Source organism: Stegodyphus dumicola, chromosome 2 (genome assembly GCF_044657685.1).
Source record: "Stegodyphus dumicola isolate Sdum_Otavi_A_Nest chromosome 2, ASM4465768v1".
NCBI lineage: Eukaryota > Metazoa > Arthropoda > Arachnida > Araneae > Eresidae > Stegodyphus > Stegodyphus dumicola.
In genome coordinates this window covers 54,779,854-55,036,629 of record NC_140769.1, presented here as the reverse complement: position 1 = coordinate 55,036,629, position 256,776 = coordinate 54,779,854, and the positions used below count along the sequence as shown (strand labels likewise).

At 33.6% G+C, this 256,776-nt stretch overlaps 2 protein-coding genes and 1 long non-coding RNA gene across 6 annotated transcripts in view; all 3 read right to left on the bottom strand.

Moving 5' to 3' along the window:
• Positions 1-45,727: 45,727 nt before the first annotated feature.
• wg (Wnt family member 1 wingless) lies at positions 45,728-155,110 on the bottom strand. Its single transcript, XM_035362382.2, has 4 exons — positions 154,957-155,110; positions 97,380-97,642; positions 71,240-71,505; positions 45,728-47,797 (listed from the first exon to the last, which is right to left on the bottom strand). Exons 1-4 carry the CDS (start codon positions 155,058-155,060, stop codon positions 47,321-47,323), a joined length of 1,110 nt encoding a protein of 369 aa, XP_035218273.1. The 5' UTR covers positions 155,061-155,110; the 3' UTR covers positions 45,728-47,320.
• Positions 155,111-160,305: 5,195 nt separating this feature from the next.
• LOC146998443 (uncharacterized) lies at positions 160,306-168,274 on the bottom strand. Its single transcript, XR_015039302.1, has 2 exons — positions 168,082-168,274; positions 160,306-160,498 (listed from the first exon to the last, which is right to left on the bottom strand). It is a non-coding gene; the product is annotated as an uncharacterized LOC146998443 (long non-coding RNA).
• A 17,392-nt stretch (positions 168,275-185,666) lies between these two features.
• BBS9 (Bardet-Biedl syndrome 9) overlaps positions 185,667-256,776 on the bottom strand; it is a 103,531-nt gene continuing 32,421 nt past the window's right edge. For 3 of the 4 annotated variants that reach the window (XM_085810664.1, XM_085810665.1, XM_085810667.1), the window contains 12 exons: positions 253,072-253,247; positions 246,884-246,960; positions 233,534-233,596; positions 230,387-230,588; positions 224,109-224,249; positions 222,141-222,236; positions 221,670-221,845; positions 218,977-219,129; positions 201,843-202,025; positions 193,201-193,393; positions 190,863-190,994; positions 185,667-187,248 (listed from right to left, as the gene is read on the bottom strand). In XM_085810664.1, coding sequence (XP_085666790.1) covers positions 187,157-187,248; positions 190,863-190,994; positions 193,201-193,393; positions 201,843-202,025; positions 218,977-219,129; positions 221,670-221,845; positions 222,141-222,236; positions 224,109-224,249; positions 230,387-230,588; positions 233,534-233,596; positions 246,884-246,960; positions 253,072-253,247 — 1,684 coding nt within the window. In that variant the 3' untranslated portion in view covers positions 185,667-187,156. The remainder of the gene's footprint in view (positions 187,249-190,862; positions 190,995-193,200; positions 193,394-201,842; positions 202,026-218,976; positions 219,130-221,669; positions 221,846-222,140; positions 222,237-224,108; positions 224,250-230,386; positions 230,589-233,533; positions 233,597-246,883; positions 246,961-253,071; positions 253,248-256,776) is intronic. The other variant, XM_085810666.1, reaches the window with a different exon arrangement.

Here is a 256,776-nt window from a genome sequence, read left to right as displayed (position 1 = left end):
TTCTTCGTGGTGTAGTGGTTCTGCACGCTGGCCCGGTATTCCAGAGGTCCGTGGTTCGATTCCCGGCGAAGGCGGTTACTAATTTTTCATCTCTCTGGCTTCCAAAAAGTCCTAATGTCTCTACAATGCTATTCCATGTAATAAATAATAAAAGACTTAATACCATATTCCTCCATTGTAATATACCTGCTCTCTTTTTCTTCCTAGACAATCATTAATATGCCGATTTGATAAATCGTAAAACTCTCATTTTCTGCTTTATTTCCTTAGCAACACTCTTATCAGGTTTTAAAAATATTTTAAACAATCAAAAATAAAAACAAATAAATGAAATCTGAAAGCTTTCAGATTTTAAATTACGTCCAAAGAGGCGTTTTTTTTAACATTTTATGTGTTACCTTTATTTATTAAATATCATGTTCTTCGCACTTGAACTACAAGTTTAGTCCAAGAGCAATATAGCAAAATAATTTTAAAATGAGCATATCTTTAGAATTTCCGATACACAGTCTCACGCGCTGAAGATAAAAATGGTTTTTTCTGCACAACGTTGCCATTATTCGCTTTGAAATCCATGAGTTTCTTAATCAGATATTCGTTAAATTTTTATAAAATATGAAATCGATAATAAAACAAATTCCAAATTTCAAACTTGGGCTTCCAGATGCCCATATTCGCAGTAGGATTACGTTATTCAAAATTGGATGGCTCTAGGTACCGTTGTTTTATCACAATGCGAGAAACATATATACATTTATGCAGATTCTTCATTATTTAATTTCTTCAAATATAATACAGGACGATAATATTTGGTGGCAACAATCTGAAAAGTGATAAGCTTTTTAAAGATTTCAACGCGAAATGCCAAAACGAAAACAATAGTCCCTCAGGGACAAAGCCCTTTTGGACTAAAAATAAATTATGTATAGCATTAAGTTTTAAATAAAGCATTAGCTGGAAATGGCAATTTGCCATTTCCAGCTAATGCTGGATTACAAGACATGACGAATCGCTGAGTACCGGTTATAATGCTTTTACTGAATTAGTATTATATGTAATACTTACAACGTGCATCTATCATACGGAAAAATATTGATGAAAATTTTTAAAAAACTGACGATTTAGCTTACAATAGATTAAATTAAGTAACGTTAAATGTGATATGGTATTGCAATTAAATTTTCTTTTTATTTAGATATTTTTGATAATGTTTCCTTTCCGTAGCTCATTTTATAGTAAGAAAATAGTTATCTAGTACATATAAGATATGAAATTCGTGCTTTATTGATAATTAATAATACAGAAAATGTTTCTGATGAATTTTAGGCGGCTAGTAGTCAATATTCGAAAAGTACAGGGTGATTCATAAAGAAGTATACAGTTTCAATGCACTATAAATCAAGAACAATGTAAGATATTGTATTTTAACTGCAACTGAATTGTATGGAATTATTTTTTGTTACAAGCAGTCTCAGATATTCTCTTTGTGAACCCTTACTCACAGGAAACACATCGAGCTGGTAACCCATTTTCGCCCAAACGCGTGTTAAGATATCTGAATCAAGTACATTTACGGTGGCTGGGATAAGCTGTTTCAGCTCCGCTAGATCAACAGGAAGGGAAGAGACGAATACCTTATCCTTTATGTCAGTTGAAGAAATCACAAGGTGTTAAGTCAGGACATCTGGGTAGCCACTGGGTAATTGTCATGTAGTCCGCGGCTCCTAAAATCCATTGGTGAGAGAGATGTTCATCGAGGTAATGTCACACGTAGACCGACCAGATCGATAGAAAATAAGTGATCGGAAAATCGTCATTTTCAAAACGAAACTACATGTCGGCACAAAATTCAAAGCGCTTTTGTTTACCACACTCAGATTTTGCAACACGTGGACTTTGCATGTAATCATGTTCAGCTTCTTTCTCAAAATTCTTCAGACAATCGGCTGAGAAATCTGCACTTCTCGCTCACCCTCCGCGTTGATTTTTCATGTGCTTCGTTAAATTGCCGTGCAAACTCTATCGGCGACTTCTTGCGATACAGTCGGTCGTCCAGAACTTTTGCACAAACAGCTCGCAATTTAAAATTTTTCATGCAATTGATAGATAGATTTTCTAGTTGGAGGCTCTTTTCCAAATCGTCATCATAAATGCCGTTGCACAACAGTTGCGGATTCCGTTTTGTTGAATTCAAGAACACAGAAAGCCTTCTCCACTGCAGACGCCGCCATTTTGACTAACTAGTCATATGACAAGCATGTTATTGCCTACGTCATTTCCGTCAGGTGCGAGACACAAACTTGATGACTACATCTACCTTACGGTTCGCTGAGGTGCTGTGTGTCTTTGACTGTTACTGTTTTACAGCATCCGGAAAGTAATTTGAATCGCCCTGCATAAAGGGTTCTTTATGAATCACCTTGTATAAAGGTTACATACGCATTTTAGAGAATATCAGCACGATATCCCTCTTGATATTCAATCGTCAATTACATATATTGAATTACTTAGACAGACTGTGGTATCTCGTTTGCCATGTATATTTTGCATCTTTACAGAATATATTTAACCGTGATGCAAGGATAAATAATTATTTTACTGAAGACTTGTCATTAATATGCGAAATGGAATGGTCCTTAAGAAAGATGGGTCATGAGTGTTGTGTCAAAAATTGGCGTAATCTCAGTATAAGCTCATCTAACTGCGAAATGTAAGAACTCTTGTGGAATTCCAAAATCCATGGTAATGTACAAACCTGAAATGTTAGTTGCTAATTTTATACTTGATGATGTAAATTCCATTTGACGAAAATACTCGAAATTTCGAAAGAAAGTAAATAAGGAACTAGATTAAGACACACATCATTAACACTAACGAATTTCATCCTAATTCCTGTCAAAGTTTCAAATGAGTACAACAATCCAATAGTTAATCCAAGGCCCAATAGTTTATCCGAGGAGACAGACATGATTGCTTAAAACATTGATCAAGTTTTTGTAATGATAATTGCAATAGTTCTGTAATGATAATGATAGTAGTTCTGTAATGATACAAGTAGTAATTCTGTAATGATACAAGTAGTAGTTCTGTAATGATACAAGTAGTAGTTCTGTAATGATAATTGATCAAGTTTCTGTGTTCTGTAATGATAATAATTGTTCAAGTTTCTGTGTTCTGTTCTGATGTTTCTGTGTTCTGTAATTATAATGACAGTAGTTCTCTAATGATATACATAGTAGTTCTGTAATGATAATTGATCAAGTTGTGTTCTGTAATGATATAGTGTAACCTTATTTATGTTTTGCCGAGATACTAAAACAAGAACAGAAAATCTTTTACTGGCATACAAGCGATAAAGTAATGGAACGGGATGGGCTTAAAACGGGACATCAAAAAATCATGGATAACATGACCTTATGCATAGAAGCAGGCTAATGTTTCTTCTTTCCGTTATCTTTGTCAATGAAATGAATTTATTAATGAAATGTGACAGCAACTGAAAGCCAAAAAAAGAATATTCAAAGACTGAATTGCTAATAAGGAACAACACCTAAAATTTAAAGAATTCTAAGGATGTTCTTTGAGAGGGCAATGGTCAAAGTTGTGAGTATGTGTCTATGTAGCAAATTCCGGAGCACTTAAGAAGGATTCTGTTTTCATTAATAGTAACAGAATTATAAAGTTATCTCTTAAGTTCAAACATCTACTACTAAGTATCTATTACAATCTACCACTTAAGCTTCGCGAGCAATACATTATCCACCCAAGAGTACCTGGGTAATTTATCTGGTAATTTTATAAAGCCCCGATTTCGTTAGTTTTTAGTTGGTACACTCATTTCTACAGTTGCGCAATGAATAAAAATTTTCTGCTTATCTTTAAGAACTGAAGTTTTGCTTTTAGAGTGTTTGCTTGCCCTAAATCATTTCCCAAACACGTGCAGTATTAAGATACTTAATTTGACTTTTATGTTCTTTTGGTGGAGTCCAGTCAATAAAATTCTCTTCATTAAGCCGAAAGTTATAACAAGCTAACGACACCTGTACGTCGTCTCCGCTAATTCGGTTTTATTAATGGCTCCTCGGTTGTTAGTCCCATGACACATAAAATCTCACCGAATAGCTTCCGACACCTGCGTCACTTAAAATAAAACTCACCCTGAAAGAATAGTTCCTGACGCCATATTTGGTCTGTGTTTTGTTTTTCAGTTAGGTACGGCATCACAAATATTGGCCCAAATAAGGGTGACATTGTACTAAAATCCATTAATCTTAACAAGATACAAAGAAGTCATGCATTAAAAATCAAGGGTGTATTTTTCCTACAAAAAATTCTGAGAATGGCAGTGCTTCTTTGCTGTAAGGTCCGGGTTGAGAATATATTTAAAATTTCATTACAAAGCGTCCGTGCTTTATTGAAACTGAATTCCCAGTGGAATTGTCATGTTTATACATAATTATAAGGCGGGCAGTTACATACGTATATATGCAATGTAATTGACAGGCAATGTAACGTAATTGAAAGACCATTTTAATGCATTTCAGTTAAGATATTATTTAAGTAAACAGAAACAGCAGTAAGTACAATACATAATGCACAAAATATGCATAAATTTTTCTCATGTTTTATGCATCTATAATTATGTGAATCAGAATCAAGCAGATTTTGCATACATTTTTACTTATTTAATACATAGGTTATGTGTTCATAAAAGTTTCATAAAAGTTATACGGTTTATAAAAGTTTTATTAAAACCGTTCCATAATTTTTAACTCCGATCTTTACATTTTCCCCGAAGTGTTATAATCTATTAAGGAATAAATACATTTTTCTCATGTCTACACATCTATCTACGAGCATATAAATCCAAAACATGCACATATTTTACATCTCTTTACTTACTTAATAATCACTTCATGTATGCAGGTTTGGCTAAAAAAATTACATGATATTCAGCTAGATTATATTTATATCAAGATTATTATATTGTCCTTATATTTTTTCTGAAATTTAAAATTTTAGCATGGATAATTACAACGTTTTAATAGAAGCCAGTTATATAAACCTCTAACGCTTGAATCATGCATTTGCATTGCGAGATGCGGTTTTGGGAAACTGTCATGTAATTTTATGACTATAAGGAGAACCACCAGAGTATTCGAAATACTGGTGTATCGAAAAGTATTAGACAGAGAACTTCTGTACAATCACCTAACAATTTATACTAACGAGTAGTCTGATGACTTTCCTTGTGAGTTAATGATTTTACTGAACTGTTTAGTAAATGAAATCTGTTTAAATAAGCATATCAAACAGATAATTTAAGTTTTGAATAAACTTTGCTTGGATTACATAAACCTGAAGTAATTAGAAAGTTACTAAAATCTACAGTCTTAAATCACAATAGACAGATTCACTTAATTATTAACAGTATCATAATTCGATTAAATCTGGAGACATTTCATTTGAATTCCTGCTAAACATTGCTAGTTCGTTCCGAAGTTTGAGTCCCAGCGAACGGGCTGGCTGCATGGGCGTTTTCGTGGGTTTCCTATGTTTAAAGTGTATACGAGCCAGTTTCTCTTTAAAAAGTCGTCCGTGAAAGCATCCTTCCCTTTAGGTTGATAGCAGTCGTGTGCTGTACCGTAATTATATAAACCAAAATTAAAACGAAGCTTAAATTACCTGATTTATTTCTTTTAATAAGCCATACAAATTTATGCTTATACACTTTTTTCATGTTTGCAATTTTTTGTTTATTGAAGTATTTAAAAAAATCACGGATTAATCAGAAAGTGAATAAGCAAAATTTAGAAATGCACATTATATTATTGATTTATTAATTTACGACGATAAAAAGGAATAAAGTGTTATATTAATTTAAGTTGAATTGGCAGAATTTAAGCGCCTTCCTTCACCCAGAAAGAATGTGCTTAATTTGGCATAATTTGGCTTAATTTGCATACAGCAAAAATGAAAACAAGATGAGTTTATTTTTAAGAGATTTTACATAAACTAAAATTAAATCAATGGTTTTATTTTAGCTGAAATAGAATTAATTTCATGCCTGGGCAAATAAAAAATAATTCCATCGTTTTTCCCCCTGGAGGAACGTGAACATTGAACTTGAATATTTGAATATTTTACAAAAATAAAAATATATTTCTCTTTTGTAAGTGAAATATATTTTCTGAAATAGACTGCAGCTACGAAAAATACATTCTCTTCTTTATCATTTTAGGAAACACCGCGTTTGACTCATGAGGAGAAAAAAAATTGATAATCGAATTATCGATATACCGCAAATACATGGACTGCTTTTTTTGTAGTCTCATATAAATACGGATGTTTGCAGCTCTAATAACCTTTTGCGGCATACTTTATCTAAGATTATTACATTAATATTAAGACTTTTAAAGCATACTTCGTTAATAGACTTCCTTTCTCTTTACATTATTAAAAATAATTAGTTATAGTTCTTATTCTAATCAACATAATTAGCTATGATTTTAATCCTGGAATAAAAAACAATATGTATGATATGAGCTAATCGTCTTAAGATACTCCTTGACAAGCAGGTTCAAAGGTTAATTAGATGATATAATTGATAGAAAGGTAGAAAAATATCAGTGAGAATACCGAATGATATCAAAACAAAGGGATTATTACTCTTATATGCGGTTCACAACTAGATACCAATCATCATTCCATGATATCGATGTAGTTTTCTTTCCATGATGACAATGGAAAAATAACGTTCATTCCTATGCTGAACGAATAGAGTTGTTAAACCTTGCTGTCAAAGAATTTTGTCATTGACTTATTCCTCTAGTTTAAGAAATCAATGGTACATCTTCTTATTTATGAAAATAAGTTTTCTTTTCTTTAAAAAAGAAAGTATGTCTTTATAATGAATGGGTGTTCAAATCACTTTTGCTTTTCAGTCCTATTATAAAATTTACGTTTTTTCATTGATTGACAAAAACAAATATTGTAACTAAAAATACAGGGAAATAACAACCTGTGGTAAAATATTTATAAAGTCGAGATGAGTTTGAGAGCGAGAAGAAGTTGAAAATAAGCAATCTTATTTCCTTGGGTGGAAAAGGGAAACTAGGATATCCCCAGATGATAATTACAAGACTGGTGATGTGTTGTCATATTATCGTCCATCACTTTTTGCTTGATCTCCAAATCATGAGGAAAGGAATTTTTGAAATTTTCCTACGTTCATGCTTTGAATTATTAGATTTTGACTTTCGAATTACTAGAATCGATGTGCTGATTGTTGCACTATCAGAAAGCATGAATGGAATATTTATAATTTAATTTTTTAAAGAATTTAAAGAACTAAATTTTAAATATATTTAATATTTATATATAAATAAATATTTGCTATATTAAGCGTCGACTTCCACAGATCTCGTCATCAAGACAATTGTTCGCAATTTCCTTCTTAACGCATTTTAGCATCTTATTACACCACCGAATTCTGGACTCAAAATTCAACAAACTCATGGAACTCGAGACAATACTCTTCTGTTTCCAAATGAAATATTTTTCAGAATCACCAATGTTATTTTTATTAAGATCATCACAAAGGAAAATAATCGCATTCTGAACGCAGATCTGTGTAAAGTTTATTAAATCTGTGTAATAAGTCCATCAGCGTTCGTTGAAGTAGCCGATATGTTAAATGGAATGCCTTTTGTTTGGTATGGCAATGAGTGGAAGTAGCTACCATGTTAAAAGCCCAGCACCATATCTTAAAGTAGCTTTTGCTGTTTATAATAATCAAGTTTGTAATTTCGCATTGCACTGCGTAATTAATTTATCCGTGTATTCATGTTTTGCGTTCTGTCTCATCCTCCCCATGACCTCAGTTTAGTTTTTTGATTGAAATATCATTTCCTGAACCTCATGACTGATGTACTTTTTATTACTTTCAATTCGAAAGCATAAAAATTTATTACTGTTCTAGCTCTGGTCTTCATTCGATAAAGCATTTCAGCTTTCGCGCAACTCACTATAATTTGTGTTAGCAGTGGCAAAAATTCTTTGAGATCGAACAGAACTGCAGTCATCAATAAATTTCTTGTTTATTGCTTGTTGCTAATACAAACGATGAAAGTAAGTGTTCTGATGAACATGAGAAATTATACACCGAAAGCAATAATACCTATTAAAATGCAGTTCCGCACGTACACTTTTTAAAAGTGCATTCCAGAATTAAATGAATTCCTTGCCTATTATAGAAGAAACATTATTATAATTTGTTTGGCTATCCAACTACTCCACGTCTCATTTTGAGAATTAACTTTTCTTTTATAAAAACTTAAATTAATAATTTTATAATTCTGCTATTAAATTCTTTACAAGCTTATCTGCTCAACAGTTCTTCCCACAGAGTTATTCCTATTTTATGTTAGTAAGTTATCTCTTTGAACTACACTCTTTTGCAAAAAAAACCGAAGCACCATGAACGAAGTGGTTTTTTTGATGAAATTGAATATGTATAGCTCATACACAGATGATAAAATTATTAAAAAAATCAAGGTCATAGTACTGTTCACGGTTCACAATCACCCATCGAGTGTTCAAATTACTAGCTGGTCGAACCGCCTCTGGCGGCAATGCATTCTTGAAATCGTCCAGGCGAACAGCGGTAGAGGTTCTTAATCTCATCCTGCGACATTAGGACCATGTCCAGGCATTCATCAGTTGCTCCACATCTGCGATATTTTGTGGTGCAATATTTTCTGGAGGCCTATCATGCCGAAGACATGCTCGATTGGTGAAAGGTCTGGTAACTTTGCTGGCCAAGGAAGAGTATCAACCGCATGGAGAAAGTCCAGAGATATGCGAGCGTATGTGTCCTGGCATTGTCTTGTTGGAAAATGACCCCAGGATGATACTCCATGAAGGGTAAAGAAAGCGGCTGCAGGATGGTATCAACATGTCGTTGAACTGTTGTAGATGTACGAAGAAGTACGAAGATGTACGAAGAATGACTAAAGATGACCTGCTGTCATATGAAATAGCGCCCTACACCATCACACTAGGTGTTATGGCTGTATGTCTTTGTGAAGCAAAGGCTGATTGGGACCGCTGGCTCCGTCCTCCCAGACACGAACACGGTGGCCATCTGCTTCAAGAGTGAAGCGGGATTCATCGCTGAACACTATACGATGCCAGTCTGATGGCAGACATGAGGATCGGCTGCGACACCACTCCAGATGATCCGCCGATGCTGTGGGGTCGAAGGAAAACGTCTTAAAGGCCTCTGTGAGCGTAACCCCGCCTCAGACAAGCGCCGTGAGATGGTGGACGGAACCACGGGAGGTATAGACTTGGCTCTAGTGTGTTGAATAGTCAACAATGATAACATTGGGGTGATTCGAGCCCGGCAAAAAATCATCCTATCTTGCCTCGCATTTGTGATCCTTGGTCTTCCAGAGCCTTCATTTTGTCAGCAATTTCCTTGTAGCAACCATTGCTGCCAACATCTTTGCACAGCAGTGTCTGTACGTTGCAGGTGGGGGGGCTGTTACTCGGTATGACCACCCAGCTTCACGCAACCCTACAATGCGACCCCGTTCGAAGTCGTTTAGTTGTCTGTAAGGTCTTCGATACAGTCGCAATGGAATCTTTAGTTGCTTCTTTACGGAATTACGATGGCAGCAACAAAAAAAGATAAATTTTCAACCTCTGTTACTGGTTTTATACTTTGCGAATTGCGCAATAGAAATGCTCGCTATGATCGCAATTTCTGTTCATTTGCCTTGAAACTCGATCATTTGCATGTACGATCAAGATGATTTGCATACCAAATTTCGTCACGATCGCAAAAGTCCTTCTTGGTGCTTCGATTTTTTTCAAAAGAGTGTATTTTCCAGCTTCACACACAGAGAGATGAAAATTAAATAGCACTATATCTGGTCACTTCTGCTGTTTTATACCTAACGCAAAAACACGCAACATAATATAGTCGACAATGTATGGAAGATACGTTAAAATGCTGAAGTCACTTGCCTTACTGAGGGTTTGAGTTTTAAAAAACAAGTATTTTATATTTCTACCAACTAAGAAAAAATGTCTTCCAACAATAAACTCTCATTTGTTTCTCAACAAAATGTATACGAGTTTATTCATCATTCATATACATAATAATAAAAGAATTAATTGTTAATATTATGATATATAGAAAGTCCCTTCAAAATTATTAAATATGTGATCTCTGATTGCCAATAGCGAACGTTTTGATGAAATTTTATAAAGTTTTATAAAAATTCCAAAACAGTACTGCATTGCCAGTCAGATTGACATTTGAGTCAGATTTGTATATTTTCCGTTTCCTATTCATATTGATTCAACGATCAAAATTTTTAGCATTTCTTCTAAATGTAAAAAAGCATTTTTAACTACACTCGTGTGCAAAATTGAGAGAAATTTTGCAAAAGGTAATGAACCAAGGATACTAATTATGCCGCCAAAGAATTATGCAAATAATCGGAGTCGAAATACGTGAGTGCACACTTGCGTATCTGCGATGCTGTGATTCGGGAGAGTTATAAGCGCACGAGGGGGAAGCTTTGGGCGATTCATGCTGACATACTCCTTCCTGATATTCGCCGTGTTTCTCGCAAGAGCTGGGTAAATTTTATGAATCATCAGGTAAAATAAGTAACCACGAACGTATAAAAGGCAAAATGAGATCGAGAATTGCCAGTAGATAGCCAGTCTACAAGCGCATCTGCTTACAGAGCCCAATGTAACGTTCATTGGTGCCTGAAATTTGTGAAAACAGTTTCAGGGCACTGGATTCATATTGAGAAGATCTGGATAAGGTCTACTAAGATCCACAACGACGAATGAGGATCGTTATTTGCTACTTTCAGGACACAGGTCTGCTACAGCTTCACAGCTCTCATGTGAGCTGTATGCTAGCACTGGAGTCCTAGGTTTAAAGTCTGTAGTTGCATGAAGGCTTTCTGAAATAGGGCTGTTTGGCAAAATGGCAACTGTTTGCGTCTGCTCAACCAGCTGTTTGAGTTTGCATCTTGCTGTTTGCAAACAAAAGAACTTGCTTGCAACCAATTCTTTGCGTCTTGCTCACTGCAGCACACAAAAGAGCGTGCTTAGCTCGTTGAAAACAAGATGGGCCTTGGGCCAGACTTCAATGGAGCACCGTCCTTTTTACAGATGGAGTAGAGATTCAACCTGGACAGCTAAGCTTTCGTAATACATAAATTATATAAAAATATTACTTTAAAATAAGTTATTCTGTTAGAAATTATATCACAAAGTTTTATTATAGATACTGAGCTTTTCGGAGCAAGAAGATTGAAAAATAAATTTTCATACTTTGCTGGAACTTTAAATATGGATTTTCCAATTGCTGAATGGATGTGAAAACTAGTGACACTATAAGAGCAGACACCGGGAAGTTTGACAATTCCTCCCACTAGTATTAAAATACAAAAATGCAGTTCTGATCATATGATCAAAACTGCAATTACACATCTAATATCGTAAAGAATGGGAGATCTTTAAGAACTGTTAACTCTGCTAACATTAAAAATGAAACATAAAACATTCTCAAACATGAAAATTGTAAAGATCTCATGAAGTATGGAGTGCAGTTATTTATCGCAACTAGTATTTTGTCAGGTTGCGTGAAGCAAACCTTTTCGATCCACCGTCCCCTTTTAAAGTTTTTCAATTAGTATTTTCTTTGAGTTTATTCAGAGCGCTTTGCCTTTCCAACAATGATATGTGAGGTGTCTTTTGAAAGTAAACTATGGTAAACTAGTAAAAAACTACAAACTACTATGACTATAAACGATTGAAATTTTGAGGTATTTTTTACACTTCATTAAATTATTAATTGAAGCTCACCGTGTACCGCTAAAAAACATTTAACAACTAAAGACTCCTCGAAACCTTTGCATATGGTAATAAACCTGATAGAATAATCTCAGATATCTGCAATGAACCACCCAGTTGCATGCATTGAAAGAACATTCTATATATTGGGCGCCATTCAAGCGTTTCAAAAATATAAATACAATCAAATTTTCTTAAAATGCCTTTATTACCCACTTGATATTCAATACTTTCTCCCAACTCATCTCCTCTTCAGCGCCCACCAGTGAATGATAACGCCCACTTTGTGAATCTATGGTTTATACTTTTTGTGATCAAAATTAAAGCTTCTAAGCGTGACTGTAATGTTTCTGCCTAGTTAAGTGAATGTTTCAACTGTATTAAAACAGTCACATTTTTCGTAAAATACCTGTATCGCCCACTTCCCCCTCAATAGCTCCTCCCAACTTATCTCCTCTTCAGCGCCCACCAGTGAACGTTAACCCTCAAGTTGTTAATCTATGGTCTTTACTTTTTGTGATCAAAATTAAGTTACTAATGCTTCTAAGCTTGACTGTAATATTTCTATATAATTAAGTAAATGTTTCAAAACTATTAAAACAATCAAATTTTCTTTAAAATGCCTTTATTATCCCCATGCTTCTCAATATCCCCTCACAACTCATTTCCTCTTCAACGACCACCAGTGAACGATAACGCCCACGTTGTCAATCTATGGTCCATACTTTTGTGATCAAAATTAAGCTACTAAAGCTTTCTTTCCTTAAGTAATAATACATTAAAGTGATATGCGTATCCAGGAATGATTCTTGTTAAATAACGGCTGCAAAAGAAATGTAAGCTGAAATGTGTTTCAAAATCTAGTAGGATAGTCAAACAATATCCATGCGCAAATGTATCAAACAGCAACTAAGTCGTGACGCAGCACCTAAAAAGCTGCAATTAAGTCATGAGTGTGTTTTTTCGAGACGTTATCTTTATGGCTTTGCGATGTCATAAAGTTATTTTCGCTAATTGAAGACCATTTGGAGTAGTTCTCCTCTAAAAAACCTCGAATCCCTTCACTGTTGAAGCTGGGCATTTATGACTCTTGAGTGACTCGTAATTTATGACTCGTAATGCCGTGTCTAGAAAATATTTTACTGCAGAAATCGAGGTGCTTTCATTTTGCTACATGAAGTAATTACTACTCATTTATAAACAGAGCTGTAAATTCTTCTGCCATCTTGGCGATGTCGAAAGTGTCCCTACTTGTTTATTTCAGATAAGTGCTTTAGATCATCGAGTCATAATTTTCCAGATCTGTTGTTAAAACTATTACGTCAAGCAGTCATCCAGATTATCAGAAAACATTTAAATTCTGTACTTTTAAATATATAATTTGGGTTTATTAATGTCTCAGCTAAAAAAAATCATGCCTAGTTGAGTTTCATAGCATTGTATAATACAATATTTCTGTTTAAAATCCGCATGCATTATGAAGTCTCGATGCTCTATGAAATGTATGAAACTTCTAAGACCTTAAGTGAATTATCATTGTGCTTTGTTAAGTACCACAGAGAGTGAGAAAGATCCTTTTATTTAACTCAAATAGAAGTTTTACAGAAGGCACTGCTCGTGCGTACAACTAAGCCAGCAATTATGACTTAAATCAAAAGAAAAGAATTTGACTTAACTGAGTAAATCTAGTATGTTAAGAGAATCAACTAGCAAAGTAGTCTTCAGCAGCGGAATGGGCTTTGATTCTGCTCATTCTACCTTATTTGAATACACACGAGCTTGAAATTCGTATTCTGGCAAGAAAATGGGAAGCGAGAAGGACAGAAAAGCTAATTAACATAAAATAACTGATTCAGAAGTAAAACAACAAAAATTAGCGTTATATTTTCAAAATTTCACAGGACTAGTTTCGATGGTCTTACCGAACCACCATCCTCAGCTGCAAAACCGCAATGATTATTGCGTGTGATGCTTCTTTGGCGAAATGAAGCAACTCCAATGATGGAACACAGCAATAACTTTTATTTAACGCTCAAAAAAATGGCGATATACAAACAAGAAGAGAAAACATATTGTAACATTTAAAAATAAATTACATTCTTCGTGCGAGAGTCGCACGAGGCACTCGAGTCTGGTTTCATATATTGCCATTCACAAATACCTTAATGTTCATCTATTTAAATTATTTAAACTACAAGATTTTAATATTATTTAAAGCTGTTACAACCTCTCCCTCAACGGAGAGACTTTTATCGAAGGGAAAAGTTCTGTAAATTTCGAAAGTTTATAAGCTCGGCTTGCTCATTTGCTTAAAGAGAAAAGGTAACTTCTCTAAGAAGTTTCCAAACTTCAGGCCAAAATTTTTAAGTTTTAAACAAATATTTTTACACCACATTTAAATAGGAAGAAAATGGACAGTGTTCAAATTAGTCTTCCTTTTTTTCCTTGACGGCGCCTAGATCTCTTCCATGTTGGACCAGTTCCTCGGCTATAATTCACAGCAAAACCTTTCCTCAGTTCATCTGTGCCTTTCGGAAAATATTCAATTGTCATTTGCTTTCGACAATTGTTTTCTTCGTCTATTAGTAGCGGCTTTGATATTAAATCAAAAGCCGAAAGATGATGATAACGCTGCATTGCAAAATGATTCTCAATATTAATTTCTTTATCGTTTTTCAAATTTTCGTGAACATCTTCCACGTTTAATTCTGGTGATTTAACTTCTTCTTCAAATACATCTCTGGATGCTTTATTTTCTTCCTTCATCGGTTCCAAGATCTGCTCTTCAGCTATTTTAGTTTTCCTTTGAGCTCTAGTAGAAACGGCATTAAAATGGTATCACTAAGTTTACGTTCAAGTGATAAACTAATAAAATAAGGCAGTTCAGTGTTAACAAGAAGTAATAACCTGATATCACTAATATTACGTTCAGTAATGAACTAATAAAATAAAGTAATTCAATATTAACAGGAAGTAATAACCTGGTATCACTAATATTATGTTCAGTGAAGAACTAATAAAATAAGACAATTCAATATCAACAGGAAGTTACGTTCAGTGATGAACTAATACAATAACGCAATTCAATATCAACAGGAAGTTACATTCATTGATGAACTAATAAAATAAGGCAATTTAATAGCAACAGGAAGTAATAATCTGGTATCACTAATATTACGTTCAGTGATGAACTAATAAAATAAAAATACGCACGATTATTCGATCTCGGTCGGTGCCTCCAAAATAATTATGACTGTGATGCTTCTTTGGCGAAATGAAGCAACTCCAATGATGGAACACAGCAATAACTTTTATTTAACACTCAAAAAATGGCGACATACAAACAAGAAGAGAAAACATATTCTAACATTTAAAAATAAATTACATTCTTCGTGCGAGAGTCGCACGAGGCACTCGAGTCTGGTTTCAAATATTGCCATTCACAAATACCTTAATGTTCATCTATTTAAATTATTTAAACTACAAGATTTTAATATTATTTAAAGCTGTTACATGCGCATCATAAAGTATTATTATTTATTTGGCGTGTTATTGTGTCTTAATTATAAAATAACTGGTTAGGGAAACTAATTGAAAGCTTATAGCATCTCTTCAACTCTGTACATTCCAACAATTATAGATTAACGTGTGTTAGATTTGCAAAAGAATTCTGATCAACAGATCTGATGGATCCAGAAAAAGTATATAAGAATAAAAATAGGACATTTTTTTTACAAAGCAGTCTGATATAATTTAGAATAAGGAGGCAGCAATGAGACAAAATTTTAGCAAATAAAATCAGATTTATTATGAATAGCTGGAATATCAAAGAGAGGAAAGTAATTTCAAAATTAAATAGCTGAATAATTCAGTTTTGTAAACAATTTATTGTTAAACTAGTGCCACTATAAATGCCAAAAAGGATTGGAATGATGGAGTTACCAAGGCAAGTATAATCCAAAGTCACTTACTGCTGTCAATGACATTAATTCCAAAGCAGTTTTACCTAACGCTTTCAAATTTATAATGTCTTGGGTTTCTTCTTTTTATTTATATACAAGGCAGATTATGCTATGTTATTAAGCTCTACCCAGTAATGTATTAATTTAGCTATTTGATTAGACATCACTGAAATATTTCATTTTTTTCCTACATTTATTTTTCTTCATAAATCTACAAAAGGAGTCATTAGCATCAAGCATAGTGATAAAAAAAGGACAATTCTTACTGATTTCTAGCATACATACAATCGTCAGAGATTTTCCACCTAGAAAATCAGATAATAATGATTAAAATGTTGATCCTACTACGTCTTGTCAAATGTTTTGACTAATAGCCATTCCGTTTTGAACCTCAGAACGCCCCAGTCGTTGACCAGTATGGGGACTTCAAACACAGCTCAGGGAACGAGGCCACTGAAGCTTCGTGGAGTCGGAGGTACAGGCATCGCAAAGTTGCAGATGGAGAAGAAGCACTTTGTTTAAGGCACTTTCACTTACATCATAAAGTCTTCGTCTACTCTGTGGCATACGGGAAATGCAAATTCATAAGAAGCTGAACAAAATAATTGAAACCCCTAAAGAAGAAGGATAACAAAACGTACAACCTGGTACAACCAGGAGTAAAGATTTACTTTATAAATGACATAATTTCTAAAATTTTTTTATTTTTTGGAAAAAAAGTCACATTCCCATCAGTCGGATTCGAAAGGCATAGTTTTTCTATGAAACCAGTGTCAATTTCTAAGACTTAATTTATTTAACGCTTTTAAGAAGTGGAATTAATCTCATGGAGATTGAAATATAACTGCATTCTAACAAATCCTCTTAATTTCATCAGTCAGGGAAAGAGCTTGCATAAAAATGAAATCATTTTTAATTGAGGTTAGTGCTTTGCGAGACATTACGGTACTTTCCTTATTTGATTTCTGTTGGTGTAAACAATTATTTCTTCTAATACACTTATACACATTATTTCTTCTAATACCTTATACACAAAATTTTTTATTTTTTGGAAAAAAAGTCACAATCCCATCAGTCTCTTTTTACATGGAATATATATATTTTCGTGAATTACCCTTAGCATACATAAGACTCTGCATCGTAATTGTATAGCCATCAACTGAATGTAATCTATTAAATAATCCATTCTGAATTCTTAGTTTATTGTAGGAATCAATTTAATAAGCTTCCATCTCGAATTAGAAGTATTTATTTGAGAATCGGTAGTGCATAAATCACTCCGTATTAAAAGAGTCTTGGATATGATATATCTTCAGAGTTGAAATCTCTATTTATTTAAGTTTAAAATTAATTCTTCATTGCTGAATACTAGAAAATTATGGATACTGAGACAAAATGAAACACGCATTTCGGAGGAAATATATCTATCCTCGATGGTGTCTTGGTATCCGCATCTACTCTTTATCTCTCTGTTCATCCAATTTTATCAGTTGTGAAAAACATATCTTCCACTGTTATTTTTATTTCATACGAGACCCATATAAAGAATTAAATTTCCTCCATTTTTAATAAAACGCGTCAGTCAAATAAACAAAATTCTAACAGACAGAAATCTTGCATTTAAGTCCTTTCTTAAACTGCGATCATTGGTTTATGATAAATTACCTAAAAGATAATTAGTTAGGCAATATTTTTTAAACGTTTTGTATAGCATAAAAGAAGAATACTTTCTTTTACGCTATGTAAGTCAGTAATTATATGATGGCGACTTAATTAAATTAATATAATTACTGCAGTAATTATATTATGTTTATCTAATTAAAACGGTGTCCACCAAAAATGTCGCGGAGAAAACAACGCAAGCGAAAACGTCATGATACAAAACATCACGGAAAAAAAATAAAGCAAGGAGAAAACATCGCAGTTCTAAAACATCGTGGTACAAAATATCGTCGTCGAAAATAAAGCGATTAAAAAATATCGTGGTAAAAAGAAAAGTACCTACAAAATCATCGCATGAAGATAACATAAAAGTAATTTTTAAAAATGTTATCATTTTTTAAAATATGGTTAAGTGCAGAACGTGATATTTAATAAATAAAGGTAACATACAAAATGTTAAAAAACCACTTCCCTTTAAAAGTAATATAAAATCTGAGAACGTTCAAATTTTTTTATAAATAAAATTACATAAATAACCTATTTTATCTAACATTGAATTAAAGCAAAATAACTTTATTTATGTTCACAGTATCAACTTGGACAGTATCAAAGCAATACTTTGATACTGTTCAAGAGTTGTGCTCAATGAGAATTGTATTGACTAAAATGCTATATATTTCTTTCATTGCTGCATGTTTATCACCATTCATTTATTAATAAATGAATCAATGGTGCTTCTAGAATTTAATTTGGGTCGGTGTAATCACCATCCTAATGTCAAATTGATGCTGCAAAAAACTGCGCAAATTCTTTAATTTATAATTTCCACATTCAGATATGAGTTTAGTATAAAAATCATATACCTCCAATTATTTCAGGTTATGTAAGTACAATGCCTGACATACATTCAATCACATTTCAGCTAAAAACACTTACATTAATTTGTCAGGTTTTTATAATTTATTAATTTATACTAATTATTTTTCATTCAGTGTTTGCTTTTTTGAAGAATGTTTAAAATTTCCTCTTTCACGGGTAAATTATATATATATAATTTTATACGCAACATACAACATATAAAAATAATATATATGCATATATATAATTTACCGCAGTATACGTGCTAACTGGTAATGTTATTAGCGTTTTCAGAAGTTTGTAAAAATCTTTTTATTGTAAGCCTTTAAAGCTTCTACTGCAGATAAATTATTTCACTTTTGATATAATATTCTAAAGTTGATATTGAGCATTTAAAATACTTATGTGCAATACCAAAAATTAGTCCACCACCTTCTGACTGGCGAAGGAATTTATTCTTTTGTAGAATCAAAATATTAAAAGAATTTAACATTTTTTTTATGTTGAATAAAACGTTCTTTTAAGTGCAATATTAAAAACTGGTACTCAAAGACAGGATTTATAAATTCCAGTTTGTACATACCTTATGAGCTAGATGTTATGATTTTGATTTTTACTCTAACTTCTTCACTAAGCATTCCTCACTAGAATGCAAATTAACTTTCACTATATAACGTAGACTATATCTACTTGTGTTTAGCTTCGGCTATGAAAGACTTATCCGAAACTAAACACAAGTATCTAATGTAGTTGGCCCTTAATTTAGACTAGTAGGCGACTATCAAAAGGCACGTTATATATATCTTTTTTTCCAATGGCAGATTGTGAACAGTTACAGTTGTAACCGAGTCCATTAATCTATACTAAAACCAGATGTGGTGGTCTCTTTATTATGGGAAAACCTAATAGGTGGGTCACCACTGCCTCCTATGAAGGGACGGACAGTTACAACCATGCCTTCTCCGGCATTAGAACCCAGGCCCTTCGGTCTCTAGCTGAAGCTGAACGCTGAATTGAAGCTGTTACGCTTTGCCTGACTGGAAGTCAGGCAGAGCGTAACAGCTTCAAGAGAGACTTAGCCCAAATGCAAACACGCGCTACTCAGGATTCCTAGCTCTCTCACACGAAGTAAGTTGGACCTTCCTTAAATACTTCTTCTAACTCATTTGCATTCAACACGATTCTAAAAACTTATTCTGGTAGGGAGTTGGCTTTTCGTAGTGAATCTGAAATTAGAGTATGGAGCCAGTTTTCCTGACTATGTTACTCTGTCTGGTCCGTTCGAGCATAAAATTGATAGTATTAATATTATTGAATAGCGTTACTCTTCACTAAAGTTACAACTTAAGAACAGTTCAAGTCTGGAGTATTCATGTTATAAGGTATTTCCTCCCTTCCTTCTGCATGTTTTCGTGGTGTAAATGGAAAGCCCGCTCAAAACGCATTTGCGAGGTCTGGAGTTCGAATCCCGGCGAGGACGCTGCGGTTTCTTTCATTTCCTGACTTCGAAAGTTTTTTTTTAAATCTCTAGAAGTGGCACCCGAACTGAAAGGTAGAGGATGATATTTCGTCACTACCAGGACTTGGCCACTAGTTCCCGTAATCTTCAGCCACCCTTTAAAAAAGCGATTTTAATCCTATAAGATATTTTCTCCTTTTCTTCTGCACGCCTTTGCGGCGTATATGGACGCACGCTCGAAGTGTATTCAGGAAATCCGCACTTCGAATCCTGGCAAAGAAAATGCGGGTTTTCTTAGTTTCCTGACTTTCAAAAATTCTAAAAGACTCTATAATATTAATTTAGAAGTCAAACAAGAAAAATCTGAGTTACATTTACAAAATTTCACAACACTGATTTCGATGGCTATTTGCAATTTGGCAGCCAAGGTTGATGGTTCGGTAAAACTATCGAAACCAGTCTTGTAAAAATTTGCAAATATAACGCTGATTTTTGTTGTTTGGCTTCTAAATTAATATTTGTCCGGCGTGTTATTTTACCTTAAGACTCGCGTCTTAAGGTAAAAGCAAAGATGCAAGCAAAGATGTGAAGCACGTTTGATAAAAGCAGAAGCAAAGATGAGATAGATGTATTCGTTTTAGCAAACTGCCACCCAATGCTCCGAAATGTTGTAAAACGAAAGGGAGGAAAGAAGGCTTCTGATATACTAATACTGTGTATCTAAGTATAGCAAAGTTATATTTTCACCTTGATAGCACTTAGAACGAGAGATGTGGGAACATTGCTTAAGCTACGGGGCTTGGGGTTCAAATGGAATTCTGCGTTTCTTAATTTATTTTTCAAGGGCTATTATGGCAAATGAGATTTCGTGTGAAAATCCAATGGCCACTGACGCTCAACTCAGTAGTTAGCAGCAGGACCCTAGTCTGCTCTCCACGATCCTGCAAGTATTACTTTAGATTATTTGACTGACACAATCCATCACATTTTAGAACACACTTTTAATAAATGTGAATAGTTATTTCTTTATCGACATAAAAAAATCTTCCAACATTCACTAGCTTGACCACTACAGTACATGCTCATCCACTGTTTAGCGAATAGTAGGGATAAGCATTAACAAAATATGCGAATCTGTCTCTTCTGATAAGAGATAAACTAGAAAAGAGGGAGTTTATTTTTGAAAGTTACTTTTCAACGGTACTCCAAAGAGGCGTGCTTCAATAAGACGATTATCAAAATAATGTATTCTTTGGGTTTTTATCAATATTTGGCATAATAAATATTTTTGCGCGTGCATGTGGCTTTTGCACCTTCTCCCTAGGTACGCCACTGAAAGAATATTTAAAAGCTATTTAAATCACTTATTATCGTAACTATTTTCAAAATTACCAGAGCAATAAAGAAAACAAACCTTTGATTGGCAGATAGTCTAAAATTTCGTTGTTACTATCTACGGTAATTCAACGCAGATAAATGCTGTTTTGAGAAAGACCGATATATAGCAAAGAAATATATTACAAGGAGTAGTACGTTTTCTTTTTGATTAGCTGTCTCCTCATCCTGAATATCTGCTATAGAATTTTTAGGTGACCAAACACTTTATTACTTATGACCTTCTGGTTTCTACGGAAGCAATCGCCTCACATCTCCTAATTTCTCCTAGAGGAATTTTATCTGCATAGCCTTTCATTACCAACTGGGGTCTTTAAACTCAATTTTCATTGAGCAAATAACAGCGCAACCTAAGACATGCTTACACATCATATTATAGAGGCCTAACGCAAAGAATTCTCCAGTTTTCTGGAGTTCTTGTAGAAAATATTCCTCTTATAAAACCTAGACAGATAAGCAAAGCTACTGTGTATTGTAGGCAAAGGCAGACTTTGCGCAAATTAAAATTAGGCAAAATTCAGCTTCACATATACTTCCGAGTTTATAGGAAACTTTACGAGTGATAATTTTTGTGTTTTAGACAGCATCACATAATAAACTATACCGGTGTTTGTCCAGCCGCGTTCTAACAGAGAAATACCCTAATTTATGGGACATAATTTGGATTATTTTATGAATTTTTGCGTTGTAATTACAAATGATGAGAAAGTTACTATCAAGAGGAACTGGAAGCTTTTTGTTTAGTTTTGTTTCGTTATGTTATTGACTACTAAAAGTTTCACCTGGTTCCGGCCTTGATCTGAATGAAATTCAGAAGCAGCAGCGATCCTCCTTATGATAATCACAGATGTGAAGATCCCATGCGCAATCATGAGTGAGCAGTGCGGGCGGGTGGGCTGCTTGCAGGACAATCGGGCACAAAGAGATGTCAGCAGTCATCAGTTTTCCTTAATGTTCTGACGTATGTACATAAGAAAAAGAGTGAAAAATGACATTTGGTGGACCTCTCATAAATTGGAGCTTCATTAGAGAGGCATCTATTACGAGAGATTGTATCGCCAAGACAAAAAACATTCCTGTCATCTGACGGAGATGACAGGCGCGGAGAATGGCTCCAGTGGAGGGCTCCTCAAAATCCGATTCATCGGAACCGGTTCTCGGAGAATAATCGGATGGGAGATTCCGAATAGGTAAAAGAAATGCTTCCGTTCGGATAAAGATTCATGTTCTGGGCAAAATAACTTATACTCCATATGATTTCTTTATTATTTAAACTCCAATTCGCTTAGTCCCTGAAGACTTGGAGATGAATTTTCGCCTGAATTTCTTCCACAAACTCAACAAAATAAAATGAACATAATAAACTGTAGCATAAAATCAAAAACTAATCTTCTTGCAGTACAAAATTTGCTTCTTCTTGAAGTACAAAACGAACTTAACACAAATTTTCTTCCCTTGCTCGCTGAGATAACAGACAACGAACAAAATCGAATTACTATTATTACCTATTAAATTAAGCCGCAGAAGCTAGTTCGTTAAATTTCTCGTTGTAATTAGTTAACATGTAATAGCAAAGGGAACTTATCAGATCAGAGATATTCCTCTAACATGAGCTAAGTATACAAGAGTTTATTTTAAAGTAACTGCTGAAACCTATCCCTCCTTCCTTGGATTTAATTCTTACTCTATTTAAAACTCTTTTCATTTACCCATAGAAATATGAAACAGGCTTTAGCATGAACTAAAGCTATAAATTAAAATAAATCTTATAATTGTTATTTATTAGGAAAAGTTTGCTTTTTTTTCTATCCAGACCGAAATGTAACTCAAATTTCATGAATGTTGATAAATTCGTTTCATTTCAAATTTCAATGATTCAAATTCCATGAATGCTATCAGACCATGAATGTTGATTTTGATACAGTTAACGCCAGATTTGAAATTCTCCGATATGCATTTTTTAATTCCTATAATTCATTATGAACATATTGCTTCCCGGATATTAAAGCCTACTCTGCTGACAGTAATGTTGTAGGGATTTATTTTATGAATAACCTGTTCTTTAATTTCTCATTTCCCACCCGCAATTCCCTGTCAGAATGAGTTTTCAGGATCGCGTTTTATATAAATGAGGCAGAAACAATTTTTAAGTGTCCATCACTTTAGTAGATGAGCTCAGAAGTTCTTAGTGCAGCGTGTTCACACGTGTGTTCTTCTGACCACATCGTTACTTTAAGCCAAATCTACTACTTTCGGCCGTATTGTTATGTGTCCACTAGTATTTGCCAGTGATATTCAGTAAGGGCCAACTCTGTTAGTTATTTCTATGGAGCTTCGGTTGGTTTTTAGTTTAGTTAGCATTAGATTAGTTTCTTATTTTCTATAAATGAGCCCAAGTAGAGGCTACCTGTACGCCGGAGAAGGGCGATTTGTGAATAATTTGAAATAAAAGGGTAATTTAATCCTTCTTTGGATTTATTATTCAAACATTAGAACCAAACGATTAGTCGCTGACAGTTCTTAAGGGTACTAGCTGCCAAAGATTAGGCTAGTACCCTTAAGACTAGGCTAAAGATTTGGCTAGAACATTATAATGTTATTAATACAACTTACACACGCGATATTAAATCGATTCATAAATAATGCCGTTAAACATTTATAGAAACTTAACACTGATTCATGGCATGCTATCTGCTGCTTGTTTTCATTATTCTATTATTTTTTCTTTCAAAAATTATTATGTGCTTGTATAACTTTTTAGTGTCTTTTGGCGAGGGAGAGTGAAAGTTTGCTTTGCTCCTCTCTTCTCTTTAATTTTTATTGTTACTGTTAGCTTTATTCTTTATTTTATTCTGCAACTCACTGATATTAATAGAATGTTTCACATTTTTTATTAGATTTAAATGATAAGGAATCCCAAAAATAGTTACATGAATTCAGAAAATTGACTTTCTTATTTAAAATTCTGAGAATTTACAAGAAGTAAAAAACTTATAAAGAGCTTACAAGAATTGTTAAAAAAGAATGCCTTCAGTGTTACTTACAACTTAGTTGGTAAAGGATTTTTTTCTTCTTTGCTGCATGCTTTCGGGGTGTAACTGGAAAGCACATACGGCTGGCATTCAGGAGTTTCAGAAATCGACTGCTAGCAATTTTTCATATTTCCTGCTTCAAAAACCTAATGTCTCTACACCTTTACCAAATGATATGCTTTTACTTCTATAGCACACAACTTACCGCTATTAGTATTCTTCTCGTCGTCATTACTACACACGCATACAACTTACTTTACTCTTTCTTTTTCAAAATAAATAAATAAATAAATAATAAACTAAGTCAAATAATATTCTATATGCGTAAATAGTATTGATGACATTACTAGAAATTTTCAGAAGAGAGAGACCTTTATTCATATATTAGTTATTCTTATTCATAGTTACATCTGCAATGAAATCAGTTTATAATCAATCAATTTTCTTACAGTTTTTTTTACATCTTCTTTGTTTTTCTCTTTTCCAATTCAGTGTTAACTTTATCCTCCTATTAGCAAGTATATATTAAACTCGAATTTGAAAATTTTCCAGTATTGTGAACATGGAGACATTTAAATATTCATAATTTATTTATATATGACTCATATTAAGTAATCTATGAATTTAACAGGAATTATTAAGACATTAAATAATAATGTTTATGTCACTAAAATTTTAACTGATCTCAACTGGTGGTTATTAAATCACAATGAAATACTACTGAAAGGAAACTCCCTTTAATAAAATTTGACTAATCCAAATTGGATTTATTTAATTATGATAAGACATATCAGAGATATCTGCCTAAGGGTAAGAATGTCTTCGTGAGTGATTATCTAATTAAACTTACCTTGGATTCATCTTACACTTAAGAAAAAACTCGTATGTAATCAACCCGTTTAAAAGTATTTGAACTCCTGATGAGCTACCATTATTTAGCGGATCTTTCTCTTTTGACCACCAGTGGACTTCGATCAAACCAACACGGCGGAAAAAAATAGCACTTAGTGAGAGGGTACCTAAGTTTTTACTATACGTTTTCACAAGCTTATTAATGGATACGGATTTAAAATATAACTTAAAGTGTATTACTTCAGTATAAAATTTTAAATTGAGTAAAAATACAATACGTTAATCTAATGCTGCTATTTTGCCTGAATTTAAATATTGGTGTTACAGTTGAAAAGTGATAATTGCAAGGAAAACAAAATTTCAGAGCATTTTTATAAAACTAGATGCATACGATTGATTTCCCTTGTGGAATTTAAATGGGAAATAAAACTTGAAAGAGAAATTTTGGATTAAATTTTATGGTAAAAAAAATTTGCAGAAACATGACCCATTTTTCATTTTTAGTAAAAAGGAATCGGAAGTTAGATTACTTGAAAAATAGATAGATGCAGGCATGTAGCTAAGCAATCTGGAAAATTAAAATAATGAAAGTATCAAAATTATTATATCACCGATTTACCATAAACTAGGAATAAAAATGCAAATAATATACATTTTAAGGAGCCATTTTTGGTCATCAATTTCTATAATACAGCCATTTAAGATTCCGAAAATTAGTTTTCATAACGAATCGAATCTGAAACCTTGACACTGCAAATTGAATCCTTGTGTAGTCTAAACCATTGCCCGTTTCATCCGAATTTCTGCTTACTCTTTCCTGGATTGAATAAGCACTTGTAAAGGAGACAGGAAAATAAATTAATTTGGGATGTTTTCGCAATCACAAACTTTTTGTTTATCTACAAAAATTTAAAATCATTTCTAGTCTTAAAAACAATCGTTCCATCTTTCTACGAAATTTATTGATATATTACGAAATTAGAGAATCCTTTCTGATATTGACAAGTTGTAGTAGGTAGATAAAACTGGTAAGCACTTTTCAAGCTCTTCGGTTATTTTAAAGTCAATATCAACCAGATAATATCCAAATAAACGAAATGAGTAAAAACTTGTAAAGTTGCATGCTGGACGTACTGCCATTTAGATCTCGAAAACACTCACTACTGAACGAAATTATTCTTTATAAACTTCCAGTTCCTTGGAATGCCTAAATTTCTTTCGATAATTTCCTCGCTTAAAGTCAAGCTTCCTCGTATAGTTGCAGATAGAAAAGAACTGGACGCCAGAATTTCACCATTGGTCATACTACTGAAGTCTCCCAGCACTAACTGTGCAGTTCTACCGCAGTTTTGAAGGAGAGCCCCTGGGGGGCGGTCCGAGGATCTCCCATCCATCTTTCCCAGCTAACAGTCTCTCTAAAGGATTTTAACCCGCCGTGAATTTTGAGCGCCTCCTTGCTCTACACTTAGAAACACCCGTATCTTCTCCGGGATTACCATTAATTCCACTAAGGGCACACACACACACACTTATTTTCCTAGTCTCATGTGCAAATTTGAATTTAAAACATGTTGTTTGTAATATACTGCTTATCTTACGATAGGAGTTCAATAATGATTTGCAAAGTTACCAGAGTTCAGTAGACGTTTTCAGAGATGTTTCTTCCTTTAAAAGGGTGCCATTACGAAACCTCAATTTGACAAGAAATAAGAATCAATAATGATTTCAGTTGATTAATCGTGAAAGTCGCAAAATTATTTCTACACCTTATACCGAGCGTGGAATCATCGAAGTCCATGTCGGTCCATCAAATTAATAAATGATGCATCTGGATGACAATACGAGGAGCAGAAGCTTATAGACCTTACTGCGGACTTATGCTTAAAAGCACATAGTCATGATCTCATACAGTGAATGTATCTGCAGTCATAAAAGTTGGAAAAATACGCAAATCAAGTGATATTCATATAAAAAGGCTCTTAATAACACACCCGTATATGTGCAAAATGAAACTAGTCAATCCTACAGAACGGCTTTTAAAAAATCTACTCCTGTTCAGAAATACCAAAAAAGTGCAATCCATGCCAGTTTGAAGGGATGGTCTGTACTAAGAAAAGGATACGAAACATTTGACCGCTGGGTAACTGAGAAAGAATATTCCTAGGAGATAGACAAGGCGAAAATTTGACGAAACAGATCGCTGCTGAACGTGCGTCTAATAACTTCTGGAAGACCACACATATCCGGCGCGTACCAGGAATTAATTGCATGCAACACCTGCGGCCCTGTTCACCTGCAACCAAAGAAGAAACAGGAACCTTTAAGTGAGAGGAGAGGGACCTCTGGACACATAATGAAGGCGGGCAAGTGACAGCATGATTAGAGGTTACAGCTCTACGTCTTCATTGGGCCTAGTAAATAGGGGGCCGCTACTGCGTAATTAGGAGGGCCACGGCGCGAAAGGCCCTTCCCGAGGTGTGAGGTCGGGCCACATTCCGACAAGCAGGGTGGTCGGCTGCTTTCTCTCTCTCTCTCTGTCTTTTGGTCCCTATGAAATTCCCTAAAGGCTTCGTTTGCGTTGGTCAGGTAGGTTACCTTCGAGAATACATTCGGTCCCTGGTATTACGTTTCCCTTCATATATTGTAATTTTTTAACACTGTAATATGAAGCAATCTTCTGTTATTCATTTAACAAGAAAGTAGAACATTAAAAGCAAGAAATTTAATGTTTAAAGCTTGATATCCCAAAAAAATGCCTCAAAAAGTTTCAAATGGCAGCAATTTAAATGCAGAATAGAATCGGCAGACTTAAGATAAAGTAGAATACTAATTCTCCGAATTGCTCTTTATTTGTGCTATCTCGAATGGCTGCAAAATGAAAAGAGAAGGTAATACTACTCTTTCGAATGAAAAATGGCACCTATAAAAATTTTTATCAATTTATATGGTTAAAATGCCATTTTTAAGCTACCTCCTGTACATAAAGAAATTTTACATTGTATATATATATATATATATATATATAAATGTACACAATATGTATGAATGTAATATATATTCATATATAGAATGTTTAAATTTGCAATACTTTATTTATTATACAGTCAAAATTGTACAATAATTTTAAAAATAAAAATGCTTATTGTTGCATTAGCATTATTGAAATATGTAATTATCTACTGTTTAATATGTTGTTTATGTTGCAGTTGCATTACATAATTTGTATTACGTTAAATTAAAAATAAAATAATGAAAGGAAACGAAAGCAAATCATTCTGCAATTCATTCTAGCTTATCGAAATTGAAAGTTTAGATGAGGAAATATATTGTATAAGAACTTAAAACTGTTTTTACAGAATTTTTTTCTATGACAGTTCTTCTTGCTTTTATCATAATAATTCGCAGTGACCTGAGTATCAAAATGTTGACAAGTGCAATGTATTCGTGCTCTTTAAGACGTGAGGTTAGATCCTTTGCTTGAAAAATCTTCTGCATCTACAATATGACTATCTGCAGGGAAAATATAGTCGAGTATTCTGAATATTTTGTATATACTGTACAATATTTAAGGGAAAACTATTATGAAAGTTCGGTTTACAGATTGGTTTCGAATAATGCAGAACATTACTTAATCTAGTCTTGGGTAATGGGAGTCTACTGTATATTCAAATTAAAAAGGAAACCTTGCCATTTGGTGAATTTCAAGAGAACAACCAGAATACTATAGTATGCTTCAGTCTTACTCCTGCTAATGTAAACATTTATATTATTGAGTTTAAACACACACGCATCTAGTATATATATACATGCGAGTGTGTATGTGAGTGCAGACACATATGTATCTTTAACAAAAAAAAAAAAAAAAAAAAAAAAAAAAATACAGCTCAGAATAGTCAGGAAAATGTTGTTGCAATGCAATTTTATAATAGTATTAATAATAGTAGTACATGATATAATTTTTCATGGGTTTCTCAGCTGTTTTTGTCGGATTTCTTATTTCTGACACAGTAGATTAAGAATAGTTTTTCTGCAATTAACCATGGTAGGGAAGGAAGTGAGTGCTTTTTCGTACGGAAAGAGAATGAAAAAGTAAATTAAAATAAAAAAAAAAAAAAAAAAAAAAAAAAAAACCTATTAATTTTCAATTTCTTCCCCTTCCCTTCTCCAATTACGTTTTATTTGAAGCTTGACATCTGATCGTGACTGCTCAATAAAAAGATTCAAAAGTCTCCTTGAATGCTATGACGTGCTTTAAAGAAAGCTTTCCTGCATTGCGCATCGGGAATGGTCAAAGACACAAGGGCTTGTTTCAATGTTTCACTTCTATTCTTAAAGGGAAATTCGCAAGAAAATTCCCCAATAGAAATCCCCACATCCGTTGAAAAACGCCGAAAAAATGAAAGAAGTTAGAACATCCCCATGACATCGTGAACTGATCGTGCAATTCACGTGTAATTCATCTTAAGTGCCCACGCAGGTAAACCCTCCATTTCTCCGGCCCTAGGGCGGGTTAGAAGGGGGGAAGCAAAAAAAGGACCGTTTGCAACTTCCTCCGATTTTCCGATTCACGCCGCTAAATTGACCGTGAAGAAAATGTGAGGGGCCTAGCGGACCGGACAGACAGCTAACTAAATGAAATCTGTGTTCAGAAAAGGTTTCTTACTTTTCTTTTCCACCCTCCCCTTGGAATTTTTTTTTTCATCCGACCAAAGGCGGATTTATTTGGTTTTTAATTTCTTCTCTAGGACCTGTCTGCAGCAGGGTTAATGGAAAAAAAATGCAGAAAGTATGACTTTCGAGTTAAAAGCATTTGGGGGATGATAATCTACATTTCTGGAAAGGGGGCTGACGGTGGAATTTGGGGGCTACCACATAGACCTCAGACAGTGATAAACAAGAAAAGGGACATTCTCTCAGCATAATGACCACGTAACTCTTCAAGCCCGTTATATCTTTTTCTTTATTCAGTGTGTTTTTTTCAAGTACCACACAAGAGCACCAATTTATCAACAAAATTATGTTATTCGTAAGCTGCATGAGAGCTATCAACTTCTTAACGCGCATTAGTACTCAGAAGCGCTACATTTTGTATTTTGTTTTGCTTCTGCCGTTGTAAAGTTCGTGCAAAGCAGTAGTTTGACAAAAGGAAAAGTTAATTATAAAAGGGCAAAGTTCCCATACCTTTTGCGTTATAAGAAACCTTAAAAGATAAATTATTTCTTGACATATATCTTTCCACTTCAGTAAACAATGTTACCCAAGGCATTCTGAAACACGTATATTAAAAGTAATTTCATGGATCGGTTATTGATGAAATAAATTCTGACTGTTGATTCAATATCCTCAATTACTTTCGAATGTAACAATTATATTTCTTAGCCTCATTTATGCCCGAGATCATGTTATTGAGATAAGTGCCGAATATTTAACTTAGATGAGTTACTAAATAGAAGTTTGGTTATTCGTCCAGAGTCCGGCTATTACTGGCAGTGATCAATGCTTAGATCTTTATCTTAATGCTGACTTAAATCTTATATACAATCTAGCTTCGAATCATAATTCATTAATTTCAAGGCATCGTTGAAATAATTTATTTGTATCGATTTTCGAGGAACATATGAGCAATCTGGCAGGCTTGAAATGAGAATAACAGAGACATTTTTATGTACGCTTTTATTGCCAAAGTAGAAGATGTTTGGTGTGTTATTTGTTGTTGGCAATATAACAATACTTATTACTAAAACATTGTTCGAGTGATCATGATCTATACATCATGTTGCAGTATCATGTAAATATTGTGTCCACAGTTTGACAGAAATGTATCATTTATTAAATATCATTTGGATATTTTCTTTTGGGACGTTCCGTCTTCTTTGTTAGCATATAATATACGAAACGTTGCAGAGACTATTAGCGAATTATCACTATGTTTTGAAGGTAACACAGAGACAGGGAAATAGTGTAAAAGAACCTTTTATTTGACTCAAATAAAAGTTAGCAGACGGCATCATTCGTGGTTACAAATGGCAACGTTATGGCTTAAGTGAAAGATAATGGATTAACTGAAACTAAGAAAAGTAAGTTAGCCTAACGTCTGTCTAGTTAGAATAACGCGCAAGCTGGCTGTGATCGAAGGTCGGTGTAACAAGCCTAATGACGAGAATAACGCAAGGCAACTGAATAGTACTCCCAAGGAAATCAATTTAACAGCATGGCTTTCAGCAGGCAGAATACGGTCTGATTCTACCCCCTAAAATTTTCCTTTAAATACTCTTCTCTTTCTACCTCATTTGAAAATCGCGCGAGCTAGAAATTTCCATTCTGGCAGAAAAAGGGAAATGAGGAGAATAGGAAAGCGGTTTAATATAAAATAACTGGTTAGAAACTAAAACGCTATGTTGCACTTTCATATTGTGTACAAATATCTCAAGCCTAATTCTAAAGTTTTTGGTACTGTTAATTTTTCTATCAAATTATGTCCATTGGTTTGGCAGTAGTTCTGAGCTTAAATTTGAATATTTCTGCTTTCAGTTATTCACAAAATATGATATCATAAAATGCAAGAAGAAGAATTTAGAAGTATGTCGACCACAGGATGTCCCATCTCAAAATAAGAGGCCAAGAAAAGTATTCACTTGGGTTGTGTATGGACTAATACCTGCTTAAAAAGAAATCTCCTTCTAGATGGCTTCCCTCACCACGTTTTAAGATGGACTTGCACTAGAACTTTTATAGCACACAGGCAGTCACAGATAATGAAACTAGTCACAGATAGTCTAGTTTTATAGCACACATTAGCCACAGATAAATCATTTAAGGTTAATTTATTCTATACCTCATAAATGTACACTGTATTTCGGTTAGCACAGTAAAGCATCATATTTTATTTCAGTCGTCGTCCTGTTTTATATACTGAAACATTTTTGTAGAGCTTTGTACGATTGTAAGATTTAAAATAATATTACAGATACATGGTTGTTCAAAGACAATTTTTATAATTTACTATAAATGCTTCTTTGATGAAATGCTTTTAACCAATTGTGTTTTTACAGAAGCAGTAATAAATGCTCACTATTTTCAGTTAGCACAGTAAAGCATCATATTTTATTTCAGTCGTCGTCCTGTTTTATATACTGAAACATTTTTGTAGAGCTTTGTACGATTGTAAGATTTAAAATAATATTACAGATACATGGTTGTTCAAAGACAATTTTTATAATTTACTATAAATGCTTCTTTGATGAAATGCTTTTAACCAATTGTGTTTTTACAGAAGCAGTAATAAATGCTCACTATTTTCAGTTTGCCTTGATATAAAGAATTAGTAATATATTTCTCATAGCATTTTTAATCATGCGTTTGATAAAAATAATTTTTATGGTTATTTGCCGATTAACCTAACTTTACACAATTCTATTTCTCTGTCTGTCCTTCTTTGTATGAAACTTCTGGAAGTAGCTTAAAAAATTGTTAAAGATATTACAATAAGTCTTAAAATATGCACTCATATTTATGAACACATAGAAATCATGAATAATTAACATCCGCCATCATAGTCAAATAAATGACTACCTGCTGTTTTCTGACTTCCGCAACTTTTAGGCATAGTTTCATTCTACTTTGAAACTGTCCAATTTTTTCTACGTTTCAAAATCTTAATATTTAAAAGCATTTTAGCATATTTTCTTCAACAGTTCGGCTTTAAATTAGTCCTCAATAATGTTACTTCTGCTTCTTGGTAGATACACCGCAGTTAACTCTTCCATGAAATATCGCTGAGAACTTTTTTTTTTCTGAATATAGTTTATAAAAACCGATCATAATTTTGCATTAGTTTGAAAATAGGAATGCAGAAGAACTGTTTGAATTAACACAAATCACAATCCATCAGAAATAATTAGTTTATCCTTTTTTTTCGAATAATTGGTTTTTCTTCTTTCTTTAAGTTAAAGCTCTAAAGCAGATGATAGATTTATTTTCCCCTTTTTCATATTTTATTTCAGAAATTCGATAGTTAAATAAAATGGTTTTATTTCAATCGACAATACACAATACTCTTAAACGCAGTAAACCTGGTTTTTATTTTACTCGAAATACCATTCAACTAAAATAAACCAATAATAATATTATTACAATTCCAAAATCTAAACTCATAACCCTTTTATTCATGCTCACGTCCAAACTTACAGGAAATGTAAAGTGAGGTAAGACATGCAAATGATTAGAATTACAAAGCAATTGCGCATGTGTGGAATAAGAACCGGCCGCTTGTTTCATGTATGTAAAGAACTGTAAAGTTGCGGCGTTGGAATCTGTTTATCGTCCTCTGTCTGTAGCGAACGTTTAATTAGTGGTCAATATGCCTCGTCATTTTTCCCATGTGCAACATGTTAATACAACCCAGTTTCCCTTGGAAAGTCCTTCCTTCCGTACAGTGCCGAAACACGTAAATAATAATAATAGTAATAATAATAATAATAATATGCTTCGTCAACAGAGGAGGGCAACATACCAACAACTAACGGAATTCGAACGAGGCCGCATCGTCGATATGGGAGAGGGTGGACTTGCGAGAGGCTTGTATCAAGCAATCGTAGCAGCGTAGTGCCACAACTGTGATGCATGTTTAAAAGAAATGGACAGAAGAGAACCAAACAAGGCGAAATCCTTGCAGTGGGGCACGCAATAGCCCAAAGGCACGGGGCAGCAGACATCTCATCCGCATGGCTGTGACGATCGTACAGCGTCCTCTCGTGTGTTGGCACAACACTGGAGCACGGCTGTAGGTGTTGCGTTGTCTAGATCCACGGTTCGTCGACGTCTGCTGCAGCATGAACTGAGTGCAGATGTTCCTCTACGTAAGATTCAGATTCTCCTGTCGCTGAATGACCGACTTCAAGATGCACGGCAGCAGAGTGCGTGGCGTGCTCTTTCACAATAAGATGTTTTCTCCGTTGAATTTCGCTACAATCTGGAGCACAGTGATGGAAGAGTACGCGTCAGACGTTACAGAGGGTAACTTCTGTTCCCACAGTGTGTTATCCAGCGGCATACCGCCGCTGGATGGTGTGGGGATCATGGTGTGGGGAGCTGTTGGGTATTATTGCTGATCCCATCTAGTGCAGATTGCGGGTAACCCCAACAGTGATCGCTAAAAAATATACGAATACGTTGAAAAAAAAATTAGGGTAGTAAAATATCTTTTGCATGTTCGAAAAAGTGAAATTTTGTGAATTTCAGTAATAATGCAACAGAACACTTTTATTTTCTATACAGCCCTTTCCTCCCTGAATACATAAGAACACTGAATGTTCTAATATAGAGACCTTCGCAGTATCGAAGCTTTGGAGCTTATACTATGATTACAATCGTTATTATATGCATCTTTATTATTGCTGTTTGTTACTGTTGCTTTATTAGCTTTGCTTCTTATTATTATTATTCATCTTTATTATTGTTGCGTTTGTATATTTCGTTAGTTTTTGTTTCTTTCTTCGTAATTTAGGATGATGAACTCAAAAGGAAGAAATGGAATGCATTGATGATCGAAAGGAAAGTAAAACGCATTGGAATATACTAATAATGGAGTATCTGTGAACTGGAAAATGACGAACATGCCCCCTAATAAAAATGCATCGAAGGCGTATTGAAGAAACTGAAAAATCCGTTCACTATTTTAGTGTCCAAAGAGAATAGAAAAAAAATTCTCTCAAACAGATATTTCTCATCGACAGAATAGTAAAACCTCTCAAAACTAGTAGTTCGATTTGTATTCAAATCCTACTTAAAGGATAGGATGGGACCGATATGATGATTGATTACGAGCTAGTTAAAATCCCTCCACAAAGGAGAGCATATAATCTTCACGTGGTTTTCGCAGGCCTTAAATAATCTAGTCCAAAGTCCAGAAAGGTATTTCATGAAGAAGAACGAGAGCTGAAATTACTGATGATTCACTAATAGCTACGTATCAAAAAATTATTTATCGATCAGAAAGTCAACTTTTGTATCACAAATTTGTATCCTCTTTTTAAAAAGTGACTTACTAATTTTGTTTTAAAACTAGACCAGAAATATATATATATATAAAATACTGATTATTTTATGTCGTAAAAAATGACTAAATAAATAAGGATTAAACTAAGAAAGGAAAATCTATGCATTTTAGACAATCCAAAGTCCGGAATCGTGAAAGAGCTGTAACACAACGTAGTAGTTTTTAATTCCAAATATGCAATGATTATATCTAGACTCGAGCAGTTCATCTAGTTGTATATGATGGAACTTGGTGGAGTTTTTGACCATTCATGAAGAAATTCAGCTTAGGAAATAAGTGGGAACTTTCAGCAAGTTTGGTCGACTTGGTAAGGGAATTAAAAGCATAGATAAAGCCACAGACTCCTTCAGAAAATCACCGCGGCCGACACTGAAGTATCCTCAACGAGAATTAAGCAAGGCCACACAACTGAGAAAGCGTTAACAGAACACACGTATGTTAATAGTTAGACTGTCAACTTAACATCACTGTTTACCTACGCCGCTTACGCTTATAAGCAGATCTTCAGGACGTCAGTTTTCCTCTTCGCAGCAAACAGGAATCTATATAAATTCCACTCATTTTAAATTAATAAATATTTATAAACAGCGAATGCAGATATATAAATAAATGCATCCATTTTTAACCCGATTGACGAATTATAAATTCTATTTTGCGTGATTTTTCGGATTATCAGCCATTCTTTTATCTAAGCCCAGTTGCAGTTCAACAAAGATCGGTTAATCGGAAGCTCGCAATAACGAATTTTAATGGTAAAACAAGTCGAGCGTCAACATAGACCGAAAACTAAGCTTAGTGGGCTTAGTTGTCTGCTCAGTTATGAATGGAAGTTGAATGTTTTTGAAGGAAATAGTAAGAATGTTCACTAGAAAAATATACAAGTGACATGAAAGCGAAAGGATCTAATATCTGATAGTTTATAGCAGGTATCCTCAATCGGGAGGGAGGGGAAGGAATTTCTCAATTTTAGCAGGGTAATACGATTAGCCCTTTATTTTTCAGTTAAGTATTAAGCTTCAATTAATATAAAAATTATTCAAAGTTTGGTACTCATTAACTTTTCCTAGACTATCTCTTGTTTAATTTATGAAACACACCAAAAAATAGTCTAGAGTTAAGTAACTGTATATGGATATTTCGAGTTATGAAAAGGAGGGAGGTGAATGATCGTTCAGCAACAATGAAAGGGCTGCTTGGGGGCAAAAAAAAGTTCAGAACCACTTGGTTTATAGCCTGAATACGTTAAGTGTAACTTTTATATGCACTGGAACAGTTTGCAAAAAAGTTATGTAACACAGTTATATCACTCATTGCATTGGAATAGCATTAAACCTAACCCGCGCTAACTCGAGGTATTCCTAATTGTTTGTTAATTCAGTTACGGCAAAACGTGGGAAGATTATCTGTCCAAAAGAAAGGAATGCGTTCGTGGAAGACTTTCTTTCAGAAATAAGTTTGTATTCTCGTTAAACTTGGGAAAAATCACGAAAATGCTCATGAGACCACCTGTTCTCCGGTATTCGAACCTAAAGTGAAAAACAATGAAAATGTCTATACAACCAACCTGTACGTCGGTGTTTGAACCTAAATCGAATGACAGGTCTTCATTAATATTATGTTATTTCGTGCATAATTAATTAAAAAATAATTTTCAGACATGCGTAATGTTAATTTAGCCTCTTTTTTCTTTCTTTTTTAGCCGAAACGGCGTTACCCCCAGAAGGGCTATTAATTTCAAAACGGCATTTTGCGTCGATTAACTTTTCAAACTGTTGCCATCAAGTATTATCACAGTGTCTTATATTTAAAGAAACTAAATAATGAAGAATCCTCATGAATGTTTCTCGCATTGTGAAGAAACAACGTCGCACAGAGGCATCAAATTTTGAATAACCACCTGTTATTCAAAACACCTGTCCTCCAACTAAACATGGGCACTTGGAAACCCGCATTTTGAATTTCGAATTTGTTTCATTATCTATTAAAATTTTGTAAAACTTTAATGAATTTTTGATTAACAAACTCAACGATTTCAAAGAGAGCAATAGCAGCACTCTAAGGAATAAAAACATTTTTATCTCCACCTCACCAGACTGTGTATCAGAAATTCTAAAGATATGCTGTTTTGCTGTTTTTAAATATTTTGCGATATTGCTGTTGATTTGAATTTTATGTATTTTAAATGCAAAGAACACGGTATTTAATAAATAAAGGTAACACACAAAACGTTAAAAAAACGCCCTTTTGGGCATAATATGAAATCTAAAAGCTTTCAGATTTTTTTTTATTATTATTTCAAAAATTAAACCTCAAACAGCTGGAGTGAAATATTAAATTTTCTTTCTTTAACAGCAGCAGCATAAACCGTATATTGAAATAATGATGAAAATCCTTCTTATACTTAAAATTAGTAAAAATGAAATTTTTTACCACATGCAGTATAATGCATTATTAAATACGGCAAGTCTTTCAGGATGCATTTCCAAAAATTGCATCCGAAAAATATTAGTAACCAAATGGTTATTTCAGTTCGCAACATCAAGTAAACCGCTTTTGTTTCCTATTGGGTTCCAGCAACAGAAAGCTCCGCCCTATCTGGTACTCTCCTCTTGCGACGCCTCTCGATCTTTATTTTTGGTACTTTTTCATCTCTTTTTAATCCGGTTCTTGCTCCTGAAGTTTTTATTTTATTTCTGATGTTATTCTTTTCTTGTCCAAAATCATGTCGTTGCCTATTTATTCACTCTCAAGTCATGGTCTTTGAAAACATTTAGGTAGCTGCGAAATAAAATGCCTTACGTGAAGAAAAAGCTCTTCACAAATCTGTACTGCAAAACGAAAAGGCTTGTGTTAAAATATTTCCGCCTTCTTCGTATAAAGATCAACGTGATATAACTTGTTCAAAAAATTACCACCCTACTGTCTGAATAAAGGGATAATGCGTGTATTTCTCTGGTTTAGAATAAGGTTACGTTTAAAGAAACCACTGTAGGTTGAAAATATTGTTAACCACTACATCTAATATACTTACTTAAATTATTCAACCCTCTCAAAAGACTTACTTTAGTCTACAGCTGGGTAAAATTCTTTAACGCAATGGATACACGCAATTATGTCTAATCTACATATAATAAAAGAAAGAGTCTGTGTGTCTTTCGCTCGTGCTGCGCGTAAGCTAATAGACCCAGGGCTACGAAATTTAGTATATAGGTGCATCAAGATAAGAGCCAGTGCACCTCGAAGCGATTTTTTTCAAAATTCATCATTTTGAATATTTTCATTCTTTTAGAAATGTGGTTTGCGCAACAGTTTTTCATTAATGGTATACTGGACTGCTGACTGTTCAAAATCAGCACTGTTGCCCCTTGGAAAAAGGAGGGCGATAATTCTGTGTAGTTTTTAAATTTAACGAATTTCTTGGATACTGGACTTTTGTTGAGAGAAGGCAACGGGAAGTTAGTTAATTTATTTATTAGGATAATTAATATTTGTATTAAGGGATACTACTTGTTTCATTTTAGTTTTGTTATATGTAATACATTTTTTTTGATGAAGTTGTTCTGCAGAGTAAAATTCGGCGCAGTTTTTAAATCTAACGTTTGGTGTTACATTCAGACATTTTTACGGTACATTTAAAAGCCAGACGAAGGCTGGCCGCGTAGATGCTAGTCTTAAATAATAGCATTTGTGATATATTAGAAATGACAACAGTCTATCTCTTTTCGTGAAATTCAAGAATATATCTCTCGTGTTCTTCTTGTCTAATTACTCTACCCGTGATTTTTTTACAAATCTTTTGGTTTCTCAACAAGATATTTTATAAACATACATCTTATAACATCAGTTTGTAAAATTATGTAAAATATTTCGATTTTAACAAATAATTGATAATCTTTTAAACAAATAATTGATTTTTCAAATAAATTTTTAAAATGCTGTGCGCTCAAACCTTCAATATTTTATTTTAATTTTTGCATTAATTTATATAAAAAATTTCTCGATAAAAATGCACCCATTTTAGAATATGACAATTAGGAAATTAGGAACACAAGCCCGAAAATAATGCCAATTTTTTCGCTATGTTAGATGGTGGATAATTTTTGATAGTTGTAAATATGGAATCTTTAACTTCTATTTCCCGCTCAGATATCACAAAACCCAGGTATCGAAGTTCTTTGGCCTCAAATTATCATTTTGAAATGTTTATTTTTAAACATGTTTCCTTTAGTAATGAAAACACTTCGTGCAAATCCTAAATATCTATCAATTATGTTGCTTGTGATTGTTATTCATCTATGTATATGGATGTCGATTGTTCAAATACAGGCCTTAAAATTATATCCCTGGCTGTTTGAAATATAGAAGGCTCCGCATACGTCCATCGACATTTTAAGATGGGCATAAATTTCTAATTTAGTAATAAATGCAGGTTTGGCCCCGATCTTCGGTTTCATACATATCTGAAAATATCCAGACGGGAGGTGTAGCGTCTTCATATATTTTGCAGATTTAATATTCCGTATTATTTCCTCAGTTATCGGTAAAAGGTAAAATAGTTATTTTGTTGTACACTTTACTTTTATTTAATCAATGGCAAATCACTATGCTTTAAGACCGGTTGGTAGGAGATTACTTTTTCCCTGCATTGTTCTCCACGGCAGTTTTGGTTTTCAGCTTGTCCACAATATGCTTTCCTGTGATTTCTTCTTTAATTTTATCTTAGTGGTACGGTTTTGCTCTACAAGGGGGTTACTTATTGTTACAATCTAGTGGCTTACCACATGTGTCAACCCTGAGATATCATCAAATAAATCGAAAAATTTCTTACCGACTGTTCCAACCTTGTTTCGACTTATGCAGTTCTTCCAGGTCCAAGACCAATAGCTGTATCTCCTTTTTAACCAGCTGTTCATATCTTGCTCTATCGTATCTGACTGAAACTGAATTTTCCCTCCAGTAGATTTAAAAATACCTAACCCTAATATTACGCTTGCCTATAAGTTTTTTTACAACCCCCCCCCAAAAAAACACCTTATTTTAAGTCGCTCTTCCTACGTGTTGACAGTGTTTTCCTTGCGCTACAATGATCTTAGTTACCGCCATACCAAATGTTATGTATCTACTCAAATATTTTCTAGCACATTTTTCTCCTAAAACTACTTTTATGTATGCCGTTTAATACAAAGCAGGTATGACATTTAACTAATCAGTAATGTATTTAATTGCATGTAAGAGGCTTTCTCCAGGATAACTGACCTTTCTACCCACAGTACTCCTACCTAATTTTCAGGTTTCTTCTTATCATCTATGCTTCCCTTTTTGAGATTTGTCTTTGTGATCGGCATTAGCAAACGAAAAATTTTTCCGATTATGAAACCACCTCCATCATACGCGCCCAGCATATAGAACACTGCACTACGAAGGCATGCTAAGAAGGCGGTAGAAATCTTTATATGCTCCAACTTTTAAATGGTTTTAGGGGTTTTTTAGGTTACCGTAATCGCCAAATCCTGGGTGTGGAGAATCACCAACCTCCACCCTTTTACTTCGGACGCCAGTGTAGAGACATTAGTATATTTTTCAAAGCAGGAGAAATGAAAAATGAGCAACGCCTTCGCCTAGAATTGAACCACGGACCTTTGGAATACGCGCCCAGCGTACAGACCACTACGTTACGAAGGCATGCTAAGAAGGTGGAAGAGATATCTTATAAGCTGAATGCGGATTTAGTGCCCTAAATGATTTTATGCATAAATGATTTGCAGATTTAGTGCCATAAATAATTTGCTGCTGAAAAGAAACCGGTTGGATATAATAAAACATGATGACTTGAGACTGAAGTTAACTAAATTGGAATTTAAATAAAATCTCTTTGCAGCAAGCATCAAGCGCAAGGATCTCACTAAATTTAAATAATAAATAATTACTAAAAATAATATAGGAAAAACTTTCATTAATTTTTTTATTTGAATTTCAGTTCTCCATTAAAAGTTTTGAAAGTTTACTTACTGTGTTAACTCACAAAATTTCCTAGTGATTACTTTCTAAAACCTATCATTCAAGTTGCTTTCGTAAACATTTCAATTTTTGAATATTAAAAGTTATGTATATGCTAAGGGAAGCATAAGTATTGTAAAGAGGATTAGGTGGGGTACAGCACAAAAAAAGGTTGAGAAACATTGTTTTATATCCTCCAATGAGGTTGAAATTTATTTTATGTACACTTCTTATTTTTAAAATATATATATATAATTTTTGGAAAATCAAAACACTAACAATACACGAATTTTATTTGTATTATTGTATTATTTTATTTGTATTATTTCTTCAATATAATGAATAATTTTTGATATAATTCAGATTTATTTGCTATTATTTCAAGACTTTGAACATAATTTATACTTTAAATAAATGACATTGTTTATTTAATTTTAATTAAAAATTACATGCCAGTATTTATATAAAAATATTATTTTTCTTTTCTATATTGCTGCACATCTTTATGTAACTGTATTGTTCCAAGTCCTCCTCCCCTACAAAGCCACATTTTTCAAGTCCATAGGATGACCTTATGAGGGAAGGGGGAAAGGTTTTGAGGCTTACAATAAATAATGTGTTTGAACAGTTTTTCACTATGATTTGTTTACATAACCACTTATGCATTTGTACTACAGTTTGTTTAGAGTCATATTGTAGAAGGTTTGTTTTGAATCTCACACCACTAAATGATCTCCTCAATAAGATCATTACCCGTATTAACGTAACAGCCTGAAGGTTATTTCTTCATAACAGAAAACAGATAATTACTGCAGAGTTTTATTGTAGTACTGGATAAACATTGAAATTCTATCTGAATTTCTCATCAGACGATATCCTTAAGAAAGATAGATGAGTGTGAATTCATCACCTTGCCGCGAGAAGAACAAAGGTGTTTTTTTAGATGCTGGGCTAAGTCATTTGTATACAAATATTCTAAATCGATTGGAGAAAGAGACAAACGGATCCCGCAGCATTAAAATGCTTGTAATTTGTAATATAATATTATAAATTGCAAGTGTTTTAATGCTTTAACTATCTCTGTTTAGTGCAAGAAGTTATTTCGTGGGAACATCGAATTTTTAAATAAACATGACGATTCGGCGCATGAAAAAGATATTTTGTAAATGCAGCTTGATTACATATACAGTTCAAAATGGTTTTCGTATAGGTTTGGCTCAGAAAAAAAAAACAGCTATAACTTTCCTTCCTACGGTGACAGGTTAATTTGTTTAGAAAGATCTCTAAACGATGAGCCATTATACAGACTTCAAATAGATAAAACATTTCTAAGCGTATGTAAAATTATTTTACTGAAACACCTATTAATAGTTTTCCAAAAGATGGAATTGGCAGCTGTATCTTTCTTGAAACAAGGTAGTGATTGTTGCTGTCTTTATCTATTATATTTCCACTATAAAAGAATCATAAGAAGCAAATTTAAGAAGTATTTTGCACTTCTTCATTCAAGTGCCCTATATGAATACAAGTTTGGATTAAATTGCTCAATCGAGTTCAGTGCATCAGTGGAATAGGAAAAAAGAGGTCGAAGCAGTACTTAGTCTTTGAAATCGCTTCAACGATAACAAACGTCAGTGTCATAATTTATAATAATATTTATTTTAACTCGTAAAATTTATTAAAGGAAAAAAATCTCTTTTATTCTCCTAAATCGCTTGAGAATTATCCAAAATTAACACATAAGTGAGAAAAATGAATTTTCAGAAAGTCTAACGGATGAAACATAGAAAGGAAAGAAGCAGCATCGAAAATTTTTGTTCTCAGTACAGAACTCTTGTAATGTGCTGCCTTCCTGCAGATGAAGGACATCCATATGAGTACTGGATAACTTCTTTCCGTCGTGTCTAATATCACCATGTTGTGATATCAAAAGGCCTAGAGCACTCACCAAACCTCGCAGTTACTGCTTACTTTTTCTGAGGACGTATTCGATGCCTGTAAACGAAAGCTTTGAATTATTAAGGAAATCATAAAGGCAGTTCGGAAGTAAATTACAGCAATATGTCGATAAGCAGACTATCTTCGTGATTAGGCTTCAAGATTAAGTATGGCTTGAAAGCAAATAGTTAGATTATTTGAAGAGAAAATGATATGGTAAGATCACAATGTTAGGCCAATGTTCGTATTATAATAAACAGATTTCCAAAAATTAAGAAAAAATTACAAAAATAGCCATAACTAAATTAAAAATTAGCCAATCCGTATAAAATTTGAATTTGTTATCTAATAGCAGTTGCTGAATGAAACTACAGTATGCAAATTAGTGGCGCTGTAGTCGGAATATATCATCTGCGAGGAGCATAAAATTGCATATTTGAAAGCAGGCCTAGAAATTTCGATGTGATACTGAGATAAGAAATCTAAGATAGATAATTTGTGACAATGATCTTCAGGCATTATTTGCTCGAAGAACTGCGATAGAGAATTATCGGGGAGACTACAGGCAGAATAAAATCAGGTAGAAGTAGCCGCATGAATAAACGTGAATCCTTTTGCGGGTCATAGACTTTGACACCAATTTCTAACCACAGATTCGGCATCCGGGAGGTTCAGCCAAAGACGATCAATCGCTACGACGAGCGCCGATGACCGATATTTGTTGTTATCATTATGAAAGAACAGAACAGTAACTCAGACTTAACTCAGATCCTCCTTTGTAGCAGCCACCTGACGTTGGTGTCAACGTCAACTGTGTATGGAAGGCTTTACGAAGAATGTCTGTATACGAAACGACCAGCCATTTGCATGCCGCTCGCGTCACGTCATAGAACGGAACTTTTGAGGTGAGCATGTCAACATGTCCACTGGACGGCTGATCAATGGAGGGCTGTTGTCTTTATGGATGAGTCGAGGTTTGGTCTCCAAAGCGATAGTAGGCGTTATTTGATTTTAAGAGAACCTGAAAACCGTTATTATCCTTCCATCAAACATCGGTGAGGGAGATGCATTGGGAGAAGGCAGTATCTGTGATTGGGTGGTATCTCTTTGGGTGGACGCACAGACCTCCATCTCTCTCCATATAGAATGCTTAGGCCTATAGAGATGACTTTCTTGATACTTATGCGCACTCTTATGCCGGAGCAATAACTTATGATTTTCTGCTTCAGGACGACAACGCCAGACTGCGCAGGGCTCGTATCGTGGATGATTGCCTCCAGCAAAACATTCAGTGACCAGTTCGATCACCGTATATGAATCCTATCGAGCATGTTCGGGATGCTTTAGGAAGACTTATAGCTGCTTTCAATCATCGATTTTAGACCCTTGCAACTGCTTTGCAAGAACAAATAGCTTTCACTTGCTACGGAACTGATAGACTACATTACTGACAGCATCACACATCTCTGTGTGTGCTGCATTGCTCCTAGGAGAGGTCATACTCCATATTGAAGGTATTTTCAACACCGGACTAAAACATCTAATTTGTTCATTTTATACATATGCTAATTTCTATAATACCATAATTGCCTGGTAATTTTTTTCCTGTTATTTTACTACGTGTTGTATGCTGTAGGTCAGTTTCATTAAATTCTACATGTAATTTTTTGAGTTATCGTCCTTTTTGCAAATTTTACTTAATTAATGATAACCAGTGGATAACATCCTTTTCTGATAAACGATCAGAAGAAATTTCGCTTCTGATAAATGGTTAGAACTGTTTATTATCGCTATTGAACATAGTGATAATAAGCAATTCTACCTTGAGAGTGACAAGTGAAACACTTTGATAAACTTCTTTTGTCAGTACAATAAAGGAATATATTGCATATACTATATAAGTTTTCTTTGTATTTTAATTTTGTATTGGACGACTGTTTGTGATAAAATCTGTATTCCAAAATGCCCTAGCCGAGATTTAATTCTTTACTGATATATGGCTTATTATGCGTACTCTAAAACATAATTCGCAGGTATACTCTATGAAACTATAACGACACACAGTTATTAGTAAGACACATATTCAATACTTTTACTCTACTTAATGGCTGAAGGGTTCAAATGGAGATCGATCTATTTTTGTACTTAATTTACGCGAAGAAAGCGACATGAAATAATTTAAGTTATACAAGTAGATAGCATTTTCATTTAACTTTCCAGTTGCAGTTAGATACCAATGAAAAATATAAATGATGGAAAGTATTTGTACGTATGCTTTTGAAAGTTAAGAAAGATTTTAATGTTTAATTTCATAATTTATATGATGGGATAGACATGAAAAGTTGCCATCTTTGAGAACAAATGTAGTCAATTAACTAACGGAAAATATGTTTTTTTTAAAGAATTTTCCAACTATCCTACTCTGATGAGCTTCTAAGCAAAGCTAATGTAGAGATCTCATCTGAAGCTCATATTTCAAGAATATTAAAAATATAAGTAATATGAAAAGAGTAAACTTACTTTGTTTACGAAGTAAAATGCATTAGCTGTTTTTAAAAAATAAATATGAAATAGCACATTTTGTCGCAAAAATTTTACACACCCTTATATTTAATGAAATAAACAAAACTTAATTTAACAGTTTATTACCGATTTTTACAGTATTTTAAGCATAAGGTACTTTTTTAAATATGCTACACATGTATATGTATACACATAACATACATTTCTGGTTGTATTACGACAGGAATTTGCACAACTAATTTACATATTACTAACTCATGCAAATGCTACAATTTATGAAGTCCTAAGCAAAGTTTCAGAATGTAAAAGGAGAAAGCATTTAGTCAATATGATTACATAATTTCAATAATTCCGATTTTCGCATGATAGTTAAGGGCATATCCAAAGTTAAGTGCACACTAATAATCTTAATTGTTTTAAGCAAAAAGTTGGAGTCTTTTTCAAATTAATAAATATTTAAAGAATCCAAGCCTGGTGGTATATTTATATCTTATGCCTCTCTTTTGGAATTCAAATATACAGAGTTGTAGGCAAGTATATACACGTTGATTCCCTTAGCCAGAAATAGGGTGAAACACAATACTGCGTCCAAAAAATGTCTTAAAAATACCTATCTATGCATGATTTCCCACAGTTCAATGCATAAAGATAAACAAAGGATTCTTTACTACAGCATAATACAGACATAATATTTTCAGCATATCGTTAGTGATGCATATCTGTGATCATCAAGTTCTTATCTTAAAATATGTATTCACTTGGAGAATTAAGCAGTTTCAGTATGTCTTGTATCATGGCCATGGGGTCTCCTGCTTATTTTACTATCACAGAACTGTAGCATATCAAAATGAAAACAGCTTAAACATAATTATTTCAAAATCATCATTAACATTATCTACAAACATGAAAGTTGCCTTATGTGTAAATCATTCCAGGCTAGTTTTCAAACATCAGTACAGAAACGTATTTTGTTGAATTTAATTTGGGCGCTTAATAAGCAAAGATCACGATTATAGTTGGCACTAGCTAACATCATTCAGTTAAAAGTTTTGTTTCAGTAAAAATTGCAAGCTAGTTATGACTGCAAATGCCTGGAAACGTTTGACAATGATAGCAGTTTACTGTATAAAGTGCTGAGGAATAAGCAAGCGTTTACTGTCAATAAATGCAGAGAATGTATTAAATATTCATTAAAAATTTTTAACATTATATTAGAAAAAGCACAATAATATTTAACTGATGACTGTAACCTACCCATTATGTCATATTCCATGCATTACAGTACAATATGAATAACCTTTAGGTTTTTCTGGTTACGCCAATTTGTTAATAAACATTTGAATGAATTCAAAAGTATCTCAGGGCAAGAAGATTTCCACTGTAACTTTTTTTAATTTCATTAATTGTACAGTTATTTTCTATATTATTATCGCCTTTTTTCTTTTGTTTTTGAATATTCGGCTGTAAAATCTTGAGCCCTAGGGAACACAAAAGTGTTTGTGCGTTTTGAGTATCACTGCAAACATTTCAGCATTTTTATAAGGTTCCCCTGAGTTTTAACACACAATAAACCTAATTTTTACATGAAAACTCAGATTTGCAGTTTATTCAGAATCAACACTTTCGCTACTTTGTAGCAAGTTTTGAAGATTATACACTCACATATGCAGCAACCGAGGGATCGACTTACAGACTATTATCATAAGCACGAGTGTACTAGTTTTCGTGACTTGCACATCTTACAATCAACTTGACAACACCAGTGAAAAGTACAATTACATCTGGACAATTCCTCTCTGTTCTCTGTTTTGAAACCACGACCACAGCACATGAGATCGCAGCCGTCAACTCCTTGGGATGATTCATTGCACACACGACCTGTAGTTCCTGCATGTCCTAACGCAGGATCTGGATCGCAAAAGTCCGGTGAATTTTCGAAATAGACAAGATCCTTCTTAGAAGGAGGTTTGTGTTCTGGATGGTAAGGCTTGAGAAGTGCTCGTCGCCTTACGTTCCCTCTGTTGGTGACAAGGACCCTTGAAGCGCCATCAAATCTGTCTTTGAGACTTTCTCCTACTGCCCTGAAAGACTGCAGCTGCATCCAGCAAGTTTGCACAGTACAACTCCCAGACATTCCATGACATTTGCATTGGCGACGCATACCAGCAACCACGTGCTAAGAAAAGAAAAAGGTAAAAGAAAATTATTTATAATAAAAACAGAGATTTTTGTTCATACTATATATATGAAGAAACGGATTACAAAAATTCGTCATTTATTGGAACTCTTTTGCATTTTTCAGTTGTATTCATTAACGTCAAAAATGATTGTTGTTGAATTTGAGTTAAAATTAACGAATAATTAGATTTTTAAATACAACTAAAGCAGAATTCAAAGCAATATAATATAGGCTCAGAAATAAGACATGAAACTCTGAAAAGACTATGAGACTGCAATAATTGAAGTCAAACCATGAAGGATTGATCTTTCAAGTAATGCTTTTTATGATACGATAGTAGATTTACTTACAATTAACTTTAGAAGATCAAGTCTTTATAAGATAAGTGAATTTTCATCACCAGTTTTTCTGTTAATAACATATCACGTAGAAGAGAATCTTTACAAACTTTTCACGCTTATGGCAACAATTTTGTATCTATTTAAGAGCAAGATTTAAAACTCAGAAATTCAGCCAGGAACATAGAACATTCATCTGATAGTTCATCTTGGACCATTACATTATCTTTACCATTTTCGTAATAACAAATGCAAGGCCAACCCTTCTACCTAACTTGCTACCATCAATGAAACAAATAATTCCATTATCTTGAAAAACATTAAACGTTATCATAAGTAACAACTGTTGCAAGTTTTTTCCTCTCTGATGGGTGAGGCAAACTTGAAATAGGAAGCATCTCATTCAAGGCATTAAAATGATTGTTACTTGAAAGTCTACCTGTAACATTAAGATCATTTAAGATTATTAAATATTGCTTTTTAATGAATAGCCTTGTAACTCGGCATAATGTGAAAAAAATATCCTGCTCTGAAGTTTATAGTTTACTTTCTTCTTTAAACAAATTCTCTCCCTTAAAATCTAACACTTTAAAAAAGAGTTTACCATTAAAATTTCAAAAGATTAAAAAATATTTTTAATAATATAAAAATTTATATAAGATATGAAAGAAAAGTTGCATTATGTTCTTAGTATGCAAATTTCACTTTAACACAAAAAACAATTTTAAGCTAAACAGCCATGAGAGGTTTGTTAATTTAAGAAAGGCTCTTTTAGAAGTTCAAAATATAAAACAAAATTATATATTTAAAACGAGTTGTTTAATATATAGCAATGCCAGATGATACTATAGCTATAGTAATAATAATATATTGTGCATTAGGCAATAATATTTGATTCCATAGAGAAATTGGGCAACATCCATAAGAGTGGAAAAAAATGCAATGGCAATAATTATTGTAACTGTTCACTTCTGCCTGAGCATCAATGACAGCATGATGACAGCATCAATGAGGCATTTTTTAAGCCTGTTTCCATGTTACATCGTTAAAATGAACTAAATATAGACACATGCTACTAATAATTTAATAAATAAATTTAACATATGAGTCACCTTATTCCATGGAATACACATGCAGGTTAAAATATAAAATAATTTTAAGCAAAATTGCAGCTTTAGACTGAACTCAGATAACTTTGATATAGTTATCCGCCTTTTCTGGTTATCTGCATCCGCACAATATGTTTCTAACTAATTGGCGAATTTATAAATTGACGCTAAATGTTTGTTTACTTATCTTTACGTCATATAAATTTTATTCTGGTCATAAATAATGAAAAAAGAAGCATTTTATAAGAAACAAAATAAAGCTAAAAAAATAAAATTTTATATGACCGATATTTGTACTTTTATACCCGGTAGATACTGTTTAGTTGAATACAAAGCATGAAAATCCACATGTACTGAAAATTGTATATGGTATGCTCATATAAGGTTGGCTGCTATCGCGTGTATTCCATAGTGGTAAGAAGGTAACTAACTCTACTACTACTAAACTTCATGGTATATTGCTCGTAAAACACCGAAAACAGAATAGTTCTACAGAGTGTTGAAACCAGAGATCAGATAATCAGAAAGTACCTATATATTTCAATTTACTAATTTCACTTGTGCACATCTGTTTCAAATTTAATAAATGCAGAATAACATTACGAAATTTCAATATTTCATTATTGACTCAGAAAAAAAGGAAAAGGTATAAAATATTATTAATAATTTTCATCAGTTACCATACTATCACTAATGAAACCCTTTTTCATGATAAATACTTAGGCTGTTTCGTTTTCATTTTGAAAGTGGTAGGTACAACTGTAAGCAGTGCAAGACTTCATCATGGCGTAATCTATCAAAATTGTAAAAATAAAACCAGATGTCACTGTCTCATATGCAATAATTCAAAATAATGATTTTTAAATATAGTATAAACTGCAGATTAAACATATATCAGAGTACCTTTTACCCTTCTCGTAGCTGATGTCACAAACCTTTTTTAGAATAAAAAATATGTGCATTAGAGAGACTGACCAGCTTTATCTACTAGTACTATTATCTTGTACATCCATTTCTTACTTAGTTAGTTTTGTCGTTCGTGCGGATAAAGCTTCAAAATTTCATTATGTTTATTATATCATCCATATTTTTAATATTATTATGGATTGCACCTAAAAATTGCTACAATAGAGTTCCATCATGAATTTACTCCTCGTGGAACCTTATACATTTATTTAACAGAGAAAATTATTAATTATTCAAGACATAGTTTGCCCCCTTTTTTTTTTTTTTTTCAGTGGACCATTTAGCCTGAAAGCTTATTGTAAGCATTTCTTAAAGTCGAAGCGTGAATATCTTCTGTTTTACTAGACAATAAATACGTGAAAACGCAGGGGTTTTCTTCGAAAAATGACAGCTTCAAGCTTTATCCACATGAACGACAAAACTAACTGAAGCAAGAAATGTAAATAAAAAATTGATGCATCATTAGGTTGTAACCAATTCACACATAGTTTTGTGAATGCCGTTTTTCTTATGTGACTTTCGTTTCACTTGGGCTTAACTCTTAACGCCGTTCGTAATCCCTTCGGTTCTCTTGATGCTATTTCTTTTTCTTTTCTCAGATTCATTCGGCAGTATCCGGAATATGATTTTTTTTTCCGACTCTTCGACTTTTGTCCACAATTTGCTCTGAAGGGATGGCATTCGACGACGGACGAATGCGTGAATACCACAGAAACAAGTTTGGTTAAAATTCGGAAGACACTTCCTAGGTTCCGGAGAGGAAGGGGTGTCCTCCCAAACAGCAATCCATTAGTCGTCGTCGCCCTCAGGGTCAGTCGTGACTCCATCTACATCTCACTCGGGGTGGTCTTCACTCCGCTCACCAACAAACAGAAACAGTTGCGAAATGCGATTTGAACGAAGTACTTCAGTCACGTTGTTGGATAATTAGATCACTGGAGGGCGAGATACACAAATTCAGCGTGTGAATAAAACATCCTCAGAGACATTAAAAAGGAAACTGCCGAAAAATTATTACTCCCTCTTTTTTGTCATGGAGAGCATTTTACATATAAGGCGAATGAGAGAGAGGAGTAAAAGGAACGTATTATCACCTGGTTTAGGAAATATCTAATAGTACAATTATGTTAGATAATTATTTCTCATCTCGTAACTATAGGATGAAAAGAAAGGTCTTAATTCTACATTTAAACCCTCTCCTTCAAAAGATAGTTTAATAAAAATGATTTAAATTAAGTGGGATTTATAGGTAATTAAACTGGCGTGCTCTTGGCAAGAAATAAAACAATTTATAGCAGTTTAATACAATTATTAGAATATTTTCAAAATTAAAATTAAGGAAAAAGATGGGCAGAGTGACTCCTCTGCCCAAGTGGATAAAACCAACAAATACTGATATTTCGATTCAAGTTCAAATCCTAATGAAAGGACTAGCTGGTTAATAAATTAAAAGCAACACACCAAAGACGGGTCTTTACTTAAACGAAAAAACGCTAATTTTGATGAAAGAATACTAGTTTTATCTCGTTAATGATAAAGAGCGTTGTGCACCATTTAATTTGTCCTTTTTACCTATTGTATGTATTCTACTAAAAGGCATCTAAAAATGGCACAATATATTTTGACTGACCAACTTTAAGAGGTCCCCCTGCCCCTCTTTCTCTTCTTTTTTTTTTTTTTTTTTTTTAACAGAATTTTTTTCACCTATTATGCAAGAAAGCTCAAAGCATTTCAGGATAAAATTAACACTAACACAGCCAGAAAAAATCACCGATCCTAGAGCTTGGTAAGCCTCCCGGCGTTTTAATAATATTCTGAAAAAAGCCATCTGCTATCTGAAAAACTCATCAAAAGATTAGGTTTGCAATCAGATGACAATTATTTATATAAACTCTCCCAAAGAAAATATTTTGGGAGTCTCATATTATTACATTCCACAAAAGTTATAAAGTAATGCTCTGACTGAAACAAGATTCTTTATTGAAGTGAAAAAACATTTGGTTTCAAAATTCAAACATAGACCCTATGTGTAAGTCTTGTGGAGGAAAACTCTGCAGGTTCCTGTTACTTGAAACAATTCTGTGCGACTGTATAATGCAGTTAAGACAGAACGCAAAGACACAAATTATAATATGTGAAATACAGTTACAAATGAAATTAAAATATAGGTGTAATATCTTCTACTATACTTATGCAAGAATGCAGTATGAGACTAGAGCTCCTCAAATTGAGATCTCACTACTGTAGGCGATGTAATAAATAAATTCGTACAGAAAACGGAAACAGTAATATTCATTAAGCACTAATACAGATATGCTAAATGAAAATAAGTAAATATACGCAAAAACATTTAGAAAGTAATATTAATGAGTGAAGATGACACCTGTTTCGAACCACCTTTGCACATAGTAAGTAGAATGACAAGAACACAAGTAAATGCAAATATTTTACTTAAAAAAATTAAACAATTTTATAACGTATAAAATTAAACAGTTTTACAACGTATAAAATTAAACAATTGATAAGTATCTAGTACACATGAGGTCGTGTACGTCTATTCGTGACAGTATTGATTTTAATTGTATGAAGTCAACAAAGAGTGACAATCCTCTATTGCATTAAAAAATCACCAATTCTCAGGTCAGGGTGTTCTGTGCCCTGAAACATTGAGCTTTTCACTATTTAAAGTGTTCACTTTTATAAACTAGGAAGTAGTTCTGATCCATGATCCTAAACTACTATTGTCTCATTGGATTGTAGGTGAAAACGGATAATTTTCTGAACAGTATTTTATGATCCCTCTAAGTTTGCATAGCGGTTTTTTTTTTATTATTATTATTTCAAACACGCCGTCAGTCCAATATAATTTGTGCTCCTCAACCGGCTTCTTCATATCAAATGGAACTTTATTAGAACAATGGAAGAGATAGTAATCTGGGTCACCTACTTCTCCACAGTTGCAGATCTAATTTTCTGCCTTATTGAAATGATTCAGATAGCTGAGAAACGGCTATGAACCATGAGGAAGTGTGTTATAACTCCTCTTGTGGCTTTTAGAACTGTTCCTATTTTAGGACAGAACTCATGGACACTCATCTGAATTCGGTCTTTCTGAACGGTGGACGCTTAATATCCTGGACATATTCGCCTTGTTTGATATGCCTTCTGATTGCTGCTAGGCTAAGGATTCGGTAAAAATCCAAACTTTTTTTCTTGGGGTTAGTAACTTATTGGATGGTTGCTTTAATAACTATTTATTCGGCTTGAAAAACAGATTTATTAGCTTGAAAATTATTTCCTATTTCACAAAACGCGCCGCCTGTCTCCGCTTGTCTTTGAAACATCAGTAAAATTGGTGAATGCATCTGTTCTAATAGATAGTGGTGTAACTGACATATGCCTGCTCAAGGCGCCGATTATTAGATGTCCCAAGAGAGCAGGATCATTTTTCAAAGTCCGCCCTTATAGCCTCTGAATTTTGCATTTTGGTGAAATCGCGTCACTGGTGAAGTCGGCAATTGTTTCTTCTTACTCTACAGTCAAGTCAGAGGTAGGCACCATTGCTAGGACTTGCGCGAATGTGGGCACAGTCCGGTATTCTTTGGTTGCGAGCAGTAGCTGGAAGCGCTGCATGCTTTGTCTCCTGGTCTCACACTTTACCTCTTCTTTGGCCTCAGTAAAATTCAGGCCTCAATTAGGACTTCAGTAATAACTTGTACTACAGTTTGAGGTAATGAGGAGGAGAGAAGCACGTGATGTTGTTTTCTGTATTAAGCTTGTGAGACTGCCAACCTACTGTTTGATTTGCATAATATATGCGACATGAAAGAAAGTCTGTTATCAAAGCTGACTCTTAGATACTTTGATTCCTTGACACTTCGTCCATAGAGTCCCAGTAGACGTAGGTTTTCCATTTATATTAAGAAGCTTTTCTATTTATATTAAGAAGTGTGTTATAATCTATTTATAATATTAAGAAGTGTGTTAGTCTAAGTGAGAAAGATCGTTAGTTTGTGAGAACTAGTCCACTTTACGAATATGTCCCTTCTTCTAAATCTGTTCCATCTATCATCACAAGTACAAAGTCATCCGTTTTTTCTCTTCCAATTTTTCAAAGTGGTTAAAAGCTCCGTTTGTTATGAGGCTGGACAAGGTTTGATCCAGCCAAGAGCCCTATGGATATCATCTTTTAAGTTGTTTCGTTATTGTTCCTCTGTCGGCGGTGGCTTGTACATATCTAAAGTAGCTTCTGAGAAGACCGATAATCTCTGTAGGACAACTGAATTCCATAAAAGAATTATGACATCTTGTCATCAAAGGGCGTCAAACTCGCCTTTAATACCGAATGCAACGATGGTGGAGCAGAGATTGTTTCTATTGCCTCTTACTATACTTACCAGAAGCTGCTGCGCATTTCAGGATACCAATCCATTCACCATAATCGAGCTGAACATTAAACAACCAGAATTTGGAGGATTTACTCAGTCTTCTGGCTCACCAATGACCGATTGGATAAAATTTGTAGACTGATGTAGTGTGTGCTGGCTGAAGATTGCCTGCCTTGAGGTTTTCTTGTATTTATTCCTATGTGCTACATGAGTGCAATCCACTATAAGCCTAGTCGGCAAGTGAGGACCAAGAACAAAGAATTTACGAATTAGATTCGAGTTTTGTAAGCATTACGAGTTTACAGCATGTTTTTTATTCGTATGAGTATTTATCCTACAGATGGTGCTTCCCATTTGGATAAAAATACGCGTTAACGCAAAACAGTCTGACGCAGCACACGGACAATAGTTTGGCTGTCACTATTTTCATAAGGTAGGGTCTTTTTGGTGGGGGACCTCCTAATGTTTACGAAATTTTGGGGGAACCCCATAAGCATTGCGCTAATCCGACACATGTGTGACACTGTCAGTTTCTTCACTTTTACTGTAATATACTACTGCAGTTTTAGGTCACTTTTAAAGTAAAATGAATGTTTCTGTTATAAGAAAAATGCGTCAAAATTTATTTATTTATTTTTTTTTGTCGTCTGTAATGTAAAAATGTTTGGTAATTGTAAAATTATTATAATAAATTAAAGAATTATAAAAATTGCTAAAATTTTTGGCGATCCCCTACTTCAGTCACGACCCACAGTTTAAGAAACCCTGTCATAAGGTATAAAAATCATTAGCTATGTTTCGCCTGCATAACAGTCATAAGTCGCAGCCATTATGACAAGGTAAAGCCCAGTATCTGTTACTAGGGAACCAGCCATTGCTGCGTCCAAAGAACTGATATAAAGATTTAGTCTAAATCTTCTAACTGTTCAACTTTATGCCAAGTTCGTGTAAGAAGTAACCAACCACAGCGAAAGAAATATGAATTGATATCCGGTCGATGACTTCTCTGAGTCAGCTATATATTCACACAGTTTAAACTCTGATCTGCAGGTGTTAACGAATCTACTAATTAATGATTTTTCTGTCTTATGCCTACAACAACTGTGATAGCTGTACTACCATCTGAATGCTGTCTAAGGCTGAAGTACGTCTTCAGCTATTTTCTAACGACCACCCCAAAGGATTGAGAAAAGGTTATCTCCTAAAGACAACTTAGCAATTCTCGGGAAAGCTGAACGTGTCCTGCAGTCACGTACCATTCTCAAGTCTTTATTTCCTTCATGATGATCGGCAGGAGAAATATTATTTTGTTCCCGAGAAAGACAGGAACGTGGGAGTTCTTCCTTCAAATTCCCACGCATCTGTTTATAGTTGTCTTGTTAACCTAGGTTTGAGTGCCAAACAGGAGAACACTTGTGAAAATTTTGCCATAAGCATTGCCTGTAAGCATTTCACCCACATACAATCAAAATGCTCATGCCAGTCGAGAGACGCTCTGAAAATGTTCGGGCAGAATTCAAAAAGCTGTTCCGATACTTCTAGAAAATCTTGAACAAAATCAGGAAACGCAGCTCCATAGACAGAGTTAGCAAATGAGTTAGTTTTTGAGTGGAAAGAAAGGAACCTTTTCTCCTGTATTTTAGCTCTGTCAAGAGCAGTTTTGGTTCGCTTTGCCAAGAGTATTTATATCTCTTTGCGGAGACATCCGGTAGCTGGTGGCCTGATTTGCCGCTACCTAACATGAAAGCAATCTGCTTAGAACGACCATTTGCTGGAGAGGCAACATCAAAGCTATTAGCCTCACACGGGAACTTCTACCTGCATCAAGAGAAAAACCTACTTGAGAACTTTAACGTCCAAGTAATGGACTTTGTACATCATCTGTTTTTTGTTTACAATTTTTCTTCTTTTTTCCGATGAGAACATCATCTTATAAATTACTTGCATGTCTAGAATTAGAATCTTAATAAATTGAATACGTCTCTCCTCTGCTTGTGCCAGCTCTGCACAACAGTAAGAGGATGACCGCCCCGTCTAATTTGAGATCTGCGCTGTGGTGTACTGATTTCTGTGAAATGCCTCTTACTTTCCATATATTCATCCATTAGTAAGACAACAACGTATTGGTTTAAAAGTTATGGTTTTCAAATAGTAGTTCGTATTGTGCAACTCTGCTTCTGCATTCCTCAACAATAGATAAAATTGCGAGCAACACTGAAGAAATTAAATAAATACGTATTACATATGTTATGATCATTATGTAGCCAAAGAGACAAATCATATTTTTCGGATGTTTTGTGAGCTTATACAGCAATAACTAATAAAAAAGGCTAAGATTAAATTTTAAGTTTTTTTATATATTCTGAAAAAAAAAAAAAATAAAAAAAAAAAAAATAAAATAAAAGATTGAATGTTCGATGTCACGGTCTCGTTGCATTCCCCTAGTTTTCCCCATGTGTAACGTGAATATGAGTAAGTTCTCCTTAAAAAGTCCTTCACGAAAGTACCCCATCCCTTAGACAGATATCCTTCGTATGTTTTGCGATATTCAAATAACCAAATAGAATTAGTTAACAGCCATTATACAGCTTATGTTTGCATTTATATTTCTTTCCTTAAACAAATGTATTTTTAAAATCTCGAGGAAAAAAGAGGAAGAACGCGAAGAATAGTTGGAAAGGCAGGACCATTCTCAGTCTACTATTCGAAGTTGGTGACAGATGAATTTAATGTCCATCAGTTTAGTTCGGATGACAAATGTGAAGAAAAAAATGAGTTTGATAATAAGCAAAACAGCTTTGCCTAAAATCAAATATGGAGGATTTCAGTTGTAGCGTCATTAATTTTTAGAACATTTGGCGAGCAAGAATTTAAATATTGCGAATTGGATTCAAGAGAATTGCTGGAAATTGAACTCGGAATGTTCCAGTTATTGGATGTATGTACTGACCACTGCACCACGAGGCACATGAATATAATACCTGTAATTTCTTACTTTTTCTGTCCCAGTAAAAAGGTGACTGAGGGGAGAAGCAAGAACTGGATCAGCCAATCTAAATGGTGATGAGTTATCATCTATGGCATTGTAGTCTGAACATTGCTTCAGAGTTATTAAGCAAAAATAATAAGAAAACGCTCCTACCATCATAAGTAACCGAAACCAAGCTTTCAATTAGCTAAATGCATGCAGTCTTTCACAACAAAGACACAGGGAAGAAATGTCTTTAATTTCTTATGAACATACATTTCTTTCAGAAATGCTCAAAGGCGGCCAGGCTTCTTTCCTCCTTACCGTGTGCATTCCTGGTGTAATGAGAAGCTCGCCGGCTAGCATCAAAATCATCATTTCGAAGTTTGAATCCCGGGCAGGAAATTCCAAATCTTGCATGTTTATTGCGTCGATAAACCTAATGATGATTCTACAGCTAGCGCTCAATCTAAAAGGTGATGGATGATAATTTGTCGCTACCAGGATTTCGCAATTGGATCCCCCCCCCTTCCCAGTCGTCCTTTAAGTGGAGGAGAATGTAAATCATTTTCTTGTGCCTTCGTAATGCAATTGGAAGCATGTCCGGTTAGTATCGAAGTTCGTTTGTAGTTCGGGAGTTCTATAGTTCGAATTCCGCAAGGGTACTGGCAAATGATCTTGAAATGTGAAATTAGTATAAGAAATTAGCCATAGTTTGATGAAAATCTCAATATCAGTTATTACATTTGCTTCAAATTCAGCAGAAATATAAATTTTTTTTTTAACATTGTACGATTTTTAAAACATTGCTCTATTTCTAAAATGCTCAGATCCTAATGGATCATTTATGATTTGAAGGTAAAAAGAAAATTATTATTCTGATATAAAACTTTAATTCTAGCGTAAAACTGAGTTTCATATCAAATACATCAAAATGCAATAAATATTATAGTAAAAAGAGGGATTTTTTATATCATATAATAAAGAAATTCCAAGTAACTGAACATTGCGGAATGCAGTCTGTATATATTGTTCAGCTAGGCTATGAATTCAATTCTTGACTCAGAACTTTCAGTCCTGAATTATGCTGTAAAAACTTAAAAGTTATAGCTGCTTTACAGCATTCATACCTTAATAAAATGCTTTACTCGTTTCTGTGGATTTTCTTTAGGATTTAATGTATTAAATGCAAAGCCCAATTATCAGAGATCTGTCAAAAATGATCTCAGTGAGGACTCTGAGAGAAAAATCTGGTTCAATTCACCTTGTGCAGAGAACAACCACGAAAATGCCCATATATCTGGTTCTTTCACCAGAATTTCAGTTCGCGTTGAATACCAAGATTCAGAATAATAATGTTAGTAAGAAATCATTATTATCAACAATGTGAGATAGATCTGTGATTATTTATGTTATTATTCACATAATGCTGAATGATATGCGGGTCTTAGCAATAATTTATCGCTGGACTGTGAGGAACGCTTATGTTGTTTCTTCAAATCCCACAATGAAATTACTGATTTCTAAAAGTGTAGCTTATGTATACGTCGAACATCACAATACAGAAATCCGTAAGATGTGGTTTTGATTTCATTTAAATGTATCGCTATATTATACAGTTATAAACTATTATGAACTTATAAGCGCAAGTGCAGACGAGATAAAATATATATTGGCAAACAATAAGAATAATAAGAGATTCATAAATAGCTGCAGGTGGAGACGAGCAAAATAATGTTTCCTCTTTTTTTCACTAAAATTTCCAAAAATACATTAAGTATTTTTTGGAAGCTGGAGACATGAAAAATGTGCAATGCCGTTGTCCAGACTCGAACCACGGACCTCTCGAATACGCGTCGAGTGTGCTGACCACTACACCATGAACGCATGCTAAGATGGCGGGAGAAATACCTTATATACTCCCCCCATTTAATGGCCGACTGGTAATTAGGAGACCGAATCGCCAAATCCTGATGATGGAAAATCATCATCCACCCCTTTTTTTTTTTTTTTTTTTTTTTTTTTTTTAGTTCGAGCGCCACTTGTAGAGACACTATTTTTTATTTTTTGGAATTTTGGAAGCAGGACACATGAAAAATGTGCATTGCCCTCGCCGGGACTCGAACAACGGACCTCTCGAATACGCGTGGAACGTGTTGACCACCACACCTAGAAGGCATGCTAAGAAGGGCGAGAGAAATATCTTATAATCTTGTGAAATAATTGGTAACATTCTCGGCAGCTAACTGTATAAATACTTTTAAATAAAGTGCGAATTACTTCTCATCCAATTTTAAGGAGAAAAAAATTAAATTTTTTATATTACATTTTATTCATTACATATTACATGTGCGAACATATTATAAACATATTTCAGTTATTTAAGTCAGTTTTATAATTAGATTATTACATTATATTTAAACATAACTTAGTTATTTTCCTGAAAGTTGCTTTACGCTTCCACTTTAACGCTTTAATTTTACGAAGAAGTTGATGTATCATTAGAAAGAGATTCATTAAATAATATACATATTATTGTTTGAAAAGGAGATAAAAGAAAATGTAATAAATGGTTCAAAACTTAAAAATAGTAAATTTTTAAGCATAAGAGTTTAATGTGTGTGATAACGAACGTAATTACTTCTTCAGTACAAAAATTGCTTTAGGTAAGAAGAATAAGAGGAGCATCAGAATATACAAAGTAAAGAAGAAGCAATATAAAAATACAATTGTGAAACTTTTGCAGCTCTAAACTAATATCATTAATCCTGAACAGATAAAATATAGCCCAACAGCAAAATACAAGGATGCGCATCAATTACAGATTTTTGTTCGGATTGGGGAGTTCCATTTTTCTGAAGTTGTGATCAAATGTAGAGTAAAGGGTAATTTTCACAACAATCAAATAAAAAAAATTCTTTCAATCCTCATATATTGTAATCTCTTCTAAGAGATTTTTTCTTCCGAAGATCATCACAATAATGTAAAATGAGAAAAGGAAGTAATTCAGATTTAATTTCTACCATTTATCTTCATGGTTTCGTACTTTATTCTTTTGTTTCTCAGAAAATGAAAATTAATCTGGGTTTTTGTAGCCTGGGTAAAGTTTTAAAGTTTTCTATTTTTCGAGAAAATAAATATATTTAGAAAAGTGAGATCTACTAAATCATAAACAGCTCTTTTTTGGCGACTGCAAGAGTATGCAAAGTGCCTAAATCTTAACTGGAAAGTGAAAAAAACCCTCAGTATTAATTTGATGACTTTATTCTATTAACTGATAATTAGTATTATTTCATGTAAATTTAACAGACTGCTTAACATAGGAATAATTATGAAGTAAATATCCAAGGGTTCACAAAGTTCAGTGATACAAATTTCAGTGTGCTTTAATAGCAAGATTAAAATTTCTGTATCACATAAAATGTACGGTGACACCGCAGATCCCGAAAGTTTCTCATCAGGATGAAATAGGTTCACGAGCATATTACTTGGGAAAACAAAATCTCGGATATATGAAGTTACGAATTCTCAATCTGGCAACAGATGATCTTTAAAATGTGTTTTGAGTTCATTTCTGACACGAAATTAACATAAGGGATTTCCAATAACATAATTTAATATTCTCAATTGCTTAAGTTTTATGATTAAAACCTGGTAGTAAGTGAATTACAAAACCATGAATTTGTCCTGGAAGAAATTATGGCCAGATTGAGTTGTAGCTAGAGATTTTAAGGGGTTTGGTACTGAGGATTTTCTTGATATCTATGGTATTGGTGTCTAGGCCAAACCATGGGCTTGGAAGTTAATAAAGAAAGACACGAAGGAGTAACTATAGGACCGTCAAAAATGGTTTCAACAAGAAAAAAATAAAACGCTTTCAGAAACAGCAAGAATAGCAACTGTGGAGGAACTTCAAAGAAAGAGGAACAAAGGAAAGACGGATCTACTTCTTTGATTCCCGAAGTTTGTACTAAATCAGATAAAAGGCAAACTTTCATGCAATAATATCACCCTAATAAAGCAATATCAAGTTACATCAAAGCATTTTCATAAACAATATGGTCTTCTTGTTAGTTCTTTGCATCTTTATTATTAACTTCCAAGTCTATGGCTTCTCCCAGAGACCAATACCATATATATAGCAAGAAAATCCTTAGTATCAATAACTGTGCCATGCCTCAATTTAAACATATTTCAAAACGTAAGTAAAAATGAATCATATTGAACAAATTTTAAGGAAAACGGAGGCCAAGTAAGTCACAAATAATGCCGAGTATCGCTAAGAGAACAAGAAAAGATAAAAGAAGATGTAACAGAAACGCAGTTACCTAATTTTATTATGAAAAGGGACTAGTCATTTAAACAATATATGCACTCATTCAATTTTAATTTCAATGCTTTGCCATGAAACGTTTGTTTAAAATAAAATATTAAATAGTAATAATAAAAATTGATACTCAAAATTAAGAGAATTTGCATATTTTGGAGATTTTTTGAGAAGTACTGAATTAAAGGTACAAATTATGCTTCCAAACAAAAAATGCAAATCTACTATACTGAATTTGCAAGCAATATACGTAGTACGTGTGGGCAGAGTGTTTAAGTTTCATTAGTACTGAATGGGGCATTTTGCAAGTTTCATTCCAACGCAGTCTTCAGTGACTTTCGGTATATCCTCCATCCCCAACACTTGAAAACATTCAAAAGTTGATAGTTAACAGGAGTATTCACTAAATTTTGTATGATGGTCTCAGCTTTGGATATAATACAGTAAATGTTAAAATTGTTTTAATTTTGAATACCAGTGATTATATAATATTGATAAAATAAAATATTTTTAAAATTAGTTCTCAACACTAAAATAAATAAATTATTGCAGAAAATAAGGAAAAATAAAATGCAAAAATAATTTATGAGAAATTTTTTTCCCATACGGAAATATATTACGTAGAAACTCTACAGAATTAATTTTATAAGGAAAACTTACGAAAATAATTTTCCTGTAGAGAAATTTTCTTGCCCGATTTTTGAAAATGGAACATCTGCAGGTAAACACTTCTCGAACCTTATATATATCCAAACTTAAAATTCTACTGGAAACCTCAAGGAATCTGTTAGATATATTTACTGATTGGAAAGCAAATTTAAGAAAGTTCAGTATTTAACAACAAAATTTTCTTATACAATAAATAATTAATATCCCAACCTTATCTGTTTATACTAGCACCGTACATATGGGACACAGTCAATTAGGGTTTCTCAAATATTCGTTTTTAAACTTCTTAAAAGAACAGTGAATGGTTTAACATGCCATAGCGAAGGGTTTTCTTTGTGCATTTTGATAATCTGAAGTACAAAATGTCGAAATTTTTAATGCATGAATTCTAATAACATTTCAGGCGATGCATAATTGTAAATGTGCGAAGTTTAGTACAAGAGAAATTGGAAGAAATGTTTTTATTGTAGCTTAAATGCATAATGCTGAAAGTTCTGTATCCATTTTTGACAGCGAATCTAGTTACTTCTTGAACTCGAGTGTAAACACCTTTATAGAAGTGAAACACCGTATAAAATCGTCGTGTGTCGTTGAAGACTGTGTAAAACCTGTTTTAAGCGCGCCTTTTAGAACTGTAAATCTCGTAAGCCCCTAATTTTATTTTAGTCTGCATTTCTAGTGATGATGACTATAAAAATTCATTATAATGAATAATAAATGCAATCTATATAGTCTAAGGGAATTCGAATAGTAATCCTTGCATTTTATTGATATGAATTAATATGCATTACTAAGTTAACATAATTTTCCTTAAGAAAAACGCGGCGATCAAAGCTGTCTCTCATTAATTCATTCAACAAAAGAGTTTCTCATTTCCATTAAGATAAATTCTGGCTTAGTTTTAGTTAAATCCCAACCCTTTCGGCAGTAAACATAGTTGCAGATAATCTGCAGGTTTTTTTTGTAATTTATCTACTTCCTATTTGAAATAACTTTTCTTCATTTACTAAGATTTTTTAACCCTGTCAACTTACATTTTCTTTTTTGAGGAATTATTGATAAATTTTATATTGAAAATCATGACAACTGATATTTTTTTTTCTGGAAAATTTATGGTTTTAAGAGAGGAAAAATTCAATAAAAGTATAATATCCTCAGGGAAAAAGATCCCACGTTTTCAGGAAATAAACCTTAATGTCAATTAGATTAAAAGATAGAATCAAACCACGATTTGAAGTTACAACACCAGTCAATCTAGCCTACATTTCCTTTCATGTCTGCAGCTGGAAATATGCAACCTCCAACAGTTTTATTCGTGCCTAATTGAAGACGCCCTAGCAAGAAAGAAGTTCTGAATGACAGTGACGCAGGATGGACTTCATCTTAAATCAAACCTACCCCACTATAAGATGAATTACCTTTTCCTTTACCTTAAAAGCATAGCACCCGCGTTAAGAACAACGTAGGGTGCAAGTTTGGTAATCATTTCCCCTCCCACAGTCCAAATTCACGGTGTTGATGGCTTGAGCCACAGAAGATAAACCTCAGGTGGCAGCTTTTTTTTTCATTCTGAGAAAATTCTAAGATTTCAGATCACGATGATACAGAATGAATGTAAATATTAAACCGAATCTCATCACTCCTAAGAGGGTGCCAAGACATGAGTCGACTCCCTTCCGGGGCAGACCCAACAAGAAGATAGCGGACCTCATCCTGTTGTTTCGTTGTTGGAATCCCTGGCGGGAGAACCCCTGTGTCTTCGGAATGGGAAATCCACACTAATGAATAGCTGTTAACGTGTGGGAATCCAAATGAAGGTTTCTTACTGTGGTTATTAACGTGTCTTCGATATCGGATCTAGAGTGTATCGGAGATTTATTTCACACAACAAAAACGTTTGATATTTAATTAACTCGACATAAAACTGTAAGGAACATCAGCATACCATGTTTTTATTAGCATTGTATCGGTTATATTATGAGAATATCATGATATTTATTGCCTTACTGCATTTCGAACTTACGCATTTCAAATTTAATAAAAATGTAAATGTTAAGGTTTAAAATTCAAGCAAGTTTTTGCTGATGAATTAGAGAACTTGATTTTAAATCTAACTTTTTTTTTTATTTATTTATAGGTAATGGGAGTCTATAAGGTATTTTCTCCCTTCTTTTTGCATGCCTTCGTGGTGTAACTGTAGGACACTCGGCGCGTATGCGAGGGGTTTGAGTCCTGGCTAGGGTATCGCTCATTTTTCATGTTTCCCACTTCAAAAATCCTAATGACTCTATAGTGGCCCCCCGAACTCAAAGGTGGTGGATGATGATTCTTCACTACCAGGATTTGACCATTGGATCCCCTAATCCCCAGTAGCCCTTTAAAAGGGGAAGCATATAAGGTATTTTCTTCCTCTTTTCTGCATGCCTTTGTGGTGTAACTGTTGTACACTCGGCTCGTATTCGAGAGGTCCAGGTTCGAGTCTCGGCGAGGACATAGCTCATTTTTCGGATTTCCTACTTCAGAAATATTAATGACTCTACAAGGTTATTTAAGCTGATGGATAAATTTTAAAACATGTTTTTTCCAGGTGGCCAGCACCTTACTCATTTTGAAAGAGGTACGCATAATTACATTATACAGTTTCTTTCGAAAAAATAAACATGCAAAATCAACTGCGTCGTTTCTGGGAATCGAACCACAGATCTTCCAGCTGTTAGGCAGACATGATAACCACTGCACCACAAGAGCGGTCACGGGATGAATGCCCAATTCATCATAATAATACAATTACAGCTGAGTATCGTCAATAAGTCTTCATTTCTGACTATTCAAATTCTCACATATCCTTTCATAAAATTTTGAAATTAACAACATTCAATTTTCATACTTAAATATGTAAGGTATTTTCTCGGGGCTCGACCGCGGGGCTTTGTAGCGTAATTGGAAGAACGTCCGACTAGCAGTCGTAAATTCCGCAGTTCGAATTCCAGCGAGGTAATAACTGATATTCTTACGTTTTAAACTCTTAAGATTCTAAATGCTGTACAAGTGGCGCCCGAACTAAAATATATTCGTTCCCACCTTAATTTGGAGGATAGTTCCTCGCCTTCCTAGTCAATCCGTAAGAGGAGAACAACAGAATTTTCTCCTACCTTACTGCGTTCGTGTGTATATCTGGGAGTGCTTCTGTCTAGAAATCGGCAGGCCCGGATATCTAATTCTTGTGAGGCCACTAATTTTCTTCTTTTCTGCTGTTAAATGAACGTAATGACTCTAAAAATAAACTCATTTGTTTCGTAGCATTTTAGTTAATAAGTTTTTGGAAATGATGTAAAAAAATAATTTAACATTTTTCTTCCGGCGTCTAAAATCGAATACTACATTTTCCCTTTTTATTTATTCATTACATCGATAAAAATACTCAGTAAAAATTTCCTCAAATTTGTGAGACAGTTGTGATCTAGTCCAACAAAATAACATAAATATCCTAATATAAGCTTAGGCCTTAATATAAAACTAAGCATTCTTGTTTCCTGAAAATGCTTTTCTGATAACCATTATCATATTATACTAGTCTAGAATATAAAACTCACTTAAGATAATTTATCATTTATTCCTTAGCTTAAAAGAAAATGCATTAACCAAGTATTAAAAGAAATCGTATTAAAAGAAAATGCATTAACCAAGCCTTGCATAAAAATACGATATTTAGATGATTCATAATTAAATTTTTTCTGAATATTTTTAACATATCAATGGGCATATAAGTCAAGCTAAACATATGAACTCAAGTGTGTGATGCCAGACATGTGATGCCTTAAACAAACCTTATTTTCTCTTGTAAAACTGCATACAAAAGCCTTATATCTGAGACCCTCTTATATTCGCATCAAAAGTGTACTTTTCTTGTTAAAAACCTTCGACATATCAATCTGATACCTGTTACGCTACCTTATTTACAAGCTGTTTCATATTTCTTAAGAATAATATCAAAAATACAGAGTTGCCTTATATGAAACTCGCTCTCACATTAAAGCTGCCTATTTTTCTTCTTTTTTATCAAAATAATTCATTGTTTTTAAAATTTTTAATGCCTAATTCGTTTAGAAATTTTCAATCATACTCCACCGAATACTAAGCAGTGATATCATTAAAAAGGAAATCGAGACGCATTAAAAAGGAAATCGAGAAATCCAGTTAAAACGAAATAGGAATGCATGGAAAAAAGCAGCAAAACATGCAAATGGAATTGCTAGGAATAAGTATCCTGGAGGGCTATTAAGTTGCGAATCAGGTAATGTTCCATTCATCGCGTCTTAATTGCCTCTGGTGCACGGGAAGAGAGGAAATCCCAGGCGGTTAAAGGTCGTCCCATTGCAAATCGAGTCAGATAATTAGACCACCCAGTTGCCTGGAATTTATCTGTTTTAATGAATAAAGATCGTGACGTCACCTACTGGCGTTAATGAACCACCTGGAGTAATCCCGAAATCTCTCCTGATGCACGCAGGATGTACTTCGGGTGGAAACAAGACAGCATAGCCGAAAAATCAGCTTTAGTGTTTTTTTTTGGGGGGAAGGATTTATACGCGGTAAAACTTCAAGTATATCTGACCACTGCTGAAGAAAAATTATCTATCTTTGAATAAAGTGGGATTTAAAGAACATCCAGCCAACACACAGTAAAAAATCTATAAAAATATTTACTTGCAATTGAAAATCTTGACAGAACTTAATGGACTAATTCCTCTTGTTGAATCGTGCATAAGTCAATTAGCATATACTCTACCGGTTACGTGCGTAAGAGACTATTAAATTACAATAAACTCATATCTCTCTTATTAACCTTAACCTGTGTCTTAAATATCTACTTATTAGAGACTAAACGTTTTGGGGAGAATAGAAAAAAAAAAAAAAAAATAATAATAATAACTGTGCATTCCTTGGGATACGAACCACTGATCTTTCATTTGATAGCTAGATGTGCTAAAATTTACGTCACAAACATGTGAACAAGGGAACGAGAGAATTCTTTACATTCTTCCCCATTTGAAGACGACTGAGGAGAGGGACCTGACTGAATCAGTTAAATCCAATCATCATGTACCACATTTTAGATCGGGCGCCATTGTAAAAACTATCATCATTTTTAGAAGCATGAAATATGAAAAATCGATCTCGTTCTCACCCAGCATTCAAACTACGGTCTTCCATTTGCCAATTGATTATGCTAACACCACAAAAGTAAGCACGCAGAGAACAAAATCCGTAATTCCTTTACATTTGGAAACCTGGAATTCGAACTATGAATGACTTATTTGAATCAGCTGGATGTACAAATCACTTACATCACAAGATCCTGTGAGCGGGAGTGCGAAACTCCTTTTGAACCGATCTCTAGAAAAGAAAGTGTTAGCAATAAAATTGCAAGCAAAAGAATATAAACATGAAAGTAGACTTAAGAGTATCTATAAATACATTGTAGTGTATTGCAATGCATTTATTGACAACGTTCGCCCGCAGTTCGCAATACGAATCTTTTATTCATGAACACAGATATCAATATTATCTTCTACTGTTATACAGGGTGATTCAGAATTCATCATAAATATTTGGTGGGGGAGGTAGGGAATAGGAAAAGAAGGAGATTTCACATAGGAATGCATGGGCCCATATGCCGTGAAGTAGGTCAAAATGACCGCAGTCTAATGATGAAAAGAACACATAAGAAGGAAGTGGTAAGGAAAAAAAACATTTATTACCTTACATGTAACATTTCTTTGCATCGACTTTACAGATTTACAAGAGGTGCTAGAACTGCCGACCATGTGCTAGAATGCATGACGTTGCATGGACAACCGGACCTTTCGGAATATGTTTGGCGTTTCTCGGATGTTTGCAGCAACAACCGATATGCGTGCTACAAGGTCCATAGCACTACCAACAGGGCTCTCGTATACGAGTACACGATACTTTTCATAGCACCCCATACAAAGAAATCGATTGGACATAAATCCGGTGAACGTGGTGGCCAAGAAACCTATCCACCGCGATCAATCCATTGACCACCAAATTTCTGCACAGCATTTGCGAAATGTGCAGGAGCGCCGTCATGTTGAAAACAAATTCGCCGTGTAATACCATCAAGAACCTCGTTCAGAAGATCCGGCAATATAGTCTGAAGAAATGTCAGGTACTTGGCGCCGTCCAAACGAGACGGTAGTAAATACGAGCCCAACAAACAGTCACCGACAATTCCAATCCACACATTGACAGCAAAACGCTGTTGTGCAACTTCAGGTCTTGTACCGTATGGGTTCTGACGAGCCCCCACATGCATATTGTGTGTGTTGAAGACATCTTCTCCGGTGAAAAACGCGTCATCGATGAAAAGAACAAACTTTGGGAAATTGGGTTCAATGGTTTTTCTCTGAATGAACCATTGACAAAAAATAACAGGCTTGGGATGCTCATCTACTGCCAGTAATTGCATTCTCTGCAGATGAAACGGGTGTAACCCTTCATCGTGTAATATCCACCATGCTGTTGCTTGCGAAATTTCAAACTGCCTAGCCATACCTCGTGTGCTAGCACCAGGCTGTTCGTCGATTTCATGTGGAACAGCTTCCTCTACTGCTACTGTCCGTGCCGATCGGCGCCTCCCTCGATTAACATTACTAGCAGAAAATGAGCTTATTTCACACAGTTGTCAATGAATATGTGAAAACATGAAAACATTTGATGCTGTGGCAAACGGCGGTTGAGGAAGCGCGCTGCACCATAAGTTGCATGGATATCTGCAAGTTCATTTCACGTATACCGGTTCATGTTATTTCTGCAAAGTCACCTAGTCGAAGGACGATTGACTGCACGCATCAAACAGCGGTGCTTATGTATGGGAGTACACACAGCGGCCTCTACACCACCATGCGTTCGTCTGCGCTCATGTTTTCCTATGTGAAATTTCTTTATTTTCCTATTCCCTACCTCTCCACCAAATATTGATGATGAATTCTGAATCACCCTGTATGTAATACAAATGTTAAAATTTAAAAAGATCTATTCACGGTGCATTCCTAGAAAATGATAAACTACTACTTCACACACATCTCATGTATCGTGAGACATCTAATCTCTGCTTAATCTTTTTATATATGCAGTCTCAGAAACTACCGCAAGTGTCCAAAATATTTCCGATTGCATTTTTTGAAAGAAAAGCTTGGTTATAAATTGAACCGTGCAGTCAAAACTCACATTTTGTTTTAAGATTCAACAACAGACAGAATTGCAGGAGAGCTGCTTGAAATTTGACACAATTACGAAAACCGCGGCAGGTTTCCTTCTTAATTAGCGCATATTTTTAGAAAACTGTTTTTAATTTTATGCTTAGATATATTTTAAAATCCTTCATTTTGTTCCGTTTTGAAGCCTACTTTGTTTGCAATTCTTAGAAAGATCAGCTGTGATGTCGAGGTAGAAACACAAATAGAAAACCCTTTTGCGGATAAAACCATCCGTTTGTCTAGTAACTGTGCAAAATATGAGTAGATGCTTGCATTAAAATATTGTATAAAATTTAACTATCTTGGTATTTAAAAATCCTTAGAATAACCTCCAAATACGATTTTGTAGAAGCGATTGTTAGTCTTCCACCTGTTGACTAACAATCGCTTCTACAAAATCGAAGTCCCTGTATTTATAGAAAAAAAGTAAACAAAAAAAAGTAAACAAATTTTTGGAAGTGTACATAAGTCTCATATAACTATACGCAAGGTTGAAAGAATTATTAGTAAAGATTTTGACTATGCAGAGAAGTGAGAATTTTTTTGTCAAAATAAAATGTACTTTATGATAGAACTACAGTAGTTTTAACAAGAGGATTTACGGTGTTTGTCTTGGTCTGCCGAACTCATTTGCATAGTATAAAAAATTTAAATACACGCTTTGTGAAAAAAGCGCAAAATAAAATACTATAAAGCAATGAAAATATTTTCAGTTCGAATCTATTTTTTATAATATAATATTTTATACTTTTCTTAATTCAACAAACAAAATCATTCAGAAATATAATGCCTTTAATTAATTTGGCAACATATTCATAGTATAAGATATTTTTTCCCTCCTTTTCGCATGCCTTCGTGGTGTAATTGGAAGCATACTCGACGAGTATTCGAGAGGTTCAGGGCTCGAGTCCTGGCGAGGGAACTGTAAATTTTTAACTGCTTCTGCTTCAGGAAAAAAAAAAAAAAAAAAAACCCACCTAATGGTTCTACAAGTATCGCCCGAACTGAAAGGTGGTGGACAATAATTCGTCATAACTAGGATTTGGCATTTGGGTCCCCTAATCCCTAGTCACCCTTTAAAAGGGGGAGTATATAAGGTATTTTCTTCTTTCTTTCCACCTGCCATCGTGAAGCACACTCGACATGTATTCGGGAGGTCAGAAGTTCGATTCCTGACGAGGACATTGTATATGTTTCACGGCTTTTGCTTCAAAAGAACCTAATGACTCTACAGAGTTACGCCATATATATGATTGAAGGTTTGGACTACATCTAAACTGCTATTAATTAATTGCTATGAAGAAGTAAACGAATTTCAAACAATAGGAAAAAAACTAAACTTTTTTGAAGTTAATATTATTTTCAGATCAAATTGATAATTTTAGTCTTACCGCTCTTCCTGCCTCATTGTTGTGCAGGTTCATTATGTAACGTAAATCCTTTCCTCTTTCTGCGGCGTCAACAAACTGCCTTGAGAACTTGGCCCCGAAATCGATGTTGTCGCTACATCCACCCCATTCCCAGTCCAAGCCACTGGGTCCTCGGCGTCTGTAATCGCAGCTGCATGTGCTCACCAAACCCTCTCTGCAAGCCCGTGCAATTGCGTGAGTGACCCCCGCACTTGTGATGGCATAGAGAAATGCAGTCTCTCGGCAACCTAAAACAACAAATAGAAAATATAATATATTAATGTATCAGTGTAATGCATTTTTCAGCAATTAAAAGTATTTTGATGAAAAGAATACTACATTCTTCTTTATGCATAATATAACATCTAGTCTTTTAATTCTACTTCACACTAGACTAAGATTTCTCAAATGTTTCTTATGTGCAATTATTTCTTGACCAAACAAATTCCAAGCAACTTGTTTATTCTATTTACAACATTTTCTTGCTGTCTTAAATTGCAGAGAAAGATCTGCCAAGTTTACTAAAAGTGAAGCAAATTAAAAATGAATTATTTACGCGAAATGTAAAGCTGTATTACGTTTGAGCTACTCGTTCTTACGCAAGCGTTAAAATAATATAAAGCATTAATAGTACACTTAAACGTTTTATTTGATTTTTCATATTATGTAAAATTTCTAAACGCTTCTGTGACCCCGTTGTTAGGAAAACCTGTTGTACGTTACTTTCTCCTCTGTTTTAGTGTAAAAAATTAAGAGCATCTGCATCATATGCTTTTGTAAGTTAATACTCTGCATAGCCTCTTTGTTTCTTTAATGACAAAACAATTGGTGCACTTCAAAGAGGTGTCAACCGTCTGTTGAAATCCTATTCTATATGTGCCTCATCGCCTATGTCCTGTTTCTAGTAATTTGGTGTAACCAAGTACGAATTCAAGTATGGGTAAGAACAAATTTTCAAGGAATCCTACTATCAAAGGACTACACTGGTGTGCAAAAATTAAGGACGAGACGATTTCTTCAATATAACTTTGTACAAAAGCTTTCCAAATCAACACATTTAATACCGACATCCCCAATACGTAAGATCCCCAATACGTAAGGACATGAGTAATGTAAGCAACACTTACTAAAAGAGAAATCAGAGGAATAAAAAGAAGATTTATTGAAAAAGTAGCATGGAGGGAAATGCTACTGAAGGCCGAAACATCCCTGTGATGGGTGTCCAGCAAGAAACATCCTGTCTTTAATAGGGGATATGATCTCCCCTGACTGCTAGGTAGGTTTCACAGCGTCTGCCCATGCTGAGAATGAGGGTGTCAATGAGCTGTTGAGGCATTGCTGCCCATTCGTCTTGCAGCGCCAATCGAAGCTCCGGAATCGTTACTGGTGGTAAGGTACGAGCTGCCAAGCGTCTGCCTAGAAAATCCCATACATGCTCGATGGGATTGAGATCCGGAGATCATGCCGGCCAATCCATACGTTCAATATCCTCACTCTCTAAGAGCTGTTCGGCAGCTACTGTGCGATGACATGGTGCACTGTCGTCCATTAAAAGGAACTGCGGACCCATAGCACCTCTAAAAAGACGCACATATGGAAGAAGAATCTCGTTACAATAACGGGTCCCGTTGACTGAACCTGCGTCGAAGATGTGAAGGTCTGTACGACTACCAAGAATGATGCCTCCCCAAACGAGAACACCGCCACTACCATACCTGTCCCTTTCAATGATGTTCGAGGGATGATTGCGGCTTTCCCGCTCTCTCCAGATGAGTATGCGATGAGAATCGCTACTCAGACTAAATCTGCTCTCATCTGTAAAGAGTACTCGTCCCCATTCATTGTCTCTCCAATTCCGGTGTTCTCAGCACCACAGAGAACGCCTTCTCCGATGGGCAGGCGTTAGAGGTACACACCGTACAGGGCGTGGTGCAAACAGACCACCACCGTGCAGTCTTCTGGCCACGGTAAAACGCAATATCGGTCGTCCAGTCGCCTGTGCCGTGTGTCTAGCGATTTCTCCCGCTGTCTGCCGCCTGTTTCTTCTGGCCTGTAAGGCAATATACCGGTCATCTGCGGGTGTAGTTCCTCGTGGACGACCACTACAAAACCCCCGGATAGCTGTTCCTGTAGTTTGAAATTGTCTCCAAAGTCGTGAAACGATGCTGTGAGCAATTCCGAACTCTGCAGCCACACTTGTCACACTGCGGCCTTCCTCCAACTTCCCAAGGATTCGTCCTCGGGTAAAAGCATCCAGATGTCGTCTAACAGATTGATTATTCGCCATTTCTCGCTGAGGCAGCAACTCGGTGTGATTTTAACTGCTATACGTCATGCAATCTCTTTGCCAGAAATACTGATCTTACACCGACAACATGCTTTATACTACTCAGACACTTCCCGATTACGTCTACCTGCATATCTGCGCATGTGCTACCGTACATCACCTTACTTAATCTCCTGATTGGTCTTTCTGTCCGCTCTGCCTCTTCGTTCAGCTGATATGCTAATTTTTCGACTTCGTCCTTAATTTTTGCACACCAGTGTATTAGGAGCCGAATGGATAAGACCATTAAACATTGGTAGTCTGACTGTGTTTAAATCTTGGGAAATGGGCTCGTTGCATAGAAGTTTTTGCGACTTCCCACTTGTATACAAGAACATGAGCCAGTTTTCTTTAGAAAGTGTTTTGTCATAATCTGTCACTTGCTAAAATTCCTCTAATTTCTACTTGGTCAATTATATTTTCAATATATTATACGCAACTTGGAATTGAGCTTGCACGTTTAGCCAAACAATAATAATAGTTACGAACATTTAATCTTAATAAAAATCTTATTGATTGCAAAGAGTTAAAAATAGTTACACATTCTGCGAATTGCAGATTAAATTTTCACAAAATAATTTATTTACGAGCCAAGAAACATTTCAACGAACATTTTCAATAGTATCATTTCAATATTCCTAGCCTAGACAGATAGCTTAAATCCTATTAACTATCCTGAAAAAGCCTAAGTTCACCGTTGTTCATTAAATGTTTTCCTTCAAATCCTTTTTAAATATCCCGTGGAATGGATTATAAGAAGAGAATATTTAAAAATTGCAACTGAAACTGAATTAAAATTTCTCGGTTTTCGTAGAGTTTATCGGAGGTCCATATTTAAATAGAGATATGAATTTTTTTACTTCTGTTTTACATTCCGGGAATGAGACAAAATTTCGATCACAGAGAAAGATAAAAAGCTCTCTTCTTACCTTCGTTGTCCCAAATCAAGAAACTTCCACTCAGATCACAATAAGGGTATTATCTCTAACGCGTTATGAAAACATTTTAGATGAAAAGGCACAATAAGAGACAAAACAAAATTGTGAAAATTATCATTGGTCTGGTGAAAAGTTTGGTTTCTGCATAAGAGTTTCTGTTTTAAAACGTTTTGCATGCTTGATTGATAAAAAGAAATTAATAGTTCAGTAATAAAAATGATGGCAGATTGTAACAATCAATATAAACAACCTGATTTCTAAACGTTTTATTCTGTAAAGGTATTTAAAAAAATAAATACAATTTAACAATCACCTAAGAAAGTGTTGCATGTATAAATATCATCCACATTATTGTTTTGAAGCGAAGGAAACTGGTTTCCGAGAAGAATTTTTGCGTTTCAAACAGTTATTATAGTTATAAAATGATGCATTTTTGTTAAAGAGAAATTATGACTTTTAACGATATCGAGACAGTTACCAACAATAACTTTATAAAAATTTATATGACTTCTGCTTAGAGTTTCTTGACTGAAAATAACAAAGGTATTATTCTCGGAGTATAAAATTTTACTTATTCATGAAAGATAATGAAAGATACGCAGTTTTGAATCTGTTTGACCAGTCCTCATCTCAATGCTTGACTTAACACTTCGTTTTGGGTAAATTAATTTTTATATATTGATAGTAGAGAAGAAAAGGTCGTAATTAAGTTTGAAAAAGATTTGTATACTTTTAACAGGATTTACAATTCCATAACTGAAATGCTAGCCATTGTATCTTCCATTAAGAATTAAAATAAAATGTTTACCTAAATCCTCAGTTTCTAAATATGAAATATGTAAGGATAAATTTTTTAAAATATGTATAAATATATTTTGTATAAATGAGAATTTTATACATCAGGTTCGTAGAGTGGTTGATTCAGAGATTCAGATAGAATGGAAATTTAAATTTTGGGCTTAAAACAGGAATGAATGACGGAAGTTGTTGAGAATATATTTAAGCTTATTACGATTTGAGGGGCTTTCCAGCAAACTAAAGTTCTATAACAGTTATTCATCCTCAATCTCTACCTTAATAAAAGAAGAAAATTATCGTTATAACGGAAGATAATGACTTGAAATAATAATGGAATGGAGAGAAAAAATTAAGTAGTATTCATTTGTTAAAATGCAAACAGAAAAAAAAATTGTGAACCAATAATTTTTTATTTTAACTCACAGCAGCAGACGCATCACTACTGTTGCCACATATATTGAAGTAAGTAACCCATTTTAGGTCCCCGTGACATACATACGTGAGCCTTGCATTATCCTTAACTTAAACCGACTATGGAAGAAACAAACGCATAAAGATGTGAAATATTAACTAACTAAATTTTAATTTCAATTAAAGTACAAAAATTACAAATATAAAATCTACGCCTCCTCGACTTTCAGCTATTGCCCCCAATTTACAGAAATCAATGTGATGACTGGTACTGCTTTTTTGATACAAGTTTATCAATGTCCACTGTAATTTCAGTATGGCAAAGTCTCAAGCTCGATTCCAGTGAAGCGATTTCTCGTTTTTGATTTAATGTTTTTTTAAAGCAGAAAAAGCAAGTTCACACACATGTGTGCTGCCAAACAACAATAACATTTGCAAAGAGAATTTATGCAGTTTGGGAAAGCGTTCTGTAGAAATCAGTTTCTAGAAATGTTTAGTGACATCACACTTTTTAGTCTGGTAGAATAGATCTGCCTGAAGATCACAAATTTCCATTTGAAGGTCGCAAGGCCCCTTAAGGAATCAAAATCCTGAAATCTGTCCTGGAACTCTTTCTTGATATCAGTAATTACTTCATGAAACATACAAAAATTTGTGTCATTTTCTTCTTTCAGCTGCTGACAAAATGGGAAGTGTACTGTATTATTTGCCTTCAGTGTAATTTGCATTACATTCAGTTTTTTGTGAAAGCCTTCAATATGTCCTGTGATAAGGTTACATAAAAGAAGAAGAGATTGAAGATTTATATGGACAAGGATGTCTCGTGAGCATAAGCTGAAAATTATTATTCTTTAACTTACAAATACGTTTTCAATAGTTGTTAAAATAGTCTTTATTAAAATAATTAAATCGTTGGCAATGTTAAAAACGCAAGCTCGAGAGCCACGAATTGCTCTCGCACGTAAAATGTATAGAATTTGATTTTAAGAAAAAGATTTAGGTTTTTCTCTTCTGTATTGTACGTAGCCATTTGGGGGGGGTTCAATAAAATTTTCATGTGATGATCCGTCATTAGCGTTTTCATTGGAGTTCAACATCTCACCGTTGAAGCATTAACACTACACCACAGTCCATAAAGCTGTGATATATTTTGTTTTCTGCCTTGTAGTTTCAAGTTTAAAGCATTTAGAAAGGTTGTTAAATCTGTCAGAAAAGCAAAATTATTTAAAAACTTGATTTCTTCCAATATTTCTTGATATCCATGCCCAATGTTTTCTTTTTTGAGGAAAGTAAGAACTTTATTCCTCAACCCCCAAACCAGTTGCAAACAATTTCCAGCATTTAGCCAGCGCACTTAACAGTACAATGAAATGTCACAATATTCAGCATCCAAACTGACCATAAATGCAATAAATGCTCGTGTCTCTGCGCTTTTCCTCCCCTTATTAAATTTACAATATTTACAACAGTTTTCATTATCTGAGCCTTATATTTTTTGTTACTTAATTATTATATTTAATATAACTATTTATATTTATTATTTAAAGCAGTAAGAAGGGTCTTCTGTTTTTCCAAATGTTTAACTAACACTTTTTTTTCCAATAAAGAAGAGCAAGTGCCAACAAAATGAATAAGAGGGTCGCATGTGGCCAGCGGACCTCGGGTTGGACCACGCTGGGTTAGACAATCTAAACTAAAATTACATTTATCAGCCTGTCCCTAATATCTGGTGATTGTTCTTAATCTAACAGCGGCTTCTGATGGCAAAAAAAGTTGCGATCGTGGCAACGCAAAACGTCTCTACTAAAAATCATGCTGTTACAATTTTCTTCTCAATTTGAATTACTTTGCTTGCTGATAAAATTTGTATAAATCTCTGGGCTGGAAGAGTGCGTGACGAAACGAGGTATAAAGGTGGAAAATAAACTCTTAACCGTTAGCTAACTTGATTGAAATCTCAAAAGCTTATCTTACCTCATGTCAAATTCGCGCAATCTGCATCATGTGACTTCCGCCTTCATTTCATGCGTTATACATATTCACCATGCGACATGTGGCTTCTGACTTCTGCCTGGCACATTCTGAAACAGCATTAAATGTTTTAGAAATTCGACGCAAAGATTTTTAGAAACTTTGGAAGAACTAAATGATGAGGAACTGACACAGAGGTACATCTTGAAAGAGGATGAGACATGCCCAACATTTCAAAATTCAATGTTGAGAAAGAAAGCAACTTCTTTACGAAAGCATAATTGTCTAGAAGTCTGGTGTTACTTCGGTTGATCCATTTAACCAAACCAGAAGCGGGGTGTTAGTGGGGTGAGGATTCTAATTTAAGGATTTAAAATTTCATCAGGAACTTCTGATTGTGATACTGAGGTGGTCGGAAGCATTATTTGGGCGACATTAAGCCGGTTAGCAAAAACATGCGGTTTTTTATAAATGTTCTCCTGAAAAGAATTCTAAAGATGTTTTCAGAAGTTCTGAATAGTTTCTATTAATTTATTTACTTGTTTATATTTATTTATTCTTACTAATTTCTATTTATTGCGTCAGAATCTTCAGACTCGATTCTACGCGAATCATATTGAACTAGTATAATATTAAGAAGTTATTCTAGTATACTACTAAAACATCTAATATTTGTAGACCTCTCAACAAATAATTTCATGGCCACCTTGATATATGTATTTATGTATACTGTGATACTGTGATTATGTATACATTCGCTTTCTCGCTTTCGCAGAATGTTCTGCTCCTGATGAAGGGGGACCCGTTTTGCCCTCGAAATCGATTGGAATTTTACAAAATCTACGCCGAAGACAAGGTTGTCGATTTGCCTGCTTTATTTTTCCCGTCAGCGTGTTTTTATTACGTCTTAATTTTGAAGTGACACAGTTTAGAAAGATTTATTTGAAAGGAATTTTCTTCTTCCTCAAAGCATGCCTTTGTGATGTAATGAGAAACATGTTCGGCTAGCAGTCGGGAGATCATGAGTTCAAATCCTGACGAAGGAATAGCTCAATTTTCAACTTTCCTGCTCCAGCAAATACCTAATCACTCTGTAAGTGGTCCCCGAACTAAAATGTGGCGGACGACATTTCGTCATCACCAGATTTAGAGACTGAGTCTTCGCCTCCCTAGTTACCCTTTAAGTGGCCGGAGAATATAAAGTAATTGCTCCTTCCTTACCTCCTGGCTTCATGTGTAATTAGCAGCACTTCCGTACAGCAATTGATTAGCAGATCCGACTAGCAGAGCATTGCTCCTTTTCCAATTTCCACGGCTTTAAAAAAATTCTAAATCACTCTACACGTGGTGTTTGAACTAAAATTTGATGGGCTATAGTTCCCACCACCTGGATTTGGCGAATGTGTCTCCTACTTCCCAGTCGCCTTTTAAGTGTAAAGGGATGTAAGCAGTTTTCTCCTTCCTTACCGTATAGTTTTGTGGTGCAACTGGAGAGCACATTCGGATGGGAACTGAAAGGTACAGATTTTGAATTTCGGAGAGAATATCGTTGATTTTTACATGTTTCCTGCTCCGAATAATAAATGATTCGACATATTAGAAACATTTATAAAGTAAAAATGGCCCTTTTACACTTTATGTAAGATTTATGTGGGAGAAAACTATGAAAATTTCGATACAGCTAGACTGTTCGCTAGGATTTTAACACGGGTCAAACTACCAACTGAGGTTAACGATTTTACGTTTCGGCAATTGAAAGGTCATGAAGGAAAAAGAATTTTAGGAAATAATAAGCAAATTTTTGTTGTTATTGGAAATTGATTTCACTGTAGATAGAACTATTAGTAGTAATTATACTAAAACAGGCAGCAATAGAGAAACGCTTTTTTTTTTCCCTTCCTGTAAACGGATTTCACTGTAAGTACAACTACATATTAACAGTAATTATAACAAAAAATGCAGCAACAGATAAACGTTTTTCTTTTCTTCTTCTTGGAAACGCATTTCATTGTAGGTACTACTGTTAACTGCAATTGTAATAAAACAGGCAGCAACAGAAACAGGCTTTTCTTTTCCTCTTTCTGGAAACGGATTTCACTGTAAGTAAAATTATTAACAGTAATTGTAATAAAACAGGCAGCAAATAGACAAACGCTTTTCTTTTCCTCTTCTTGGAAACGGATTTCACTGTAGGTATAACTATTAATAGTAATTAGAATAAAACATGCAACAACAGATAAACACTTTTCTTTTCTTTGAAAAAAATTTCACTGTAGGTACTACTGTTAACAATTACTGTAATAAAACAGGCAGCAAAATGGCGAACGCGTTCGTTTTCCTATAAACCAGTGGCGGTTATCTTCTCTGCCCTAGAGGACTAATTTATGTCGAACACCAGTTTATAAGTAGAATTTAAGGTTTCTTAATTTATTATATTTAATTTTTTTTTCTATTTCTAATAACAGGCATTAGCCATTATGGGCGTTGCCCATTTCATAGGCTGGAAATGGTAGTTACTTTATCACGGAGGCACCTAATAGATGAACCACCGTTGCCTCCTATGAAGGGACAGACAATTTACGTCCATACGTTCTCCGGGATTCAAACCCGGGCTCTTCGGTATGGCAATCAGAGCCACTAACCACTTTCTCATCTGGGCGGCATTCAACAAACATTTAGACTGTTCTAATTCTAACCAATATTTAGACTATTCAGGATATTAGAATATTCTGGAATAATATTAACGGCTGTTTAACGGTTTTTATGGTACTACTTTCAAGTAATCTTTGATTGAACATCAGCCTAATATGATTAAAAATATAGAAACATATACAAATCATAATTTTGGGAAGTAATAAAAAATTTATTAGCCTACTAAGGGGTGCACATAACTGGCCGCGGATTATCATTTGAAAATCACAGCTAAAAACGATACTCTGATGAATACTAATATTTTCTCTTCCTATAAACAATAGTACTTCAGTGAACAATAGTAGACGAACTTTTTCTTTCCCTACAAAGACTAGCACTCTAATAATTATATAAGAATATTAATATATAAACGATTTTTCCTTTCAGTAAACGGAATTATTGCCAACAAAGAAATGTTTTTCTGTTTCTATAAACGCTAATGCTGTAACATCAAAAGACTATGCTACAGTATTTTTGTTTCTATAAACGAAGTTATTTTAATTACAGTTAAGATACATAATGTTCTAGTTTTTCTTTGGTTTCTCTATCGCATATTTCACCCCCTTACTTATTTCTCCGCTTAGGTTTTTTTTTTAGCATATGATCGGAAAACTTTCGATTTATGGTAGCAATATAAAATATATTCAGAAATAGGAAATTCTTTTCTGAAAGTAAAAAAAAAAAAAAAAAAAAAAAAAAAAAATGGAAGTTAATAAATCCCTTGTAATATACAATATAATGATATTAGTGTATCTTTATTAGTGCATTCAATTATGTTTATCACTTAAGCCGTCTTTTCAGAAATGCTATAAAATTGTATATTTCCCTCCCCCCCCGTATTTTTAAGCGGTAAAATTAGTAGGAAAAGGAGAGGAACATGTGAGTAAATACGCTATGTAACTGGATTTTCCAATTTCATAAATTTATTTGTGGGATTCCTAAGAAGCAATAAATCGTCTGGGCAAATTGCAAGGAAATCTAAAAATAAAAATCAACTTATAAAGCTTTTCTTTTCAACAGCAAAACTCTATACTGATGAAGGAGAATTTAGGGATTTTGGTTGGAGAAATAAATCCCTCCATCCCTACGGTAGCCCAGAGGTCAAGAGGAGATGTGGGGTGGAGAAAAAAGGACTTAACCGCGGTGATAAATTTCTCCGCTCATGAAAAAGAATGTTTTTAAGATAATTTTCATCCATTTATTCGAGTTTACGTCCCCCTTCATTAATTTATGGCTCTTTTAGCCCTTATCGGACGAAGAACTCGCGAAACAAAATTTTATTTCATAGCATTCAGAGCGCGACTGAAATCGTGCGGTTGGCATTAGGGGATGAAGATTTACATACAGTACATACAGGAAGGGGGAGGTGAATTTTTCCATTCTTGGGGCGCCATTTTTACTGCGTACTAGTTGGTGTTGAATACGCACCCGAAATTATGTGGGATTTCCGTTTGAAAATATAATTATCGAAAGGAAATAAAAGTCATAATAAAAGCTGGAAGCAATTAAAACTGATTCTTAGGACTAAAATGGCCTCTTGAAGAGAAGCATAGCTCTAAATCGAACCGCGTTTTGAAGAACGAATTCGTTTTCGAGTAACAAGACACAAATGGGATTACTTTGTTAAGTCAGTAAAATAATGGTTCACCTTTGTTGTAGATATTTATATTAATGCATTAATTAATTGTGTCCTTTTTCATAAATTTATAATTTATCTGACCAAAAAAAAGGGCATTCTAAGTTCATAATATACATTAATTTTTATACATTAACTCTATCTGTAGAGTAACAAAGTGAATCTATTATCAAAAGAAGGCGGGAAAGAGCAATTTAAATTTGAACTTCTTCAGCTGTATCGACTAAATGATGGTGAAGTGGGTGAGGAGAATGGCGATCTGAAGCATGGAGGTAGGAAGTAAGATGGAGTCGCCCTAAACAAGTTTCTCCGTACCCTGCTCTGAAGCACCGGCGATCCCTACGTGGCGACCAAAACATTGGGTCATTTACCATTGAGTTCTATGGGATTTGACGCGTTCGGGTGTAAATATTTTGTAATTACGTCGCAAATATACATGTAAATGTATATATTTTCTTTTTCTACAACACTTCAGAGTCCTAAGTATCTGGAAACAACATATTTTTAAACAACATTTCATTCTGAACGGAATTAAATGCTATACTTTTCACAGGACAGTTTTCTCAGAATGGTTTAATTTGAATGAAATATTTTCACAAGTTTTCGTTAATTACATTAGAAAAAAAATTAAGGTAATTCGATTTTATTCGGTTAAGTACAAAAATTAAGATCAAATTTTACTGTATTATTAATATTAAAATTATGCATTATTTCTTTTCTATTTATAGAGCTTCTTCCTAAAATACTTTCTTAAATATGACATGATTTTTTGGCTTCTTTTAAATCGAAAAATGTAAGTCAATTTATAATTAATGCTCTATTCGGTTCATTTTAAATTAGAGAATTATTAGGAATTAGCGAAATACTTTAAAAAAGTATTTCGCTTATTCCTAATAATTAAATAGATATTAAATAGTATTTGACTTTCTCTGAACATTTCTGAAAGGGAATAAAATAAGTTTTTTTTTTTTTTTTTTTTTTTTTTTAAAGTATTATTTAAAACTTGTAACTGAGTTATTATAAAATGTAAAGGGAATAATTCTTTTAATTATACTTATCAGATTTTTTTTTTTACCCTTCATTTCAACAATACATATTCCAAAACTCTTTATTACGTTCTTAAGTGCGCATCTCATAGCATTTGCTTTACAATACCTTTTAACAGATTGCTTTCCAATACGAACAATTTTTGCTTAAATAGTTTTATAACGTATTTGTCAACAAGATTTCAATTTATGTTTACAATTCAATATTAAGGTTATTATATATTTAGATAACATTTATAATCATTATAAATTAGATACATTTAATCATTAGATTTCTTCACAGTACTTTCACAGTTGTTAAATTCTTCATTTCAAATACATTTATAAATAATTTAATGAATATTTAAGTATTTTGTCAAAGGCAGATACATGCTTTTTGCAAGCACATGCATAAATACCCATTCATATTTCCTATTTATCATTTCCGGCATGTGCAAATCTTTAATTTCTGTGCATTCACTAGATTTTTCGTGTAAAGTAATTTACACTAATTTAGCATACACCCGAAAATTTTACATAATATATATGAATATAATTTGAATGAAAATTATAAGTATTATTTTTAATACCCACTCAAAGGTCAGTTTTTCTTCAAAATTCCTCCACGATGGCATCTCTCTCTTTAGGCAGATAGCCCTTGCATGCGTTACTCTATTTAATAAAAACTTAATCTGACCTATGTGCCTAATTACAAATACTTTAACATACATAATTTTATATTTACATTTAGCAATCAAGTTTCAAACTTTTCAAATCTTCTAGAAAATAAATTTTGGCAGATCTCTTTTAGCAATTTTCTTAAAATCTATATTTTTGTAGTGCAACAGCTTAGAATTTTATAAAACAAATTCATAATTAAAATCGCTGTTGTTAGTTATCGAAAAATAACCAAGATGTGATTTTTGCGTAAACGTCAGTAAACTATACAAATTGCTATTATCCATCACACTATGAATGCTTCTTTCATGCGAGAGCGTCCCTTTTTCGATTTCTATGGAACTGTCGTGTGTCGAAATACTATCAGAATCTTGTCAAGCGAGCTTCTGAATGTAAACAAAGAACACCCCGTCTGGTGACCCAAGCTTCAAAGCAGTGCTTCACTTCTAGCGCGGAATGGCCCCTCCTCCCTTTCCTACCTCCATGATCTGAAGGGACAGCGCCTGGTAAATAAACAGCACGAGAGAGAATTTTCAGCCCATGAGCATGGCTTCTTTGGCTATATTGCGACTAAGAATGCGTTAATTTGCAGCAGTAGCATTTACAGGGGTTGGACAAAAATATGGAAACACCTTTAAAAAAACATGTTTCTTTGCTTAATATGGTGTAGGAAACCCGCTGGCATCCAAAACAGCTTGCAGTCTTCTCGGAATGAATAAATACAGTTCCTGTATGTTTGCCAAGGGAATATTATACCATTCTTCCTGCAAAACGGTGGCAAGTTCAGATAACGATGTTGGCGGTGGATAACGAGAACGCCCTTCACGTTCCAATGTAGACCACAAAGGTTCGATAATATTCAGGTCTGGTGACTGTGGTGGCCAGGGCAGATGGGACAACTCATCCTCGTGCTCAGAAAACCAGTCCTGGAGAATGTGAGCTGTGTGAACAGGATTTTGTCGTCTTGGAAGACACCATCACCATCGGGGAACAAAATTTGTACCTTGGGATGAACTTGATCGGCCAAAATGTTCACATAAGTCTTGGCAGTCATGTGCCCTGACACAGTTATCATGGGGCTAGCAGAGAACCACGATATGGCTGCGCAAACCATAACAGAACCCCCGCCATGTTTCACTCTTGGCAACAAGCAGTCTGTATTATAGGCTTGAGATGGCGTTCTCCAGACGTAAACTCGGCCAGAAGTGGGAAACAATGTGAAAGAAGACTCGTCAGACCATATTACTCGCTTCCACTGCTCTATAGTCCAGGCTTTACGACTTAAACAACACCTTTTCCTGTTACGGGCATTAGCATCACTGATGAGTGGCTTCTCAATTGCAGCACGGCCAGCAATTCCCTGTTTATGAAGCTCCCTTCTAATTGTTTTGGTACTCACAGGGTTCGGTAACACAACATTCATTTCAGCAGTAACTTTTGCAGCTGTGGTCTTCTTATTTTTCGTCACAATTGTCTTTAAGGATCGTCTGTCACGATCACTCAGGACACACTTTCGTCCGCGCTGTGATTTAGCAGATGATGTTTTTCCGCTTTTCAAATATGCGGAATAAATCTTCGATACAGTACCTCTTGAAACACTAAACACCTCGGCTACCTTGCTTACGGAAGCACCTACCACACGTGCTCCAACAATTTGCCCACGTTCGAAGTCTGTTAACTCTGACATAATGCAATGACAACCTCACATAACAGTACTCCGACAACAACTGAACTGTTTAGCACATTTACAAAGTTGTATAGGTGGCGTCAGTAGTCAAAAACGCCAGCGCCACCTACATATTTCATTAAAATCAATCTTTCTTTTCAAACATGCATTTCACAAGGTGTTTCCATATTTTTGTCCATCCACTGTATTTCATTTCATTGTTGATATGCGACCTAACTAGCTTTTACCAGGACAGAGTAAATAATTTCTTTATCCAACAACAGCAATACGTTTTCAATCGAAACGCAAGAAAGAGTGAAGTGTCAGATATTCTGTTTACTGAACGCAACCTTTCTGTATTGTTTTCTGAAGCTGTATTACCAATGATGTTCATTTATACAGTGCTTTCAATTTTAAAATTTAGCACAATGAAAACCAATACGGTAAGCTAAAAAAATTCAGTTTAAAGTAAAATTACAGTTGGATAATTGTGAAAGCCACTTACTCATTTAGGAAATTAACATGAAAATTTATTAATGTATCTTCCGATAAATATATCAAGTAGTGCTCTAATTGAAATTGTAGAATAAGCTTGAATCTATCTTAAAGCAGTGCCTAAGCGAATTATTGCTTCAATATAGCTTAAATGAAGAGACACATCAAATTAATACAAGAAAATATTTAAATAGTAAATAAAACATAACAAGTGCTAATGGTTAACAAGAAAATAAATTACAATTTAAAAGTTACTGTCAGTGACAAGTGCAATCTAACGCGCAACTCAGGAATGTCAGAAGTTGAACAAACTAATTCGAAGAAATTCGAGCTTGAGCATAAACTGTCAGGTAATTTCACAACAAAGGACTTAATTTAGAGTACTGCATACTAACTACAGAAGTCTTGTCTATTCCTAATTATTCCTCTATTAACTTAACTTAAAATTTTGCAGATGCAGAAGATACTAATTCGCACAGCAGGTGGTTCATATTAAATATAGCAATTAACTTCTATCTGGACCTGAACAGAACTGCGCTCCTTTTATATTAGCTAAATTGGCATAACTTTATGAGATTTAAAATCTTTCACTATTAGAACTGTGACCAAAGCTTTTGGTAGACGTTAAGAGACTTACCGCTAAATCTAAAAGTAAGTATAACAGAAATTTGCGTATGGTGTAAAATCCCTTTATTTTAAACTTAATAAGATGAACAGAAAGCACCCCCCGGTGATCCAATTATGGCAAGAACTTCAAAGTAGAAATTTAAACGTAAAGCTAAATATAAGCAACTAATAACCAAAGGCTACACAGAGTAATTTATCGCGAAGTTGGCTCGGACTTCATCAGCAAGGATGTAACTATTGGCAAGAATAATGCAAGGCCGAAGACAGGAACTCTTGTCTTAGAATAGCAAACCTGGTAACGTGGTCTTCAAGAGGCAGAACAAGCTCGGATTTAACAATCACAAATCCTCACTTAAATGCACGCTAGCTAATTTGCATTCTGGCAGGAAAACGGTAAAAGAAAAATGACAGTAAAGATTCCAAACATAAAATAACTGGTTATTTAAACTAAATAAAGCTCATAACTTATTAGTGAGAAATGTGAATTAAAAGAACACAGCGAAGAAGAAATGTGATTAAGAGAATTAGAACAGAAGGGAAAAATCGCTTTAAAGTAACGGGTTAATGGAAACTTATATACATGCCTTACAAATGATTTCCGCTAACTGAAGTTTAATATATTAATTAATGATTGATTGTGTTGGATTTTTTTATTGGAGGAATACCTTTCAAAAGATATCATGGAGCATTTTTGGAAAAATGACGCATATTTATATTACACTTAAAGAAAACTTCAGAACTCTCAAGGGCGGTTGTCTTTTTGTTGCTTTCCGCTCCATAATACTTATTGCTTGAGCTCTTAACTCTGGAATAACTCTCATGTGAATATTCAACAATAAGAATATTCAATCTCTTATTTATTTAAATTTATAGCAAAAATGAGATTTGATCTCTTCTTAATTTTTTTGGTGGTGCCTACCATTTCTTTATACAAGCGAGAAGCGTATCAAGCTTTCTAAAATTACCTACTGTCGGCAAGCAGATCAGCCCTAATGTAACGAGCCGCGATTTTGCTGGAATTTGAAATCAAGACATAATACTGACATGGTTTATTCAATACATGGTTTATTGTTCTTTCCACTAAACTATTGCAGTGATGAATTCCATTAAGAAATGTTATCTCTCAGTAGTCAGATTTTCTGACATCTGTCAGATTTTAACAACAGTACTGAGTTATATTTTGTTAATCGATTTAACTGAATACTACATAGCTCACTTAACTAACTACCCAAGGAAAGGGATGTCTTATTGGATGATTTTAAAGGATACAGGGTCTGTTATTTACGTCACGTATGGAGAAAACTACAGAATTACCCGTGCAACTAGCCTATTCGATGGATTAAAACTCAGAACGAACTAGTATTCAAAGATCTTATACACTCGTCAAATAGTGAGCAGCGCTTCTAGCTGCTGCTGGTAAGTGATTTAGCTATTTCAAAAGAGGCCACGTTATTTCTACTTCCATAAGCTGACTGAAAGAACTTTCTATTCGCATAATTAAAGATGATTTATAAAAATTCTAGGCGAGAGGCGTAAGTAATTACTCATTTCAAACTCACTTTGGGTTTATAAACTTGCTCAAACGTTTCTGAAGTACTGAAACATGCTTTCGGAGAAATCCCGCACGCAAGGGAGAAAATTATAGTTGTGAGAAATTGTAACTTAAATATATAATTATCTTCAAATACTGTAAATGAATATTATTTTCTTAATAAAGTTGTAGAGGCATTAGGTTTTTTGAAGCAGAAGAACAAGAAAAATGCGCAATGCCCTCGCCGGGACTCGAACTTCGGACCGTCAACAACACGATTACATAAATGCATAATACTAATAATTACATGATTTTGGAATTGAGATGTTTTCTTCTACTGTGCCACTAGCCTATTCGATGGAATCGAACTCAGAACGAGCTATTGTTACTCAACGATCTTATCCCCTCTATAAATAGTGAGCAGTACCCATCTATGCCATTTGCTTAGCTACTAAGTATCTATCTATTTCACAATGAACAGCATCATTTCTATTTCCATAAGCTGATCAAAACAATTATTCTTTCGCTTACCACTAGATAATAATTTCAAGGGTGGTTGTTAGGTTGCTTAGCCTACTACTAACTTTAAGCCAGCATAATTTAGCTACCCCCCCCCCAAAAAAAAAAAAACTAAAATGCATAAAATGATGTAGATAGCAACACTAGTGAAATATTTAAAGCAGGCCTGTAGTTTTCAAACACTTGAAAAAAATAAATTATATATATTTCTAGTCAATCAGGAATAACACAATGACGATTTCATTTTCTACAAACAAAAATGCATAAGGTAAAGACAATCAAACAAAAATTTCGCACTCAAGTTAAAAGGTATTTCTCCCGCCTTCTTGGCATGCCTTCGTGGTGTGGTGGTCTGCACGCTGGGCACGTATTCCAGAGGTCCGCGATCCGATTCCCGGCGAAAGCGTTGCTAATTTTTCATTTTGCTTGCTTCCAAAAAAAATACCTAATGTTTCTACAGTGGCACTCGAACTGAAAGGGTGTTGGATGATGATTCTCCATACCCAGGGTTTGGCTATTAGGTCGCCTATAAATCCCATTCGCTCTTTAAAAGGGGGAGTATATAAGGTATTTCTCGCACCTTCTCGGCATGCCTTCGTGGTGTGGTGGTCTGCACTCTGGGCGCGTATTCCAGAGGTACGTGGTTCGATTCCCGGCGAAGGGTTTGCATATTTTTCGTCTTTCCTGCTTCTAAATAACTTAACGTCTTTACAGTGGAGCCAGAACTAAAAGGGTGTTGGATGATGATTCTCCTCACCCAGGATTTGGCAATTGGGTTCCCTAAAAACTCCTCTTGCCCTTTAAAAGATTGAGTATGTAAAGGTATTTCTCCCGCCTTCTTGGCATGCCTTCGTGTTGTGATGGTCTGCAAGCTGGGCGCGTATTCCAGAGGTCCGCGGTTAGATTTCCGGCGAAGACGCTGCTAATTTTTCATCTTGCCTCCTTCCCAAAAAATACCTAATGTCTCTACAAAGTATCATTTTAAATATATTAAAAATTTTAAATTTTTCACGTGAATCTCATTTAAATCATACATCCGAAGTTAAGTTAGAATTTTGCTAATTTCCTTTCGTTTTACTGTACCATCAACAGATAATTAAGGAACAAATATAACAGTCGTGAAGGGAAAAAATGTGCATGTATTTTTTTATATATTCCCATTTGGGAAGACCCCCATCTAGTTCTTATAGTCTGTTTCACTAATAAATCCATTTGCATTATAAATTTCTAAATTCAATCTTTACTATTTAAATAATTGCTTTGAATTTATTCATTTTTAACCTGTAGGGGTTTCTCTTTAAAGTAATTTCAAATAAATCAGACAAGCCTGAAAACTTTTAGTGGATATAAATGATAAATAAAATTATACTACTTTTTAACTGAAACGAATTATTTTAAAAATCAGGCAGTAACTGAAATAAGTGAGTAACTGAATAAATCAGGTATTATTTAAAATTTAAATAGTTAAATACAGAACTCATTCATGGTGACAACCTCCTCCTGATTGTAACTCTATTTCTGAGAATTTATTTAAATAACAGTGTTAAACTTCATCTCCAATCATGTTTTATGACAGGATCACCTACAGAAAACCAAATTCACCTAAATTCTAGACTGCCATCTTAAAGATTTTTTTAAGCATAAAAACTCCTGGTTAGGAATACTGTCGAATAAAAGATTAATGGGTATATATATATTATGAAAAGAACCCATTTATAATAATGTTAAGCTTCGAGATTCAACATAATAAGTAACTTAACCTTATTTAATGCAACAGCTTCTGCTATTGATAATCATTTATTCATGAATACTGGTTTATTTATGAATTATTGGCTGCATGTTGCTGTATAGGATGCTTACCAGTTAAAAGGAGTAAATATGATTTAAATTAAGACCGGCCAAGAGGTTTTGTCGACATGAACAGTTAAAAAACGTTTTTGTTTATTTTAACTGATATATATAACCGGCTTACAGAAGTAGAGGGGAGGAAAGCGAAAGGAATGAGAATCCTGTTCATGTCCTTATTATCTGGATAAGCTATAGTCCCAATTAATGCGGACTTTGAGTCCTACTAGCACAGTTTGTAAACGTGATCTAAACAACTTCTTTTACTCTGACATGTTTGAGCTCTAACATTTTTCGGGTCAGGCTGCTTTCCTTATTTCGTGCATTATGTCATTTGGCAATTACTAACATTTCCACAAAACCTTGTGGCGAGGAACTGGCGAAGTAGTTGTCTGAAACAATGACTGTAGGGAAGACTTTCCCAAAGAGTGAGTGTCGCATCTCGGGGCGCGGCCCCGTTTACCGAGCGGAGTCAAAAGGGCAATGGAGATAAAAAATTCCAGAAGCTCAGCGACGAAAGAGCGGCAGAAGATAACAATGGACTGCTGACAGCATCTCTGTGACGGAATGTGCGATCGCTTATCGCTTGCGCAAATGGACATCGCGGACCACCCTCGTAAGAACCCTACTCCCATGTCCGCGCAAATGCTTCTGCATCAGGTACAACAATAACTACATTCTGAATTCGTTTGAGAGAAGCATTTAGCTGCGCGACTGGAGCATTGTAGAAATTAGTGGTGAAAGATATGACAGCAAACATAATAGAAAAGATGATGATCAATGCAAAACTTTCTCCTCTTATGTAGTTAAGTAAAAATATCACAGGCTTGTTACATTTGACAATATCGACTTGTTAGATTTGACATAAGCATATCATTATAGCAAATCGACGTTATCAATAACTAAAAAAATCTAATGTGTACACGACATGACTTCCTTGTTCGGAATATTAACTTATGCGCATTTTTTTTTCATTTCATCTAAACTAATCGGATTGAATTAAATCTATTTCGTCGATAGCGCATAAACCACAACAGAATAAATGCACTCTTTAAAATTCACTATATTTCTTTACCATAGCGACACTCTGGCGGTAAGTTCCCTTAACTGCGTTTCATTTCATTCATTCTATAACACAAATCAAATGCTATAATAAATCTAAAACGATGCATAAAAGAAATTAAACAAACAAACAAAAAAGAAACAGTTTTTCACAGACGATTCAGTATTTCTCATTTAATTAATTCAGTCCTCACTTCGCTACAAGGCTAAAATACATCAAAACTCAAAATATCTATATTAAAAAATTATGCAGTAAATCTGAAACTCTTATTTCCTCGAATAAAATCCAGAATGAATTAAGCACGAATCAATTCACAATAAGGCATTATCTTTGTTGTTGCGAAGCTTAGTTTTTCTATATTGGCAACAAATCCACTATTCTGCTAAGTTTCAAATGTAAACGAACATGGCCGCCATGGCAAACATAATTAGGCTTAGCCGCACTTAAACAACTTTTAAACTTTTGATAAATCTACAAATATTGCATGCAGATTTACTACAGGCGTAAAAACCTTAGCCGGAAGATAAGAACAACAATCAATCCTTTTTAAAGCAAAAAAAAAAAAAAAAAAAAAAAATTACAAACATATAAGAATAAAGAAATTGATATCACTGTGCCGAGTAACAAAGTAGATATATATTATGTTTATATACTTTTGGTGTGGGCGATTGCAACCAAAATACGATGTTCATTGATCTTTATTCTTCCTTGGCAATGAAATATTTTACTTTTCGTACACTTAAACATAATTTTGATAGCCTCTTAAATACTTTATTTGACTTTCAAATCAGTCGTAAAATTGCAGCAACACTGCAGCAGTTGTTTAAACTGCTGCCTTTCAGTTCCATATACGTTACCAGAAATTAATAGGCATTTTAAATATTACGTAAGAGGCTCTATGTAGAGTTTGGTACATTTTTAATTAAATATTTGAATATTAGTATGAAAAGATGAAATTACTTTCATTTTACGAAAGAAATAAATCCGTTAATGAAAGAAGAATTTTCTTTCTTTTTGGATGAATAAAGAAAAAGTAATTTATTATTCAGAGTTTGTATAATGCAATGCCTGATGAAAAATATAACTTTCATTGTGAAAGAACACTCAGATTTAAAGTAATTTCGTGGAGTAAGTGATTGTTTAGGAAGTACTGCAGGACGCGATGGAAGACTATGTACTCAGATATAATGTTTTAAGCTTTTCGCATCAACCACACCACATGCAAACTCTACTTTCGATCCCGAGATAGGCAGATAAACAATTGTAGACAGTTGTGTATTTATCCGACAAATACAAAAAACGGCAATATATTAATAGATAATATTTTTGTCCTCTCTCTCTTACTTTATATCCTATATCGCCATTTATATCACCTTAAAATTCTTCTGCGGTTAGAAACTCCTTTGCTGTTTTGAGACATGAAGCTACTCTGCTGTACATTTGAATAGTCATATCTGTAAATTTGAACTACAATTTATTCTGTCATTCTTTCTGTCAATATTATTTTTAATTTTACACAAAATACGTATGAAGTGACTATTTTTATTGCTAAAGAGATCAGAATACTAAAAAGTATTATTTTCCGCATAAATTAATTGCAATTGTTTCTTCGCTTTTTACCATTTCGCCTTACCATTGATTTCACAAGTATTCTCTGCTTTCCTAAAGTGAAGGAAATGTGTATTTCTTTAAAGTTTGCTTTCTCAACAGCATTTAGAGCTTTAATTCTTTAGAAATAAAAATACACATTAAGATCGTGCTATTTCAAAATCTTTCATTTTTCAACGGAATTATGTTCAGTTTTATTATTAAGGATTTATTCACTTGCACGCTTGGAACTCCTTTCGATGCAGTAATTATTTAATTCTCCAAAAATAAAACATAAACGAACTGTATTTGATATTTTTTTTTTTTATCATACAGATTTTGCAAACGAAACCGAAATTCTCCTGAAAAGAATTATGTTTAGAGGAAAGAAATAGTTTTTAGCTACGAATTGACTAGGTGTAATTTTTACGTTGAGAAAAAGGTTTCCCAAGGCCCATTTAGGGGAAAAATGGCAAAACGTGAAAACAATACTGAGTCTGTTTTCAGACACAGGAGTCTTGACCGTTAGAAATGCTTACCAAAAGGAGTAAAATAATTCGGTGGAATACCTAAAGCTGTAAGATATCTGTGAGAAAATAGTGACGAAAAAGATCCGGAGAATCATACGCCATCACGAAAAAAGCTTCTACACATGTATCGCTATAAATTCCTAAGTACGTGTTTAATAATGAGAAAAATTTCTTCTTCTGCTTCTTTACTCATTTATCTTGCTCCTGTCGGATTTTCTGGTGTTTCCGAAATTAGAGCTACTTGGAAACCATGAAAGATCGAAACGATCTGATATCGATCTTATGCGCAGCTCGGGAAAAAAAGTATTGCGAAGAATTAAAATATTGAGTTTGGTGCTATGTATGATTCCAAAAAGAAGAGTTCTTCGAAAATATCAAAACTGAATAATATGAAAGTATACCCAAAAATACGAGAAAAATGTGGGCACTTTTAAATAGAATTCGTTGCATTTGTAGCATAGTAAGCCTGAAATAATGGCACTCCACATGTTACCTGTATAGAACTTTAACACACATCTTTACACAATTAAATTATTTCGTGCTACATCTCATCGTATATCTCCTATATCATTTCGGGCCGCTACAATGTGCATTACAACAAGTTTCTGCATAAAACTTTAACAAATCTATTTACTCAAGACTACCATAGAACTGGAGTATACTTTCAAAATATTTTGCTTCATATGTACAGAATTTTAATGACACTCATACATGAAATTCCCTTGAGTCCGCTTATTTAATCTAAGCATTCTAAATATGGTATACCTTCTGCCGCCATTGGAAATCTAGTGAATAGTGGCAGTTTGCCCTTGGCTCAAACATCGGCGTACAGATTGGTAAGCATAAAAGCTTTTGTGATTTTCTTCCTGTGGAATATAAATGCGAGCAAGTTTGGCTTTAGGATTCTTCCGCGAAAGCATCCCTTCCCCCTTCTATAATGCTTTGCATGTACACATAGGTGTAGTATGCTTTGTCATCAATCGTAAGAAATAAATGCATGTCAGACAAAATAAAATAACACATTATTTAAATATTTGTCTGAGTTAAATCCAATTCGCAAAAAGATGTTATTTCAAAGGCAGAAGATTACGTAGGAAACACTTTTTTAGCCCGAAGGGGCAATTTACTCAGAAGGGCTATTAATTTCGTTTTGTCATTTTGCGAGGTCCACTACAAACTACAAACGGCATTGTGGAAAAACGAAGGTACCTAGAGACATCAATTTTTGAATAACATAGTTCTTCACTCGAACATGAACAATTGGAAGCCCAAATTTGGAATTTGTTTTATAAACTATTTCGTATTTTGTAAAATTTTAACGAATTTTTGATTAACAAACTCAACGATTTCAAAACGAGCAATGGCAACACTGTACGAAAAAAAAAAAAAATTATCTCCATCTCGCGAGACTGCCCCCATGTTGGAAATTCTAAAGATCCTCCCTTCTTAAATACTCTGTGAGCTTGCTGTTGAATTCAATTTTATGGTTTAAGTGCGAAGAATATGATATTTAATAAATAAAGGCAACACACAAAACGTTAAAAAAACGCCGCTTTGGGAATAATATAAAATCTGAGAACTTTCAATTTTTTTTTCTTTTCGTTCTTCTACAAACTTCACTAAGCGTTGAACACTCGTGATTGGTAAAAAAGTCAAAAATTAATGAAAGTAATAATTTAGCAAAGCAATGTTACTGAAACTAAAAGTTAAGGAAGTGAAGTAACATTATTCATGTCAAATAATGAAGACAATTTCTTAATTTAAAGAGGAGTACTTCATTTAATTTCGAATATCGTGTTAAGTTTTAAAAAATACAATAATTTTTTTTTAATTTTATGCATAATTACCTCATTTCATAACTATCGTTATGAAACAAATTCAGTGGCAAAAATATGAATATTTGGATGTGAAATAAGAAAATTTCAGTTGAAATTTTGTACTTTTATTCAAATAATCTAAATATCAGTTTAAAAGCATCTCATACAAAAGTCTGAAAAACTTAGAAAATAAGTACTGAGATCGATAAGATGAGCAAATATTCAGAAAAATTTCATTTTGACAACAAGTAAAACACAAAAACAATAACAGCAATGACAAAAATTTACTTTTCCCTAATTTATAAATCCGGAAAAATGAAATTCATGTATAGTGAAGAGTTCATCTCTTTATAAATGATAAAAAACTACTACTAAATAATAAATTACTTTTTTTCCTTCAATCTGAAATACAAAAAGATTTAGTTTTAATAGGTGACGTAGTCAGATTTCACTTTAGAAATTATTTCAGAAAATTTATTAGCAATATTCTAAAGGAATTTAAAAGGAAGTTTTTCGAACTCTGTGTAGTTTGCTTCTAGTAAATAAGTTATGCTCGATAAAATAAATCAATATGACTGCATGAAGACGTTTTTGAAAGTAGGCAAATATAATTAGTTTAAAAACATTGTAGAATAATGTAATAAGCGTATGAACTTTTGTTCAGTTCATTGCAGGAGTTTGCAGGCTTTTTAACAAGGTATAAATTTGAATATATTAATCTTATGTTTGATCATTTAACTTGTCAGGACTATTGCTCCTTCTAATTAACTTTGGGAAACATCAGTGCAATCATGAGTGGGAGCAGAGAACTTACTCAAGCTATGTTCGTGCATGCGTGAAATAGACAAACAAGTTAATAAGAGTTAACTTTACACTTTATTTCTTACAGCGTACAGGTGCTCCAGCACTTTTGGTCTAAAACGTAGAAAATGAGAAATATTCACTTAATAACTAACTAAATAAGAATTAAATGCTTCACAGAGACTAATAACGCGAAGACTGGCCTTATGCCTATTATATCAGCAGGAACTAAGTTCTGGCCTAAGATAAACACGAACTGACTGAAAAGCTCGCGCGTAACGGGGCAGCAGGAAGGCTCTCTCTCTCTCTCTCTCTCTTGGCTAGAAGCCACTTCTTAAATACATTTCACAGTTTTCAAACTCATTAGTATAAAAATCCTACTCGCGCTTATTCTGGCCGGAAATGGAAAATAAGAGAGGATAGCAAAGTTTAAAATAAAATAAACGTTAGTAAAACTTAAAATCCTTTTAAACTTTAAAGGCAAAGTTTTCTATGTAAAATTTTTTAGGCTTTTCATAACTTCACTATTATGGTAGCACTTCTCTTATTTTAATAATTGTTTAGTTTCTTCTCATAGGTTATTCTTTCTTTACCTGTATTTTTTTAAATAAAATTTTTCAGGCTTTTCATAACTTCACTATTATGGTAGCATTTCTCTTATTTTAATAGTTGTTTCACATAGGTTATTCTTTCTTTACCTATATTTTTTTAAATATAAGCTGCAGATTTTGACTTCAGAGATTTAAAAATTGTAACATCGGCAGTTTTTTTACTGAATGAGGTATAAACACTTTCTGATTTTAGGCATAATTTACTTCATTTCCCTTCAGAAGAAAACCAAAGACTGAAACATTTATGGATTCTGAGTGTAGTTTAATAATAACGAAGTTATTGAAAATGGGCATGGGAAAATAATTTCTTAAAGGTGAACTCTAGGTTATTGTTATATATAGCAAATAAGAATAGCGTTACAGTAAGATAAAAGACCGGGACATTTCTCGAGCATCGTGCTCACCTTTTCGGCAAGTGGTGAAAAAATATCAATGATAAACAGCAGATTGTTTTTGGTAATTTGTAAATATTAAATGAAGAAAGAACAACTGTTGAGAAAATTTGAAATTCATATTTCATATTTTTTATAAAGAAATGTTAACAAAAATAAACTACCTTTCTGAACTATTTTTCCAAATATATTTTTCCCTCTAGCGTAATCTATAGTAGGGCAATTCCACCTTCTTTTGTGAAACTGGTGTTTGCATTCCACGATGGCAACTTGGACTCCTTTGCCAATGGCTGCCATCGCACCAGGATTTTCTCGGACCAGCCTTCTTTGCTTTTTCCGCAGTGGCAGATGAGGTGGCCCTGTTACTGAGTTGCCCCTCTGGAAATCCACGACGAGATTCGTAGGTTCCTCTGAATGGGCGAGGTTCCTAGAAAGAAGGAAAAGAGGTAATGAAGCAATTTTTTTTCTAATTCATCTTAAACAGAAATTTCTGAATTTAAGCCTAATTTATCCATAACTTGAAACAAATTAGGTAGATTTTCTTTCCTCTGAGTTTGCTGCTGATGTAGCCTTATAGACAGTTAAAGCTTAGATAAATTTCGAAAGAAATTCAGCAAAAGGAAATGGGAGAATGATATTATATTCTTCAGCGTAATGCGTACTCTTTAAAATTTTCAACAGAAGTTGCTTTCGGTAATTACTCGCTAATATGGAACAAACGGTATATGCAAGAAAGTGGTTTTATCTGCAAATACGGTGTGGTACAATTTTCTTGCATCTGTAGACAAGCAGCCCAATGAACTGAAGGTAAGCATGTACAATATTATTAGTTGCATCATAAGATCTTAACATTTCCAATTGTAACGCTCGTAGATGCGTTGACAATGAATGAAAATGAATTATTCAAATGCATAGTAATTTTAAAATGCAGTAAAACCCTGATAAACTTAAATTCGTTTGGGAAAAGCAATGAAGGGGAGAAATTCATTCAATCTTCGAACCCGAAAACTGGACATGTTAATTTTTCTTAAAAAATTTCTTTTAAACATTCATTCCCCATCCCCCATTGTTTAGTCTCTTAGAAATAAGTACATATTTTAGGATGATGTACCAAGTGATGTACAAAAATACTGAATTGCAAAAATACTTTTGTAGAGTCATAAGATGCCAGAAAACTGAAGAAATTCGCAATACTGTTGCCGGGATCGGAAATTAGGAAAAGAAACTACCAGTGTTCAGCGGCTTTTCGCTCAGCCTTCTGATGATTTGAAAATCATCTTCTTATTCAAAAGATGATTTTCAAATATTTGCACTCATTATCATTACTGTCAATTAAAACCTGCATTTTTCTAAAGAAACCTCCTAATCTCTCAAAAGTGAGGAGTATAATAGGTTTCGATAAAGTATTAATAACTTTGTAGAACCTTATAAAGGAATTTTTATCATTGTATCGCAATGTTTAATAACGACCAATTACTCTTCTTATTAACTATCATTCCAGGAGAGGAATTCGAAAAAGAAAAGTTAAGTTCATTAAATGGAGTGCCAGAAATTTTACATATATATAATTCTATATGTTTGTATATTTATATATATCTATTTATCTATAGCTATCTGTCTGCATATGCAGGTTATTTCAAAATTAACGATGCAAGTTTTAAAAGGTACGCCATGAAATGCAATTCTAGCATGATGAAGCACTAACTCACTTCAACATTTAGTGCGTAATTACTTCATTACAATATCTTGAAACCTGTGAGTATGCTGTAATCGACCCATTGTTTGTCATACAAACTCAACAGATTTGTCCTCTCTAAATTTATTTTTATGAAGACATTATAATCTAACTGCAACGTTTTCTCCACACTTCTGTTCCTCATGCTCCAGTTCTTTTTAAGACATTTGAAATTAATGATGAGCATAGGTGTAAAAAAAATATTAGAATGTTTCCAACTGAACAAATATTTATTAAGCTTTGCCTACTGCATATTTTGTCAAAAACGTGTTCCAGTGTATTGACAAGTATAAGGTGATCATAAAAAAACTTCCTAAATATATGAATTCCTAGCAGTCTATCTTGTCCACCAATCGAAATGAAATTTTAGATATTGTTGTTTGAAGGTATGCGCTAGAGATTGTGATGATTTACAACAACATGGCTACATTACAGTGAAAAACATTTCGAAATTTTCGAATGACGAAACCCACTTTTTATCCTGTGTAAATTTATTAGTGCATCGAGAAACCATAAATGGCGATGGAAAAATACGCGTATAACTAAAATTACTGGCGTAAAGCTTTTGGAAAGAATAGGATTGTAAAGGACCAATAGCAACACAAGAGAAGAGAGGGAAAAAGATTTTCATTTGAATAAACAACTTTCAACGTGAACAAGTTTCAAGATAGAGACATCTTCCGTAACTTCGCAGTTTCGTGGCCAACCCGATACCTCTATCTCACTCCGATGGATTTCTGGTTCTGGGGTCATCTGAAATCTAAGATGTGCACATCAAATCAAGGAAATTTGTCAGAACTGAAAGATGCCATAAAACGCACGCTGTACCGATTCTTCCTGCGATGTTACGATCGTCATTTGCTGTCAAAAATTGTCAACAACTTTCTTGTATTGTCATTGGTCTTTTATAATGCTTTTCTTTGCAAATGTTTTACGCCGGTAATTTTTGTCATATGTGTATCGCTTAAAAGCCATTTATGGATTTTCAGTGCGCTGGTTAATGTTCTCAGAAAAAAAGTAAGTGTTGATATTCGGAAATTTCGAAATGTTTTCACTGTATCTTTTAGCTAATGTGTGTGTGTGTGTGTGATTATGGCAAAGCCTCGAGGGCTATCTGCCTAAGGGGAGGGATGCGTTCGTGGAGGACTTTCTAAGGAAAACTGGCTCGTATACACGTTACACATGGGGAAAGCCACGAAAACTCCCATGCAGCCAGCCCCGTTCGCGGATTCGAACCTCAGACCGAACTACCAGTGTTCAGCGACTTTACCGCTCGGCCGCTGGTGGGCCCCCTTTTAGCTAATGCTTGCCTCTTATTTAATTCATTTTTCATTTGGATGATGGGGAAGTCATTGTAATTTTCTACAAAGGTACTCCAGAACCAAACCGTCTTGCTTCTTGATTGCTTCTTGATTCCTGACCGTGAGCGCTCTATTGTTTTAAATCCTCACAATCTGGAACACATACCTTGAAATAACAATATCGGAAATTTCATTTCGATAATTCGGATAATCCCTAGCGGCTTATCCGCTAGGGATTCATGCATTTGAGATATTTTTATTTATCTCTTAATTTGAATATTTATTTATTTTTCTGAGTGTTTTTTATTTTTCAACTTCTACCCTTACGTTCCCCAATGCTTAAAAGCTTAATTTGTGATTAACATTCTACAATAAAAAATATATATATCGTTGTGCTCTATGATCCTTTAAAATTTATTCCATTAGGTTTGAAACGCCCTGTATATACGTAATGCACTTAAATTACACTGCTTTTGATGTTCATAATACGTATTTCAACTTCCATGCATTAAATATTGGTTCAATGGTTTAAAACTAATAGATTTGAAAATTTATAATAATTATTATAATTATAAATATTTTCTCTTTCTTCTCCCTCTCTCTGTCTCTTTTCCGTAATTATACTTTTATTGATTTTTTTTAAATGAATAAAAATAAAACGTTTTATAGATAAGTTTTTATGCGAAATGCATTAAAACACCATTATTGTGAAGAAAAGTGTAAAAAATATAAGCATATTTGACATTTAGTAAACTTGGGGGCTTAACAGATCATGACTTAGCCGATGTTGTCCTGTCATCTTGGGACAAAATAGGACAAAAATAAGTCAAAGTTTTATCATTGTATACCAAAAAGGATACGGCTATGTCAGTGTATCAAAGTAAAATAATACTTCAATACAGAAACGTAATTATAAAATTTTGTTTTACAAGCTTATAAGTCTTTAGTCAAACTTTACTTTCTTCAAATGCTTAACATGCGTCAGCAAAAGAAAATTTTTTATCTGAAATAACTCCTCCCCAATTAGTTCAGATAAATGGGACTCTGTTGTTATTGTGTTTCCTTCATCAACAAGGCTTGACACTTGGACAATAAATGATAAATGCATGAACTGATGAATAATGCATTACATTAATAAAAGAAGCGAAATCGATGTCAATGACCAGATAGATAATAATGCTTAATACTGTCTCTTGGGTAATCAGGAAATACATACAAGCAATGTTTTCCTCCTTTCCTGTAGGCTGCTGGAATAAACTCTTCATGCATATCTTATCTCAGTAGTGATAGCCAAAAAGAAAGTTCTGCAAGTCTTATGCTATAATAAAATCGCACTTCATTAAAAACCACACATTACCGAAAATGTCCTCGAAACTACTAGTTACACTAAAAATGAATAAATCAATAAAATTTAGGCAATGTTTGAAGAGTGTACCTGGTGAAATGAATCAGCGAAGAGCAAGCAGTCCAGAAAGAACATTTACCAGTAGAAAGGAGCTCCTGGATTCGAATCCCAATGGATATTCACAATCATTAATACTATCCGAAATAAATTATATCCTTTTATTTTGAAATAGGAATCTCAAGGCTACTTTTGCTAGTCTTACTTTCTCTGCAACGAAGATAAGAACTTTGTCATTGAAGAAACTCGTGCCATCAAATTTGCTTTTCCATGTTTCTTTCTTTAGTACGTGTGGTTCGTGAGTACGCAGAAGTGATGACTTGAATTTGTTTCAAACAAAATGCGCAAGCTTGTTTTGTTGGAGGGAGAATGACATATGTTACATATGAAAATAGAAAAAGATCTAGTGACCTTGAAACACATTTTTTAAAATATGAGGCTATAAGATCCTTGGAGGCAGATAAGACAGCGTTTACGCATTTGTGTGTGAGCGCCTCAAATATTCAGGTCATTTAACACTTATCTACCTTTTACTATAGTAATGTCTATATATCTTTGAAAACTTGTCAAAATGCTATTTGTGCTTTTAGAAGAACACTGGATGAAATATATTTTGTACAAATGTTATAATATAAATGTTAAAATATTACTTGTTTTCTGTTTCCTGAAACAATAATATGTGAATCGTTCTTATCTTTTTTTATCCTTTTAGTATTTACACTTTTTACATTTTTACTTTTTCCTTTACATTCTACTTTATAGCATATGGAATTTCTTTTACATTGGAATTTTTCATCACTGCAAAATACACAAGGCCTGTGTGAAGGAGGGTTTCCGTTATGGACTTTCTAAGGCAAATTGGGCTACATTTAAGATACGCATGAGGAAAATTATGTAAACGTCATGCAGTCAAATGATTTACGATGGAACGTAGGTGAACACCCAGCAGTGTTTCTGCAGCTTTAGTCTATCGACCTCTTATTACCTTATTTCTGTTTAATTTATTCGTTGTATTTTTGATACATTTTCTGCTTAAGAAACAGAGTACTGAAATTTCATTTCCTTTAACATTTTATTTCTATTTCAAGCTGCTACTTACGGTTAAAAAAGAATTTAGAAAAAAAATATTTTTTCTTTTAGGAAGTAAAAAAATATTTTTACTTTTTAAAACTAAGAAAAAAATTTAACTAAAACATTTTTTTAAGTTAATTTTTGTTCTTAGTTTTAAAAAATAAATTTTAAATTAACTCTTTATGAAGTAAAGATTTTATTCTAATTGGAGAAACTTTTTTGCCATTGAATTGATAACACTTATTTTTAGCCCAAATGAGACTATAAGTCTTGAAATGGGATTTTTCGTTCGTTCATTATAAACGATGTATCACTTTTCAAATTTTGCCACCAAATATTATTATAACCTGTATTATTTTTAAAGAAATTAATTAATGAAGAATCTGCATGTATGTACGTGTGCTCCTCGCATGTAAAAATTTTTACATAGGGAAAAAAATATAACATTAAAATTACATTGACATTTTAAACTGACTTCTTACTTGGTGCCGCGACATAAAAAATAAAAAAAACTAAAACTAAGTACTCTCACATAAAAAGAAACTTATTCTAACACTTTCAAACTTTGGTGAATATAGTCATTACCTTAAGTTAAGATTGTATTCACCAAAGTTTGAAATTGTTACGTAACGTAAGACCACATCACAGACTGAACGTAAGACCAACGTAAGACCACATCACAAACTGAAAGAGGGTAAACAGAAGTTCTTGGGGAGAAAACAAAAGTAAGGATACGTTCGACAATCATGACGCATCCTCAGACGGAAAAAATCTTTTATACTCGACACGGATGCGAGCATTGAGAATGCTGGTAATATTTTATCCCAAGAAATAAACTGTCAAGAACTTGTCTTGGCATACTGGAGCAAGTGCCTATCTAAATCAGAGAAGAATTATTGTGTCACTAGGAAAGATTTGCTTGCCATAATTAAAGCCGTAGAACATTTCCACTATTACCTCTACGGTAGAAAATTCCTCCTGGTAAAGTAATGCATCGCTGAACAGATCGTTGAACGATCATCAGTACAGATCATGTATTGGGTGGCCTGGTTCTTAAATTTCAAAAATTCTGAAGGCCAAATAACCAGAGACTCCAGGAATGCAGATACTCCAGGAATATGATGTAACTAGGCGTTATAGGAAAGGATCGTCACCGCTGATGCTTTGTCTAGAAGATCCTGTTGGGAAAGCTGCCGATTGTTCTAGGATAGAAGCAAAATACAAGCTAGTTAACTCAGTCTCACGTCAAATTACGAATTCAACATCGTCTGAACCAAACACATGGAATGGCGAGAAAATCAAGGTAGACCAGTTGGAAGACGGCAACATTAAACCCCTGATTCCTTTAATGGAGTCTTCAAATAGGAAATCTACCTATCAGGACATTTCAGTTTATAGCCCTATGACCAAACGTCATGCTCTCTGGGACATATTCCTTATTCTTAAAGGGAATCTTGTACCGGGAGTTCGAATCGAATGATGGTAACGCACTCCGAGGGTAGCTGATAGTTCCAATACCCCGCATTCTGGGCGTCCTTAAAGAACTACATAGCAGTCCAACTGGATTCCATTTCGGAATAATGAAGACTTTGCGTATAGTCGAGAGTTTTTCTACTGGAGCAAGGGCTGTCATGAAAAAATGGTGCCAACCATGCGATGTTTTTGCAGGTCGGAATGTACGGAAGAAATGCAGCAGAGGGTAGTAGGAGCAATGTGACAGCATTGAGCATTGAAGTTCCAGGTTCGGAGTGCCACTTCAGTTACATTCCGATCAAGGAAGACATTTTATCTCGGCTGTAAGAAAAGTAAGTTACTCGGCGTCGACAAAACTTAAATGACATCTTTACATGCCCAGTCGGCATAGTAGAGAGTTTTAATAGAACCATCCTTAATAAGGACTTCTAAACTACTGTCATCTTGGGACTGTCCTTAGTCCTAAGCAGGTTGATAAATGTCGTAATTCGGATCGTTAAGTAATCAGATTTTAAGCTTAAAATTGGTCATTACGACAGACTAGCTCCTTACTATGGCGTTTAGTATTTGATTTGTTTACTGTAATTTTTTGAAACAATTGTTTATGTATTGCACCGAGTTTTCTTAGTTGTAAGTATGGCTTGTTTTCCACGAATAAGTAATGCCCGGGACGTGCAGTCCTTGCGAAAGGGATAATGTTACGAATTTTGCATATATGTAAAAACTAAGTGAAATTATAGTATATTTTGTATAATGCAACATCAAAAGCTTGAAAAAACGAAGCTGTGCTGGAAAAATATGTTTACAGGGCAAGTCTTAACATTGAGGTAAATTGTTATCTCAGTAAATTGGCGAGACATCACCAAGCTAGCGAGACAGCCATTTACCTCAATGTTTAATAGACTTGCCTCTATAAACTTATCTTTTCGTCAGAGCTTCGTGTCTCTGCATTGTTAGAAGTATGTGCACTGACCAGGCATGGATCGGCACAAAAAATCTAATTACTTCAGCATTAGAATGCTACTTAGACAGCGTTGTAATACCTAAAACTAAACTTTTAGTCAATAAATAAACGTACATTTTACCAAGCTCTTACCGGTTCTGTATGCATTCATTTCATTACTAACCCGTAAGCACGCAACAAGTTTTGGTTTCAGAAGTGGGATTGAATGCTACTGACATGAGCAATACAGGAGCAACTGTTTGATAGCGTTTGGTGCATTTAAAGAAGAGACGAAAGCCAGTTAAGAAGCCTTTAACCTCTTCGTCGTCTGTAACGTGTCTAGCCCGTTCAACTGAAACTTTTGCAGGGCGGCCGTAATGCACTTCAAGCGTTCTTCTACATTTTAAAACTTTTAAACGTTTAAAACACTTTCTAATTGTTTACTTGTTTGAGTTTTTATTTTTGTTTTTTCTAATACCTCCTAGAGGGCAGTTCTAATCAGGCATTCTATTTCTAATTTAATTCCCCCGGGTTTTATTAATATTCGCTCCATTTTACATAAGGCAGTGAGAGATCTTCAACGTCTACTCGGCAGAAAAAGAGAAAAAAATGAGGTTGTGAATTGGAAAGACAAGAAGGATATAAGTTTGATGAGTACAGTCCATAATAACTCTATGATGTTGAAAAACGGAAAAGAACTGTAGAAAACCAATAATTGTAAGAGATTACAACAACAAAATGGGAGGAGTGGACCGCCTGGATCAGATGTTATCAAATTAATCCTGCTGTTAGAAATAAGCAGAAACATTATTACTTTTCCATTATGCTTTATTTCCTTATAAATTTACTTAATATTTATTTACATTCATCCACTACGAAAGTTATGTATGTACAGAGAAAAAACATTACACGCTGCGAAAAACAAAGGGCCGCTGGGGAGAAATTTTCGCGGACAAGAGAGGACGGCGAAAGGGTTAAAGCAAAGATGAAGACGAGACAAGAAATGATCGTAGATACAGTCGAGCCCGTTGAAGAAGATATGGGGCAGACCAAGAAGAGAGGAAACCAGTCAAGAAAAGAAGGAAGGGGCCATCAAGTCAGTTCAAGAAAAGACTGAAGCAGGTCAAGAGAAAATGTAAAAGAAATTAATGCCATAGCAGAAAACAAAAACTGTCATCCCTTCTATGTTTTCTTGAAATGTACCAAAGCCAGTCATTATCTAAAGAAGAGATTAAAGCAGTTAAAGAGAGATGCAAGCGGATACCCAAACGCTTTGAGTGCGCGAGGGTTCGTAAGTATTGAATGCGCACAGAACCGACAATAGCTTGATAAAATTTATTTTCACAAAAGAAACATTTTACAGTTCTGGAACATTCTTCAAAAGCACTCGTATAGATAGTTCTTCTCAGTATCAGCGAGCACAGACAGTAGTTACACATCAAACTGATAAAACCGTATAACACAACCCAATGCAAAGCTCATCTAAAAAGGCAAAGTTCTCACGGAGACCTCTCAATGTTCAAAATCAGATCTGAACTAAAAAGGGAGACTTGATGCTTTCTCCGGTCTTATATAGCGTTTCCTCGGCCATAGAAATCTCTAGTCGTTTCTATTTTTAGAAATTACTGGAAGACCTATACGGTTTCAGTTACTTATATGAATCAATTACAGTGTCAATAACAGTTTTACAGAGACCCGGCCAAAATAGTCGCTCCGACCTTTGGCCGTTTCTTGTCAAATTTGGCTACAAAAATTAGTCCCCAAAAAGGCTTCGCCAGTTTCGCGATATCTTGCCAGTTTAGGGAGATAGCCGTTTACCTCAATTTTAAATAGACTAATCTTGTTTTCCGGCAGAGCTTTGTCTCTTTTAAGACTTTTAATGTTAAATTATGCAAAAGATATTAAACTTTTCACACATAAATTCACAAAAATTATTTACATATATACAAAATTCTTAACGGCATTATTTTTTTAAAAATTTAGAACCAGCATTCTGATTACTTTACATAGAAACATTTCATTGGAATAAATCAGGCTTTGGAAATAAAGCGAAAGTTGATGGATTCATCAAATGGGGGAAAAAAAGAGTAAAATTTGAAGGCATAATAATAACAAATTAATGACCAATTCAAACTTCAGTATCATGAGCGATAAAAATTTTCAAAACCATATTTATTTTGCAATTATTTTGTAATAAAATATTAAGTGATTAAAATTTTTGGTACAAGTTTAGATGCACATATAGTGTAGAGGTCATTATCCCGCATAGCCATCAGGGGCTCAATTGGATCAATTGTTTTACAGCAAAACAGATGCTAAGGGGAATGATGCCTTCATTTGAGGACTATTGAGAGGAATCTGGCACCTAAAAACGTCATTCATGAAGAAAACTACGAAAATTCTCATGCAACCAGCCCGTTCACTGAGATTTGTACCCAGGACCAACTACCAGGATATATACAAGAATTTTTAGCGGAATATGGCTTTTATTCACGTCACTCATGGGAAAACCCGCGAAAACGCCCATGCGACCAGCCTGTCCAATCCACCAGCGGCCGAAAGGTAAAAGCGCAAGCCCGTCCACCGAGATTTGGACCTAGACCGAACTACTGTGTTGCAGCTATTTTACCGAATATTTATAGAAAGTGTAAAACTAGGTACAGCAGACCGAAATAAGTGCCGGCGGTATCTCAGTCACCACGGACAGCAATAACTACTACTCGTAGGGGTGTGGAGTGAGTATTTTGGTTTGGTATATTTAATCACGTTAAAGCGGAGGTCTTTCGAAGGTAAACTGGATCTTATACACTTTATACATAGGGCAAACCAGTCGAAGCACACTCGATGCGTATTCGGGGATCCGGCTTTCGAATTCTGGGAGGTCATTTCAAATTTTTCACGTTCTAGCATCTATAACCTAATGACTCTACAGTGGCGGACGATAATTTGCCACCACCAGGATTTGGCGAATAGGCCCCTTTATCTCCAGGGGCCCTTTGAAATGTGGGAGTAAATAAATCATTTTCTCCCTCCTTTCCTCATGCTTTTATGGTGTAACTGGAAGCACATTCGAAGCGTATTCGGAAAGTCAGGCGTTCGGAATCTTGACGAGAGCCTTGCACATTTTTCATGTTCCAGCATTGATATAACCTAATGAGCCTAATTTCATATGATGACCAATTTCATCGCACGACGATGCACTGCTCTCTAGCGTAACTGTCAATCAGTTCAGTTGGCCGGTACTTATCTTGCTCGTTTTACGAAACTTTGCATTCAAATATATGTTTAGGAGTCAAGGATTAATACGTAAGCAAGTAAAGCATTTGACCTTTTTTTGAATACTCTTTATAGTTATCAATTCATTTTGAAAACCAAGTACCATGCAAAATGGATTTCATTTCAAGCGGTGTACAAATCTAATGTTTAAACAGAGGACAATATAGCTCAAATCACGTTAATTTTATATTCTAGCCTCTTTAGCACAGATTTTCCTAAATTTTGGGATCGTTACCAACATGTCACGTTAAGCTACTTTACTATGTTACTAGGAGTTTATCACTCTCACCAGTGTGCCTTTGCATGAGACATAGGCATTTCATTCATCTCTCCTAGGTCCTGTCAAAAGTTTAACATTCGAATGAGAAATAAGATTCTCAACTTACTTTTAAATTATAATTGTTAATTATTATTGATTTAAAGCATCAAGCGCTCTTCTTAATAATATATTTCGCGTTACAAACATTTGTCTCTGAAAATCAGCATGTCACTATGTAATACCCGTCAACTTTGACTTCCTATTTAATTTAATTTAAATAACTTTTAAATAACCTTTCGGCTAATCTTTAGTGTATGATACTCCTTGGATTTTTTCTGAAAAAATCGCCAAGCAATATTGATTGTTCGTGAAATATAGAAGCCCGCCTTCCCCTTTTTACAATAGTAACCCTTTCGTATGAACCCAGAGTTTGGGTTCTTACTATTCTTTTCTGTTGCTGTGTTTGCTTGCATGTGCGTGGTATGGTCTTGAATTTTGAACTTGCTGTTATTTTGCTGTGGGTACCATCATTTGAGTATGTCTGAGGTGCGTTAGAGGATGAATGTTGATTGACAGCGGATGAGCCGAAACGACGAAAAATTTAATTAAATTGCTTACCTGGAGGATGGAGGAGATGGTGGTGGGAACCCTAAACGTGTGCACGTGAAGAAAAGATATGTTAAAAAATTGACATTTCATTTATTTATTCGTCTCTGTGTGTTAGTTTGTTGTTAAAACATTTGTTGTTTAATGTTTTTGTGTTAGGAAACATGTATTTTTGGTTATTTATCTCTCTCTGTATATTTTTTGTTATTTGTTCGTATCTGTGGGTTAAGACAGCAGCCAAATTTTTTCTGGTTACCATAATAGTTTTAACTTTGTTTTAGCTTCCTGATTTTGTGTAAGTGAAAATAGATCGAAGTTAAGGCAGTGCGCAATGCCTAGTTTGTGCAATTCTCTGATGTTTTTTAAGTGAAAATAGGTCGATGTGTACATGAACAAAGTTAAGGCAGTGTGCAATGCCTAGTTTGTGCAGCTCTCTGATGTTCTTTTTAAGTGAAAATACGTCGATGTGTACATCAATACCGAGTTTATGTAAGTGTTTGACTTCTTATTTTGGTTTTTTGTAGCGCCATCTTGAAATCGCCGCTGATCCTTCCTGGCGCCTATCTTGGCGCCAAAAAAGAAACGATTCGCCAATGGGTACCGTAGAGTAAATTTTTACCAACCTTTCTAAATTATAACATTTAAAATAACTTTAATACGTCAAGATGCTAATTCCTTTGAAATTTTGCTGCATTACTGTAATCAATAAAATAATCACATGTTATATATCACGTATAGTAGGAAAATGCGAGTTCGCAGGCAGCAACCGGATTGCGGGTGAACCCGCAGTTGCAACGTGCAGCTGAAACTAACTTATAAGGGGGAGGATAGCATGAGTTAGATAAGGGTCACAATTTGATAAATGGTTATCTTTAATTCCTGTAATTATGTTAATCAGTTCTTAACTGTTGAAACATATGTATATTTTTTCGTTTCTTTATTTATATTATTTATTTTTTTTTTCGTATCCGAATACTTTATTCTGAAATTTTTATTGAGATGTACCATTAACAATTTCCATTCTTATTTCTGACATTCATTGATTATTCACATGAACTTTATTTAATTTCAGATATAAATTTTCATTTTCTTCTATATATTTTAAGCTCTTTTAGTTTCCTATGTATTCTTAATTTTATTTATTTCTTTTATTTTCTACAATCTTAATATTTAACATTACTAATATTTACTATTTATTTCATTTTACACCGACCATTATTTTCACACTTTTTAAACCAACATGCTCTTAAAATTAAGAAAGTAAAATGTACGAAAAAGATAAAATTACATTCAAAAATAAAAAATATTATAAATCAAAATGTGTATTTGAGTAATTAGGCTGGTAAGATATAACAAATAAATTAAGAGTTGGTTAAAAAGTATGAAACAAAATCGAGGTAAAATGAAATAAACAGTAAACATTAGTAAAATTAAGTGTTACGATTGCAGAAAATTAATAAAATATTTCGGAATAACATATTCACAATGCGAAAAAAATATAAATTTCAACGGTTAAGAATTAATTAAAATAATAACAAAAATTATGCTTGAAAAATAAACAAGAGATAAACTTTTATCAAGTTGTAATGCTTATCTCACTCATGCTGTTCTTTCCTTTTCCGCTGGCTCACGGGCAGTAGGCTGATTTTTCGCAATCTGCCTCCTGCCCGTGAACCCACATTTTCCTACTACATATGTCTGGTATAGTATCTTTCCAGATTTGGAGCAATTGATACGATTAGGTTGATTAAATTGAGGCCTTTTAATTCCAGATAATATAAAAATCAAAATAATATGCAAATGCAAAAATTATAAACAAATGCAAATGTAATATGCGAATAATACGCAAAATTGAATTCTACGAATAAATGAAGAATTTGACAAATTTTATCAATAAGCAACCTGCATTAAAACGTAACAATTAAAGGTACCGTAGTCTATATGTTTCTAAAATATTGTTTAAAAAAATATTATACTAAACAAATCATTCAAGAATTCAAGAAGCTAAGCATAATTGATGTTAGCTTTATCAGGTTCAATGTTTCTTCTAACCTTCTTCGGAAACATACAATGACCTGACTAGAACAGAGAGCTTACTAAAGCTATGTTCACTAATTGTAGTAAGTAGACAGGATACAGACGAAGGGTATACAAAACCCTTTATTTTTTTCTTTATATACAATGACTTCCGTACTTCGGAATACAATGACCCTCCACTCGGGGTCTAACTTAAAAGATATCAAAATAAAACTAAACTCTAATTTAACTTTAGAATAAGATTGGCCTTATAATAACAGAAAGCGTATGTAGCACAGAGACTGTGAACACTACAATACGTTTAATTTATCAAGAGGATTAAAACCTCTGGCCTGGAAGGCAAAGTAGCAACTGCGTAACTTCTAAGGTAAGCGGCCTGCTTCGAACTCACGGCTTCCTCTCTTTTGCTTGGCAAAAAGGCCACACTTAAATACTTGGCGTTCGCCAGACAACTTTGCATAAACTCCTTCACGCTTATAATTCTGGCCGGAAGTAGAAAATAAGAAGTGATAGTAAAGATTTAAAATAAAATAAACGTTAGTAAAACTTAAGATCCTTACATACTTCCCGCCAGAGTTAATTAGTTTGAAACTGAGGTCTAAAACGACCTTGTTGAAAACTTTTAGCTCTAGAAACTAACGCGAGGCCAAACTTTTACAATCATAACTTAGCTAGAAACTAGAAAATTTTAAAAGAAAGAAATTTGTTACAATAGCAGCTCCCGGAATATACAACAATCTTTTTTCTTTTTCATCTGTACTGCATCAAAACAGGAGCTTTATTCAATTCTGGTTCCTTCCAGAGATCTGGAAGGAAAACTAGTTTAATGAAATGTTACAGAATGACATTGCAAATAACATATAGAATATACTTCTCTTAACATTCTTATTTCATTCATGACTATTTTAATTATCTCTCCCCGTGCTCTCTGACATGTGTTGTAAAAACACCAAACACGAATGTGTTTCTGTCTATGTGTTCAACACTTCCTCCTACAATCAAAACACTAACGTGTTAAAATTCAACATACGAGACCTCTTAACACACCCTAATTTCAACTCTAGACCCTGAGGTACTATTCTGAAAGTGGCTAACTCTAAAGTGTAGCGTCAGAGAGCCTAACTACATCATTCAACCTTTAACACATATTCACCATGATTTAATCTTTACAGTCACACGAATAACAAATTTTTTTAACATTACTTTCACTTTTACCATATCACGGTATTTCTAAACATTCAAAATAACAGTTCACATGTATACAAGAACATATCAAGATGCCGTTAATTTTACACATTTGAAAACATACATTAGTAGTACATTGTTAACTTCTATTCTTTTCAAAGCAAGTGCCAATTCTTTCTACATTGAAATAATACAACATTTCAAAAAGTCTTTCAGACTAAAACGTCTTTCTTGTTAGAATGTTTTAAATAAAATTTATACAATAACTTTTTACAATATTTAAGTCTTTATACAACGCTATTATACATCAACTTTAGTTTTACGCGCGAGTAATTGAAAAACATAATAAGAAAATCGGTCACAACTCATTTCTCGCCCTTTTGGCGATAAAGGTAGACCTCGCATGAGGTAAAACTTCTTGAAATCTGCCACTTGCAGTAAGAATGAAAGATTAACTTAAGTTTGTAAAGTAACATAAAATTTTACTTATCTTTGTAATATTCAGACATCCTTTTCTGGGCCCAGTCTTTAAAGGTGCTGCAGACCGTAGCTTGGTTGATCCTCCTTCTTGTACGGGCTCGCCCTTCAGTGCTTTCCTCTGGAAGCTTCCGTTTTTCACCACTACGGCCACCCTTGAACATCTTCCTTCTGTCCTCTGCTTGTGGTCTTGGCCGTTTGAAGGCAGCTGGTCTTGGTGGAACCGGGAAACTTCTGTCGTGATCCTGCTTGGACCTCGTTGTTGGCCGTTCAAATTTTTCTTGTACTTTTTCCTCCGCCGCTGATGGCCCTTCCGCAGTTCGGCGACTTTTGCTGCGGAGAGTTCTGTCGGATGAGTCAATCTTCCGTTTCACAGCCGGGTTATAGTTGCCGTCCTTTCTCCCGGTCTTTTCCACATACGTCGTCCTTCTCCCTTCTTCATTCTGGGGGTGTTCGTGAACTCTGTTTTTTGGACGGTGGAACGGCTTCTTTTTCTTTGTACCTTCAATTTTTCCGCGGGGCAATTTTCTTTTCACTTGCTTCTGTCTCTCATTGGCTTGCCCTTGTACTTGTCGTTTTCCCACCTCTGGAACTTGTACCTGCGGTGTCTGCCGTACCGGATCCTGCAAAAGATCTGAAAAGATTTGCATTTTATTACGGTCATAGAATGGTTTTATCTGGTCAATGTTTGCGGAACGGGTTTCACCATTTCTTGCCTTTAATACTACAACAGCGTGAGTTATTTTTTCTATAACATATGGTCCTTCAAAGCGTGGAAAAAATTTGGCAGTTTTATCTTCTGGTGCTGAAGAAAGTGAATGCTTAATTTTTAGTACTTCATCCCCTACTTTATAAGTTACTCCCCGTCGTTTCAAGTCATAATACAATTTTTGTTTTCTTTGTGCTACTTCCGTATTCTTTTTTGCTTCTTTTATTAGTTTTTCTATATCACCCATTTTAAATTCTGGGGCTCTTTGTTGCACATAAAATAGTTTATCTAACGGTGTTATAACCTTTCTGCCTAGAAATAACTCAGCAGGAGTTTTGCCCGTTGTATCATGTTTTGCGGTCCTAAGGGCGAAAGCAAATTCATTGACATAGTTATCCCAGCTTTTATGAAAATTTTTAACATAACTACGGATAATTTTCACTATATTTCTGTTGACCCGTTCCGCTATATTTGATTGCGGCCGATACGGGACCATTTTTAAATGACGTATGCCCAGTTTTTTGCACATGTCTTCAAATATATTACTTACAAATTGAGGACCATTATCCGATATAACTTTTAGGGGCGCCCCGTATTTTAAAATATATTTATTTAAAATAGAATCGGTAACTAATTTCGCGGAGGCTCGTTTTAAGGGAACAATTTCGGTCCATTTACTAAAATGATCAACTATAACAAGGAGATAGCGACTTTTGTTTAACTGACTTTTTGGGAAAGGGCCCAATAAATCGATGCCGATTATTTCATTTGGAAATTCGGATTTAATACTATTTAGAAACCCGGCCGGGCGGAAATTAATATAATTAACGGCTTGACATGTTGGGCAGGACTGGACATACGCCCTTGTTAACTTTTGCAGTTCAGGAAAGTAGACTGCCTCGCGTACGCGTTGAGTAGTTTTTCGAATACCAGCATGAGAAGCTAAAGGGCTGTCATGGAGCTCTTGCAGGATATTTAATCTAAGACTAGCTGGGATAACAGGTCAAAATTCGTTGTTGGAATTCGTAGTTTTTGTATAAAATAATAGACCATCTATTAGTTCGTAATGGGCCGCCCTATTTCTTATCGCCACAATATCTTGGTGGCTAAAATTTTCAGGATCCTTCAAATACTCATAAATACTTCCAAACTCAGGATCCTTACCCAGTTCGGTTATTACAGTTTCTCGGGAATTTATTGTACACGCTGTCAGCATTGCAACTTTTACGGTATTACCCTGTTCGTCTAATTTAATTCGTGACAGGGCATCTGCTACGATATTTTCCTTTCCGGGGGTATGCTTGATTACCAGATTATATTCTTGCAGCTTGAGTGCCCATCTTATTAACCTTGGGGATAAATTTTTTCCAGAGTACAATCTAGTTACCGCCGCATGATCAGAATATACTGTTATCGGCGCCTTTCCAAAATAGACTCGGAACTTTTGCACTGCTAACAGAACTGCAAGTGCCTCTCTCTCGGTCGCGGAATAGTTTCTTTGTGTTTGATTTAAAGTTCGGCTAAAAAATGCTACTGGCTGCTGATTTTGCGAAAGTACCGCTCCTACCGCATAATCCGAAGCATCCGCTGAAATTTCTAAATTTTCATCCTTTTCAGGAAATTTCAACACAGGGGCTTGCGTTAATGCTTGTTTTAATTTTTCGAAAGCACTATTGGCTTCGGCCGTCCACGAGAATCTTGCCTTTTTCCTTTTTAATTTTAACAATGGCTCAGCGATAGCCGCAAAATCTTTTATAAAGGACCTATAATATGAACAAAGTCCTAGAAAAGAAGAGAGCTTCTTTGCCGTGTTTGAAGTCGGATACTTTTGTACAGCGATTATTTTTGATTCATCTGTCTCGATCCCTTTTTGCGATATTTTGTAACCTAAATATTTTAATTCAGGGGCTGCAATTTTGCATTTTTCGACATTAACTTTTAGACCGGCCTCATTTAATAAAGAAAACACCTGTCTTAAATCCTGTACATGTTGGTCTAGATTATCACTAGTAATAATGATATCGTCTAAATAGATAAATGTGGACTTTCCGAGAACAGGTCTTAACACAATGTCCATGCATCGCTGAAATGTTGCTGGGGCGCCTGAAAGGCCAAACGGCATTCGCAAAAATGCATAAGTGCCAGACTTGGTTATAAAAGCAGTCTTAGGCACGTCCTCAGGCCTGATCCCTATTTGAAAATAACCATTCGTTAAGTCTAAAGTTGTCATAAATTTGGTTGATTTTATGTTCCTTAAAATTTCTTCTATAATCGGTAACGGATATACCGGATATTTCGTTATGGAATTTAATTTACGGTAATCAATAGCGAATCTCCACCTTTTTGGATGCTCCAAAGGATAATCAATATTTTTCTTACATAAAACCACCGGACTAGCATAACTACTTGAGATAGGCGTTACGATCTTTTTACGTAGCATATCGGTAATATGCCATTCTATAATTTTTTCCTTATTCTTATCATACCGGTATGGTTATTGACGAACCGGCAATGCATCTCCGGTGTCAATACTATGGTTAGTAACCTGGGTAAATCCTGGAATATCACTAAATAAGGAAGCAAATTCACTTACCACTTGTCGGATTCTATCTTGCTCGTCATTAGGCAGGTGGTCGAGATTTAACCTTGGCGGTTCAACCTTTTCTACACGCACTGGTTTCATCGTCAGCTTAAGAGACGCTTCATTAAAATCCAGTGTAGCTTGTGCGTCTGAAAGAAAGTCTATTCCTAGTATTAAGTGTGCTTGCAAATTCTTTACTATAAAAAACATCACCTTTACTTGTTCGTCCTTGATACGGATGTACAAAGGTACTTTACCTACGCACTTACATTGTTCTCCTTGCGCCGCTAATACTGTTGTATTATCCGCATTATATATGCGGTATTTGCGAAAATACTTTCTAAAAAAGACTTCTGCCACACAGGAACACTGCGCGCCGGTATCCAGGAGTGCGGTGGCCGGGATATTATTTACCAAGACTTCAATCTTCGGAAGAGTTAAATTTTTCACCATTACTGTATTTAACTTGTAGGAAGAGGGGTTTTCGTGGCCTTCGGATTTCCGCACCCTCTCGTCAGCAGAAATCCGTTTTAGTTTAAATTATTTTTCCTTTCGGTGCTTTCCTTCTTTCTCCACTGGCCTTGAGACTTTTTTCCTGGGTTGCTATTGAACTGTCGACGTTCGCCGGCTGTTTTTGAATGCTCGGGTTTCCTTGCCCACTGATTCGCTTTTTCTCCGTAGCCATGTGCTTGAGTTTGCTGTAGTCTTGGCGTACCAAATTGGTTTCGCTGTTGATATTGGCGTCTTCTTTCGACGTCCGCCGTTCTTCTACTTTCAAACTGGATTGCTAGCTCAAATAATTTTTCCAGTGTAGTCGGATTTCTCAATTCAATAAAGTCTTGCACTTGGGGTAGTAACCTCGGCAAAATCACTTGAATTATTTCAGGATCCGGACGGTACAAGAGCTTGAAAACGTGAATTTTTCTTAAAATAAACCTGGAGAGGTTTTCCATTCTTTGTTGATATATACTGAAAAGTTCTGTTTCTAATTTCGCACGATCCCTTACAACAGGGAAGGCTTTTAGTAGGGCAGTCTTGAAATTTTCGTAGGTATAGGTGGGACTTCCTGCTTGACCCAAGAGACTTCTGCCGATACATTTGAACCAGTTAAGCGCTTGGCCCCTCAAAGCGCTGGTAGCTAAGGTAACTTTTTGAAACTCGTGCACGGGGTAGAGCATGAAGTGGTCATCCAATTTTTCCAAAAAACTGGTTACCTGTGAGTTTCCATTAAACGTTGCTTCTGGTTTCATCGAAGCGCGCATGGTCTGGACAATATACCCAAATCCTTCCAGGGCGGCAGCTGGCATTTCTGGATTCTGAGCTGTTTCTGCAGGCAGCACAGGTTCTTCTTGAAACTCGGCCATGGTTATTCTTCGTCGGGCGCCACTATCAGGTTCAATGTTTCTTCTAACCTTCTTCGGAAACATACAATGACCTGACTAGAACAGAGAGCTTACTAAAGCTATGTTCACTAATTGTAGTAAGTAGACAGGATACAGACGAAGGGTATACAAAACCCTTTATTTTTTTCTTTATATACAATGACTTCCGTACTTCGGAATACAATGACCCTCCACTCGGGGTCTAACTTAAAAGATATCAAAATAAAACTAAACTCTAATTTAACTTTAGAATAAGATTGGCCTTATAATAACAGAAAGCGTATGTAGCACAGAGACTGTGAACACTACAATACGTTTAATTTATCAAGAGGATTAAAACCTCTGGCCTGGAAGGCAAAGTAGCAACTGCGTAACTTCTAAGGTAAGCGGCCTGCTTCGAACTCACGGCTTCTTCTCTTTTGCTTGGCAAAAAGGCCACACTTAAATACTTGGCGTTCGCCAGACAACTTTGCATAAACTCCTTCACGCTTATAATTCTGGCCGGAAGTAGAAAATAAGAAGTGATAGTAAAGATTTAAAATAAAATAAACGTTAGTAAAACTTAAGATCCTTACAGCTTATACAAAATACTAAAAGCATTTTAAGGAACAAAACAGGTTTGTTTTCTACCTATTTATGACATCTTAATGTGTACATGGAACACTCGTAACTTCCAACACCAGACATCAAATATATGTTTTTGTATTAGAGTGTAGTGTTTATACATTATACCTTTTTATAACAAAATTTTAAAATTAAAAATCAATTTCTTTTAAGCTGATAATTTTATTTTTACAGAAGTGGTTCCCAAACATTTCCATTTCGCAGCGCTCTAGGTGCATCAGAATGTTTCTAGAGCTCCTAACGTTAGAACAAAGGCCTGCTAACGATTACAGAGAGCAACTGGGTTACGTTGATTAAACTGAAAAATAAATTGAACATTTACTTCAAATTAAGAAATAATTTATATAAAATCTATTAAATAAATTCATATTTTGAAGAATAACATAATAGAATATATGAGTCTCAATTTATGGGAAAGTGAGAATTTCTTCATCGCAAATATTTTAAAATCTTAGAATGAAGCACGACATAGCTGCCTTCCGTAACGATTTTTCTGACGAAGATTTCCATACCGAGTGGATAAGATCACTAAATAGCGTTAGTTCGACTCGGGCTCAGAACCCGGCTGCAAAGACGGTCTCGTGCTTTGGTTAGCCAGTTTTCCTCAGTATAGTCCTTCAGAGGCATGCCTTTCCTTAGACCAGCGGTTCCGGAACTTACCATGCCGATTGACCACTTGCTATAGCAGAACCTAACCACGAACCCCCAAGTGAACCATAAACTCTACCCAAGTGCATAACAGAAAAACTACAAATTTAACTAAAAAATAATTTTGTCTTGAAAGTTAAATGGCGGTTCAGTCGATTTCTTTTTTACCTGATGAAGCCCATAATTGCACGCTCAGTCCATGTTTTGCTAGATAGGAAATTACGGGGAAGCAACCAGCAGCTTTTCTAGTGACCCATAACGAATAACATAAAATTTGTATTTGTTTTTGGAACCAGTGGTATACTTGTTCAAACATTGGTTTCAGCTCCGCATTTATGGACAGTTCAGCAAACTGTTCCTTTTTTTTTTTTTTTTTTTTTTGTACGCATTCATCTAAGGGCCTATTAACAAAAGGGTCCAATACACAATAAGGAATAACCAAATGAAGAATGTCTCAAAATCTTTGGCTGAGGTCATTAGAAGAGTCGTTAAGTGTCAGAATAAGCAAGTAAATCTTAATCTTGATTTTGCAGTTTTGGCTTTCTTCCCCAAGTTTTGTTTGTATAGAAAACAGACATAATATACAGGTAATAAGTTCGGTATAGCTTGTTTTAAGAATGCAAAATGTGCCTCCCATTGCCGGAGCACCGTCAGTGGCAACTTGGGAGAACATTCTCAGAGGTATAGCTTTTACAAACTCTCGATTAACCGAGCTAATGCTGGGGAAACAAGCCACAGATAATTATAAAAAAAAAAAAAAAAAAAAACAGATAATCCAAACTATAAAGGTTCATGAATATAGTATGCGCTTGTATCTTTAAAAAAAGTAATTTTACTTTGTTTTTAGTACGTTTAAATGTTTTTCGAAATTCATTGCGCATTTTTCGAAGTGCTAATTTATAACTGTACTAGAATCCCCTTTGGTTGACGAAGTCCAAAAAGTGTCGATAAAAGTTATTGGTGTCTCGGGACTAATGTAAATGTCAATATCTTTCTCGACTGCATTTTCAGTATTCCGCTCTGCCTCTTCTTCTCTGAACTTCTGGCTTGTTCTTATTCAATTTTTAGTACTAAGATCTTAAATCAATTTTTAAAAGAAAAGGAAAAACACATTCACGAAAATATGTGTTGATTTTGCAGTCAGTAAAAAAATGGTATAAGAAGCACCCAATCCATCGCTATCTTGGTCTTGTCGCAATAGTGGTGTTTTCAAATATTTTTCTTTGACTGTTTTAAAAAAATGTTAGACCTTTTTTTTTTTTTTTTTTTTTTTTTTTTTTTTTTTTTTTTTTTGTCGGTATGAGTTTTTTCAAATGTTACTTAAGCTTCGTTGATTGTTTGACAAAGTTTTACTAAACAGAAGTCACGTATATAAAGTCCTATGTCCTCGTGACGGAATAAGGTCATATTTTAAACATTCAACACTATACTGACTGCATTTTCTCTTACGCTCGCTTATACTTTTATCTTTAAGAAAATGACACAATTTGTTTTATTTTTTCTCAGGACGAAAAATTTCTTCAAATTTATTTATTCCTATTTATTTCAACTTCCATAATAATAAAAAGGAGTCACAATTAATTTATTTTACATTAAACCATTCGTAGACCCCCGACAATATTCACGCACCTCCAAATTAATTTTGATTTATCACAGATCCCCTCAGCAGCCATAAGGACCCATGGGGTCCGTAGAAGCACTTTGAGAAGCACTAACCTTAGACAGATTGCCCTAGTTTACTTTGTAGTAATCATAACAATCTAATTTACTTAATGATATTTGTTATAGCCACCAACGGAAATCCGGCTTTATACAAGCATGACGTGCCATGTAAACTTTCACCTTTTAACGATGTTCTATACTCTGTTAAATTTCGTCTTTATTTCGAATTTCTTTAGTGCACTAGCGCAAATAAGATCTGAAAGCTTTGGATCTGAAAGGGAGCTGAATGCATTGGAATTTATCAGCATTTGGCCCTTGAAAATAATAATTTGTAAACCAATTGATGACTACTTTTTGAAAACAGTGGTTCGTACAGAATCTATTAGATTGTCATAGTACCAAAACATTGATGGCCGGAATCTAAAGCCATGTATCCTTATTATATATATTAGGACCCTTGAGAAAGAAGACATAAATTATTTTTCAGTCATGGCTAAGATGGTTATAGATTTTGCTTACACATCACTATGGGTGCGATCAGTATCCCACTATTCTATACAGCTGTTAACATCTCGAGACGACGGATGAAGGAAGAAGTAAGCAACATACGTTAGCACAGCAAGAGGAAGGCAAAACAATGTCTGCTCATTTCAGCAAAGAGTTATATATAGAATCGGCTTTCTTTGCTTAAATTTTGGACTGCTATTGGATAAAAAATATACGCAATGCTACTCCTACATAATGACGCAATGTTGATTCATTTTTAGATTTAGACATTTTTAGATTTTAGATGCACTTTAGATTCTGTGAAGGGGAGGTAGCCAAATTAAAAGGACTATTCCTTACTTAAAGTTAATAGTTTTATATTTTATATTTCATATACACCCTACTTGACGACAAAAAGAGAAAAAGGCTTGACGATAGAAAAACAATTTTAGAAGAAAGAATTAGAGCTTTAGAAAACGAAATAATTTAGGCAGATAATCTTCATGGGATTTGCCATAGTCTCTTCTTCCCCCAAAAAACTGATAGATTCGTCGATGAAGGCTGGTTAATTATACATGATTTTTCAGAGGAATGTCAATTAGGAGTATTCGTTAATATATTGTTTAGTCAGTAGTTGCTGAGCGAAAACTGTTCTGTGAAAATTAAAAGTTATGATAAGAGAATAGAACAAACTATATTGTTGAAGGGTGGAATCGCAAACTCAACAAGCTTTTGCGAAATCCTCATCAGCAGTTTAAGCAGTTCCTTAAAACACCCCAAGGAGATTCAAAACACAACGACTACCAAATCCATTGTGCAGATCTGGATTTATTTGAGAGAATGGGTAAAAATAATACATTTAAGTGGCCAAGATCAAAAGCACTGTAATTAACTCAGCAGTAGCAAATGACATTAAAAAATATATTTAAATGCTCTAACATTCATTTCAAAACTGGAAGAGAGCTAAGAATATGTAGCCAACAATTCAAGAAAAATTCGATAGTTTGTTCTTTGAACATAACAGACTTTTTACTCACAATTTTAAAAAAGAGTCTTACAATTTTTAAAAAGGTTTTCCATTTTTGTATTATCGATGAACAAAGGAATCCATTGATAATTTTTAAGCACGCCATCATTTTGCTGCCATTTCGAAGCCTGGAGACAGGAAGAGAAGAAATTATAAGTACTTTCAATATAGATTCAAGGTGTTTATATTAATAAATTATGATTATTTATAATTTTTTCAGTTTGTGAAAACACAAATTAAAAATACATAATATGAATATATTTTTAAAATCTATATTTATGCATTCAAGTTAGCCTACAATTTTGCTAAAGTATATAACCAACATTATTATTCTAAGTTTATTGAATAATAATCAAGGAGGGTGGATTTTCGTCGAAGTTCCTTTACACTTTACAAATTACGATTACTCGTCCATCAGTGAACAATTTCGAGCTGAAATGGTCCTGATTTCGATTTGTACAGGAATGTTACCAAACTACACGATTTCTAAAGGGGAAAATAAATAAATATTCAAAAGGGCTGCAAATCTAATAAAACTGGTATCAGACATATATGTAGCTTAATTGTTAGTCATCTAGTACTGTATATCCTTCAGGTTATTAGTATTAATACTCTGTTTGTTGTTCGTCAATCATCTCATAGAGAACGGAGGCTAGCTGAAGTTAATTAATGTCCTCGTTGCTGAATCAGATCTTGACAAGGAATGAAAGGTGTGACTGTAAAGTGTCTTAGCAGGTTAGAGGCAATTTAAATTTATCCAGACGAAAGTCTTTTTCAGAGGCGGCTTGGAGAGAAAAAGAAATCAGATTTTCGGATTGCATTCTCTAGGATGCTGTTAATTAAAATTAGAATTAAGCTTAAACTAGCATCCTTTATGTATTTTTTTTAAATTTAAGTAATCGAAAACTCAAACTTCTTATCCCCCCCCCAAAAAAAAATTGTTCATCTAGTATCTGCAAGGTTTTTTTGGGGAGGGGGGAAGTAGAAAGTAATAAAATTTGTATTGATCATTCTGTGCTCAAAGAGCAAATTAAAAACATTTTAAACAAAACTTTTATTTAGAAAAGATACAAAGCCAAAGAATGGATCATGCAATCTCTAAAAACGGGCAACAATTTCTTTCCTTTGAACTCATGACTTAAAAACACTTTCATATTTTAACTGTAAAGAGAATGAAACACGTAAAAAGAATATTATTTACATTTGTGAAAACTTTCGATACATTTTTCGTTATTTTAAAATATTTGTATACAAAATTTATGTTGGAATAACTGAAAAACTTTAACAATTAATCACTTATATAAAATATTAATTATCATTATATAAAATATGAATGAGCATCTTTTATAGCAACCAGAACTGCTAATTTATATTCTATATTCTTTTTTTTAATTCTATTTCCATTTTTGTTTTTTTCAAAAGCTAGGATAATAATGAAATGACATGTTACATCGGTTTTTGGATGAAGAAAAGATTTGCAGTGTTGTGTTCCAAAATTGTTATATTTTTCTTCGTAAGAAAGTAATTAAGCAGAAAAATCCTCAATTGCAAAATTACTCTCAGAGGTACATGCTTCTACTCAATTTAAGTAATTTTGATACCAAACTTGTTTACTTCAGTGACATCAAGATCAACCGCATTTTCGATTTACAATATTAAGTTCTTTTAGGAATGCAGATTAAGATATAGATTAATTGTAGGTATGTTTTGAAATCAGGAGAGATAAAAAATCAGCAATGTCCTCGCCGGGATTCGAACCACGGACCTCTGAAATAAGCGCCGAGCGTGCTTACCACTACACCACGAAGGCATGCTAAGAAGGCTGGAGAAATAATTTATATATTCCACCTTTTAAAGGGTGGCTTGGGATTAGGGGACCCAGTCGCCAAATCCTGGTGGTGGAGAATTATCATCTACTACCTTTCTTAGTGTTCACCTTTCTTAGGCGACAGTGTAGAAACATTAGGTCTATTTTGAAAGCAGGAGAGATGAAAAATTAGCAATGCTCTCGCCGGGACTTCTCGAATACGCGTCGAGCGTGCTGACCACTACACCACGAAAGCATGCTAAGAAGGTGGGAGAAATACCTTATATAAGAAATAAACAGTTAATATTAGATTTTAGCCCTCATGGAAGCATCTCTGTAGAAGAGAATAGACGTCCAAATTATTGTAGAGAACACAGTAATTTGAATTAAGTATTAAAATAAAATTAATTTAACTTCTCAATTTGAATTAATGTTTGTACCTAATTGAACTGAACTAATTTAATTTAATCTTTATAACTAAATAAAGTTTTGAACTTAATTTCAATATAAAAACGTATAAGTCAGCTGCAAATTTAAAAGTAATGCATCAAATATTACCCATGAAAGAAAGATGATGAAAAGATTAATTCCATAATATTCGATTCCTATTTCTTACAAATCTTGACAAACATCAACTATAAATACCAAGTAGTCAAATAATTATATGACCCGACAACTAGGAGGCAGCGTGTGCCATTTATTGATAAAATGCATGTCTAGATAACATCAGATTTACTTAAAAAAAACAAGACATAAGATTTTAACCAAGGAAAGGGGGGATTCTTTCTTAGCTAAGCTATTCTCTCGGCACGTCCTGCTGTAGCTGAATCTTCATTGGTTCATTGAGCTACATCCAATAAGAGATTGAAGGAGATGAGTCTCAATCGGTCGAATATGAGGAAGGCCTCTGACACAGATTGGAACAAATGGGGAAATTGACATTTCCACTGTGTTTGCCTCGCAATTGTTTCATCTCGTGCACTCGTACACGAGTTTTGATGCTAAGACTATATTTTCTATTTAGGTTTTGAAAGAACTCGAAGAATTTGGGAGCAATGGTAAAGTTTCTGACTGCTCAACCCACGTCTGAACAATCTGAAATGACATAATGAATAATGACATAATGAACATGGACTTTCAGATTCCCAATAAATCAATTTGGGTTTGACGTTTCTGTTACTAATTAGTAGCACTCAAAGCTCGGTTTGAGATTCGAATATTACGACTTCCATTTTTCTCTCATGAAGCTGGATATTTCGGAATATTTTTATTCATGTCTGGAATAAAGAGTCAGATGAGTGTGTTTCTGTTCAGTAGGTTCAACACAAATTGTCTCAAAAAGTGATCCAACACTTTCATATTATTTACTAAAATATTAATTTTAGTAAATAATATGAAAACTTTTAAATGTATTAAACTGAATCTATGAAATATAATTTATAGATCAATAAATAATATAGCATAGAATTTGAGAAAGTTCCAGTAAAGGAAAGAAAGAAACAAATGGCTAGAAAACTTTGATTCTTAGTAGAACTTTCTCAGATTTATTGATATATTTTTATCGCATGAACACAGACTCTTCTATCGTAATTCTTGCTCCTGCAGCTGAAGGAGAACAAATCTTCAAAATTAGTTATCTTCAAACCTTCAAAATTATGCCTACTAATTTATGTGACTAATTCTTGTTTGCTTTAGTATCTCCGACATTTGTTCTTTGGCCTTTTATTTTATTTAATATTGGATCGCTATTTTAACAATTTCTCAACTGGCAGATACTCAGTACAATTAATAAAGTTCCGTTTCAAATTTGTAAACATCCAGTTTTTGATTATTTTCAAAATTTGGCAATGTTTCATTATATTCCGCATAGTATTTCTGTTTTTCTCCTGCATTATCTTTCATTATTTTATCACACTTTAAAAAACATTTTATTGCATCAAATGTTTTAAAAGTACAAATGCAGTTATTTTTTCCACATCTGCAACAGATTCATCTTTTTCCACTAAAAAAATTATTTCTGTAAGCCTATATTTTCTCGAAGAGGTCAAGTCACGATAACAAAATCACGAAACAGAAAAATTTCTCGAAGTTTTTATTGAAGAATTCAAAAGGATGAGTTTTTAGGTATTACCTCTTGTGTTCGATGCAGAATAAGGTGATGAATTTGCGGGGTTAGCTTAAATCACAAAGGATTTTAATTGGACTCGTAGCAGTGTTCGAAGTCCAAATTGGAAGAGAATTACTTCAGTGTAACATTTAAAATTATTGAAAATGGCAGTCTTTTATTCATATTATATTCATTTCGAGGTCCCTTTTCTTCAAGAGAGGAAATATACTTCTGAAGAAGGACCTATGTTTTATACAGTTTTATTCAAAACCTCCATGTACCTAAGATTGCTTACTTAGACTAATTTTAAAGATGTCCAAAAATTTTAATGGTATGAATTTAACAATGTAAAGAGCAGATATTTTTTAAGCTAAGTATTTTACATTTTGTAAACGTATTCAGCATAAAAAAAGCTCAAATATTCTAAGCAGTTAATAATGAACAAAAAAAGTCGGTGTAACGTAAATAATTTTATGTTACTAAGAAGTTATAACAAGATGGAAAACCACAAGGCAATGCAAGGTAGGAAATGCCTTCCTGACGCTGTAGTGACGACACAGTATACAAGAAAGGATGGATAGCAGTAGGTTGAGAAAACATGTTTATTATGCTAACTGCAGCTAAAATGTTGGAAATGTTAAAATTTTAACATCAGACTTTGGTTTTATACTGGTTTTTAGATATAATTAAAGTGAAATATATTTCATGTATAGTTAACTGGTTATTACATTTTTTCATCAGAAATGAAGTAACAAAATGTTCACTTTTTAAACGAATACACACTAGCTGGAAGAAAAGAAACCTCGCGATTAATGAAGAATATTTGGCCTTGACATATTATACACTCAGACTTTCAGTAAACCATGTTCAATAGTTATTTTTAATTTAAAATATTTAACTTAATATTTAAGTATAAAACATAAATCTAAAACGTAAATTTCAGCAATATTCCCAGTAAGAATTTGTTTCAAAATAAATCATCGAAGTTAAAATTCATGACCTTTTAGCTAGACGTTGGATTCGGTATTTTCTTATTCTTAAAATACCAAGTTCTCTCAAATTTTAGTCATGAAACTGCACATAAAGACTTAAAAATAGGTGCATCTTAACAGCAAAATTAAAAATTCGTTTCCTGAACATCACCGCACATCTAGGGTAATAGAACATAAACTCGTTTATTTCGATGTCTGCAACAAGAAACGACTTTATTTAGGATAGCGCTGACATTAAGTGACTCATCTTGACAAGCTAAATAACGCAATATTTTCCTTAAATAGACTTTTATGCTTGCAAGAAAATATTTTATGGGGTAATGTTACAAGCATGGTGGTGTATGCGATTTGCTTTCGAAAACAATTTGTCATGCATGTCCAGTTTGATTCATTCTTGTGATCACTTAATCTAAATACTGGTGTTTTACTTTTTCCTCATTCCAGATTTCGGGAATGACAACATGGGAGGGTCTCATAAATAATAATGACCGAGAGCATTTGTCTTTGTTACTGCACACTGACCTTGAACTCATGAGTCAATACAACATTGCCCTGCTTCATCTCACTTTTGATCAAGAATATACTTGAGATGAAATCAGGGTATCTTTTATACCGCTTTCCTTACTAACAACATCTCGAAATAACTTTCGGAAAACGGATTTTAAGCCCCCCAAGTTTTAGAAAATACATGATAGGAGTCATGAAAGTTTCACTCCTCTTTCGAAACCTGAACCTGGGACAATGGCATACGAGCAACAAGCAGATTAGGCAGCAATCTAAATTGTAGGTCTGATTTTTGATAAAATTAAAAGTGCGTAATGCAGAAGAAGAGATTTGATTTTTAAATACTTTAAATTCGTCACATCATCGCACAAGACAAATGCATGTAAGCGTTTTTTGCTTATTACGTGCTCCGCCCTTAGACACTACACGGAAAGGGAAAGATGCCCCGTTTAAGGGAAACTGGCTCGTATCCACGTTACACATAGAGAAAACCACGAAAACGCCCACGCAGCCAGCCCGTTCGCCGGGACTTGAACCCCGGACCGAACTACCAGTGTTCAGCGTTTTTTACCGCTCGGCCACTGGTGGGCTACATATAAGCGTTGACTTATGATATATAAAATAATCTATACTTTTTAAATAGTATTTAGTACTCCTATCTAATTCTTAAAGCCGTGGGTTCAGTTTATCAAAATAGCACAATTTCCAAGTACCGCAACAGGAAATTTAATCTTAAATTACTGCAAAGTACCTTTGTATTTTTCTATGAACTAAATACAGGTAATTGGGCCTATAGTTAATAATGGAAATTATTTATTTTACAAAACACATTTTGCTGTATTGCAAATAAAACTTTAACTAACAAACCCCGATTTAGTTCTGTATGGGAAAATTTAAGTTAAATTTGATGAGAAACTATTAATTAAAATTATTGCTAAATTTTAAATAAAGAAATTTAATAAAATATTAAGTAAAATTTACTATAATAAAAGTGTTTTAGGCATCTAATTACTTTAAAATCATTAGAATTGAAACAGTAATTAGCTAATAATCAACGAGGTAGAATGAAAGCAAATCACAATAAAAATAAAAATTACATTAGTTAAAAAGAACTTCAGGTAAAAAAGAAAGCTTTAAAACAATTTCTTTTTTTTGTTTAACTTAGGACTTCTTAATGCTGATTCACACAGCAGAAATTTCGCTAAACATTAAGAAAAGAGTAAGAGTCCTCGTTATCGCACTTCTGAACCATTAACTCTAACTAACGGTTTGAGCCTTATGATTAGGTCTACATTAAATAATTTTCACCAATCCTCTATGAATGCATCCGTTCTTTTTTTTTTTTGTTTTGCTTCTCTGCTTAAGCTTGCCTTCAAAACATTCATTTATGATACGATGTATTTGAAATTCTCTGTCTCTTATTTGTAAAGTTAAAAATGTAATTCTAACAACGTGTTTAAAGTTATTCTGGTAATTTTTAATTATAAGCTCAGGAATTAATATCTCTCAAGCTAAACTATTAATGTAAGTGTCTTTGTTGTTGACAGCAATTTAATACTTAAAACCCGACAGCTATAGATGACTCAGAAAGCAAATACAAATGATGGAAATACGGAAATCTATGAATACTTTGTGATGTTTCCCACAGTTTAACAAATGTGTCAAAAGAAATGTCGAAATACAGGATTATCGATTTATGCCTCCACTGAACTAAATAAATTGGTATTGGTTGAGTATAAAGTTCATTGAATAAATTCTTAATAATCCAAGACTCATTCGAAATGCTTTCCTAATTTCTGTACTGAATAATCTTCACCATTTACTTTTAAATAACTTCATATGCGCTCTTAAATATCTCTAAGGCGGAGAGCATTCTACTTCATGTTATAAAATTACACTTGACCCGGTAATGCTATTTTAGACCTATAATTCTAACAGGCATGAATCGAGTTACTATGTTTAAAAAGAATGTGAAAGACTTGAGAAGGTTAAACCAACCTTTTTACTTAAACAGAACTTGGAACATAAATACACGTTCCTTTGCTACAATATCCACATCTCATGGTTATGCAATTAAATACAACAGTCCAAATTAAATTAAATGTTAAGCAGTAGTCGAAGATAACACAATTAAACTATACTAGAAGCTGGCTCAATAACTCTACCAGACATTGAGAATTAAAAAGTCGATAGTGAAAGACAACAAAGCGAAGTAATTTCAACTGTTACAGCTGGCAGACACTAACCATGTAGAGTGCCAAAAACACTCTAGCTTGGTTCCTACGATGATTTTTAAAGTCATAACAGGTTTAAGCCGAGCTCCGTTGTTAAGCGATGAGACCCTGCTACATCACCAAAACTGGTTTGAGGATTTTTCTTAAAAGTCTTCTTCTTTCTAATTTTTTCGGATTTATGCCAAGTTGGTATAAGAAACACCAATCACAGAGAAGAAAACATTGGTCGATGGTTTTGCTGACTCAGCTATACATTTAAGCATGCGCAACTTTCTCTTCCCTGATTGGCTGTGGCTTAAACCCTGCTAAGCAGGTGTGAATGGATATAATGACTTTTATGCCTTAAATCACAAAGGTCTATGCCGAAAAAATCATTGTCTGAATGTAGTCTAACTGTTTCAAATCTCAAAACCTCAAATTAAATACTCACTAGTAAATAGAATTCCGATGGGGAATACAGAAACGAGAAGTTATAGTAAAAAATTTTGAAATCATAATAACCGGTTAATTAATATAAGGTTTCCAACAACGTAAAAAGTTTAACAAAAACTTTATCTTCTGATTGTGGCATTAGGAGTTTAAAATTTCTAAACATGATTTTAGAAATCTACGATCTTCATTTACTTTATATACATCATAATCTTAAAAGCCATTAGTTTACCAAAAGATGTAATTTTCATTAAACGCGTTTTCACATCAGTTAATGTTTATATAACTTTCCAAATTAGGGTATTCTTAATGATGCTTTACTTTAAAATTTCTCTCCTTAAAATATTCTTTCAAGTTAAATAGGTAATGTTTTCAAAGTTAGATATGGATTACTAATTAATTAGATAATTACGATTCCCGTTTAAAAGTAGGAGTTCAAACTATTCTACTTAAAACTAAGGCTTTCTATCTAAGATTAGGAGGATCGTAGCCCTATGGTGGAGGGTGGTCAACAAAGGTCAGTAATAAATCAATTAGACAAGAAATAATGGAATTAAATAAAAAAATTTATAAATAAATTATTAATAAAAAATATTTTTAAAAAATAAAATCTTAAATGTTTCAGATTTTAAATTACGTCCAAAGAGGCGTTTTATTTAACGTTTTGTGTGTTACCTTTACTTATTAAATTTCATGTTCTTCGCACTTAAACCATAAAATTCAGTTCAACAGCAATATCGCAAAGTAATTCTAAGATGAGCATATCTTTAGAATTTCCGCTACAGAGTCTCTAGCGATGAAGATAAAAATGTTTTTCTTTCCCGTACAGTGTTGCCATTGCTCGCTTTGAAATCGTCAAGCATTTTAATAAAAATTCGTTAAAGTTTTACAAGATATGAAATCGATAATAAAAAAAATTCCAAATTTGGGCTTCCAGTTGTCCATGTTCAGGTGGAAACGTACGTTATTTAAACTTTGATGGCTCTAGGTTCCGTGTTTTATCACAATGCGAAAAACATACATACATTTATGCAGATTCTTCGTTATTTAGTTTCTTTAAATATAATACAGGGCTCTAATAGTTGGTTGCAACAATTTGAAAAGTGAACCGACATTTATAGTGAGCCAAAATTAATAGTCCTTCTGGGTAAATTGCCCCTTTGACTAATAATTAAATAATAAATTTAAATACTAATAATTAAATTAAAATAATAACAATAAATCATTAATAATTAAAATACAACAGCGAACTCTTCTTATCTCGGGATTTATTTAGTATTATAATTTCACACAAAAATTAAACCCTGATTAAAACAAAAGACAGAACATTTTAAATTTGTGTCATGAAATTCTAGAGCAAATCTGTAATAAATCAAGAATTTTAATAAACGTTTTACCCTGAATAAAACTGTAACAAGCTTCAGTATGTTATTGGATACAACTAATTACAGATCGAACTTCATTTTCATTCTGTGTTAACCGAACAAAATGTCTAATGTCTGAGATACAGTACTCACTTTTAGTTTTCCAAAATGCTGCTTCAAGTTTTAATGCTATGCTTGTTTGGACAAATTCTGCTAAACCTGAATGGTATTTTGGATAAAAGAGCAATGCTTTTCCTATTGAAAATGACATAGACAAGGTGATAAGCGTTGGCAACTCTCCAGGCACATCAAGCGCCCCATGTCCGGCAGCCGCCAAATGATTGTTGAATTAATCTGGGACAGTTTTTGAGCTGCTCCTTCTCGGTTTCCTTTTTACAAAAGAGAAAGAGGAGGAAATTCAAATTCGAATCACTTCCTTTTTCATAAAAGTGAAGGAAAGCCAAGCCCAGAATTCAGATGCTTGCACAGAAAACTATTTTAAGGCAAGTACTGCAAAAAATATTGAACTTAATGCTATAGTTCATGAAACAAAAGAATTTATAAAATTTTCTTGAATGTAATGCATTTGAAAAAGGAATGTTAAATAAGGCATCATTTCAATAAATGGTAATTTTATGTACATCTAATTAGAAAATTTCTTGAAATATGGCAAATAATTTTATAAAAGTACAACAATTTCATCACTACAAGTGGCAGGGTTTAGTAAAATTCAAATCAGAGTTCTTTTTCTAATAAAAATAATTTTCTGATAAAAATGTCTAATTTTTCTAATAAATCCAACGCTGTCAGTACCGCAAAAGCTTCAATTTGTTAAACACAGTCATTTTGCCTTTAATGAATTAGAAAGTCTTCATGCCAGTACGAGCAAAATTCGTTCAAATATTCAAGAGCGACTTTGCTGACTTAACCGTTTCTCCCTATCTTTCAGCGATATAAATTGAAACGCATGAAATGCAGATCTAGGAAGCAAATGATTGTTGAATTAATGTGGGATAATTTAACTGGTTGCTTGCAGAGTGTAGATTTCACTTCGATAAACAGCATTCTTTATTAAACATGTAGATGGTCCCTTTGAAGATTTCACTAAGAAATTTTTTCGCTAAGAAATTTTCAGATAAGTGTGAGTATTTCTTATTTAATCTGTAGGGTCACTACATTTTCTTGAAGCAAGAAACGGGAAAAATGTGCAATACCCTCACCTAACTCGAACCCTGGACCTCTCGAATGCACGTCAAGTGTGCTTCTTGTTACACCAAGAAGGATGCGGAAAGGAGGGAGAAAGTCTCTTCTAAATTAGAAATTTCTAGTAGTAAGTAAGTACTAAGTACATAATAATACATGTTTTGTTAAATGCAGTGTTTGCTCTATAAGAAGTCAAGAAGTCAGATTTTATATTTGCCTTTTATAAAAATGTTTTGAAATATTTTCATAAAATTCTGCATCTTACTCTAAAAAATTAGGTTAATAAAAACGCACATGTATGATTATTTGAGGAAATAAAGGTTATATCCATTTTTTCGAGGAAACTTCATATTTCACAAAAACACCATACGTATTTCTGATGACCAAATGGGAATCAAAGATTGTCTTATTACATGATATTACTATCTTTAATCTTCTAAAATAATAATGAGATCTTTTTACGCTGTAAATATACATGCAATTGAAAACATTTTTAAATAATGACGGATGTCACATGAAGAAATAGATATATTAAAATGCATTTGCATTAATGGCCGGTTAAGCACCTCTTCATTCTTGCCAAATTATTATTGAATAAAAACATTCAGTGTATTTCATTTGCGTAAAAAAACAATACTTCTACAATATTTACATTTACACTGTTACAATTACTACATGTTGCGAAATGTCCAGCGGCTGCGCGGTGAGACAGCTTCCACGCAAAGCGAGTTGAAAGCGAGGCTTCTCTAGCGGAGCGGAGAAAGTACTGCCAGCTGAGCAGTATGAGTCTACAGCGGGCTTACGGTTGCCAAAAAGTGGCAGGGTTGCGAAATTTGGCACGAAATCCCCCATTTGGCGACAAAATTGGCGATATGTCACAGACGGAACCAGAATATACTAGAACGCAATTTTAGCGGTTTTCTCGGGAATATTCTCGAAGGTAGATTAAAACTATATATGCCCTGCCTGTACGGGAAGAAAGTAGTGTCTTGAGTTCAGAGATTAGCTTGGCAGCCATCGACCGAGTTGGGAGCTGTACTTGCCGTGAGGCTGTCTTCATCGTTATAGCCCGAAGGCTGTGCTACTGATTGTTTCAGCGTGTTTTTCGTAGTTTTTCGACAAACATAAACATAACTTTGGAACTGACCTCTGTAAAAGTGCTTACTGATGAATATATTGTGTTTTCATTCTTCATCAAGTGTTATCATTAGCAATTAAAAAAAACCGTAAAACGCAACATTATTTTTATAACAATACATTTATACATATATCTTTATAATATTTATACCTTTATAATTTTTCAATACATATACTTCTTTTAATACTTTACAATTTTTCAATACTTATATCTTTTAATACATATACTTCTTTTAGTACTTATATCTTTATAATCTTTCTTACATATGTCTTTACAATATCTAATCTTTATACTAAAATCTAATATATATATCTTTATAACTATACATTTATAGTGAGATAAACCAGAGGACTACATGTTAAGAGGACGGATAAGCTTAGGAGAAATGCCTGAATAAATGCTAGTGAAGAACAATTGACCTTTATTATTCATTCGTTAAGCTTTTGGCTAACAAAATTTAACATTGTTGTTATCTGAAACACTTTTTGCATTATGTAAATATACGTTTCATGAGCGTTATATGACAATTATGTGACAGGGATCATTTCTGAAATGACGGAAATTTATGATACAAAGAGATTTAATCATGTTAATATTTTTAGGGCACAAAAGGGAAATAACCAAATTAAAAAGGAAATTTTAAGAGCTCTTATAATTTAAATCCAGAATTTTAACCTTACGTGCGTACTTTAAATAAGTTTTCTCCTTTATTTTTGTAGCTTGTCAAGCAATTAAGCTTCTGAAGAATGTTCAAAGAAGCTTCAAATCCATTGATATTAGTTGGGCTGCTTGAAACTATATATTTAAATTTCACTCGTGATATAGATTTTATAACGTTTTAAGTCTTTCACTGTTGGAAATTATGACCAACTTTTTGGTAGATGTTAAACGACTTATCGCTATATCTGAAGTACAACAGAAACTAGAGAAAGGTGTAAAACACCCTTTACCTAAAACTTAATAACATGAACAGAAAGCACACATGGTGGTGCCAGTATTTATAGAGAGAACTCAAAGTAGAAATTCAGATGTAAAGCTAAATTTAAATAACTAATAGCCAAAGGCTATGCAGAGCAATTTAGCGCCAAGTTGGCTCGGACTTCAACGGCTTGAATTTAACTATTTGTCAAGTACAATGCAAATCTGAATATTGGAACTCTTTTCCTAGAATAGCAAACCTAGTAACGTGGCCTTCAAGAGGCAGAACACTTTTTAACATAACAATCGCAAATCTTCATTTAAATACACGCGAAATTTGCATTCTATCTGGAAAACGGAAAGAGAGAAATGACAATAAAGATACAGCACATAAAATAACTAGCTATTCAAATTAAAGGAAACCTCGCAATTTAAAATTTTATACGGTTCTAAAAATGTATTTTTAAACGAGAAACTGATCGAAAGCAAAGAAAAATGGGAATTTTCAGAAGAGAGATGCAGATATAGGCAGATTAAAATGACATGCTGGAAAGGCTCACATAACATGATAAATTAACCGAAGAAAATACGTAAATAAATAAGCTTAATAATATAGTTACGCATGTTATAACGATGTCTCGATTATGAAAAAGGGAGTAATAACGCTGCATCGATAATTGATGTAAAATACTTGCATTAACCGAAGACCTTTTGTACCTCTCATCATAATGTAATGGTTGCTATGATGAGCAGTCATTGAATACAGCGTCGATTATGTAAAGAATCATTTTAACATCATTTTTTTTTTACTATCTAGTAACCATTTCATATTAAAGGGGTTCTTCGAATAAAAATATACTACTCAGTTTTTAATCTTTTTTCCTTGGGAATAGTTTCAAAATCTTTGAATGAGCAGTGAATACATCTTGTGTTTATTTTACGCAAAGAAAAAAATCATAACCTTCTGCTATGAGAAGCAGCTAAACTGCACATAACCGACCTAAATTAGTCTACATCTAATTTAAATACTTAAACGAGAAATAAGATAATTGGTTTCTTTTTTACGTGGACCAAATACGCACTTACTGAAGTAAAAGTAAGGGAAATGTATTATTTTTTTTACCTTGATTTTAACTTCAGCAAAAATTATATAATTAAAAAAATTAACATTGTAAGGGTTATTTTAAGTCTCAAATTTTAATTTTTAGACATTCAAAGTCATTTTAATTTTTAAACATGTTTTACTGTTTATTCTCGTCTCCCACTTACTGTACCCTACCAGAATAAGTTTCCAGTATAGCACTGCGTGTAAATGAGGGAGATTTTTAACTGTATTTAAAGGTAGGTTTCGCTTATTTTAGCAGATTAGTTTCTTATTTTCACATCCTGAGTTAAAGCCCAAGTAGAAGCTTATCTGTAAGCCTGAGAAAGGGGCCATCTCTGTTGTGGGTTTGAAATAGTAAAAGATCCTCTGTAATTTTTTATTTACACCCTTGGATGAGCGATAAGTCGTTACATAGTTCAAATAAGTTTTTACGAAGTTAAGCATAGACAAAGTGGTTAGAAACCTTAAATTTTTTTATTTCCTACAAGCAAAATATGAAACATACTTTGTTTTTGATGTAATTGAGTGGAAAAGTATTTTTTAATTAACCGGAACATAAGACCTGTTTCTATTTTAACTAAATTAAAACTGTGGAAGTATTATTCACTTAGTGGGCTCTAAATCCAATATCGTGTCTATTTTTACTGCGCTAACATTAACCAAAAAATTCTGAATTAATTTAATTCTGAATTAAAAAGTGTTAATAAATTAAAATCAAAGTAATATTTCATTCTTTTACTAGAGAACAATAACAAAATTATTTTTCCTTTGCCAATGAATGAACAGTTGTCGCTACAGCGCATCTTATCTGTGCAACTGGCAGGATATTTAAGAGGAGAAATTACAATTCCAGGTCATAAAATTCTTCACGAATTTCATTCCGTGTACTCTAGTAGACGGTAACTATGCCTCGCATACGGGTGCGTGAACGATATGAGCAGATGTCAGAATTTGAGAGGTCGTGTAGTTGGGCTCAAAGAAACCGGTTGGTCTTATCGGCGAATAGCTCGACATTTGAGCAGGAGCGATTCCGCTATTAGACGATGTTGGCAGGAATGGGTTAACCATGGCAGCGTCAAGAAGGAAGCGGTAGGCCTAGAGAAACGTCAGAACGTGAAGACCGAGCAATCGTCAGAGTGGAACTCACAGCCCCAGATGCATCATTATCAGCGATTGTATGTGCAACTAGTGCTTCAGTGACCGCAAGGACCATTCATTTACGGCTCACAGAAAGGGGGCTGAGGTCACAGCGCTCCTTGCGCCGACTACCATTGACCTCTGTACAACATCAAGCCCGTCTGCAGTGATGTCGGGCTCATTCGCACTGGAATGCCACTGACTGGAGTAGAATAGTCTTCAGTGATGAGTCCCGCCTTGAACTGAGACCCGATGACCAGCGAAGGCGAGTTTGGAGACGCCCCGGAGAGCGGTGTGATACTAATCTGACTGTCTTCCCGCAAACAGGACGGCAACCAGGAGTGATGGTCTGTGGTGCCATTTCATTTCATAGTAGGCCCCCTTTGGGCCTACTATGAAATGAATTCGTCGTGAAATGAATCCGTCCTACTATGAAATGAATCCGTCGCAACCTTACAGCACAGCGGTACGTCGACGAAGTTCTAAGGCCCATTGTGTTACCCTTCATGTCACGCCACCCTGGGCTTACATTTCAGCAAGATATAATGCCCGCCCCCTCACTGCATATGTCTCTACTGCTTGCCTTAGTGCTTACCGAACATTACCTTGGCCAGCATCGCCGGATCTATCTCCTATTGAGCACGTTTGGAGCATTATGGACAAGGCCTTCCAACCAGCTCGGAATGTTGACTTGGACAGAATTTGTTTAGATATCCCTCAGAAGGACATCCGCAACCTCTATCAATCGATGCCAAATCGAATAACTGCTTGCATAAGAGCCAGAGGTGGACAAACGGTGACTGACTTTTTCACTTTGTAAAGCTCTAACACTTATAACTTGGTGTGTCTTTTTTTTATTATTATTTATTTATTTTTTTTTTATCTAAGATTGTATTTTAGAACTTTGAAAATTTCCATAGAAATATTCGTACAAGTGTTCACAGTATGATCATTAAACTACTAAGAACGTTAAACACAACGCAATGCAAAGTGCATCTAAAGGGAAAGTTAACTCAGATATCTCACTTCACACGGGACTAAACAACAAAAATAACTGAGCTCAGGTGCTCTCTCTCCGGACTTTTACAGTTTTCAACCGCCGGCCTAGGTTTTTCTAGTACTTTCTGCTTCTGGAAATTCCTGGAAAGCAATAAGAGTGTGGGATTACGTTTACAGCTAACTTAGCGGTTAATTAAATTTATTCAGTTTCAACACATATTACCATGATATAGGGACCGGACCAAAATGTCGCCAAATAATCACCAAAACCGCTGTCAGTTTAGCAATATCTCGCCAAATTATCGAGATATCCATTTACTCATTGTAATGCACTGGCCCCTGTATTCTTACTTCTTCGGCATAGTTTTCTCTAAAAATTTGACTCTCGCTACATTACACAGAAAAATGCAACAATCTTACTTATAATCTTACTAAAATTACTTATATAAGTACAAAATTCGCAACAATATAAAAAAAAGCAAATAAATTAATAGTAAGCTTCACCTCATTTGATCTAGAAAAAAGGTCAAGCACTAAGAAGCTTGAAATTACGGATATATGGAGTCAAGCTAACAAGAGTTTTACAATAAGGAAGAAACTAGTTAGTTTTTAAATTTTATATAAGTGGATGATATTCTAAAGTATTAAGCTAATGTTTCCGTATGTTGGAAAAATATTAAGTTTAATGCTATTTGGTGATTAGATTCAAAGTTACTATGAAATGTCTAGTGATGAACTTATTCTTTTGTCTTTAGTGAATTATACCCTCTTTTTCCAAGCGATCAGTTTCTTCATCTATCCGGCCGTTTAACATAAATGGTACTTGCCTAGCTCTACAAAATTTTGATGAAAAATTTGGCTTCAATTCAAGATGAACCTCATAATTTTTTATCTCTCCTAATTTTCCGTCAAAAATCTCTTTATATTGTTATAATAATTTATTTAAAATATTCCTTTGAGAGACGGAATTTAACTTTATTGAGGACCAATCTAAATTTTTTTCTGAAAGCCATTCTCTACCAAATATTGTATCCAGGTTTTCTTTAACAATGTAAAGATTTAAGTTTTTATTTTGACCTTTATATTCTACCTTAACTGTAGTAAATCCTAAAGGTATGAGTTTTTCTCCATTATGTGTTTTTAATACCAGACTTGTATTTTGAATTTTCTTTTTCGAAATTTGCCGAAAATATTTTAACTCATTACCGATACTGCACCCCCTGTATCCAGTTACATAGCTACCAGTTTTCCTTCAATGTTCACTTGGGCCATTATGGGCGGTTTCCTATTTTTCATCTCACTGGAATGTATGCTGTTTATAGGAACTGTGTTTTCATTTCCTACATCTAATTGTTTTTGTTTCGCTTTCATTTTTTCAGAATTTTTAGCGTTGTAGCATGCTTTTTCAATGTGCCCGATTTTCTTACAAAATCTGCAGATACTCGTCTTAAATTTACAAGAATTTCTATCATGGTCGGTTCCCGTACATCGCGAACACAATTTGCATTTAGCCCTCTTAGCTACGAAGTTTTGTTTTTCAAACTTTTGTTTCGGAGCGACTGACTTAGATTTACCTTTATTCCTGGCACTAAATTCTTTAATTTCCACTGGTTTCCCAATTATTTCATTTGCACCTTTTAAAATTTTACATTGCCAAAGCTATTTTTATAAAGTGTCATCTAAACTGATATTATCCTGCTCAAAAATTCTATCCAGAATAGCCCTATCTCTAAGCGCACTAACACATACATCCCGAAACATCGTATTTAATATGTTCTGATCGTAAGCACACAGTATGGCAAATGACCTTAACTCTGCCATATAAAACATACTAATTGTTTCCTCCTCGTGCTGCTTTCGATTTAAAAATACATGTCTGCTAGGAATTATAAGTGGCTTAGAATTTAAATGATTTCTTAATGTTGTTTTTAACACATCATAATCTTTATCGGAAGGATTATCAGGAGCCAGCATGTTTTTTAAGAGACTATACATTTTCCCGGACCAACTGGAAATCAGTACTTTCCCAAGCTTGTCCTGTGGAACATTTTGTATATCTAAATAACTTTCGAATCTTTCCAAAAAGAAATCAAACTGTTCTTCGTGTTCATTATATTTTTCAAACTGAACCGAAAGTTTCGAATTGTCCATTTGTGGAATAATAACTGAAGTAAGTCTCTCCATTAGAGCTCTATTCTGCTCTATTAATTCAGTTACAAGCTGCTCCATGATCTTCCGAAAGAAAAATGATTATAAAAGTTTTACCTTGAGCGGTCTTCCGGGAATCCCCTAATCCTTATTGAGATTGCATTAGGCACATTTTTAAAAAACATCCCACATCCATCGTCGGTCGCCAGTTACTGTGTATCCTTTAGTGGGTAATTATTTCACAAGAGTTATGTGAGCAGAACAATTATTTAACAATGACTGCCATACATGAAATTTGCTGCTTCGAAGCTGGTATGGGCTGAAGCTGGTAGTTGGGTGTTGTTCTAGGTTTTACGATCCTGTTTAATTTATTTGAAGGTACTAGGAAAGCACAAACAGGGAAATTTATCTTACTCTTCAAGTACTTAAAAAGAAAATTAGAGCCTCACTCAGCGTTTCATTATCACCAAGACCCAAAATGTCTGGCTTTAGATCCCGAAGTTTTGGGACTTCTTATTCACACATTTCCGATTATCTCATAGTAAAAGAAGGGGAAAAAATGCACTGGAGGTCCTTGCACAGTGCCCCAAATACGTTTAATCGCACCCTAGCATTAGTTACATTTCTTATTATCGAAAGAAAAAATAATAATAATAAAAGAAAATTGTTTATTAAAGAATATGTTTGCGGGCAAACAAGTAAGTGGTTTCGAATCAAGTGCTTAATGCTGTGCAAGCAACTTCTCTTATTTTTAATGCAGGAAGTTGTTGCTCTGGATGGCAAGATAAGGGTATTTGCTCTGGGTGGCAAGTTTTGGGAGCGGCAAAATTACCTTGAACTATGCATTAACTCATGCGTAAGTGGCAAAGAGGTAAAAATATGTCTTACTGCAATGAAGGCGAAAGTCGTAGAACAAGTTCAAATACAGAATTTGGGTATATAAAAGAAGAAAATTCAGAAGTATGAAAGGAGAAAAACTCTCAGATGTGGATGGAGAAAAGCAGTAATGTTGAAAATTGTAACGTTTTTTATTAGATCAAGATACTTTTGTTGCGGGACCTGGAAACGAACTAATAGACTAGCGCGAAAAAGTAAACAAAGGCGAGATGACAGAAGTTGGTCGCAGTGAAGCACTGGATTGCGCAGAAGCTATTTAACATTACGAGTGAATAAACTGAACTCGAATATAATATTCCAACTTTGCACAATTTTTGTCATTGTACCTGAAAGAATTTCAATGTGAAAGTATACCTTTAAAACGGAAAAAAATAGAATTTTATGTTATTCAACACAATAGTTTGTTCAGAATACATTTATAGCATTTTTTTTTTTTTGTCTTTTATTTTTCGAGTTATAAAAAAGAAAATACGAACGCTACTTTATGTTTTTGATTAAAATGCCCTCTCATCTGCAAAGACAGTTTCTTTATACATAATAAATAAATATAAATAACGTCGTATTTATTATCTTTACAATGTTAGTTTTTATTTTTTTAAATCTAATTAAAAAAATTAAATTATTTAAGAACAAATTTACTTAAATGTTGCCCTGATGGCAGAACACAGATACCCAACGAAATTTTATTTTTAATATATATGGAAACTTTGTTTAAACACAAGCAGCTTAAATGAAGTGATTGCTGAAATAGCTGCAAATGAAGCAATTGTATAATTTAATGAAAGAAGTAAGGGAAGAGAATAAATTACACAAAATTTGCGTTTTCAGGCGAAACAGCATTCCTCAGTATGTAGAGACATTAGGTTATTTTGACGCAGGAAACATAAAAAAAAGTGTGCAATGCCCTTGCCGGGACTCGAACCGGACCTCTCGAATACATACCATGTATGGTACCGTTACACCACGAAGACATGCTGGAAGGAGGGAGAAAATACCTTATATACTTCCCCTTTTAAAGGGCGACTTGAGATTAGAAGACCCGATCGCCAGATCCTGGTGGTGACGAATTATCGTCCACCACTTTTTAGTTCGGTCACCGCTGTTGAGCCATTAGATTTTTTGAAGCAAGAGATGTGAAAAATGGGCAATGCCCTCGCACCCTCCATTTAAGCCATAAGACCGACTTGGTTGGCTAGGAGGTTGGGGGCTATGCCCGTTAACCACCTTATAAGTATAGTAGCAAAATGATGTGATTTATCTTGCATCTTTGCTTATTCTGACTACAGTTGTCTTTGTAATCTGCCGTTAGAAATTAAAAAAAAAAAAATAAAAAAAAAAAAAAAAAAAAAAAAAAAATGTGTAAACAGGGTGGACAAAATTGCTACAGAGATTAATTTGGGTATTCGAAAAAGCATACATATAACAAAATATCAGAAACGAATTGTTACATGAAAACGGAAATTTTTAATTTTTATGAAACTTAATTATGTTTTATGAGATGTTTTATAGAAAAATACATTAATACTTTTATATCAAATAAAATCTTGATAATTTATTAAGGAATTTTGTCATAAGCAACATGCATGGCTAAGGTTTACAACACGATGCGATATTTTCATTACTACTGTATCTATTCGATAGGTAAGTACTCTATAAATTTGCTATATTTAACGATTGCCTATGCTATACTTAAAGATTTTCATTTTTTATAGAATATTTTATGTCATTTTACAGACTATTTTGCATTCATCTCCCAATTATCAACAGATATTTTCTTAATTTCTAAATTATCACATAGAAAATGATTTTATCACTATTCAGTTTGAAGTTATATTTCAAAAGTAAAATTTGAACTAAAGGCTTTTTCTCAAAATACTGTTTTTGACTTGAACTCTTGGTATTTAAAAAAACTGCTTAAGATAAAGCCTCAAAGCTTTTAGCCCACATAAATATCAAGGCAATAATTTAAATGAACGTTAAATAAGAGCATTATTTTAGCATAATTGCAAAACAAAATATTAAATAATTTTTAATTAATTATTTAAAATTAAACTAATTGAAAGATTATGATTCAGATAAATAATGAAATTAATGCGTTTAATTTGACATTAAACATTAAGGTCGCGTTAAACAACATTAAGATCGTGTCAAATTTCAGTAAGATATCTTGCTCGTAATAAAGTAGTATAATTCGAGATTTGAATCACTAGAGCTTGGCAAAAGTACTTTTTAAATTACTCTAATTTATTTCTACTTTATATTTTTCACACGTAAAATTATATCTAACAGTCCAGAAAACATTCTATACCTAGGTCCGATGATTATTGTATTCATTTTGCAAAATCGAGTCTTATCAGCAGTTATAATCGTGTGTTCTGTTTGAATCACAAGCCACTGAGTCGGTATAGTGGTTATTGACACTGGCTGCTGTTCGAATGTAGGAGTTGGCTTGAGTGTCTGCAAGTATATGGTATCAGTGCAGCATGGCACAGTTCAAGTATTAGCGAACCGAAATTTCTTTCGAAAAATTTAGTAGGAAAGAAAGAGGGGTAAAAGTTTACAATTGGGTGCCCCTTGTTTATTTGGCGATCTTTTCTGACGATAAGATCGGCCCCAGGAAAACGGAACTTCAAGATGGCCGCTACACAAAACCAAAATAAGAAGTCAAAGAATTGCACATACTCGATGTCCATGTACACATCGTCTATTTTCACTTAAAAAAATCAGAGAATTGCGCAAACTCGGCACTGCATGCTACCTTGACTTTGTCCATGTACACATCGATCTATTTTCACTTTCAAAAAAATCAGGAGAATGATGACATCGTTACTCATCGCCAAAATTGAACAAAATTTGTCTCTAATAGAAGGGCACCCAATTCTACACAAGAGCTGGAAGAGGAGTCCTTCTGTCCCGTCCCTTGTAATATTCTCCGTCAAAATTGGGGTGGAGCTATACGGTTAGCAGGAGGGGGATTATGCATGTAAAACTATTAATAAAGTTCTAGTACCCTGCCGCTTCTTCCTGTCCTGTCATAATTAAATATTCTGTCTGGTATTTGATTCCAGTATAATGCCGTTTTGTCTTAACTCTTAAAATACATATATCAACTTAACTGTTGAGCACATTTTTAAGGTATAGTATACATGAAAATATTAGTTTACAAGAGTAATTTTACGTACGTAAGCAACAGTATATTCACCGCGTAAATGAGAATATTGATGATTGTTAATAATATTTTTCAATTAATTATAATATGGTTATTCTGCTCCGTTATGCCTTTTTCGGATTAACCGTACATATCCTCCTCCTGTCTGCAGGTAAGCTTTCATGACAATTAGAGATTTCAGTTAAGTGTTGCTGAAAAATTATTTTTAGAATGATATTGTATTCCTCGGCATAGAACTCTTTGTTATGCTAACCCATCAAGATTTTAAAACAGGCTTGTATTTTATTTTTTTTAATCATACGAATTCAAATCATACATAATTATTTTGTATGTTATTTATTAATTACTCTTAGCTCAAATTATTGTTTACCTGTAATGCCTCATCGGATTAAAGAAAGTTTTATAATTCAGTGTTTTCCAATATGCTAGCATCCAGCGTATTTTTTGCATCACGAATTAAGACAAAATAATATGAAGCTATTCGATAATTAAACAATTGAAAAAAATCAACTTTAAAAATTATTAAAAGTAATTCAAAAAGTATTATACCCATAGGAGCGCCTTTTTAACGTTTTATGTGTTACCTTTATTTATTAAATACCATATTTTTCGCACTTAAACCATAAAATTTAATTCATTCAACAGTAATATCACAAAACATTTCTTTAAAAAAAAATCTAAAAGCTTTCAGATTTTTTTATTTATTAAATATCATATTCTTCGCACTTAATGAAACCTTTATTTATTAAATATCATGTTCTTCGCACTTAAACCATAAAATTTAATTTCGCAGCAATATCACAAAATAATTTAAAAAGAGCATATCTTTAATATTTCCAATACATAGTCTCGCGGGCTGGATTAAAAAAAAAAATGTTACAGCGTTGCCATTGCTCGCCTATTGAGTTTGTTAATAAAAAGTTCGTTAAAATTTTACAAAATAAGAAATGGATATAATAAAACAAATGCCAAATTCCAAATTTGGGCTTCCAGATGCCCGTATTCGAATGGAGGACTACGTGATTCAAAATTTGATGTCTCTCGGTACCGTTATTTTATCACAATGCGAGAAATAGGTATACATTAATGCAAATACTTCATTATTCCATTTCTTTAAATATAATTCAGGGCATTAATATTTTGGCAAGAATTTGAAAAGTGATTCAGACTTTTGTAGTGAACCAACGCAAAATGGCAAAACGAAATTAATAGCCATTCTGAGCTAACGCTCCTTTGGGTTAATAATATTTTTCGACGTATTAAACTATTATAATATTTTCCTTGCTAGCTTCAATCGTTCTAACACGTCACCTAGAATGATTGATGATAGCGCAATATTAAGTGTCATGCAAAAAAAAAAAAAAAAAAGTGAAAAATAGATCACGAAAGCTTCAAATGCAAGAAATAAATTTTACATTTATATCATCGTATGATCCAACGGTAGCGTACAGAACACGACATCCACGAGCATTCCCAAACAGCTTTAACTTTCATGATATTTTCTGGGATTTATTAGAAGGCCAAAAGTACCATCTTAGACTAAACGGGTTAGTTGCGCATTAGGTTTTAAGGTTCAGATTAAGGCAATGGCCATTGTCTCTCCTCGACTGCCTTTTAAATGTTCGCATTTCAGACAAGAAAGCGATTTATGGAAGGAGTCCTTTTATGAGGGTTACAAGGTCGAGTTTGAGTTTCTATACTCTTAAAATCGCATTGCACAGACTTTAGTTATGTCTCTGGGCTTCAGTGGATCTAGAAAATAATTATATGGATTTGTTTGACATTTATTAATAAGAAAGATTGGATGTAGACTGTTGAGACAAATTAAATAAGGAAGCTTGGATGCAGACTGTTGAGACAAATTTTTATTGACTTCGGATCCTTCTTAAGTGACTTGAACAAGCTGAGTATGCATTTCCTGTTTACCATACTCTTCTTTACACTGCATATAATAGGCGCATTAGAATGTGTCTTTGTTATACTTACTAAGCATAAGGAATTTTGGCATAAAACTAAATATTTATTTTTTCTGCGAGTGCACGAGTTGAACTGATTTCAAATTGAGAAAAAATTTGCTGTTGGTTATCCTAAAGAATCCCTCCGAATATCTCAGTATAATACTCTTGAACCGTATGTCGTCATTGATTTAGAGAGAGGAAACAAAATGTTTCATTGGTTTTGGCTAAATTACGGTATCATAAATGTATTTTTTCATCTCAAAATCTAGTAACGAAATGTTTTTGAATCATAGTAACGGTTGATTTTTCTTTTGTTTGTTTCATTATAAGCATTCAGTACTGGTATAATGTGTATTTAAAATAATATCAATTAAAAATCTGTGTTTATATTATTTATAAGTTTTCCCATCCATGTGTTTGCTGATGTGAATGCAAGTTGCTAAAGCATCGGTTTATCTAAATGAGTGTAAAGATATAAAAGTAATTTCGCGAAGAAGTCAAAAAGAAACGCAAACTTGGTCCTAGAATTTTTGTAAAGATTTGTAGGTAATCTCATGTCAATTAACCAGTTATTTATACTTCCAGCCTTTAATATAACTTTTCTTTTACGTATTGCTCATCAAATGCAAATGAGCAGCCAGTATTTAAACTGAAGTTTCTGGATCTTAAACTGAAGTTTCCGGACCTGAAACTGTGGAAACTGAAACTCGCGGTGTTGCATCACCGCGAGTTGTGGCTTATATTGTAGCACAAAAGCGTGTTCCAAATTTTGCTTAAATAAAAAGGTTAATTTTAACTTTCTTTCGACTTCGTTTGTTGTTTCAGACATAGCGATAGTTAACCTCACGTCTGTAAGGGTTATTAGACTAATTAGCATTACCGGATCAAGTGAAGCCCTACAGATTTCAAAGATGATTTTAGACTGTTGCTGATATCTGCTACAAAAAGAAGTTAATGTTGAGAAAAGACAACAAAAAGAGGTCAAAATAGTAATTTTTCTACTTAGAGAAAGAACTACGTCTCTCTATCCGCAAAGCTATCAATTACTATTTAAGTAAAGCTTCCAATCACATATTCAAATCTACCGTTAAAATTTTACCTTTATTTCTAAAATGAGAAAGAGTTAGAAACGTACTGGAATTAAAAATTTTTATTCAGTCAAATCGATGACTTTTGCTGTTAAATTGATTAATTTTTAAGTTCTCATACAAAACAATGTAAATGCGCAGGAAGAGCGGTTAAGGAATGGAGGATAAAACTTTCTGCCTTTCATAACAGATTAAAACTTTGGAAAAAAGTTGCATATTCCATTAAAAGATGAGAAGAAAAGTTTCCGAAAATGAAATATCTAAATTTAAAGAAAAAATCTTTCTATTAAAGAAAAAATCTTTATATTAATCTATCTAAATTTAAAGAGTATCATTTAAAGTTAAATAAGAGGATCATTTAAAGTTAAATAAACATTTAAAGTTAAATAAAATCTACATTTAAAGTTAAGGAAGAAATATAATGCTGACAAGAAAATGAAATTGTATAACGAAATCAAAACTAAGGAAAAATCGTTGAAGTTTTTGATTACTTTAAAGCAAAATTAATAATTGAAAAGTAAATTAAGTAACAAGTTCCAAAACGTTTGAAAATTTATATTTAAATTTTTTTTCTCAACTATCATACTCGATGAAATACTTTTTACTGTATTTTAAATTTTAAATTTTTTTCATTGACTGAAAATTTTAGTTATTAATAATTTTTATTGACCAATGTATTGTAATGTAATTTTACTGACCAAATTTACAAAGCTCTAGTAGGCATTTCAAGAATCACAGCATAACGTACATACATTGAAAGATAATACACAGAATGAGTTTAAAATCAACCCTCCCCCCCCAAAAAAAACTATGAATGTTGTATATATGCTTTTTTCCCATAAACATACTCTGGTACTTTAACCATGTTTCAGATTCGTCGTCAACTTAAACTTAGTTTTCAAGAATTGTTCTTTAGTTGTCAAGAATTGTTGTTTCAAGAATAGATTAAGCATAAAGAAAGTAAAATAAAAAGGAAATTTTTTCAACAAATAAAAATAGCATTTCGATAAACTTTTTATAAATAAAGGATAGCAATCTATACATTTTGAAAAATAAAATTTATAAAAAATTACATTGTTATAGATTTTTGTTAGTACAGATTTTAATATGGGGGATTCCAAAAAATATATTTCCCAGTTCTGATTTGAAAGATCTGACTATGTACGGCATCATTATTAAATAATGATTAATCATTAATCATGATTAATCATTTAAATTGCATAAATGTTTCTTGAATACGAATACATTCAAAAATTCACTTTATTTGAAAGTTTTCAATTAAAAAAAAGGCCATCTGAACAGTGCTAAGCCAAAAGAAATCACATGAACGGATCAACTCAAAATTATGCCCCCCTCACAAAAATAAATAAATAAATAAACAATAAAATTAACAACATAATAAATAAACCGTTCTTTTCTGCTTAAATTATTTATATCGTTGATTTAATACCCGAATATATAACATATTTATTATTCTTCGAAGAACATAATAAACTGAAACCCGCGGAAGAGGGGAAAGAATAGAATCCTAATTTTCATGATTCTAAACGTTAAGTTATAAAATATTCTGCGCATTAAATTACTTTTTCATAACTCTGCGCGTTAAATAGCGATGTACATATTTTTTTTCCGATTAAGAACTCATTTGTTTCACTTCAACATTTGTTAAAAATTTAACAAAATTTACACTGTATTTTAGTGTTAATTAGAAGTTAACAGCACAGGCGAGTTATTATGAACAATTTATGAAACATGATGAAAGTTATAATATTTCATATTAATACAGAAATATCGAAGCTTTTATTTCATTATACACTCAAGCCTATTTACACACTGGACGTCCACACAGTTATGGTTCAACTTAATTAGAAAAAAAAATGAGTTCTTTTTTATGTGATTTATTTTGATTTAACGCTGTTCAAACAGTGTCTTTTTAAAAAGCTATCTCTTATTCCAAAAAAATTCTTATTAAATTCTTATTAAATTATTAAATAATTCTTATTAAATTATTAAAAAATTCTTATTAAATTCAAGCGTCTCTTAGAAAAACAAGTAATGTTGATGATGCGAGGGAAGGCATAGTAAAAATTATTAGTAGGCATTTTCAATGTATTTATGGACAAATTGATAAAATTTCTTCATTCGGGAAGCAAAATGTAGACATAAATTTATACAATAGATTTTGATTTAATTTATTTGACACGAATACACTATATTCAAAGGGCTTTCGCGTTTTGAACTAATATTCTATTTTCCCCTATGGACTGTCCCTCTTTTTAACAAATTTCTTTCACTTGTTCTTGGAAACCTAACTATTATTAAAATTTAATTGGGAGATCTTGCAATGTTATTATAATCTATATTTAGCTTTATTCACACTCGTAACGCGATGCCAATTAAATTTCACCACACAGCTTTTCATCTGTGCAGTTTTAAACTTGGGTGTTAAGTACAATTTCCCAATGAAGGCACACTTAGACAGACCATGAGTATGTTAATCATGGGAATAAAGCGAAGAAATGGAATTGATATTCTGAGATTCAGGTTTGTTTTAACCTGAATCTCACAGACTTTCATATAATAATTTGAATTGAAACTTAATAATATTTGCCACATTTATTTCTACTTTAAGCAGATGATTAGTTTCACGCTATCAAGCACTGCTTTGAATGCTTCCTCTGAATATTGCTTCTTTCATTTCATAAAATGCTTCTAGTTTTCAGCGATGTAGATTAATAATTTCTAAGCCCCATACATGTAGAAGTCTTCAGTACATTCTTTGTAAAATTCTAATATCGTACAACTTTCAAATTTTCTTTAAAACATTAAAGATACAGATTTATTTCTCTTTCTAAATTTAATTATTTAATTGTATTAGGGATATGGTTTATTATTTACTTTGTCTTACTAGAGGGTATGAAATAATATTTTAAGTCAGTAAAGTTAAAATTATTTTAAATTTTATTAGATAAATTTCTGTTATTCATCCAATGCCCTTCCTGAAAAACATAAAAATCTTATCATTTGGAATATTTTGAAACAAACCAATAACAAAATATTTAAAACACAAAATGAATAGTTTTGTTAGTTAAATTATAATTTTTGTTTTATAAACAATACAGTTCTGAAATAGGATTGGAAGTTTCACACAGTGTGATGTTCGAACGCTCTTTTAAAGTTGGTGCTTAGTGAATGAATTAGCAGCTCATAATAAAGCATCATGTTAGTCATGAAAATAACATTGTTTTCAAATGCTATCTTTATTAATAAACAATTTTATTTTTATAATGCAAACTCATAAATGTTAACTCATAAACGTTTATATATATATATATACCAGTAATTTATAATTAGAAAACTTTTTATATACCATCTCGAAAGAACAGAAATTCAATTAAAACCATGAATTATTATAAGGAAAAAATATTTTTAATCATTATTTTTTATTTTAAATTAGAATTTTCTATATCTCTATTGCTTTAAATACATAAAACCCTGTAGAGAAAAATTCTTAATTGCAAAAGTAACAAAATCAAAAGTAAAATATATACACGTTTGTATGAAAATTTTCAGCATAAAATATTATATCAGAAATACAAGAATACGAAAGATGAGCAAAGTAATGACTTACATGCATTCTTTTCTAGAATATTTTCCCGAAAAAACAGAAATATACGAAAAAAATCATACACACACCTAAAAAATATACGAAAATATTACAAAAAAAAAAAAAAAAAAACAGAAATATACGAAATCACCTTCCGCAAAAGACATCTGTACAGATTTTCCCATTCCTAATACATGTACACGAGCCAGTTTCCCTTAGAAAGTCCTCCACGAAGGCATTCTTCCCCTTAGGCAGATAGCCCTCGAGGCTTTGCCATAATACACACACACCATTCCTAATCAGTTTAGAGACTTTTCGAAACGCGCTTGAAATAACGTAAATAAAATAACGTTTTGATAAGCACAACACAAACAAAAATCTCTCATGTTGAAGCATAAAATAAACAGCATTTTTTACATAGTTATGAGTGTGCGGTTTATATTTCGAAGATATTAGTGCAAAAAAAGTTTTCAAAGTCAGAAGTACTTAGAAAAATTTGACTATAGTTTGACTTTTTTTGTAAATTCTAAAAGTATTTCTCCAAAAAGACGATTATTTTTACAAATATAAATTTAGAGGACATTTTTAGAAGGCTCCCTTTGACCTTCCTTATAATGAAATATATTATGTAAAATTATGACTAGAATTTTTTTCTTAAGTTCGCATATAAAAATTCCGTGTATAAATTAAAATTATCCACAAAAATTGTGCCGTTATGTAGATTTTTGGATTTTAAAGTACTTTGTTTTAGTTTTTGAAAATTTAACTTTTTCGTTTAGCGTTTTAAGCAACTATTTTACAGCTGTTTCTTCATTTTGTTAATTTTTCAAAATATCCACAGGTACTTTCCATTCAGAAAGTTTTCATTTCTCTTGGTTTATTGCTTTCATCATTTGTCTTAGGAATTTTCATCGCTATTGAATATATTATGTACACTGTAAATTAAATTAACGGAAATATTAGTATTTAAAAGAGGTCTACGATACACATTGCTGAAATTAAAATATCAAGCTTTAATACTTTTTTGTATCCAATTTACGGCCATCATTTTTTCCCAGTAGCCAATTAAATAGCTACATATTTAACTCAGCTTATGTAGATAAATATAATTTTTAACGCTTCTGTTAAAATAAAACGAGCAACAAATTTAGTCAATAAAATATAATGCTTTAGTATATAATAGGTGCCAAAAATCGGCTGTGCTAAATTTGTATAAACGGCGGTTTTTCTAAAACTTGAATATTTATCAAATAGACTGTTTTATAACTTTTACAATATATTCTTAAATTTTATGACCAAATGTACACACAGTTTCTAAGTTATTAGGATCTTAATTTTGAAAAGTCCAAATTCCATTAGTATAAAATTATATACATCGCATACCGTCAAATTTGTTATAATAATGGTAAAATAGGCGTAGTATTAACGCAATACCATAAACAATGTGCTAAGTTGTTTTATGATTCTTAAATATTTATCTTACTACCAAAATGTAAATAAAAACAATAAAAGTAAATCTTTACTTCTTACGATGAAATCTGCAATAAAAATAAAAAATACACAGTTTTTATATAAGCAAAGAGTTATTTCGCAACTGAGGTGCGTAACTGATGATTCTACTACAGACTTTTATTAAAGTATGTAAATCAGAATTGGTCAAATCGGTCAATGGCGAGCCGGTTTATATTTTTTCCCTTTATATTTTTATATTTTAGATTTCATAATATTATGCATACATATATTGTTTTTTATATTTATTAATTTTTAGATTTTATATTTTCTGTTCATTAGTAGATTAAAAAGTCGCCGGTTTTAAAAAAAAGTAGTTTACTCTGACGAAATGGTAGGGAAACCATGATACAAATGTTTGTTGAATTATCGTTTAATTACTTTATACAATACTATAAACAATACTTATGTAAATTGGGAAGTATACTGTTTCTAAATAACTCACTTTTTACACTGTTAAGCAATTTGCTCCTATAACTTGAAAAATAAAAGAGTTTTAAATATTAGAAAAATCTACGTGTTATTTTTAAATTCACTTTCAAAGATTCAAGATTGCATTACACTGATAAGAAATGCATAACTATAATTTCGAAGATAAAGATCTTAAGCCTCGAGAAAGGTAACAGACCTCATAATTAGCAATTTGCAATGCTGTTTAAAATCTTTACACAGCGATTGCCTAAGGTAAGATGACATAAAGAATAGAAAAAATTATAGACTATCCATGTGCCAACATTACTAGACTTTTCAAACTTCAGCAGGCAGAAAAGCCTTTAAATTTGTAGGAAATCTTAAAATAACAAGGAATATTACCCAATTGCTGAACATTCCAATTTTCGTAAACAAATATTATAGCACTTACTAGACTTGAAGTGAACAGAAAGATTATCATCGCTTTCATATTCTTTTGTATACGTCAGGCGAAAAAAGTAATTCACAATAGAGAAAACGTAATTATTACATTAAACTGAAAAGAGCGTTTTTATAAAGCAATAAAACATATTTTAGATTCTATTCACAATTCAACAAGCAAAATATATTATTTTAAGGTCACATGGTTCGATTCAAGAAAATAAAAATCTCATCAATATTGTTTATAAAGACAGACATGGAGATTATGCAAATGTAAAACAATCGATAAAAGCAGAGAAGAGATTTTTTTACCCGAGGTTTTCGGAAAACTCTACGGTAAAGAAACTTTTGTTGAGAACTTCATTCAGAGATAAAGTACCTTGGAATTTTTTAAAAAGAGACATTAAAATAAACTGATTTCAGTAACTTCAATTTTTTATAACTTTTCAAATTAGTAAAACAAAGAGTCGAACAACAAAACTTCTAATATGTTAATTTTGCCCAAGAAAAATTTGGGAGCAGAGAAAGAGTTTCCAAAAACGAGTTTTGATGGTTTTGTGAAGCAGAAGTTAATTTTTATGCCAACATATTGCTCCAAAAAATCAGGCGGTACATGGAAAATTTATTTTACAAACGATTCTGTCGCATTTAAATTCACATTTTATCAACCAATTACATAACTCAGAATGGAAACCAGTGCTGAAATGACTAACTGTTTTTTCACTTTTTAATTAGAAAATTAGATGGTATAGAATACGTTTCTGTTCACTCTTATTATAATAAAAATGCTTAAAATTTTACAACGAATCCTATGCTAAATTTGAAAATACATTTACAGCTTTGTTAAATTTTATTTTATTACACTTTATATTGCATTATCAAAGACTTAGATAAAGAAAAATTTAGCTGCTATGAGGGAAAAATATTTCTTCTAATTTTATGGCCATTTTTAAGCATGGAAAATCATGTTTAGGCCAAGCAAATTCTTTAATTAATAAATTAATAAGTATTTCGTAATTCATAGATCTGAAGTCTCTGCGTATCGAATAATTTTGCTTCCAATTTTAATTTAATTTATTTGGTTTCTACTTGAGAAAATTTGGAAACAGATTTTTTATTAATTTTTTGAAAGAGGATATTTAAAAAAATACTTTGCCCCATTCCCAAATGGCAGTTTTAGTTCCAGACATTTCGTTTGCTTCAGCCTAAAAATAAGCTCATTTAACAAAAATAAGCTCATTAGTCTTAACAGAAATCATGATAAAATTTCCAACTGAAAGACTCATTATCGCAGTAAACTTTATAAACTTGAAATGAATGAAACTGATGATGAAAGTTTGAGAATTAAATATTCCATACTTTTTTCTTAAATATTCTCAATTGGGATCATTATGCAAACCGCTAAGGCATTTATTTCTGCAATGCAGATTGCTGTTGTTTCACAATTTTCATTTAAGATCAATTTATTGGCATTTCAAAAAGAAATGGGTATACATCATCAAAACTGACGAGTGGAGGCTGAATGGTTTTATAAATTTAACTCTACCTCAAATCAGGAATTCTAATTTTTCTCTCAATGCTCAGTTTTTATCTCTTACAGAGGGAGTTATCAATGAAAAATTTTAAAAACTTCGCAGAAAACATAGTAAAAAAGTAGAAGATAGAGTAATAAAAGTAGAAATTGTCACTTACCACCAGCGGGACCCTCTGCTTTTGATTCTGGATCTGGGCTTCGCTGACTGAACGAGGACGAACAGAGAGATGAAGAGGACTGCTCGGAGAGAGCAGAAGATCATCGTCGTCTGCCTTCCTCTCGGGCGACCTGCCTTCTTAGCCCATGCCTCGTTCCTTCGCTCCACCCCCACCCCGCCCTTCCACACCGCTATTCACAAATACGGAGCGCCTCACTGTTCCGTTCGTAAACACACTTTCCATAACAACGAATTCCACTGACGTCCCGCTGAAAATAAAGCTAACATCCCCTTTAAAAAACGAAGACCTCACGTACTAACGGAACTCTGACATCTTTTGATAGATCTTAGAATGCAGGCCGATTTTAAAAGGAAAAAAAAAAATTCACTTTATTTTATTTTTTACATCGTAATCTTACTCATTAAGGAATTGATTAGCTGGAGCTATTATAGGCCCTCACGAGCCAAACAATTTTCTACAGAAAGATATATGCGTCACCGTCATCTATTGCCTACAGTTAAATTAAATACTTTGAATTTTTCTGTAATTATAATGTTCTTGTCTTCAAAGTAAGCATTGCCAATAAAGGATTTTTTAAATTCACCATTCTATTTCGTTTCTTTGCTTATTGACATAAATAATCTAAAAGATATATTTCTCTCATGTAGGCACATTTACCACAATCGAAATAAGCTGACGATGAAATACGTTTTCTCACTGGAAGTATTAAGTTGGTAAATATGTTTTTCTGCAGAAAATTGCTGAGCGCTTGTTATTTTATAACAGAAAATATCCAATTAGTTTATAATAGTGATGACATCCAAGATATGTATGACGTTCAGGATAACAAGCTAGCCTCCATCAATACCGGGCTGGAGTTAGTTTCCCCGTCTGAGTTCTGTTAAATTTTGCATTTGAGTGAACAATAACAGCTTCAAAGTATTCCACCAAAAACGTCTATCATTTTCATTTGAATATAAAATCTCGTTTTGGCAAAATTTGCAGGAGAGGAGCAGAAGGAATCTAAATTCTGTCCTTCGCAAGGGTTGATAGTGAGCGAGACATAAGACCTATTTTTTCCCTCATGTCTTCCTTATAGTGGACTCATTCGACAAAGAGTGTAAGGCTGTTGCATTATCTTTCAAATTTAACCAATCTACTATTCCTCATTACAAACTGAGGGATTAAAGCGGTGTGTTGGAAAAGTGCACGAAAGACTTTATTTTCTAAAATCTCTCGCCAGTAGCCCTTTCTCAATGTTTTGTCATTCAGCAAAACACATAATCTCTAATTTATTTTACAAATTAAATCAATCTATTACTGACAGCAAATTGTACAATTTAAAATCCATAAATGCCCGTCTTTAAAAATTTAAAGCTTTATTTCGTTTTTAATTATGCATCTAATTAACATAAATTGAAATAAATTTAACTTATATATCTAACTTATTTTTATGAATATTTGCAGCTTTCCTGCAGTTTATACGAAGCTTGCTTATTGCTATATGTTACGTAGATGGTACAGAAACCTTTTTTTTTTTAATTTGTAATGTTTTTTATTTATAAATTTTTCATACTTCTTTAGCTTTTTAAAATTATTGTGATAAAACCTTCTTTAAAGAATTAGATTATGAGCTGATACCTTTGTAATTTTACTACCTTTTTGTCCTTTCGTAATCCTTTGTATGCTTGCATTTACTCTTTTGATGTGGAAGAAGGGTACACCAAAAGATTCAAGTAAGCCATTTTTCCGAATTTTTATAAAACGAGCTGAAAATGAGCTGCTTGTTTACATTAGTTTTAAGCAGAATTAGCAAAAATACTAAGGCTCATGTAGTACGTACTTTTATAAACCTTTCCTTGAAGAAATCTGCCAACAGTTCCTTCAATCTGTGGCAGTGTTTCAAGATTTCTCATCTGATGCAAGACATCTTCTAACCAAAGCTTCCACCCCATCAGCAGCATAGCATCGGATCACCGCTCCGAATGTGATTATTGAAAGACTTACCTACAGCACAGACATGAATTCAATATGAATTAAGCAACTGTCAATATTTTCAAGGTTCCTCGCTAAGCACATTCACATAAACTTCAAATGTTTAGTGGTAACTTTCATTGGGCGAGTGGTTTTGCCCTTAAAAGGCATTTGATCGGGAATAAATCATATTTGGCTGCATTAGCACTCAAATGATAAAATCTGGGATATTTGCCAAAACTCAATGAATCAATTTTATAAAAGTCTTAAAAACATCATTGAAAGTACTATAACCCAGGAGAGGAACAATCGGCTGAAGAAATTGGAAACACAGTCTTCTGGAAATAGAGGATTTTGTAATTATAGATAATAAAAGGAATGTTTATTGCAGTTAACGTAATTGAATAATAAATTCATAAATATATTTGCCACAGAAATAACAAATCGAGAGGGAAATGGTATTTTAAATCTTTTCTCATTGTGCTTTCTTTTTTATGCTTTTGTGTTCTTATAAATTATTTGTTGAAATCAAATAGTCCAAAATGGTCTGGAACCGCGGTTCAAAAGTGGCCGCCCTCTGATTCAAACCATTTTGGATTTCTACCGAAGTAATTACTATAACGAAGCTAACAGTTGATGTTAAATACCTTTTCTTAACTATATTCCATAATACTGATGGTTTCAGAGATAAGCATCTCTGGGGTATGGTTTCTAAATTTCTAACTATTTTTGACAACGCCACCAAAAATCGTTTTTTGATGACTGTTAATGAGACAAATAGCAACAAATGATATGAGCAGTATGAAAGCCAGAGTTCTACGCCAGAAGGAGTAAAAGAGCCTGTAGGCGAAACACGCAGGTGAATTGCGGAAGAGCAGTTTAACTGATAAGGTAGAGGACATAGATAAGCGTTCCTCTTTTGACAAAATATTATCTTTTATTGATTTTCTGGGTCTAATTTCCTTTGCTAATCAGTTCTTAATCATCAGAATTGGTACTTTTTTATATGTTATCTCTTAATTCTTATTCATATACACCCTTAACACTTCTTATATCGGAATTTAATGCCTCAATTTTAGATGTAAATTTTTAAATTCTTCCGTACAGAAACTTCCTCTTTCCCATAGTACTCGATTCTAGAAAACTGTGAGTTACAATGGTGTACCATTTCAGGGCCTTTTTCTCATTCATTTCTTCCTCATGTTTCAATGCAATGTTGGATTTTCCATTATTTAAAAATATAATTAAAATCTTGATTTATTTTTTTAATCGGGGTAATTGTAAAAAGAGCTGAAAATATTAAGGCCGATGCCGCGTGTTTCATTCGCTTGCGTGATGACTGGGAGTTATTCCTTTTCCTTTTAACGCTTTTTATGTTACCGTGTTGAGTTCAGTCGTGCTTCATTCGATAACCAGAAGTGGTACTTTACTTGAAGCCCATAACAGTTTTTAATGATAAGCTATATTAAAATATAATGCAAAAATTTCAATTTTAGTATTGAACACTTTTATATCAGTGGGAACAATGTACTAGATTTTGGCTAGAAATACCTTGAAGATCTGAACAGGCTTTTGTAAAAGAAATATATTATGAGATAATTAAAAATTTGTCAGTATTTAAAACAGATGTATGTTTGAGAATATAATATGTTTATAAGCACTAAATGTAGTCTTGGAATTACGCTAAATGCAACTACAAGAAGCTTATTACGATATCAATCTCTCGTTATTAAGCAGTTAAATGTTTTAGCCTTAATTCTCAGTGTGTTTGTTTTACTTTTGTGTCGAATCATTTTTCAGATATAAGGATGCTGCCATTAGATGTTATTCCTATGTATTACTTTTGAAGAAATAATATAATAAATATAAATAATATACCAAATATAAAAAGAAACATATGGCAACACAGGAAGGTCTAAAGATATATTTCTTTCAAAATTTCTATCCGTTGAGTCATTGATTTGTGATAGGAAATGCTATAGAATCAGAGGATATACTACGATCGATGAGATATTTTCAAATCACAGTATAGAAGTTGTGTAAAAAGGTCTCACAATGATCTTGTTTAGATTTTAAATTCTAAGAAAAATTCTTTCTCTAATTTCACCTTTCAAAATTTCCAGTTTTTGAATTTTTACAATTTAAGAATTTGCAAAACACGCAAAACCGGAAAAAATAAACATGTTGATTGATGTAAAATCACTTCTGAATTCCTAACTTCGAAGCCATTGCGGTCTTATTCGCTCACTGCGGCCACCCAGTTCCTGCTGTTATAAACGGACCTAAAAGTCTTCAACCTAAAAAAGAAACTGCTAGTCATTAACAGCAATAAATTTGCGCCTCTCGTAGATAATTGTCAGATTGACAACGATGAAATCATCGCTGAACCTGATATTCAGGATAAGCAAACTAAGAAATCTAACAGATACCGTGCGGTTGAATCTAAATCTAAAAATGATGCAACCTGAGCTTTTGGAGAGAATCCCCCCACTCTGAATCATCAAGCTGAAGTGATAGGTGTTCAGCAAAATGTTTTATCAGAGAAGCTCTCAAAGAGTTCTCAAGAAACCTTTCACTCAGTTGCTACTCCCAAATCAGGAGCCAGCGGAGGTTAATTAATATACAGGTTTAGATATCCAAAAAATCTGATGTGCACATCCCATAACTTCATTGTACGGTTTATAAAACTATAAACATTTTTGCTGCACTTTAATTTAAACTTATTTCATTGAATTATCCCAACTTAATTAACAGATCCCTCAACTGCAAATCTGAAATTAAATATCCAGGAAAATTTTTGTCAAACTTCTTGTATTTTAAATTTTTTAAATTTTATTGCATTTCTGAAATTGTAAATTTTTAATTTAATTAAATTTCCCGGTTAGTTTTAGTCGTAAGTGAGTCAAACTTCTTATAATTTTATTCTTTCATAACGATAATAAATATTTTCAAATATAAGTATAGGAACGGGGAGACCAATTTAAAAGTTAGATTTCGATATTTGCCCAAAATTTTATTATATTTTTAATTTGGCATTGCCCAAACATGAATATTATCATCATTTAAAACACTTCTGTAACTGAAAGTGTATGAATACGACTAACGAATGAAAATAAAAAACAACCAAGATATTTAATTCTTCTATCACATTTTATTTGTGTGTTACTGATTTTGAAAATAAGAGATTTGAAAGCATTAAACACAGTTCTTTATCGCTGTTATTATTAATTTCTAGCTAGACCACCCCCCCCCCAAAAGGCATTACCTGAACTCATTAAATCCATTACATTTTTCCATTGATAATAACTATTTTAGGCTAACTGGCCGCATCTGTGGCTAGTAAGTAATAAAATTAAATGAAAATTTTTATGCGAATCATTTCATTCATGCTTTATTATTGTATATTTTGGAAATGCTTGTCAAATAGGAAATAAATTTTAAAATTTTAGTTAACATGAGCTTGAACAACAACAATTTGCAAAGCTTTAGAAGTTATCTTTTGTCTCTGTAGAGGCATTTTTATTCATTCAGAAAAAGCATATTCGGTCTCCTTCATATGTTGCTGATCCTAAAAGAAAAGAAAAAAAAAAAAAAAAAAAATACCAAAGTTATTAATATAAATAAATTTAAAGAAAAACTGCAATAATGAAATAGCTAATTTTAATGCCTGAATTTGCGTATTTATGGAAAGAAACGTGGAAGTTCAGGAAGACAGGCAGATAGTTAGAATTCCTTATCCTTATATCTTGTGACTATTTGTCTTCAGGTTTTCTGGAAATGATAATTGATGTTTGAAGTGACACAGGCAATTTGTTTAAACATCACATACAAAGGTAAAGTTTTTAAACATCTTTATAAAAACAGCGTAATATTACTGTAATTCTTCATAAATTTTATTCCAATAAATATTATATTTCTGGCTTTAACTTAAAATCTCAGATTGTAAAAATATTACACTTAAAAAATTCAGATATATTAGAAATGATGTCTAAAATACTTTAATATGAGGCATGCGTAATATTAAAATTTTTCCTGAATTTTCTTTTCTTTCGAGATTCAAATTGAAAATATTTCTCAGAGTGAAAACTGAAAGGGTAACGATATTAACCATTTGGTGCAGGAAAGCATTCGTTTGGTTTATTTTAATAACTGCAAAGCACTCGAGGAATATCTGTCTAAGAGAAGGAGTGCCTTCGTGGAGGACTTTCGGAAGGAAACTCGCTCATATATATCCGCTACACATGGGGAAAAACACTTAAACACTTACGCAGTCATACTGTTTTCGATTGGATTATTTAATTATGGCAAAGCACACGAGGGCTATGTGCCTAAAGGGAGGGATGCCTTCGTGGAGGACTTTTTAAGGGACATTGGCTCGTATACACATGGGGAACACCGAGAAAACGCCCATGCAGCCAGCCCGTTCGCGGGATTCGAACCTCGGACCGAACTACCAGTGTTCAGCGTCTTTACCGCTCAGCTGCCGGTGGGCCATACTGTTTTCGAAGATTCGATCCCCGAACCGAACTACTATTGTTCAACAACGTTACCTCTCGACTGCTTGGTGGTGGAAAGGACGTTCGCTTGAGGGAACAGAATAGGTAAAGAAATCTGCTAACCAGTCGTTTGCCGATGGGAGATTTGCATTCTTGTTATTTGATAACAATACTAAATTCAATTACTACTTTTCCTCTCCGCTTATCATGTTATTACTAAAATGTCTCGACTGCCATTAAAAAACAATACTTAAATTTAAGAGAAATTGACAATAATACTGGATTGACAAATGCAGAAAAAACTGGGTATTCCTGTATGAAACTAAAAACAATTGTCTTTTACAAAATTGAAAAAGATGCAATTTGCGGAAAATCATTTCACTCAGTTCTGTGTCTTAAATGAGTCCATGCTAATGTAGAAAACTAAATCGCAGTATAATTGAATGCAAAGAACACGTGTTACATCCTTGTACGAAATAACGGAAATATTGTAATCACGAAAAATTGCGGGTATCATATTTCAACGAAAATATCCATTGTGACCGCTATCGAATGCGATCTAAAGATGTTTTTGCGTGACATCTGTACGTAAGGACAGAATAAATAATCTTTTCCCCCAAACGAATTATAAAACTGATTTAAAATGGATTCAGAACAGATTCTTTCTTAGTGTCTGTACGCACGTGCGTATGTATGTATGTATCTCGCATAACTCAAAAACGAGCAGCCTCACAACCTTTAAACGGCTGCCGAGATATTTCTAATACTTTCTGCATCTCGAATACCCATATTACATGGAAAAAGGGTTGTCAGATTTTCCAGACCCAATTTTGAGGGATAGCACGCCGAGGGGAATCCTGGGGTCTCCCCCCTCTTCCCTTTCACCATTCCACACAAGAGGACTTTCGGCTCGTCGCATATTTAGAGTGCCGCCTTTCCGCACTGACACTACACGTTTACAAACATCCATGTCTTCTCTGGTATTCGAACCCAGGCCCTTCGGTACCGTAGTAGTCTCCCCTAACCACTATACTGTCTGGGCGACAAGACAGTGATCAGTTACATGCGTTTAATTATAATATCTACTATGGTGATACAGGGAGCGGACCAAAATGGTGTGAAATGGTCGCCAAGTTTGGAGACTTTAGACGATTTCTAGCGAAATTAACGAAATACCCATTTACTCAATATTAAACGCATTTGCCCCAGTATTCTTTCCGGCATAGCTTTCCTCTTTAGATTTTCATGTGATATTACACAGAAAAATACAACAATTTTAAATTATCTGTGTACAAAATGCATAATATAAATTAATGCAGAAGAAAAATGAGAAATCATTGAATATAGCACATGAATTTTAAAATGATTGATTGGATCATTTTTTAGTGCTGGTTGGCTGCAGGAAGATATAGCTGTTTCCTGCTGTTGACCTTAGCATGGAAATATTGTCAATGAATTAAATCTTATTAAAACTTGCCAATTTATTAGCGAATGGAGATACAATTAATGTACAAGAAGTTAGCTAAAATTGAGATAAAAATTCAACCAGAGAAAAGAGAATTTCCTTGATTAGTACTGATGGTTTGGAATCAGCAATTTCTCACGTGTTTGTGAGAAATTGCTGATTCCAAACCATCAGTACTAATCAAGGAAATTCTCTTTTCTCTGGTTGATTTTGGATTATAATAAAATTTATTTTGTTCATTCTTGTTTCGCAAATCTGTATCCTTTAGCCAAATTTTACGTAACTCTAGAGAACTAGCTTTAAACACCGCAGTTCTAATCAGTAGCCAGGGAAGTGTTTCAAGAGCAAGCGGGAGCTGGGCTGTATAAACTGCTCGGATCTTGATGCTAAAAGCGTCGAAATAAATAAATGAATAAATAAAAAAAAAATTTTAAAAAAATTTTAAAAAATCTGAAAGGTTTCAGATTTTAATTTACGTTTTTAACGTTTTTTGGGTTATCTTAATTTATTAAATATCATGTTCTTTGCATTTAAACCATAAAATTCAGTTCAATAGCAATGTCACAAAATAATTTTAAAATGAGCATATTTTATCTTTAGAATTTCCGATACACAATTCCGTGCGCTGGAGATAAAAAGGTTTTTTTTTCCCGTTGAGTGTTGCCATTGCTTGCTTTGAAATCCTTGAGTTTGTTAATCAAAAATTCGTTAAAGTTTTACAAAATATGAAATCGATAATAAAATAAATTCCAAACTTAGAATTTGGTCTTCCCCATACCCATATTCATAGAGGAATTACGTCATTCAAAGTTCGATGGCTCTATGTACCGTTGTTTTATCACAATGCGAGAAATATACCTACATTTATGCAGATTTTTCATTATTTAATTTCTTCAAATATAATGCAAGACTCTAACATTTGTTGGCAACAGTTTAAAAAGTGAAACGGACATTTATAGTTATTCAACGCAAAATCACAAAACGAAAACAATAGTCTTTCGGGGACAAAGCACCTTTGGACTGAAAAAGATTAGAAAGAGAATTATATCGAAATTCACAAATGCAGAAGGATTTTCTGAAAAAGAATGGCTGATATTCAAGTTATACCAAAAAAATTCCCGATCGTCCTTTTCAACAATCGGAAAGAAGATCATTGACGAACTATTAGTATCGTTCGGTGTTAACCAGTTAGTTTCGGAAAAGGTTTCGTAAAGACTGCAGTATTGAAAAAATCATATCCGAGCAACAAAAATACGAAATACCTTAATACTATAACCACGACAGTGCAATTTAATGACAAGCATACTTTTTGTTTAAATTCTCGATGTGGCAACGCATTGATTCAATTCCTTAATTTAATCATCTTTCAAAACAGAAATTTGCTAATAACTGACATTTCACAGACAGAAAAACGTAATGGCAAAAGGACACAAAATATTAAATATGGAGCTTTTCTGGTCTCGTGTTTCTTATACAGGGTAATTCTAAATTGTTTTTACAATTAAGAGGGGAGGTAGTATTTATCTAGATGAGCAATTATTACCACAGAACATTGGGTCGTATTCCACTCTGAGAGGCAGAAAAGATGAATATTAAAATTCCAACTTGAACCTACAACAGTGTTGGGAGAGCGAATGAACGAGATCAAAAGTTGCGCAATCAATTTAGTGAAAAACTTACAGAGAGTGCAGAAAACTGATAAAATCGAAAACTTGGCGTTCGAGTGTTATTTTGCATTTATTTGCAATATCCAGGAATTCCTTGAGAAAACTGCTGGTTCCTCTGCCTTGGAGCAACCTTTTGATGGTAGATAGGGAATTCTCCGGCTTCTGAGGTGGAGGGTGAAATAAAGAGGATTTGTTTGTATACTAGGATCTCTTGAAAAAGTTCGCTTGAAAAAAGCACTTCGCGTTTTCTTTTCTCGACATGCTGCATATATAGGTAAGGTGGTTCTGAGCGCATTTAAGTGCACAAAAGCGCTACCATCTGAAGTAGATAATCGGATGTTTCCCTCTCTGTTATTATTTTACGTTGGCTGGTAGAGAAATGAGCTTTCCCAAGTAGCACATGACATAACAAAGACGTTACCACGACAACTTTGTAACCTCTCGGACCAGTTTGCAACGTTTTTGCAACGTCATGTGCTACTTGGGCTCTGATATTAATGACAATATATCCTTAAATGTAGAATTGATGTGAGAACGTGACACTTTTAAAGAAGAAGGTTTGCTTCGGCTGCCTTTCTGCTGAAATTTCATGAGTTATTCAAGTGCGATATTTGATGCTCTTTTATTTCATTAGAATCTTGCATAAAGCAAATATTTGGCGGTGATGTTCTAAATATGTGCTAAGTCTTAGTAAGATAGAAATGACGTCAGAAGTAATGACTTACTTGTTGGATGGGCTCCGAAGTTACTCTTTTTCTGAATACAATGCGATTGGTATTCTCTATTGTAAATATTGGTTCATCTCGATAGATACGCTGGCTGTTAGAGATGAGAGCTTCACGAATTAACGATGATAGTATATCTTGAATCTGGATTAATGTGACGATGTGATGCTTTTAAAGAACAACGTCTGCTTCGGCTGGTTTTCGACTGAAACTTCATAAGCCAATGAGGTGCAATTATTAAAGTTGTTTCTTTTTATTGGAAACTCGCATACGGCAAATGTTTAATGTTGATGATCTGCAAATGTGCTAATTTCTCTATAGGATAGAAATGACTTATGTTTACTGGACATACTTCCAAGTTACTCTTTTCTGAGTTCTGTGCAACCGTAGACACTACTGTCAGCATTAGTTCATACTGATATTACTACTATTCGTTCTGATATTTTTGACAGCAAGAGAATGAATAGTACTATTCGTTCTCTTGTTGTGTTAAAATAATTTATAAACACATTACATTATATATTTCATTCCTGAAAGAAATCTAGTATTCTGAAAAGCAAATGTAACTGATGATAGAAGTTTTCATTTTTATCAGCCGTTTCTAAATTTTGATTCAAATCCTGTTGTGTCCTTTTGTCTCCTTATTTATAATGGTGAATTTCCTTTTGTCTCCTTATTTATAATGGTGAATTTGGCTTACTGTTTAACGTTTTGCTGAAGCCCAAAAAGGTTTACTTTTTGCGAGATGAGGAATAGATATTGTTATAGTTTAATGGATTAAGAGCCTACATGAAAACATATAGAAATTACATATTTACCTACCAGTCAGCAACAGTCATTTCCCGGGAAGCCCAAGTTGCGATTCAGGGTCAGGCACAGCCTGGATGACAGCCAAAGTTGCCATCACCAGAGCCGCACAGAAAAGTAGACTGCGTTTCAAAAATTCCATTTCCTTAGATGTATGAATTTAATCCTTATGAATATCTTACCTGGAAGATGTCCTGTTATAATGCAACTTAGCTCTAAAAAGTATGCAATATAATGCAAAGAAATTAAGCACATAGAAATAATATACGTTAAGGAAACGTAATGATTTGCAAAATTATGCAAGATATGTTTTTAAAATTCATTCTGTTTTTAAATAAATTTCCTCGATTGAAGGAATTTTTTTAAATCTCAGCGGGCGTTTACTGGCTACTTCGGTGACTCAGCATAGATTTATTAACTGATGTCGGACGCTTTTTGTAGAGGGGTAAAATGAAGAATCGTATGATATAAATGGGAAGCTCGCGTTTAATTGTGCTTCACATTGTATACATCTTTATTAATTCAAACATTTTTAAAACTGCATGTGGGACTAAGCGTAAATTTTCTCTATCTGTCCAAAATTTCGAATCTTTGAAACCTTCATATAATAATTCAGAAAAAAAACATTTTACTCAATATTAATAAACGTTAACTGAAACAAAATTTGGAATCCGTATGTGACGAAACACAAATTGAAGAAAGCTTTTTTAAGTGCATTTGAATTTATTAAGAAAATATAAATTAATTAAGCGGCTACGTAACTAAAACACTTGAAACTTGATATTTATTTGATCAGTGTAATCTGGCAAATTTATTTCAATAATAGTCGAAAACATTTCCATTTTTAAATATTTTTTCAAAAGCAAAGCAAATGCGAAGGGGAAAGCAACTTCAAGAATTACATAAATCAGTTGTCTTAGATTTTTTCATTCAGTACCCCATTTTGTCATTGAAATTTATCGCGAAAACAAGTATTAAATGTAGAATAACGCTATAAAAATAAATATTTTGCGACCTTTGGTAAACAAAATACATATGAAAAGAAGTAAATTTCGATTCGTTTCAAGTATACAAAAATTAATGAAAGGAAATCACGTTATAATGAAACTGTGCTTGTTTTTTTCCCTGCGTAACGAATTAAATAAAATATTTGGAACTACTTAAGTATGCTTGACGTATTTCAGCATTGAATGGCATTTAGATTTAATAAGTGTTAAAGCTGTAAAAGTTGTTTCATAGAAGTATGTGATCCTGAATGCCATATCAGAAATTGAAATAAATTCTACTACTTTCAATCCAGAATTCAGTCAAGGATTTGCAAAATAATCTGAATGATTTCGATATCGGACCTTATTCCCTACAGTAAATTAATTACTTGAATTTTTCTTTAAAGGAATTCAGTTAATTCTTGTATTTTTAAATTGGTACGTGACGTGTAGTTCAGATTCCAGCTTTGCTAGACCACGGGAAATGCTTTCATGAGGGCGGTTTTAAATTTTTCCGAACGTGTAAAACTGCCTATTTCTCCCAGTAAAAATTTGCCGATCAATTTGCACCAATTTAGGGCCTGTCTTCGTACAGCGGTGATAGCTATCGTTATTCGTTGTAGGTTCGAGACCCCATACAGTTAAAAGTGATTGTCCAGCTATTCCAAAATATTGCCAACCGACGTTATTCCGTCGAATGTCACACCAGCTTTCATTGAGGCTCCCGTTGTATATACTAGAAAGCCAAAACTTCCGCTGGGTTTACAGGAGCCGGTAGGGTCTGCGTCGTTGACGAGACCAGCGACATATTTGGTTCATTTTCGGCCATCGGTCTGGAATCATTCGAGACCTGATCTTCTTGGGTATCATACACTGTGATTAGATCTACTTGGGTTTGAAACATTTGAGAATTCTCGTTCAGGCATGAAGATGAACACGACATGGAAAGGGTGTGAAAGACACTTTTATTAATCACAGCACTTAAAACAGAAGACACGGACTTACTTGCGTACAACAGCTCCGACTACTTGCGGTGAGAACTAAAACTTAATTTAACAATACATTTAAAGATAAGAGTACTGCCAGACTACACAATTCAGGGTTAAACCTAGCAAGCTGACTCAGAGAATTTCATCGGCGATATACCAACTAGAAGACCAGAATGCGTAGCCGCTACTAAGATTAACGGCTGAAGGCAATACAGCAAACTATCGCTTTACTAGCGAAATCACATTCTGTCTAACCTTTTCGTTTCAACCGTTTAAATACTCTTTCTCACCTACTCAATTTGCATCGTGGCAAGGAAATGCAAAGGGATATAATATTAGAATTCAGAAAAGGTTTCCAGTATTAAATTAACGATTACTACAACTAAACAGAACCCTATAATTTCAATTAAAAATGAGCTCTCGCAATCTCTTAGACGATGAATTGAGATGCAGAGCAGTGGTAGGTTTGAGGCTGCCCCTCTTATAAGAAGATAGCTAGATAGTTAAATTGATCTTGAATGGTGTTACCCAGGTTATGGCAACAATTTCAAACTACGGAAACCATCACCAAAAGCCTCGCCCAAGTGCAGTGGCTAATCGCACCGACGGTGCGAATAGCTAACAGGCTATTCACACCACCTACGTTCGCGCATGCGCACAATCAGCCCAGGTATCAGCATTTTACGCCGATTTCCGTAAAGCAGGTGGTAGTGAGAGCGAATGTTGTTAATAGTTTACCAGCAAGAGAATAATTTGTAAGTAATAATTATCAATTACAAAGACGAGGTCAATCTATATACATGATAATGTTCAGGAAATGATTAGATAAAATAGGAATTTAATGATAGTTCTAATTGCAAGCGAGGACGAGTAATTAGTTAAAAAATCTTTAGTGTACTGACAAAAAGGCTACAGAAATTACTTAAATTCTATTTAACAGAGAAATTTTTATGCAAACTTAGACCCTATTCTTATAGCATAGGACTGTCAGAATTTATTATTTAATAAGAAAACTTGCTGAGAATGATAATATTCTTATATATTCCTCACTTTTTCAGTATTCACACAGGTTTATAGGTTCAAATGCCATACTTCAAAATCAAAGTTATTTATGAAATAAAACCTTACAAAATCTGATAAATCATTTGTGTGTGCAAATGTTTAAATCTAAATGTCTTACATTAAATTATTTCTGTCTTTTAAATTACATCCCATTATTTATTTCAATTTAATTGATTAATGTGTTTGTACTAATATTTCAAAGTTCTTTGAAGCATTTTTTGTGTCCTGAAAATACCAAGTATTTCCATAAAAAAAATAAGCAGGCATACAGAATAATTCATTTAATAGTTGATATAATCGCTTTTAACTTATTTCATTTCTAAATTTTCTACACAGAAATCCTCTGTCTAATTTTTAGTATCTTTTATCGGACGACATTTTCCAAAGAGAAAGGAATTAAAGTCTTGACTGCGCAAAACACACCTTTAAAGCTAAATGTATTCTAAGAAGTACAAAAAATATAAAGAAGATTTTGTCACCCCCCCCCCCAAATCAGACATTTAAACTGTTCAAACCGTTCAGGAAAAGGATAAACATTGCGAACATAAAAATCTGCTCTTTTTTATATATACTTTAATAAAAGAAAATGTGTTCCTTCTTTTTATAAGAAAAGGAACCCATTTTCCTTTCTAAACTTTTGAAAGTCGCCAACGCTTAAAAAATGATAAACTACGCCAAAATAGAAACCCGCCTTTAAAAAAAATGATTCACTACAGCAGTTCACGTACGTAGAATCCGTTCCTTTCGATGGGGTTCAATTGACGGATCTGACAACTCAATGCGCATGCGCGGTTAATGTTGGTGCGAATAGCTTAAGCGGATAATCGCACCGGTGGTGCGAATAGCATCGGCCTCGCCCAAGTCTGGTGGTGGAATTACAAGCTTTATATTACCTCAGCTGCAGCATCCTGGAATATATATAGGAATAGATGACAAACAAGGTAGCTAGAATGAATAGAGTAAGCTTCCTCCGTTTGCCTCGTGCGATAAAAATGATGCCATGAAACGTCCCGGCATGACGTTATGACTTATCATGGCCGCTGCCATATGCGAGCCTCTGGTTGGCTTTGTTTAATTTAGACTAGAAGAGAAACACGCTAATGTGACAATCAAAATCGTAAACAAAAGCAAAACCAAAATTAAAACATTTAGCAAAACAAATTAAACAAACAAAATCGTAAAAACAACCTTGTATTTAGCGTAAGTATATTTAAACACTCAATCGATTTCGAGGGCAGCTAAAGGTCCCTCCTCATCAGGAGAAAGAAATACCTAGAACGAAGAAAAATAAAGGGGAAGGAGTCTCAGACACACGTGGTCCTTATCAGCACAGCACGTGGTTATAACCGGATTTTTAATCAGAGTACACTGGCCGCCTACTTTTACTGAGCCAGCTATCTGATCAAACATGTAACACAAAGGACAAGAGAATAAGCGAAGTTAAAAATAGGGAGCAAGGGGCAACTGCACCTTCACGCTCAAAATCTGAACTTCGAATAACTTAACTTTAGAACCGCTACTCCGATTCTTCTTAGATCCTCCCTTGCGGCAGCCACCGGAAGGTTGGTGTCAACGTCAACTGTGCGTCGAAGGCTTCACGAAGGTGGTCTGTATGCGAGGCGACCAGCCATTTGCGTGCCTTTAACGTCACGCCATAAGAGGGACCGTTTGCAATGGGCACGACAACATGTCCACTGGACACCTGATCAATGGAGGGCTGTTCTCTTTACGGATGAGTCCAGGTTTAGTCAAGAAAGCGATAGTAAGCGTTATTTGATGTGGAAATAATCTGGAACCCGTTATCATCCGTCAAAACATCCGTGAAAGAGTTGCATACGGAAGAGGCAGTGTCTGTATTTGGAGTGGCATCTCTTTGGCTGGACGCACAGACCTCCATGTCTTTCCAAGGGGAACCGTGAATGCTCAAGTTTGCAGAGATGACATCCTCGATGTTTATGTGCGCCCATATGCCGGGTCTATAGGGGATACTTTCCTGTTACAGGATGACAACGCAAGACCACACAGGGATTATCTTCAACAGGAAACAATTATGCGCATGGAGTGGTCAGCTCGATTCCCGGACTTGAATCCTATCGAGCACGTTTGGAATACTTTAGTGAGACGTCTAGCTGTTCTCAATCCGCTCCCTCAGACCCTTGTCGTGCTTGAAACTGCTTTGCAAGAGCAATGACTCTCGCTTTCTATGGAACTGATAGACCGCATAATTAAAAGCATCACACATCGCTGTATGTGCTGTATTGCTTCTAGAGGCGATCATATTCCATATTGAAGGTACTTTTCCTATAGCAAACTGACACCTTCGATTTGTTCATTTTATATATGTGCTAATTTCTATACTACCATATTTGTATGGTAATTTCTTTTTATATTATTTGATACCTTGCTATGTGTTGTATATTGTGGGTAAGTTTCATTAAATACTACATGTAACTTTTACAGTAATCGTGATTTTTGTGATTTTTCCTTAATTTATGATAACCAGTGTATTTAACTTATTGTATGGAAAGAGACCAGACATCGAGTTAATAGAATTCAGTTTACCGCGCCTGTTTCCTCCTAAACAGAATTTTATGGAAGTGAGAAACCCGAACACCTTTGAAAGCTTATTCGAACTCGCCGTGAAATTCGAATGCCCGCAAGTTTCGAATAAAGCGCATACGGCAAGTTTTGGCTAAAGCCAATGTTCGGGATTTTCTCCTCAGCAGGCCTAAAATAGGCAGCATCCTTATCGGCAGTCAGATACGACCGCGAAAGGCGTTAGCAATAATATGGGTCAGAAAAGAAAACCCTTTGGAGATTGCCAAAAAAAGCAACAAGAAAAACAAGTGGCAGAAAAGCAAAGTAATTTAAATTAATTAGGAAGCCCGAGAACAGGGTCCGGTCACCCCACTGAAGGAAAACCCCTCAGTACTTAAATTAAATACCGTCGTTGTGCGAAATTTGGCTTTGTCTGAAATTCAAATTCTATGAAATAACATAAGTAGTATAAAAATGAGAGTTCTGCGCCAGCGGATCGGATCAGGGACGTGGCAGTGACATCACACAGAGGGTGTGGCAGTGTCATCCATGATATCCCAAAAGAAGGTATATCATGGACCTTATAAGAAATAGACTAACCCAGTGGGCGGGGCGCGCGACAGCCGACATGTCCGCAAGAAAGAGTAGGGGCGATCTGGTTTACTTTAACACTGAAAGCTATGGCGTTTGTACCACATAACTGTTTTTAATTATTAGATGTGATACGTTGTATAGTGATGAGATTATGAAAGTCACGGTTTTTTCCAAATAGGATTTAATAAATCTCATTAAAGCACTTTTTACTGCATTTGACGCATTTTTTCACGCGTAATTCTTGTACAAACATCTTTACTTTGGTAAAACGGTAAACACTCTTAACACAAAATTTATGAACTTAATTTTGCGTAAAAATAACGTAAAATTAAATAATATTGATAGTACGTGATGCTTTGAAATAAATAAGGTAAAATTAAACAAGATCTGACATTTAAAAAAAAAAAAAAAAAAAAAAAAAAAAAAAAAAAAAAATGAACATTTTCAGGCAGTGATTTTCAAAACTATAATAACATTACAAAACGATTATTTATTTGATTATATCATCATTAAATTATTAACATTAAAGTAAATTATTTATTTTAGTAATTTATAAATTTCGGAGCATAAAATTTTCTGAGTGTAATGAAGGAAAAAAAAAGATAAAATAAAATCTAGACGCACTCTGATTTTATATTACGCCCAAAAAGAACCCTTTTCCAGCGTTTTGTGTGGTACCTATATTTATTGAATATCATGTTCTTCGCCCGTAAACCACATATATTTGAAAACAGCATATCTTTAGAATTTCCTCATTGGAGATAAAACTGTTATTTTTTGTACAGTGCTCGCTCTGAACTCGTTGAGTTTGTTAATCAAAAATTCGTTAAAGTTTTACAAAATAGGAAATAGATTAAAACGAATTCGAAATTCAGCCGTCCAAATGCCCAAGTTCGGGTGGAGGATTACATTATTCAAAATTTGATGGCTCTAGATTCCGTCGTTTTTGTCACAGTGCGAGAAACATACATGTACTCATGCAGATTCTTCATTATTTAATTTCTTTAAATATAATACAAGGCGGCAATATTTGGTAACAGCAATTTGCAAGGAGACACGGACATTTATAGTGAAACAGCGCAAAATGCCGCTTCGAGCTAATTAGTAAGTAAATTAACAGTAAATAAAAAAAATCTTATGCAGAACTAAAAATAAATTAAAAAAATAATCACTATAAAATAAAAGAAAAATTAATTATTACGGTTAAATACAATTTTAATATTAGAATTAAGTGTATAAATTTAAGGAGTCAAAAGTGTTTATCACTATGATGTATTATGAAATATGATTGAAATAAAATTCCTTTATAGAAATTGTGCTACGAGGGCCATCCAGGAAGTAGATTACGTTTCCGTCTGTGTCCGCTAGGGGCGGGGCTAGCGCGGCCATCTTGGGGTCAGAGCGTTGCGCAGCTCAGTCTGCATCTAGCCGTGCTAGTGAGAGGTTCGTGCTGTGCTCCGTTCAGATACTGTGACGGTTTGAAATGTCTGCGTTAATTGAAAATCCCGCGAGCTGCGAGGTGCGCTCAGTAATAAGGTTTCTGACTGCAAAAAAATGTAAACCGATAGAAATCTATCGGCAGCTTCGTGAAGTGTATGGGGACAACATTATCACTGAAGGTGGAGTGCGTCAGTGGGTCATAAGATTTCAAAATGGCCGAACCAATGTTCACGACGAAGATCGAAGTGGGAGACCCAGCATAGTGACCGCCGAACTTCTCGAAAAAGTCGATGCTAAAGTTCGTGAAAATCGAAATTTCACAATAACGGAACTTTCTTTGAGTTTTCCACAAATTTCGCGAAGTTTGTTGCACGAAATCATCAGCGAAAAGCTTGGTTACCACAAGTTTTGTGCAAGATGGATTCCAAAAATCTTGACAGAGGACCACAAAAATCAGCGAATGGCTGCAGCGTTGAACTTTTTGGACGCTTACCATAAGGATGGTGACTCTTTACTCGATCGCATCGTTACTGGTGACGAAACATGGGTGAAACATGTGAACTGTGAAACGAAATTGCAATCAATGCAGTGGGGGCACACAAGTTCTCCCCAAAAACCCAAGAAATGCATGCAAACAATGTCGGCAAGGAAGATGATGGCGACTGTTTTTTGGGACAGAAAAGGTGTAATTTTGGTGGACTTCCTGGAAAGAGGCACTACAATAAACTCTCAAAGGTATTGCCAAACTCTCCAAAAACTCAGAAGAGCAATTCAAAACAAGCGCAGAGGAATGTTGAGCTCTAAGATCTTGTTGATTCACGACAACGCCCGGCCCCACACGGCAAATGTCACTCGTAAAGTTCTTGAATCTTTTAAGTGGGAGTTGTTTCCTCATCCGCCGTACAGTCCCGACCTGGCACCGAGCGACTTCCACCTATTCCCAGCAATGAAGAAGTGGCTGGCTATGCAGCGTTTTGATGACGACGCACAGCTGCAAGAAGAGGTAACGAAGTGGTTGAAGGCGCAGGCGGCCGAATTTTTCGACAAAGGAATTTCCAAGCTCGTACATCGCTACGATAAATGCCTTAATTTGTATGGTGACTATGTAGAAAAGTAGTATTTGAGTGTGGCTTTCATCTGTATATAATAAAATTTGTTTCCTATACTTTGTTTATTTTTTTATTCCAAAACGTAATCTACTTTCTGGATAGCCCTCGTATAATACTCATCTATAATTTTAAAAAAGCAGCACAATTTAGAATTTTAAGCAAAATTTTTAAAAATTCATTTTAAATATTTTAGTATTTTTTACTTATTTACACCAATAAAAAGCATAAAAATTGCTTGTTTTAAATTTTCTATTAGTTCAGATTTAAAATATTATTTTCTAAAAGAAGTAGTTACAAATTTCCTTACAGCATAGGAAAATCTTAAAAAATATCCAGCTCTGAAAGCGTGCAATAGCTTTATAATTATTTGGAACGTTAATTATGCTCGATAAATATGCTAAATTTTTAAAAATCAATCTCAGTTTCAAAAATAAAAATATGGAGAAATTCTAATTTATGAAATGAGGCGCTTCGACCAGCTTTTTCTTGACAATTACTATACACGCTGCAATAGGCAACCATTGTTAAATTCCTGCAAGTCGTCCCTACTCCTCCGGATGTGATCAAGGTGACAGCCGGGAACGCGTCAGACTAGGGAGAAAACCCATTTGGGTTGGTCTATTTCTTATAAGGTCCATGAGGCATATTCAGTGACGTCACGAGTGGAGATGAATTATTTAAGGCTCTGGTTGATTTTTACGTCTCCTGCTGCAATAATTAATTTCACATTTGAAAGCAGTTTTTAAAAACTGGCAACATATTAAGGGGATTTTTGTTTTGCGAAAAAATGCTCATGGCACCTTCTATGGACGGGAAACATGATCTATTTTGGAATTTAAATTATTTAAATGGCTCTCTGAAAATATTGTATGAGATGAAAAAATAAAAGCAACTTGGCTGTAAATAGAATTCTTCCTCTCATAAAGTAAGGGAATCATATGGAAAAAAAAAAAAAAAAAAAAATTGTGGATTGTTCCCACCACCACCCGAATTCATAAACACCGAAACAATCCATTCTTTTTAATGAACTTAGACCATGACTTAGAATATATTGTTACGAATTTGGTATTTAAAAAGCTAATGTTAGTTCAATTAGAAATTAAATGGTTTTATTTCTCGCGCAGTGCAGCGCGTGACGAATATTAAAAGAAAGCTAAGCCGGAAAATTGAAAATACAAGAGCGCGTGCATTAAATAAATAAATATCTCTTTTTGATTTCGAGAAAGTACTGGAAAATTCTAGCGCGTGATTTTAAAATCTTATAAAAGGAGGAAAACTCAGTTTGTAGTAGTTGCTTAGTTTGTTGTTGTTTAGAAAACTACTGTTGTTGATTGTAGCGAATTCGCGGATTAGCGTTCTTTAGCTGTTTTGAATTACGTTCTATTGGATATTTGAGTAGTTAAAAGATAACTACTGTGAGATATTGTAATACTGCATGATAATTTGAGAAAATTTAAGCATTTTTGTTGTGATAATAATAAATTTTTGTTCATTTTTCATCGGACTTGTGCATTCATTTCATAACGAACCCGTACGCACGCAACAATTTTTGGTGTCAGAAGTGGGATTTGAATGCCAATAACAAGAGCGATGGAAGAACAATTGAGACAGCTCATTAGTGCTTTTGCTGCATTCCAAGAAAAGATGGAAGCTGGCCAAGCATCATTTAAGGAAGAAATGAAATTGGGCCAGGAATCCGTTAAGGAAGAAATGAAATTGGGCCAGGAATCCGTTAAGGACGAAATGAAAGCCGTTCAAGCTGGTCAAGAAGAAATGAAAAGAGAAATTACTTGCATAATAGAAAATAAATTTGAAGCTATGGAAGGCAGAATTGACGCAGTTGAAAATAAAGTTGGACATATTGAAGAAAGAGTTTCTTCGGTGAAAGAAGAAATAGAAGAAAGAGTTTCTTCTGTAAAAGAACAAATTGATGAGAGAGTTTCTGCAGTTGCCAAAGAAATGGATACTTTAAAGAAATTCGTAGCGTCGGCAGGGAGCAGGAGTGATGATTTTAAATTCTTACCAATGCCTGCTCGTCCACCTCTGAAGCTATCCACATATGATGGGAAGACCTCCTGGCAGGTGTATAAGACACAATTTTCTATCGTGGCGGATGCGAATGGATGGGATTCCCAAGCTAAGGCCTGTCATCTCGCCGCTTCTCTAAGAGCCGACGCAGCGGATATCCTTCAGACTCTTCCCGAAAACAAAAGGTTAGATTTCGAAGCTCTGTCCGGCGCCTTGGAGTTGCGCTTTGGGGAGAAGTGTTTAAAAGACTACAGCAGGCTCCAATTAAAATCTCGTCAACAGAAGCCTACCGAAACACTTCAGGAGCTCGCCGCGGATGTTGAAAGGCTGTCCCATCTCGCCTTTTCGGAATGCCCGACAGAAACAAGGGAAATCCTGTCCTTGCAATACTTTATCGACGGCATCCGAGATACTGAAATACAGAAAGCTCTACGAATGGCGGATGTAAAAGATTTAAAAAGCGCTCTGTTGTACGCCATGAAGTTCGAGGCAGCCCAGCAAGCAACTAGTAGAGATCGCTACCCAGTTAGAGCTGTGCGAGTCCATGAGCCAGTGGATCAACTGATGGCTCGTTTAGATGATTTAGCCAGACAAGTCGAAGATTTGATACGGAGTAGGAGCGAGAAGAAAGTGGCTCTAAGGTGTTGGAGATGTGGTAGTGAAGGTCACCTAAGACGGAATTGCAGAACTCCCCAGGGTACGGAATATAAAGCAGATGATTTTACCAGACAAGTCAGTGGCTTGAGACGGAACAGAAGTGAAAAGAAACTAATTCTAAAGTGCGGAGTTGAAGGCCATATACGAAGAAACTGCAGAACACCCCGAGGTACGGAAAATAAGACCATTTCCCAGCAACAACGCAGTAAACAAATTAGTGACCATATCGAGGAACGGAGGTTGCCAGATAGTGAAAAACCTTGTTTTAAAGCTCTTAAAATTTATACAGTGAGTGGCAACAATAACGGACTGTCCATCAATGGGAATATCGATGGAGTTCCTTGCAGAATGATCATTGACACAGGAGCTAATGTTACCATCATTAGGAAAGATTTAGCTGAACAGTTTAAAGATAAACTTATTTGGACGCCATCCTGTGTTACCCTTCAGACTGCGTCTGGTGACAAGATCGACATAACTGGGAAGTTAAACGTAAACATCACGTTTGGAAGTGCCGCCTACCATCACACGGCATATGTGGCGGATATTACAGATCCATGCATACTCGGATTGGACTTTTTAAGGAAATACAATTTTTCCTTAGACTTGAAAAACAACAAACTGCTTTCAGGATCTGAAGACATGACTATCCATCCTAAGAAGGGATCCTCACCTGGAAATGCCGACGCTTTGTCCGAAAGAACCAGCTCGAGAAACAGCCGAAATCATGCTAGGGTCGAAAAGAAACACCAGACTACCAGCTATTCTCCATCTCAGATGCTCTTCGGTCGAGACCTTCGTCTGCCTTGTGACCGCCTGTTTCATCGCCGTACGGATGCGCCTTCATCGCCTGAGGAACACATCCAAGATGTCAAGGCCCGTTTTGAAGTGATGCACCGTTCCGCACGAAAGCGAGTGAACTTGGCGACGGAGAAAGTGAAGACCAGATACAACACGAGAGCTGCTGGACATAGATCCAACGAAGGAGACAAGGTGTGGTTGTGGAACCCGATTCGACGAAAAGGAGTCAGGCCTGATTTACAGTCACCTTGGGATGGTTCGCACACAATCCTAAACAGGCTAAATGACGTCATGGTTCGGATTCGTGAGTCTTCGAACTCTTACGACAGGTTAGCTCATTACTATGGCCATAGTACGTAATGTAAATAATTGTAAATAGTATCAGACCATGGTCCTTTTTGTTTATAAATGTGTATTTGATTTGCATTTAGTATTTGATTTGTATTTAGTATTTGATTTGATTAAGTTAGTTATTGCATTTATTGTTTATATTGTTTGATATTGTAATGTAATGTTTATGCCTCAGTTGCATTTATGCCACAGTTGTAAGTTTAGCTTCCTGTCCAGGGATTGTACTGCCCGGGACGTGCAGTCCTTGGGAAGGGGCAGTGTTACGAATTTGGTATTTAAAAAGCTAATGTTAGTTCAATTAGAAATTAAATGGTTTTATTTCTCGCGCAGTGCAGCGCGTGACGAATATTAAAAGAAAGCTAAGCCGGAAAATTGAAAATACAACAGCGCGTGCATTAAATAAATAAATATCTCTTTTTGATTTCGAGAAAGTACTGGAAAATTCTAGCGCGTGATTTTAAAATCTTATAAAAGGAGGAAAACATCTCAGTTTGTAGTAGTTGCTTAGTTTGTTGTTGTTTAGAAAACTACTGTTGTTGATTGTAGCGAATTCGCGGATTAGCGTTCTTTAGCTGTTTTGAATTACGTTCTATTGGATATTTGAGTAGTTAAAAGATAACTACTGTGAGATATTGTAATACTGCATGATAATTTGAGAAAATTTAAGCATTTTTGTTGTGATAATAATAAATTTTTGTTCATTTTTCATCGGACTTGTGCATTCATTTCATAACGAACCCGTACGCACGCAACAATATCTTTTATCATTGAAAGTAAAAAGTAATATTTTATTTAGAGTTACGGTAAAGATGATAATTTATTTTTACTTTGAATGTTATTTTTAAGTTTTCTTTTAATGATATAGTGATTTACTTCTTTGGTTGTTTTCTTCTCTCTTTCCTTCAACAATAGAGACAAAAACAAAAACAAAACAAAACAAAAAAAAAAAAGTTTGGGATTGTTCCCTCCACCATCCGACGTTATAGATGCCGCAACAATCTATTTTTTCCCCATTAACCCTTTCTCACCGACTGTAACGCATACGTTCCAGCAAGAAACGCACTTATTTCCCGGCCGGCACCTTAGCGTGCTATATGCTTTTCTCGTTCACCTCCCGGCTGTCACATGTTTGTGCCAGTGTCCTGAAGCGTTTTAAGGACCACTAGATGGCTTCCTGTGCGTATTATGTTTGAAGTGAATATTGTTTTAAGATTCTGACTTACGGTAAAGACGTTAAACACTGGTAGTTCGGTCTGAGGTTCGAATCCCGCGAACGGGCTGGCTGCATGGGCGTTTTCGTGGTTTTCCACATGTGTAACGTGTATACGAGCCAGTTTCCCTTAGAAAGTCCTCCACGAAGGCATCCCTCCCTTTAGAGTTCCCTTTTAATTTTCTAAATTCTAGCCCTCGTGTGCTTTGCCATAATTAAATAATCCAATCCAATCCAATCAGTTTATAATGGCGAGCAAGCGATATTTATCAGACGAATGGTAAATGAGCCAGTTAGTGGTATGAATGAGAGTAATGATTCATTTTCTAAAGAGTTAGAGAGTGATTTTTCTAGCGATTCTTATATGAACATTTTGTCAGACTGAGCTCATTGAGTATTTGCTTTCCAGTTCACGTGAAAGATTTTGTCTTCTTCTTTGAAAGAAACAGACTTTCTTGTACTTTTTTATTAATTTTAAAGTTTATTAATGCAATTTATCAATTAAGACTTAAAAACAATTTGAACAGCCTAAAGTCCAAAAATTATTTCTCATAGTACGCGTTTCTTTTATGTATATTTTCATTTTAACTGAAGGAAAAAGGTTATTAACGCTAATTTTAATATTAGATGCTGATCAGCGGTAGGTTTGAAGCTATCCCCTCTCCTGGGAAGATAGCTCGATAGTTAAATTTGTTTTGAATGACATTATCCAGGTTATGGCAACAATTTTAACCTACGGAAACCATCACCAGGATCCTTGGAGTTACAAGCTTCGTCTTATCTCAGCTGCAGCATCCTGGGAGGGTGATATTGAATAGATGACAAAGAAGGGAGCTAGACTGAATAGAGTAAGCATTTTCCGTTGTCCCCGTGCGATGAAAATGAAGCCATGAAACGTCCCGATATGACGTTAGGACTTCTCATGGCTGCTGCCATACGGGAGCTTCTAGTTGGTTTTGTTTAAATTGGTGTTGTCTAAATGTTAGCTTTCATTACTGAACGCTTATAAGCCTCACGTTCTGATTTTAATACTTAACATAAATTACTTTCTACCTAGAACGATGTAAACTGGACATAAACCGAAAGCCCATTAACTCAAGCTGAACCTTGAAAGATGATTTTATAATTAAAATTAAATCTTTAGTTCGGATTAGTAATCTTTAGTATCGTAGTTTTGTGTAGAATCTAATTTTATGTAAGACTTTTGAAACTTATTTTCTGTTTATAGTTTGCATATTTTGAGTTTATGATGCATGTTTTTATTTCCCATATTATTGATATTATTATATATGATCAAAAATTCAAACAAGATTTTTTTCCCCTTACTGCTTAGGCATTACGTTGCATTGTTGTTTTGGATTTACATTACAATGTTTTTGATTACTTAAGTAAATCGATATCTCTTTCAACGAATTTTATAAAATTAACTGCGTCAGTAATACGAATATTATTTAAGCAGGCCCCATTGCCAAAGGTTAGAAAATTCGACTTTTACTTCATGAGATATGAACAAAAATTATGGAGATAATTAATTAGGATACCTGACACAGAAGAAATAAAAATTACTGATGAACTGTTGGTTAAAAACCGGTCTCCGAGATAATTACAAGAAAGATTAAAAGCATGGTTCGATTAAAATTCCTGTATTATTAATTTAATCGAAAGGTTATAAGATTAAATCAAAGGATATTAAAAAGTCTATATGAACTGAGATCTATATTCGTACAGTATGCGCCGCTTAATGTGATCACGTTTTTCCACTGTTACTTTAACAACATTAACCAAATGATAACATTAAACGATGAGAAAAAATATTTTTCAAAAGACTAATGAAATTTAACAGATTTATTAATAAATACAACAAGAATCATATAAAAATAAATTTTTTCTCAGAATTTTAACTAGGAAAATGTAAAAATTCGTTTATGAACATCATGGTTTCAACGCAAAAGTTCATTTGTGAACTGTTCATAACATTTCTGTTGATCTATGCTAAATCCCTTATCTTAATATTTGGACGGCATCCCTCCAAAACATGAATGCAAATGAAAAGAACATGCAAATTTAAAATTACGAAATCCGAATACGGTGTAGATGTTTTCACGGGATTTTTTCTTCAGAAGCATTTTTTTTTTTTTTTTTTTTTTTTTTTTTTTTTTTTTGCTTTTGAAGAAGAGGGACCTGTTTCTAATCACCCTCAAAATCGACAGAGTTATTTAAAAATATATGCCAAGCTATGGTTGCTTTTTTGCTTAGTTGTAAATGATTGACTGAAATCAAAAACAAGTGTTTGGTGACTGGCCGCTTGGCGTTTGGCTCTTACTTGACAACATTTGGCATTTCACTTTGAGCTTATTTAGCGACTCTGCCTCAGTTAAAAAAAATTTCTATAATACTTTGGTAACAGTAACAGATTTTTTAATCACAATAAACTATATATTTTCCATGTTCTTTTATACAAACGGGTGGGACTTCTATAGTCCGGTAACAATATCCGGATGATAACATTAACCCCGATCATATTAAATGCCGTCAGTTTTAATCTATTTTTATTTGGCGAATTTACTTCAGTTTGAAAAACTCATTTTATAATATTCTGATAACATTAATCGAATTATTGATCACAGTAAGCGATTTTTTTTTCCAACAAAAGAACGGTACTTCAGAAATTTCTTAATATTATTCGAATGCTAACATTAACCATGATCTTATTAAGCAGCGTATTTTAAAAGCCGAACAAGAAATTTTAAATGTATAAAAATAATATGCTTTTTGAGACCAATAAAAGAGAATTGTTTTTTCTATATAAGAAACTAGCATTAAGAACGTAAAGCTAAACTATTTGAACATTCATATCCCAAATGGATAAAATTAAAGTATTATTTTTAATGTTCAGCCAGAGCTGAGAAAAATGATATTAAAGAAACTATAAGAAACATAAAATGTAAAATATTAAATGATTCAAAAGCTTTATGTATTTTATATTCCATTAATGGGGAGAAATGACAATAACAGAATTACATCTTTTAATGCAAAAGATTTTAAAAGGATTATGAAATTCTTGGACTGAAGGGTTTGCATTTCAGAGTACATATTAAGCCTATGTTGTGCTTTCAGTGTCTAAAGGTAAATAAATGGGTTCGGACGAGGTTAAATAAGAACATATTGGCTCAGGTTTTAAAAGAAAATTCTTGCATAAGTGTAAACGTTAAAAAATTTTAAGTGGAAGGGAAATCTGATATTTCTGCTTTTGACATAATTAATGACGATTGCAGAAGAAGAGAAATATTTTTTTTAATTAAATACTCTTTCAAGCAGAATTCTATGCACACTTCCCTAAAAATTATTCCAGTCCGTCACAATTCCTAATTCAGATCGCATAAAATCACTTCGGCACTTGCCCTACACATATACGTAAGTCGCAAAATACTACATAATTCTGAATTTACTCTTCGTGAACCAAGATTTCTTTCGAACAGACCATATAATTCGATGCTTACATTCGTCTCGTGTAATTCTACACATCTGCTCAAAATCATTTATACCTTTTTTTTCGCTCAACTCATTTCATAGTCAGTTCCCAAACTGGACATTTATACGACCTGGAAATCAAAATTTTCTCCATAGACTACTTAATCATGCCTTTTTTTTTACCCTTTCATTCCAAATGATAAAAATTTCCTTCAACTATGAAGTTATACACTGTAAGCAATAACATATGAACATTCCATATTAAGTTAGTTTAAGCACAACTGTAATTTGCTTCTAGAGAAAGGTGTGTCCAAGCCTATAAAAAATAAGTAAACAACGTCTACGATTTATGCAGCCTCTTAAGCTTTAGCCGAGATAATATTTTAGCGCACAATACTAGAATTTCCCAAACTGTTCATTTTATATTACAGTGATAGCGATGGTTTGAATGATGCGTTTAGAAATCAAATCGCTGTGCTAAGTGCATTAAACACAAGAGAAACGATCTAGCAAGATGAGAAAAATATTTTACACATTTATCTTGTATATCCATGTTAGGCTCAAGACTTATTTAACGATCTTCCCCTTAAATGTACCATATATTCCGGTGTATAACGCGTACTTTCAACACAAAATATAAAATCGAAATTTACGGGCACGCGTTATACGCCGGATATAAAAATGATAGAATTAAAAATAAAGAAGGAAAAAAAAAAAAAAAAAAAAAAAAAAAAGACAATTTAAAAGAAATGACATATCTTATAAACTTAAAATTTGTCCTTATCGGATAACATGAAATGTTTGTCATGTTCGTCTTCCGTTATACCTTCAGGCACATCATCGAACTCTTGTTTCATCTTCACCATCGTTGCTACTTTGAGCTATAAATAATCATCATCCGTTCCATTTTTCTCCAACACCGAACAGCCTTGCTGTAACACGATTTCCAGTTTCTTTCGTAAATTAAATGATTTTGCATTTGAAACTAGCAGTACGTTGTTTCGTTTGTGAGGATCTAGATTTACTACTAAAAGGAACACTAGATCAACTGTATTTCAAATGAGGCGAATACGATTTATTAAAGCCTTCTATGTTTACTTCAAAATTACGGCTTCAAATGACTACAGAAATAGAAAACATCGGACTCCCGATTCTGCGAATTCATTCGGGTCGGAAGTGCATTCCAATCCCAAATTATTTCGCCCTTTTCTCGAAAGGGCAGCTGTGCACAAGAATGTTATTTTAGTGTTCTCGAAACACTAGAATAACATTCTTGTGCACATCTGCATTGAATACAAAGCACCCTCTTTGCAGAATTAATATTTACTGCTTTAAGCATTCTCCCCACACGTATTGTTCCCCTCTTCGCTTGTCAATTCAGTATACCATTGTTGAAAAGCCTGGGAAAAATCTTTGAGTGAATTATTTCGAAAGAAGAGCATCGCACATTTATCTTTCAGGTTTCTTCGTAAAGAAAAGTGTGCGCGTTATGCGGCGAATATACCTAAAAATTAATAAATGTAGTTTGAAATTATATAAGCGCATTATACGTCGTAAAATACGGAATAGTAAAATACACATTTATTTTATTAATATATTGAAATTAAAAAAAATTAAGAGCTCATAGAAATTTAAGCAGAAATTCAGAAAGAAGAATTATTGTATAAAGTATGTCTAGTATGTCACTTGTATGTCTAGAAGCAACATTTTATACATTTAGGAAAATCAGAAGAAGGAAAATTAAAAGATCCCCATGAACACGCGGGAATTAAACTTAAAGGACACCGATCTGTTTTTGTCACCAGCAACTGAATAAACTAACTGCATGGAGTTATCGTGATTTCTGCTATTACTAGTATTTCACAAGTAATAATCCCTTTTAGAGCCAACTCCATACGGATAATAACGCAGCGCATATGGGCAGCCAATTCAAGAAATGGCATATAAAAAAGAAGCCAATGATTTACACATAGAAATACAATTATAAAGATCTTGTAGCCCGATTGGATTTTCATAGGCTGGAGAAGATAGTTTGTTTCCCTCTGTAACCAGGTTGTAAAGTTGGTCGCCGATATACTAGGCATAAATTAATAAAAGAACTCTCCAGAATGCTAGTGCTACGTATGCACATATTTTGAAAAAGCTAATCCTTCCGAAAGATCGGAGAATTTTAAAAATTTCCTTTCTTATAAAAAGGTAGGTCAACAGTTTTATTTCCTCTTCAGAAGGCAACGATTGAAAATGCATTCTTGTCGTACAAGCTCTACAATCCAATTTTGTTCAATAGTACAGAGTAAGACAGAAAAACATCCTGAATATGAAATAGGGAAAACAAGACAGTACAATTACAACATACACTTTTATTGCACAAATATACAGCATAATAAATTTTATTGCACAATTCTTATTGCATAAATAGAAGAAACATTGTGTATCATTATTTTTCATGAATTCGGAACTGTTTAGTACCGAGGTGTTTAGTACTGTTAGCTTAGATGATCTTGTATCAGTAGAGTATACTATTCAAGTTTACGCTGTGACTAAAACTTTCGTTTTATTTTAGAAAAAGACACGATAAAAATGGTAAAATGTTAGCCTTTACATCGTATACATTCTTGCAGTATTACACTAGTTCTGAACAGCTCTATTTGTTGAGGTACAATAATATCCTTCGGGATTACGTGCTTGCAGTCGTCGTTGTTCCGGATAAAGGTTTTCGTAATTTCGTAAGATATTATATTATGAAAGTGATGACAAAATGTATCTTTAACGAGAGCTATTAGTTCCAAATGAGATAGGACATTTACTAAGATTTCTTTTTAATTTCAGGTCCTCTCGGATTGGATTCCAGTTACGGGAACAAAAATTACATTTCTTTCACGAGATAATTCGAGATTTCAAAATTCTTTTATTCGTGTTAGTTAAATATTGAGTTAAAAATAGCAATTTGGATTTGAAATTTACACTGGACATGCTTAATCAATATTTATTTAGAGTAAATTTATTTTAAAATTTCATGATAATCATATTTTGAGAGAATGAAAAATCCTTTTTTTTGACACATTAAGTTAACTGTTCTTTTTTTTCCAGAAAACGTTAATTTACAGAAAGGTAATTTAAATAAATAATCTATTGATTTGAATATTTAATAATAAGTTATTAGATTAAATATATAATTTATTGATTTAAAAATTTAAAAAAAATCTGAAAACTTTCAGATTTTATATTGCAGCCAAAGGAGCGTTTTTTCAACGTTTTGTGTGTTACCTTCATGTATTAAATATCATGTTCTTCGCCATGCTAGCTTTGAAAACGTTGAAATCGTTATTAAAAAAAAATCGTTAAAAGTTTTACAAAATATGAAATAGATAATAAAACATATTCGAAATTCAAAATTCGGGCTTCCAGGTGCCTGCCCATGTTCGGGTGAAGGATTACGTTATTCGAAATTTCATGGGTCTACGTATAGTCGTTTTTCACAATGCGAGAAACATACATACATTCATGTAGATTCTTCATTATTTAATTTATTTAAATATAATACACAGTGATAATATTTGGTGGCAACAATCTGAAAAGTGATTTAGCCACTTATAGTGATTCAACGCATAATCCCGTTTTGAGACTAATTAGACCTTCTAAGCTAACGCTCCTTTGGGCTAATAATAAACAGACACAAACTAAGATGTTTACTAAAGCACTTATGCGAATTTTGACTAGAATTTTCAGTGTTTTTTTAGCCTTTTATTCATCAAAATGCTTAGCAAACATTTTATTTTCTTGCCTCTGATATTCTGAGCTTACTAAAAGTATACTTTCAGGGAACAATTTCAAATGATAATTTCGTCATCCTCCAAGTCATCAAACGATTTAGCGGCATATTCTCTTTCTTGTGTTTCATATTCTGTGCTTTCAAAATTAGCTGCAAAAAAATAAAGAAATTTAATTAGGAAGAACTTACAATTAGAAACGTAATTAACGTTCTGGTCTATATGATTAAGTAACATAAAACATATCTTTTTTTTTTTTTTTTTTTTTTGATAATTATATTTATATTTTCGAAAAGGAGAAAAAAGACTATGTAACTTTTAGTCTTTTCTGAAATTTTTATACCAAACATACTTTCTTAAATTAAAAGAACAACTAGAAAAACAGAGCTACTTTGGCTTCTAGCAAACCTGAAGGATAATTCACTGGCTTCCTAAAGTTATTACTTGCACAGTCTACAGCAAAATAATAAATATCACCGCATAAGGAGTCATACATGTTCTGTAACCTGTTCCTCTTACTTAAGGAATATAATTTTAATAACAATTACCATTAAATATAACTTTTTAAATTTACCTACAGGTACATTGATGACATTATAAGGTATTTCTTCCACCTTCTTAGCATGCTTTCGTGGTGTAATTGGAAGCATACTCGACGCGTATTCGAGAGGTCCGAGGTTCAAATCCCGGCGAAGGCGTCGCTCATTTTTCCTCTCTCCTGTTTTCATTAAAAAAAGTCTGTACAACATCATTGCCATTAATATTTACAATGAAATTGAAAAACAAGATATCCTATCCTAAATGCCATAAACTTAATAAAACTAACAAAGATGACACCGAAGCAGATTATCTTGACCTACAAATTACAAATGTCCCAACCAATTAGTCTGCTGGCGACCACATGATAATCGTCCCTCTTCATTTATTACCTTTTCATAGTATAATTCTGGATTCATATAAGCCACTTCAACATTTTCTTTTAACAACATTGTGTGTGTGTTTAATTTACATTTTTGTTTCCCATACAGAGAATATCATATCAAGACTCTACTGGATCCAACCAATCAGAAGTTCTACTGGCGTTAACAATGGGCCCTTTCCATCCCGTCATTTCCTTATTAGTATGGGATTACAGTTAAGGAATCGTAGTCATCAGAAATCCACAGTGACAATCACTGAGCCAGAACATGCATGCTATACACAGGGTAATTACGATATATAGGATTTTGGTTAATTGGTTTATTCAATAATGGAAAAGCACACAAGTACTATCTGCTTAAGGGAGTGATGCCTTCATGGAGGACTTTCTAAAGAAAACTGGTTCATACACACGTTACATATAGGGAAAAGTGCGAAAACGCCCTTGCAGCCAGCCCGTTTGCCGGGATTCGAGCCCCCCGGATTAAACTACCACTGCTCAGCGACTTTACCGCTCGGCAGCTGGTAGGAACGACATATAGAGGAACCGGGAGTTAAGAGGGAGCTGCTAAGTCTACGCAAGCGGCTTTTAGTTTATCTGTATGATTTCTTCATGGTCTTGCAATTCTCACAAACACGAATATAATTTGGAAGGAAAAAAAAAGAATTAATTAAAAAATATTATTCAGGCATTTTTTTAAAAAATGAATGACGCTACCATTTTTACTCTTCTGTTTATTACTTTATAATTTTTTAATCCAAGACCAATACCAGGATGCCGAGAATAAGTAAGATTTTCCACAGAATTGATGGCTTACTTTTGTGAAAACCGTAGAAGTGTTAAGTGACGCAGATAGCAGCTAACATCTCGACATACCGCTAGTAACAGATGACTTGAAATGAAATATATAATAACATATGTTTACATATGTTTATTATAGTAAAATGTTATAGTAAAACATATGTTTACATCATTTCAGTGAAAGAGGCATTTTGCATAGATCAAGGGAGCTAATTCCAGAGTCAGTTTGCTTGGTCCTTAGCCAGGTTCCATTTGGTCAGACGAGTCATCTTTTCTAGTTCTATATAGAAAATCAAACGCAGAGCCATCCATCCATTGAATGAAACAGTTACTTGAACCTATTTGAAACAAGAAATTAGGCATGTAGCTACTGTACAAGTATGGGTTGTTTACTTTCTTCTTTCACACTAGACACAGCGATATCATATCAGGTATTCTGAAATAGCAATTTTCACTTCCAGTGGCCTAATACTGTCCACAGAGAGACCACAGAGAGATTTGCAATTCCAATAAGGTCTTGCCAAGTCACATGTTGCACTCTCTGCTACTATCTGGTTTTGCCAAAAGTTAGAGGCTGTATCTCAAACTCAACTGATCTCAATCCCGACGGAGATCTGCGTTAAGTCTCAAAAAAGATATGCAAAAATAATCACCTGAAGGCTCTTATCCAAACAGCATATGCAGTATTTCAGGAAAAATTAGCCATGAGCGCATGAAATCAATATTCAAACAAGTTGTTGATGTGTGTGCTGTGAATAAAGTGGGAGAGCTAAGGAGTCACTAGCGAAAGTTTGGTGCATGTAAATTTATTGCCTTTCAGTCTGAAAACAGTAATATTTCTAAGCATGCATGTAAATAATTGCTGTGGCATTTGTGATAATATATTTCAAGGTAGGAGTTGATAAACTGCAGTTATGGAGCATTTTATTTATCAAATATGTTTTATTGAAAACTCAAATAAATCTTCTGTAATTAGTATTTACGACAATCACATGAAAGATTCGTGTAAATTCACAATCATAGGTGAGGTATAAACAGCAAGATTAGATGTACTGAGAATTACATAGATTAGAGAAATAAAAAATAAATAAATAAAGATATAACAATAAAACCAAATATTGTTTTATATCTTTAAAGCACTATGCTGAATGGCAACACCGCTCAGAATTTACCATGTCACTCAGATAATCGGTTAAAAATTCTCATTCACAAAAAATAGCATTACTGCTTGAGCAGTATAATGTTTGAACTAAGACCACTATGAAAGCTGACTGTTTCCTGTCTACTTTTACATTTGACTTTCAAATCTTAATTATTAAACAGTGAGATGCTTTATACAATACAATTAATATCTATTCATAACTAACAAAGACACACTAATGGCCGAGTAAATAATACAGCTGACACAGAATCGTTTGATTCAAATTTGGAATGTGTGTATTTAATTATGGCAAAGCTCACTAGGGCTATCTGCCTAAGGGAAGGGATGCCTTCGTGGAGGACTTTCTCAGGGAACTGGCTCGCATACACGTTACACATGGGGAAAACCACGAAAACACCCATGCAGCCAGCCCGTTCGCGGGATTCGAACCTCGGACTGAGCTACCAGTGTTCAGCGACTTTACCGCTCGGCCGCTGGTGGGCTGATTCAAATTTGGATCTCAATGAACTGTCTGGTTGCATCGTTGCATGAGGTGTCGTGGTTTTTCTCGATGTGCAACATCAACATTTTTCTTCCCACAAAAACAGTCCTCGAGTGCTTCGCCATGATTAAATCAAAACAAATCACTGCTCCATTTAGGCAGATACTTACTTGCTATACAGTTCTCACTTGCTTTGCCTTAATCAATTAAACACAACAAAGAAAAATACCTTCCGAATTCTATGATTTTCTTTTTAAATTTCATTAAGTAGATAAAGGGATTTTAATACGCAAATAATATACACGACAATACTAATTTAAAAGCTTTCTCTTAAATTAACGCTAAAAGGCAATTTAAAATTCCCATTATTTCGACTGAAATTATGAAATATCAGGCAACTTACCATTCAATGTACCTTCAGTGACAGAAGATTGAGGAACAGGTTCAGGAGAGGGCCGATTGTCAACATATCTGCATCCTTCAGGCATATTCATTTCATCAACATCAAGAGAATTCGTATTTTTGGAATCAGATACTAATATATATATAAAAATAAACTTTATAAAATATTTATATTTATATTAAAATATTTATATTTTTATATTTTATTTTCTTTATAAAATAAAATCATATTTACAGTGGCTTCAAAGAAAAGACGATCTTTTTTGGAATATGTGTATGAATGGGATCATATCAATGATTAGATATCTTTGGCAACAAAAGCTATATGTAAAAAAATATAAATATAAAAGCTAGTAGATCAAAATTGGAAAACTGATGTTTCATTAGGGCCATGAACGCTGAAAGTGTGCCAAAATATTCAAATGTAGCTATATCAAACTACTGAAAGGTAAGCCCATATAAAGGGAGCAGCAACAATTTCAAGTTATACTATAGGACCTTTACACGTAATTATTCAAAATGTTAATAAAATATGTTTCATAATGATCACAGGGTCATCTGACAGTTGAAAGAAGAAATACAACTGCACTAAGGCTGGTTTTAACTTCTTGGAACACCTCAACATACACAAAATGCATAAAATTCTATTTTCCTAAGGCTGTGAAAAATAACAGTTAAGATTCATTATGCAGCCTGCAACACAAAGTAGAATCAGTATACAAGAAAAGATGTGCTGATGAAACTTCCGTATAACCAAAATGCTGTTCAAATCCGTAGAAATCTGATTACTGTTGTGTGAATATGTTACTGATAGGTCCATGTACGATAGACGGAGCAACATGCAGGTTCACAACAACCTCCATGCATCAGTGCCCAATAGGATAGATATCTCGTGCAAATGATCAGGACAGCTATATCACATAACTTAGCACATGAAATACAGTGCATGGCATGAGTATCTACAAGTAATGAGTGAACATGCAGTGAGTATCTACACTTACGTTAAGGCACTGTCTTAAGGATCACAGACGGTTTGCACATAGGCCATAGTATTTCCTACTTTCTGAAGCTACAGTTTTGCTCTATATGAAGATTATGGATGCAGGAATTCGTTTCTTTAGAGGAATTTTGCTCCCACATGCAACATCATGATGGATACGCCCACGTGTTGGACCATAGTGCGGAGTGCCTTTTTGAATTCTTTTTTAAGCAATGCTATACATCGGCAGTTATGTCATGAAATGTAACTAGATTGGAATCTTCCTCATGCCTGGTGCACATGTCAGGCATTCTGACTATTCGACATCACATTATGGCCATTATAGAGCCAATGATTCTCCCATATATACAAGAGCACTTTAGAGCCATCTGCCAAAAAGACAATGTGTACATCTCCACTCAACATCTAACACTTGCTTGACACACAGCAGATTACAGATTTTTGGAGGATGCGCTTACGGAATCTTTCCCTGACTAAGCACGACTGGTTTAAAACGTCACACACACTCTATGACAAAGACTACCAGGAACTACAACAGATGAACTCTGGCAACGAATTACAGCTTTCTGAAGCGCAAAACGCAATCCAAAGACTCTATACCTCAACATATAGCAGTGGTTATTATTGCTTCTTTGCAGCCGAATTCGGTTTTGATCATAAGACATTCTTCTTATCCAATGTAAATGAAATTGCAGCGACTTCATATTTATACTAAAAAGAATCCATGAAATAAATTTACTTTTATCTTTTTTCCCTCACTGGTGTTGCAAGTTTAATAGCCAGAAGTGTATTTAAGTTAATTTGTGTATTTTACTTAATGTATTTAAATTACTGCTAGAATGCAATTTATTTTTTAAATGATGCATTCTGAGGATAAATAGTAGTTATGTATTGTGAACAGATGATTAGGGGACCTTCTGAGTTTTTTAAATTCCTTGATATAGAAACCATAGAATGGATGATAAATTGATAATTTAGAGTAGTTTATTATCAGTAGAAAAGAATTTGTTAATACTTAGGTATTTACATTCAGCAATGAAAGACTATGTGTATTTATTTAACAAATGAAAATGTGGATACTCTAAGGATATGATAATAAACTACACAGAAAATCTTTTTCTATCATGTAGTTACTATTTTTCTCCAACCAGGAGGAAATATAATAGGAAATAAAAAAGGAATTATAATTTTGCAACTAAATTCGATGAATAAATGCAAAGTTTACCTAAACGCAGAATAGAAGAAAATCCAGGCAAATCATTTTATGCATCTTAATTTCACAACACTAATACAGTTTGAAATTAATTTTAATTTATCAAAAATTCCACTTCATACTTACCAGGATAATTGCTTAAAGAGAGAAGATTACTTTTAGAAATTTTATCCAAAACAAGATTTATATGCTTTTTTAATTTCGATATATCTTTAATAGGATCTAGTTGGGCATCTGGGAATTTAGTTTCATGACTGCCCGTTCCTAAGCAGTGTTTTAATAAGTATATCAATGAAACATTCACTTTTTCTTCCCAACCCTAAAAAATAAAAATAAAAATATTATATACTACAAGAGATTAATTTAATGGCAAGTATAGTTTATAGTTTAATGACCATAAAGCTTAGAGAAATTCCATTCATGCATAATTCTATATTCTTTAAGTATAATATGAATTCACATTGTTAATGAATCACATGATATTTCTTTAACAGTGAATCCATAAGAATCCCAATTAGTGCTTTACTTTCACAATCCTTTTTGTAGACATAAAGTACTTCCAATTACAAAAAATGTTAAATAAGGAAAAACTCATGTTTTGGGATTTTTAATTTTTAAGTATCAGTTTTGAAAAAAATTATGAAATGTAACTTTTTATAGGGTTCCCTGGTCTGTACAGTTATGTTTAGTAAATTATTGTCAATCTTTAGTAATGCAATCTTTTTAAAGCGCTTTAATAATTAATGCATGTTAAACTTCTGTTAAATATATATGTAATTAACATATAAAACTATATCACTGTCAATATGAGTTAATTGTTACACTAATAAAAATAATTAACACACATTTATAATTGAAGTTTACATTTGCAAACCATTTGATTTGTTTATTACACAAAATTTTAAATTTTCTGTCTGCATTTTTAGAAACATGGGCATAATTTGATCAATATGTGTAACTTCCACAAGTTACACGGCAGTACAGTTATTTTAGATATATATGTTAATTTAACAACAGCCCTTAGATATACATTCTTACGAATTTTGTATATATGTAAATAATTTTAGTGAAATTATATATGTGCAATTGTAGTAACTTCTGTGCAACATAACATGAAAAGTCTGAAAAGAGCTTCGAAGCTCTGCCACAAAAATAATATTACAGGAGAAAGTCTATTTAAAACATTGAGGTAAATGCTATGTCACTAAATTGGCGAAATATCGCCAAGCGGACGATGGTTTTAACAACCAATTTTTGTTGCCAAATTTCGCGAGAAATATTCAAACGTCGCCAAACTTGGAGACATTTGGGTTCGGTTCCTGTATAACTGTAGTTAGTACTGTAACTGAATGACTATAATTGATCCCTATATGTAACTGTAACGTCTCTTATACGTAACTTTAACCGTATATGCCTTCCAGTAACTTCGGGAGATGAAAGGTATTAGAGATTTTTCGGTGTGCAGGGAAAAACTATACTGTAAGACCGGAGAAAGCATCAGTTCTCAGCTGTTTAATTCAGTGTCAAGTTCGGAGTATTGATAAATCTCCGTTCTCCTTTTAGATTGCACTTTGCTGTGTTTAGCGTTTTCAATAGTTTGAAGTGTAACTGTGCTACTGAAAACAGCTGTATGAGTAGTTGTGAGGAAAATTTCAGAACTGAAAAATGTTTCTTTTGGTAAAATAATTTTTATCCAGCTAGCGTCAATTTTGTGCGCATTCAATCCATTACGAACCCGTAAGCATGCAACAATATTAACACCATCATTCTGACGCAAAGCGCACAGTACGTGCGACTAGCTAGAATAATTAAAGGCCTGTTTCCATTAGTGCGATCCACATGCGTAGCGTCATTGTAGCGTGAATTTTTATTTCTGATTACGAACTGCGAAAGTAAAGTACGCTAGCAATTTTTAGATAAGTTAGGTTATAATGCATATTATGGACATCACTAATTGCATAGAAGCTGAAGTAAATTTTAAAAAGTTCTTCGCGTTTCTAGAAGCTTTAAATATTAATGAAATAATATATATATTATTAAAACTAAAATATACTGTTATAGAATAAAAATAAATAAATAAATAAAATAAAAAGATTAAACGAATTAAAAATTAGTTGGTACTTCAAAAATACAGAGCAACTGTAAAGAAAGGTTCACAATATTTACACAAAATTTGCTATGCTTGTAAATACCGCTGACTGCCATGTGAGATTGTATATTTTTGAAATATGCCCAAATTTGGGAAGAAAGCAGATAATATATAAAATTTTAGAGTCCATCATAGCTGGATAATTTATTAGAAATCTCGTTTGCTTTAAAATGCACTATGCGCAGTTATATTTTGTACAAAATCCATAAAATATTATTTTTAATTTAAACATTTTTAATTTATATCTCTTGTTATAGAAGACGTTATAAAAATAAGCTTTTTCTCTTTATATATATATATACACATTAGGTAAAGAAAATTGAATATTTAATTAATTAATTCCTGCGCTTCTGCTAGAGAGAACTGAGTTTAAAAGCAATTATTATAGTAAGTTTTTAAAAAAATGTTTAGGGCATTAATACTGTCTCATGTTAATTGGTAGTGAAAGTTGGTAGTGAAAGCTGGAAACATCCCAAAGTATCAGCACATGTACGTACATTCACATAAAAGTGAAACGAATATATATATATATATATATATATATATATATATATATATATTATATGCATTAAATATAATGTTTTATTTATGCACTTATTTATTTAAATTTTCTCCTCAAAAAATTTATTTTGAAAATTATATAATATATACGAATTTAAAGCATGCTCCCTGTCCATATATATATATATATATATAGCATATAACAGGGAGCATGTTTTAAATTCGTATATATTATATAATTTTCAAAATAAATTTTTTGCGGAGAAAATTTAAATAAATAAGTGCATAAATAAAACATTATATTTAATGCATATAATAATATAAATAAATTATAAAACACAAATATAGATCAAACTGGAACATGAAGCTAAAAAAGTTGCAGACAGGGTGTGGAAAACGCGTATAGGATTCGAACTCACGATCCCAAAAGCTAAACCATGTTACCGTCAACTTTACCACTAAGCTATCGTCATACAGGCATGGTACGCAATTTTGGCTTATATAGATTACTCAATAAATGGATTCTTAAAACTAAAATTTTTGGTCCTATTTCAGCGTGCTATCACCTAAAAAATCAGTTTGTTGTTCAGCTTCTAATACCTTTCTTACAAACAACATTATCTTTTAAAGAGGCGTTCCGATTGAAGTTAAACACGCTGCTAAAAATATATTCCATGTGCTTACAAATATATGTTATCCAAAAAGGTATATTTATAAATAGAGAAATATAAATTTAACACATTCTTTAATGCAGTGGAATATTTAAAAGATTATCAAATTTAATTTATAACTAACGTTTTTAGTTTTTGCTTGTTTCAAAAGAAAAAAAAGTAACAAATCTTTTAATGCCCTATCTGATTTGCTATAATAGTTTGATATAGTCAGACGTTCATTTTCATTAAAGGTAAATGTGCATGCAGAACTAAGAAATAATTGTCAGGACAAATTTTGCTATTTCATGGACTCGGAATTATATTTTTTGCACCATGTTTTCTTGAACTGAATTTGTTGAATGCCTGATTTTCTCTGCGAACTGTAGTTGAGGTTAAATTATTTTTCTTATCTTTTTTAAACTAAATTCAGCTGATTGCGGTCTTTTTCAGTACGCAGATTTCTCGCTATAATATTAGTTCAGAAATAATTATATTTTAGCAAAACATCCTTTTCCTAAGCCAGCGTTCATCGCTACTTCTGCCATTATTAATTTTTGGTGACAACACCTGATTGCTCCTTTTTTACCACGTAACCCCAACTCATCCGCAGACATACGGATAGAAGTTGAACATAGTTGAACTTCATCCGTCACCGCACATCGACCGGATTGCAAATGTCAATCAAAGTGAATTCGTTCGCTGATTGGAGAAACCCATACACACACTTCTGCGCATGCGGTTCTTAAGGAGAAATTACTTTTGAAGCTGCCCTTAGTAAAGAATTTCTCATTGCGCCTCAGGAGATGACTACTCATATAGTCAGTTTAAGGTCTCTGTGCAATAGCTTATTTCGAACATACACTGGTGTGCAAAAATTAAGGGCGAGACGGTTTTTTCAATATAACTTTGTACAAAAGCTTTCCAAATCAACACATTTAATACCGTAAAATCCCCAATACGTAAGGACATGAGTAATGTAAGCAAAACTTACTAAAAGAGAAATCAGAGGAATAAAAAGAAGCTTTATTGAAAAAGTAGCATGGAGCGCAATGCGACTGAAGGCCGAAACATTCCTGTGATGGGTGTCCAGCAAGAAACATCCGGGCTTTAATAGGGGATATGATCTCCCCTGACTGCTAGGCAGGTTTCACAGCGTCTGCCCATGCTGAGAATGAGGGTGTCAATGAGTTGTTGAGGCATTGCTGCCTATTTGTCTTGCAGCGCCAATCGAAGCTCCGGAATCGTTACTGGTGGTAAAGTACGAGCTGCCAAGCGTCTGCCTAGAAAATCCCATACATGCTCGATGGGATTGAGATCCAGAGATCGTGCCGGCCAATCCATACGTTCAATATCCTCACTCTCTAAGAGCTGTTCGGCAGCTACTGTGCGATGACATGGTGCATTGTCGTCCATGAAAAGGAACTGCGGACCCATAGCGCCTCTAAAAAGATGCACATATGGAAGAAGAATCTTGTTACAATAACAGGTCCCGTTGACTGAATCTGCGTCGAAGATGTGAAGGTCTGTACGACTATCAAGCATGATGCCTCCCCAAACGAGAACACCGCCACCTCCATACCTGTCCCTTTCAATGATGTTCGAGGGATGATTGCGGCTTCCCCGCTCTCTCCAGATGAGTATGCGATGAGAATCGCTACTCAGACTGAATCTGCTCTCATCTGTAAAGAGTACTCGTCCCCATTCATTGTCTCTCCAATTCCGGTGTTCCCGACACCACAGAGAATGCCTTCTCCGATGGGCAGGCGTTAGAGGTACACACCGTACAGGGTGTCGTGCAAACAGACCACCACCGTGCAGTCTTCTGGCCACGGCAAAACGCGATATCGGTCGTCCAGTCGCCTGTGTCGTGTGTCTAGCGATTTCTCCCGCTGTCTGTTGCCTGTTTCTTCTGGCCTGTAAGGCAATATACCGGTCATCTGCAGGTGTGGTTCCTTGTGGACGACCACTACAGAACCTCCGGATAGCTGTTCCTGTAGTTTGAAATTGTCTCCAAAGTCGTGAAATGATGCTGTGAGCAATTCCGAACTCTGCAGCCACACTTGTCACACTGCGGCCTTCCTCCAACTTCCCAATGATTCGACCTCGTAAAAGCATCCAGATGTCGTCTAACAGATTGATTATTCGCCATTTCTCGCTGAGGCAGCAACTCGGTGTGATTTTAACTGCTATACGGCGTGCAATCTCTTTGCCAGAAATACTGATCTTACACCGACAACATGCTTTATACTACTCAGACACTCCCCCATTACGTCTACCTGCATATCTGCGCATGTGCTACCGTTCATCACCTTACTTAATCTCCTGATTGGTCTTTCTGTCCGCTCTGCTTCTTCGTTCAGCTGATATGCTAATTTTTCGACTTCGTCCTTAATTTTGAAGACTTGATGTAATTTCTCTAATGTGAAGACCATTCTTCGGTACATAGCACAACATCCTGAAGTGTGCTAATAGCATGTTTTGATTAAATAGATTTGATTGCTACAGCAGTATTACCCGTGTAGCAAGCCAGCATCGAGTTACAGTAAAATTTTCCTCCCTGGAAGTCGGTGAAGTAAAAGACGTTATAAGGTATTTTCTCCCTCCTTTCCGGTGTAACGTATTCGAGAGGTCCAGGTTCGCGTCCCGACGAAATACAAGGTAAAGAATAGGGCACTGCACATTTTCACGTCTCCTGTTTCATCTAAAATTCAAATGGCTCTACAAGGTAAAGCACGGGGCAAAGGCACAAAACTTGCAGAATCCCGGCAAAAATTTGTCAGTAGGATGAGTAAAAATTGCTGCAATTTGCTGTGAACTAACTTGAGGTAGATAAGAATTTACCAGCAGGTTGATTTCCCGAAAGAAATTAAAGTTGATTAGATATCTGTCAATTGCAAGTTAATTTATATTGGCTTGACTATACGTTAAATGGCCTACATGATAAATAACTATATGTTAAATGAAGTAACGGGAGCGAAGCTCTCTTTGCCCCAAATGAATCACAAATATTATGTATTGGAAATATATCATAGCAAGAACGCACGTTATGAAAACTGCCGAGCAGGTAAGGGAATTTCCTAAGGACGTTTGATTTAAAATCTGTGCTATTCAAGCAGAGGCAATGTCAGAGAAGAAAATCAAAACGGAAGATTAAGAGATGCGGAACCAAAGTTTGCTTTGTACAATAGGGCAGGTTTGCCCTTTAGCCAATAAGTGCTCTCTAGCTTTCGAGGATCATGATGTCAGGCAGCAGAGTAAACGAAACTAATGAAAAATGTGGCAACCTTTCATTGGGTAACTAGGCTGACCAAGGGCACCACCACCGAAATGACAGAGTCAAGGCCTCAGCCTGGTACCAAGGAGGTTAGAGTAGAAGGAGGGAAGGTTCAACTCAAAGGGAGAAGCTTGGCGGCCATGTTGCTATTATCGCTGTGACTTGTGCAAGGAAGTCTATAATTGTAACATTTTTTTTTCTCTTTTCTTTTTGAAGCATGTCAGCTTGTGTTGCATATGGATGCACAAATAGATTTTCGAAAACGTTTTCTGGGATTACGTTTCACTCGTAAGTATTGATTTTCTTTTTTTTTATGTAATTTGATAAATATGTTAAAAATATCACAGTGTCATGTTATTTTCTTTCCAGATGTGAAAAAAACGACTTAATAATAATCAAAATATGTTAAACACATTTTAATGTTTCTGTTTATAGCTGGTATCTTCATTCCTTAACATACAATGATATATACTAGGATTTAAACTGTATAATTTGAACGTTTTAGGTAATTTGTTTTATAATTTTCATGAAAAGTAAGAAATCAATTGTTACTATTTTTATGAATTGTAAAGGTGTTAAATAAAGCAATGTTTTTCTTTATGTATTAATTATTTTTCCTTTTTAAGTTTTGTGAACTGTTACGAATATAATTTGTGCATTTGATCAAGACAAAGTGTTCTGTTGCTAAAATTTTGTTGCATAAACTTACAAATTTCTGGGCAGTGTAGCGATAACAGTAAGTAAAGTATTTAAACAATTGAACATGTAGAAAGATGTATCCAAAAATTTATATAGGTATATTATTATAGAGGTATATTTCTGTAATTCAGCTCAATTCAGGGCAATTTATTTGAGATCCATAAATATGAAATGCGCATAAACTGAAATCATTGAATTCACATAAATCTGTTTTATTTTATTAATATCTATTTTCTTGTTGTTATAAGGTTGTTGGTTGTGAAGAGAATCTATTTAAAACTTTCATTAAAAAAAAAATGCAGCCTGTGATTATTTTTTTAGATAATTATCTGCTATTAATTTCAGGTTAAAATGATTTTTAATAAATTATGATAATATTGTGAATATATCAGAAATATCACTTCTTAAAGAAAAAAATTGGAAAGTACACCCAACAGGTTGCTAATAAAACCTAAACAAATTCTTGAAATATGCAGAAACATCATTTTTAAAGGCATGCAGATGCATTTAGATTTGAAACTGTTTCTTAATAATTTTCTGTACATAGTAAATTACGGATATCATCTTTATAACTTTAAAGTAAAAAAAAACTAGCAATAACGAAGCATACGAAGCATTTCATTATAAATTTAATACATTTTTATTGGAAAATACATGCACGGAACATCTTAGAAACACGTACGTTTCACTGCCGTATTGCAATGTTTTGAAGTTACAAACGTGGACGCCGCTTGTTCAGTGGTGTTTCATTCCCCGATAGTGGGGGAAACTGCGAACCCTCCTTCCTTCTGTTCTAACCTCCTTGCCTGCTACGCCAAAATAAGTATGTCACCGAGCAGAGATCGCAGCTAACTCTCTGGTTGGCAGCAAATATTTGGCCTCTCGGTGTGGCCAACTGCTGAAATTGCAACACCTAATGTCACCATTTAGCTGCAAGAAATTTTTAATTTTGAAATAAAAGCCATTCAGCTTTTTATTTTTTCTAAACTCAAAAATAATTAAGAAAGCTGATGAAGAAAAGACTTCCCTTCCCAAAAAGGAGAGTTAGGAATCCTATATCAAGGGTACATTTATGGGGAACAGTGATTTATATATCAGTGAGTGGTCTTTATTTTATTTATTTATTTATTTATTTTTCGTTTTCAGATGAGCAGGATGCAGACATTACAATTACTACTAAACACTTCAACCATATACCAACTGCCACCTTTATTCCTGAGTCACAGCAGCTTGTACTGACCAAATATGAATGCAACAGAATGTGCTTGTGCTTGTCCCAGTTAGCAATATTTCAAATGGGTTCTGTCCTTAAGGGATGGCTTGTATTTGAACAGAAGGATGAATATTATTTCATTTTTCATTAATTATAATTATGAATTACACTTTTTTCCTTTCACTACAGTTTTGAAGAAATCTGAAAATAGTTATGTCTTAAGTTCCATGTCAAGCATAAAAGTTTTAAACAATCACATATTTACTGGGAATTTCTTACTTGGATGGAATCGGAGTCAACTGATGGTGAGAAACAAGCACATAAAAAGGCCCATTCATCTTTACTCATATCAACGGATAACTTCACAAGTAACAAGATTAAATTTGTTGCACAGCTAAGAGCACAACTACTGCTTTCTAATGCCTTTATATGTCTGTCCATGGTTTCTGTCACAGACATAATCTGAAAATAAAAGATTATTTTTAACACCATTATTTTGCAATTTTATTCATAATAAGGAGCTACATGTTTTTAACAAGATTTAAATATTTCTCTTCATAAAGTTGTTAACGAATTCTCAATAAAATCTATCAAATTAATTACAAGTGAGTTTAAACTAACAAAAGTAACTATAGAGAATTAATTAACTATGCAGTTAAGATTTAGGTTCAACGGAACACCACAGGAACAGGAGCTTGGTTTGGGCACTTCTGAGGTTTTGAATGAAATTATTATTCTAGCAAGAACCCTAGATAAAGCTCACTTTTATTTTTCACTTGTTATTTTACTATTTGTTATAAACCTAGCTTATTAAATTTTTATCGATTTACACTTTATTTATTCATTTTTATTTATTTTTCCTGATACCCTTCTATTAAATTACAAATTTACAATTAAGTAATTTACAAACATAAATTGACCCGGTGCATTTTATATAGACATAGATTTAGACATCGAAAATACATTAATATAATACATTTATTTTATACTGATGCATACAATGATTTTATTATATTTACAATGAAAACATTTCGAAATTTTCAAAAGGAAACTTCCTTTTTTCCTGCGCAAATTGGTGCATTGAAAAGCCATAAATGGCGTCGGAAAGATACACGTAGGATGAACATTACCGGCGTAAAACATTTTCGAAGAAAATCTTTGTAAAAGACCAATAACAACACAAGAAAGGAAAGGAGGGAAAAAAAAACTTTCATTAGAAATTACAAGTTTTCGGAAGCAATAATGCATTGCATGCGGGAGATTGTTGACAGCATTAACGAAAGTAACATCGCAAGAGGAATCTGTATAACTTCACGTTTTATGGCATCTATCAGTTCTGAAAAATCTCGTGGATTTGATATGTATACCTTAGAATCCAAATAATTCTAGAACCTTCTATCGGAGCAAAGTCGGGGTATTGCTGTAGCCATGAAATTGAAAAGTTATGGGAGATGACTCCAAAGTACTGTTTCAGGACTTGCCGAACACATCTGATGACGTGTGTAGAAGCATCATCTAGCATCCATACAAGGCCATTAACGGTATTTCGCTGCTGCTGTTCTGGTGTGTGTATTTAATTATGGCAAAGCACACTAGGGCTATCTGCCTAAGGGGAGGGATGCTTTCGTGGAAGACTCTTTAAGGGAAACTGGCTCGTATACACAGCCCCGGATCTAGCGGGGGGGGGCAAGCCGGGGTTCTTGCCCCGGGTGGCAACTTTTGAGGGCGGCAAATTCAAATATAACGCTGGATTGTTTTGGTATGTTGTTCGCTAAAACAGCTCTCTAACTTTAGTACAATGTTAATAGTTTTAAGGCCAAGTTTTAAAAACCTCTTTTAAGAAGATTTGTAATTAAATACTAAGAACCCTTTTAAAGAAACATGAGTTAAAATAAAGTACAGCCGATTACAACTAGAAATACTAGATCAGGAAGAGGCCAATGGAGGGACTCCAGGCATCACTGTTAGAATCAGACTGACCCTATCAGTAACATCTGGAGTCCCTGTATCATTTTGCTGTCTAGGCCGGGGTTATTCAAATAACAAATAGAACGACAGATAGAAGAAGTCACCTGGTTCCCATAGCAACGTCTGCCGCGAAATGGAGAAGCACTGTAACTATTTTTTAAGAGCTAACCCAAAAAATTAACTTTAGGCCATCCTGGACAAATGAAATAATTCAAATTAATATTCATCGAGTATATACAAGACACAGATATTATGTCTTCAAGCTGAAGCAAGGCATTTAGATTTTTTTTGCAGCCAGTTGGCAACTTAGGCTAACCTTTGGTTTGACTCGGAACGGTGGAGCGCATGTTGGATTTTTATTTCTATGTGTTAGATTTATTATTTCTATGTGTTTTTTTTTTTCAAGGTCTCTTCTGCACTTTTTTTTTTTTTTTTAAAGATATGCTATATTTAGCGACACACGACCATTTATTTAGAACTGTTCAGTGTAATTATGTCAATTTTTAGTTATTCTTATTAAGGCAATTCATAGTGAATTTCATTTAGATTAAAAGGAACCATCTGCGCGTCGAGGGAGAGAAAAGCGGAATACAGAAAACGAGCCAAAGATAAGGCCAAACAGAGGAAACAAATTTCAACTAAGATGAAAAAATAACTTCACGGAAGAAGTAAACCGTCAGATCCTGCCGCAATTCCGATTGTGCTGAGATTCTAGAGGGAATTAATATTTCTTGCAATTTGCATGCCCAAACATGACTGCATATATCATCCCCAAGCAATCTACAAGTCAGCATTTGAAAGAATAAACTTCTTCATCGACATCAAACGAATAGCTAGAGGACGTGAAACCATGATATAAAGAATCTCTTCATTTAGATGGGAGCGGGCAGCAGAAAGACGAAAAACTAAAAAATTTTGATTTGTTGGACGCATGCAATTGGCTGGTCATTAAAAGGAAAAAAAAAAAAAAATTAACGGTCACAAACAATCTTTCTTAAGCAGTCAATCAGTATTATTAGCCGGTGAACATCCGGGAAAACGTAAACCTCAATCCCATTGAACGTCATGGCAGACATTTGACATGTTATACGGAACATTAGTAAATAATAAAAAGCTTAGATCTTGGTTTACATATTCTAAAAACAAGAATGCAATTTTTTGTGCACCCTGCAATATTTATCAGAAACATGGTGCTGCCGTTACACCATACAACAGGATTCATTAATTGGAAAAAAGTTTTAGCAAGATTAACTGAGCACGAAGCGTCTGGAATCCACAGAGGTGGATGATTAAGTGGAAAATTCGAGTACAACAAATGAAATCGTGCCAAGGCATCGATCACGACACTGAGCGACTCATTCATACATAGAAAGAAAAATGGAGAAAAATTCTATATAGTCATGGATGCGGTATTATATCTTTCAAGATTCTGTCGTTCTTTTTTTGGGTCTGATGAAATCCCAAGTAGTCTGTTCACAAAGTGTCCTCGACGTAGCAAAGAAAATTTTCTGAATTTAATCTCTCCGCTTGCCAAACATAATTCAACTCTTAAGTGCAAGCACCTAACAAGTCAAAGCACCTAACAAAGGGAAAAGAATCATATTTACCCCATATGCATCTCATACAGAAAAAAATGAACCATGTGACTCAATACATAAAAAGTGTGGTGATTGTGTGAGATAAAGGAAAATTTAATTGATTTCATAGAAGTTGGTGGAGAGATAGGAGAATGTATTTTTGAACGCATTGTAGAAAATTAGTGTCATAATTGACACTTGATGGTTTAGATATTGGACAACGTCGAAGTCAGTCTTACGACAACGGGTCTAATATGGCTGGCATTTCTAAAACAGTACAAGCTAGATTTACAGAAATGAATAAGCTGGATGAATTTGTGCCATGTTTGGCTCACTCCTCGTATTTTGTCAGTATGCATTCTGCTTCTTCGTCGCCGGAAGCAGTTAATCTGTTTGGAATTACTCAGAAAATACTTCGTTTTTTTGTCGAATGCACTACTCGACAGTATATTATTAAAAAATATATAAAATGCAACTTAAAAGGAAGCAGCCAGACGAAAGGAAGTATTCTGAAACTATCGGAAAAATATATGGCTGTGAAAGTCCATCTAATGAATTTACCGGAAATATTCAAATATTTAAAAAAATTAAAGATATTTCTCTTGAGACAGAATCAAAGCATGAGGTAGGACATCTGTTACATGCTGTGAAAAATTTGAATTTACTCAACCTGACTATTTGAGCAAATATTTTTCTAGAATTCAATCGAGTAAATATAGAAATTCAAAAGGAATTCCTCTTCTGCGTCCTGTTTAGTTAACGAAAGAACTGACCAAAACTGAGGAATTATAAAAAAATGACAGAAAATTCGTATGGAATATCGGATACAAGAGTCTAAAACAGTAGCCGAAAAAATCGCAGTTGAGTCTATTCTGACAAATAAAGAATTCAAAAGCACAAAAAGCAATCTGATGAACTGTTTGAGGACGAATCACGAACACTTCAACCTGTTCAGATCGAAGTTTCAGCAAATTAAAACATATTAAAAAATATCTACGATCATCGGTGAGCAAGAGCGTTTATCAAGTCTCGCGATTCTGGCAACGGAAAATCAAACCGCAGATCAAATTATGACGATTCCATGCACTTATTTGCAGAACAAAAGGCTTGCAGTGTAAAATTTTAATTTTCGTTACTATTTCCGTGATATTTTAGTAACGTTAAGACAGGTAGGAACTTAAAATTACTTATGACACAGGAAGTATGAAAAACAAGACAGGAAGCACGAATACTCTCAGTAATAGCCCATATTCTGTATAATCGTTTCAGAATACTTCCTTTTGGCAATAGGCCCATATTTTGTATGCAATGGTTCCATTAGTAGCTGAGCAACAAAAGCCGCTGAGCACTAGTAGTTCGGGTCCGAGGGTCAAGTATAGGTGAATGGGCTGAAGCAGGTCGTTTCGACGCCGACGGTTCGACGCCAACGTTTCGCCGCCGTACGTTTCGACGCGGGGGGCAGTTCGACGCCATAATTTTTTCTTATTTTTATTTCTTTTTAGAATAAAGATGAAGTAATATAAATAAGTAATATGACTGATTTTTATTTATTGAATTAGAGATTGTTTGCATACATATTTGAAATAAATATATGTGTGTATATGTGTGAAAATGTTGTAGATTTTTGTTTGTGTCCCAGATTAGTGAGAAGCCCCCTCGCCAACGTCAAGGCCCCAGGGCAGGAGGGAGGGTTTTTTTTTATTTATTTATTTCATAAATCAGCATCAAAAAGGCAAAATACAGAAATGGTAATTAAACATATGGTTTCAAAGAAGTTATATTGCAGACAAATATAATTACAGATAAATAAGATTAGAGATAAATAAGATTACATCACAGAACTGTTATTATACTAATCCATTGCAAAATTATGCGCCACACCTTTCAGGAGGTATTTCATTATTTCTCGATTTTCAAAATCTTCAACTCTTAGTACTTTAATTTTCATATCAGCTCGCAGATACCTATTCCGCTCGGCGGTTCATCTCCACGTAAAAATTGTTCATAACATTGATCAATTGATTTTTGAACATGCCTGAGACCCTCCATGAATTCTCATAATGTGGGGTGCGAAACACCAAATTCGGACTGTAGACGCCTGTGTGCTGCTTCCGCGAAATTATTGGTGCGTCTTTCGTTATTTAAGGTTTCAGCATAACATGAAAACATTTCTGGTTTAAAAGTAGGACGACGGCGATGATTATTTCTCTGAATCCTTCCACGTAATAATCTTCAAAGTAATCTAAAATTGACGTTAACTCTTTAGATCTCACTCAAAACTTCTAAAACATTTTCAAGTTCTTCGGAAGGCACAAAACGTAATGCAGAAATCATACGTGCATAGATAGCAAAATCAACATCGGTATTATATCGTTGCATTAAATGGAATTTTGCTAATTTGCGCTTCATATTTTTCCCAAGGTGGAACAAGCACCCTTCAATTTCTGCGTTTGGAAACTTGCTAGAAAAGGTGTTAATTAAGGCAATTTCAAACTCTAAAGAAATTTTTTTCGGCTTAAAAAGTGGTCAATTGTCTTAAATCATTTCAATCATGCGCGTGTATATGTTTTTTCTGCCTAGTCGTGTAAGAGGGCATAAATGATTAGCAGTACAAAACTTCAAACTCGGCCATAATAACAAAAACCTGTGAAAAAAGATTTGGTGCTAGACTAAAAGTTCCATCAACGTAAATTTTTGTTACGTGGTGAATCTAATCGCTGACACTGTGTTTTCCGAAAATTAAAATTCGGTCTTGATCACCCGATCCCGAATCGCCGATAACAAAATTTTCGTTATTTTTTCCGTAATATTTGTAATTTTCTGGCAGTTCAATGAAAGCCCTGTCAATTGGTTGCGACAGGGCTGCATTTATGTCTTTTCTACGTCGTTTAATAACTAATCTTACAGCTTCTCTACTTGGAAACTGTCCTAGTGCTCCAACAGACAGCTCTTGCGTTTCTTCAATGCGAATTACTGGAGTTTCTTGTGTTTCAACAGCTTTTCGCTTTATTCATGTTAAATTGCAGACAACTTCCATGCGTGCTGCATTTACTTCATGAACATGATTCGAACAAGTTTTAAACATTCACCCGTAACTGCATCAATGTAAATTCTTCCTTTACATTTATTGTTTTTGGAAAATTCAACTTCACAACGCCACGATTTTTTTGCTCAATTTTCTATATATTTATGGAAATAATATAAATATCCATCGTGCTCATACTTTTTTTTACCTCTCTTAGTCATATATTTTCCGCTTCCAGACATTTCTATGGCTGCAAGTGCTGACGTTGAATTAAAAAATGTCGACTGACGTCCAAATAGATTACGGGCTCTTTAGAGAAGATACAAAATGCGCATGCGTTGATAATCGGCAATAGATAACTACAAATCTGAAACGATTTCATAACATCCCACTAATCTGACACATACAGGTATCAGTACTCTGATACCTGTATACTTCCCGTCGGTTCACGGGAAGGGGCAGTTAACGATAGCTTCATATTCAGAGTGAGGGATTATATACTTAAGATGACAAATGTTTACTTACAAGTTAGGTATGCAATATCGTCAAGCACATTTCCAGTTCTAGAGTATGTTTTAGCAGGGAAAATGAATTCTGCGGCTTTCTCAAAAAAAATCTATTGTAATATATATTATATCAGGCATAATGCATTTATTTGAATGATGATATAAACTTATTTTAAAAATAAATAAAAATACGAAAAGTATGGCGTCAAACAAAAACAAAAAAAGTATGCGTCGAACTGACCCCGCGTCGAAACGACCTCGTGTCGAACTGACCACGCGTCGAACTGACCTGTACCGGAATGGGCTGGCTGTATGAGTATTTCCGTGATTTTCCCCGTGTGTAACATAGATACAAGCCAGTTTTCCTTACAATGTTTTTTTTCCATGAGATATTCCTCCTTTTCCATGCAGAGCCTAATGGCGAAACACTTTAATAGTAAATATTCAGACAAATGTCCTCAGCAGTGGCCGGGTGATTAAGATCGCTGTATACTGGTAGTTTGACCTTGCCTGTGTTCAAACCCAGGCGAACGGGCTGGCTACATGGTTTGTTTTCGAGGATTTCCTCATGTGTAACATGAATACGAGCCAGTTTCCTTTAAAAGGTTCCTCCACGAAAGCACCTCTCCTCTAGGTAGATACCAGTCAGTCTCCTTAAAACTTTTTTCCACAAGGCATTCCTCCCTTTCCATGCAGTGCCTAATGGCGAAACACATAGTAAATAATCAAACAAATGTATGGAGCAGTGGCCGAGTGATTAAGACTGCTACCCAAAAGAACGGGCTGGCTGCATGGTTTCTCTTCGTGGATTTCTTCATGTGTAATGTGAATACGAGCCAGTTTCCTTTATAAATTTCCTCCACGAACGCACCTCTCCTCTAAGCAGGTAGCCCTCCTGTCTTTGCCATATTCATATAATCTAACTCAACCTAATTTAACCATTATTGCATTGAAAAACTTAGGGGTTGCCCGTTGTCCCTAGAACGGAAAGCGAATGGTGGCGAGGACTAAGGGTTTAGAAGCATTCAGGATTAGTTAGGATTAGGCTTGAATCCGAAAGTAAGCTCACCAGAAAGGCGATTCTCCTGGGGAGGGGATGAATTTCTAATTATGTAACTTCGTTACGTTTTTTCCTTTATAGGAAAAAAAAAAGGGGGGGGGCACGTTAAGAATTTAGTATAAAATGGAGCTTAGGTTTTTACCTCTAACCCTACCTATTTCTGAATTTATTAAAGACATTAAAACTTTTTAGAGAAACTTAAAGGATGATGGGTGAGGGCGGCAGTTTTAGCTTTTGCCCCACATCAGAAAAATCAAAGATCCGGCGCTGCGTATACACGTTACACGTGGGGAAAACCACGAAAACGCCCATGCAGCCAGCCCGTTCGTGGGATTCGAACCTCGGACCGAACTACCAGTGTTCAGCGACTTTACCGCTCGGCCGCTGGTGGGCCCCGCTGCTGTTCTGGAATTACGTAGTTCTGCAACACTAGTGTACGAAGCACTTGCGATGGAGAACATTTTCATACGTGTGGAAGTGACCTCTTCGAAGAAGTAGACCGAGAACTTGCGATGTCGCACCATACAGTAACTTCAGCATCCTGTAAAGAGGCTGGTGCCACATCGTGAGGATTTTCACCAGCCCAGTGAAAGCAATTTTTAGAGTTTACGTTTTCAGTTAAAGGAAAATGCGCCTCTTCCGTTCATAATATCCGCAGCGAGCGGCCACTTACTATTTTCATCATATATGATGGAAAAAAAAAAAAAAAAAATTCGCAAAGTCAACATGCTGTTGCTCGTCTCCAGCTTGCAACATCAGGACGCGCTGGAATAGATACAGAAACATTCGCAGAACAGAGTGAAGAAGCTTGAGCACAGTGTACTTTTCGGTACATCATAAACTGCAGGTAACACTTGCAATTTGAAAGGGACCTAAAGTAATCGTATTATGTACTTCCGCAACAACTTCAACAAGAACATCTAATTGTCCCGATCATGGTCTATCACAAGTGCATTCAGCTGTGTGAAATGCTTGGCACATGGTGTTCTGAGGTAGGCGCTTCTACTGTCTATCTCCGTGAATTGAAGTGCTTCAGTTCACCTACTTCTCTGTGTTGTCAATTCATACATGTATCGTTCCAACTCTATTTATGGTTTCTCATTACATTGATTAGTTTGCTAGGTGTTACGAATAAAAAATTTCAAGGTTTTTTTCACTGCAACTGTGACTATAAGAGCTCTATTATTTTGTAACATCACAATCTCGAGCGCATACTTTCAAATTAAAATATCTGAATTTCCATTTCGATTGGTTGAGCGAATAGGCTACTACGGTTTCATATGGGGAAGTTGTTTGTTACCTGCCCCAAGAATACAATATATATATTATATTATACATCAATGATAATACAGTCAAAAGTCGTTAATTCGGACACCCATAATCCGGACCTTAAAGCTACAAAATTTCTGCGCATGCGTCGAGTTGACCAGTGTTCAGCGTCTTTACCGCTCGGCCGCTGGTGAGCCACTCACTGGTAGTTCGGTCCGAGGTTCGAATCCCGCGAACGGGCTGGCGGCATGGGTGTTTTCGTGGTTTTCCCCATGTGTAACGTGTATACGAGCCAGTTTCCCTTAGAAAGTCCTCCATGAAGGCATCCCTCCCTTTAGGCAGATAGCCCTAGTGTGCTTTGCCATAATTACATACACCACAACATCGTTCTTTTTTCAAATAATGTTCTTTATATTATATTTTTAATTATAATTGTTATTATTTTAAGTAATTTTTTCTACTTCGAATTTCATTTTAACTGTTTAAGTTGCACGGTTTCTTTTGAATAACTGTTTTAAAAATTTCTATTTACGCATTCGAACTGCGTAGTTGAAATATGAGGTGCATCGTTTATTTTTTTAAAAGTGGTTTTCTTTATATATATATATATATATATATATTTTTTTTTGTCACAGTTAATATTTTAGGCATTTTAAAAATTTTTAGTCTTTTATTTTAATTGTTTGTGTTGCACTGTCTCTTCAAATTTTCTATTCATTCATTCGAACTGAGCATTTTAAATATGTTTATTAATATAAATTTTCCAGGATTTGAATTTATCTAGTATTTGAATTGCGTTTCTTTTGGAAGAATACTTTGTGTCCCAGACTACAATACATCTGAAAACTGAATCTATTAAAAGAGAAATTACAGTAAAGCACAGTTAACACGCCTTTTAATGTTCTGTTCAGAAAAGATATATAAATGAGAAAGATGTATAACCGATATTTTAACTTAGGATGACTTGCATATATTGCTTTAAACAGCTTTAACATAGTGTTCATTGCTTTACACAATTTTATCATCCTACATTTAGTTTCTTAAAATGTTATTCATATTTTAGTCAAATATTTTATTTTTGAAATCGCAGGAATCAAATATCATAAGATTAAAAGTTTTAAATTAAAAAAAAAAAAAAAAAAAAAAAAAAAAACCAAATTTTATGCAAAAATTTCTTTCTTTCTTCTTAATGGCTTGCTCTTTTTCTTCACGCATTCTGCAAGTATATTAAAGAGCATCAAATTTTTCGAAACATCTTGGTATTTCTGACATTCATTTTAAATAAAATTATCGCCTTCCATTTCATAAAGGCCCACAAACGGCCGAGCGGTAAAGTCGCTGAATACTGGCAGTTCGCGCCGGGGTTGGAATCCCGGCGAACGGGCTGGTTGCATGGGCGTTTTCATGGTTTTTCTCATTGTAACGTGTATGCCAGCTGGTTTCCCTCAGAAAGTTCTTCACGAAGGCATCCCTCCTTTTAAGCAGATATCCCTGCTTTACCGTAGCTTAATAATCCAATTCAATCCATTTCATCAGTACTTGGTCAGAGCCTTTATCAGTGTTTAGAGGCTCTTTATCATTTTGAAGGCATGAGATGAAAGAAAAGACTGGTTTCATCAAGAGGGAAAACGTCTTTAGTTGACAGCCACATACATCACCGGATAAATTCCTAAATATTCAAATAATTCGACTAAGAAATCATGGGATTCTCTGTTTATGATGATATGATGTTCTATAACGTAATTTAAATTTATTCAAACATATAGCCGAAAACCAGTCGCTCTTCTCTTTAATCTGCAATGATATCGTTTTTGTCTTTTCCATTAGCACAAGCTCAGATGATGGTATTTGCTGGTGTACACGTCCAAGTGTTTTCTCTTTGAACAGACAAATTCCTTGAAGTATTCTGAAAGTATATTCAAAAGCGTCCAACTTTTCGAAATGCCTTGGTATTTCTGACAGCCAAATTCCCCTTCAAATTTTTGCTTACTTTTCTCCCTAATTTTCTTTTCTCCATCTACATTTATTTTCTATGCTCACCCAAGAAAATTAAGATTTTTCGGCTGTTACACTTCCATAAATTTTGCTTTCTTGTCAAATTTTTAAAAAATATCAACTACAGCAACTGCGTTTCAGTTGAAGATAGCTTTCCATTTTCAAGGCATTTTAACTATAAATAAAGTTTAAAGCAAAGTCCAAAGCATAAATATTTTAATTAAAAGATTTTTTATTAAGTGACAAGGAAATAAAACAGTCCAGCAATATTTATTTTGTACCACTGAGTGATCCGATTCTTATATCGGCTGAAACAATCTAAATCATATTAAAGATCATATTTTTTATACAATCTATAACACAAGAGAAAATTAGCTACTTAGAACATTCTTTCGAAGAAGATTAATGTACACCCATGTCCATAAATTAAGGATAATTCGGAGTCACGTGGCAATCGAACTCTAAAATAAATATATCACCTGTAAAATCACTACACACATCTTCAAGAATCATATGCAAATTTCAAGAAGTAACCAGATGACACCGATGGTACGTCACAATGACGAGAGTGTAAGAGAGTGATATATAAGGAATACAGGCAAAGTAAAATTGTTCGCAGGCGCTTTATAAGCATTTCAGTGCAATAACCAAATAGTTATGACACAAAGGACGCATTTGGATGATTTTTTACGTGGTAGAATTATCGGCCGTCTGGAATGTGGGCGTACCCAACTGGAAGTATCAGACGAACTTGGAATTGCCCAGTGCCATCTCCAGGCTTTTGCAACGATTCCAAGATGATGGTAATGTGAGTAGCACAGGTCGCCCAGAGTTACAACGCCGAATGAGGACCGGCATTTGGCAGTTACTGCCAAAAGAAACAGGCGGAGCACAGCCTCAGACCTGTCTCGTCAGCTCTCTTCAGCCACTGGTACGACAATTTCAAGACAGACCGTGTACAGACACTTAGGGCAGATTGGTCTATATGCTCGTAGACCTGTCAGATGCGTTCCACTTACTGCCACTCACTGTCGCCTGCGGTTAGCCTGGAGTAGAGAGCATGCATTGTGACCACCGCAACAGTGGGCTTGTGTGATGTTTTCCGACGAGTCCAGGTTTAGCTTGCAGTCTGATTCTTGCCGGACTTTCATATGGAGAGCTCCAGGTACCCGTTACCACCAAGAAAACATCATTGAACGACACCGTTACGGTGGTGCAGGAGTGCTCGTTTGGGGTGGAATTATTCTGGGTTCCAGAACTGACCTGCATGTTCAAATTGGAACCATGACAAGCCAAATCTATCGGGACGTCATTCTGGAACAACATGTACGTTTGTTTCGGAGAGCCATGGGCGCACAATTTCTGTTTATGGATGACAACGCCCGTTCTCACCGTGCAAACATCGTAAGCGAATGCCTTCAATCGGAGGATATCACCCATATGGACTGGTCAGCATTCTCAGCGGACTTGAATCCAGTAGAGCACGTGTGGAACATGCTTGGCCGACGAGTTCCAGCCCATCAACCTTCTCCTACATGTCTACCTGAACTTCGGAGAGCATTGCTTTTTGAGTGGTGTAATATCTCCCAAAATCAGATCGATAATTTGATACTCAGCATGCCTAGGCGTTGTACGGACTGTATTGCATCGTCTGGGAGACATACAATGTATTAACAATCATACCAACCATGTAATATTGTTTTTTTGTTTGTTTGCTTTTGTAATTTGCTCCAGGGAGAAAAAATCGCTATTTTTTTTAATATCAAACATATAGCATCTTTTTTCACTCTTTATCTTTTGTTTAATAAATAAGCTTTACAAATAAGTCAAACTTGTTTTGCTTCTAACTCTTTCTTTGCCTGATTTTGCATTATCCTTAATTTATGGACATGAGTGTACAAATTTATACTTATATATATAACTTTTAAAGCTGGGACACGACCCAAATTATCAACATCCTGTTTGCTTGCATTGTGAAAATAAACACTAAACGAACTTTCTCAGTTTTAGACAATTCGATTTAAATGGAGTTAAAGTAAAGTAACAGACGATAACACAACGAAGGTAAAAATTTACTCTTACAAATAATAGTTTTTCATATAGTATTAATAAATATTTATAAGTATCATTGAAGAAAAATATTTCATATAATTAATTCTCTGTAAAAATTTACTAGAAATTTAAGGTTAAAAATAGCCGTGGTAATTAATTTAACAAAAATCCATAAACCACATTTGGCGTTATTATCGCTCAAAAAAATGATGCCAAGTTTCAAAACGCGAAAATATGTAAATTCGTGTATATCTTAGAAAATTTTGAATAAAAGAGTCTAATTTTTTGAAGGTATGCTTAGAAATACACCTACTTTAAGATAATGGTAAAAATTTTATAGGCTATAATTCAAAATTTTTTTCGAAAAATTTATATAAATTATTTAAAAATAGAAATTTTAAAAATAAATCATAAAAAAACAGGTGAATTTTATTTGGAATGAACCTAAATTTCGAAATGTGAAAGGAAGAAAAAGAAAAAGTTTAATAAAAAAAGAGATATTAATAAATATATACCAAATTCAATTAACATTAAGAAGTTAAAATTTTTAGAGCTAATATTTTAAAAACTACTCATGCAAATTTTACAAAACTTAGCAGCCTGGCGTAATTTGAGTCGTAGAATCGAAATAAGTAAAAAAAAAAATTGGTATGTTATTTCAGAAAAAGTCCAATTTTTGTGTCAAAATACCTATGTTAGAATATATAAATCTAATGTATATCGTTAAGTCGCGCTTTCGAGACATGAAAAACGCAAGCTGAATTTCGTCAATCGGCCCAGTAGAACGGGAGATATAGAACTGTCCCCCTCTTTTTTTGTGCAGTGTACATGTATTGCTGTTACATTGTTTATGACTGTTATTTTATTTAGAAATACTGTATATTATGTTTATGCATATAGCACTGTAATGTTTAAACTGTAAAGCTTCAGTGCCTGCAATGTTTAAATTGTGAAGCCTCAGTCTCTATCATATGTAAAAAATGAAACTTACTAGTTGTAAGATAATGTCCTTGTACTGCAATATACCATAATAAAATTCTAATGAACTCCTGGTACATTTGGGGGTTCTGGGAGAGTATTACCTCTGAATAAGGAAAGATGAAGAACAAATACTTTATCTTACAAAGGTTCTGATTTATCAAATCAGGACAAATATCTGATTTGATACTTTTGTCTTCTCAAAGTACCTGATTACCTATGTTAAATACCAGGTATCCTCATCTTCTCCCAGCTGTCACCTGTCCATCAGGACATTGTTGCCTGTGATGTTGACTATGTTGACATCTTCATAAAATCACTGTCCTATGCAGCTATCAACTAAATGGTGTTAATTAAGCTTAGAACCAGGCCTAATCAAGAACATAATCTGCAAACTGAACAGAAACCCCACTGAAACTTTAAGGATTCTCATCACCAAAATCAATGCTAGTGCTACAGTTGGGCATGATATGCCTGCTATCCACCAAAATTCCCACAAGTTATTCTATTGTGTCTAACAAGCCCACATTATGGTTGGCAGTTGCTCTTTTGAGCAACTAATGTAAATCTCCATTATTAAAGTTTCTTCTCCTAAGTTCCATTTCATGTATCATTACTGTGTTTCATTTACTCTGCTCATGTTTAAGAATTTCACACTAAGATGATTTGTATGGGTGAAAAAAATTTTCTTTCTTTCTTTCTTTCTTTTTTTTCTTCTTCTTGTGTGTGTGCATGTGTGTGTGTGTGCGTGTGTGTATGTGTGTGTGTTTAACAATCTCTTAAAGTTTTGGCAATTCTTGTTTAAATATCCTACAAGCAGATAGATGCAATGTAATAATTTATAATGGTGCTGACATGAGGATGAAGCATTTTTCTTCAATAATATGCAAGCTGAGATAATTTCACAGATCATCATTATTTAGACACAGCTGGCAGCAATATAAAAACAATAAAGTACTGCAAATGCTGAGACTGAACATATTATAACGGGAACATAATGTATCTATTCCAAGGATAAAATTTTGAATGTGGAAACATCTAAAGATGGGATACAAAAGTTGCATTTTCACCTCCTATCAGCTTGTACTCCATAAGGAACCATCGCTCATTAACAATGCCTCTAGAAGATTCTTTTTATCATCTTTCAAATGAGGAAATTTTGCCTCTTTGAAGTTCACTGCAGACAAAGAACTCTAAAAATAGTGTCTGTTATAGGAAAATTTCGGTTATAGGAAAAATTCTTTTAATAAAGCACTATGTACCAATATGTTTATTGGATGAAATACAAAAAGCTTTGATAAGTACAAGTTAGAATAGTCTGGCCCTGAATAATCAGTCCTTTGCAAATCTGAGTTTTGCAAATCAAGTGGCAGAGGTGAGTTAAATAAACGGCAGTTTTTCTATTCATTAGTATGTATTCGTTTTGTTTCCAGGAAATTTGAACACAATAAGCGTCTGAGTTTAATAAGCAGCAGGCACTGTATACACACATACATATAAAAATACAGTAGTTGATATTACAATAAAGCACTTGAAATGCATACAAATGTCATCAGTTCTGTGCATTATCAATCAAAAACAGGCAGTTCATTACATTAAAATATTAAATGCCTAGAGATAGGAATTTCCCCCCTTCCTTATAAGTTTTCTCATCATGCCAGTGACTAGTGAGAGGTCACTTAATGCTGATAATTCAAAACCAGATGAAAGAGTTGGCTGCAATGAGTGTTTCTCATAGTTTTTCTCAACATAAAAAAAAAAGACAATTCACTTTATAAAGTCATCCATGCAGACATCCCTCCTCTTTGGCAGATAGCCTTCATGTGATTTGTCATAATCACATAACATAATCTAACCTTACTAGATTCCTTATGGATAGTAAATGGAGCATTACTATAACAACTGTTCTTCTGTTGCTTTATGGTTTTTTTTTTTTTTTTTCTTTTTTCTTTCTTTCTTTCTTTTTTTATTTTTTATTTTTAAGGATTGTTTCTGCTTTATTTAAATTCTTTTCTTTTGTATTATTTATTTTCAGAATTACTACCATGGGAAATCTAAAGTGTTTTTTAGCTTTTAACATTTCACTTATATATGCAAAATGGATATTGAGATTAATTTACTCATATTATAAGTAAGAAATCAGTTATATAAAGAATTAAACATTTATTTATAGTTTTAAATATATAGAGTATTCATTTATTTTTATTAACCAGTTATTTTATGTTAATTAGCTTTTCTGGCTTTCTCCCTTTCCATTTTCCTGCCAGAATACTAATTTCTAGTTCGTGCATATTCAGATGAGATAGAAAGAGAAAGTATTTAAAGGAAGGTAGAATCAGAGCATGTTTTGCTTGCTGAAAAGCCGTTACCAGTTGATTCTCTTAAGAGCAGTTTATCTGCGGCACTGCGTTATTCTCGCCATTCGGCTTGTCATGCCAAGTTTAAGTCTGAGCCAATTTGCACGCATTTTATTTGCGTAGCCTTTGGGCTAATGTACAATTTACTTAGTTAATTTAAATTCATTACCTTTTATTTACACCATAAATGTTGGCTGGTTCTGTAAGATTGAGTAGCGCTTTCTGTTAATGTTTATCTGAGTTAAATAAAAGGGTTCTTAACAACCATCCCAAGTCTCTTGTAATTTTGAAGACATAGCGATAAATCGCTTATGTCTTTCTAGGGTTCTCATCTAGTTTAGGTTATTAAAAAGAATGTACATGTTTAAAAAGAGTCTAGTTATGTATATAAAAAAAAATAATATTTGTTGCTAGTAATGGCTGTGATAATTATGAAAACTATGTAACCTAACTAGAAAACATAATTAAGACCCTCAGTTTTTTGCAGTTTTGAGACACTATAAGTATATACCATTCATTTATATCAAGCTGAAATGAAAATTAATAAAATGAGAAAACAAACAAATAGAATGTCTTCAATTACTGAGACAATTCGCATTTGTATATAAATACATTTTATTACTCACTTGACGATGTGTTGCTTCCAGAAGAGTGTCTAAGTTGTTTAATGGAGTTGGAGTGCTATCTTTCAATTTAGTCAGAAGCCTTTTCTGAACGACACGAAACTGCAAAGATCTATGAGCAATCAATTCTTCAACTTCCTGAATTACCTGGCGGTTCTGTAGTAAATGTTATGAATAAATGCATAATATTTACTTTATATACAATATGTAACATTTAAAATCAATCATGTTGAATTAATTATGAAAAAAAAAAAGCATTTGTGTCATTTCAAAGATTTTATAATTCTAAGATCTAAATCAGTATTTGTCATTTCATGGTCCACAGACCACAAGTGGTACTTGAAGCCTGCCCTTGTGATCCTCCTAGATTTCAAAAAAGATAAAATTCAAATTAATTGTGTACATTACACTATAGCTGAAAATTTGAAGTTTGGAAATAACACATAGGATTGTCTGTCACTCTTTCTCCCAAGATTACCATTTTATAAAATTTATTACTGGTTACATGACTTACAAACTCCCCATTCTAGTTTTAGCCACAAAAGAAAAATTTAAAGTACTGTACTGCAGTTTACACAGTACTGCAATGTACTAAAGTTTCTTACCAATTCATATTCAAACAGAAATGTTATGCAAGAATTGGCAAGCTCACCCATCTCATTAATGGAAGTACCAAACTTTATTTAATTTTTAGTTAATAAGATAAAGATTATCCGAATTGTAATAGACTTAAATTATTAAAAACAAATATATATTTTCTTCTAAAAACTTACTACTAATATAACTTAATACCAAATATAACTTAATCAATCAAAGTGGTTTGCAGTTCAAATTTATACTCCGCCCCCCTAAAAATTTTGAGAAGGGTTTATCTAATTAAAATCTACATTTTATACAATGAGGGAAAAATAAAAAATTGGCTTAATAACATTCAGACTGAGGGAAAATATAATTACTATTTTTTCCATTATTTAATTCCCCCCCGGACATTGGATGGACATGCTAGTTAAGTATTAATACGGAATAACCACACCCATCAATGATTTAACTATCTCATTACTGAGAAAATTGGTTATCCAGGGTGTATCAACAGACAGCAACTGCATTACACCCACAAGAAATGGGAAGAAATGTCTGATGAAGAATACCCAGGAGTATGAATCTGAGGCCTCCTATTCACTTTTTCTACTAGCAATCTCTCAAGAGGACATCTTAAAACACACAGCAATCTTGTATGCCTAAGACTATTTCTTTTAAAAGCTAGAAGGAAGAGGCATGGTAATTGTAGTTAAGAATTAAAGTATAACATTTTTGCTTTTGGATTCAAATACTGAAAAAATATTTGTATAGTTATTTTTCAATGTTATTATAGACAGATGATGGTTATAAATTACAGAAAGTAAACATATTTATATCCATGGTATTATACAACAGTTGAATCGAATCATTTTCATCCATCAAAATATAAACAAAATGAAATAAAAAAGATGAAACTGTAGTCATCAAATATCAAGTATATTTATAAAATGTTTTCAAGTCAGGATTGGGATTCCATGAACATAAAAGGAGTATAAAGAGACAGACGAGAAACACAAACAAGCAGCCAGTGACATTGATAAAGCAGACAAAAAAGCTGGACTGCTCTAGAAGGCATATTTATGGAAGCAACATTTTCACATGAGACACAATTTTAGGTGGATTAATCGGTTCAGCAAAAGCACAACTGACATATTTGCCTAACAGAAGGAATGGATTTGTGGAGGATTTTTTTAAAAGGAACTGCTCTTGTTGACCATGAGAAAACAGTGAAGACACACATGCAGCCAGGCTATTCTCCAGGATCTGAATCTAGGTCAAACTACTAATAACAGCACGCTCAAGGGGGATTGAAAGAAGATATTAATGATAAGTGAAGAATATTAGATGATTTGGCTTATGAAACTGAAATGAAGAAAGAAATAATTTTTACTCTGGACAGAGTATTCAAAGATATCACAATGTCTTCCTGGAAGAATTACTCATTGAAAGAGAAACAGTTTAGGATAGTTCTATTTTTGTTACTGCTAGGGAAGACAAAAGAGAGATGGTCACTTCGACCTTTTGCTGCTTATTTTAAAATACAGTCACCAGAATGCAATTTGAAATACTGTAATACTACTGTGCATTTTTTTCACATTTTCTGTAAGTGTTACTTACTGAGAGAGGAGTGTTTCTAATTAAAAATTTATTTAAAGACCTATAAATTAGTACCTTTCATTTAAGAAATCTTTCTACACTATTTCAAGAATAACAACTAAAATTATGAAAACAGATTCCTATAATGCTATTGATGATTTTGTTAACAGGGAAGCAACGGGAATAGCATTTAAGAAAGCTGAAATAAAAATTTTTCTTCAAAAGTAAACATATAACTTTAATTTCTTTTGTGATATATCATTTTAACATTTTACAGTTCTCTGGCATGAGTTTCAAGAAGCAGCAAACATAAGGGCAGATACGGGCAGCAAAAATTCTGGCTACACTGCAACAAATAACATGCACAGTTACTCCAATTACAGAAACCGTAGGTACAAAGCATAAAATGAAGTTACATAAGCTATAGCATTTGAAGGAACAGATAACTGAATTTATTACTGACACAGAGCTCACTAATTGTAAACTGCTTGATAGCAGCAGCATTTTAAAAATGAACATACCATGAAATGATCTTCAATAACTTTAAAATATTCTTGTAAAGGAAGAGGCATGGTAAAACTGCACTTCAGTTTTTCATTATCTGCTTCTTTTCTATACTTATGCTGCAGCCTTCGAATTAGTTCTGATACAGCTAACCACAAGGCAGGTAACACATCACTTTGCAATCGATAACGCTCTGAAAACAATGACATCAATTCTAAGCATTGTACTTTTACACAAATGCTTCCTTTTATAAATTTTCTTTATTCTACACTGCCAAAAAAAAAAAAAGCAAAAAAAAAAAAAAAAAAAAAAAAAAATTGCAGAATACTTTTAAAATGTAAAAGGATATTTAATAAAAATAATTGTAAAAATTAAAATTCTCTTATAATCTAAATTTTATATAACATTAATTGATACTTGCATGCAAAATGTCCCTTTGAAATAATTTAAATCCTTACATTTATGGCACAAGGAAAAATGTTACTCACGAGCTGTTTTAGATGGGATTATGGAGACCATGTGTCCAGAATAATATTCAATACCTAAAGCACCTCCATGGTATGAAACACCATTTGTAATTAGATCTTTAAAGAGAAAGTACAGAATAAGATAATAAAATAACATTACTTTAAAACATGTCTTACAATTAATGCTAAGTGAAAATGAAGCAAACAGTATTTTTTTTTAAATTTAAAAATACACGAAAAACATGTATTACTTTTTATGTATTTTTAGAATTACTTTTATTCAGTTTAATATGCAAAATCCTACTTATAAGATTTTTAGTGATAAACTTAAAACTTTTGAAAAGTGAACTGAAGTTTCTTTAGCAAAAATTGAAAAATGATTAATTTTTAACTAAGAGGATTTTAAGCCCCTTGTAAACAGGCAAAAGCTTTTAAAGCCTATTTTATTATATTACTAATATGATGCTTAAATCTTTAAAAAATGTTTAATTGTTATTTTTTAACTAAGAGTATTTTAAGCCTCTTGTAAATAGGTAAAATCGTTTAAAGTATATGTTATGTTACTAATATGATGCTTAAGCTTTTTTTAAAAATAATCTTGCTCCTCTAGCATTATTATATCAAATCAATGCTTTTTAAAATTTTTTAATTCTAGACTTAATTCTAGAGTTAAAATAAAAGGGAAAAAAAGCAAGATTATAGAAGTTGAGCATGAAAGCTACTAACAAACTTAAGAAGCACACAAAAAAATCAGAAAACACCATTTTATTTCAGTAGGAATAAATAATCTCCAAAGTAATTCTGAGTCAATAGGAACCTTCATGCACAAAAAACTGTAGTGTAAAAATAATCAGTACTAAATTGTTAAAATTGTATAAGTTAACTTTAGCTGTTTTGCATGATAATTTATATCTTTAGATATGCCTGTATTTGTGTGAACACAGCTTGCAATTAGCTGAAGAATACAGTCCTTTCATACCAAACTAATTTAATGTTTTTAACACAATCAAGCTAATCCACTGTAATTCCTTACATTTTTTTTTTTAGATTTTTATGGTCATAGCATAGCATTTGAAAATTGCCATATTCTGATGTCTGCACATTTTCTGAAGCTCCTTAACCTGCAAATTCATTCTATATTTCAGAAAACTTACACAAAAATTTTCAGTGCAAGAAAAAAATTATATTTTAAAATTATGGACATAAGCAAAGATAATTTATTTAAATTCTGAACCCATTTCTATGTAAAGTGGGTCCGTTTTTGGAAAGCCAACAGATATGTACACAGCATTTCATAAGGTCCAAATCTGGAAATAAATTTTGAAAGACATTTTGCACGTTTCATTGAGAGAGTTTTTTTTTTTCCTTTTGTCTTTACTGTGGTAGCTAACTTAACTCTATTTATTTATTTATTTATTTTTGTTATCCCTTTGGAAACTTTACCTCAAGAATTTAAAAAAAAAATTAGCTGGAAATACAACAAAATGCATATAATACTTGTGAATTTTAAATCAACATTTACTTCTCTTGTAGAACTTACTCTAATTAACTTAGGCAGTGAGAAATAATTGACAGTATTTTTAAGACACCTTGATAACATTTATATAATGATCTGATTTATACAAGACTTGACTACAACCTAGACCTACAATTATTTTAACCAGACCATGGATTACTGAAATCCAACAGACTCTAAATCAATGTTCTATCTAAGTTGTATGCATGTAAAACCAACACAATGATTTCTCTGAAACTGCATGACAGATTTAATTTCTTTCACACAATATAATTATAATTTCAGAAGATACCTGAACAATTATAAAGAATATTGCTCCGAGTCAGTATAAGCATCAGTACCTCTAACATCTCTAAAATCTGATACTTGTTAAAAAGAAAATATAATATTAATCCTGCATTATTAAATTTTCATATAGGGATGAGAAGCCTTGCATACTGAAAAAAATTAAACCTTGAAACAAATTAACAAACCAGAAAATAATTCAGACAGCAAAAGAGACTTTTTGTTTATATCAATAGTGATCTTTGTCTCTGCTTCTTTAACAGGAGGGCATGCTTTGGCAACCAAACTGAATGGAAGCAATGCTGATGCTTCTACAACTCTTGGAGCACCTGAAAATGCAACAGACATATATTCTTTTCATTGTAATATATAGTTTATTTAAAAAATTATATTGTCTTTCCTTTGATTTTTATTTAAATCAATTTTGTTTAGAAAATGCAAATTATTGAAGCATTTCATATAATGCACTGTGCATTAAATTAAGAAAACTAGATTAACCCTATAATTATAACAGGATTCATGCTTCTACGCTGAGTCCCTTGAAAATGCATTCTGTGCCTTTGTATCTATCAATAATTAAGGGAGATGATGGTAGACAAAGATTAGTCAGTGTCTAGTATTCATTAAGCCCATTAAAATTACCGTCAATAGGAGAATTTTAACTGATGAGATAATTTTATACACTATTTCTCTGAAATAAGACCTTATAAGTTCAATATTTTTACTTTTGAATCAAATTAAAATTTTACTGAAATCTTATGTTGAACCCTATAGGTTATAAAGGATCTAATTGGTGCGATAAATTCCACCAGCTTTCTAATCCTAGATGCAAAACTACGCCTACAGATTTTAAGACTTAATTTCAAAATAAATTTGATTAAATATTTTCAGTTACTTTCATATTAATATTTAATTTATTGTATTTAAATTTTGCATTTCATTTATTTTCTGTATGTGTTGTTTGCTCTGCCTATGAGTAAGAGAAATAAATGAAGCATTTTATTTTGAATTTTACATTAGTAATCGGTTCTAGCTAGCAAAAATCCTGGTGTTAGTGAAAAATTACTAACAACCACATGATTTTAGACATGAAAGAAACAAAAATTACAAATTAATTTAAGATTAGAATAAGCTAGAATAGTATAATTTAAAAACTAACATTTTAATTTGCATGATAATTATGTTTCATATCTCTTCATTATAGAGAAATTAAGAAGTTTTCTTCTTTTGATATTTTGAAACATATATTCACACATATTGAGATACTCAGCTAGCAATTTAAGTACCTGCAGATGGCAAAATAGTAAGAAATAATTTGTAAAATAAACATTTTATAACAGTATTTTAATATAATTCTCAGAATATATTATCAAAAATCTTAATTACAAGATTTATAGATGTTTCTTGAATACATTATTACTCAAACACTGACTTTTCACAAATTTTACATCAGATGACAGATCAAAATGATCATTATGGAGAAAAAAATCATGGGGTTGCAACAAGTCATACCATTACATTCATAAATTCAAATAATATTAAGGACATATTGTTCTCTTTACTAATAAACTTTTGCCATATATTATCAGTAACTTGCATAATTTCAAGACTTATTGCAAATTTATTCCATAAAGCAAATTATGATCATCATGACAGATATCACAGCATTTTCAGATTTGCATTTCAATTTCATCAGATTCACAACTTCTTACTATAATATGTAATACCACAGTATGGGAGCTCCATCTGATTGGATAATCCTATTTGATTACATTGCTTTTAACTGACAAAATGTCAGCATTTCAAGATCTGTCTCGTGAAATTGCTTTCTTACTGAAAAAGAACAGGTTATATGTGGGAATGTGAGGCATATATGGGTCTCACAGCCATATGTAGTGATGGTATTAACAGTGCTAACTCAGAACTGTGCCCAAGCAAAAGTTTATTTAAAAAAGAAACTAAAAAATGTTTGGGTAAATTAATAGAATAGCATTATTTTTCCTTTTCAGACACATTTCATAGAAAGGCTATTATGATCTGCTCTCTAATGAATAATTTGTAGATATTTCTAATGCATTATTATAACTTTATACTTCCACATAAAATATGTAAAGCTCTCTGAAAGAGGCCTTTTATTAGATGCACAGATTATTTTAAGCAGACCTTGGATATGTCACTCTGCAATTAAGTTCTCATGGAGGCTTAAATAAATTGAAATAAAATACTTAATAGAGATTCTGAATCAATGTTCTAAGTTGCATGCTAGTAATGCATGATTTTTCTGGATTTCCACAGAATGATTTTTCTGAAACTGCACAGGGGATTTAATTTCTCTCACACATTGGTAACTGCCCAACATCTACAAAGTATTTATGACAATTTGAATTATGCATGATGCCTAATATAATGCAATTAGAATCTCAGCAGATACCTGAACAATTAGAAAGAACATTGCTCTGAGCCAGTACAAACATCAATGCTTCTAACATGTCTCAAATTTGGTGCTTGATAAAAAGAAAATATAATATTAATTCTACATTATAAAATTTATTTAAGTACAAAATATAAAGTAATAAAATTCACAATCAATTATGGCAGCTATTATTTTAAGATGGGGCAGAGAAGTCCTACATACTGTAAAAAATTTAATGTTGAAACAAATTAACAAACCAGAAAATAATTCTGACAGCAAAAGAGATTTTTTGTTTATATCAATAGTGATCTTCGTCTCTGCTCCTTTAATGGGAGGCGCTTCTTTAATTTTTTTTTCTTTTAATTTCTTTATAAATTTATTCTGCTAGACTTCTTTACTTGCATAATCATCAATATAATGTTAAAACTTACGGTATTGAACTAAGTGACAGGGAACAATTTCAATATTTTATATTTATTTATTATTTTCAAAGGAAAATAATAAATAAATATAAGTTAATAAAATATATCTGTGTGAACTTTGGGCATCAACTCTTAAACTTTGACTTTAATACATTTTAATGATTACATTTTCACAAGAATAATTTTGTGCACTGTTAATTAAAAAAAAAATTTTGAGCAAGTTCTTAAAAAGTCTAAATTACAGTTATCTTTTTGCTCACTAAATTATTAAAAATACAAAAAAAAAAAAAAAAAAAAAAAAAAATTATTTTTAATTATCTACATGACTGATATAGCCAGAATATTATTCTTTTTGCTTCCTGGAAAACATTTGACAATTTTGGAAGTCTAATATTAAATATTAAACTTAATTACAAAAAGAATTAATATAACAATATCAAATTATAAAATACACATCAAAATTTCATACTAACATGTTTAACTACTCTATCCAATCAAAACTGAGCTGCTGCTAACTATGAAGAAAATAAAAAATGAAAATTTGCTGCTACAAAATTTCATTTTCTTCCATTTTATTTTTAAACAAAGTTTATTTTCCCCAACAAAAATATTTCTTTTTATGAGAAAAGGCAAATAAAAATAGCCTTCGACTTCTCTCCCCCTCATAAGAACTGTAAAGAATACAACTTAAATTATGAAAGAACACAGAGGTTTAAAGTAGTTTTGCTCAGTATTTTAAGTTGTTTAAGTTAAAGTATTAGATTAAAGGGGGGAAATGTTCAAGCAGCCTTTTAGCATACTATTATTTTTCGAAAGCAAATCTAGATTGTGAACATTTCAGAAAACAAACATGGAAATTGTAGATGTAAAAACTTGGTGGAGATTCAACCTCTGATAAAAGATTAACAGATGACACTCCCTCCACCCATTTTCCCCCCTTTGCTAAACCCTTGTCCCCGACCTCTGCCACTGTTAAGCTCTGAGGACTTAGTCATCAAAACCATTATTTCTATACTTCGCAATATGATTGACTGTCCGTTTAATTTAGGGATGTTAAACTATATCCCAAATAAATTATTTCTAATTCAGTGAAGTGTGTTTTTATTCTAACTTCAGTTGCATTAACTATTTAAAAGATGGGGGAAAAAACATAAAAAATGTATAACAGTTTTAGTCACACTGAAAATACCTACATGCATTTGTGTTCACTCCTTGCTTTTTTTGTCATATATGAAACTTTGCAGGAGACATTATTTTCTAACGTCACTATTAAAGTGACCAACATTTATTGCAGGAACAATGATGATATTTTTCTTTCACAACAAATTAATACTAGTTTAGAGTTTGTACAACATTTGATATCATAAGATACATAAATGTTCAGGTTTTAGCATATTAAAAGTGTTCCCAATTGAAATTAATGATAACTGCTCACTTGGTATATGCAATTTCAGCTTACAAAAAATTTCAAAAGAAAGTTCTGCTTTTGCATATTGGAGAAAACCCCTACATTCAACTACTTAACTAGTTTTTTTGTCATTATATAAAAATGTTAATGAATTTATTACACAGTAGACACATATACTGATGTAGAGGCATTTAAATAGCCTTTATAATACTATCACTAATCAGAAACACAGGCATATACATTTATCTTATGTCACTTTCAAAGTACAGCATAAAGATTTATATTTTATATAAATGATTAAAAATAAATGCAAATATAGGATTTGGACCCTGTAAGATGTTACCTATAATCAGTCACTTAGTTCAGCTTGAACAGAAAGAATTCAAAGCAACAAAATACTGCAGCTGTAAGTCCTAGGCTGATGAGAAAAATATGGTAAAAAATGGTGTTGAAAGAAAGTTATTTATTTAAGCTTCATCTAAAATCGTGTCTCGTTAAATTTTTTATCAAAATCATGGATAAAATGACATGATTTCTAACAGTAATTTCCTGCACAAGTAAGTTTATAATTTTGATTCCTAAAAGGATCGATGAATGATAGAAAAAGTAAATGTCATATTTGGATTCAGCAGGTTAAATATATGAGACACACACATAAAAAAGTTATAGAAGAAAAGATCTTAAATGCAGAATATTATTTTTATGTTAAAGTTATATAAAAAATTACTTGTATATTTAAAAAGGGAAACTTACTTCCATACTTAGAAAAATGAAAAGAAAAGAAGGAGGCTAGCCAATATTTAACTCAACATATCAATATTGTAGAAATATTTAAAATATTAAACAAAACTAGCAATAATGATTTAGAGATTAAAAATGCAGTAGTAGTAATATATAATGATACCTCCGTACATGTCATTAATTCATCCCAGATCACTGGAATCACATCAAACTGAATTCATACCAAATGAACTTATTAATACTAATAAGAAATTAAGGAAAGCTAATTAATCCAGTTTGATGAAAATCCTATTTTTATTATTATAATATTGTTAAATATTAAAATATGAATACTCTCTGATATTTGTTTGATAATCGATTTCCTCCCCTTCAGCCTACTTAGCAGCATCTTTGTATTTTATAATCATAGCTACCATTAGTCTCAGCATATGGTATGCAATAGACAAGTCCAGGGCTGCATTTTTTTTTTTTTTATTTAGAAAGGTAATGGGTGACAGCATTTAGGAGAGGCAAAAAGCATCTCACTGGTCTTGGCAAGTCCCAGATATGCATGCTATCTTCATATTTTTTAACAATCCCTCTTTTCACCTCCATGGTCATGTGATTCTAACTATTTTCTTTGTTGCTTGACTCTTCACATTAACTTTCTTAAAAATCAGTATTAACGAGTTTAAAAAAATTAGGCAAAAAACACAAAATTATGTGAAATTTATAGTGTGGGTTGTGTACTAAACAGTAGTAACAGGCTTACAGCCACTGGTGAGCAACCATAGCATTTTCTCAAAAGTGATAAACAAAGGCATTCTGAAAAGTGATAAACAAGGGTAGTCCACGCAATCATGATTCACTGAATTCGAGTTGCATTCAAGACAAATATTGCATACCAAACAAAAGCTTTCACATCTAAATAGGACACATATTTCAAAGCATAAGTGTGACAAAGTGCCATTGTTACTTTTATAAATATTCCTGATGAATTTTATTTAATAATATTAAACTGCAAGGTGATAAAAGTTAAAACTTCAACACTAAAAATAATGATATTATGATATTTAGGCATTATTTAGCTAAAAATTCAGTACAAAGTTCGTAATCCGGACTCATCGGAACTTCGGCGATTCTGGATTAGGGTTTTTTCGGATTATAGATCATCAATTTAAATATGGTAAGATGGCATGCAGAAATTATACTATTAAAAATATGAAACCATAATTTATGAAATAAAAAGCAATTATGATCTAAAGAGTATCAAATTTTACAAAAAAAAAAAAAAAAAAAAAAAAAAACTTAATATTTATTTGTTTACTTTATTAAACATTTCTTTCTACCTAAAGCATAAAGCATACATGCATAATGTATGCTCATTCTCTACGTGCATGTGTAAAGTTTGTGGCTTTGAGGTCCAGATTATAGATCATTGCGGATAATGGACGTCTGGATAACGGATTTTGTACTGTATAAATAACAAATTAAAAACCCTACCATAACTATTTGTGTATGCAGCATGAGCAGTAACTTTCAAGTCTGTTGGAAGATAAGGTGAATCCAGAGCAGCAGCAATAACAGCTTGTGATCCATCCATTACAGATCCAAATACAAATACATTCTGCGAAACTTTCAAAGGAGGCTCTACATGAATCATTAGTCGTACATCATGAACAACAGTTCTACATTTCAGTTGGATCTGTAAAATAAACACAAATTTTTTAAAAGCTACTAATGAAGTAAACTGAAATTGCAAATATGTTAAAAAATATTCTGCATAAAATGTCTACATATTGATTCATTACATATGCAATTAAATTCAAAGTGATTAAATCAACATATTTCATTCATTTTACACATTAATATAAATATCATAAATTTTATGTATATGCTTCAGTCAGGCAACAATAGCTATATTCAGTTAACGGTTGGAGAGGTGGTCTTCAAACTTTGCGAACCACAGAACTCTTAAAATTATAAGATTTTTTTAGAGGGAACCCCCTACCCTTAAAAAAATATTTCTTAAAATAATGTTAGACCAATATGTATATGATAAGTGATATATATTATAGATACGTCATGTCTTAATATAAAATTAATGTAATTTACTCATAGCATTAACTCAAGCTCCAGCTGTCACCTACTGTTGCATTATATTTAGTGACTGGGATGTGCTTGCATTTTTTTAATATGAATTGTTGAGGTCTAACTCTATTGATGTTATCTGTAGTTGCATTTCATATTTTGCCTTCGTTTCTACATTTTTGTTGCCACATATATTGAGAAATACTTTTCACATAAATATGTTGTTCTAAAGGCCGTTGAAATGTTTATAGCTCTGTGAAAATTTTTTGGGTATTTTGCATGAGTCTACAATCAAAATTTTAGGAGCTGCTCTTGCTCAAATTTAGAGTTTAACACTGAGTTTGTTGATATGCCGATAAGTTGTTCTTTTCCTTAATTGGCAAGTCTTCTAGTTTATTGCAGAACTCAAACGAATTTTTTAGTTAATAAACACTAGCAAACTCGTGTGAGCACTTTATATATACAGCGTGTTTCAAAATATATGTATTTCGAATGCATATATTTATTAAACTGCATAGCATACAAATATGAAACACACATATGTACAAACCTCTCAAGCTCAGATTACAGATGTTCAATATGTCCTCCATCAGCGACACGAACAATATCACATCAATACTCAAATTCATCCCATATTTGGGCAAGCACATTCGTCGTCACTGATCTTATGACAGTACAGATCCGGTTCTTCACCTCTTCCAGGTTCTGTAGAAGTGGTGGTACATAAACGTTGTCTTTAATGAAACCCCACAGGAAGAAGTCACAGGGTGTCAAATCCGGTGACCGTGGAGGCCATCTGAGACATGCTAAGTCGCCAGCTCCTTGACGACCAATCCAACGGTTCGATAGAGTTTCATTCAGATAATCACAAACTTGGCGACACCAGTGAGGGGGTGCCCCGTATTGTTGAAAAACGAAGTAGTCTTCGTGCAGCCTCGGAAACAACCAGTTTTGTAAGCAAGATACTGCTGACCGTTAACCGTGTTTCCATCAAAGAAGAATAGGCTGTAAACAGATGATCAGGATATCGCTCAAAACACATTGAAAACACATTATCAATAGCATCAATAATCTCATTACAAAATGCCACACATTTACATTTGTCATCAGGCCGTAGAGCCTGTAACAAATGTAACTTGTATGCTCCATAACCAAACAACATCTCAAAACACATTGAGCTTGGCAAGTTTATTTTGAAGGACTACGTTGGAAACCAGTTTGGATTCGTGCAACATTTTTGTCGGGAACATGAGGGCGACTAGGACCCTTTCCTTTACATACACATCCTATACTTACAAACTGTTGATATCATCTGCAAATGTTTCAACCATTTGGAGGATCACTTTAGTACCTCAAATTGAAACGTCTTTGCACTGTAATCCCGAAATTGCACTTTGCAAACTCGAGAACACAAAATGATTTCTGCTGTGGAGTAGCCATTTTAAACATGTGACAGTTACTACGAAAAACAGAAGACAACTGACATCCAGTGGCTATTAATATAAACTAGACTATGTATTCGTTACACCAGCAGCCGAGCTGAGGTGCAGTGATCGATAGTTTGGACAAAATAACACTTTGTAATATGTATATTCTTTTTGAAACACGGTGAATATATACATATATATATATATATATGAATATTTATTTTGAGATATTGAACCCTGGAGTTTGACACTCCTAGAGTTACATGGAACATAGTTTGAAAGCCACTGGGTTATAAATCTAGATCTTAACAGCAATATGAGAACTTTTCAGTTATCGCTTATACAATTCCTCACCTTTTCTAATTTTATAAGATAGAAAACATTCAAGTTTCATTTGGTTTTCAAAAAAGCATTAATTTAAATTATTAATAAAACTTAAGTTTTCTTGTTTGAAATTTTGCAAGATAGGAGATACCTTTACCAAGTTTTGCTTGTTATACTCAGTCAATTACATTGGTATTGAAAGAACATGGATAGAAAAATATGAATAATACAACTATATTATTTGCTGGAAGTAGACACCATCTTCTTTTCATATAGTTTCTTGCTATTTTGTTGATTTGCAGATGAATTATCGTTCATGGTCTCTTCAATCCTTTTCTTTAGTTTTGTATGATTGCAGCTTATTGACTATTGAAGGTGGCTGTCATAAGAAGTTTCACTTGATTCTATCGGAATTATAATTTCTTGGATTCTATGGGAATTATGTAATTAGTATTTCACATAAGAAAATAATAATTATAATTCCAATAGTTATGTTACCCTTATTGCTAAGATATATTCTTGACATCAGTTGAAATAAATCTGATGACACCTCAAAAATAACCACAGTTTTAAAGGATTTTGATTACTTTAAAATCACCAGCTTCGAGATATAACAACAAGACATACATATGGCCATAATGTAGCAAATAATGAATAATATAATTTTATTTTCTGTAACAATTACAATAGCATTAAGAATTTTTAAAATCTGTCTGAAGACAAAAACAAAAAATGTTAGTTCTTAAAGTCCACTTTAAATTTAAATCAAATTTTACTATGTGCAAAATTTAGAACACATTATCATTACCTTTATGGAAGATGAAGGCACAGGACCAAACGATTTGTGCTGCATATCTTCATGTTCAATATTCTTAAGGAAAAAGCAATAAATATTAATATCATGACAAAAAATAATTAACACTTAGGGTCAAAGCTTTGGTTTTAACTCAAAAACTCAAAGCACTTTGGGTCAAACCTTACTTTTGACATTTTATGTAACCATTTTAATGCTTTCATGATTACCTTAATTAATATTTTCCTTTTAAACCACTCTCTTTATTAGTACTAAATTATATAATTTGATATAGTAATAAAGCAAATTTCCACAGAAAAACCTATAACTACGACTAAAATGACTATAACCATGTGTAAAATATTTTAATTTTAGTTTTCTAATTTTAACTACTAAAAATGATATCAAGATAATAAGGAAATATAAGGAAAAAACATTTATTTAAGAAAAAAATCTTTGAAAAAAAAAGCAAATGAGATATTATTGTCTAAAATTATATTACACACATCATATGCATATATCCCTCTCCCCCAAAACAATGCTTAATACTTTGAATAAAATTTGGCTATGTGGTAAATAATATTATAATATATAATTTTAAATATATTAATTACTTACAGGCATACAAAATTTAAATATAAAAACTCATAACTAAATGTCAGTAAAATAAGTGATACATAAGTTTTGAAGCAGATTAAAATTTTTAAAATTGACAGACTATTTGATCGCTTCTAATCCAAGCATGAATTCCATATTAAAAAATTAAAATATCAGTTAAATCATAAGGCAGTAAGCATGGCTTTTCCATGAATATAATTTTTGGATCTTTAAGTAACAGCATATACAAGATATTCTCATTTAGAAAAAAGTTTGTAACTCATAATAGTTTTCTAGAACATTCTAAAATTTTCTATTAAGTTTAAATTGGAAAATTTTTTCTAGTTATTTCAGTCTCTAGGCATGCATTCTTTTGAGACATTCATTCACTATTTTATATCTGTTAAAAGCTCTACTATTCATAGAAACAAAGCTATATGTATCCCTAAAAAGCCTTATGTAGCTCTAATTTTTATCTCAAGCATATTTGGCAATCACTATACCTTTGGAGTAAGTGCATTCATTTGAACATGATGTCTCCTCATACCATAATATCTCCAAGAACAGAAATATTACATTCCCTGACGAAAAACATTTGCAATTTCTGAGTTTGTTCCCATATATAACACCCAAACAGAAACATAGTTTAAAATTAAATATCAGTTCCTCATGAAACATTACCAAACTTTTGCTGCTGAATCCAGGTATATCTTGATATTTGCACCAATTCAGTGGCATGCACCTCTTCTGGTGTAGCATTAGAAAGTCACACATCATAAGCATTCCTGGATAAAGGTTTTTCTCATGAAGATACCTGCATAGAATTTGCATTGATGCAGTGGAGCTAAACGCTTCAAAGACAGCTGCCTCAGAATCAAATGCTTATTATAAAGAAACATTGCACATATATCCGATTTCTGAAGGACCTGTCCAGGTCTTTGGGCAATAGTTCAGTATTTTTACACTGTTGCCAAAGATGCATTATACAGATATTAAATATACTGCCCTATACTATACATATATTCATATATAGTTTGTCTAAAAATGCTTGGACATTTGGTACCTTGATTACCCTGCTTTAAAACATTTAACAACTTTCCACTGCAAACTATGTTCCAAATGATACTTAAGAGCCACAAGAAGCATTTTCCAGTCAATTTAAAGTAAATAATTACAGTGAAATATAGCTGCAAAATCTGTTAAAAAATATTTTCTCAAAATATCAAAGATATAATTAGATGACATCATATTCTAATTTGCATATTTGGAAAGGTTTGGCTAATGTTGAATGAATTAGTATAACTAGCTTTCCAGCTGGCTTATTTCCATGAAAATCCCTTTAGCAAGTTTAACGCTTTTCCATTTATTGCTAAATTTACACACATTAAGAAAATTTTAGACATCATCATAGTTTATAAATATAACTGCATTATGCTTAACTTTTACAAACAGTTCAAGCAGTAAAGCATCAAAATAATGAGTGGCTAAATTACAGATAGAGTAGAGTATTGCATCACATATAGAACAATATGTACTGAAGACAGCTCACTATACTGATTATAAAGCTACCAATTATAAAATTAATAAAATAACTTTCAGATACTATATAACATGTAGTATATAATTGAGACACAATAACACGCCGAATAAACACTAATTCAGAAGTCAAACAACAAAAATCAGCGTTATACCTACAAAATTTTCACAGGACTAGTTTCGATGGTTTTACCGAACCATCATCTTCAGCTGCAAAACCGCAAATGAACAAGATAGGAAATAATGATTAGATAAGATAAGAAAGCCTGGACAAGAATAAGCAAGTGGCGCCATCTGTTGGCGAAACCAGAACTAAAACATAATTTCTCTAAAAGCCGAAGGCAAATTTGTATTGGAATTAGGATCGTTAACTAGAACAGAAAGATTTTTATGAATGTGAAATGCCTCTAGAAAATCCAGTTCTCCAATGGAAGATGTTTTTTGAATAATTTTGGCAGCAGAAAAATTGAAAGAGTGATTTTCGGACCAACAATGTTGAGCAACAGAAGACTTCTGTGTTTCCTTTTTTCTAACATATGTCTCATGTTCTTTGACGCGAACTTTTAAGGCTCTCCTAGTTTGGCCAATGTAAATTAAACCACACTGGCAAGGAATCCTATAAATACCCCAGGAATTCATATCCGGAATGGGGTCCTTGAGTATAGAAGTTGGAATTTTATTGATGGGAGAATAAACAACCCGAAAGTTAAACTTCTGCAAAATATGTGCAACTTTATAGCTAATTGATGGAAAGAAGGGAATGACAACAGAATTTTTATAATCTCCTAAAATAAGAGTGTGGCTTTTAGTGTGTTGAGATGAGAATTTTTTAACTGCTTGATTAATAATGTTGGGTGAAAAGCCCCTGTCAATAGCTATTGCTTTTAAATAATTTAGTTCTTCATCAAGGGCTAGTTTGGAGGAGCAAACTTGAAGAGCACGGAAAACATAGGAATAAAATGAAGCTAACTTTTGTTTAGTCGGATGACATGATTTAAAGTGTGGTGGAAGGCAAACCGATGAAGGTTTACGGTAAACTGTAGTACTGAAGTTGGATGTGTTACGTGTGACCAGAATGTCGAGAAACGGAAGGGAATTGCAAGTCTCAAGTTCAAAAGTGAACTGAATAGCAGGATCAATAGAATTCATTGTTGAAAGAACTTTATTTAAATCATCTTTATTACCTTCAAACAGGGTAAAAGTATCGTCTACGTAGCGGAACCATGCAGGGAAGTTTAAAGTTTCAAACAATTTTGATTCATAATAATGCATGTAGATATCAGCCAGGATGGGACTGAGGGGGCTTCCCATGGCTAATCCCTCAGTTTGCTTGTAATATTTATATTGGAAAACAAAATGTGTTTGTTTCAAAAAGAGTTGAGTGAGAGAAATTAGCTCATCAATTTCGATGCAAGAGAAATGAAATTCGCGAAGTCTGGTTTCTAGACATCTTAATGCACCCTCCACTGGGACATTGGTGAATAATGATTTTACATCAAAAGAAACCATGAGTAAATTACTAGGAGAAATGTTTTTAACCTTTTTTACAAACTCTATTGAATTTTTTATGGTGTAAATGTTATTGTCTAAGAGAGTGGAAAATCTAGAAACTAAATATTTAGCTAAAGGATACGAGGCAGTACCTAAATTTGATACAATAGGGCGGAAAGGAATACCACTTTTATGAATTTTGGGAAGAGCATATAATCTGGCACAATTCGCAACAGATGGGATAAGCGAATGTTTTAAGTTGCTTGAAATGACTTGCGAAGATTTGATCGCAGTTTTTATTTTGGATAAGTCAGAAGGTGAAGGATCTTTAGGGATCGGATTATATGGTCCTTCATTTAAGAGTTTAGTGACACCATCGATGTAAGTGTTCTTATCCATGACGACTATCTGGCCACCTTTGTCAGCCTTTGAAATGATAATATCCGGGTTAGAATGAATTTCGCGCATTGTAGCTCTTTCTCTCGCAGTTAGATTTGGTTTCAAATGTTTATTATTGAATTTCACATTATGAGCGATAAGATGCCTAATCATTTCTTTCTGTGAATCTGAAACTTTACTGAACTTGAAAGCTTTTTCGATAGGAGCCAAAATCTTTGGAATCGAGGGTTTACAGGTTTGTGAGAAGTTGAAATTATATTTTAGAATTCTCTCTTGTTCTTCTGAAAGACTAACATTAGAAATATTAACTATTGGCTTGATGTTTACAATGGGAAGATTTTTTGAACTACTTGAACTGGAAGACCGTAAAAGAAGTTTTTCGAATTTAACTGCAAGGGTGTTTTTATGAAGGTTAACTGCATTCTCCGTTCTAGACCAAGACTTTTGTTCAAGGGCAGTGAATTTTGGATATGCTTTAGCGAGTTCCAGATGAAGCTTATAGAGTTCATGTTCAATTTTGGACAATTGTTGACGTGTATCCCTTATCACGGACCGAAGTAAGGCAAGCTTGCAATTTAACAGAATTCTTGAAACGCGACTCGAAGGTTTTTGATTAGATTTGATTTGAATAAAATTAGGGATCAATTTTTTACATTTACATTTAAGTAAAAAGTCAAGATGATTCAGGAATTTTTGCCGTTTCAGGCGTAATTTAGTGAAACGATTAACGGATGAAGGCATGATAAACAATGCAGAAAATCAAACCAAATTAACTGAGCAATAATAAAGTTATGGTGATTTCCTGTTATGTTTTACCACCAATCCTCGAATTCCATATCACAGATTATGTTCTTACTGCATTAATATAAATATTAACAAGACATAGTGCACAATAAAAATTAAGCTTTATTTCGGAACTTCGTGCACACTGCCCGACAGCCTGCCTGTTACGCTCTGCTCGCTACTCGTAAGAAACTTCTCCTCTAGGGTTGCCACACTTATCGGAGGGCGCAAGGCGCGCTCCTTATCGCCATCACCACAGAGTTTCCCAACAGTTCCTTTAATGGCTATTCAAAGGAACGACATAGGTTATGAAATTATCTCAGAGTATCCGTGCTGTCGGGTATTTTTTTTTATGATTACAAAATTAGAATATAAAATTAGAAAAGATCAAAATGCAATTCAATATATAACAAGGTATTGACACATATAATAAAAATGAAATAACAAAAAATATGTTAAGATATGAATTTAAAAAAAATGTTTTAAATTGTTATGTAAGAAGCAAGTTTCTTAGGGAAGTGAACATGTCTTCCCGATCTGGTGACAGTTTGTGTCTTAGAGAGTTCGTTTGCAGATTTATTCTGCTGAACTGTCTATAAGTCTATTTGTTTTTAGTTCAGGCAAATTAGAGTCCGAAAGCAAATAGACTGGTTTCACACGGTCTATAGACACAGTAGATTTCAGACCGTTAACATCAATTGTGAAAGTTTTGTCCGTTCTAGAAAGGACTTTATGCGGACCTGTATATGGTTGGCACAGAGGTGGCTTTACTCGATCGACACGTAAGTATACATGCGTACACGACTTTAAGGTAGCACTTACGTAACATTTTTCTTGGCAATGTGCAGATGTTGCTATTGGATTCAATTGTTGCATTCTATGCCTAAGATTCGTGATAAATTGTGTGTCATACGGAGATATCTTAGATGACGTTATCATATCACTAGGCAGCTTGAGAGTTGTGCCGTACACCAGTTCAGCACAAGATGACTGTAGATCTTCCTTTACGGCTGTCCGAATACCAAGCATAACAACTGGTAGTGTTTCAGTCCAGTTATTGGTCTCGTGAGCCTTGAGAGAAGATTTTAAATGTCGATGAAATCGTTCAACAATGCCGTTGGACATTGGATGATAGGCTGTTGTTGTGATTCTGTTCGTACCCAAAATGCGCGTGAATTCTGCAAAAAGTGCGGATCTCATTTGAGAACCTTGGTCTGTTGTTATGATCGATGGGCAGCCGAAACGAGATATCCAACAGTTGAAGATGGCTCTGCAAATGGTTTCCGTTTTCATATCCGGGATGGGAATGGCTTCAGGCCATCTGGAGAATCTATCTATTAGAGTCCAAAGGTACACATTGCCTTCTGATGGAGGTAACGGTCCGACGATATCCATATGGATTTCTGAAAAACATGCATCAGGAAGAGAGAATGTGCCCAGTGGTGCTTTAGTATGCCTAGTAATTTTCGATTTTTGGCAAGATTCACAGGATTTCACCCAATTTTTGATATGACGTTTCATATCGGGCCATACATAACGAGAACAAATAAGCTTCGTAGTAGCTGCAATTCCTGGATGTGACAGATTATGCAGATGATTAAAGATGAGTCTGCGAAAGGAATTCGGAACAAATGGACGAGGAATGTCTGTTGATATGTCACAAAGAATATTACCATCAGAATATTGGCACGGTTTAAATTCCAGTTTCAAAGATGATGTGTTGTTTTTGAGAAGGTCTTGTACCTCCGGATCATGCCGTTGAGCTTCCGAAAATTTTTTAAAATCAAAAATGGAGATTTTGTTATGGAATCAATTTCGATTCTTGAAAGAGCGTCAGCAACGACGTTTTTTGAACCTTGCACATGCCTAATATCAGTAGAGTACTGAGAAATAAAATCTAAATGGCGCAATTGTCGAGGTGAACATTTATGAGGGTTCTGTTTAAAAGCGTATATTAACGGTTTTTGATCCGTATAAATTATAAAATTTCTGCCCTCTAACATGTGTCAGAATTTCTTAATTGCAGAATAAATAGAAAATAATTCCCTATCGTACGCGGACCATTTCTGTTGACTTTTATTGAGTTTCATAGAGAAAAATGCTATAGGTTCCCATGTTTGTTGAGACAACTGCATAAGTGTGCCGCCTATTGCGACGTCTGAGGCATCTACCCAGATGCTTAGCTGGGCTCCGGGAATAGGGTGTCTCAAAAGGGTAGCCTGAGCAATGGCATTTTTGGCAGCAATAAAGGCTTGTTCAGCATTCTCGTTCCAATTTAATTGTGGGGATGAATCCTGAACACGAGAACGAGATTTCTTTTTATTAATATAGCCTTCTAACAATTTTATTAAAGGTGAAAGAATATGTGCTGCTTTAGGTATGAAACATCTGTAAAAGTTAAACATGCCTAAAAATCGGCGAAGCTGAGTGAGAGTGGTAGGTTGAGGAAAATCTAAAATACATTTGACTTTGTCAGGGAGAGGTTCAATTCCGTTTTCACTAAGGTGAAAACCTAAGAAATCAATAGACGTTTGACCAAAGGTGCATTTTGAAACATTTATGCAAAGTCCATATTCCTGAAGTTTGGAAAATAAAGCTTTCAAATGCCTGCAGTGTTCCTCAAAATCTTTAGAGGCTATGAGCAAGTCATCGACGAAAGCGTAAACACCTTCTAAATCCCGCGTGACTTCATCTATAAAACGTTGAAAAGTCGCGGATGCATTGTATAAGCCGAATTGCATACGGGTACTTTCGAATAAACCAAATGGTGTGCATATGACGGTTTTGTGGATGTCGGCTGGGTTAATTGGTATTTGATGGTATGCCTTAATCAGGTCGACATGACTAAAAATTTTAGTACCGTGCAATGCAGCAGTAAAATCGGCTAAGCATGGAATAGGGTATTTGTCTTTTATTGTTTGAGCGTTCAATGCTCGATAATCTCCTACAGGTCTCCATTCCAGACTTCCCTTTTTTGGAACCATGTGAAGTGGGGATGCATAATTGCTGCTCGAAGGTCTCAAATGCCCCAATTGCATCATAGTTTGAAATTCTTGTTTTGCTATTTTTAAGCGATCTGGAGCTAACCGACGAGGTTTTGCAACCACAGGTGGACCTTTAGTTATGATATAATGAACGGTGTTGTATTTAACAGGTTGGTTAGGATCTGGTAATCTAGTAACTGAAGGAAATTCTTTTAAAATTTTGTGATATGGTGTATCACTAAATACAGTTTTTACTGAATAAATGCTTGCATTTTTCACGCAACCGACGGTTTTAAAATGCGTTTTTAAATCTTTGAGACATTTGTTTCTGAGATCAGGCACCAATTCAAAGAAATGGAGTAAATCTGCTCCAAGAATGGGTGTACTAACATTTGCTATAAGAAAAGTCCATGTAAACTGTCGTCTTAATTTGAAATCGAAAGAAAGTGTTTTTTGACCATAAACATGAATAGTAGAAGAATTAGCAGCGAAAAGTGTTTGTTGGGACGAATTCCGTTTTTGAGAATTATTTGCTGGAAGTAAGGACACGTCAGAGCCGGTATCGACCAAGAATGAAAGGTTTGTTCTACGGTCACGAACGAACAGGCGACGTGAAACTTGAGGCAAAGAATAAGTCGCCTCTATTCTTTGCTGGTTTCGTTTCCCTGCCATGAACAAGGTTTTGTACATTTGTCATCTCTACACTTTTTCCCAAAACGTCTATGATACCAGCAAACAGAATAATCTCTCCTTTTGGAATTGCTTCTTTCCTTATTGCGATCTCCGCGATTTGGCGAGCGACCACGAGAAAGAGAAATGCGATCAATACGTTTGTTTAATTTTTCTATTTGTTTAAATAATTTATCCTGAAGAGACTGATCGACTGTGCGAGAAACGGCACAAGTCCCTGGGGTTGGATTTACTTCTAAAATTCTGTCGGCAATTTCTGCAGCTTTATCTACAGTTAAATTGGAAACCGCTGCCAAAATAGACTGAACAGTCGAAGGCAAACGTTGAAGGAATAATTCTAACATTAAGTTATCAGGAACATTTAAAGATTCTGCTCGACGTTTCATATTTCTAAGCAAATCGGAAAGTTTTCGAGAACCTAATTCTTCTCCAGATAATAATTGGCGAATTTCTTGCTGAGAAGATTCTCCTGAACGATTTATTAACTCAGTTTTAAGCTTTGCATATGGATCAATAGGGTCTGGTTTCATAAGTAAATCCCGTACTAGTGATGCGATATCTGGAGGAAGATGAGAAACTACATAATTATATTTAGTAATGGATTCTGTGATAGGTTTGGGGGTGGCAAGAGCAAAGGTACTTTCACACATAATAAACCATAAAGATGGGTCTGATCGGTTATAAACCGGAATTTGGACTGCATGAACATCAGACATTGTGCAAGGTTTTTAAGCCAAAATAAAAGGAAAAATTTAACTAAAGAAAATGAAATTAAATGATAAGTAGAAAACAGAATTATAAAATGATCTATAATTAGTACTCATCTGTGATCCGGAGGACGAAAACCGATGTAATCCATTACTTCTGGTTTGGAGATCTTGAGTGATGGCTTGTAGTCAAAACCGAAAGTGCTTGAGAACTGTTCATACGATTTAACACAGTCCGGGTTACCATTATGGTAATTTTCCTGTTATGTTTTACCACCAATCCTCGAATTCCATATCACAGATTATGTTCTTACTGCATTAATATAAATATTAACAAGACATAGTGCACAATAAAAATTAAGCTTTATTTCGGAACTTCGTGCACACCGCCCGACAGCCTGCCTGTTACGCTCTGCTCGCTACTCGTAAGAAACTTCTCCTCTAGGGTTGCCACACTTATCGGAGGGCGCAAGACGCGCTCCTTATCGCCATCACCACAAAGTACACACAAAACAGCAGAAAAATCCCTCACTGAAATGAATAGAAAACAAAACGTTTGTAAGCAAAATGCATGAAATCAGACAAGCAAAGCACAATATCCAAATGTACAAAACATAAACAAACCCCAAACAGGCTTAGAAGCCCCAAACAGGCTTATATTTTGCTTTCTTTTTTGCACGTGGTGTGGCCGCTATTTTGTGATTGTATGAGTTTCGGTGAGTACATTTTTGCAATTTTCAAGTGTTTATGTTTTGTACATTTGGATATTGTGCTTTGCTTGTCTGATTTCATGCATTTTGCTTACAAACGTTTTGTTTTCTATTCATTTCAGTGAGGGATTTTTCTGCTGTTTTGTGTGTACTTTAATATTGCTCAGTTAATTTGGTTTGATTTTCTGCATTGTTTATCATGCCTTCATCCGTTAATCGTTTCACTAAATTACGCCTGAAACGGCAAAAATTCCTGAATCATCTTGACTTTTTACTTAAATGTAAATGTAAAAAATTGATCCCTAATTTTATTCAAATCAAATCTAATCAAAAACCTTCGAGTCGCGTTTCAAGAATTCTGTTAAATTGCAAGCTTGCCTTACTTCGGTCCGTGATAAGGGATACACGTCAACAATTGTCCAAAATTGAACATGAACTCTATAAGCTTCATCTGGAACTCGCTAAAGCATATCCAAAATTCACTGCCCTTGAACAAAAGTCTTGGTCTAGAACGGAGAATGCAGTTAACCTTCATAAAAACACCCTTGCAGTTAAATTCGAAAAACTTCTTTTACGGTCTTCCAGTTCAAGTAGTTCAAAAAATCTTCCCATTGTAAACATCAAGCCAATAGTTAATATTTCTAATGTTAGTCTTTCAGAAGAACAAGAGAGAATTCTAAAATATAATTTCAACTTCTCACAAACCTGTAAACCCTCGATTCCAAAGATTTTGGCTCCTATCGAAAAAGCTTTCAAGTTCAGTAAAGTTTCAGATTCACAGAAAGAAATGATTAGGCATCTTATCGCTCATAATGTGAAATTCAATAATAAACATTTGAAACCAAATCTAACTGCGAGAGAAAGAGCTACAATGCGCGAAATTCATTCTAACCCGGATATTATCATTTCAAAGGCTGACAAAGGTGGCCAGATAGTCGTCATGGATAAGAACACTTACATCGATGGTGTCACTAAACTCTTAAACGAAGGACCATATAATCCGATCCCTAAAGATCCTTCACCTTCTGACTTATCCAAAATAAAAACTGCGATCAAATCTTCGCAAGTCATTTCAAGCAACTTAAAACATTCGCTTATCCCATCTGTTGCGAATTGTGCCAGATTATATGCTCTTCCCAAAATTCATAAAAGTGGTATTCCTTTCCGCCCTATTGTATCAAATTTAGGTACTGCCTCGTATCCTTTAGCTAAATATTTAGTTTCTAGATTTTCCACTCTCTTAGACAATAACATTTACACCATAAAAAATTCAATAGAGTTTGTAAAAAAGGTTAAAAACATTTCTCCTAGTAATTTACTCATGGTTTCTTTTGATGTAAAATCATTATTCACCAATGTCCCAGTGGAGGGTGCATTAAGATGTCTAGAAACCAGACTTCGCGAATTTCATTTCTCTTGCATCGAAATTGATGAGCTAATTTCTCTCACTCAACTCTTTTTGAAACAAACACATTTTGTTTTCCAATATAAATATTACAAGCAAACTGAGGGATTAGCCATGGGAAGCCCCCTCAGTCCCATCCTGGCTGATATCTACATGCATTATTATGAATCAAAATTGTTTGAAACTTTAAACTTCCCGGCATGGTTCCGCTACGTAGACGATACTTTTACCCTGTTTGAAGGTAATAAGATGATTTAAATAAAGTTCTTTCAACAATGAATTCTATTGATCCTGCTATTCAGTTCACTTTTGAACTTGAGACTTGCAATTCCCTTCCATTTCTCGACATTCTGGTCACACGTAACACATCCAACTTCAGTACTACAGTTTACCGTAAACCTTCATCGGTTTGCCTTCCACCACACTTTAAATCATGTCATCCGACTAAACAAAAGTTATCTTCATTTTATTCCTATGTTTTCCGTGCTCTTCAAGTTTGCTCCTCCAAACTAGCCCTTGATGAAGAACTAAATTATTTAAAAGCAATAGCTATTGACAGGGGCTTTTCACCCAACATTATTAATCAAGCAGTTAAAAAATTCTCATCTCAACACACTAAAAGCCACACTCTTATTTTAGGAGATTATAAAAATTCTGTTGTCATTCCCTTCTTTCCATCAATTAGCTATAAAGTTGCACATATTTTGCAGAAGTTTAACTTTCGGGTTGTTTATTCTCCCATCAATAAAATTCCAACTTCTATACTCAAGGACCCCATTCCGGATATGAATTCCTGTGGTATTTATAGAATTCCTTGCCAGTGTGGTTTAATTTACATTGGCCAAACTAGGAGAGCCTTAAAAGTTCGCGTCAAAGAACATGAGACATATGTTAGAAAAAAGGAAACACAGAAGCCTTCTGTTGCTCAACATTGTTGGTCCGAAAATCACTCTTTCAATTTTTCTGCTGCCAAAATTATTCAAAAAACATCTTCCATTGGAGAACTGGATTTTCTAGAGGCATTTCACATTCATAAAAATCTTTCTGTTCTAGTTAACGATCCTAATTCCAATACAAATTTGCCTTCGGCTTTTAGAGAAATTATGTTTTAGTTCTGGTTTCGCCAACAGATGGCGCCACTTGCTTATTCTTGTCCAGGCTTTCTTATCTTATCTAATCATTATTTCCTATCTTGTTCATTTGCGGTTTTGCAGCTGAAGATGATGGTTCGGTAAAACCATCGAAACTAGTCCTGTGAAAATTTTGTAGGTATAACGCTGATTTTTGTTGTTTGACTTCTGAATTAATGTAGTATATAAACCTTCTTTACATGAATTTAAAGATTAAGCCTTTCTGAAAAATATTGCAACAATGCAAAATTGCTTTAAATTTTTAATTCCAGTACCAAATGTAATCTCAAAAACTCACCAACAAACATATTCCTTTCGCAATGAACTTGTTTTTTAGGGAAATAATAATTTATAGCTTCATTTTATGATCTTTATTTATTTCCACAGAAAAAAGTGCATTCTGTAATATTTTCATAATTTTTTAATAACACTTATCCTAATACATTTGCTAAAAAATAAAATACTTGAATGAGATGTAATAAGATTGTCTATTAGAGTTTCATACCTGTTCTAACATTTGTTAACTTGAATGAGATGTAATAAGATTGTCTATTAGAGTTTCATACCTGTTCTAACATTTGTTAACAAACTCATTTACCCATCTTTCTATAAAATTTAATTTTTGCATTCAGATTAATTTTATAAGAAGCAGAATATTTTCAAAATATTATGTTTCAAGTATCACATCTCTGATGGGTAATTTTACACACAGCCTGGATTTACGTGCTTTAATAATTCTCCTTAAAAATTTAAAGGAGAATGAAGTAACCAGACTGTGAGCACAGTTTAATGAAGATTTTAATTGATTTAGTATTAACTAAGAGTGACCGAATGAACAATATATTAGAATTCAAAATATCAACAAATTTCAGGTTTTCAGTTCATTTAAAATTTGAAATTTTAATTGATTTAATTGAAATGACAGTTACTTACATCAGGTGGATTCAAATGATGTGAAACACTTATCGTTATAGATATTTCATTTCCAAGTTTCTGGGTGCCAAGTAGATCTATAAACAGACAGACAATAAACTAGAATAGAAGTAATGAATGAAGCTAGTGATGGATTCAAATGGTAAAAAAATAATTTACACGAAGAAAAAATTATTATTTATTTTCAATAAAACCTAAATTTCACAAGAAAAACACCAATGTTAGAAATCTTTCGAAAAAGAGTTACTATTTTTGTTATTGTTATTATTATACAGGGTGTTTATAAAGTCCCGGACCCATTTTGATGTTTAATAACTCATAAAATAATAAAGATAGATTAAAAGTAATAACATAAATGGTTAGACAGACTCAAAAGGTTTCATGACATGTGCCCCCTTTGTCACACGGAGAATATCAAATCGATATTCAATTTCAAGCCAGGTACCGGCAAAAGCATGTTGGCATTCACAGAGGCTATTGCGGTTGTAATTCTGGTTTTTAGATCATCCATGTTCGACACTCTCCTCCTGTAAACGTTGTCCTTTACAAATCCCCAAAGGAAAAAGTCCAGCGGTGTTATATCAAGTGATCTGAGTGGCCAAGGAATTGGATCTCCTCACCCAAACCATCTTTCTGTAAAATGGTCATTCAAAGAACTACGAACGATGGTACCCCAATGAGGTGGTGCATCATCTTGTTGCAAAAAGACATGTGGCTGAAGCTCTTCTAGTTGTGGAAATATGAAGCTTTCCAACATGTCTAAGTATACGACTGATGAGACCGTCTTTTCTGTAAAAAGGAAAGGCCCAATGACTCGGTCGTGCATTAGTCCACAACACACATTAACCTTTGGGGAATCTCTTTGTGCCTCACGGTATTCATGGGGGTTTTCAGATTCCCATATTCGCACATTATGGCGATTAACAATGCCGGTACAATTAAAGGATGTTTATGACGATATTACAGATGACATTTAGAAAAGTAGAGATGTTTAGAGTTGAAAATGAAATTATCTAAAATTAACCACATGCGCAGACGATATTTACAAAAGTAAAGATATTCAAACCTGAAAAGGAAAATATATAAGTTATTCCATCAATAAATGCCATAAGTCTGTTTATACGAGTATCTTCATTATTTTATGAGTTATTAAACATCAAAATGGGTCCAGGACATTATAAACACCCTGTATTACAACTACTTCTACAGCTATTATCTGACATCACATGTATATTATACATTACATACATACAGTTTCACATACACTTTATGCATTACCTAACTTTTTTTTTTTTTTTTTTCTTTTGGAAAAAGAGACTAGCAAGTTTTCAAAGAAGTATATTGTAATGGGTGACCGGAAAAATGCCCATAGGAAAAAAACCCACAGGAAAAATGCTTACAGAATAATGCTCACAGGTATAAATGCTCACAGGAAAAAAACCCACACAGATATATGCTCACATAGAAAAAAGCTCACATGGGAAAAATGCTCACTCAGAAATATGCTCACATGGAAAAAAGCTCATATAGATATATGCTCACATGGAAATAAGCCTACTGATAAATAAAATACGTATACTCATATATCCTTACATTAATCAATCAATAATTAATCAATTTGAGCATCGTACACCTACTTGAATTTTTCAAAGAAAAATTATTTAAATTACCAAAACATCTATGATATATATATGTCATAATAAGAGCAAAGGAAAAGACGGAGCACTGTAGATGCGTAGTTATCCTATATTGAAGAGGAAGTAATCTGATTGCGTCGTAAGCTAATGTGTTGACTTTGTAAATAAAACTTGGCAGTAGAAGCGATTTTAATTCCATTTTTATTTCCAATTGGCATATGTGGCCACAGATCACTTGGCACTAGTCGTGCCTTTCCACACAAGATTTACATTTTTATATATTGTTAAGATAGAAAGCAAGCCAGCGAAATTACATCTTAGCAGAGTAGAGGGCAAAAGCTGAAGTACGTAGTTATGCAAAATGGAAGCACGCGAAGAGAAAAGTTTTGGTTTACAATTCGGTGATTGGTTGTCAAGAGGCATCTGGTATTAATGGTTACATAAGATCGCATGATTAATTTGAATGATGCAATGCAGATAAGTTATTATGATTTTAGAATAGAGAGGAAGAATTAATGTTTATAGTTATATTATAATTCTGATTCATACATTTTTATCTTACATATATATATATATCAAAAACTGTATAACTTATGTGTAGATTTAGTTGCAATATAAGATTAATAAATGGGTCGTTTTGAATCAGAAAAAAGAGAGGAAAAAGGAAGAAAATTAAACAGAATATACAGCGAAAAATTATTACAATTTTAATTGCTAAAAAAATAAAATAATAGTAACTATAAGTTACACATTTTATAATATAAACATTTAGAAGAATAAGCAAATACAAATAATTATTTTATTTAAATAAAGTAAAATACCTTGTTATATACAAATCATGTATATTTTACATAAACTTATAAGATATTTCTCCCACCTTCTTAGCATGTCTTCGTGGTGTGGTGGTCTGCACACTGGGAGCGTATTCCAGAGGTCTGTGGTTCGATTTCCGGTGAAGGCTTTGTTCATTTTTCACATCTCCTGCTTCCAAAATACCTAATGTTTCTACAGTGGTGCCTGAACTAAAAGAGTGGAGGATGATGATTCTCCACACCCAGGATTTGGCAATCGGGGCCCCTAAAAACCCCAGTTGCTCTTTGCCTTACTCGCATGCCTTCGTGGTGTGGTGGTTTGCACGCTGGGCGCGTATTACAGAGGTCCGTGGTTCGATTCCCGATGAAGGCTTTGCTCATTTTTCACATCTTCTGCTCCCAAAATACCTAATGTCTCTACAAATTTATTCATCATCGATTTCATCTTAGTTTCTTACATGATTCAGAGTTACCAAATGTAAGCTTTCTTTCTTTTTTTTTTTTTTTTTTACTTCAGTATGCCCTGTATTTACAATAGCTAGTAATAAACATTGACAGGCTAAATCTTTTTTTCAGTCCATCAAACAAAAACCACATACTAGAATGGCTACAATTAAATAATAAATTTAGTACCTAATGACAGATTTCATAAGAATTTGTTGTTTTAAGAGATTTTTTGAAGGCTGCTTCATAATGATTCCACACTTCGATTGAAAACTGTGGTCTTCTAGAACTCTTTTGGCTCCAGACTTAAATAACTACATTCAAACATCAATTTCTATAGATACACAACAAAAGTATGCAAAAATAGAGTAAATAAAAACCAAAAATAAACTATTGGCAGTTACAGGGAAAAAAAATGTCGTACAGGGGGCAGTGATATAAAATACTACAGTACATGCAGAATTTTACTATAGTTTTCATTCTTTTATATACCGCCCCTGAAAAGGTTAATATAGCATTTGTCCAATATTTTTTTCAAATGATCAAATAATTTTTCTTTAAAAAATTCAAGTAGATGTACGATGTTCAAATCGATTAATTATTGAATGATTAATGTAAGGCTATTCTACATATTTTATTTATCAGTGGGTAGCTTTTGACGATTTTACTAGAATTAACAACTATGTACAAGTCAGGAGATAATGTTATACTGAAAATGAAGTGCATTTAAGTGCAAATACTCAGGTTTATCAATTTTTGAATTCTATGAATTAAAGCTGAGAACATGATTATTAATATAATATTTGTTTTTAAAATTTCTGAATTTCAATAAATATTTCACATAATAACATAAATAAGCATTTTGCATAATAATATCAATAAATATTCTGCATTTCAATAACTATTCTTCATTTCAATTTTGAATAAAAATATGATTCAGTATACAATCTTTCCATTAAATCATTTATATTGAATATTGATTTTATGACAAAATTATATACAAAACTACATGAAAATTAAAACTAAAAAAAAAAAAAAAAAAAAAAAAAAAAAATATTGAACAAAACATTTAAGAATACTTTTTAAATTTCTGTACCACATGCTACAATTCCTTTTAAGTCTAAACATTAAAGCATACATTATTCTGTAATTTTCTATTATAATGCTGCTCAACAGGTCATGGTTTCAAATATTACGCAGGTGCTACCTAAAACATATAAGCAATCCAGCCATGGATTAATGCATTTAGGAACAAAACAGGCATTCTTGAAGGCATCAAAGTCTCTAGGGAAAATAGGAAGTGAAATGAACAAGGGGCTTCATTAAAACAATGCAATTATTTGCAATCAAATAACTAATTCTGCAAAAGAATAGAGAAATGAAATAAAAGCTAAATATTTTAAGACTATTTAAAAATATATATAATTCATGTATATTATAACTGTATAAGTAGAAACAATAATCCAAAGGGCATGATGAGATTTTGATCTATATATACATACACATTTATTTAGTTTTACATACATTTATTTAATCACTATACGTTTATTTATTTATTTATTGTTGTTGTTGTTGGGTTTTATTTATGTGCTGTTGACTAGAATATATTATAAAAATAATTTTAAGTTTATAAATACTTACATTACTTTATTTCTTTTATCACATACATATTTCATTTTTTCTTTTGGTGCAATGAGGCTTTCATTTCTTTCAGGAAATTATTAATTTAAGTATTTAAAACTGTCAACAGACTGTCTTTTTTTTATAAGTATCATCCTAACACAGTATTCTTGCATCTTAAGAGGGCAAGGCATGACACTAAAATCATTTTTCTCTTACTGGCATAAACAAGAAAATACTGTACTAATTTAATCATTTTTTTTTGAAAAAAAAAAAAGTTCTACTTTGGTAGACGGTTGCCCGGAATTTTTGGTGATTTACTTTGGCGCAATTGTTGGCATAGATTTTGTTGGCATCAGCCATCTTCAAAAAAAATTTTTTTTAACTTATTTTACGCATAGTAAATTATTCGAAACTTTAAAAACATAAATATCGTTAAAAATAATTAATAAATTTTTTGTTGAAAACGTTGTTTTTTAAGATGGCAGGCAAATGTAAATATACACATTTACTACGAGTATAAAATACTAAAGTAAGGTTAAACTATTATTTTCATACAGCAAAGAAATAGAATAAAAACACTTTAAAAAACATTGCGCCAACGTTTAACTTTTAAAATATTACTTAAATTGAATATCGAATTAAAAACCATCATAACAACGTTTAAAAGAATTAAAACATAACTTAAATTCAAATACTTTAAAATAAGTAAATAAGAACGCTTCGTGCACTACAGCTAAAATGACAGCAATTAGAAGTTTACTGCCGGTAAAGGAGGAATGTCTATTTTTTTTTTTTTAACCCGTTACAGCGGTTATTTCTTCCACCGTGACCACATTATCATATACGGCCGTCCTCAGAATCGGCTCTTTTAACGATTTTCATCTATGACCCATATTTCTCACATTTCATAGAAGAAGCAATTAGCGAGGTTTCCTCCAAAAATTTAAAATAAATTTTCTCTGGCCCTTGTAACAATTTATAAATAAATCTTTGATTAGGAAAGCCAGGTTGGCCAAAATAAGGTCTCAAATGACAATTTTTGATTCCGATACCAATAATTCTTGGTAGTTATCAATAACAACATTAATCTTTGAAAAGGACATATCCATTCACTATGAAATCTATGGAATTGGAAGAGATGAATAATAAAATTTTAAAATGGCACGGTAATGCACAAATATTCAGTAACCAATTAGGAAGCTGATTACATCATGCATAAAATTTAAATTATTTAAATAATCATACATAATAAAATCATTTTCCAAAAAAATTCAAAATTAAATTGTATTTTAATATTTAGCAGACATAAATAATAAATTTATAGATATTAAAACCAATAACTTTTAAAGTAAGGTGATGTCATTGATTACATCATCCATAACAAAATTATATAAAATATCATAAACAATAAAATTTTTATTTCAAATAAAAATGGAAAATTAAATTCATTTTTATTACTTAGAAGCCTTAAATAATATTTAAAACACGGAATTTATGCATAATAAAACGCGTTATTTTAAAAATAAAATGACAACAAAGTATCGGTTACCATAAATAACTTGTCCGGCAATGGATTTACCATAAGTTGTATCGCATGCCAAAAAAAAATTCGCCAAAATCCGTGCAACCATTTACCAAAGTAGCACCGAAAAAAATCAATAATTTTATTTACTTTGATTGGATGATTTTATTATTTTTTTTAGATTGTTCATTTCTTGCTCAGCTTCTTTAAAATCAATGTCTTTAGGCTCACATACTGGAGACACAAATAATGATGGCTCTGTACCTAGGTAACAGCAGGCTAAACATCCTTGTTCTGAAAGCAAGGTGAGAATTCCTTTCACATTCCTGAAATGTAAAAATACTAAAATAACACATAGAATTAAATTAAAAACAATTTTAGCCTTTAAAGTTCAACATTCTAAAAAAGTTTCTTTACATTCTGACATTCTTGACATAAAAATGTAATTGTTATCAAAAGTTATGTGTTGTCTCCCATTTTGAAAATGGGGAGGGGACACTAATACATGTGCTTTATACAAGTATACAATATCAAAAGAAATACAGAACAATTTTATGAGGCATTTGTTTTATAAGAGATAAAAACACTGAAAATTTTATTTACAAATTACTGTTTTTGATTCTATCACACTGTTTTAAGCACATAACACACCTTGTGTGCACTTCGCTTAATAGATTACTTATAAAACAGGAAATTCAAATTAACTACTGCAAACACAGTAAAGAGAACAGGAAACCTTAGAACTTTGTCTATTGTCTTTGGAATGAGAATCTGCATTTCTAAAAATCTTCCAATATGTGTTTATGCTATCTTTGGATTGTATATTAGCTGGAAAATATTTGTTGTGCTCCAGTTCTGTTGCTTATTCTATTTCAGTTTACTATTTATAAAAATGTCAAAACTGTATTTAAGAAATGGTATCATAAGGAATTCTTTTCAAATGCCTGATTACAGTCTACTTAAAACTGTCTCCAGTTACAACAAAACTTTTGTTTTGAACATTAACAACTGATAAGTTATGATCAATGCTAAACACATCAAACTTGTCTTCCTCTCCAAAAGTAAGAAAGTATGTAGCAAACCTACTTGATCCTAACTTACTGGCATTTCATCTTCTGCCCTTAAACTACCACAAACCAACACAGTATAGAAATCAAAGGAATATAACACATGAAATGTACAAAATAGTGGTATTCTAAATATTAATGTCAGAACAGGCATTTTCAAACAGAAAGAATTTCATAGTTTCAGAAGTGGAAATATAGTCAGTTTTTTTATAAAGTTTTCATAGTCATCAATATTTTATATAATTTTTGTTGCATAATTTATAAAATAGGTTAAAAATAACCTAAATTCAAATAAATGTATATCAATCTTTTCAGTTTCAAAAAAGGAAGGGAAATGATCTTCTAACAATGGTTAAAGGGATACATCGGGCAAAGCAGGCTGAGAACCTCTGTCCTACAACAATCTAAACAAATTAAAGAATGCTTTCACATGAACATTACATAAAATCTAGTTGCTCTGCTCTTAATTATGGGCTTTGCTCTAAATGAGTAATATTGTACCAACCCCACTGGATGCATTTTGAATACATCAACACAGCATGCAGCAAAATACCTGTCCTGTGGCAGACATGAACTAATAACAATGTTAAAATACATGCATGCATGCACACATATACATACGTATATACACATACACATATACGTATATATATATATATATATATATATATAAGATTTGATTTATGTACATAACTTTGATCATTGTATTTACTTTTGCGTGATAGACATCGTATTGTATACTTTTTCTCATATTTTACATATATAAATTAATGACTACACAGTAATTTTTAATAGGTTCTGAACTAAACACAGGCTATAAATTTTTCTAAAATTCAGTACTAAACACAGTGTACAAATTTTTCTCCTATAATGTAAAAAATTCCGTTTTTTCATAGGGAAAAACTTCATTTACAAATTTAATGCCCTCAAGAATTTAGTTTAATTCTGCCCCACACTTCACATTATAATGTGTAAACACTGTATTTAGGCAATTTAATTATGCTCTTTGAAGAATATTTTTAAAATATCAAGTTCATGCGCATGACATCACTTTATTACTTTTTTCATTGTTAATGAGCTTAAAAAGTAAAGGATGATCTTATTTGTGAAGCTATTTTGTACTTAGATCAATACAGCATTTAAGATGTTTTACAGTATGACATAAGCACACATGAAAGAATTTAATTTTAAAGAAAATAATAATAAACAACATTTCTCTTTTACTGATGACAAGATTTTATTTTTATTGGTGGACACTTAGCTGACTTACACTTGGCCACTACTATGGCTGGAAGCGGTGGCCACTTAAATGTGGAAGTGCCTAATAATAGGTGGGCCAACTGTTACCTCTTATGGAAGGACAAACAGTTACAACCATGCCTTCACTGGGATTTGAATCCATGCCCTTTGGTATCGCAAAAGGCTTCCCTAACCATTACACCATTTGGGCGACACTCTGATGGCAAGATTTATATCATAAAACACAGATTGTTAATAAATTCAAAATTATTTCTCCTAAAAATTTCATCATTGTTTCATTCAAATGTAAAATGATTATTACTTAATGTTTCACTTAAAAGTGCGTTGAACTAAACTGGATTTCCGAATTTTATTTCTTCTGTATCAAAATTGTTGAGTTAATTTCACTTACTCAAATTTGACCCAAACAAATATACTTTGTTTTCCAAAATAATTATCTGTACCAAACTGAAGAATTAACCATAGGAAACCCTCTCAGTAACGTTGCTGCTGAAGTTCACCTGTATTATTATAAATCTGAAATAATTAAAATACTGAATTTTCCTTTTAATTTTTTTATGAACTTTAATTTTAATTCCTTATGTTCCACAAAATATACCACAAGGCTTACACAAGTAAGTTAACAACCACAAACGGAATAAACAAATGTACAATAGTACTTCAAATGAGTAAAAATTATTTAAAAACAATAAATAAATAAAAAATCAAGAACTCAATAATCCAAATTGAGAATGAAATTTCAAAAAGCAGAAATTGTCTCTTTAGTCCGAAAAAGTTCAGAAAAAATTGGTGGCCAAGATATAGACAGGTGCTTTCTCTGCTGGACATGATGAATGCACTCAAGAAAAATATGCTCAACATCCTCATCACCGCTGCCGCAGCTGCACAAAGCGCTTGAAGCAAGTCCAAATTGCATTGGATAGCTCTTAAAATTACCATGTCCAGTCAGAAACTGAGTTACCTTAAAATCTGTTAAAAACTGAAGAACTTTCATTCCGTGAAAAACTGTAGGAAAAACACTTTTGGTGCATTGTGCTTTTGCTGCGGCCAGATATTCTCTCTTCCAAATACAGATAGCATCATTTCTATAAAAGCGCTTCTAATGAAAACAGGAGCGCGGAGATTTAAATCAATATGATGTTTCGTGGTTAGCTTTATCAGAGCATCAGCTTTCTCATTTCCAAAATTTCCACAGTGTCCACAAATGTAAGCAAAATGAATGCTGATATCAAAGTCTTAATAATAACCTGAATTTCAACAGCAAATTTCTCTGAAACACTAATTTTCTTAATAAATGTAGCGATCTGCTTAGTAAAAGTAACGAAGATTTATTTAAGGTTCTCTTGGTCATATATTTTATTGATCCTGCTATTCAGTTCAACTTTGAACTTCACACATCTAACACCTTGATTACTCAATATTTTCATCACACTCAGTTAGCTTCTTCACATCATCTGTTGATCACGAAGGAACTCAAACAGAAGTTACAATTAGGAAATTTATGTTGTCGTGTTTATTCACCAAAAGT

Coding starts and splice junctions, on each gene's coding strand:
- wg (XM_035362382.2), bottom strand. CDS start 155,060: ATGATCTTCTGCTCTCTCCGAGCAGTCCTCTTCATCTCTCTGTTCGTC. Junction 97,643..154,956: donor AGCAGAGGGTCCCGCTGGTG/GTAAGTGACAAT, acceptor CCTTCTTTCTAG/GAACCTCGCCCATTCAGAGG. Junction 71,506..97,379: donor TGGAAAAATAGTTCAGAAAG/GTAGTTTATTTT, acceptor TTGTTGTTTTAG/GTTGCCGAGAGACTGCATTT.